The sequence below is a fragment of the Acinonyx jubatus genome, chromosome D4 (assembly GCF_027475565.1).
Source record: "Acinonyx jubatus isolate Ajub_Pintada_27869175 chromosome D4, VMU_Ajub_asm_v1.0, whole genome shotgun sequence".
Classification (NCBI taxonomy): domain Eukaryota; kingdom Metazoa; phylum Chordata; class Mammalia; order Carnivora; family Felidae; genus Acinonyx; species Acinonyx jubatus.
In genome coordinates, this window is record NC_069391.1 from 45,065,590 (window position 1) to 45,353,947 (window position 288,358).

The 288,358-nt window shown below is 35.8% G+C and overlaps 1 protein-coding gene across 1 annotated transcript; it reads left to right on the plus strand.

The window, feature by feature from the left end:
* The first annotated feature begins 2,147 nt into the window (after positions 1-2,147).
* LOC128312010 (uncharacterized) lies at positions 2,148-154,326 on the plus strand. Its single transcript, XM_053204259.1, has 4 exons — positions 2,148-2,238; positions 150,543-150,787; positions 152,239-153,078; positions 154,228-154,326. The coding sequence occupies exons 1-4, from the start codon at positions 2,148-2,150 to the stop codon at positions 154,324-154,326; spliced, it is 1,275 nt and encodes a 424-aa protein (XP_053060234.1).
* Positions 154,327-288,358: the final 134,032 nt, after the last annotated feature.

The following is a 288,358-nucleotide window of genomic DNA, read 5'->3' on the forward strand; positions in this document are numbered from 1 at the left end:
CATAGTCTGCTTCTGTCAGACTTAGAGCTCACTATTTCCTGGACTTATAAAAAAGTGTTTTCATTCCCATATCTTAGTTCTTTTGGAATATTTCCAGGTCTTTATTTGCCAATTACTGTATTTTCCAAATTTTACCAGTTTTTCAAGAGTATGTTCACCTGCCACTCCTATCACAAAACACTTCATTCTTTCCTTTAGAGATAATTGCCTGTCCCCCTGAACACTGAAATATTTTCACCTATATACTTTTCTTCTTGCATTTAGCACAATATATTTGTGCTTTTTAATGGTTTCATTTGCATATATATTATCCCTCTAGAATGAAAAAATTCTGCACACTTTTAATCTTCAAATATGATTCAGCATCCAGAAGAATGGTGTTTACATAATGAAAAATAAATATTATATGTTAAATTAACTAAACAAGGGAGCCATTATAGTACAGTTGCTTTAATGCTTTGGTGACCTAAATAAGCAAACCAAAACCTAAGCCTGCAAATGCCTCAAGGTTAAGAAATCCAAACATAAGGACAACTAATCACAGTCAACCAGGCTTTAAGCTATAGCCAATCAAATAAATTCCTTTCTTTGCTTCCAAACCTTCTGTATAGGAGTCTTGAATTGGTTTTACATTAACAACACTTTAGAAAATTGCAGTGTAGTAATATTTTGTAAAACCTGTAATAAAAATCTATACAATATTACACTTCATAAAAACTGATGCTATGTAGATATCATTTAGTTTTTCTAATTCAGGTAGAGTAGTTTTTATTAAGAATTTATTGTTGCATGACCTCTACACATCCTGATTGATCCAATTGGTCTATGTCATTGTGAAGGATAGAGAAGCAAAACAAAGATTATGATCTTGAAGAGCTTTTGCTATAGTTTTAATGGCACATAATTCATTCTGTGAAAACAAAAATGTCCAAGAATTATAGAGAATAAATTTTTCCTAGCTAATGGAGATATTAAAATTTACTTTTGGCTGAAATTATTCAGATAACTATTTTGGTTCCTTAATTCACTTTATCTACATGGGCATAGCCTGAATGATTTGCCCTAAACATACTTAACTAGGCATTAAATTGAATTTAATAGGATCATTATTGAGGTTAAATAGATACTTTAATGATTTCTTAAAAGACACTTATGAGTATATAAGGCAATATATTCAGTATGTAGTTATAAATCCTCAACAAATACTTTATATTAATAATATATTATTTAATACATATAATTAAATTTCATGAGGATCTAGTTATAATAGACATGGGTTCTCATTAGGTGATTGTTAATAAAACAGATTTTGGGGGTCTGGGCTGTGCAAGAACTAAATATTGACATGCTTACTGGTCAACTGTCTCTCACAAGCATTATGTAGACTTACATTAATAAGTGTTATATGAGTTTAAATTAATTCCTTTTAAATTAATATTGTGGAATTTGATCAAACTATTATTTCATTCTCCATATCCAGTTATGTCATCTATTATATATACATTACTTGGACTTATGATTTTCAAATGTTCTGCTGTATCATTACATAGTGGTTAGGATATACTGTCAAGGGTGGAATATTTTCAAAATTGTATAACAAATAAATGAAGAGCACTAACAAATGTGTGAATAAATATACAAGATATAAGATATCAATACAGAAAGATCTTTGGAAAATTCCAAAATACTGAGAAACTGAATAACATACTTGTTAAATAATTGGTTTATCAAAGGAGAAATCAAAAGTAAAATTGGAAAGTATACTGAACTAAATGAAAATAAAAATGCAACATATAATCTGTGGGATGTAGGTTCAGCTATAAAATGATGATGAAACATTATTAACAACTGATAAGCATTTTTAAAATATCATTAAATGGATATATATTAGAAAAAAAGAAAGGCCTCAAATCAAAGATCTTGTCTTTCATCTTACAACATAAGGAAACAAATTAAACTACATTTAAATAGAATATGTAATAAAAATCAGACCAGGAATCAATGAAATAGAAAAAAAAAAAAGAGGAAACAGTTGAAACTGAAACCTCGTTGAGAAGATCAATAAAATTGATCAACCTCTAGTCAGACTGATCAGTAAAAGCTGAGAGAATCCACAAATTACCAAATTCAGGAATGAGAGAGGCAGTATGACGGATTCTAGAGTTATTAAGAAGATAATGGGTAAATCTTATGGCGACAGAAAGCTGATCTGCGGTTGCTTGCAGATGAGCCGCAAAGGTGGGAGGGACAGGAACGCGTCAGGACAATGAAGCATGCACAGACTTTGGGGCTGATGATTATGTTCATTATCTTGATTGCCATGATTTTCCAGTTGTATTCATAGGTCAAAACTTATTAAATTCTACACTTTAAATATGTACAGTTTATTTTATGTCAATTATTCCTCAATAATTCTGTTTTAAAAAATAAGAGATGATGAAGTCATGAAAAAATCTAGGGGCACCTCAGGGGTTCAGTCGTTTAAGCGTCTGAGTTTTGATTTCCATTCAGGTCAAGATCCCAGGGTTGTGGGATCCAGCCCCTGCATCAGGCTCTTCCTTGAGTGTGGAACTTGCTTAAAATTCTCTCTCTCTCCCTTCACCCACCCTGCCTTCTCTCCAGCTCACGCTCTCGCTCTTACTCTCTCTTAAAAAAACACGGCAGAGCAAAAAACCAAAAAACCAAGAAGGTAAAGGGGATGAGGTTGTACACAGAAAGGAAAAGCTGTATTAAGTTAGGAGACTACAAAGGATAAACAAAATGAAAGAACAGAGTGAGGATATAGGTAGCAAATGCAGTGATCACAGTAATTGTGTTGGTGAAAAGTGATGGATGAAATTAAAAAAATTCCTCATATTAACAATGTCTAGAAATTTAACTGTACTTATCAATCATGATTGTGGAAATTTATCTTTATAGCACAGAGTTGGATAATTCATTTTCTATTTGACCTATGTAAATAGCAGGATATAAGATTTTAAAGGGTATGCCAATTATCTTGCCTCTCTACTCCAAATTTGCCTTGCTGTATACGCTTCCCCATAAGAGACAGAACTCTAAGCATCCTCCCTGCATGGTAAGCGGCCTATTATACTTCTCAGTAGAGGTTAGTGGAGAGACACGGGTGTGGGGGGGGGGGGGGGATGGGGAAACATGGGGAAACAGCTTTCTAGCTGTTGTCCAGGGCTGCTTGGTGGGTTACTTGTATGCAGATAAGAACATCTGGTTGATCGCTGCGCCAACATTGTGGCCTAGACTCGGCCTGGCAATAACCTTCAGTAGCCCCTGTATAGGAAAATCAGCTCTGGAGAGACCTCCCGCCTGCATCTGCACCATGATTTCTCAGGCGGGACATTGTGCTGCTTTCCAGGGCATTCCCAGAAAGGTGCTTCACCCTCAGCACAGTGACGTTGCTTCCTGCTTATACCATGACTGCAGACCAACTCTGGCCTGGGCAAGTCATTAAGCTTCCCTGTCATCCACTAGACCAAATGAAACCTTCTCCAACAAAATCAGAAACCCTTCCAAGTTTTCCTTCCCTGGGTACTCTCATCCTTCAGGTACCATGTGGAGTTTCCTTATAGTTTTCATAGTTCTTTATATCATGCTTTCCCTGGTTAACCTACTGTGTGATTTCTAATTCCTGATTTGATTCAGACTTAGATAGTAAAACACTAGCATAGAGGATTGTGAAAGATACTTTAAACTGAATCCCAGTAAGGAAATGGCTCTTCCTGACTGAGAGAGTAAACAATCCTCCTCTTTTCATCTCTTTTTAGGCATGCCAGAAAAATATCAGCCAAAGGGAAAAACAGTAATTATGGCGGAGAGAATTAAAAGACATTGTGGGGGTGCCTGGGTGGCTCAATCAGTTAAGGGTCTGACTCTTAATTTAGGCTCAGGTCATGATCTCACAGTGAGATTGAGTCCCGTGTGGCATTCCTCACTGTCAACATGGAGCCTGCTTGGGATTCTCTCTCTCCCCGTCTCTGCCCCCCGCCCCTTGTGCTCACGTTCTCTCCCTCTCTCTCACTCTCTCTCAAAATAAGTGAAGTTAAAATAAAAGATAGTGTGATTTGTTTAATGATTAAAGAAACTATTGAATGATTTTTTATATTAAAAAAAATGTTAGTTCCCAATTGTCCATTGCTAGTAAATACATACACAATTGATTTTTCGTGTGTTGACTTTTTACTCTGTGACTTTACCAAACTTACCTGCTAGTTTTGTGATATGTTTTGTGGACTGCCTGGGACTTTCTACATAATCACGTTATCTGAAATTAGGGACTATTATTTCTTTCTTTCCAACCTCTGTGACTTTCATTTCCTTTCTTGCCCTTATTTCACTGACTAGGACTTCTGGTACAATGATAGGTAGGAGTGGTAAGATGAGATATTTTTGTTACCAATCTTAGAAAAAATTTAGTTTCTCACCATTGAGAATGATATCATTTGTAATTTTTTTTGTAGATGCCTTTTATCAGAATTCTGAAAATTCTTAGTGTGAGATATTTTCGTCTGGGTAAATGTTGGATTTTGTCAATTTTATTTTGTCTATTTATATAATCCCATGTTTTTTTTTTTCTTTGAAAAACAGTTATACATATTTTGAATTACACTTTGATTGATATTTGCATATTAAACCAATTTTTTATTCCTATGAGAAACCCTGTATTTTCATGGATAATTCATACAGTTTGTATATTAATACTTATTTTTGTAAATTTTGTTTAGAATTTTCATGCCTATGTTCAAGAAGAGTACTTTAGTTGTATTTCCTTTTATTTTTCTGGTAATACTGGCTTCATAGAATTAATTAGAAATTTCCTTCCCTTCTCTTTTCTAGAAGAGTTTTTCATAGTTGCTATTATGCTGTTTTCCTGAAATATTTAGTGGAGTTCCCCAGTGAAGCCATTTTGATCTGGAGTTGTGGTTTTTTGTTTGTTTGTTTGTTTTGGAAAGGTTTTTAGATGTAAATTCAATTTTGTCCATAGGTATAGACAGATTTAGGTTATCATTTCTTTTTGGATGTGCCATAGCAGTTTGTGGCTTTCAACAAACATTCCATTTTATCCAAGTTTTAAAAATTATTGTTACTATGCTGTTCATAATATTTATTGTGTATACTTTCATGATTTGCAGAATGTATAATGATATCACCTCTCTTATTATTTTGGAAATGTTAATATTCTCTCATTTTATTTTTTGATTAATCTAGTTGGAAGGTTTTTTTAATTGATATTCTAAAATAAAAATATTTTAGTTGCATTGGTTTTCTTTTCTTTCCCATTTAATTGATTTCCTATTTTCATTCTGATAGTTTTCTTTCCTTGCTAATCTACATTTAATTGTATTTGATCATTACAGTGTCTTAGCATGGAGATTGAGGTTTTTAGTTTTAGACATATTTTTTGTAGTGTAAGCCCACATTGATATTAATTTCCTGCTTAACAGCACCCTGTATATTTCGTTACATGTTGTTTTAATTATCATTCATTTCAGAATATTTTTAAAATTTTCATTTTGATGCTTATGTTTGGATTGTCCAGAGATCTTTCTGTCAATGATTTCCCCTTTATTTCCATTATGGTCAGAAAATGCACTCTGTGTGCCTTGAATCCTTTTAAACAACTGAGACTCGTTTGTGTCCCAGAATATAGTCTATCTCGGCAAATGTGTCATGTGTCCTAGGAAAGAATGTGTATTCTGTTGATGATTAAGAATCTCTGTCAATTAGGTTAATTTTGCTGACAGTATTGATCAAATCTTCCATATCCTTACTGATTTTCTCTCTCCTGGGTCTATCTCTTATTGAGAGAAGAGTATTAAAATGTGCTTTGAATTGTGGATCTGACTTTTCCTTCTTTCAATCCTATCACTTTTGCTTCATGTATTGAAATGTTATGTGTGTAAATGCTTAGGACTATTATAAACTCTTGAATGACTCACCTCTTACTCTCATAAAATAGCCATTTTATTTCTAGTGATATTCTTGCTCAATCATGTATGTTGTCTGATAGTAATATGGCTATACCAAACCTTTTATGATTACTTTTACCATAGTATATCTTTTTCCCACACAAATGTTTAAATTATACATGTGTTTATATTTAAAGTGCATTTCTTGTAGGTAGCCTATACATACATCCTGGTGTTTTGTTCAATATGACAATCTCTCACTTTTAATTGGCATATATTTACATTTAACGTGATCATCAGCATCTTTACCCTTAAATCAGTCTTATTATATGTTTCCTATTGAGCTCATCTGTTTTGTCCCTTTTTCTCTTTTTCTAACTTTTTTGGGTTATTTTATATGTTTTTATGATTCCACTTGATTTGTTGGCTTATTATCTATAACTCTTTGCTTTTCCTTGTTAGTATTTTCATTTCTTCCCTCTCAACCTTTGTCTTATACTTGTCATATATTTTTTCTTTCTTATTTATTTATTTATTTATTTATAGAGTTTATTTATTTATAGAGTTTATTTATTTAGTTTAAGAGAAAGAGTACACATGGGGGAAGGCCAGAGAGAGAGAGGGAGACAGACAGATTTCTAAACAAGCTCTGCACTGACAGCATGGAGCCTGATAAACCATAAGATCATGACCTGAGCTAAAATTAAGAGTTGGACGGTTAACCCACTGAGCCACCCAGGTGCTCCATCATATATTTATCTTTGCACGTAACACCTCTGATGCATTTTTATTGTGTTATTTTCCTCTGCTGCTGTAACAAATTACCACAAATTGAGTGGCTTAAGAAAACAAAGTTATTACCTATGCTACTGTAAGTCAGAAGTCTGACATAGGTCTCATTGGGCTAAGCAATTCTCCATCATATGTGAATTACACCTATGGAGTGAATAGACTCCTCTGGAAAAGAAAATAGATGTTTTTAGTTGTGCTTAAATCTATTTTTCTGTATGTTGTTATTGTTTGATTATGTGTTGGTTTTAAAATTAGGAAAAAAATACATGCTACAAACATGTATATATTAATATATAGAAGAAATAATGATTTAAGATATCTATTTCATTATCCGTCACCCTAAATATTTTTTGGATTAAGGTAGGATGTCAAAATATTATAGATTAATTTGAGAATATTTTCAATTCAAACAGTTATACGAAAAGAAAAAGCACTGTTTTGTGGGAAGATATAGATTAACACATAATAATCTAATAATTAAAAAATGAAAACTAATCTTCAATCTTATTCAGGATGTGCCCTTATTTTACTATATACCTGTAGGTAGCCAAAGTTGTCAATGTTTGTCCCTTGAATTTAATTAAAGGAATTTTAATGGTTATTCTATCTTAACTTAAAAGAACTACCATGTAAATTCACCTTTGGAAGCACTCCATATATAACTCACTTGAGAGTTTCCAATATTTATCTCAATTTTCATAGCCTACTTCAAAACTAAAGCATTTTTCATTCATCTGAGTTCCAGAACTGGTACAATTTAGCAACTAAACTTTGTGAAGAAGGCATACTCTTAGTAATATATGATATAGCCATGCCCTCTCCATTAGATAGTCTTTAAAAGTGGTGTTGAAATATACTGACTAAATAGAAGTCATGAACTATATATTATGGATTAGGAGTGTGTATGCCCCATGGTGACTACCCCTATACCATCCTCTGTTTATTAGAACTAGTTGGGAATATTAAAAACTTTCAGGAAAATAAGGTGGAGGAGAAAATGGTGGGGGTGGGGGTGGGGCAAGGACAAGGAGGAGGAGGCTTGAGAACCCTGTCATTTCCCATCTTTGAACACATCACTCCCCATTGCTATTGAGGACTAGCTGATCACTTTAGGCATCGATGCATTTGTTTCCTCTCCATAAGTATAGTCTATGTGGTGTCATTTGTATTCACCTCGGGCAGACACAGAGCCTCTGCTCATTTCATCAAAGAACTATTTATGAGGCTGTAAAAAAGATGAGTTTCTCCGAATAGTCTCCAAATTAAACTTTTTAAAGTTTAATGTTGGCACACAAGAATAATTACAGTTATAAACCATTAAACATTTAGAAGAAATTTATAGGATTGGAGGGAGAAAATTTACAGCTGTGGCCTAATATAATAAATTTCCTCTGTAAAAGCAGAACCACAGAAACATTTCTATTCTGGACTTCAGAAAAAGAAAATGCTTTATTAACATTACCCAAACATGGAGGCACTATATTCGGACATTATTTATATAGAAAGATGAATACCTTTTTAAGATATAGTTAATTAACCTTACAAGCAAAAGTCAACATATATATTTTTAACATCAGTAAATAGAGTACACTAAACTCACTTGAAGATTAGGCTATATATATTCTCTTATCCTAGAAGACAATCCAGTGCCCTATTTTTATTTCTTCTAGGAGTTATTACGCATCAATTAGGGTGGGTTGGTGCTGGTGGTAAGGAATCTATGAAATGCAGTAATGATGTTTAAAAAAAATTACCCACTCCCACAACTACAGTTCAGTTAGAGTTGTCTTTCTACAAAATTCTAGTATGTCTTCATAGTACAGAATATGCTTGTTCTTTACTGTGTCTGGTCTAACAAGGGCCGCATTCTAATGGTGCATTAGTGTGATAAAGATGTCAGGCAACCACTCAGTCCTTGTGAGAGAGTATCTGGTCACTAAACAGACTGGCTATTCCATTAACTATAATCATCCACTGCTTAGAATTCAGTTCTATCAGCCATGCAACTTTAAACAGACGTAAAATACACAAGTATTATTTTGTGACTTTTAGTAGCAATTAAAATTGTTCTTCCAATAAATCTTGTACATGTCTTACTGGTTCTTCAGTATTTTCTTTATTTTGGTCTTGTTTGTATAAATAACGTGTTTCATTAATTTTATTACCTCCCTGGTTGTGGTTGCCCACCTCCTTATCGAATTACCATATCACTTGTAGTTTTAATTAATTCTCTTGGGCATTCAAAATAAGAAGTAATATCATCTACATGTAGGGATAATTTCACTTTCTCCTGCTTAATGTTTATCCCTTGTTTCTTTTACAACATTTAGAAGACTTTTAAATGATTGTGATGATAAAGGAGGTCTCTCTGCGGTTCCCTGGTTGAAATAATAGGTAAATACATAGGTAAGTAAAATTATGCTTGCAAAATATTTTTAGAAGAAAGATCTTTAATGAGTGTTTTTTGAAGTGTGTGTCTCATCACTGAGTTTTCAGAATCTAAGGAGATTATCACATACTTTTTAAAAAAGTTTTGGTCTACTGCTATAGTGAATTATGCTAATAGACACATTAATAAAAAGAAATGCTTACATTCCTCTAATAAGCCCCACTTGTCCATGTTGCATTATTGATGATGATGAAGGTGATGATGATGATAACAACTGAACTCTCTGAAAATTGTCCTAAGGATATGTAGTAAAGAGAAGCATTCATTCAAGGAAATCTTCTAAACCTTAGTAAGAATACCAAGAGTTTGTGGCATTTGAAGGACAACCTAATCCCTTGGTGCTCCCCAGGTCTGCCTTAGGCAACCTGACCCTGGGTGGGTGTGGAAACAAGGAGGCACCCTCTCCCTGTAGTTCCCTGTCTAGGACTATGATTTCATAACAAAGGGAGAAGGTCACCAGGGTACCTTGTCCTCCCTAGCCCCAGGTTGCAGAAACACTCCTTTAGGTGAGTGCTGGCAACCAGAACAGAGGCTCCCTTCAATGTCAAAAACAATGCAGATCTTGGGAGAAAGCAATTAAGAGAGTCTGGTTGCTCCACAGTACTGACTACCACCAGCTAAACAGTGGAATCATCAGAGATTTAACAGAGAGCAAACTGGGAGAAGGATAAGAAGAGCCCCCTGAGATCACATTCAACTCTGGGAACCAGAAAGATTGTGCACATTCACAGGGCTGTACCCAATGTCAGATTGGGAAATACTTGAAAACCATCCGTAAATCTCACACACATCCATTAACAGAGGGAAGAAAACCACTGGCACAGGGGGGTTAACTAAAATCTCTGGTTAAATGTTGGCTAGACATTACGTTACTCTAACTAAGGAACAACCTCTCGGAAGTTTATTTATGTCAAAATGAAACAACATGCACCTCTGGCCATCTGGAAGACTCTATGCATACCCAAGGCCATGCTCTCTCAGAAAAAATCAGAGAACTTCCAAGCTACCAGTTCTTGGCTTAATGTTTGCTAAAAACCGACTGCGATGACAGCTGACAAGCCACATACACCTCCAACAATAAAGAGTGGAAATCAAACTGGTGAGGGGATGTAAACACACTCTTTGATCAGTAAGTGACCTATGGAGAAACCCTTCATAGACAGGCTAAAAGATAAAACAAGAAAAAGAGACATCTAAGCAGGGACATCAGAGGATTCAAATTGCATGGAACATAAACTTCAGAGTCATTTCAACCAAGTCATTCAACAAAAGAGAAAATGACCAACCACAAAAACAAAAACTCTCTATATGAGTTTGTGGGTGAAACTCAGTCTGCATAGTTTTGACAATATATTACCTTAAGGTAACAGTTTTGAACCAAAAAAACTATGAGACATGCAAAGCTCTACAATGTGTACTTGAAACAGATGAATGTAACATACAACACAAACCGTTTCTGTGGGACCCAGATTTTGGATTTAGCAGATTTCCAAGCAGCTAATATTAATTTATTTCAAGAACTAAGCGAATCACAGGTAAAGAATGAAAGGAAATCATAATAGTGATATCTCTTCAAAAAGAGAATATTATCAATAATGAGACAGAAACTAGAAGAAAGAACTAAGTGGAAATTCTACAGTTAATAAGAACAAAAAATCACCAGATGCTCAACAGTAGATTTAATGAGGCAAATCAAAGATTGAGCAAACTTGAAAAGAGACTATAGAGATGATCAGTCTGAAGAACAGAGATAAAAATAAATGAGGAAATATAAACAGAGCCTTAGAAAAATGTGGGCATCATTAAGAACACCAACATACTCATAATACCAAAGGAGAGAAGAGAGACAAAATAATAGGAAAAGTTTTTGAAAAATACGGCTTAAACTATTCCAAATCTGATGAAAAATATTAATATATACATCCAAAAAAATATAATGAATTCCAGGTAGGATAAATATAAAGAGCTCCACACTCAGTAATATCACAGTTAAATGTTGAAAGACCAAGATAAAGAAAATATTTTGAAAGCAGATATAGAAAAACAACTTATCACAGTTGAGGAAAACCTAATAAAATTAATCACTGACTTCTTATCAGAAACAACAGAGACCAGACAGTAGCAGACAACTTATTCAATGTTGTGAAAGTAAAAAATAAAAAAAAAGAATCTTTCAAAAATGAAAATAAAATATGAATAATATGTTACCACATCTGTGTTATCAGAAGTAATGAAAGAAGATCCTACAGGTTGAAGGAAAGTAACAGCAGATAATTCAAAGCCACATGACAAAAGCCAGAGTACTGGTAATAAAACAAATAATAAAAATAAATTAAAATAATAGAGTGCTGGTAAAAAAATATCTATATCTTTATCTATGTCTATCTATCTATTGGTAGTATTACATATTTCTTCTCCCTCTTCTTAACTGACTAAAAATTGAATACAATATATATATACAATTGCATTATTTAGAGTTTACACACACACACACACACACACACACACACATATATATATGTGTGTGTGTGTGTGTGTGTATACATATATATATATAAACATGTAATTTGTATTATATTATACAAGTGTATTATACAACAGCAGCACAAAGGAGGCAGGTGGGAATAAAGATGGAATAGAGTGAAAAACAAACAAACAAAAACCAGTAACACAAATCTACAGGAAGAATTAAGAGAATCAAAACTTGGGTGATGGAAATGTTCTATATTAGATTTTGGTCATAGTTACCTAGTTCTGTAATTTTATTAAAAAATTGAATTGTATGCTTTAATAGGTTTCTAGAGAAAGTGTCTTTGAGATATGTTATTAGTGAACAGAATTCTCACAGAGAAAATATGCAGAAGGCATGAAATAGTACATTTAAAATCTGCAGATATTCAGGTATAATATGTGGTGTGGTAAATGATGGAGTTTATAACAGGGATAATAGACAAGCAAAGGTTAGCCAATGAAAGATTTTTTACTACATGCTACAAGATTAGGACATTTTTATTTGTCTAAATGAATCTTAATTTGAGAAGACAAAATAAACTTTTGTAATAGGTCATCAGAATATTTATATATTCATTAGTTCATTCTACAACATGTATTTAACGTATGTTAAGTAAAAGCACTTGCTCGGTGTTAGACTTTATAAAGTTGCTTAGCTTGTCTGAGAGATTAAACAAAGACCAGTACAACTAAGTAAGGTTATAACAGAGACTTTAAAAAATGTTATAGATTGAATTGTCTATAGTGATTTCATAGACATCAATTATCAGAATAGCCTGTAACAGAAAACTGTTGAGCCATAGTATACGGATTAAGAGACAAAAGAGCAGCATTTTCAAAGAAATCCCATCTACCCTGGACATGGAGTATATTTAGTTGTCCAGGAAGAAGAGAAACAAAGAGGGGGAATAAGAAGAGAAAAATAGCCAGATAAATAGGTTTACACTATAAATAAAATCATATTCAGAATAACATTTAGTAACCTCACAGTCTATGAGACAGTTTTTTTAGAAGCGTGTTTATTCAGTTCTGAAGAAGTAGCACACTTAATGGACATTTTGAAAAATCCTGCTTCTTTTTCTTATTCTATTTGTGTATTGGATACTGTTTGAAATGGAAGAAGGGAGATGGCAGAAATTTGGAATGGTGAGAATCAGAGGGAAAAAAAATAAAGATTTCTTTAATAGATGAGGCTGGTGCAGCTCCTTATTTCACTGTCTTCCTGCCCAGGATTTGTTGACTGGTGCAATCAAGTGAAGGAGCAGTGGTGATGGATGTCAGATGATTATAATTTCTGTGTTGTTGTTCCAGCCATCACAAGTCTGAAATATTTTCAGAATGCTGCAGCTGCAACTGATGCCATTTCTGAGCAATGATCATAACAATTTGCAAATATACATGGATTAGCGTCGTACTAATGTGAGCGTTGGAAACCAGTACAGCGCACAGCTGTGTATTTACAGTGCGTAAATGTCCAGTCCTACGGGAACGGTGCCTTTGTAGCAGGACACGACTGCCCGACGGCCTTCAGAATGGCACAAGCAGAAATTAAAAATTAAATGCATACCTGGAAACTATATTATCTCTCTCTACACACCCAAAGTCAAGATATTAAAAATTAAAGTTTATATCTATGAACCAACTTCCTCTGTAAAGAATGTTCATGAAACTCTGGTTTGATTAGCTGCTGGTTGAATTAAACCAAAGGTAATGATTAGAGCTTTTGAAAAAAAAATCATTTTTAAGCTGAAAAGCTTCAGAGAAATTGGTTTCCCATAAAATTTAATTCTTACTCCAGAATGGAGCTTCACCTAAGCAGTCTTTTAAGACACATTTTATTTTCCCTAATACAATTCACAAAATGAATTATGGCTCTTACCCACAGAAAAGCAAAACAAAACAAACTAGCAGGATAATTCAATTTTTTTTCTCAATTATATTTTGTTCTTATATTTAAGTTCTTCCTCGCTTATATATTTATATTTAATTGTATTTAAGTTCTTCCTCTCTTAAAAAGGATATATATCTTTAGGGAGAACAAAGTGATATACACTGAATTTTCTTTAATAATCTCCTTTTGTTGGAACTGGTCTATTTTTAATGTTTTAAAATTTGTTATTTAGCACATTGTTTCGCTATACAAACTAGATTTCAAAGCACATCAACTGTTCAGATCATCAAAATATTTTTCATTGGTGTTTCATAGTTTCTTGTTGTGATATTCTAAATGTTATCTGTAAAGAAGGCATATGTGGAAACAGAAGTGTATCTACTTATCCTAATAGTATCTAGTTCATCTAAAGATTCAAAAAATGTTTGACAAATTGCAGTATCCTTTTTCCTTCGATGTTCATCAACACTAAACAAAGGTGAAAAGTAGGTAAGGTTTATACATTAGTAATCTAGATACAAACTCAGTTGCCCCAGTCTATAGTGTACATAAGAATTAGTGAGGCTCCTTTTAAAAAGTATTGGGCCTTATTCCATAATTCTCAGATCTAGGACAGGCCTGAGGACTATTTCTACAAGCTTCTAGGTAATTCGTTGTCTTTCACCAAAGAATCACAGAATTTAAAAATGCTGCCCTGGTACAAGATTTAAATAAGAATTAAACAATGCCTATTGCATGCTGTATGCATAATACATTGCCTGGGGCTGTTGGACATAAAACAGAAACTGAAGTCCTAGTCATTCATTTGAAAAAGCTAATGATACAGTTTGGGAAAAATTAAAAATGCACGTGAAGAAGTAACAGTGTAAAAGCGGTGATCAATCAAATGAACAGTATTTACTGAGGAACATTACTGTTAAAGGAGACGAGTGAAGGCTAGTTTGATAATATGTCATAAAGATGATAAAATATAAGACTTCATCGGTTCTTTCAAAATGAGAACAATGTGAATACTCAGAAGTGAGTGGATAGAGTCTTTTTGGTCACAGCTGTAGACTAGCCAGCTATGGAGGTAGTAGGAGATAAGAATAATACTTATATGTTGTGAGAACTGAGAAAATGCATCAAGTAAGCAGTGTGACATCAAATTATGAAGAAAATTGGATCCCAGGCTGAGTAGCAGATTTCATACTGATTCCTGTAAAACTTTGTCTCTTGCATGTTCTGAATATGTAGGCTATTTAATACAATACAAGAATAATTATAATAAAATTTGCGTAATGATGAAAAAAATACTGTTTTATAAAATCAAGAATGAGAATACAGAAGAAGTGATTGTTGCTTACTTAACAATCTATCCTAATCTCAATAAACTATGTCCAGCGGAGTTTTTTGATTTTAAATCTAGAATTAGAAATGACCACAAAAGCTTTTTCATCTATTTCCCTCATTTTCAAGTGCACAATTTTAACAGTAGATGCCATAATATCCAATTCCACTCTTTTCCTAATACATCAAGGTGCAATATGTTGAAAAAAGACTAATATTATATATTTCAGTTATGGTTATTTTATTTTAGGACATGCAATTAAAATTTTAAAAAATCAAGTTTGTCTATAAAATACTTCTGTAAATAAAATATAAATGAATTTTCTCCTCTATTCAGTGATTTTGACATTTAAATTATTCTGTGCTTAAATAATGGTATATGCTTTTCATTTGTACTTTTTATGAAATCAGTGATGGCCTATAAACACTAGATAAAAATAGAGATGATCAGGAACATAAATGGAGGAGTTGCCCTAAAAAAAGTCACTGTTTCTGCAATAAGGAAAAATAAGCAGAGAATGGGTTGAAATATGAGAATGAGCAGATACAAGGAAGTGGTTGAAGAGGGTCTCTCTCTACCTGAAAATATTGTCACACTGGTACGAAAGTAGCAAGCTTAAAATCTGAGGATTGATATTGATGCTCCATATGGCCATCGAGAGAAGTAGGAAATGGACCTACCTTGATTGAAAGTGTTTACATTTTTTAAAGCTTATTTATTTATTTTGAAAGAGACAGAGAAAGCAAGTGGGGGAGGGGAAGAGATAATCCACTAACAGTGCAGAGCCCCATGTGGGGCCTGAACTCACAAATCGTGAGATCATGTCTTGAACCAAAACCAAGAGTTGGACACTTAACCAACTGAGCCACCTAGATGACCCTAAAAGTTTTGAATTCACTTATATATCTGTGTCAAATACTGAATGTTCTATCATAGACCCTCAGCTAGGAATGCAAAGGTGAATAAAGCATGGGCTTCTTCATCACCAGGCTTCTTCATCACCAGGCTTTACCACAGTAGTAAAAATTTGAGTTAGAAACATGGTTTTGTTGAAGAGCCAATCACTAAACTTATGCTTTTCTTCTTTGTATGTTTAGTCATCTACCAAAATTAGAGATAGAAAGCATAGTGACAATTTACCTACATTGGAAGTTGACAGTTGGGTGTGTGTGTGTGGGGGGGGGGGGGTCTAAATAGAAGGGAATGGAGAGCAACAAAGGTCAATGTGTGGGTTAAGAAATAATAATATGGGATTATATTAGGAAAGTCACTTAATCTTTAAATCAGTTTCCTTATTGGCCAAATGGAGATCATTGGATTTTATAAAGTTCTTCTATGTATAAAATGGGATGATACACATAAAAGCACCTAGAAAGAAAATACTCTTCATTTACATCATCTTAGAAAAGTTGGTGAAATAGTGTTGGAAGTTCTAGCATCAGCAATCAGACAACAAAAGGAAATCAAAGGCATCAAAATTGGCAAAGATGAAGTCAAGCTTTCACTTTTTGCAGATGACATGATATGATACATGGAAAATCCGATAGACTCCACCAGAAGTCTGCTAGAACTGATACATGAATTCAGCAAAGTTGCAGCATACAAAATCAATGTACAGGAATCAGTTGCATTCTTATACACTAATAATGAAGCAACAGAAAGATAAATAAAGAAACTGATCCCATTCACAATTGCACCAAGAAGCATAAAATACCTAGGAATAAATCTAACCAAAGATGTACCAGATCTGTATGCTGAAAACTATAGAAAGCTTATGAAGGAATTGAAGAAGACATAAAGAAATGGAAAAACATTCCGTGCTCATGGATTGGAAGAATAAATATTGTCAAAATGTCAATACTACCCAAAGCTATCTACACATTCAATGCAATCCCAATCAAAATTGCACCAGCATTCTTCTCGAAACTAGAACAAGCCATCCTAAAATTCATATGGAACCACAAAAGGCCCCGAATAGCCAAAGTAATTTTGAAGAAGCAGACCAAAGCAGGAGGCATCACAATCCCAGACTTTAGCCTCTACTACAAAGCTGTAATCATCACGACAGCACGGTATTGGCACAAAAACAGACACATAGACCAATGGAATAGAATAGAAACCCCAGAACTAGACCCACAAACGTACGGCCAACTCATCTTTGACAAAGCAGGAAAGAACATCCAATGGAAAAAAGACAGTCTCTTTAACAAATGGTGCTGGGAGAACTGGACAGCAACATGCAGAAGGTTGAAACTAGACCACTTTCTCACACCATTCACAAAAATAAACTCAAAATGGATAAAGGACCTGAATGTGAGACAGGAAACCATCAAAACCCTAGAGGAGAAAGCAGGAAAAGACCTCTCTGACCTCAGTCGTAGCAATTTCTTACTTGACACATCCCCAAAGGCAAGGGAATTAAAAGCAAAAATGAACTACTGGGACCTTATGAAGATAAAAAGCTTCTGCACAGCAAAGGAAACAACCAACAAAACTAAAAGGCAACCAACGGAATGGGAAAAGATATTTGCAAATGACATATCAGACAAAGGGCTAGTATCCAAAATCTATAAAGAGCTCACCAAACTCCACACCCGAAAAACAAATAACCCAGTGAAGAAATGGGCAGAAAACATGAATAGACACTTCTCTAAAGAAGACATCCAGATGGCCAACAGGCACATGAAAAGATGCTCAACATCGCTCCTCATCAGGGAAATACAAATCAAAACCACACTTAGATATCACCTCACGCCAGTCAGAGTGGCCAAAATGAACAAATCAGGAGACTATAGATGCTGGAGAGGATGTGGAGAAACGGGAACCCTCTTGCACTGTTGGTGGGAATGCAAATTGGTGCAGGAACTCTGGAAAACAGTGTGGAGGTTCTTCAAAAAATTAAAAATAGACCTACCCTATGACCCAGCAATAGCACTGCTAGGAATTTACCCAAGGGATACAGGAGTACTGATGCATAGGGGCACTTGTACCCCAATGTTTATAGCAGCACTCTCAACAATAGCCAAATTACGGAAAGAGCCTAAGTGTCCATCAACTGATGAATGGATAAAGAAATTGTGGTTTATAGACACAATGGAGTACTATGTGGCAATGAGAAAGGATGAAATATGGCCCTTTGTAGCAACATGGATGGAACTGGAGAGTGTGATGCTAAGTGAAATAAGCCATACAGAGAAAGACAGATACCATATGGTTTCACTCTTATGTGGATCCTGAGAAACTAACAGAAACCCATGGGGGAGGGGAAGGAAAAAAAAAAAAAAGAGGTTAGAGTGGGAGAGATCCAAAGCATAAGAGACTCTTAAAAACTGAGAACAAACTGAGGGTTGATGGGGGATGGGAGGGAGGGGAGGGTGGGTGATGGGTATTGAGGAGGGCACCTTTTGGGATGATCACTGGGTGTTGTATGGAAACCAATTTGACAATAAACTTCATATATTGAAAAAAAAAAAAAAGAAAAGTCTGTGAAAGAAACAATTCCTCCGTTTTGTCCTAAATTGACAAAGACCTTCTAAGGTAAAATATAATAATAGATTAATAAAAGGAATAATGGCAGATTTCCATTATCTCATTTTTCCTAGTTTGATCAGTGATGTTCACTGTGTTGGATGGAAATGTATATTTATTCTTAAACAGCTTTTGATGTTCTATGACTGAAAGCAGTTAACAGGCAATCAAGTTTATTGACCTGTGGAGAAAAATGGATAGTCCTGAGCTCTCTATAAAGGGTATAGTAAATCTAGTAGCTGTGTAATTAACTCATAATTATATAAGCAATAAAGACATAATTATAAGATTATTAATATGTGAAAATTATAAGAAATTTTCTGGCATTTAATTAACATTTACCAAGGCAGGCTAGAGCAAATTAAATATCAATTAATAAAAATAGTGACATTTATATAGATACTCTATTAGTTGTCATAATTATTAACTTGTTATCACTGGCTTTTAAAATTCCGATTAAGTGCCTAAATATTCCTTACAATTTTTATGTGTTAAAAATCTAATTATATTAGTGTCCTGTAATTTAAAATTGATTACACAGCATCTCTCAAAATAAATCTCAATACTCTCTTAACTGTCAATTGATGCATAATTGACATGTACTAGTTTATAAAGCCAAATAAACCCTTCCACAGAAACTAAGCACTCTTAAAAATTCTGTGTTCATTTAAAGTATCCAATCCTATAAACCTCTAAGTTAAAAAAAATTTTTTTTAAATGAAGGAAACTTGTCCAGTGCAAAACATTGAATGTGGCTCTATGCCTTTGGCTCAGACCCACAACACAGAAGAAGTGCTCTTACACATATAGCTGACTGCCTAAACTATATTTATGTAAAGTTAGTTTATGTGTTTTAATCTTAATCTTACTGGTGGTCTTGGGAAGTTTACAGGTATAATATCATTTCCCAATCAACCAGTGACTCTTGTGATCAAAAGATATAAAAATATGCCTACATAGTACTGCTAAGGTGAAAGACATCTTAACTTTACTGTGAAATATTCACCAGAGCACTAATAATCCCAAACTCTCACAAGTCAATTATTTTACCCATAACCTCCCATTACCAAGATGAAATAGTAGGTAAGATACCCTTTGTTTCTTTACATCCATCACATAGTGGTAGAAATGAATGCTGTGGCTTTTACCTAGAATTAAGCTCAATTTTACCAAAGTATAGTCTGCAAATCGTGGCTAATAAGAACCAACCTGAAAAGATTTTATAGTCTTATACAGTTAATTTCTTTTTCTTCAAGAGTCAAGGTATGCACTAGGAAATAGAGAAGGATGTGAATTCCTGCTGTAAAGAAATCTATTTAAGTTTGTCAAATAGCATTTAAGCACACAACTTTTATTTTATATAATGTATATTAACCTATCAACAAACTAGAACACAGAAAGACTATAGATATAGAAGAAAGTTTTATTAAAAAAATAAAAATAATCCATGTAATGTTTCCTAGACTATCTTAATCCTGAGAGCTTTAGTTATGGAATATGGTGTATGTGAAATAAAGTGCTAAAGATTTCAGCAGTTTTCTGCTTAATTTATAAAGTTAAGGAGGAATGTATTCCTTTTAGCTAAATCAGTGCCATCTTAAGGGTGTGTGTCAAAAGTGTTATTTAAAAAAAAAGAATGTTTCATTTTTCATTCTGAATTCCACTTCATTCCTTGTTTTATAATAGCATAACCTGGCTTAACAAAAAAGGTAAGCTTAAATGTTTGACTCTCATCAGGTAATCAAATATTACAGACATATGAACAGTTTGATACCACATTAAGAGAAAAAATAAACTTTTCAACTAGAAAAGAAAGTAAAATATTAAACTGGTTTTTAAACATTTTTAATTAAAATTAAATTAAATTAAAATTTAAAATTTAAAATTTTTTAAAATATTTTTTAACATTTATTTTTGAGAGAGAGAGAGAGAGTGCAAGCAGGGGAGGGGCAGAGAGAGAGAGGGAGAGACAGAATCTGAAGTGGGCTCCAGGCTCCAAGCTGTCAGCACAGAGCCCGATGTAGGGCTCAAACCAATGAACCACGAGATCATGACCTGAGCCGAAGTTGGGTGCTCAACCAACCGAGCCACGCCGGCACCCCAAGATTAAACGGTTTTAAGTAAATAAATCAGGTAAGTTGTGATACAGTCAATGTATGAGAAATATATGGAAAACCTTTATGGAGTGCAAATAATAACAAGCCGATGATAATAAAGCAGAGCATATTATTTCTGTATCTGAGATGTCCTCTTCAGGAAATATGTCTTTGACTCCAATTTTAAATATTATCTTAACTATCATAACTGCCACTTAGATTTTGTGGTTCTAATTCAAACTAAACTGTTATTTTTGCTAATATCCCCTTAAATGATCTTGGAAATCAGCTTTTTTCAAAATTAAAATTGGCATCCTTTACATATTATAGCACCTGTCAATCTTAAAGAATCAGACTGTCCACTTAACCTGAAACCTCCCCTAGGTTTCAAGAAGTACAACGTTGCCAGCATTTCAGGTGGCCCTGGCACAGCTCATTGCAATTAAAATTCCTTTCTTGGGGTGCCCAAGTGGGTCAGGTTGAGCATCTGACTTCCATTCTGGTCATGCTCTCATGGTTTGTGAATTCTAGCCCCGCATGAGGCTCTGTGCTGACAGCTAAGAGCTGCAGCCTGCTTCACATTCTGTGTCTCCCTCCCTCTCTGCCCCTCCCCTGCTCGCAGTGTCTCTCTCTCTCTCAAAATAAATAAACATTAAAAAATATTAAAAAAAATAGAAATAAATGAAATTCCTTTCTTTCCCCACTGGATACAACCACTATTTTGATGGCAATGATAAATAAACATTTCCTTCCCTTTTGGTATAGTTTTGCCAACTGAGTATGTATTTTCACACATTATATTTTGCATTGCCTACTTTTAAAACTTCATATATAAAATCATGCATACTCTTTTCTCTCTAGCTGTATTTATTCAAATTATACCTGGAATTTCATCCATTTTGTTGTAGGTCATGAAGTTTGTTCAATGCTCTTTGCCTATTCCACAATTTATTTATGCATTCTACTATTGTGGATTTTTTTTATTTTTTCAGTGTTTGGTTATTATAAATAATGCTTCTAGGAACATCCCTATACATGTGTACATGCATGCATTTCTGGAGTAAAGAGGAATTACTTCATGGACTTTGGTTCAGTAAATATATGTTCCGTTGGTAGATATCACAGCACAGTGATTTTTATCAATTTGTACTTCAGACCAAAGTTCATGGAAATTTCCATCTATCTACACCCTCATTAAACTTCACTATTGTGTGTCATTTTTATTTTGACCATTCTTTTGGCTGTGTAGTTGTATCTAATTTTCATTTCTGATGAATAAGCAAAGTAACACCTTTTAATATGCATACTGACCCCTGGAAAATCCTCATTTGAAATGCCTGTACAGGCCTTGTACACATTTCTTATTAGTCTGCTTTTTTCTTACTATTTGTGGGACGCTGTGTATTATCTGGGTACAGGTCTTGACTTATGCATCGCATACATCTTCTCACACTGGTTAATTTTCACCTTCTTCATGGTGTATTTTAATTCATCTTAATGGAACTTAATTCACTGAATATCCTTTTACATTACATTCTGCTAAAAACTTGCCTGCTCCAAGGAAATAAATAAGAATGTTTTCAACTAAAAGCTTTATTGTTTAATTTTTCTTCTTTAAATCTATGATGTATCTGTAATTGACTTTTGCATATGATAAGTATAAATCAAGGGTTATCATTCCCTTTTTGAAAAACATGTATGTCTAATTGAACTTAAACCATTTAAGAGGTTATTTTGACCTTTTCTTGCTGTAGTCATTTATCAAAAAAAATGATACATATCCTATTGTTTATTATCTGTCCTTGTAATAAATACCACAGCTTTTAAGATACTCCATATTTATAATGGATTTTGGTATCTGAATCTTTCATTTCTCCAGCTTTGTGTTTCTTCTTCCAGTTTTCCTTGGCTGCTCAAGACTTAAATTACCATGTACACTTTAGAAAGAAGTTGTGGATTTACACAAATGTACATATGATTTCATTGAATTCATAGGATAGTTTTAAAATACAGGGTTTTCAAATATTTGAACATTTTCCAATCCAAGAAAATTTATTCATATTTTTAAAAAAAACTTCCTGTGTTTTGTATTTATAAGGGTAGATATTTGTGCATACATTTTGTTATATGTATTCACAGGCATTTGATGTTTTCTAATGCTGTAATGAATGCCACCATTTAAAAGCTTCTCTTCTGTTTGTTTTCTAGAAAACCAAAACAGCCTAGTTTCACTGTTTTTACCCCATAATGGTTTTACATGTGTATATATTCGGTGTCTATGTAACAGCCTTGGACTAATTTTTATTATAATTGTATTGTTGATGTTAACACCACAGGTCTTCTAAATTTGGTATACATAGCCATGTCAGTTAAGACTTAGAAAAAGATACTTCAGGAAAAATACTCCCCATCCAGATCCCAGATCCACGTACAGACAGATGTTAATATGTTGTCCCTCATTAGTGGTATATCTTTTTTTCTTTCTGGCCTAAAGTACTGCTCAAAAGCTATCACTTTAGATATTCTAGTTTTACTAAGCTACCTCTTTTTGTCTCCTTAAGTCCAAGCCTTGTCTCCAATCCTCACCTGAAGATGAATATGACAAATCTTCACTTACTAGGAATGAAACTACTCTTGAAACAAGAGGCTACCTGTTATTCCTCGTGTGTTCAATACAGAAAATGCAGGAGGATTTGTACTAAATGAGATTGGATTTTTTCAAATTTAAATCTATGACTCAGAAACTGCTATATTAAGATAGGTATGGTTTGGCATAAGATATTTTGAAGCTTTCATTATGTCTTTGTATTTACCCGTGAATGGGCGTGGCAAACAATGAACTGCTTTTTACTTAGATGGTCCAAAATAAATAATGAAGAATTGTTACTTAGTGTCAGTAAATGGACCTACTTCTCTAACTGCTAACTTAGTTGACACTTCTGTAGAGAGTTTTCACTTTAGCATTGAAAACATAAGGGTTAAGTGCTCAGGTTTCAAGGGACTTCTGTGCATACAAAGTAAACTGATACAGGTGCAGTTAAAAATAAGTTAAGTGTTGGATTAGCTATCAGTAAGGTTGCTGAAGGAGACATCAGATATGCACAGCAGTGACACTGTCGATAATTTGGGAAGTGATTTTTCTAGAGTAATCAGGGGTTGATGCAATCAATAATAAACTAGACCTATGTTACTTTCTGGATTATTCTAATATTTAAAAATTAATATTTACACAACAATCAGACAGCTAAGATATTCATAATTCTGAGCTATTTATTAAAATCTGAATCCTAGTAATGTACTGATATTGTATAGGCCAAAGTATGAACTTAAGATAACTGAATGCATATGATTTCTAAAAAAAAAAAAAAAAAAAAAAAAAAAAAAAAAAATTCTGACTGAATTTGAAAAAACCGAAGAGACTGGGGCGCCTGGGTGGCGCAGTCGGTTAAGCGTCCGACTTCAGCCAGGTCACGATCTCGCGGTCCGTGAGTTTGAGCCCCGCGTCAGGCTCTGGGCTGATGGCTCAGAGCCTGGAGCCTGTTTCCGATTCTGTGTCTCCCTCTCTCTCTGCCCCTCCCCCATTCATGCTCTGTCTCTCTCTGTCCCAAAAATAAATAAAAAACGTTGAAAAAAAAATTAAAAAAAAAAAAAAGAAAAAACCGAAGAGTAAAAAATCTCCATGTTTCCAGCAATAGAGGAGTTGATGTGTGAGGAATAGGAGTGGTAGTTATTCATTGGCTGCACCCATTTAAAATTCTACATTGTAGGGGATGGCTCAGTCAGTTAGGCATCCACCTTCAGCTTAGGTCGTGATCTCATGGTTTATGGGTTCTAGCACCGTGTTGGGTTCTGTGCTGACAGCTTGGAGCTTGGAACCTCTTTGGATTCTGCGTCTCCCTCTCTCTATGCCCCTCCCCCACTTGCACTCCATCTCTCAAAAATGAATAAACGTTAAAAAAAAAGTTTTTAATTTTACATTGTATTGACTGCCATGGTAACAATGGAGGTGGCTTACTGATGTACAATAATTTATTATAGATATGTAACCAATGAATATTTATGTTTTATTTTATGACTAAAGCTATTTTACATTATCTATATCAATCATTCATTAAGATTTGGATATGATAGGTAATCAGTAAGAAGTCATTGCTTTTTAGAATAATCCTATAAATCACAAACATCTACCTGTTATTCTATTCATGCTTCATTAAAGTTTTAAACAGTTCTTCTTACAGTATATCAAAATCCTCAGACCTGTACTAGGTAAACACATCTTCTTTGTTTCATAATCCAAATTCAAACCAAACAGAAACACTGATATTTTTAGAATGGTTTTATAACCAACTGACTTGGAGATGGTATAAAAATCAATTTGTGTTTATTTAGCATACGATATGCAAGCCATGATGCCATTCCTTAAATATTTAAGCATTCTTTTAAAGAGTTGGACCAGGAAAAAAAAACTTTTCTCATATTTTTGGAGATTAGCATTTCATCACAGAAGTTGATTCCCAAAGAAATTATCAACAAGGAAATATTATTTTGGAAACCTTGCCTAGACTTGTTTTTACTTTATGTACCATGTTTTTACCCTAATACATGGATAAATAATTCAGTTTCTAATATTCTTATTCAGTAATGATTTTTATTTTTGGAAGAGGAGAGGGCTCCTAAGTCCTTTTATTTTCTTGGAGAGCTTTCTTGATAACTTGCATGTTTTCTTTCCAGAATCAGTCCCTTTGCCACAAAGGGACTATTGTTCTATGATGTTTTTAATGGATGGAACTAAGGATATACATTAAGAATACATACTAGCTAGGAACTGTGTGTGTGTGTGTGTGTGTGTGTGTGTGTGTGTGTGTGTGTAGATATTGCATATAAGTATCTTAAGGTAAAATATCTAACGTTTTCATACTGATATTTCTACTCTATATGTGCCATTACAATGTTTTTTACTTAACCTCTCCCACGTCACATCTGGATCTCCCTACTCCCACGGGGATAGTTCTAGTTTTCTAGAAGACTTGAGATGAAAGAATTAAATTTTCCTAATTACTTATTTTCAGTGTCTTCTTTACATTTACTAGTTTTAGATTAATATTAATATGAGCTATTGGGGTGCCTGGGTGGCTCTGTCGGTTAAGCGACCAACTTTAGCTCAGGTCATGATCTCACGGTTCGTGAGTTTGAGTCCTGCATTCAGCTCTGTGCTGACAGCTCAGATCCTGGAGCCTGCTTCGGATCTGTCCCCCTCTCTTTCTCTGCCCTCCCCAACTTGTCTTTCTCTCTCTCAAAAATAAATAAACATTGAAAAAATATTAGCTATTACTCCTGTCATCACCAATTACTTTTTACTGAAAACAGTTAACAGTCTTGATACATGCTACCCCATTTTCCTCTCCATTTTTCAATCATCGTACTGCATCTAAATTACCAACTAGGCATTGCATGCTATTTTGCCCCTTTTTAACTTGCATTTAATTATGATACTATAAGAATGATATATTTAATACTCACCACCTCTTCCCTCACTCTCTGTCTCTCTGGTCATTTTGTTTTCCGGAAGCTTGTTCTTGAGTAAAATCTTTAGGACCATGTTGCAGAAACTATATTCTCTGAGTTTTCACTAGCTGTAACATTTTTACTCTGTCTGGGATACATGAATGTCAATTATCCTGGATTTAAAATTCATGGTCCGCATGTTCTCTCCTTGAATAACTGAAGTATCTGACTCTGTATGTTTACATTAAAATGACTATTGAAAAGTCTGATGATATTCTAACTTAATTATCACATGCCCTACCTTTTCTTAATTTTAAGTGCATCAATTTTGCTAGAAGAGGTCTTGATCGTGATTGTCAATATTCTCAGGTCTGCAGTACATCTATTAATGTCAAGTTTAAATGTTTCCTGAAGTTTCCTTGAAATGTGCATTCGTGTTATTTTCTCTGTTGTTTCCTCAAGTTCTTTAGGACCTCTAGTATGTCAATACTCTTTATCAATCTGCCATACATATCCCTTTCTCTTGAATCCTTTATTTCTTTTGTTATTTTGCATTTAATTTTTTTCTTATTTTTTACATCTACTTAAGATATTTTTTATTGTGTCATCTTGTCATGTGTTTCTTCTAGTTTAGTCTTCAGTTTTAAAGCTATCTGATATTATTTCTAGGTATGTTTGAAATTCTGCCGCCTTAGTCTTGAGTATTTGTAGTTGTTATTTAATATTTTCGTATATTTTCTTAATGTCTAACTTGTTCTCATATAGTACATTGCAATCTGTGTCCTTTAATTGTTTTCCCCTTGGTACTTCAATACTTTCAATAGCTGTAAGGATGTTACAATGATCTCTATTTCTTGCAAGTAATTTTCTATAAAATTTAACCTTGATATTTTTTCTGATACAGTTCTTTTTGGATTTAGTTTTCTCAAGCATAGAGAAAAAAAGACTTCACTCAAATAGGTTTTTCTAACTTCCCAGAGCTCCCCCTTCTGTTATTTTAGGGTAGTGTTAAAAATTACCGTGAACTGCTTTCTGAGATTTTTCTCCTTCCTGTTCCCCTCCTCCACTTTTCTTGGGACCTTCTCTTGCCTGTCTCTGTCCTTGGTCTCTGGCCTGCTTAATTATGACAGCATCCCCTGCATTTTTTCCTCAGTAAGGAGGGAGCCTCCAGTCCAATGGGACCAGGCTTCTTCAGACTTTCTAGACGTTACTACCAGTCATGAGAGTTAAATTATTTTGGAACAGAAAATAATCCAACTGTTTTGAGTGGGACTGAAGCAGAATACTGTTCACTGGTCTAGAGGTTTATTACCATTCTCTGACTAATTTATCAGAGTAAAAATAAAATGTTGCAATATCAAAATGTATTCACAGGAAAGAGGTAGGTTTTGGGTTTTGGCTTTCCTCACCCCCCTCTTTATCAAAAGCAGAAAGTGAAAACCCAGATTTATTTTCTTTCACTGCCCTTTTTCCCTGACTTCTGCTTTCTCATTTTAGGAAAATTCACTAAAGTAAGTTAGAAATGAAGGCAATCTTGGAGAAGATTCTGAACAAAGATCATGTTTATGTACATATCCAAACCCATTCAAGGTTGTCAAAATTAGATGAGTTGCTATTGTTGCCTGATGATGGCATAGAAAGTGAAAATAATGCCGAAAGTTTCCATAATTATAGGCCACTAATTCTAAATTCCCAAAAGTAGGAGATGAATTTAATACACACATGGTTGGAACATTATAAAAAAATATGTTCTTGTGCTTGTGGTTTCGGAAAAGCCATTTCTTTTTTTATTTCTATTTTTTAATGTTTATTTATTTTTGAGACAGAGAGAGAGACAAAGCAGGAGAAGAGGAGGGGCAGAGAGAGGGAGACACAGAATCCAAAGCAGGCTCCAGGCTGTGAGATGTCAGCACAGAGCCTGATGCAGGGCTTGAACTTATGAACCACGAGATCATAACCTGAGCTAAAGTCGGACGCTTAACCAACTGAGCCACCCAGGTACCCCTGGAAAAACAATTTCTAATTTAGCATCAGTGAATGAAAGAAATGGATATGTTTAATACTCATGTTAAAAAAAATTCCTGTAAATACTAATATTGTAAACAAAGGTATTTTCTTACATACATGAACTATTATCATTTCATTATGAACACACTGTCATAATTTTACTTTTCAAGTCGCTGTTTGAATAAGCTATATTTTATCTGAATATTTCATGCCATTTGATTATGCAGTATGTACATACTGCAAAATGCCAAAATATGTATCGAAATGCAGATGCTTGGAGCAAAGTCTGAGTAATATTATGGAAGTAAGATGATCACCACAGTGCTTTAGGACACATATTCAGTTAAGCAACCATTTGTTTAAAAACCAGGGGACCAAAATGTTCATGTTTTATTCAAAATTAATATCTCCTTAAGGAAATTCTAAAATATCATGGAATTTTGGTCTTACTTCTTACTGTTCTTCCCCAGGTGTTTGTTAATCTTACTGATAAAAACTCAGTAGTTGGGATTTTCATTGCTAACCGTCAGAAGTCTCTTAGAAGGACGTGCATGTTCACTTAACAGGCACTGATTTTACACTAAGTTAAAGTGAATAAATCTTATTCAGTAAAATGAATGCTCATCTATACAAAGGAAAGTAATCTTTTCAGAATTCCAAATACAATTTCAAGAGGTACATAGTGTGCCTTTTACTTTCCTTCACACATAAATATATGCATTTATTCGCAATTGCTTATATACATAAATATATAAATTTGTAACTAAGTGTACATAAAATTTAATAATTCACAAAAATTAGTAAAATAGACATTTTATAATAGCTTCATTACTATATAATTTACATACATATAGTTTACCAATTTAAAGTGTACAATTCAAGGGACACCTGGGTGGCTCAGTCAGGTAAGCATCTGACTCTGGTTTTGGCTCAGGTCATGATCTCACAGTTTTGTGAGTTCCACCCTCACTTCTGGCTCTGTGCTGGCAGCACGGAGCCTGCTTGGAATTCTCTCTCTCCCTCTCTCTCTGTCCCTCCCCTACCTATGCTGTCTCTGTCTCTCCCAAAATAAACTTAAAAATAATTTAAAAAAATAAAGTGTATAATTCATTGATTTTTAATACATTCAAAGAGTTGTGTAATCACTACCATCAATTTTAGCATATGTTTATCACTTCAGAAAGAAACCTTGTATACATTAGCAGTCACTCTCCATTTCTCCTTAAGCCCTTACTTTCTCCCCTTCCCAAAGCACTAGCCAATTATTAATTTGCTTTCTATCAATATAGATTTGCCTATTCTGGACATTTTATACAAACGTAATAATTCAATAGGTGGTATTTGTGACTGGCTTCTTACATGTAGCATGTTTTCAACGATTATCCATTTTACAGCCTCTATCAATACATCATTCTTTTGGTTTATTCCTAAATACTACTCCACTTAATGGATACACCATGCTTTGCTTATTCATTTGTCATATGTTCATGGACAGTTTGGTTGTTTCCACTTTTTGGCTATCAGAATAAGGCTGCAACACACATTTTTGTATACGTTTTTGTGTGAACATATGTTTTCATTTCTCTTGGGTATATTTAATAGAATTGCTGGGTTATAAAATAATTCTGTTTTACATTTTGGGGAACTGCTAGAATATTTTTCAAACTGGTGCATCATTTACAAGCCTACCAGGAATATCTGAGGGTTCTAATTTTCCACACTCTTACCAACACTTGTTAGTATGTCATCTTGATCATACTCATCTATCTAGGTATGGATTAACATCTTGTTGCATTTTGAATTTGAATTTCTCTGCCATGGCAGTTTCTCTGCCTTTTTATTATTGAGTTATAAAAGTTCTGTATATATTCTAGATACAAATTCTTTATCAAATATGGTATTTGCACATGTTTTATCTGATTCTTTGGGTTTTTACTTTCTTGATGGTATCATTAGAGCACAGAAGTTTTTAATTTTAATCAAGTCCAATGTATTTACATTTTTTCTTTTGTTGCTTGCACTTCTGTTATCATTTAGAAAAACCGAAGTTTTAGTCTTATTAGTTTCTAAGCTTTCACTCTTATTATTTAGATATTTGATCCATTTTGAGTTTTTATTTTTTATTTCATTTTATAAATTTATTTTATTTTAATTTACATCCAAATTAATTAGCATACGGTGCAATCATGATTTCTGGAGTAGGATACAGTGATTCATCCCCTATATATAACACCCAGTGCTCATCCTAACAAGTGCCCTCCTTAATGCCCATCACCCATTTAGCCCATCCCCCCACCCACAACCGCTCCAGCAACCCTGTTTGTTCTCCATATTTAAGTCTCTCATGTTTTGTCCCCCTCCCTGTTTATATGTTGTTTTTCTTTCTTCCCTTCCCTTATGTTCATCTGTTTTATATCTTAAATTCCACATATGAGTGAAGTCATATGATATTTGTCTTTCTCTGACTAATTTTACTTAGCAAAATACCCTCTAGTTCCAACCACATTGTTGCAAATGGCAAGATTTCATTCTTTTTGATTGCTGAGTAATATTCCATTGTACATATATGCCACGCCTTCTTTATCCATTCATCAGTCGATGGACATTTGGGCTCTTTCCATACTTTAGCTATTGTTGATATCACTGCTATAAACATCGGGGTACATGTGCCCCTTCAAAACAGCACATCTGCATCCTTTGGAAAAATACCTAGTAGTACAATTGCTGCATCATAGGGTCGTAGAATTCTATTTTTCATTTTTTGAGGAACTTCCATACTGTTTTCCAGAGTGGCTGCAAGAGTTTGCATTCCCACCAGCAATACAAAAGGGTTCCTCTTTCCCTGCATCCTCACCAACACATGTCATTGTCTCAGTTGTTAATTTTAGCCATTCCGACAGGTGTGAGGTGGTATCTCATTGTTATTTTGATATGTATTTCCCCGATGATGAGTGATGTTGAGCATCTTTTCATGTGTCTGTTAGCCATCTGGATGTCTTCTTTGGAAAAGTGTCTATTCATGTCCTTTACCCATTTCTTCATTGGATTATTGAGTTATTTTTTTTATATGGTAGGGGATAGGAGTTCAATTTATTTTTTTTATTTGACTATCTAGTTGCCCCAGCTCCATTTACTGAGAAGACTATTCTTTTATCATTGAATTCTTGTGGCAACCTTGTCAAAAATCAATTGACCATAAGTGACAGGGTTTATTTCTGAACACTAAATTTGATTACATTGATTTATATGTCTCTCCTTATGATAGTCCTACACTGTATTGTTTGCAGGGTCTTTGTAACAAATTTTGAAAACAGGGAGTGTGCATCTTAAACTTTAGTTTTTTCTTCTTCCAAATTGTTTTGCTTATATGGGCTTTTTTTTTTCTTTTATCTCTTTTTCTCTCTTTCTCGTCTTTTTTTTTCTTCTTCTTTTTTTCTTTGAATTTCTATCTGAAATTTCAGCCTGTCAATTTCTGCAAAAAAATCAGTCAGAATTGGATAAGAATTGGGCATGACATTGAATCTGTAACTCAATTTGGCAATAATACCATTTTATCAATATTAAGTCTTCGAATTTGTGAATATAAATTCTTTTCATTTATTCAGATCTTCTCTTCTTACAACGTTTTGTAGTTTCAGAGTAAAAGTCTTGCATCTCTTTTATTCAATTTATATCTAAGATTTTATTTTTTAAAATATTTTTAAAATCTCTACATCCAGCATGGGGCTTGAACTCACAACCCAAGATCAAGAGTCGCATGCTCCTCTGACTGAGTCAACCAGGTACCCCAGAGATTTTATTCTTTTTGGTACTATTACAAATGGAATTGTCTCATTAATATTTTCTGGATTGTTTACTGCAAGTGTATAGGTATATAATTGACTTTTTAAATATTAATCTTATATCTTGTAACCAATGTGAACTCGTTTCTTAGTTCTAGTTTATTTGAGTGCATTCCTTAAGATTCCCTACGTACAAGATTATGTATCTACAAATAGAAATACGTTTATTTATTCTTATATAATCTGTAAAACCTCTTATTTCATTTTTTTTGCCAAACCGCCATTACTAGAACTTCCAATATAGTGTTGTAGAAATTGAAAGCAGGTATCTGTGTCTTATGCCTGATCTTAAGGAGAAACCATTTACTCTTTCCTCATTTAGTATGCGGAGTATGTTTTGTAGATGCCTTTTATAAGGGTGAGAAAGTTCTCTATCATAGTCTTTTTTTTTAATGTTTTTATGATGAAAGTGTGTTGAATTTTTCCAAATGTTGTTTCTTCATCTATTGGCATGATCATATGGCTTTCATCCTTCATTTTACTGATACAGTGGATTTAATAAACTGATTTTCAGATGTTAAACCAAACTTGCATCCCTTAAATAAATTCCAACTATTCATGGCATGTAATCCTTTTTATGTATTGCTTAATCAGTGTTTTCACATTTTGTTCAGGACTTTTGCATCTATACATTGGTCTGTAGTTTTCTTAACTTGTTTTACGTATTGTCTGTTTTTGGAATCAAGGCAAAACAGACCCCATATGGTAAGCTGGGAAGTATTTCTTCCTCTTGTATTGTTTGGAAGAACTTGTGAAAAAGTGTTATTAATCATTTTTTAAATATTTGGCAGAGTTCACCAGTGAAGCCCTTAGGGCCTGTGCTTTCTTTTGGGTAGACTTTGTTTTTAACTAAATCAATCTCTTGTTATGTATTCTGGTTTTCTATTTTTTTCTTGAGTTAGTTTCAGTACCTCTAGCTTTTTAAGAGTTTGTCTATTTCACCATTGTTTTGCAAGTTTAACTTTATCTCATAAGTGTTAATAAGCTGCCTTAATTTTTAATCACCGTGAAGTATTTCTAACTTTCTTTGTTATTTCTGCTTAACCCATTGGCTATTTATGAGTGTAGCATATAATTTCCACATATTTATTAATTTCCTAAATTTCTTTCTTGTTTTGACTTCTAATTTAATTCCATTGTCATTAGAAAACATAGTTTGTATAATTTCAATTCTCTTATATTTACTGAGTCTTGTTTTGTAGCCTAGCATATTGAGAACATTCCATGGGCAGTTGAGAATATTTATCCTGCTGTCGTCGGATGGACTGTTATATGGATGATTGTTAGGTCTAGCTGCTTCAAAGTGTTCAAATCATCTATTTCCTTGTTGATCTGTTGCCTTGTAATTCTATCCATTATTGAAAGTAGAATATTGAATTCTCCAACTATAGTTGAATTATCCATTTCTGTCTTGAATTTTATAATTTTATGTTTCATGTTAATATAGGGCTTTTTTGTTAGATGCATATGTTTTAAATTATGATATCCTCCTGGTGGATTAATTTTTTATTATTATAAAATACCCCACTTTGTTTCTAACACCATTTTTTGTTGTTGTTGTAAAGTCTATTTGTCTTAAGGTAAGCCTGGCATCTGGCTCTCTCCCAAGTAAGTGCTGTCTCCTTTTTAGTTTGTGTTTTGTGTTTGTTTTCTGTGTATTGGTCCCATTGTCTAATGTTTTTATATTTCTCTTTTTTTGTTGAAAAGTGGACATTTTAGATAATGTACAGCAACAGCTTTAGTGCTGACTCCCATCCCACCACAGAGCTCATTTTTGTCATTTTCCTGCTCATTTAGTGATTTGGCTGAACTATTTTTGCAAAATCTATTTCTCCCTCAATGAGAAGCCTGCTATCTTGCTCTTTAGAGGCTCAGCTTTAGACATGTGTGTTACTCTTGGATGAAAGTAAATTTTTTCAGGATTCTCCTGCTCTCTTCCCCCGATTTCTTAGTTAAGCTACCTGCCTCTGTTGGTATCATATATAGCTAATAGGTTTCACTAATAACAGATGATTGCTGTATACAGTTGATCCTTGAACAACATGGGTTTGAACTCTACAGGTACACTTATATGCAAATTCTTTTTTGGCAAATATAGCATAGTGCTATAAATATTTTTTCTCTTATGATTTTCTTAAAAACATTTCATTTCTCTAGTTTACTTTATTGTAAGGATACAGTATACAATACATATACAAAACACGTGTGAATCTATGGTTTAGGTTATTGGTAAGGGTTTCAAGTCAAAAGTAGGCTATTAGTTGTTAAGTTCTTGGGGTGTCACAAATTACACACAGAGTTTTAACTGTGTGTGGGGAGTCAGTCCCCCAACCCCCATATTGTTTAAGCGTCAACTATAGTTGTTGGCAATGCTTTGGAGCATACGTTACCCCATAGTGTGATTGAATTAAATTTAGCCCCCTTTGCGGGGGGTAGTTTTTGAGGCAAGTCTTTGAGGTTTGTTCTGATATCAAGATAGGCTTTCTTAGCTATAGATTTTCTCAGATAAATGTTTCTTCATTTTCTGTATACCCTTAGGGTAATTGCCATAGACATTCAATGTTTTTCAAATAATTTTCACCAGTTTTGCTTGTTTTGTTAGAGAGAGGGAGTCCATGGTGTTTCTCACACTACCATTTGAAAGTAGAAGTTGTATATTAACTTTTATAATAGAACTTCCTAAAGGGTATAACCAAATTCAGAGTCAACAAGTTTATCTGTTTGGGGGCCTTTTATAATCATCATTATGAACACAAGCAAAAATACACATATTAGTGTTCAAAAGTCCAGGATAACTTAATATCTAACACTTGAAGTTCCCTATTCCATGGTGTTAACTTTCTCCAGAACAACCCATTGTCTACTTTATCCATTTTCCACATCTTGTCTTCTCCTATGATCTGTCCTACAACCCAAACCACAGATTTAGTTAGGATGACACTAAGGAATAAAGACGCAGTGAGGCCAAGTTTCCTCTGATCCATATTTCCCAGGTACCAACTTGCTGTTCAAAAAGTATGATTATATAAGAGAATTACTAGATGTAAACCCCAAGAAATAGACTTTCAGGCTAGGGGAATAGAGCAATGCAGAGTAGAGAAAGATAAGTGACGAAAACTTTCAGTGCATTTGGTAACACAAAAAGCAACTTGAGGAGTGGTATGTACAGGTACAAGGAGGGGAAAGCCACAGCCCTGATTCAACATAGCTATAAAGGATCCAACATACCTTGAGGATACTAGAAAGGCTGCACATTATATGTATGAAAGAGCAGAAGGGGGAGACAGTGGTCCAAAAATATGGTTAATTGAAATTCAGGACATGGAAGGTCACATCCCAACCAAGTTCTTATTCTTCTGGATCGCCAAATGTTGTAAGTAGGCTTTGTAACAAGGTCTACTTCTTTAGAGAAAAACTCTTGGGTTTTTTTTCAGGGATAGAAACATGCGATTGTGCCCTCAAAACCTATAAGATCTTGTCCCCTTTTTTTTGCTCAATATTGCTTGAAATTATTTTCACTAGAGATTTTCCTTTAAGCATAGTGTTAAACTCATACATTCAAGTCAAATTCTATCCACAAGCTGTCAGTGACCTCCCAAATCACTTAACTTTTGTGTGCTTTGGTAGCAGTACATGTTAAATGGAGATAGCAATAGGACAACAGAAGATGATTAAATGTCAAATCACACAATCTATAGAAAGCTCACTGTTATTAATTTGATAATTTCCATCATAATCAATTAAAAAATAAATTTTCATTTATTTTCCATCTTAATCTATTTTGATACTAGAACTGTGAGAAATCAGTAAGTCTTTGTGTTTTGAGTTTAAAGAGAAGTAAAGAGGGGCACCTGGGTGACTCGGTCGGTTGTGTGTCTGACTTCAGCTCAGGTCATGATCTCACAGTCTGTGAGTTTGAGCCCCGCGTTGGGTTCTGTGCTGACAGCTCAGAGCCTGGAGCCCGCTTCTGATTCTGTGTCTCCCCCTCTCTCTGCCCCTCCCCTGTTCATGCTCTGTCTCTCTCTGTCTCAAAAGTAAATTTAAAAAAACATTTAATAAAAAAATAAAAAATAAAAAAAAATAAAGGGGAGTAAAGACAGGACACAGCAAGGGAAAAGTTGGTGTCAATAGGATGATTTAGACATAAAGGTGAAAACTAAGAACATATCAATGTGAGAACAATATATATCATTTATTAGTAAATTTTGTTTGTTCTCATACAAGTAGAAAGCCCTTAAATTGAAAAAACTTACCTGTCCCTGTGCTAAATAACAACAGTAAAGACATTGTTTCCTATGCTAAACAATCCTGAGGTCAAGCTAAAATAACAAAGCTGCTTTCTCCAAGAAATATTTGCCACTAGAAGACTGGACTATGAACCACATAACAGTGTACTTCTTAAAACTAAAATCCTGCTCATCACATGCTTCAAGATCCCTGATTTGCTGTGTCAACCAATCCTAAGCTGTTAGATCAAAAATTTTGACCAACCTTCACCAGTGCCCTTCCTTGCCAAGATGCACCTAAACTACTTCAGTCCAAGTCCTAAAACCATATTCTTCTCTGATTCCTCCCTCGAAGGCACCATAAAGACTCTTTCAAGTCAGATTCTCCCTAAAGGACTAAATCTGATAAATTTAACTTTTTTAAAAATATTTTTTACCATTTATTTATTTATTTTATTTATTTTAGTTTCTTTTTTTTATTTTTATTTTATTTTTCAATGTATGAAATTTATTGTCAAATTGGTTTCCATACAACACCCAGTGCACCATTTATTTATTTTTGAGAGACAGAGAGAGAGAGAGAGAGCATGAGTGGGGGAAGGGCAGAGAAAGAGACAGAATCTGAAGGAGGCTCCAGGCTCTAAGTTGTCAGCACAGAGCCCCACGCAGGGCTGGAATTCACAGACCACGAGATCATGACCTGAGCTGAAGTCAGACGCTTAACCCACTGAGCCACCCAGGTGCCCCATTTTAACTTTTTGATCAAGAGGTTTTTCTGGCAGTCTCTTGGAAAGGCAAAACATGACAATACCTTTCATGGATACAAACATACATATTGTGTGACTCAAGCAGTTAAATGATGTAGAAGAAATCTGATTTATTGGATAACTTGATTTATGAATTAATCTTAACTTTTAAATATTTTTAACATTTTTGAAATAATTCTTTTGAAGAATTATTATTCACTTATGTAGTTTATATATTCTAACATTTATTAATGAAAATGCAAGATATACTCTAGCATTACTCTAGTAAATAGAGTTTTATTAACTGTACGACTATATAAATTTACCACTAAAATGTGTGATTTGTAATAAAATTTAAGTAACATTTTAAACACTTTCCAAATGACCACATAGGGAATCTGGCTGAGTTTAATAACCACCTTCAACATATTTATGCCTACATAATACCCAATGATTAGGACTGCAAAACCATATTTATTATACTTTTACAGGTGACAGTTAATAAATGTTGTTGAATACCTCACAGGTATCTAAATTATCATTTCTTGGTTTTATATTATACTCAATTTCTTACTGTGACTTTCCTCATAAATATGATGCTGTAATAATTACAATCTCCTCCTGTGCCCTGTACATCTTTTCCAAAAGAGCATGACAGCATCATATGACTTGAAATTCTGGTGCAGATCAATAATATAGGACTGGAGAATGTTTCACTTTTTAAATATAAGATTCAAGAAAGAACTGTTAATGACGGATTAGAAGAACAAGCCACACTGATACAAATTTGGATTGACAGGCTTTTTCAAGTATGGTTTAAATAATACTAAGTTTATAGAACAATTCAAAATAAAATATTTATGGGAAGATATTCTTCATCAATTTTCTATTACTGATGGATCATAATTTGTTCATTAAGTCTCCTACTGCACACGTTATGATATCAATCTGTATAATAAAAAATTTTCCTGGCAAAACTTACACCCATAGGATCAAAGCAATTTTAATACTACTTGCTTTATCATATATTCTAAATTAAATTGAGGTTTGCATTAAAGGGGTTTCTCTATATTAATCATACAAATGAGGCAACTGAATTATAACTAGAACATACAAAATACGCAGAATACTTTTCAAAGGTACAATTCCAAATTAAGCCCAAAGCCTTGAACTTTGGTTCTTTTTTCCTGCTATTAAATAACACCATTAAACAAATAAATGTGTAAAAGCAATTGCTTATTCTCTTTGGGGATAGCAATAAACTCCAATCCATGTAAACAGATAATTTGGTTTCATTTTCTTCAAAAGTGAGATACGTTTCTTTAGATATCAACATTGTCCCTGGTCTCATAAGCTTTTACCAAATAGAGCAGATCGTAAGTTCTGAGGTTTGATATTCAGTGATTATTGTAGCTGCATATATGTGGAAATGCTCTTTCAAGGTTGTTTTATTTCCTATTTGCCACACTTCATACCACAGAGTAGTACCTAAAAGTTAAATGCATTTTCTTGAAATGAGCCACATGATAAAACAGTGCATAAGAAGAAGGCAATAGGGTGCAGTGCAAGTGCGCTGTGAAAATGAGTAAACCAGATGTCAGCAATGCTTGAGCTCAGTTGTGGATGTGTTAATTTTCCCCTAGATCTGCTCAGGAAGCTGGCAGCCAGAATCCCTTGTCTCACAGATCAGGGAAATAGCTCAGAGAAGGCTCAGAGGCAGAAAGTGCAATTGACAGGGGAAATTCATTGAAGCCCTTCTTTTTTTTTTTTTTTTTTTTTTTTTTTTTAAGTGAGATTATTTTTAAGTAGTTTTTTGTTATTGTTGCTTGGTTGCTTAAAAGTAGACTTTATCAATACAAACTTTAACATATAAAAAGTAATGAAACAGAACAGAAGAGGATTTATTAAACTCCATGTTGCCTGATTGAGCTAATCAACCTCTATTTGTTATTGGATTGGATCAAAAAGAAGAATGACAGGGGGCACCAGGGTGGCTCAATCGGTTAAGCACTCAACTTCCACTAAGGTCATAATCTCACAGTTAGTGAGTTCGAGCCCCAAGTTGGGCTCTGTGCAGACAGGTCAGAGCCTGGAGCCTGCTTCGGATTCTGTCTCCCTGTCTCTCTCAAAAAAACAAAAACAAAAATTAAAATTAAACAAGAAGAAGAGAAATGAGGTTAAGTGAGTTAGTGAACATTATTCTCCGGGTCTACAGCAAAATAACCTGTGTGCTTAGATTTTATATACAGTGTTTACTCCTAATCAAAGTGAAATGTTTCAGTGAATATTTCGCATTCGTCCTTGCAATAGTTTATTAAGAATGGAAAACAGCTATGTCTGGGTCACCGCCATCATGTCTGCATGTAACTGATAACATTTTGGTTTTGAACGAACTAGTTTTGCAACTCACAGAATCAACACTGAATGTAAAAATTAGTCTTTTTTAACAGTTTTCCCCTAATATTTATTCAGAAATGTTCCAGAGTCTGCTAGCTGTCCATCAATATCTATTCTCCCCACCACCTGTAACGGAACTATGAAAGTTTATTTGGACATCTGGCTGCTCAAAATACTCTATTTTACAACCTCTCTTGTAGTTAAGTTTGTTTCTACGACTAATTAATGGCCCAATGATACATACTGGGAGTGGTGTGTACAAATTTTACGAAATGCTCTTAAAAGGAGGGGGTGTAAAACTTCTGTTTCCTACTTTCTGTGGTTTGAATGCAAGCATGGTGGCTAGAGAGCTGGCCTTGAAGCTAAAGGATCCGTCTGGAAGCTTAAGGCTTTGAAATTAAGAAATCTCTAACCCTGACAGCAGGAACCAGCCACGGAACCCCTAAAAAATGAGGCACTTTTACGTGAGAGCCAAACAAATTTCTTTTTTGTTTAAGCTGTTGTTACTATGGCTTTTGTAATTGTCAGCCAAACCTTATTCTGTTATAGCCCTACTCTGTACCAGGAACTGCTGAAGATAGCACAGGGAAAAAGCTTTTCTGCTCTCATGGACTTATTCTAGTGTAGGCTAATAAAAATGGGTTAAAGGGATGGAAAATCCAAGACGGAGGGTTTTCCCTTTCATGGAAGAGGGCCAGCAAAGCTCTATGAAAAAGTGACATTTAAGCAGAAAGCTTAAGGAAGTATAGAAGTGAATCATGCAGAAACCTGAAGAATGAAATATTTAAAATCCCGAGTAAGTAAGCTTACTTCCCTTGAAAGATTGGATGATCAGTCAACATGTGGCTGTGCCAAGAGCACAGCGAGTAGTGGAGAGAGTAGTAGAGAATAGAAGATGTCACAGGTCATTAAAAGACTGTGACTTTTATGTAGGTTAAGATAAAAAGCTATAGGAAAGAGTCTTGTACAGAGAACTAACATATTCTGGCATATTGATAAAGGTTACCTTGATAACTGTGTTACATGACCAGAGGAAGTTATAGTCTTACCAAACATTGAAAGGAAATTTAAAACTACGTGATCCCCTAATGCAATGTTTTTGCTCAAGAACAGAGAATGTGAGGACTTTTTCTGAATACAATCCTTGACATGAACATGTGAATTGCTATGATCTGTATGCAGAGATTTTATATGCAGCAATATGTATGCTATTTCCATTTAATCTTCACAACAAATCCTAAGGTATTTCGTATCCCCATTTTACATATAAGGACAAGTTTCCCAAGGTTACATAAAGAATAATTAGGAGAGACAGATTTCAGACTTGGAAAATCTGAATCAAGGCCCTCTCGCCGCCTCCTCAGCTGGTCTCTTAACCGTTATGCAATGTTACCTTCCAATTAGATTACACCTGTGAAGTGACTTTTCAATCAATGAGTAATCGTATCATAGAAGTGACAGAACATATGAAACAATTCACATGTTAAGCACCATTGTACTTTGATGCATTCTGTGTCACCAGAACAGAGATTTTTAAAATACAATTTTATTTCCTTTAAACCTATGGGAAATGAATGGAGTACTACAAAAAGGGTTAAAGCATCCCAAATCCACAGTAGTTAATAAAAGCTCTTTGGGGTTTTGTTTATTTCTAACGGGTGGAGAATTAATTTGTCATGTTCCCGGGGGTGCCAAGCTCCAATTAACACCCCACGTGTGGTTAGTACATTTGTAATGGGTTGCCTGTGTAGCAGTATGATAGAAAGAGGCCCAGGCCTCGACACTTACAGTTGCTGGGTCCACAGTTTCTGGATCTCGCGTTAATCCAGGAGTAGACTCAAGGACCTAGAGAGTTCATTAGGTGCTTAGTGAAGACAGGAACATCACCCGTGGCCATTCTCTATTTGGAAGAGATCCAAAAAAGTCTTTTGATTAGATTACATCTAAGGATGGATGCAGTCCTGGGTTATTAGCCAATAGGTAGGACTGTTTAAAAAAAGCACTTTTGAAAATTCAAAACAGCCCAAATTCTGAAGCTATAAAATGTATGAGATTCACACCTACATAAAATGGTATCTGCTAGTTTCATCCAACTTTTGTTCAATTTACTCAACAATCATTACAATAGGCTCTGTCATGAGGCAGTCAATCTGTAAAACCACATTCTGACTTTTTTTTTATCCTATTTTCATACCAGAATATAGTCAGGTACTATTCAAAGAAATGTTTTGATTGAGCTCTAGTTTTGGATTATTTTAATGATTTTGACTAAGGTTGCTGAAAGGATAGAATTTCCATTTTCACTTAGCGCTATATTAATGTAATAAAAGCCAAGCTTCTTTGCCAATTGAAAGATTATTTCAGTCATTGTTAATGTCCCCTATCCTTTGTATTTAACATGGCAATGCTAGTAACTTGGAGTGAATTTAAAATGATGGGGAAATAACTGTAAATGTAGAAAAGTGAGATATTAATAAAATAAAGTAAAATGCTGAGAAAGAACTGAGAGGGTACAATGATATAAGCGACGTGTTAATAAAGAGAATTATGCCAAGTGCAATAATTACCAGTCATCCCGTGGTACAATTCACCTTTAGTATTAATTGCATTTCAGTCCTTTTTTTTTTTTTCAGAAGTGTGGGAACAGGAGTGGCAAATTATGCTGCTTAATCACTCATTTATAAATGTTTCATTTCATTTCATATAGTAAAATACATATAACCTTACTTTAGACAAAAGTCTGGAATTATAGTGGGTGTGCCAAAAGGCAATTTTCACAAAAACGAATTACTCTTTGAACAATTGCATTTCAATTAATTTATTATGTCAATCCATCAGTGCCTTAGATGATAATACCTATCGAACAGCATTTTTTTTCCTTTTCTGTATCCCATGCTCCTTTCTACCACCATTGCCCATTCTGGTTCTGTCGTAAATGATCGGCTTAGGGATATTTTATTTCAACTTGAAACCGTATTTTGAGTGAATTCTCTGACAGGAAGCAATAAGAATAGAAACTCTCTTTCTGGTCATCTGCTGGAGTGCATAGTTCTATTTTTAGGAGACTGGAAAAGACATTCATTGCTATAGCTATCATGGGTCACTGTGAAGAATGCGGGCAAGTAACAGGGCAGCAAGAGAAAAGACTAAGAAAGCTAACAGGGAGACTGAAAGTAGACAAGCTTTTTCCTCCAATAAGATCATGAAATGATTTTGCCTCACTTATAAACGTTAATGAAACAAGTGGTCACTTTTGTTATTATTTGTGTGTGTGTGTCTTTAAAAAGAAGGGCATACATGAAACTTTTCTGTTTAAAAGCACTTATTACAAAAAGGAATAGAATACTAACAACAAGGCATCCAATAAGATCTTTTATTGAATAATGAAAGAAGGATGGTATCAATATTTTTTTTATCTGGTCAAGAAATTTCTCTCTGAGAGTCTTTTGGTGCCTAGAGTTCTAAGGGGTTTATGACTACTAATGGCTTTTTAATCTCATCGTCTGTAATGTTAGAGTTTTAAATCTATTTACTTCAATTTCCTGACATGCATCAGAGACAAAGAGGGTATTTACTGGCTTTGTGGGCTTTGTGTTACATTTTTTATTACATTAGAATGTGCCCAGACTTTTGCATCAGCAACTCAACTGGAAGGTTTTGGCGGAAGAAAAACACAAGTCATCAAATATACAGTTTCAGAACTATCATTGTAATTGATATAAAGCTTTATGTTAGACTCGCACTATGTGGGTGCTTTTGTGTACCTGGAAACTTTTGGCAATGTTGCTAGCTTGTGAATGGGCCAGATGAAACAAACATGGTTCTCCTATACTTAATTCACATCAGATTATATTTATATTCACTTCTGCTCTTTATTTCATAATCCTTTATGGTTCAAGCTCTTGCTTTGTTTTGACCTGGATTATATCCTGTATCTATAGCTAATATATATTTTTTATTTCCTCCTAGTAGAGTGGATACAGAGGAGGATCACTTGGGCCATCTTGGACAATTCACTGAGGTTTTCTTGTTTTGATGTTCCTCAGAAATAAACCGAAAGATTACAGTATTTTCTTACCTGGAAGCTTTTTAAAAGTAGACCACTACCCAAAATTACTTTGTAAATGTCCACATATCAGGGAGAACCAAAGCACATCTACCCTGGAAAAAAAAAAATAGAGAGGTAAATCGAATAAAAGTATCACAAATATCAAATAATAGTATATGGCATTGAAAATTCCATTCTTTCAGGGGAGCCTGGAGGGCTTGGTCAGTTAAGCGTCTGATTTCAGCTCAGGTCATGATTTCATGGTTTATGAGTTCGAGTCCTGTGTCGGGCTCTGTGCTAACAGCTCAGAGCCTGGAGCCTGCTTTATCTTCTCTCTCTCTCTCTGCCCCTACCTGACTCATGCTCTGTTTTTCTCTGTCTCAAAAATAAATAAAAACATTAAAAAATTTAAAAAATCCCATTCTTTCAATTCTGTTCTCCATCATCCTCTGACAAAAATGGCACTTTGAAAGAATTCTTTGAATATGCCTCATTTATTTTAAAAACATCTGGAAAAAAAGTCTGCTTTTCACAGACAAAAATAGATACAAGATAAGCTAAAATTAAATATAAAAAATTAAATATATATTCAAATATTAACCTACTTATTCGGCCAGTTCTCACTGACTGCTTTTGTCCTTCTTTACTCTTTGACCACACTTTGTTTGTGCTCCTGTTATGATGCCTAAAAGATAATTAAAAATTATTGTATATTATATCATCAAATCCTATGATTTACATTTTTTTTTTTACAAACTTGGAGCTAACAATAGTGCCTGGCATAGAGTAGAGTCTTAATTATTATAGTTCAACCAAGTGACTAACTCATGAACTCAAGTCTATTTAAGATTATAAAATATTTTTTAATGTTTATTCTTTATTTTTTGAGAGACAAAGAGAGACAGAGTGTGAGGAATGGAGGGGCAGAGAGAGAGAGGGAGACACAGAATCTGAGGCAGGCTCCAGGTCCTGAGCTGTCAGCACAGAGCCCGACTCGGGGCTTGAACCCAGGAACCGTGAGATCATGACCCGAACCAAAGTCAGACGCTTAATCAACTGGGCCACCCAGGCGCCCCTATTTCAGATATAAATGATCAAGAGTAAAGTCATGATATATTTAGTATTTAGATAAGCCAATAAATGTATTTGTGAAAACTTTTTAACACCAGTTACTGAAAACATGCAACGTTGCTCATTGCTATCCTCTCAATCAGAAATTTAATCAGAGTAGCTACCTCTCTCAGTGTCCTCAGTAACGGAGATTCTTACTTCATTGTATATAGATAGAAAAAATATATTTTACTTTATTAACGTGAATTGAATTAATTTTTTTCTGAAGACTTAAATTATTGACGTGATTTAGATATATTTTGTACATATGGCTCTTAGCACAATTTTAGCATGTTCATGGGAAGCATTTCCTAAGATGCAATCACCTCAGGTATATTCGTCAGGATGGGCTAGAATATGATGCAATTGCCCTGAAATCTCAATGGCTCACAACAAAATTTTATTTTTCACTCAACGTCTGACACAGTTCACTTAATTCTCCAGGATAGTATTCCAGTGTGCAGTGACTTAGTGGCCTACTTGCTGCTCCTGCTGAGTCATTCCATGCCAACAGGTGGCCACTAGAATAAGTATAGAAAGGGAAGAGAGAGCTGGAGAGTTGCAAGGGATGTTTACATTGTCAAAATCTAGAAGTGGTACACATCATTGTCTTTCAAAATTTGCTTACCAGAACTAGTCCAATGGCCCTGCTCAATTATGAGGGGGTTAAGGAATGTGGGCAGACACGTGGGTGTTCGTGGACATTAAATGTTTTTGCCACAGGGTAGAATAATGAGACTAACCCATCCAAGAAGATTGGATAATGAGACCACTAATGAGACTAGTCTATCCTGTGACGTTACTTGGAAAGGACGTTGGAAAGGAAGATTCTAATAAGCTGTGAAATTTTAATAGAAAGTGAAGAGATACTAGCATTTTACAGGCCAGCCTAGCTTTTACCCTAAAAAAAATAAAGATGACTTTTAAAATATTCTTCAAGGTAAAGGGACATAGCCAACAATAGTCTTGCTAAGCACACTAGTAATGACAAGTATATTATTCATAGTACACTGTTCTGTTGATGCATAGGTTCGAGTCTTAATTCCACTACTTCTCAGTTGTGATTTGGAATAAGATACTTAACTTCTCTGTAAATCAGCATCTTCATCTATAATTGTAAAAATTACACAGACCTGTCTAATAGCTCTGTGGAGCAATGGTGAGGATTAAAGGAAGTGATATTTGTAGAAACCTTACATTAGTGCCAGGCACATAAAAATAATAAATTAGTGTTTGTCAAATAACTAGAAACATTTTAAAACCACTTTATTGATTTTCTTGGCATATTCTAAGTAGTTTTGAGAAAACATTCTAAAAATTCAGAGAATAAAAAACAGCCTAGAAGAAAATAAAGTATTATAAAAATACATATTAATGGCTGGCTGTCCTATCTCTCCTCTTTTCCTATTCTGCTACCACCAATCCTTTCTTCACTCTGTGTGTGTGTGTGTGTGTGTGTGTGTGTGTGTGCGCGCAAAGAACAGACCTAGCTTAGGCTGAGTTTATTCAGTTTAGTCATAAATTGAGAGACTCTAGAAAAGGGAACCAGGCATAGATACTGAGATATAAAATGAAATAAAAATAAACAAAATAACAAAATAAGGAAACAGATTAATAATTGCAACACATTAAGAATTATTAAGGGAGGGACGCCTGGGTGGCTCAGTCGGTTGAGAATCTGACTTCGGCAGGTAATGATCTCACAGCTGGTGAGTTTGAGCCCCGTGTCAGGCTCTGGGCTGACAGCTCAGAGCCTGAAACCTCCTTCCGATTCTGTGTCTCCCTCTCTCTCTTTGCTCTCCCCCTCTCGCATTCTGTCTCTCTCCCTCAAAAATAAATGTTTAAAAAAAAAAAGAATTATTAAGGGAAACATAGTAGACTCTAAGAAAAATATCTTTCCATTCTCTCGAAAAAATTAAGGTCAAAACACCTGTGGGAAAAAAATCGAAAGAGAGATATAGGTATTTTTAAAAGAAAAGATAAAGCAGAAGAGTAAACTGAAAACTTAGACAAGTTGAGGAAACAAAATGAACTTGCATATTAAAGCTATTGTAGAAGTAGCAATGGGAAAATGCTGAACAGAGTAACAGCAAAATCTGTAGAAAACCACACTAAACATGAGTAAAACTGAAAGTGATAAAAGAGAACATGATAGCTAGATAATTCAAAGAATATTTAATGCACAATTAGCATTCCCTGAAAAGAAAAAAACTCAAAGGTATCAATTGGAGACAAATACTTAAAATAATGCAAGGCCTGAATCTGTAGTTTGTTCTTTTTAAACATGTACTGTTATGACATCTTGTCTTAATGTTATCATTGTATTCCGAGTAAGGTTTATTTATGTTAATACTCTCTTTATGTCCTTTCTTTTGACATGAATTAAATGGTCTCCTTGTTTAGACTGTATACATGTGTATTTACCTCAATTTTGAAGGCCTTGTTTCTAATTGTTCAAGTATTTACTTGAATAAATGTAAATTGTAAACTGATATCTATTTCTAGATTTTCCAATTTTTAGGTGCTAATCTATCCCACTGGGAATGAGAAGAGAATTCAAATAAACTACATAGTGAGAGATGCCTCTACAATACAGAGATTCCTAAGGACTGAAAAGAAAATTATGAACAACAGAACAAAAGCTTATGACAAAAGTAGACAAAAAAAAAAAAAAGAAAAAGGAGGATGTTAATAAATTAACAGTCCTACAAATGACAGTTACAAACTCTAAACTAAATAAAACAAAAACATAACCCCCTCCCTCCCTCCAAAGAAATCAGGCTGTTTTTACGAAAAAAATTCTTTGAGGTAGTCTATACTAGTGGTTTGTCCATTATTGAGTCCTTACCCTGATGGCTACCATAGTGTCAGTGGTAGTAGCTCAGGGTGGGTCTGATTCTCCCAATAAATAAACGCTGACCTTTCTAGAATCACAACAAAGAACTCCAGGGCAACCAGAGACACCAAATATGAACAAGGAACCCCAGTAAAGAAAGCTCCAGAAAGGGAACACTAATTCTTTGTATAAATTCAATTTCTGGCTAACTCCGGAGCCATGCCAAGACATGCTAAAACTAAAAGTAGCTCCTATGAAGACAAAGCACTCAACTGAGACATTGCCCCCTGCAGGCTTGGTCAAGGCTATAGTCCAAGTGGGATCAAGTTAACTGGTTGCTGAGATTTAAAAAATAAATACATAAAGAGAAAAAAATCAACAGATGTCAGAAGAATGTCATTAAATCACTATATACAATATTAATATTCACACTATTAATATGAAATGAAAATTACTAAGTTTAAGAAGAAAATGTGACCCATTCTCACGAGAAAAGACCGTTAACGAGCACAGCAACCCCATGGTAACTACATACAGGACTGTCAGACAATGACTGAAGAGTAGCTATTAGAATTGGCCTTAGCGAAGTAAAAGAAGATACTGAAGATAAATGAAAAGATATAAATCAGCATAAAGAAATACAAACATAAAAAGGATGAAAATGAATTTTTAGAAGTAAAAAAAATACGGTATCTGAAGTCAAACACTCACTCATTGGTTTAAGAGCAAAATATAGATAACAGGAGACTCGGTAAACATGAAGAAAGATCAGTAGAAATTATCCAACCAGAAGGAGATGCAAAACCTTTCACAAAATGAATAATAACCCATGAACCTGTGGAATAATATCAGCATCTGACATACAGGTCATCAGAATTCCATAAGGAAAGGAGAATGAGAATGGGGCAGAGAAAAACTTCTTGAAAACCTAATGGCCCCAAACATGCCAAATCTGGTGAAATACATAAATATAAATGTATACATTTACAATTTCAAGAAGCACAGAGAACTCCAAACAGGATAAATTCAAAGAGAATAATGCATAGACATATACCAGTAAAAATTTTTTTTAAAGAAGGCAAAGGGGGCTCCTGGAGGGCTCAGTCCATTAAGCATCTGACTCTTGAATTTGGCTCAGGTCATGATCCCACAGGGTGGAGCCTGCCTAAGGATCTCTCAAGCGTGCGCATGCACGCACGCGCGCTCTCTCTCTCTCTCTCCCCTCCATGCCCCTCCTCCCCAGCTCACTCTCTCTCTCTCTCTCTCTCTCTCTCTCTCTCTCTCTCTCTCAAATAAAAAAAAATAATAATAAAATAAATGTTTTTAAAAAGAAGGGCAAAGAATAAATCTTAAGTAGCCAATGAAATGTCTCATATTACATATAGGGCAATGTTTCTTTGAATTATAATGAGCTTCTCTTCTGAAATTACAAAGGCCAGAAGACACGAACAAGATTTTGAAAATGAAGACAGAAAAGATAGTACAGAATTTATAAACAACTTCCCCCTTTATTAAAAGAAGAAAGTCAAATGACAAGATTACGCAGCTTGGATAGACAGCCAAGAAATATATACTTAGGGCAAATAAACATATTAAAATATATTCAACATTACTATTTATCAGGGAAATGAACATGAAAATCATAATGAGATACTCCTAACCCATTAAAGTGGCTAAAATTAAAAAAAGTGGCTAATGAGTGTGGCTAAAATGGGGAGAAACTGAAATGATCATATGCTACTTTGTAACCTCTTTACTGAAAGATTATAAGGTTTAAAGAAGATAAAATATCAGAAATCTGCTTGTGTCAAATAACCAAAAATGACATATAAATATACACACCAAACTAGCAGAACATGTAAGGGAGAAACTTACAGAGATACAATGTTAGAACATTTTAGCTCATTTCTTTAGACCACAAAAGTACAGAAAAATGTCGAGATATATATTTACACACACAAACACACACACACACAATATCATATGTAATATAATATATATACAGATATAGGATATATCTGATATATGCAGATAGCATACCTTGGATGAAGATAATGTAAACGACTTACATAGTTCAAATCTAAGACTGCCTAAACAGAAGTGTGAGCATATGCTACTAGAATTCATTCTACTCTCAATCCAGCTTTCCCATTTCCAGAAATTCCCTACAAGTCATTCTTTACTGTTATTAACATAAATATGCATGCCTTCTCCAGCCCACAACACTCCACTCCTGCCTAAACTCTGGAGATTCTGTAAATATCTCCCTCTAGACTTTCTAAAACAGCAGTTTATTAGAAGGGGCATAGTTAATAATTAACACAGAAATATGATTAGTGAGAAATGACAAATACTAAACTTGCCAATTCTCTATTAATAATTAATCATTTAAAATATCCATTGCTATTACTTCAGAACTTTCTCATACATCTCATTTACATGAGTGAGAAATGGAATTTGGGAAATAAGTGATTTGGTAATTTTTCTTCCATCATTTTTTATTTGCTTTTTTATTGGGACTGATTATCCAGTGGGGATAGAAATCATTTTCTTCCTCAGCACTCCCACATTAGTCCTCCATACCTATTTTAGCACAGTGGCTAAAATACCAAGCTGTGGAACAAAAGAGACCTCGGTTTCAGTGTGAGATCCATTCTCTTTTAAACTTTCGGACTTGAGCAAAGAGCAATTACCTTCGATCTCCCTCATCTGTGAAAGTGAAATCTTACCATGGCCCTTGGAATATATAGGAGAAGCTGAGTAAGTGGTAGTCAATGTTATCATTGACCACCCTAATAGTTGTTAGCAAAAAAAGATTCGCCTCAGGTCCCAGTCTGTTTGACACAATTAACATCAACAATCCTAAATACAACAAGGGAAACATTCTATATTCTACCATACACATGCCTATTCCCTCCCAATCTACTACCAGTGCTAACTCTCATGACTCAAAGTGTTTGTTTCCTAATGCTATTTAAATGCAATTATTCTGGGGCGCCTGGGTGGCGCAGTCGGTTAAGCGTCCGACTTCAGCCAGGTCCCGATCTCGCAGTCCGTGAGTTCCAGCCCCGCGTCAGGCTCTGGGCTGATGGCTCAGAGCCTGGAGCCTGTTTCCGATTCTGTGTCTCCCTCTCTCTCTGCCCCTCCCCCGTTCATGCTCTGTCTCTCTCTGTCCCCAAAAAAATAAATAAACGTTGAAAAAAAATTTTAAATGCAATTAATCTGTCTTGTTGAGTTTCTGCCATAATGTAAGATTTTAGGTCCAATGCTTTACTGCAATAATACACTGGGATAACCTCCCTAAACAAAGAAGATAAAGCAATAATGAAGGGTCACAATAGAACTGATCTAGGAACTTAAGATCAACCCTGATACCACTGGGTAGGTCTGAGACAAACTTTAATGAACATGTCTCTGAAGAAACCTGATACATGTTTAAAATAAATTTATTAGTTTTTTCGCAAAAGTCAGCTTCAAAACATAACAGCAAAAGAAGTATGGTTTTTACCCAAGAAAGAAGTAGAAAGTTCCTGATGAAATGATAACCTGTTTATTTGCACATGTAAATGTTTTCACCAATTCTTATTAAACATGGCCTACTTTTGTCTCTCCCTATTAAAACGTCCAAAAACAAAATAATCGGAATTACTGTAAACAGTGTGTTGGGGAATCTGTAAAAACTCTGTGGAGATTATAACAAAAGTTCATCACTGCCCCTAGCATCCCTTTGTGGTTCTTTTGAGGTAATATGATTTTGTTGTTGTTGTTTATTTTTTTTTATTATTTATTTATTTCTGAGAGAGAGAGAAAGAGACAGAGAGAAAGAGTGCAAGCAGGGGAGGACCAGAGAGAGGGAGACACTGAATCTGAAGCAGGCTCAAGGCTCTGAAGTATCAGCACAGAGCCCCAACATGGGGCTCAAACTCACGAACCACAAGATCATGACCTGAGTGAAAGTTGAATGCTAACCAACTGAGGCATCCATGTGCCCCGAGGTATTATGTTTTTAAGTATTGCCTTCTTTTAACCAACCCAACAGTGAGATATTTAGTGCAATTCTCTGGATGGATTTTATAGCTTTTCAGAGATTCCTACCTCCTGTTTCTGTTAGAAATACTCTGTTATCTTTGCACAACAATTTTCTGAAGGCCTATCTGGCATATTGTTAGATAAGAAATTCCAAGGTGTAACTGATCTGGCCTTGTAGTCCTCTGGCTGAGCTACAAGATAACTCTCACGCAGTTTTGTGAGTTGGTCAATAAATTCTCTGTTGAAAGTTAAGGGCAAGTATGTTGAAGTGTTCTTGAAAATGATTTACCATATTCTGGTTCCTCTTACAATAATTTGGAGAATATGAATCAAAGACACTTCTATGGTTTGTAAAATAACACAGAGTTTTAAATTGAAATTCGAAAGGGTAAGATAAAGCATTCCCTTAGAAAAGAGTGCACGGATAGTGGTAACATCTAATTAACCACTGGGCAGGGCAGCAAAGTATCTTTATTTTTTGAAACTTATTTGGGTATTTCTGAACATCGACCACGTGTCACTCTTCCAGGCTCTTGCAGAGATGGTGGAAAATACGAGAGATAAAGCCTCTCCTATCAAGAAGTTTACATTCAATTGATAAATCCCATGGAGTTGGAAATAACTTTCCATTTTAATACACCAATGTCCAGAATTCTGCAGAGGACCTTTTTTTCTTTTGGTGTCGTGTCTGAATAGATGGGAGTGGAAACATTTACAATAATGAAGCTATCATATGAAATACTTGTTTCTAAGACTTTTTCAGCACTCAGTCTTGAAACATCCATTTAATCTTTTATCTCCTAAGACAAGAAGGAAAAAAAAGTGTGTTGTTGGTTTTACTTTTGCAGACTATATTAAAGTATTGTGAAGCATTCAGAGTGGGATTCTTTTAAGCTTATTGAGGCTAAATAACAAGTCAGCCATTTAGTATTCAGAGCCAAAAAAAAGATGATTGAGGTCATATCACATTAAACGCCAACAATGAGCAGTTTTCATCTGGTGGGGCATACTTATAAAAGGCAGCGTAGTTTTATCAATATCATTTTTCTACTTCATTGGCTTTTTTAGCCTGGAGGCTGCGGAGGGGGATCACAGACCTCTTCACCTTAGTCCACTTCTATCAAGCTGTGAGGAAAATGGCAAGAAACTTTATTAAGCCCTAAAGGGCAACCATGAATAGATCCACTCCCTTTCCTGCCTTACCCTCTGGAACTTCCTAGCAATGCTTGATGTGCATTCAAGAAAAGCATGCACTTTAACTAACAGAAACGTTCCCTCAATTTCCTTCCGTTTTATCTCTTGGAATTGTGTAAATGCTTCTTTGAATTTAGTGGGAAAGAAGTGGGGTTTGCCTCTAATCAGAGTCAACTAAATAAGGCAATATTTAATAGAGAGGATCATCTAGCTTATATTACCTGGATCCACCATGGGGCCAGATCTGCAGAGAAAGTTGATGCTTGGGACACAAAAACATTACAGCAAACTACTCAACTTTCTCAGAGTAGCAGAGTGGAGTGGAAAATCCTCATGTGTGTCCAGCAAAATTCCCCAACCCTTTCTGACTACATACGATTCAGATAGCCTAAGCATCCCTATGGTAATTCAATTTAAAAATATTAGACACTTTTTTTTATGCCAGCTTTATTGAGAAACAATTGACATACATCACTTGTAAGTTTAAGGTGTATGGTATGATGCTTTGATTTACATATAGTGTGGAATGGTTACCACCATAGGTTCAGCTATCGTTTACCTTCACATATACATATAATGAAAATTTTTAAAAAGAAAAAGGGAAAAAAATCCCCTTGTGATGATAACTCATAGGATTTACTCTCTTAACAACTTTAAGTATCACACAACAGTATTAGCTTTACCCATCATGTCAAATATTTTATCCCTAGTACTTATTTGTCTTATAACTGCAAGTTTGCTCCTTTAACCACCTTCCTCGAATCTTCAACTACAAGTCTGATCTTGTTTACCATGAGGTCATGAGGTTTTGTTTGTGCTTTAAACTTTTTTTTTTTTAATGTTTATTTACTTTTGAAAGAAAGGCAGACAGAGCATGAGCAGGGGAGGGCATAGAGACAGGGGGAGACACAGAATATGAGGCAGGTAGGTTCCAGGCTCTGAGCTGTCAGCACAGAGCCTGATGCGGGGCCCGGACTCATGAACCATGAGACCATGACCTGAGCCAAAGTCAGGCACTCAACAAACCGAGCCACACAGGTGCCCCTGTTTGTTTGTTCTTAAAAATTCCACATATAAGAGAGATCATTATTGTCATTCTCTAACTTATTTCACTTAGCGTGATGCCTACAAGGTCTAATATATTGCCACAAATGCTAAGATTCTCCCATTTTTATGGCTGAATAATATTCCACTGTCTGTTTTATACTATATATTACACATATATATGTTACATATGTGTATATATGTATGGATGTGTGTATATATGTGTGTATATGTATATATATAATAAGTTATTTATCCACTTATCCATCAGCAGACACTTTAGTTATTTCCGTCTTCTTGGCTATTATAAATAATGCTCCTGTAAACACGAGGGTACAGATATCTTTTTGAGTTAGTGTTTTCATTCGCTTTAGATCTATTCTTTTTTTGTTTTGTTTTTGTTTTTTGTTTTTGTTTTTCTTTTGTTTTTTTTTTTTTTGCTTTGGATCTATTCTTAAAAGTGGAATTGCTGGATGGATCGTATGGTAGTTTTACTTTTAATTTTTTTTTGAAGATCTTCCATATTGTTTTCTATAGTGGCTATACCAACTTACGGTCCCCCCAGTAGGTGTACAATGGTTTATTTTTCCTCGCATCCTCACCAACATTTGTTATCTCTTGTCTTCTTGATAATGACCATTCAACAGGTATGAGTTACCTCATTGTGGCTTTAACTTGCATTTTGATTAGAGATGTTCATCATTTTTCATGTACTTGTTGACCTTGCATATATCTTCTTTGGAGAAATGTCTGTTCTGGTCCTTTGCCTATTTTTTGTAATGAGTTTTTTTTTTTTGTTTGTTTGTTTGTTTGTTTTGCTGTTGAGTTATATGAGTTCTTGACATATTTTGGATATTAACTCCTATGAGATATATGACTTGAAAATATTTTTCCCCATTCCATAGAACAGAACCCAGCTTTATTGTTTGGGGACCCAAATCAGTCCAGAGTGTGCACCGAGCTCCCTGGTCAAGTCAGGCCACTGATTTACTCCTGCATATTAGAGAAGCCACAGGCTGTGCTCACTGTTCAAGTGCCACTGTACGTAGTAGGGTTGTTGTAGGCACTATACAGCTTTCCATGTGCTCTGGTTAGGTTCTGTAGTCAAGCTGAATTTACTGATGAGTAGGATTACAAATGATATTCCCTGCCCAAATGCAGCGGGAGAAGCACCTTTAAAGCTGGTAAAGCTCTTTGTTGTTTTCACTCAAGCCAACCTGTACCCCAAGTTCCCTGACTGAACAGGGCCACTGGCTTTGCTCTGCAAACTACTGGCTCTGTCTGCCCACCTCTTAGCTGTAGGGCCTCTGGACCACATAGCTTCAAGGAGTTGTCACTGGACATTCTAGTCATATGGGTTTGGAAGACCCTCTCCACAGTGAGTGAGGCTGTGTCTCAGCTCTCTTGCCTGGGTTAGTAGACCTCTCTGTGTGGTACTGTGCTGGCCTGGGGGAGGGGCGATGTGGTCAAGGAGTAGCCACTTTTCTAATCGTCCTAGCGCAGACTGTCTTCCAGACTCTCCCTGTGGTACAGGGAGTGCTTCATTTCACTATCAAAGACTCTCACAGCGGTGTCTTGTTTGCACAGTTAGCTCTTCTTGTGTGGGGGAGCAAAATCAGGAACAACCTAGGTCGCCATCTTGTTGATGTCACTCTAGTCTAACGCTCTTAATGCTCAGTTTCATCATCTCCTCTTTCATACTGCTCAGTTGAACCTGTCTTAGACAATGAAACACATTTCTCAGATTCTGGTATACTTGTGTTTTTTTTGTTTTCTTTTATGTTTTATTTTTTAAATTTCTTCAAGGCTGCATTGCATAAAAAAATATTCATCATTGTCATTTACTTTCATTCATCTCCTTTTATAACCATCCTTTGCCTTTAAAGAATATGTATCAGTGGCTTAGCGTAAAAAGAGAAAATCCTTGATGGGGTTGTCTAGGTTTATATCATTATGTGGAATCTGAAATGAGTTTCTTGAGGTAGTAAAACATTGATCCACCTGCTATAAAAATTCTTCTGTGAGGACAAGTAAGAATCAGAAATCTCAACCGGCCAACTGCAGTGCTGAGCACTAATATTAATAATACATTGATGTTTGCCTAGGAACTCATCAGCTATTACACTTTTTAAAATAGTAATTATATCATTCCCCTACGTAGCCACAATTCCCTGCTCAGTTTTTTTTTTCCCCCTAGAATGGCATTAGAAAGAAGGTTCCCCTGGTTTAAAGCTTCTATTTGATATAGTAGTTGACAGCACTTTGGGAGAAACAAGGCATCTTTAAAGTTTCAGTATCTTCTCAATCTTTCCTGGCTTCCCCTGCCCCTTGGCTACTAAAAATATGAAAGGCACTCAGCAAAATCAACTTGCAATTTCAAAGAATTTGGCTGTTTTCAAGCCTACTTTGTTCAAAATGAATTTAAATATCGTTCATCATTTGAAGAACTGAAATTCATACGTTACAAATAACCTGAGGGCAGCCCCAGAGTTTCTGGAGTTCTGGGAGAATGGGGCAGCCAGGTGTGCAGTGAAGCTAGATGTAGCGCTTTGCCGAGGGCTGGGCCACTCTTAATTCAAAGCATTCTGCAAGTGAGCAAAACTCAAAGCCACCAAATCAGCTTTCCGCTTCACACCACATTAAATATATTTTGTTTTCAATCTCTTGGTAATTATAAGGCAACACACACTTCTGAAATACGTGGTGCATTTGTCAATTCTTCAACCACAGAAAGAAAATTCTATGTTGTGTACAGTATATCCAAGGCAGGAGAGATTAGAATGAACATCAACAAAATTCATTGGCTACTGCAATAATGTAAGGGAGAACCAACACCAAGGGAATGGAGAGGAGTCCAAGTCCTACGTCATGGCATTCTGTCCTTAGACTTGCCTAATATAAAATGTGCCTATCATGGGAACTAGAGATTTTTTATGTTATGAGTCTGAGATGAAGCTCGGGAACCTGTTTAATGAATACTCCAGATAATTTTTATCCCCAGGAGAATTTGAGGGAATGCTAAGGTAGAGGGTATAAATTAGGGTTGCCTATGAGGAAACTCAGATAGGGCCTTTGCTAAGGAGCTACAGGGGTATGCCGAGGGGCATCCAGGTAAGAAGAAACCTCCTCTGATAACATGTTGCATGATCGAAGCATCATTAAGAGATCAAGTGGGTTGGATATGGATGGATTTATTCAGTTGCTTGAAAAATTGGATGATTAGAATAGCAAAGGTAGCAAAGAAACAAGCAGACACATACGTCTTGAGATATAACAATGAATTAAAACGTAGCACAGAATGGCCCATCTTTTGGCATCATTTCTTTCTCATGTTAAGACCATATATAATATTTTCTTAACTATGTAGGCAACTACGACAAGAGGGATACAATTTCTGTGTTACTAAAACAAATGATCATTTAATAGTAATTTAAAATATATCACTTTTTTATGTTAATTAATCTTCATTTTGATGATAGGGTTATAAATACAGAACACAAACATTTATATTTCCTATAAAAACCGTTAGTAAGGCCCCCAATGTAAGATTTATATTTCTAGAGGGTTCTCTCCCATCCTGGAAAAGTTTCACATTTAAAAGTAAATAAATCTCAGTGTGATACAGATATTTGCTTTTTTCTCAGTGTGATACAGATATTTGCTTTTTTCTCCCCCCTTGTCTCTTTTTTTTAATGTTTGGGTTTCTTTTTGGTTTATTTCTTTATTTATTTAATATTTATTTATTTATTTATTTATTTATTTATTTATTGAAAGAGAGAGAGAGAGAGAGAGAGAGACAGAGTGAAGCTGGGGAGGCACAGAGAGAGAGAGACACAGAATCCAAAGCAGGCTCCAGGCTCTGAGCTGTCAGAACAGAGCCCGACGTGGGGCTCGAACCCACAAACCATGGGATCATGACCAGAGTGGAAGTCGACGCTTAACTGACTGAGCCACCCAGGTGCCCCTTGTCTTAGAGGCCTATTTCATCTGATTTGGCAGGGTATGTATAAACTTGGATCTTATCACATTTTTGAGCTGTCTGCTTAGGAAAGGCTTCTTTGGGCCCATGCTGTCCCATTGTATTTGGAATGCTAGCCTATCTTACTACTTGCTTTTGTTGATGATGCTGAAAATTCCTTTATCTCTGGGAGGAAGTGCGCTTGATAGGTTGATGCTGAAGCCTCAAAACTACCAGCGCTGACAGGAACAGGTTTTGGAAAAGGCTCTGTATCTTTTCATTTTCTCGGGGGCTATTACTCCAGTCTCTATTAATACCAAATAAATTTATTTAATTTAGTGTAGCACATTAAAGAAAAAACAAATCAAATGAAGAAAAAGACACCATTTTCTGCTTTAGATAAAGACAATTTTCAGGATTCAATGTTTAAATTCAGAGTTTCATTCTTCACAAGGGAATATTCTTTGGGACATCATGGGTGGACCTTTCCGGGTCTAACCTCAGGCCCCTGTACTCAGCTGCTTCCGTTGCAGGAGAACCCTTCTTCACAGGACCCCTCATTCTTAAAACGTCACTTCTTTGATTGAGGTCTCTTATTCTCTGAATCACTCCTGTTTCTTATATATGTTTCCCCAAGTTTGTTGGTTTCATTTTTGTTTTTTATTAAATCAAAGGGATTCCTATACATTACGTTTAAGGGAAGATATTAGTTGTCAAGAACTATGTAGTGTCTACCCAATTGAAGACATATATATATATATATATATATATATATATATATATATATATATATAGGTAGATAGATATAGATATATAGATACAGATATAGACATAGATATAGATAGATATAGATATAGATATAGATATCTTCATTTGGACATCTTTTGCATTTGGAAACAATCCATTATGCTTAAGACTATTGTTTAATTGCTTAAGTGATTTCCATTCCAGTCTGCCAGACTAAAAATGGAGCCATTCTATTTCCTTGCTCAACTCTATTCCATCATGCAATTCTACTTTATAATTTTTATAAGGAGTCTTTAAAATCTCCATTTCAGGAAATGCTTGATTAAAGACAAAAATTACTTTAAAATGCACCATTATTACATAAACCACTATCCTTATGGGGTGCCTGGGTGGCTCAGTCGGTTGAGTGTCCGACTCTTGGTTTTGGCTCAGGTCATGACCTCATGGTTCGTATGAGCCCCGTGTCAGACTCTGCACAAGCAGTGTGGACCCTGCTTGGGATTCTCTTTCTCTCCCTCGCTTTCTGCTCCTCCAATGCTGGTGCTGTCTCTGTTTCTCTCAAAATATATAAATACATTTTTTTTAATGGAGGAGGAGGGGCGCCTAGGTGGCTCAGTCGGTTGAGCATCCAACTTCAGTTCAGGTCATGGTCTCATGGTTCGTGGGTTTGAGCCCCGCATCAGGTTCTGTGCTGACAGCTCAGAGCCTGGAGCCTGTTTCAGGTTCTGTGTCTCCCTCTCTCTGCCCCTCCCTTACTCACACTCTGTCTTTCTCTGTCTCAAAAATAAATAAACATTTAAAAAAATTTTTAAAAATGGAGGAAGAGATGGTAGATATGCAGATAAACATGAAGTTTTATTTTTCACCATTTCCACCTCCAATTTTGGATCCCCCTTCATTCCTGGGGTTTAAACAATGATATTGACTTTCTGATTATCTTTCCATACTTTTAAATATATGTTTATGTTGTTCACTGGCCATAGTTTAAAGTGGGTTTATTAATTTATTACTGAGTTGGTCATAGCTTTGTAACAAATATAACTGTTCAAATTTTGTCACTTTCAGAGGATTCATTCATACAGAGCTACGTCTGAAAACAATGTATCATTGGAGGAAAGACAAATAATTTATCCATTGGATACCCCCACTGCTTCTCATCCTGCAATGATCCAATGCCTCTGCACATCTAGACTATGTGACACTGGTCCTCTAGGACCACTGAGGTATGTAGAGTCTCTCTTTGCAAATCAAGTTCAGTTAGCACTCAGGAATCCAAGTAGGGGCTTGGAGGCATTGGTTTTACACATCACGTATAACCCTTGTTCTTTAATGATGGTGTGTAACCTTGATGACATGAAATAAAATGTATTAAATATGACAGGACAGGTTTGGCCTTAGTCTCACAGTCAACTGGTCGAATGCTAGCAGTAGCCTTATTGAACCAATGCACACAACTACATTACCATGAAAATAGGGTACTTCAATAAAAGTATTTCGTTCTGAATTGTAAGAGTTGAAAATTGTTAAAAATGTTTCATTTCAGTTTTTAAAAATAGAACTTTTTAAATTAAGTAATTTAAGAGGAAAAGGAAAGGGCTTATTCATATGCCCATCAGAAAAGAGATCATTAAAAATATTACCAACAATTTGAAGATGACAACCATGATAAAGTTTTCTTCTTCAGTATATTTCATCTTGAGTAAGTAATTCCTGTTCCTCTGGATCTTAGATAAAGCAATTTGCTTTCATAAAGTATATCTGCTTCTAATCTAAAACAAGTTTTGGAAGTTCTGATCTAGATACCTGATGGTATCTCAAAGCTGTTGAACCAATGTCTGCTCAGATCCCTACACCAATGCCTCTCTCTCTCTCTCTCTCTCTGTTTAATGAACCATGATTTATTTTTCACTTTTTTCTTTTGTTTTTTTAGTGTGATAAATAAAACAAATAACGTGAAATCTATGATAAAAAATATTTTAAGTGATCCGTACATTACTGTTAACTATAATTACAGTGCTGTACTGATCTCTAGAACTTATCCATCTTGTAACTGAAACTTTCTATCCATTAAATAGTGATTCTTCATTTCTTCCTCGCCCCATTCCCTGGGAACCACCATTCTACTTTCTGCTTCTATGGGTTTGGCTTCCTTAGATATCTCAGATAAGTAGAACCATGTAGCATTTTTCCTTCCGTGATTGACTTATTTCACACAGCATAATGTCTTATCTATGCTGCTACATATGATAGGAGGTCTTTTTTTTTTTATTAGGATAGTATTCCATTGTATATGTATACCACATTTTCTTTACCCATTCATTTGTCAATGGACATTTAAAATAAAACCACCATATGATGCAGAAATTCACATCTAAGTATTATCCAAAAGTACTGAAATCAGGATATCAAAAAGGTGATTCTCTGCAACATGAATGTCTAGGATTACCTAGTACAGTAATTTACATAAGGATCTGGGACTGATCTTTATTGAAGGTCAGTTTCTGCTTCATAACTTACAAAGAACTTTTAGGCAAACACAGTAAATATGAGAAAAAAAAAGTATGAACTATTTTGTTGGTAAAACGGAATGTGGTTGTGGTTACCTTATAATAACTAATAACGGGGACAATTAGAATGGAGAACAATTACTTACTGGGGTACAATACATAGTATTTTTTAAAGACTTGATTAATTTTTCCTCCTTTGAAGATAAACAAATCTTTTGGAAAGTGAGGGCACAGACATTTTCCAGAGTTGTTCTATAATATGCACACCTTTAAAATATATCTACTATTAGGGGCATCTGGGTGGCTCAGTCGGTTAAGCATCAGACTTCAGCTCAGGTCATGATCTCACAGTTCATGAGTTCAAGTCCCATGTTGGGCTTTGTGCAGACAGCTCAGAGCTTGGAGCCTGCTCTGATTCCATGTCTCCCTCTCTCTCTCTCTGCCCCTCCCCCACTTACATTCTGTCTCTCTCAAAAAATAAACATTACAAAAAATTAAAATGTATTTATATTAATAACACTTTGCCTAACCAGAAAGAGATGTCACCTACTATAAATTATCCTATTCCTAGATTGCTTCTGAATTTAAATGTGAGAAATACTGTGAGGTGATCATTGCTAGTGTGTGAAAATAGACATTTCTCTGCTGATCCTCACAATATTGCACTGGCTATGAGAGATTCCATTACAAAGAATAACATACACCAGCATTTATGTTAGAATGCAATTCTTGTATCTCTTCAGCAGTGGATAAAAAAATATATATATCTAAAGAGGTTTAAGTGAATTCATTTCATTTTATTTATTAATTTGAAATCCTATCTTTTCCTCATATTATTTCATAATAAGGAGCATGACAGATGAAAGTGTTACATATGATTCCATTATTCTCTATAGTAAACATCTCATCAGATGGTCTACCTGGCATCTCAATCCCCTAAAACCTCCTTCCTTTCCCACCATTCATGTCGCCATGATGAAAAAGGACATATTCTTGATATAGCTACACCCAGCTATATTTGATTGGTTCCAGTTTTTGATTTTGGTGTTTGCTGAGGCCATGAAGGTTTTCTATCGATGGTCACACGGCCATTAAGTAGAAGAACCAACTCTAAAGCACCAGTGTTCTCATTCCTTTTTTAACTATCCTGTCAGATAAACTCCGAGAAGGTGGAGATGTTTGGCTTGCCTGTTCGAACATTCTATACCCAGTTAATGGAACACCAATGATGTCCAATAAATAGTATTTTAATAAACGGAAACCTGTAACATATTCTATTCATATTACTAACCAAAATTAAGCTTCTCCATCTAGTCAAGGAGTTGGGAGTAGCAATACAAGCTATGCAATAGATACGTGGGGATTTTCTTTGCGTAAAGATGCAAAACCATCTAGTTTAACCCATTGTACTCATAATTAGTAGGCATATTTTGGACAAAAGAAATAACTGTATGCATGATTATTCCACATGTAAAGTAGTTTTGGTGTACTTTCTAAACCCTATTTTAATGTAATTATCTCTAAGAATGAGGACATGTAAATAAATACTTGTTCTGACATTTAATGGATGATGAACAAATGTCATCTTATTGCTACTTGCACATATATACTTTATAAGAACATGGACTTCTTAATCCAGTTTGGCATTTCTTACTACTATTTCCTAATCTAATATGCTTTTATTTCATGAGTGTTGATGAGTCAATTACTGGTCTTTGTAATTATAAACTATGGCAAAATAGAAAGAATAGCATAAAAGCATGCATAATTTCTATATTTTACTTCTATATGAACATGACTACTATATTTTTATCACAATTTATGCAAACTGTACCATGCACTAATTTCAAATGAGTACTAATAATGTCTCTAAAAATGAAAAGACAAGAATGGCAGAGGCAAAAGTGATTGCCAACCAACACATGTGAAAACCTGAAAAAAAGAAAGCCTCTCCCTATTTCGTTGTCTTTATTGAAAGAAAAATGTTGAGATTTCTCCCAAAAAGAACAGTAACATGGAGAAAGTAAAAGAGATCCAAGAAAGACACTAGACCTGTCTACTAGAAGAGGCTATGAATAGCCTGAAAGAGTTACAGAAGCCGAGAGGTCCTGCCCAACAGCAGGTGACACTATCTAGGATGTGCGAGAGCAAGTGAAGTCTCAACAACAAAAATGGATGGCTCAAGAGTAAGTGAAGCAGCTGAAAGGCATCCAGAAAATCCATCATCAAGAAATTCTGATTCCATTCTAATGACCATAGTTCAGAAGCAGGACTCAAGTCGCTCAGTGTCACTGAACAATAATGAGGCCGTGTTTAAGCACCAGCGATAGGATACCAAGATTAGAATCCATTAAGGAAAACTGGAGAGTGAGGTGTTGATAAAAATGAAGCAAAATCCCACTGAGAAGAGATAGGGTACAAAGTTGAAAAAAAAGGGGTGGGGTGCAGGGACGGTGATGCTGCAAAGAGGCAGTCTGAAACTCTTTAAACTTTTCTATTTCTGGTCAGGATGGCTCCTAGATAGGTATCAAATGGTCACAATATGAGAGGTACAGGAAGAACATCAGCTATGGATCCAGGATCAGTATCTTACCAATTTTCCTCAAATAGACAAGTTAGCGGTGGGTGGTAAGGCAGTCAAGACAAAAATGAAGTAATTTAGCACACATATTTATTGTTAAGCATGTGAATTTTAATTTTGACTCTGTCCCTCCTTAACTGTTTACTCTTAAATCACTTAACTTGAATATGAAATAGACATACTTCATTTATAAAATAAGGACAATAAGACTATCATAACTTCGAAGATGAAGCTATTATATAAACAACCCTTTACCACAGTATAAACAAGCAGTTGCCTATAACTAGCCACATTAGCATATGTGTACTTACTGAAAGGTAATAACCACTTAGGCCTACACAAAAATTCATAAAAATTATAAACTAAATAGTAGACTTCAGCAGACTCTAAAGTTAGCTAAGAACCTGCTACAGAATTGTGAATTGGAAAAATTAAATGTGAATCTTTTTAGGAGATGTAAACTAAGTTGAAGTTTTGTGGGTTTTCTTTTTGTTTTGTTTTTTTTTTATGTATTTTGTTCCTGCCATAACCTATATACATGTTAACTGTTATAGCAAATATGTTCTTCATCCCTGGTAATAGAAGGCTTTAAATTTCAGGCATACAATTTTTAAAAGTAAATCTCTGTCTCAAGACAATACATTATAAAGGTTATTGTTTTCATGATTACTCATTACAATTGGCTTTTTGAACATTTGGTAAACTTTTCTCTATGGTTTGTGGTTTTTCTGTATCTTACAGGTGTTTCTAAGTCAAGATAATAAGAAAGAGTGGTTCCGCAATGCTCATATAAATTTAGGTTAATAGGATCATGGAGACGATGTGGATATAAGATCCATCTCCAAACTGAATATGACCTTGCAATTCTCATATCTGTACTATGGCAGGGTAGCCAGGTTCTGCCACACCTTGCTGCAAACTACCTACACTTTCACAAGTAATACTTCCTAAAATTGAATCTTTAGGTAAGGAAAAAAAGCAGAGGATATGACTCTTTTTCTTTGAAATAAATGTTTTAAAATTTCAGCTGGCTTCCATAATTCATCTTATTATGAGTGCTTTGTATTAAAAATACCATTCTTAGAAAACTTATCTAATCATTTAAACTGGTAACAATAATGCACTTTTATGAGGGGTACATTTCTAATTATGCTTTTGTCTCTCAATAGGAACTAGTTTGTTTAGACTATTCAGGGAAATTTCTAGGGCTCAGTATTCTATTTTGACAAAACCAATAATAAAATGTTCAGTGGATTCATGACTAAAGATTACTCTACATAATTTAGTAAAATGCTTGAAATAAAAAGAATTTAACACTGAAATTCAGAGAGAGCTAAGATAAGCAACTGCCATCAAAAAGAGAAGGGAAAAGTAAGATTTCTAATTTAGAGGGAAAATGCAAGCATCAAATATAAACATCATCTCAAACTTGCACCTTATACCTACATGCTTCCATATCAAGTAGATATTTTTATGAGCATGTATAAGTATGTTGGTGATTCTCATTTACAAAAGCTAATCAGAAACTGACGTGTTATATTAAGTTTTTATGTTTCTCTTTATAGCAGATCAGCTTTCGAGACAAAAATTTCACTAGCTAGACATTCAAATATAACCATTAGGAAAATATAATATTTCTAGGAAAATATTTTAATTTTAACTACAGAGATTAATTTCATACATATATACATATCCAATGTTATAACTTTATAATAAAATAGTTACTTGGGGTGATTAGTGTTTATTATTTAAGATAAACAAAATTAAATCGGTAATTACAGAGGTAAATGGTAAACATTTTCCCACAATTCCTCTAATATGTCAAAATATAATTTTCTAAAACTCTTCCTGAAAAAATATGTTAATACAGGATAATAAAATAACAAATATTAAGTGTGTTAATATCTCTGAACATATCTCTGAGCTTTACCTACCTTAAATCACTTCATCCTTAAAACATACTTATTATATATATATCCGTATATACATATATATATATCCACATATATGTAGAGAGATATATATATATGGATCCATATATATATGGGTATATATAAAATTATATATCAAATCATTATGTTGTAATGAAACCTGAAACTATCGCAAGGATAGAGGTCAGTTATACCTCAAAAAAACTTATTGTGAGGTTGACTTATACTCATTTTACAAATGAAAGAAACCTAAGTTTGAATTGGAAATGTTACGTGCTCAGAGTCATAGTCAGTAGAAATGTTGGTATTACTATACCAATTATGTATACCATAAATTACATACAAACTGAAAACAGGAACATATCATATCTATAACTTGCAAATGCACGCAGGTATACATGGATGAAGCATGTGGGTCAGGACAAGGGTGGTGAGGCTAATAAAGTGCCTAGGGGACAAAATTTAAATTTAATTTCTCTGAGAATTCTGGAAATGTGAGACAGTAGTTGAATGATCTGTGTGTGTGTGTGTGTGTGTGTGCGCGTGCGCTCACGCACGTGTGTTTTGGTATAATTAATATACAATATTAAATTAGTTTCAGGTGTACAACATATTGATTCAACAATTCTATATATTAATCAGTGCTCACTATGTTAAATGTAGGTACCATCTGTCACCAAACAACATTATTACAATATTATTGACTATATTCCCTATGCTGTAGTTTTCATCTCCGTGACTTAGTTTGTAACTGGAAGTTTGCTCCTCTTAATCTCTTTTATCCCCTTTAGTATTTGCATGATCTTAATAGCATATGCTTCTTTACATTGTGTACCCCAGATACTTCACTTGCCACAATCCCAAAATTAGAGTGAGTGAGTTGGTCCTGGGAGAAGATAATGTAAAACCCTAGTGTGCGTCTGTTAATCTTCCTTCAGCGTTTCTGATTCTCTGCTTTCCTTTCAGAAACCATGTCCACTGGTTGAACCTTTGAGCAGAAACATCCTCTCAACAATCAGTTATGAATATTTGTAATGGAACCTTTCTTAGGATTTCAAAATGGAAGAACATAGCACCAGTTCTTTGCAGACTAAAACAAACACCTTAAGCCTATTCTCAGTACTAGGAAGTACTTAAAGAAGCCAGAAGCTCATGGAGGAAAGCAAAAAGGCAACTATCTCATGTTGAGGGTCTGTTCAGAGTCAAGCACTTTCCTTGGCGCTCAGCAGATATTTACTGAGCACCTACAAATGTGATTAGCATTATTCGAGCCACTAAATCAGTGACAAAACAGATAAAAATTTCTGACCAGAAAGAGTGCACATTGTACTAGAGGAGAGACAATTAACGGAATAAATAAAATATCTAGGATGTTATAGTACAACACTATCCTAAATGGTTGGGCCTCATTAAGAAGCCTCCATTCTTGCCCCGTTCCTCATGACTGATCCCTGAGGGATGGAGAGTCCTCTCTGGGCGTGCATCTGTAGACCAAAGAACCAAGATTTCTGTTTGCTGCAGATACGTGAAAAGCTATGGCTTGATGTCTGGGAAGAACACATGGATTGTCAGTGCAATGAATGGGCCCTGAAGTAGAAAGATGAGAGTTTCGAAATTTGAACCCCCAGGTGAAACTCTGAGGAGCCTGGCAATTTGAAATGCAAAACTAACCTTCCTCATTGCCGTGAAAGTACATGTACTGGGGGAGAAGGATAAAACATGTTTCATTTAATATTTTGTTACCTGGATAGAAAACACTTAAAATTTATATTTATTGTATATGGACTTCTATTTATACTCTTGCCTCAGGCCTGGCAAATGTTAGAAGCAAACCAGTTAAAACAAACAAATGCTACAGAAAAATAATGCAGAGGAGTGAAGGGGATTAGGTTTAAAACAAATGGGATGCAATTTTAAACAAAATGCTCAGAAAAGGGGATTGTGGAACAGACTTGAAAGAGGTAAGAGAGTTAACCACGCAGTTATACGGAGATATCCCAGGCAGAGAGAAAGCTTTCCCTAAGAGAGGAGTGTCACTGGAGGGTTTGAGGGGTGAGGAATAGCAATCAAGTCAGTGTCTATGGAGCAGACTAACAGACAAGGTCAGAGATACAGAAGATGGGTGCAGTGTTGTGTCATTTTAGACAATGACTGGTCTTTTCCTAAAATATGGAGATTTTGGAGGGTTAGCAACAGAGGAATAATAGGGATCAGACTTACATTTGGGGGTTTTTGTTTGTTTTGTTTATATAGTTTATTTATTTTTGAGAGAGAGAGTGTGTGTGCAAGCAGGGGAAAGGCAGAGAGAGAGGGGGGGAGAGAGAATCTCAAGCAGGCTTCGACAGCGCAGAGTCCATCGCAGGGCTCAATCATATGCACTGCGAGATCATGATCTGAGCTGAAATTGAGAGTGGGACACACTCAGTCAACTAAGCTACCCAGGTGTCCTTGACTTACATTTGTTTAAAAGATTGTCCAGGCTATTTTGCAGACTTTTAAAAATCACTCAATGACATGCCTTGAAAATCAGAAGTAGGAGCTGACAATGGGAGGTGTGAGTGACCAGTTAGGTTATTGCTGACAAAAGTTTATGGTCACTGGAACTGGAACACTAGCCGTAGTGGATTCTGGCTATACTCTGAGCTTTTGAACCTTCTTTCCAGGACAAAGCCTTGAAAATAATTTATGATTACCTATCACAACTCTTACTGATTTATTGAAAAAAAAAACTGGTATAGCTATAGAATACACAAGATTAAGTTGGTTATTATCAGATGATTTATAGCAAATGTGACATTCGGAGTATTTTAGTAGGGAAGTTTCACTTCATGTATTATAAAATTTTGCAAAATAGGTACACAGATTTGTCTAATATATAGTATCCTGCCAGTACACAGCAATAGTTAGGTATCAAAGTGATAAACACTAGAAAAATAAATTTATTTGGGGCCATATTATTTATTCATTTGTATACTATAATGTATTGCAATGAAAAGAAAGTCATTAGGATACAGCAGATTCAAATTATGATCAGAATTTATCATATTAAAAATACTAATTCCTCAGAGAATGAATATAAACTGGCCGCATAATTTTGTAATGAAATTGTTTAAAAACATTTTTTTGATGTTTTTATTCAATTTTGAGACAGAGAAAGCACAAACTGGGGAGGGACAGAGAGGGAGAAAGGAACCAAAGCAGGCTCTGTGATGACAGCACAGAGCCCAATGCCGGGCTCAAACTCACCAGTGGTGAGATGGTGACCTGAGCCGAAATCAGATGCTTAGCTGACTGAGCCACCCAGGTGCCCCATAAAGAAGTTGTTTTTAGATAATTTCAGTATAAATGCTATGGTAGGCAGAATCATGCCCCTCCCCACTCCCAAAGATGTTAATATCCTAATCCCTTGAACCTGTGAATACGTTAGGTCACATGGTAAAGGAGAACCAAGGTTACAGATGAGATTAAGGTGACATTAACGGAATCACTGAATTTAGGTAATATTGTTTTCTGGATTATCAAACTGGTCCAAGGATACTTCTATGAGGGAGGGAGGTGAGTCAGTGACAAAGAAGTGAGGACAAAGCAAGATTGTAGAGACGTGGTGTGGAATGATGTGGTATGATGGGATGAGATGAGATATGAGGACTCAACCTGCCAATCCTGGCTTTGAAGACGGAACACAGCCATGATCCAAGGAATGTCAGGGCCCTTAGAAGGAGGAACATGGAAAAAACCAGAAACCGAAAAACCAAATTATCCCCTTAGAGCTAGCAGAAATTAATGAAGCCCTGCCAACACCTTGATTTAAGCTCAGTGTGAGCCATTTTGGATTTCTGACCTCCAGAAGTGTAAAATGATGAGTATCTGATGTTTTAAGTCACTAGGTTTGTGGTAATTTGTCATAGCATCCACACAAAACTAGTAAAAATAGGAGCCTAGGTTAATCAGACTGATCTATGGTTATAAACTGTAACTACTTTAGCTGAAATCTTTGAAAAGATTTTATACTTGATAAATGGGTTGGGTAAAAGAAACCCAACATACCTTCTAGCAAAGGGAGGTTACAAATATCCTGTTGACTTGGCCTCAGTTCTGATTAGTAAAAATGTCTCCATCCTACCCTCCCCCGATCATAATTAGAGAATATAAGCATTCAATAGACAAATGAAATAGTATGTGGAATAAAGTCAAACAGAGAATGAAAACAACAAAGTAAAGAGAAAAAGTCGAAAGGGTCAAAGAGAAAAGGCAGATTACCAATCAAGGAACCACAGTTATGTTGACAAAAGATTGTTTAAGAACATTAAGAGAGACCGGAAAATGATGAATACTTTTTGAAAGTTCTGAGAAATAAGAACTATCAACTTTGAACTATGTATTAAACTAAATAGTCATTTGTGAATCAAGTAAAATTAAACATATTTTCACCAATAGATCCACAATTTAAAAAAAAAAAGAAAACAAAACAATTAATAGTAAATGAATTCAGTATAGTGGATAACTCAGGATTTGGAGAAAAATGAAGAGTTTGACAAAGAGCCTAAACCTGCATTTGTTCCATTTCATCAAACCAGTTGTTGGATCATCAATGATTATCATGATTCTCTGCCATTTTTTATGTTTGAGAGATCTCATCATAATTTTAAATGATTCTAATATGAGAAAATGGATAATAAAAACAGGGTTGTAAATGACAATTTAAGAATACTCTGAGAATTCAAAGGAAGAAAATCAAGATAAGAAAATGTAACAAGTTGAATTGAGTGGCGCAGCTTCAATTGATAATTAGCATCTGGAGGACTGAAAGTAAATAAGTTGAAAACAAGCACAGGCACAATAGAATAATTAACCGAGTTGAAAACCACAGCCTCCTTAACAAATCCGTGCACAAAGTTAATCTTCCATTGCTCCAGATCAAATGAATACAAAGAGGGTGGCAGCTGGATTTCATATGGCAATTTAAAAGTATCAGAGATAAAGTTCTTATTAGTATCCAGGAAGAAAATCTAGTGCGTCAATAACAAAAAGAATCAGAAAACCTCAATTTCCTCTTATTTATTTATTTATTTATTTATTTATTTATTTGTTTGTTTGTTTGTTTAAATAATGAACAGTTGGCACTATATCTAAATAGCTAAGCTGAAAATTTACAAATGCGGTTGTTTTGCGAGAGGTTGAAATAGTCTTCTCTCCGTAACTGAAAAAACTGGTAGGTAAAATAGAAGGAAGATATTGGGTACCATAAATGAGGTTGAAGTTTTCAATGTATTAGTACCAATACATGTATTTATACTAAAATTAGCACCTAATAAACATATACTATACCTTATATTCAAGGTTTTGTAAAAAATTCACAGAACTTACAATCTGCCCATCTCTTCCCGATCATAATTTTGTATACACGTATAAACACATATGTATTTGTGTATTATAAACATATATACACATAAATCCATATATATTTATTTAGTATCACTGTACTATGCACAAAATAAGGGAATTAGAGGACAAAAATGAAGTCACTGCGATAAATGAAAGTGGCAATTTAGAATTGAAGTTTCAGGCTAACCTGAGAATATCTTTTATTCCCGGTGGCCTTTAGCTGTTTTAGTTTTTATTTTTTTTCCTAGATGATGCAAGTCTCAGTGGACCAGATACAAAATCAGGGCCCACCTTAATAGTATTACCTTACCTAAAACTAAGCCTTGAACTCTACCAAGTATGAGCTAGGAGAAAACAATACTATGGAAGAGGACATTATGGAAGCTTGCAGACTTTTACACTGGGTAACAGTGGGAAAAATAATCTAATATGAAAATTTTAACTATAAGTAGGCCTTGTGAAGGACTGTGCCCCACAGTCAAACTCAGGTTGAAAATTGCCCCTCAGTGCCTGAGAAAAGTAAAGACAAATCCTCTCTGGAACAAACACTCCTTAATCTAAGGTCGCAAAAATTCCACAGAAAAATTCTGAAAATCAACTCATAGTTACAGATCACAAAACCTCTGAGGACACAAAATACCATGAGAATCAGCCAGTAGAAAAAATAGACAGTCTTCCAAAGCCTTCAATAGAAGAGGTCAGAATAATAAACAAGAAGGGCTATCTAATCTCTGGTGGAGTTTAAATGCTTTCACTAGGGGACTGGTAAAAGAGTAATGAAGGCAACTTCATAAAACTAAGTATCATCTAGATTTGAGTTTTTGACTCTTTAGTTAATTTTAATTATTTAATTTAATTTAATTATCCATTATCTCAAGTATCATCTAGATTTGAGTTTTTGACTCTTTAGTTACATTAAATTTTGGTATGATGGTATATGGTACGATTGCTGTAATCCTTAGATGTATTTAATGCAATGGATTAAAAGGTTTGGAGAAGATATAGAACAATGTGGGAATTATCTCTTGTGTGTAATTGCCATTTCTTTGGAAACTCAGTAGGTCTATCCCCTTGAAGATCTGTCACAGCTCTAAGGACCTTGTATCTTCAATTCAGCATCAAAGCTTTAAGCTGATACTATCTTGTTAGGAAGTGAACCATCAACACATCACCAGAGCGTATTACTTTTTATCACAAAACAAAGCATCAAATTAGTGTATCCTAGGTCTCATTTACCAGCTACATATTTGCTAGATAACTTTACAACGTGACAAACAAAAAAAGGATATAATACTGATGATTAGTATGACATCTTTGCAGTTAACGTTCACATTTTCCCTCCTGAGGGCTGCCCCCATACACACACGAAAACCAGGAATGGGTGGGTATTAATGACCCTGCTGGAGCCCTGTAGGCACCCCCTCCACTGGGACCGTGCACTAACCGCTAGCTTCCAGGAGTGTTGTCTGCTAATGGCTCAGTTTAGCCCGTCTTAGATGGCCCAGGACCTAGAGGAGCCTCTTCACCAGGGAATGCCCAGTGGACTTCAGCCAAAACCATATCTTTGCCTGGATTTGTTCCTTATGCTTCTTCCTTCACCCCCTTAACAGGTCTCATCTGAGAGCCCTCTCTCAATAAATCATGTACTCAAGAGTCATCTCAGGCTATTGAACTAGAAAACCCAAGCTAAGAAAACATGTTGTGTAAAACTGTTGCAGGTTAGTTGTCGTGGTAAATCGCACACTGCCAAACATTTGACAGCTACTCACAGAACATCCACAGTATAGACTATTACTTGTTCCTCCTCCCTTACAGAGTCTCCTTTATACTAAGTAATCATAATGTGTCGTGAGTGTATGTATGTTTTAAAAATCTGTAAATAAGTGTGTTTACATGTATGTATTAATAAACCAAATGTGTTCATCTTTGTGTGAAATTCTAATGGAATTATCCAGAATATTTATACACTTCCAGGCAATCTTAGTTTCTGCAAAAATAAAACAGGTCCCATTTGGACTTGGTTGAATCTGCTTGTTTAGAGAAAAGAGTATCCTGGGCTGTTTTAGTATGTTGCAATTTTTATAGCGCCATCATGTAAAGAACTCATCTATTGGAACAGACATCACTGTGATAAAAACATGAAGCACAAATTAATTTCATAAATTTGAAGTTATAGAAGAATAAATATTTTATAAGGACAGAGTTTTAAGTAGAAATCCCTTACATTACCATAAGCCATAGTATAAAAGAATCAAAAAAGATGATTTCTTTTTAAATAACCTTCCCCCCCCCCCCATTTCCTCCTTGGGAAGTAACTTGGACATTGTTTACACTACTTTGATTTCATTAATGCAGATGGTTTCACTAGTTCTTTCTAACCATTGCCCAAGAAAGAATTTTCTTGATTAAAATCCTGTGCTTTTGTCGAATACTCTAGTTGGTTTCAGACCTCACCTTTGGCATTATCTTGAGCTCTGTGAAGGCAGCCTGTACGACAGAGAAAGATGTCTTGGTCCAAACAGTTGTACTTACTAGGATAAGAGGACTTATATTCTAGCTAGTTAGCCTTTTATGCATAAATTCATGCACCCATCCATTCAATAAGCATTATTTTTTTGAGAGAGAGAGAGAGAGCGAGCGAGCATGTGTGAGCAGGGGATGGGCAGAGGAAGAGGGAAAGATAGAATCTTAAGCAGACTCCGTGCCCAGCAAGGATCCCTATGTTGGGTTAGATCTTATCTGCCTTGAGATCATGACCTGAGCCAAAATCAAGAGTCCCATGCTTAACTGATTTAGCAACCCAGGGGCCTCAATAAACATCGTGAATGTTTAATATGTACACAGAACTATGCAAGAGTCTGATATTAAAGATGGGCAAGGCAAACTTCTGTTGTAAAGGGACTAGAAGTGTAGGATTGGAAGTCAAACATCTAATAATATTTCACAGGGGCACCTGGGAGACTCAGTCAGTTAAGCATCTGACTTTGGCTCAGGTCATGATATGGTTCATGAGTTGGAGCCTGGAGCCTGCTTCAGATTCTGTCTCTCTCTCTGCCCTGACCCCACTCACGCTCTGTCTCTCTCTGAAAAATAAATAAATGTTAAAAAAATATCTTTAATACTATTTCACAAAGCATCATTTGCTAAGAGTCATAGAGGTAGTGTAAACAAGGCCCAAGCACTTTGGAAGGAAGAACAAGGACACCAAATAAAGTTTTGTTCAAAACAAAAGGGTTCGCGATTTTTCTCTGCTCTGGTTAATCAAAAATGAAGAAATCCTTTACTTAAAAAAATTAGAAATTGAACATATACTATCAAGAACTCATCACACAGACACACCCATGCAAAATTGTGATTATATATGAAAATAGTGAAAGGTAAATTTTCAGGGCAAGGAACCCACTCTGATTCAGTTAGAAAAACAGGGGAAGGAGTATCTGAGATATTTTTATGGACCATCAAATTTCTGTATCTTGTAATACTCTGAAGCAGCCGTGTCAGATACAGAACAAATGCTGTCGAGATTCTGTTCAATTTCATTTCAAAGCTTTCAAAATGAATTTTTGACTAGACCTGAAAACCTTTAATAACATTCATTTAATCAGCTACTGTTCTGTCCCAGGACTAAGAGTCTAGAATTTCACTTAGCAAAAGTCTAATTATTCCAATCTATCAAATGCCCAACAACGTCCCTGGTTATCTGGTTAAGTACTTTTGCCTAGATGGTCTTAGAATTTTTTTTCAGTTATAGGAACAAATTGCAGACTATATTAGGGTGGGTGGAAATGAGATGTTAACCTCAAATATGTTTTTTAATTTGCACAAATAAAATACAGCATATACTTCCTCAAGGGACTATTTTCACATTTTCTGTATTTTGTAACTGATTTTTGCTGATTTGATCTATCAACTATTAAAACATGTGTATGGTATTTCCAAATAGGTGGTAGATTAGTCACTTCCTCTGCAGTTCTGTCAAGTTCTAACTTTGTTGCTATGTTGTTAGGTACATACACGTTTAAAATTTGTATCTTCCTGGTGGACTGAAACGTTCATAATTATATAACGACCCTATTTACCTCAATAAAGTTTTATGTCTTTAAACATACTTTATATTAAAATTAGCATGGCAATAATAATTATTCTCTTTTGCCTAATATACCTTCAGCATATTATTATTAATTATTATTATTATTATTATTATTATTATTATGTATTTGACTTTCAACCTTTCTACAGCTTTATGTTTAACTGTGTATTTGTACACAGCTTCTTTTTGTCATTTAATTCAACTCTTTGCCTTTTCCTCCTGTGAAGATTGTTTACCTTTCTTTTTTTTAAGTTTTAATTATTTTGAGAGAGAGAGAGAATAGAAGCAGGGGAGGGGCAGAGAGAGACAGGGAGACAGAATTCCATGCAGGCTCCACAATGTCAGTGCAGAGCTGGACAAGGGGTTCAATCCCACATACTGGGAGATCATGACCTGAGCCAAAACAAAGAGTCAAATATCCAACCAAGTGAGCCACCCAAGTGCTCCAGGATTGTTCACTTCTGGCATGCTCCTGGGGTTATCATTGAGGCCACTTTAAATTCTCATCTTCTTGAGGTGTTTGGGGTCATGCAGGCAATATAAATTTTTTGCCAATCATCCAACGGCTACATTAAAGTAACTACTTCTCAGGGATAATTTAAACTGTTCATTTGGCACTAAGATTCGGGACTGGAAAATTTTTCTTGCATTCCCCTGAAAAGTTGGGTAAGTTTTAAGTTTATTCTTATTCTAAGATCTCGGAGGTCTCATATTTATATGGAGAGCTGGGTAGTCTTAAATATTAGGAGAGAGATAGTATGTAATTATCAATAACCAGAGTCCATACAATGCTAGTGGAATTAAAATTTCTCTTTTTAAACACTTATTGAGGACTGAATCATTTTTCCTATAATCCAAAATAATGAGACCAAACTTTCAACAGGCTTTCAGTCTAATTTTTGCTTGCCTGAGGCATTAAACTATACCTGTATTCTGCCCATTTCACCTGTTGCTTTGAGCTCTTCTTAATGAGATCCTCACCAATAGTTTTCTCTAATTGTCTCAGGTTTCAAATCAGTCTTCAAGTGTATTCAAATCAGTCTTCATTGAATATACAAACTCACTTTAAAGTCAAAATCTCTCAAACTCAAGTTCACGATTTTCCCCTCTAAGCCCTCTGGCCTATGGTCACATGAAGCTCTGTAAATACAAAGAGTCACTACTGGAGTATGTGCACATTTTTAAAAGGTAAAATACACAATAAATATTCACAAAGGGGAGGAAGCAGGAAACTACCAATACTGAGCCTTAAAAATGCTCTCAATTCTATTTTTTTATAATTTTCCACTACCTTTAAATCTTGTAGTTTAAAAGAAAAAGTCCATGTAATAAAATCCCTCATCAAACGTCAAAAATATTCTGAAATATGTCAATTACATGGCTATTCATGTAGCCTGTTCCTGATACTTTCTCTAATATGCAATTCATTTAATCAGAAGATAATCACATTGCTCTCATTCTAAACATTTTTTTATAAAGCAAAATATAGACTATGTCTTTTTCCCCTTCCTCATCTTGATTCTAAAGTGATACCTTAAAATCTCACTAAGATTGGTCACATTTGACTCAAATTCTTCACAGTTACCAACTAAGGTTAGACTACAATTCTCATCAGACCATGCACCTCCTCAACAATGCAGATGGGATCCTGAATATTTACTGGATCAAATAACAGCTCTCATCCATTCAGAACCTAATGTCAGTTAGTTCTAACTTATGGATTGCATTGTTCAGCTCTCCCTGGTTCTCAATCTTGGCTGCATATTTTCATTACTCAGGAGTTATTTAAAAATACCCATCAGTGGACCCTACCACATGCAAATTAGATTAGGATCTCTGGGGCGCCTGGGTGGCTCAGTCGGTTGAGTGCTCAACTTCAGCTCAGGTCATGATCTCACGTTTCGTGAGTTTGAGCCCCGCATCGGGCTCTGTGCTGACAGCTCAGAGCCTGGAGCCTGCTTTGGATTCTGTGACTCCCTCTCTCTCTGCCTCTCCCCCACTCATGCTCTGTCTCTGTCTCTCAAAAATAAATAAACGTTAAAAAAAAAAAGGTTAGGATCTCTGTGCAAAGAGACTGGGACACTCAGGTGATTCTAACCTGTGGCTGTGTCAGAGACTCCAGTTTTCACAGAGCCTTCAAATTCTATAATTTCTCAAGCATTTACTGTTTTCTAAGGCTTCTTCTCATAATTCTGGTCAACATTAATTTTTCTCCTAGAGATAAAACTTAATATGGAACAATTTAATCAGAAAGGACTTCCCTTATTTGAAAATAGTGAAGAACTTCAACAGGATACTATGCTTTTACCACAACATTCTTTCTTCTTCCCTTTTCCTCTCTGTTTTTATCCAGCAGATGAGAGATTTTCTGATCTCTAGTCCCACTATAATAAGAAATTACCTAGCGGCACCTCAGTGCCTCAGCCTCTGACTTCCGCTAAGGTCATGATCTCACAGTGTGTGAGTTCAAGCCCTCCATCAAGGTCTCTGCTGTCAGCATGGACCCCACTTCAGACCCTCTGTCCCCCCACTCTGTATGCCCTCCCCCTGCTTGTACTCCTTGTCTCAAAAATAAATAAAAACATTTAAAATATATCTACTATCAATTATTTTCCTTTCAATTAGCAGTATGTCAAATCTGTGCATTTACACTCTGATATCTCCAAAATTGTGCATGATCTATTATGGAGTAACATATTTTCTCTCTCTCTCTCCCTCTCTTTCAATGCATTTACCTCTCTCGTTCTAGAAGTTAGTCATTGCAGATAAGTTGGATAATACTAGAAAGTAGAAAGAATTTTTTAAAATCTCTGAGATTCTTTTCCCATGGAAATACGTTTGGGGTTGTCTTATTAATGCTTTTTCAGAAATTGTTTTTAAAGTTTATTTATTTGAGAGAGAGGGAGAGAGAGAGAAAGAAGGTGTGAGTAAGGGGCAGAGAGAGGGAGAGAGAGAGTATCCCAAGCAGTTCTGCACTGTCAGCTCAGAGCCGGACATGGGGCTTGAACTCACAAACCATGAGATCATGACCTGAGCCAAAGACAGACGTTTAACTGAATGAGCCACCCAGGCTCCCCAGTGCTTTTTACTGTATCAAATTTCTATAGGCTTACTATCATATTTTGACTATTTTTCAACTTGCTTTGTCACTTAGCAATGTTACATGAATATGCTGTGCAAATATGTTGAATATACATTTTAGTTCTTCACGGTGCTATGAACTGACTGTGTTCCTGCAAAATTTCGATGCTGAAGTCCTAACCTCCAGTGTGGCATTAATTGGAGACGGGGCCTTGAGGAGGTAATTAGGTCGAGATGAGGTCATAGGGGACAGGTTCTTCATGATGAGATTAGTGTCCTTTACAAAAGATACCAGAGCTTGTGAGTATGCACAATCCTCCCTCCCTCCTTCCTTCTCTCCCTTTTCCCCCTGCTGCTACCCACATACTTCATACAGTAGGTGAATGTTTAACTTTTTGGGAAACAACGAAACTTTTCTGACATGGGGGTGTCAGTTTCCATTCTCACCACTGGAGCCAATTCGAGTTCTCTTACCAACATCCTTACCAACACTTGGTCTGCTCAGGCTTTCCAGTTTTAGTGATAGACTAGGTCTGTAGTGTTATCCTAGAATTTTAATTTGCATTTCCCTAATGACATGATGTTGGTGGTTTTCATGTGTTAATTGCCATCCATTTATCTTTTTTTTATTATCTGTTAATCTGTCATCTTATTACTGATTTTTGACATTTCTTCATGTATTTCCAATACAAGTCGTCTAAGGGAAAATATCTGTTAATATATTCTCCCAATCTTGGTCTTGTCTTTTCAATAGCTTTTCTAGAAAAGATGTTATTAATTTTTTAATGTATTTATTTAAATTCAAGTTAGTTAAAATACACCATAGTATTGGCCTCAGGAGTAGAACCCAGTGATTCATCACTTACATATAACACCCAGTGCTCATCCCAGCAAGTACTCTCCTTAATGCCCATCACGTATCTAGCCCATCTCCCATCTACCTCCCCTCTAGCAACTCCCAGTTTGTTCTCTGTGTTTAAGTCTCTTTTAGTTTATGTCTCTGATTTTGTCTTATTTTTCTTTCCCTCCCCTATGTTCATCTCTTGTGTTTCTTAAATTCCACATCTAAATGGAAGCATAGGATATTTGTCTTTCTCTGACTGACTTATTTCACTTAGCATAACAAACTCTAGTTTCATCCATGTTGTTACAAAGGGCAAGATTTCATTCTTTTTCATTGCCGAGTAGTATTCAATTGTGTGTGTGTGTGTGTGTGTGTGTGTGCGCGCGTATATGTATATATATACACATGCATACACACACACACACACACACACACACACACACACACACACACACACATCTTCTTTGTCCATTCATCAATCAATGGACATTTGGGCTCTTTCCATACTTTGGCTATTGTTGATAGTGCTGCTATAAACATTAGGGTGCACACGCCCCTTCAAAACAGCAATCCGGTATCCTTTGGATAAATGCCTAGTTGTGCAATTGCTGGCTTGTAGGGTGGAAACAGTATGGAGGTTCTTAAAAAAAGGACATTATTAATTTTAATGAAAACTAATTTGTCCATTTATTCTTTTACTGGTTATTCTTTTGATGTAAATTAGAAATGCTTGTTGAATTTAAAGAAAAAAAATTTTCCTGTTTCCTTTTGTAATTTTTAGCTTTAGGTTTTTTTTTTTTTTCATTAATGTATATGGTCCATTTTGAGTTAATTTTTGGAAGTTTGTTTTTGTTTTTGTGTTTGTTTTTTTATGGATACCCAATTGCTGCAGCAAGACTGACTTAAAAGGTTATTCCTTCAGGACGCCGGGGTGGCTGGCTCAGTTGGTTGAGTGTCCAGCTTCGGCTCAGGTCATGATCTCACAGTTTGTAGGTTCAAGCCCCGTATTGGGCCCTGTGCTGACAGCTCAAGCTTGGATCCTGCTTCAGATTCTTTGTCTCCCTCTCTCTGCCTCTCCCTGCTTGCACTCTCTCTTTCTCTCAAAAATAAACATTACAAAAAAAGAAAAACTATGAAAAAAATAAAAGATTATTCCTTCTCCACTGCATTGCTTTTGTATCTTTACTGAAGGTCATTCATTTGTCTCTGTTTATTTCTGGACTTTCTCTTCTGCTGCATTCATCTGTTTTATTGATGTCAATATTTTCATGTGTTGATTAATATTTTTTTGTAGTATGTCTTCAAATCAAGGCCATATACTCCTTCAACTTTCTTCTTTTGAAAGTTGTTTTGGCTATTCTTTGTCCTTTGACTTTCCACATGCATTTTAGAATCCAGTTGTCAATTTTTACGTTATAAAAATAATACTAGGATTTTCATTGGGATTGTATTTAATCTTCAATTTAGAAAGACATATTGAGGGCCGATATCTCCCCTTTGCCCTCTTTCCCCATGTAATGATACAAGCCAGGAAGAGAGTCCTCACCAAGAACCAAATTAGCTGACAACCAGATCATGGGACTTCTCAGCCTCCAAAATGATGACAAATATAAAGTCTACTGTTTAAGTCATGGTATTTGGCACAGCAACCGAAGCAAACAAAGATATATGGCATTGCATTTTATGTTTTATCCATTCGTCTAGAGTTATTTTCAAATTGTTTGGTATGATTAGTAACCTCACGAGAAACAGTTTTTATGTATAAAGATTTAGCTACATTGCCATTTCATGATGTGATTCCCCTTCTCCCCCACCACCGCCCGAAGGAATTTTAGGCATCCAGTGATTAATTCCAAACCAGAGCATACTATCAACCATCAACCTTGCATTATCAATGCTTAGTGCTACCCAACTGGAAATAATTCTGATATTTCTTCCTTATATACTACTCAAATCAACTCTCTACGGTACTGTCTATTGTATGTGTCCTTTCCCGTGGCCACTTATGTTTATTTTTTTTACGTTTTCACATTCACAAATTTGTTTCTGAAAGGACAAATAAGCAGGTTCTTTAATGCAATGCAATATTATTTATTTCCTTCTCTACAGATCTAAAGCTATAAAGCAGATGTTTAATAAAGACTTGGTAAATTCAAATAAAAAGAGGAAGAATGTTTTATTAACTTATCACTTTTGGTTTCTTTATATAGTGACCGTGTTTAACAGACCAAAACTTAGTATGCATGGAATGCCACCTGTGAATGTGTTTATAGACATTATAGGAGAGAATAATTGAAACTGGAGATTTAGACTATCACACAAAATTGGGAATGTTTATTTCAGTAAAATTCTTCATCGTTATTTCTTCACATACAAATGAACAGAGCAAAATAGCTAAGTAAATCTATTCCTATTGCTATGTTTTAACATAAAAAGAAGACTTACTTCCTTACTGATCAAAATATCATTTTTTCCCACAGTCACCATAATTCAAGCCTGCACCTGAGTCAAAATGTACTACAGAATATTTAAAACTATGTATTTCCTAAGTCTTTATAAAATGGTATCACCTGGCCATCTGAAATCTTCAGAGAAACCAGTATAAGCTGAAACTCAGAGTATCTCAAATTGTAAACGGAAAATGTGCAAAGTGATCATTTATTTTCATTTCTGAATTGTAAACAACTCCTATGTTAATAATGCTTGTTATTGTTCCCCTCCTACATTCTTTCCGGGAAGAGTTAGTCTGGTTTGAGTTCCATAGCCTAATGAGCAATGATGGTCTAGCTACTTTTTTTATTCACATGGAAAGCATAAGAGAATGTAACTATTTTGAAACTTACGATGACAATTATAATATCTAAGTAGCAGATTCCAGTAAATAGTTTTGCTGATGTTTTTCTTCATAACTTTAGGCTTTCACATTGTGAAGTATCAAGCTCACTTTTTATCTTAATATATATCTCATTTTAATATTTATCTTAACTACTGGCCCTAAGCATCAACGGAACTGCCCCAAATTTCTCACCACTTGAGATAATCAAATGAGCTAATTAATCTGAGTGTGCTTTGACTGGTTACTTTGGGCCAGTAATACACTCAGTATAACTTAAAAAAAAAAAAAACTTCATTGTTATACTAAACAATTCAAAACAAGCATTTAAAAATATTTACAATAAACCCTATTTACGAGACTATTTATTAGATACTCCAGTCTTAAAATTCTAGCCAGTCCATAAATATGATAATTTTAACATTTGCCATCTATTTCCTTCCCAGAAGTAATACTCTCAGCAGGCTCACCACTTCTGACATTTTCTTTCGTTTTACAGAGATAAGTGGCATCCTGGAAGTGCCTTCCCTTCTCCCCATCACATTAGCATTCATAATATTAATTGCCAAAAATTACCAGCTGCAAGAAGTTTTATCTAACAAAGCTGTTCTATGGCTTTCTCAAGACAATTTAGTACCATTTATGTCCCAAGCAAACACTTAGGTATGTAAATAAGAAGAAGCCCACAGTATAATTAATATTTAAAAGGTAAAATGTCAGACTCAGCTAAGCAATTTTTAACATCCTCACCCCTCCACCCCCTTTGCTTTAACCGTATGTTCTTCCAAGAGATGAGCTCTGGGATTTTACTGAGAAAGCTACAATTGATCAAGCTAAGTGTTTTGCTATAAAGTGCCAACAATTACCCAGACATGCGGTGCCGAATTCAGGTTTAGGCATGAATATGTTTAACTCTGAAACTTCTATTGCTCATTTGAATGTTTCTATTGAAATAATTTATTTAACCCAAGACAGCAAATTATTTGACTTACGTTAGTACAACAAAGGTATAAATCAGGGTCAAACAAGTAAGGAGCGGTTGGCAAGAATAAAACTCTTCACACTATGATACATATTGATTGGTCACCTGCCTATAAAAAGCTGAATATTGCATTCATCTCAAAAGTACAATGAATTCAAATTACCTCTATTAACCAAGAGGTCATCTTTATTCAGATGTGTGATGATTCTTGAGAGTTACATCAATTTCTGTCACACTTAGAAAACTCACTGAAGGTAAAGGGTATCTTCTGCTAAAAAGATGATTTACAAGAAATGAAATACATGCAGTTATCTGAAACATTTACTTATTATGAAAGGGGGTGGGTATTGTGACTTATTTGGAATTCTGATGTCTAAATCAAACTCTCAAGTTCTCCTTTCATGGGAGTGTCTAGTTCTTTGAAGGAACTAGGAAATTAAATAAAATAAGATGGCATGATGGAAATCACAACTTGAAATAAGAAGAAAAGACAACAAGAATAATTGGGTAAAACCAATTCATCCTAAAATTAAAAAGAAAGGAGTGTGCATTTTAACAAATGGCAATACTCAGTATGAGTAGGAATGAGCTATGACCAACAATAAAGCATTCACTGGATGTCCTGGGAGTGGCATGTGAAAGAACAATAAAGCCTCAGAACAGAAGCACCGGGTATGTCCAAGACATTCAAATAAATCACTAGGAATAATATGTAAAAGTGAAGGTATGCAGAAAGGACATCTTGGTCATTTCCAAAATATATTTCTTTAAATCTCTACTTATAAACAGGCATGTTATTTTCTACTATACTAAGAAGTGTTTCTTCATTGTTGTTTTAATGTATTGAATATATTTCTGCTACTTCAAAGTTAGTATCCCAATTGTCTTTAGCATCAATCTTACTGCAGCCAAAGCTCTTTCTCTTAAGTGTTAAGATACAGTGATAGGTTTATGTGACATTGTCAGCAAATTACTTGTAACATACAAGAAACTGTAACTTCAGTTGTGAACTCTAAGTTAGTTCATTCCCATCACCACATATTAACAATCTCTACATTTTATGGAAATACAAATTATCTTTTCTTTAAGATAATTTATACAGATTCCTCTATTAAGCAGAGAATGTTAAACATGCTACTTACAATTTTTAACATTTATCCTGTACAAAATGTATTATCTCACCATGGTATAGAAATACTGAATATGTTACATATCCATTTCTAAATGGACTCACCCCAACCTGCATGCTTTAAAAAAATTATTATATTCTTATGTATATCTTATTCACCTCTATGAAAGATTATCAGTAATCTTCACTTGTAATAAAGTATTGAATCTGTCTTAACAGTCTCTACTTCAATTCAAAGTCATGCAGAAAAAGACAGATACCATATGTTTTCACACTTATGTGGATCCTGAGAAACTTAACAGAAGACCATGCGGGAAGAGAAGGAAAAAAAAAGTTAGAGAGGGAGACAGCCAAACTATAAGAGACTCTTAAAAACTGAGAATAAACTGAAGGTTCATGGGGGGTGGGAGGGAGGGGAAGGTGGGTGGTGAGTATTGGGGAGGGCACCTGTTGGGATGAGCACTGGGTGCTGTATGGAAACCAAATTGACAATAAATTTCATATTAAAATAAAAAAATTCTTGTCCATGATTTAAGAATTTCAAATGCAAATTGATAGAATTATTTGTAAAATAAGGAGTAAATTATCTCTAAGTGAGGGCCTGAGTGGTTTATATATTTAAATGTGCACATGTGTATATATGTGCATACATTTTCCAATACTTATGTTGGTTTCTCAAGCATCTTTAAAATTTAAGCAATTGCTCGAAGTTCTAAGTTAGCTAAATTTGCATCCTTAAGTAAGGTGTGATTCCACATGTTTTTGAACTTACTTTTTACCACCACCCCCCACATAGTCTTTTAAGAATTCTATGTCGGCCAATAATAAATGAATGGTGACTGTTTCACTACAATCATCTAACTCTTCAGTAATGATTATCTATTTGCTCAACAATAGACTAAAATGAGGCATAAAGAGCCACATAGCAGGGCCTTAAGTGAAGCTAATCCAGAAAAATCAAGATTATAATAAAGTGAAGTGATCAAGAATAAGAAAATAAATACCTCGATTAAGAATTGGGTAAAAGATTAGCACAAAAACAGACACCCAGATTAATGGAACAGAATAGAGAACCCAGAAATGGACCCACACACGTATGGCCAACTAATCTTTGACAAAGCAGGAAAGAATATCCAATGGAATAAAGACAGTCTCTTCAGCAAGTGATGCTGGGAAAATTGGACAGCGACATGCAGAAGAATTAACCTGGACCACTTTCTTACACCATACACAAAAATAAACTCAAAATGGATGAAAGACCTAAATGTAAGACAGGAAGCCATCAAAATCCTAGAGGAGAAAGCAGACAAAAACCTCTGATTTTGGACGCAGCAACTTCTTACTCAACACGTCTCTGGAAGCAAGGGAAACAAAAGCAAAAACGAACTACTGGGACCTCATCAAAATGAAAAGCTTCTGTTCAGCACAGGAAACAATCAGCAAAACTAAAAGGCAACCGACAGAATGGGAGAAGATATTTGCAAACCACATATCAGATAAAGGGTTAGTATCCAAAATCCATAAAGAACTTGTCAAACTCAACACCCAGAAAACAAATAATCCAGTGAAGAAATGGGCAAAAGACATGAATAGACACTTCTCCAAAGAAGACATCCAGATGGTTAACAGACACATGAAAAAATGCTCAACATCACTCACCATCAGGGAAATACAAATCAAAACCACAATGAGCTACCACCTCCCACCTGTCAGAATGGCTAACATTAACAACTCAGGCAACAACAGATGTTGGCAAGGATGCGGTGAAAGAGGATCTCTTTTGCATTGTTGGTAGAAATGCAAGCTGGTGCAGCCACTACAGAAAACAGTATGGAGGTTCCTCAAAAAACTGAAACAGAACTACCCAATGACCCAGCAATTGCACTACTAGGTATATATCCAAGGGATACAGGTATGCTGTTTCAAAAGGACACATGCACCCCCATGTTTATAGCAGCACTATCGACAATAGCCAAAGTATGGAAAGAGCCCAAATGTCCATCAATGGATGAATGGATAAAGAAAGAAGATTTGGTATATATATACAATGGAGTATTACTCGGCACTCAAAAAGAATGAAATCTTGCCATTTGCAACCACATAGATGGAAATGGACGGTATTATGCTAAGTGAAATTAGCCAGAGAAAGACAAAAATCATGTGACTTGACTCATATGAGGACTTTAAGACACAGAAAAGATGAACATAAGGGAAGGGAAGTAAAAATAATATAAAAACAGGGAGGGGGACAAAACTTAAATATGAGACTTAAATATGAGAACAAACAGAGGGTTACTGGAGGCACTGTGGGAGAGGTGGTGGGTTAACTGGGTAAGGGGAATTAAGGAATCTACTCTTGACATCATTGTTGCACTATATGCTAACTAATTCGGATGTAAACTTAAAAATTTTCTAAAAAATAAAAAAATAAAATGAAAAAAGAAAGCATTAAAAATTGATAATGATATTTAAAAATCACAATAAATTTATAATTAGGTGAATATATTATGAAAATTGTGCCAAAATACTTAAAATTTTAGAAAATATCAGAAAATTTATAATTTACCAAATCCAGTAAGATAAAATGCAGACTGAATATGTAATTAAAAACATAGTAATAACACTTTCCACAAGATATCTTCAAACCCAGGTGCACTGACAGTTAATACAATCAAATATGTTTTAAATAATTATTTTAAGTGTGCAAAATCAACTCCAAAGAATAAAACAGTAGTTAAGTAGTCAAATTGTTTTGGCAAATTAATGGAACATTGATAACAAAACATTAAAAAAAAAAAACTATACCCAGATATTCTAATGAATATAGGTGCAAAATGCTGAATAAAATATTATGAAATTAAATGTAACAATATTATATGAAGGATGAATTTTTTGTAGATGGCATGGATTAGTATCTTTTATTTTTAATCTACTCTGACAATCTATTGTAGCAGGAGTGTTTAAATCAGTCATAGTTAAAGTGATTACTGACACCATTGATTGAAATTTATTTTGCTGTTTTCACATTCTGTTAGTCATTTCCTTTTTGTTTATCTATTACTCTACCTACTCTAAATTTGAGCATTTTTATTCTTATTTACATTATTTATCCCTCTTTTAAAAATGTTTAATAGTTATTTAGGTTTATAATATATATTTTAAATAATCTGAGGCTACTTTCATTAGTATTATTCTGTTTCATGTGTAGAGAACCTACCTTATAACAGAATATTCTCAGTTCCTCCCTCTAATTCCTTCTACTATTAATGTAATACATTTTTTAAATGTATGTTATGACACAAAATGCATTAGTAAAAGTTATCCTTTAAATAGTAAAAAAAAAAAAATTGGGTAAAAGATTAAATGGACACTTAACTAAGCATGACAAACACTAAGGTGACACACATCTGATAAAGTCAACAACATGATCAGTTTTCAGGAAAAGGCTATTTAAAACCACAAAGCATATTATCTGACCAAAGTGCTGTCATCAGGTTGATATGTCACAATACAAATCAAGTTCATGGAAGTTAGATGCAGTTGGCAGGAAGAAAATCTTCACAATTTGATAATTATTGATTCATTACCTGCAACCTCTCATTGCTATGTATTTCATTCATCTCAAATTTGAAATTCATATTATTTCTATTAACCGAGATTTTTATTTATAAAGTTATAAAAATTATTTAAAATGTTTCCATGTATAAATATTTTAAAAAGTGAAATAGAAAGGTCTGGTGAACGTGAGGAACAATTAAAACTTTCATATATTGCAGTGGGAATGCGAAATGGTACAGCCACGCTGGGAAATTGTATGGAACTTTCTTATAAAGTGAAACTTTCACTTTATCCACTTGATCTCTCTACTACTTTATCCAAAAAGAAATAAAAACTTAAGTTTACACACAAAAAACTCTCTATTCTAATGTTTATGGAATTGTTCAGACTTACCATTTGTGTGAAACAATCCAAATGCCCTTCAACAGGTGAATGGATCGAATGTTAAACCTCCACATGATGGAACACTACCTAGAAATCAAAAGGAATGGATTACTGATCCATGTAATAATATAGATGAATTTCCAGTGCAGTTTTCTAAGTGAAAGAGGTCAGATCCAAGGAGCTATATAGCATATAATTTACTTCTTTGACATTTTAGAAAAGGTAAAAGGGTAGGAATGGAGAAGAGACATACAGTTTCTCAGAGTTATGAGAGTTGAGAGGAACTGACCACAAATGGCAACAGAAGGGAATGTGGGTAGGAAAGGATGATGGACTACCCAAATCTTGACCGTTGTAAATATATGACTGGGCATTTTTCAAGTCATAGGACTGTAGGCCACTAGTAAATTTTACAGTGTATAAATGTTTAAAAAGTAAAAAATGGAGAACATGAGAACATTGGGAACATGTCTGTGTACTCAAATAGTTTTATCAAGTGATATCAGAATATTTCAGTTGCTATTAGGCCTATTAAAATAAACATGTTCTGGGGTTTTTTTTTGTTTTGTTTTGTTTTTAAGTATGTTCTGGTTCTTCTTTCAATATAAGGAGGTAAGACCGTGACATCAGTGAAGGGAATAATATGTTCAAACATGTGATAGTGAAATACACACACACATATACCCATCATATATAATCTAAACACAAAAGCAGGGAACAAGAGTATAGACATGGCTAGTGTACAAATTTTATTCCATTTGCCAACTTCAGTAGCATGTTAGTGACTATCCAGGGTAGGGCAACATGTTGAGAAGAATTCCGAGGCCAAATCCAGAGTTAAAGAATACTATGAGTGATTACTGGTTCAACAGGCCAGTAGCAGCATGCATATTTTCCATTTCTAAAAAGATTAGTGGAATATATGGAACAAATCAATCCATCAGAGCAGAAAAAGCTAACAGAGTTAGGAGATTTGATGTAATAGCAGAATCTTCCTCCTTCTAATATAAATTTAGATACATAACTTCTCCCTAATGAACCTTAATTCCATCCCAATGAAAATAAGGATACCTTTGTAAAATGTACTAAAATTTTTCAGAAATAATTTTTCACAGACCAGTTTAGAAATTCTTCTCTAAAGTCAGAAGTGTTCAAATACAAGACAATGATATTTGCTTTCACCAACATTACCAGAACTGAAACCAACCAAGTGAGAATGAAAATCAAGAAAACGGCCATAAATAGGTAAAAGGGATCAATATTTGTTGAAATATTAACTCTTTTAGAATGCCAAGTTTTTCCAAAGATATAACTGAAAAACATCACTACTGAAAATGACACATTTTACTTTAGAATCTAAGTAAATGATCGCAAATTTCACTCATAAGAAAACAGAACGAGAATAGATGAGAACTTTTCAAAAACAAAAATGTTAAACGGGCACACTGGGAAAAAAACAACTCAAGAAAGCATAATAAGAAGTGCAGAAAAAAATCTGTATGTGTAAATAAGTACATGAAAGAGTGTCGTAAGGGAAGCATTTAATAAAAACATGAGTGAAATCATGGGTTAAGGGAATTCATAGTTTCTTCTGCACGCACATTTTTATATTTTGAACATATAGTATGAAAAGATCCTACAAGAAAAGTGCATTTCATTTTTACAAATTAAATAGTTTTTTTAAGTTTATTTTTTTTAAGAGAGACAGAGACAGAATGGGGTAGGGGCAGAGACAGAGAGAGAGAATCCAAAGCAGACTCCATACTGCATTGCAGAACCATTGTGGGGTTCGAACTCACTAAACTATATGATCATGACCTGAGCCAAGACCAAGAGTCGGACGCTTAACCTACAGAGCCACCCACGCACCCCTTATTTTTACTAATGAATATTAAGGAAATACTCATGCAAATATGAGAAAATATAATAAGGATGTTTAGTACAGTGCTATTTATAGTAGGAAAAGTCTGAGTAACTTACACACACAATAACCAAGCGTTTGTTAAAGGCATGATGGATAATCCATTCAGAGCAATGTTATGCAAAAATTTAAATCATTTTGTTATGTATGTATTTATAAATACATTTGTGAATATACATATTTTATTACATGACAACTCAACATATAAACAATTGTTTAATTATGATATTTGTGTGTTTCTGAAGGAAAAAATTTCCATTATTATATACATAAAAATATCTACAAGATCATATTACTAAGAAGTGGATAGGGAGTTCAGCAATGAATCTATGCATATTGCGGTCTTCTAGGACTACGTTCAATTTAGGAGAGGCTGCAAAATTATCTTGTTTAGGCCTCTGTGGGATCCATTCTTGCCACATTAGTTGTATTAACATGGAATTTGTTGTCATCAAACAATAGATATTAAAGTCTAGTGTCCAGAGGGAAAGGTATCATGAAATAATGTATAAGAATTATGGTTGGGATCCATGTTTATAGATGCATATCCAAGTGGGCCTTAATTACTGCTTTTCAGCTATTACTTCACATGAAGAATTTGTACTGTATAATCTAGAACACAATTAATTTGACTTCACAAAAGACAAAATGGGGACTCGAAATTTATAAACAAAGACAAAAGGTACTGGCTGTTCTCCTTGTGTGGTTCCCTACTAGAAATCATCAAAGTAAATTAGGAGCAACTTTCCCCCTCACATGTTATAATTTTAGCCCACAGAAATAAGCTCTAGATAGCCAAGGCTTCCAACTGCTTTGATTTCCAGACTTACTAACACCAGGCTTTCCCAACTGCTACCGCCTACATGGCCATATCCACTGTGTAAGGCTGTGGTTCACTGATTTAGATGGTAATGTACAGTATATCTTCCATATATAATATCAGTATTCATTATAATTGAAGACATGAAATAGAAAAAAGAAAAACGAAAATAGTTTTGAATATTTAACGTTCATTGAACACTTAGTATGTTCCTGAAATTATACTAGTCAGATTGTATTCATTTAGCCATTTAATCCACACTTCATTTTATTAATAAAGTTAATGAATGAAAAGGTATTGAGTAATATTCAAGATAACAACATATAAGAAACATACTCAGAACTCAGATTTTAATGTCTTTTTCTAGAATGTTTTTTTAATAATTTTCTCAGCTGACTATATTGATGAAAGTTTATTAAATAATATGTATTACATATTATATAATAGACTACAGTTATACACTATATACTATATACCATTTATTAAGCAATATATAATATATATAACATATAATACTAGGCTATACACTATGTATTTATATACTATATATATATATACTATATATTTATATTCCATATATATGTAAAGCATTTATGTTGTATTGGTATCAAGTTTAGACTACAATATTCTCTAGATGTGATTTTTTTTTCCTGACTAGAAGATTATAAATCAAATCTCTTGCAGGGTTGGATTTTGAGTGAGCATTCCTGGTAGCAAACCCTGAGCATTGGAAATTAATGTTTGACATGGTACTGTTTTATCTATCAGGACTTATTTGCTTATCTCTATAATCTGTTTTTAAAAAGCCAAACCACAGATCATTATCAGTAGTAACTCATCCAAGAGATCAAGAAGCAGAGAGACAAAATGTCTTTACTGATGATGGTTTTGAGGATGTCTCTTTCCTCTCACAGTGTACCCATTGCTATTAGCTCGTAACAAAGGGAAACTAAGCTTCAGTAGGTAACACAAATGAGTGGGATAAGGAAATCTTAATTGTTCAATTTGGGATGCTTGTGAAATTCTAAGAAGTGATGGTCAGGAGTAGTGTCTGTCTGTCTACTTACCTACCTACCTATGTATCATCTATTAATAAATAATTGATGAACTCAAAACATGCCATTTCCTCCCATTCCCTATCAATGCCTTTTGCACATACCATTTTCTGTGCCCCACATGCTCTTCCCATACCTCTACTAGTTACTTTTCAAAATTGCAGCATAAACATGCCTTTCTAAAAATATGATCACCCTCCTTGTAGATTAGGTAAGATGCCCTTCATTCACTTTCATAACATCATGTGTATCACGTAAAATGTACATCGTAGCACTTGTCAGGGTTTTAAGGATGTTCACTCAACACTGCATCCACAAAGCCAACTGCAGTGACTGTTCTATAATAGGTTCTTAATTTAAAAACTAAAAAAGAAAAAAGTCAGTGAATAAATGATTTCTAATAAAATGGTTCAGTCCTATTTCTGCCAAACAGGATTACAAGAGACAAGCGTTCATGGCTCTATGAATGCTCTGAGGATCATGATAATTTTGCAGCAGATCAGAAGAGTTAGGAAGCTGGCTTGGCAGTAAGCCAAACACACTGAAACTGGTACATCTCTTTTAGGTTAACATTGTCTTAAGCATAACATTTTTGTCTCCACAGAAAACACACATAATCCTCTTTTACACAAGCACTGCAATTTGCTTGCTTTCTACTCCTGAAACATGACTATGTATTATGCATTGCATTTGGATAGGTCCTTACTTAGATAGCAGGATTTAGACGGTCCATTTGAAGAAGTGCTCTATCCAAAAGGAAAACACCTGTCAAGGGGTTCATGTCATCATCTTTCTGTTCAATCTCAGGAACCAGATTTCATACCAAATCTACCTGCACTCCGGTGTTAGCCTGCTCAGTGACATCTCACCACAGACCAGCTTTTTCCTTTATCTCTTTATACCATCTGCAACATAAATACGTTCCATCCATAGATTTGATGTTGGCATCAAACCTTTTACTTTCTTAGAATTTGAGTTACCACCTATGCAATTTGGATCCCAGATTGAATTCAAATGAACTAGTAATCAGGACCCGCCGCCCCCTCCGCCAATCAAGTCTCTTGTGAGGTAGCTGCTCTCATCTCTGGTAAAACTAACAGGCATGATAAAGCCTTCCCGAAGGAGATCCTCCAATTCTTTCCCAGAGGAACTGCTCAGGTGTTCTTCCCATAATTCTTAGAGCTTTTAGGAAAAAAACAATCAAGTAAATTGTTTCTTCCACTTATTTTGTTCTTTTCCCTTATTTTTCAATTTGTTTTATTTAGGATACCACCCCCATACTTTGATATCAAAATTAAATAAAAATGGAAAAAAAACCCTACCATTTTATTACCCTAGACATCAGCTATTTCATTCAGCCTTATAACACGTGACCATATCTGATCATAATTTTTACATATATATTTACAAATTAAGGTTTTGTGTTTCATTTTTTTAAATATTTTTAACGTTTATTTATTTTTGAGAGAGACAGAGACACATGCATGAGCCAGGGAGCTGCAGAGAGAGAGAGAGAGAGAGAGAGAGAGAGATGGAGACACAGAATCTGAAGCAGGGTCCAGGCTCTGAGTGGTCAGCACAGAGCACAACAGGGGCTTGAACTCACAAGCAGTGAGATCATGACCTGAGTTGAAGTTGGATGCTTAATCGACTGAGCCACCCAGGTACCCCTAATGTTTTGTGTTTTAGATTTAGTAAATCTGTGTAAGAATTTCTCATGACTTTATACTTATATCCCATATTTGTCAATTTTTCTTAGAATCTTTTTTCAACCTGGGCAATTTTGATGCAATGTATTTTTTAAAAATATTTTTGAACTGCTGTCCGGAAGTAATGATCTTAGAAATCTGACGTAATTTCTTGTGCTAATTATTCTGAATCAATGTTTTTTAACATTTTATTTATGCACTTACGTTGTATAGTTCATTAATTATAACATGGGTATTTGATCACATTTTAGTATTTCTGAAATCGGAGTGCATCTTCCAATTGATGATATATTATAATTGCTTTACCCGGCTGTCCACTATGATGTAGTCGCCATTGTCCTTACATGCACAAACACAAAAGCAAAAATGTGACTCACATATTTCTCTGGCTCAGAAAAAAATCCTAGAGACAGTAGTGAAGCACATTTTAACCTTTAGGAACTAAATTATTAAGGGAATGGAGGTGGAGCTTTTGAATCACATGCTGTTACCTTCTCTCCTGTAGAAAAATCATATGATCTAAGTAGATGCAGGATTAAAAAAAAATAATAATCCATCACCCATTCATGAGGAAAACTTGGAATAGATTATCTGATTATCACCTCAACTTAGTAAAGAATATACAAGAAAAAATCCTATAGCTAAAATCACATAGTGAAAAACTACATGTTTTCTTGCTAACAAAATGAAAAGAAAATATGTCTCTTCTCACCAGTTCTATTCAAGATCATACTGGAAATCCTTGCTAAGATAATAAATCAAAAAATAAAAGACATACAGATTGGGGAGGAAGACCTAAAACTATCTTATTCATCTATGACATGTTTGTCTATATATTAAATCTCAAAGAATCTCACACACACACACACACACACACACACACACACACACACACACACACCTCCTAAAGCTAAAAAGCAATTGTATCAAGTTTGTTGCTTAGAAGTTAATATACAAAAGCCCACTGCTTTCTTAGACAAAATCAATGAAATACTGGAATTTAAAGTTGAAAAACACCAAAGCATTTACATTAGCACCAAATAAAGTAATTATGTATAGATCTAAAAAAAAAAAAAAGATATAGGTGTCAGATCTCTATGAGGAAAACCATAAAACTCTGATGACAGAAATCAAAGATATGAAAAAAAAAGAAGAAGAAGAAGAAGAGCTATTACATGTCCAAGGACAGGAATAGTCAATATTGTCAATTTGTAAGCTTTTCTCAAACTTACCTATAGATTCAAAATAATCACAATTAAAATCCCAAAAATTTATTTTGTAGATATTGACAAAATGATTCTATAGTTTATATAGAGAAGCAAAAGATACAGAACAGCCAGCAGAATGTTGAAGGAAAAGCACAAAGTTGGAATATTGACACTATTCAACTTCAAGACTTACTATAAAGGTATAGTAATTAAGGCACTGTGGGATTAACAAAAGAATGGACAAATAAATGGAAAAGAATAAAGATCCCACAATAGACCCTTACAGTTATAATCAGTGGGTCACCAACAAAGAAACAAAGTTGATTCAATGGAAAAAGGATGGTCTTTCCAACAAATGGTGCTGAAACAAGAAGACGGTCACATGCAAAAACATGCAATTAAAGAAAGACCTTACACACTTCAGAAAAATTAACTAAAAATGGTTTACACACTTAACTGTAAAATACAAAACTATAAAATCATAGAAAATAAGCTGGGGGAAAAAAAAAAAAAAACAAAGTGACCTTGTCTCTCACAATGACTTTTAAGATACAACACCAAAAGCATAATCCAAGAGAAAAAACAACAGATAAGCTGGACTTTGTTAAAATTAAAAACTTCTGTTCTACAAACGACAGTGTCAAAAGAATGAGGAGACAAGTCATGGACTAGGAGAAATATGTGCAAAACACACATCTCATAAAGGAATGTTATCCAAAATATACAAGTAACTCTTAAAACTCAACAATAAGAAAACCAACACTACAATTAAAAAAAAATGGGGGTCACCTGGGTGGCTCAGTCGGTTGAGCATCCAACTTCAGCTCAGGTCATGATCTCACAGTCTATGAATTTGAGCCCCATGTCAGGCTCTGTGCTGACAGCTCGGAGCCTGGAGCCTGCTTCCGATTCTGTGTCTCCCTCTCTCTCTGCCCCTCCCCTGCTCATGCTCTGTCTCTGTCTCAAAAGTAAATAAAAATATTTTAAAAAATTTTAAAAAATGGGTCAAGGACCTTAACAGATACCTCACCATTGAAGATATACAGATGATAAGCAAATGAAAAGATGTTCCACATCATATGTCACTAGGATGCAAAGCAGATGAAAAGACTAATTTAAAAAGACATATGCACCCCTAAGTTTATTGCAGCACTATTTACAATAGCTAAGATATGGAAATAACCCGTGTCCACCCATAGATAAACAGATAAGAAATGGGACATATTTATACAATGGAATATTACTCAGGCATTAAAAGGATGGGATCTTGCCATTTGTGACAACAAAGATGGACCTAGAGGGTATTATGCTAAGTGAAATAAGTCAGAGAGAGATAAATACCTTATGACTTCACTTCTATGTGGGATCTAAAAAACAAAATAAATAAACAGAAAACAGAATCATACCTATAAATACAGAGAACAAAATGATGGTTGCCAGAGGGAAGGGGGATGCAGGGATGGGCAAAATCAGTGAAGGGGAGTGGGAGATACAGACTTCCAGTTATGGAATGAATATGTCACTCTACTAAAAGGTGCAATATAGAAAATACATGTAATGGTATAATCATGGTGACATATAGTAGCTACACTTACAGTGAGCATTCCAGAATATATGGAGTTGTTGAATCATTATATGGTATACCTGAACCTAACCTAATGTTGTGTGTCAATGATACTAAATTAAAAAAAAAAAAAATCAAGGGAATTTACTTGAAAAATTTCAATTCATTCTGAACTTCATGTATGAATACACATAAAATATTTTCTATGAAATATGGTATTTCTAAGTTCAGATTCATAAACCAATTTGAAAAGTAAAAACTCCTTTTCTTCAGTTTACTGAAAAGTACATTTTCAGTAAAAATTAAAAATTAAAACAGCAATGAACATAACCTATTAGGATGGCCAAAATCCAGAATACTAAGAATGCCAAATGCCGGTGAGCGTCTGGAGCAACAGAACACTCATACGTTGCTGGTGAGAATTCAAAATGGTACAGCCACTTTGGAAAACAGTTTGGTAGTTTCTTATAAAAGTAAACATACTCTTACCAGACACTTCAGCAACTAAGTTCCTTGCCAAAACTTGGAAGCACCCAAGAAGCCTTTCAGTAGGTGAAGAGAAAAATAAACTATGGTACATACAGACAAGAGGGTATTACTCAACACTAAAAAGAAATGTTATTAATACACAAAAAGACCTGGAGAAATCTTAAATGTATACTGCTGGGTCAAAGAAAGCCAATCTGAAAAGGCTACATACTGTACGATCCCAAACACAGGACATTCTTGAAAAAAGGAAAACTATGGAAACAGTTAAAAAAAATCAGTGGTTGCCAAGGGTCCAGAGGTGAGGAAAGGAGAAATGAACTGATGGAACTCAAGAGATAATTTTAGGGTAGTTGAAGTATTCTGTATGATACTATGACATTGTAATGGTAGATACAGGTCATTAGGCATGTGTCAGAATCCACAGAAGGTACAACATAGAATCCTGATGTAAACTACAGATTTTAATCAATAATATCGTATCAATATTGGTTTCTCAATTAGAACAAATGCGTATGCATATGTTAATAATAGAACACACCGTATGTGAATGGGTGATGGGAACTCTACTTTCTGCTTGTTTTTTTCCGTAAACCTGAAACTTTTTTTTAAGACAATGGGGAAACAGAGTACACAAGTTTAGAGTAACAGAGAGACAGAGAGCCTAGTACAGTTAGCATATAGCAAGCCCAAGGGAGAGTGGTGCAAAATGCTGCTTAGCCATGGGGACCAAATCTAAAGAGTTTGTACTCCATCAAACTACAAGCTATTGTAAATAGTGCTGCAATAAACTTAGGGGTGCGTATGTCTTTTTAAATTAGTCTTTTCATCTGCTTTGCGTCCTAATGACATATGATGTGGAACATCTTTTCATTTCACCATTGAAAAGTGGTGATACGATTGACTCGTGATACAATAAGAAATGTGTATTTGGTCTTTGTCCCCAGTTTTTGACACAGAGCTCTAAATCCTGTGGATTTTTAGGCGCGACAGGAGTAACTTTTGTTTCAATAAAGTTGCTCTTGATGGGTCTCTGGACACCTTCTGGATGGGGGCTGGTTGCAAGAAGAACCAACCATGTGATTAGGGAGTTGGAACGTTTAGCCTTACACCTGGACCTCTGGAGAAAGGAAAGGGACAAAATATTAACCCAATCACCGATGGACAATGACATCAATCATGCCCATGTAACGAAACGTCCCTAAAAACCCTAAACAGAGTTCAGAGAGCTTCTGGTTCTGGTGAATACATCCACATGCCAGGAGGTTGGCATACCTCAACTCCATGGAGAGAGAAGCTACTGTGTTTGGGACCCTTCTGGACAATGCCCTGTATATCTTTACCATTTAGTTGTTCCTGACTTCTATCTCTGATAATAAACCAGTAATAGTAAGTAATGTGTTCTCCTGATTTCTGTGAGCCATCGTAGCCAAGTTGTTAAAACTGAGGAGGGGTTCATGGAGTGCCTGAGTTAAAAACCGACTGATCAGAAGTACAGGCGACAATCTGAGGCCCGTGAGTGGCAAGTGACGTGGTGGCAGCCTCGTGGGACAGAGCCCTTAACCTATGGTTTCTGTGCAACTACAGTAGTGTCAAAACTGAATCGAATTGTAGGACACAAAGTTAGGGTCCAGACAGTTGGAAAATTGGTCAGTATGGGAATAAATCCCCACACATTTGATGTCAGAAGTGTGTGTAAAAACAGTACAGACAATCTAAGACCCTCAAAATTTTGGCAACAGAGTTTGGGAAAACATTAATGGTGAGGAAGAAAGGGAGCAAATAGGTGGTTACTGCATCAGAAAAGGTTTCAAATTAAGTGTAGATAGAATTTTCATAGAAATCCTATTAAATTTAAGCCCTCTGAGGAATCTCATCTTTGCAAATAAAATGGGAGTGTTATGTATTTCTTAAAGACAAGGTAGGGACACTATGAACTGCATTACAAAAAGGGCTATAAACTCTAAAACAGCAACAATAGCAAATTTGATCCAAGCTTATAAGCCTGAATTCTTAACAGAGATATGGACTCTGTGTCCTTTCAGGAGAGTAGAGAAAAATCATAATCTAGATGTCAGATAAAAAAAAAAAATCTGGTAACAACTGCTTGGAAAATGTACACAGTAGACATTAATGAAGTTGAAACAAATTTGGAAGTAAGTGCTATTAATAGGAGTACTTTTTCATATCATCATCTGAAGATTGATATAACCTGGAAAAGTTACTGAAAACCAATTATGCTGAACCAAGTTAACTTGAGTCCTTGAGCTCAGGACTCGGTGTTTTATGTGCCCCAAGTTGAGACTTTATGTTTCACTGTGTTAACAGGAAGGACATCATTGTCAATTTTAAATTAAGATAAATAGTCAAATTTATGTTATTTTTATCCACAGTGATGATTCTTTTATTTGTTAGCTGTCTTGAACTCAATGCCTTGATCAGGTAAACTCTCCTTGACAATTTAGGTGGCATTGTGGAGTTTCCAAGTTTATTTGATATGCAATTTAATTGGCAATGTAAGTAGTATTATGGAGAGTTTTCTAATTTCATATTGAGCTTTCCAATTTTACACTGATCTATTTACATGTTTTTTGGAAAACTATAGCAACTCCAAGAGTACCCAGAGAATTGGATTCTAGAACATTAAGAGCCCAAAGACCCCTAGTAAGGGACAGAGCGGGACATCTCAATGAACCTCTTTCCCAAATAAGAATCTTTCAAGTCGCAAGAAGAACAATAATCTCAAACAATAGAGAGAAATGTAGAAACACTGATGTATTTAAGGGGAGGTGGAGGACATGACATATATTAAGTGTTGGAAAGTTAAAGGGCACTTAGAGACTTCTTTTAAGAATTTCATGAAGGCATGATCTATTCTTATTCTGTTGAAAAGAAAACTAAGGTTCCTGTCCAAGATCACACAGACGGTAAAAGATAAAGCTGAGATATAAACAATTTGCAGAACTGGTTAATTCATCAACTCATCAGGTAACAGCCAAAGGATAAATGTTAGATATATAAACATCGCTTTTTACTTGCAAAGTGGCAAAGGGTATGCCCACTGTTGGAGCATCTGTGACAGGACCTGCTGCAAGCTCTTTCTCTTTCAGTGTCAATGAACAGTCACTTGCAATCTGAAATGGAATTACCTCTTCTATAGGTCATCCTGATTGGAGAATGTTAGAGATCAGTGCTCTAGCCAAGCTACTGAAGTAAGGCTTCCAGCCAGAGACGAATCTGCTCCGGTAGTTTGGTTTCACTCTTTGAAATAATTTGGTCACACGCTGGCCTGACAGGATACCCACATGTTCATAAAGTATGAAGGCATGATTTCTTTTCATTTCAACTGCTTTCAGAGGCAATGGAGATATTGCAATTGAACTAAAATATGCTGCGAAAGTCAGGATAATGATTCAATTTGTACAGCCTTTGATAATAGATTTTCAGGTCAAAGGAAGACATAGTGAGGAAGCAGTACCTGGTCAAATTGTCTCGATCTTAGTTTAATATAACAGTGAAGAGATGGAAATCCGAATTATCATTAAAAACGTAGAACAATATGGGGAACAAAATAGATGGATGCAATACATTTGTATATGTGCATATATATATATATTTATATTTATATTAATATTATATATATATAATACAGGAAGAAAGAACTTATGCTTTTTGTTAAATGCATGGCTTCTGAGTTACAATTTCACTGATGTAGGAAAAATTAGAATTAACTATAGAGTATCCACAGGACTCAGAAGAAATTACGTAACAAAAGCTGTAACTTTAACAGCAAAATCTATTTGAAACAAATAACGGACTGGCATTCATCGAAACACTTTCCATGCTTTATCATATTGAAGCCTCAGCAAAGTCTTATTAGGTCAATATCAAGTTGCTCTTGATGTTAGAGAAAAGACATGACACGGTAACTAAGTGTAGACTCCAGAAGTTCAAATCCCAGTTCCTCTACTAATGAGGTTCTTGTGTAACCTCAGGCAAGTCACTGTTTCCTCATTTACAAATTGAGATCCACTGTGGTCATAATTATTTCTTTAGCTTGTTAGGATGTTTAAATGAGATAATGCATGTAAAGTTCTTCAGAGCCCAAATCCTGGCCCAATTAAGTGCTTATTGAAAAATTTTTATTCTCATATCATCATTTACAGATGAAAATTTGAGAGACAAGGAACTTGTATAATGTCACAGCATTGGAAGGAGACAAATCTAAAACACTTAACAGAAATCACTTTGTAATCTCTGGAACATCACATGGAAACATGAAATCTAACATCATTATTACTCCCTTTTTTGATGCTCAAAAACCTACCTAACCTCATCCTCCTTTTTGATAAATGAAGCATCTTTTAGGCTAATATTAAAATAGCACTTTTTAAACTCATAAGGATCAAATCAATCCAATTTTTCTCTTTCCCCAAATATTTAGATTTCTCATTTACATAAACTATAGAACACAAAATCAAACAGCTCTGATGTCTGAAAAGTATAACAAAATATGGGATTTTTACAAAATTAATATCCAAGCTACCATTTAACTCTTTTTCTTTAAAAATTAACTTTTAAAACGATAGCCTTATGCCAAATTCCACTAATTCCTTGATTAATTTGAATTATCCACATCCCTCACTTTAATCAAATCCAATGCCATAGTTACAATCATATCCCACTTGACCTCCTCACACAGACTGACCTGAATGATAGCTCCCTACTTCTTTATAGAACCTTCTCTAAACTACTTTTTTATATCACACTGTTCCTTCTTGGTCTCCTTTATGTATACCTCAAATTTTTCCTTAATTGCTAAGGATGCTAGGGTTTGTTTTGGCCTGTTGTTGTCCTTGTTTTCTCTATCTGTACGTTCTTACCAAAAAAAAAAAAAAAAAAAAATCAGAGACTGTGGTTTCAACTGTTTCTTTTATGCCGATGAGTTCAAATATCTCTTTCAAACCCCCCAAATTCCCAGCTCTTCCCCATATGTCTAACTACACACTAGATATTCCTACCTTGAAGTTTTGCACATAGTCTAGCTTAACCTATTTATAATTGACCATTGATTATCTATAAAATTCTGCCTTTTTCTCTTTTCTATTTCACCATAGACCTGGTCATTCACATCAGAAAACTTAGAGTCAAATTCACCTCCTACTTATGCCTAGTTCCTCACTGTAATTAATTTCTAAGTATCAGTGATTCTGCCATAAAACTATCACATAAATGTACCTTCACTCTTTCATCTTAATGAAGGCTGTCTGTGTTTAGAATCACACAAATAGCTTGAATTATTTGGATATATTCTAAATTCCTCAGTCTGGTCAGGCTTCATGTTTATGGTACAGTCATCTATAAGGAAACTAACCTGCCACACCTTTACTAAGAAACATATATTGTATCTGCCCTATTAAGTGCTGTATTAAACACAGACACATTGTCTTGTCATATTAATATATATATATATATACACATACTTATATATACCTTTATATATACTTATATATACTTTATATGCCATATATATACTTACATATGCCTTTGTAGTTAGCAGTAGTCAAATAGTTCAACCCAAGTTCTGAAGCCAAAACTTCTAGATTCTATTATTGGTTCTGCCATCTACTTATTGTGCGATCATTGACAACTTGCTTCACTTCTTAGAACATGTGAAAATAGCTCAACAATTATTAACAATTGTATATAAAGTTGAGGTTAAGTGAAGCCGAATGGCAGAAATGAAGTAAAGATACAGGTAAAAGGAACACACAAGAAGACGTTCATTATTTTCCATAATTTAATTAATTTCCATAAATTTGTGATGGGTAGCCAGAATCATTTTTGGTGTTCCAGTGCCCAAAACAAAAGGAGAACAATAATCAGACTGTGCTGTGTGTGATTAAAGCAAAAGAGAATAAAAAGATAGGAATCTATGACTTTACTCCTTGGTTAACTCCACACACTTTGAAGTCATCTTCCATTCTCCTTTACTCTAGTCTCTTTATTGTTTGTGTAATAGAATTAAAGAGAATTCCTAAGTATTACTGGATATAAAATCAATATCTGAAAGCCAAGTACATTTTTAATACCAACATCAAAGAGTTAGGAAGTATAATTTAAAATAATGACATTTACAATAGTAACTGAGATATAAAGTATATAGGCATAAATCTAACAAACTATGTGAAAGGCCTTAATAAAAATAATAAAACTTTATTGAAGGATGTTAAATAAGTCTCCATAATCAAAGAAATATACCATACCTAAGGTTATGAAGTCTCTTTGTCATAAATATACTGATTTCTTAATCCAAATTAACCTCTAAATTTATTCAATTTTAATCTTTTATTTCATAGAAATCAAGAAGCTCATTATGAAATTTGTAGGAAAATAAAATTGATTGGAATAATAAAGGTTATTTTCCAGAAAAATAAGATCAAGGGTTTATGCTTTTAGATACCAAAGCTTAATAAAAATCTATGGGAATAAAAACAAGATGGTACTGAATCAGATGTCAATAAATCGAGCAAGGATCCCTCTAATAAATAAAACAAAAATTTATGTTTACAAGTTTTTGCTACATGTCAAGAGAAAAGATGGACTATTAAGGATATGGTGTAAGAAATTATTAGAAAATTTTGTGGAAAATTATAGAAGCCAAATATTCATGGATTATAAAAATCAACATTATAAAGATGTCAATTCTCTCCAAATCGATGTAAAGATTTAATAAAATTCCTGTCAAAATACCACAATGTTTTTGCCAATATAGATGTACTTATTCTGAAATGTGCATGGAAGGGCCGGGGTCTTCAAATAGCCAAAAAAAAAAAAAAAAAAAAAAAAAAAAAAAAAATCTTTTGAAAAAAAAAGAGAGAGAGAGAGAGAAGGAAAAAATAAAGTTGAAAGTCACAACTATTAACATTTTCTAGATAGATATGGTAATCAAGAACATGTGCAATTGACAGAGGAATCAAAATACAAATCAATGAAATTGAACAGAGCATTCAGAAACATCCCTATATAAGTATAATCAAGTTATTTTTGATAATGCATAAAAACAATTCATTGGAGGAAGGACAGCCTTTTCAAGAAGTGGTACTAAAGTAACTGGATATCCCTATGCATAGAAAAATAAAACCCTAAATGTAAACATTGTACTTCCTCTCTTTTTTAAGTGTTTTAAATTTTTATTTATTTTTGAGAAAGAGACAGAGACAGAGCGCGAGAGCGAGCACAAGTGGGGGAGGGGCAGAGAGAGAGGGAGACACAGAATCCAAAGCAGGCTCCAGGCTCTGAGCTGTCAGCATAGAGCCCCACACGGGGCTCAAACCCACGAACCATGAGGTCATGACGGGAGCTGAAGTCGGATGATTAACGGACTGAGCCACCCAGGTGTCCCAAACCTTGTACCTTCTTTATAAATTAACCCAAAATGGATCATTAAGTTAAATATAAAACATAAAACACTAAAACGCAGGGGAATAATCCGGAACCTATGACACAATAAAAAAGTCTTAGACATTATACCAAATCATGTACCATAAAAGAAAAAAAAAACATAACTAAAATATTTCCTTTGTTAAAGACCCTGGGAGAAGAGTGAAAAGATAAGCTACAGGCTAAGCGGGGATATTTGGAAACGATACACTTGACAAAAGCGTTACATCTAGAGGATATGAAGCACTCTCAAAGCTCCATTATAGATCTATATATACATGCAGATACTATATAATATATATAAATGGGCAAAAGATAGAGCCACACTTTGCTTTACCAAAGTGAATATAAAGATGACAACTAAGCACGTGACAAGATGTTCAAATCACTAGTTATCAGGAAAATGTAAGTTTAGTACCATACCACCACAGGCCTATCAGAACACATAAAAAAGAAAAAAATTCTAAAAAAACAAATTCTGACAAGGAAGTGGTGAAATTCAATCTCTGATACATTGTTGCTGGGAATTTAAAATGGCTCATCTGGATTTTTTTTTTTTTTAATACTAAACATACATATATCACAGGACCCAGAAATCACAATCCTTGGTGTGTATCCTACACAAACGAAAACTTGTGTCTCTACAGAAACCTCTACATAATTGTTAAACACTTTATTTGTAAGGGTCAGAAACTGGCAACGATCAAAATACTCAACGATTGGTGATGGTTAAATGGCTACATCCACAGCATGAAATATTCAGGGAAAAATATTCATAAATGCCGCAACGAGATTTATGCTAATGGAAAAAAATAATAATTTAAAGAGGTCATTATATGATCCCACTTATGTAGCATTCTCAATATGACAAAATATACAGATGGAAAACAAACTAGTGAACAGAAGACGATGGGTGGAGGGGTAGGGGAGGGAAAAAAAAAGTTACAGAGAGGGAGGTAGCCAAACCACAAGAGACTCTTAAAGACTGAGAACAAACTGAGGGTTGATGGCGGGTGGGAGGAAGGGGAGGGTAGGTGATGGGTATTGAAGAGGGCACCTTTTGGGATGAGCACTGGGTGTGTATGGAAACCAATTTGACAATAAATTTCATATATTAAAAAAATAATAAATAAATTAATTAATTAATTAAAGAAAAAAGAACAAACAGGGTTGATGGGGATGGGGGAGAGGGGAAAGTGGGTGATGGGCATTGAGGAGGACACCTGTTGGGATGAGCACTGGTGTTGTATGGAAACCAATTTGACAATAAATTATATTTAAAAAAAAAGAATGGTGAGAGAGAGAAGGTGTGACTATGAATAGGTTAAGTACAAGGGGAATCTTTGTGGTGAAGGAATGTTTTTATGTCTGGAGTGTGGTGGTCACATGCAGCTACACGTGATAAAATGATAGCATTTTCACACACAGTGTGCCAATGTTAATTTCCTGCTGTTGCTACTGTTCTATAGTTATATAGGATGTGACCAGTGGGGGTACCTGGGCAAAAGGTGCAGTAAAACTCCATTTCCCTATACGGAGAAGCTATCTTTGGAACTCCCTAGGTATTAAGAATTATTTCAAAATTGTATGAATTAGATGAAAATACAGAAGACTACGATTTCAGGGTAGGAAAGGCTTCTTAAAAGACATACCAACTACCAAGGACAAGAGCAGTCAAGCTGAATGAAAACAATTGGTAGCGATGAGAAATAACAAGAGCGAAAAGCCAATCCAAAGGTTAAGAAGAAATATTAATACAACATAGTCATATAAACCTATGTGACAACTAAAGAAAAGCAAGTCAGACAAACCAAGGGAAAAGAGATCAAGAAATACATTAAGAAATTCACAGAAAAAAAAGAATAGTCAATAAACATATAAGAAGTTCTTCCACTTTCTTGCTTTCTTCATTAGTAACCAGAGAAATGTCAATTAAAAGATCAGAGAACATTTTATTTTTTGAGTATTTAAATGACATTTTATTTCTAGCCCTGAGGCAAGTTTAGGTTTCTTTTCTCCCTCCCTGGATATATTAGTGATATTTCCTTTATGCTCAAGGATTTCTCTTAGAAATCTGGTATCCTTTCCAGTCTTTGCCTCATTATTACTGTTCCTCTACTGATTTTTGTTAATGTTCCTCTTCAATGATATAAATTGAAGTAATATTTTTTTTCTGTACGATTTTCTTCATTTAGATAGAATTCTTTTTGCACTTTTCTTTTATACTTTTAGTTAGTTCTCACTTGGGGGGTTATAAATTACAAGTATTGTGGATCACCTTTGTGTATGTTACAGAGCCGTGATTTTTGTCTCTAATGCTGCGTAACTTTTTTTCTCCTTGACTTTTTCATCAGTTTGTGGCTTTTGTTTTAATCCAGAAAAATTGTGAAAATATGCTTTTGTGTGGGTTTGTGTGTATGAGTGTACTTGTACTATGTTGTGTGCCTTGTCTGTATGTGTGTGTGTTGGGAGGGGGGGTTATTTTAGCTTTCATCTTTCCACAGCCACTAGAGGTTAGCAACTTCAGTGACGCTATCTAGAGTCAATCCCTACCCGCTGCTAGATATTTCATTTAGCTGAAACTCTATCACTACTCTACAGTGTCGTAGTGTACCCTCAGAATCTTCTTTCTCTGCATTTCCAAACGAGGAATTCCTAATTTCCCCCGAAGGGTACCCTATCTCTTTTGCAGAATCCAACACTGGTGGTTTTGCGTGGAATCTGCAAGTTCAGGAATCTTCCAACCTCCTCACTTGAACTTTAGTACATTAAGTTCACCACTTTCAAGGATTGTTGCTTCAAAAGTTTATTTCAATGTAGCGTGAGCTTTTGATGATTTCTGAGAGAAAGAAGGGGATCACTCTCCGTTCTACTATATTATATATTATATTATATATTATTATATATTATATTATATATTTATCTACTATATTACATATTATACATTATATATTATATATTATATATTATATATTATATCATATATTTATAATAATATGAAGAATTTTCCCTATACAGTTACGTGATTTTTCAGTGGAGAAAGCATGTAGAAGTTTAAGAACAGGGATTGTTCATTCGATTTACTGTAAAGTTTCCAGGAAACATTGCATTTTGCAAGATCACATTTCATATGGATGTTAAACAACAAAATGGTGTTTCCTCTCATTTACAAAATGGTGCTCTGCAGAGTAGAGGAAGTGGTCAAATGGCTTTATGAAGGGATCTGTTAATATGTGATTTACAAGACCACCTTATAACAGAGTGGAAAAAAATCTTATAACTTAATGCTCTTGTGCATTGTGTGAGAGGACTAATACATTATGTGAAAGTAAAAATCTCAGCAGTTTTGAAATTTTGCATGGTCAGGACAAATGTATCAATAGAATTTTGTCACCAGAAAGAACCATGCTGCATGGGAAGATGGATGTAATCAGCATTCCGCATTATAATCGAGCCATGAGTCGATACAGATTAAATATTGACAGAAGTTTCTTGACCAGTGCTAAACTGAACAGTCCCTAAGAGGTTCAGGAGACAATGTCATAATGACAGTGAATTTGTGTGACAATTCTGCCTCCACCGGTGTTACTCATTATAGAGTATCAGGCTCTGAAGACAGGTTTCCAAATGAAATGTAAAAGAAAAAAAAAAAAAAAAGGCTCCAGGCAGAGAAGTGAAAACCAATATTGGATTTACTAAGAGCATTAAACAGTAACTCCTTAATAATATGATTCATAGACAATTAACCTGTCATACAGTCAGGAAGACTGTGGATACATATGACAGCAGATTGCCTGTCCCTAAAAACTGAAACTTTTTTAGTTTTTCAGACTTAGGATTCTTGTGAGTAGTTTTGGCCATCTATACTCTATTTTTTTTTAAAGAAAGGGGCATGCATCATGATGGGTATATGCTAAGCAAAATAAATCAGTTAGAGAAAGACAAATAATCTATGATCTGACTCATATGTGGAATTTAAGAAGCAAAACAAATGAGAGAGTGAGAGAGAGAGAGAGTGAAACCAAGAAACATACTCTTATCTACAGAGAACAAGCTGATGGTTACCAGAGTGGTGGTGGACAGGGGGATGGGGAAATAGTGATTGGGAATTAAGGAGCAAATTTACCATGATGAAAAAAAAAAAAAGAAAAGAAAAATGAAGAGAAAGTAAACAAATGACTAAGGAAGATACAAATATAGTACTTCACACACACACACACAAAAAATAGAAAAAGAGAGGTGAGCTCTGGTAAGAACATTTAACATAGGATCTACCTTAAATGTTTAAGTGTGCAATATAGTATTGTTGATTATAGGTGCAATGTTGTAGAACAGATCTCTAGAACTTATTCATCCTAGCTCTTGAGCTCTTGGGACAGTGTTTAGACTTTGTAGCCATAACTGGGTAGTTTTCATGTTTCTAAGAATGTTAACTTGAGGATGAGGTTCATCAAAGTGAATTTTAATTACTTATTAGTTTAAAATGGGATACATATATTTTATGTAAGCCTCATGCTAACCACAAAGGGAAAAAAATGTAGTAGGTACACAAGAGATTATGATAAAAAGTCAAAGCATACTGCTCCAAAAAGACATCGAATCATAGGGGGAGGCAGCAAGATAAGAAACATGGAATAAAAGATCAGCAAAAGAGAAAAAGTAATTTAAATGGCAATAGGAAATCCTTATCTATCAATAATTACTTAACATAAATGAACTAAATTCTTCAATCAAAAACATAAAGTGACCGAATGGATAAAAAACAAGATCCACCAATAGGCTACCTTTATAAGAGACTCACTTTAGCCTTAAAGACCCACACAGACACAGAGTGAAGGGATGATAAATGATATTTCAAGCAAATGGTAACCAAAAGAAAGTAGGGGTAGCTACACTTACATCAGACCAAATAGACTTTAAGCCAAATCTAGACAAATGAGACAAAGAAGGTCATTATGTAATCAAAGTGTCAATCCATCAAGAAGACGTAACGGTTATAAATATCTGTACATCCAAAAATCAGAGCACTTAAATATAAAAAGCAAATACTAATAGAACTAAATGGGAAAAATAAATAGCAATATAATAATAGTTGAGGACTTTAATCCCATTCTCAACAATGGATAAAGAATCCATACAGAGAACCAATAAGAAAATAGTGGATCTGAGCAGCACTAAAGACCAAATGTACCAGCCATACATATACAGAATACTCCATCCAACAGCAGTAGAATGCACATTCTTCTCAAGCACACATGGACTGTTTTCTAGGAGACATCACATGTTAGACCACAAAACAGGTCTCAACAAATTTAAGAAAACATGGAAATTGGATCATTATCTTTTCTGATGACAACAATATGAAACTAGAAATCCATAACAGGAGGAAATCTAGAAAATTCATAAATATGTGGAAATTAAACCATACATTCCTGGGCAACAAATAGTTCAAAGGAGAAATCAAAAAGAAACTTAAAAAAGTCTTGAGACAAATAAAGATGGAAGTACAATACGCCAAAACTTACGGGATGCAACAAAAGCAGTTCTAAACGAAAAGTTCATAATGCTAATCTTATGTATTAAGGGGAAAAAATCTTAAACAAACAATCTAATTTTATATCTCAAGGAACTAGAAAAAAAAATGAGCAAAGTCCAAAGTAAGCAGAAGTTAGGAAACAATAAAGATGAGAGCAGAAATGAATGAAATAGAGAATAGGAAGACAATAGAAAAGATGAAAAAAACCCAAGAATTAGTGTTTTGAAAAGAAAAACACAAGTGGCAAAGCTTTAGCTAGCTAATCAAGAGGGAAAAAGAGAGAGAGAGAGAGAGGGAGAGGGGAGAGAGAACTTAAATATGCTCTAAGAGCCTTAACATTCGTAAGAAACTTGAGATTTCCAGGATGATGCTCTCATCTAGCAATTACATTCTCTGGAAAAGTTTCTGACACCTGAGGAAGAAAGAGGATAATTGTCGCATGGCTTTAGAGCCACACAGAAATCGTGAAGGCATTCCCTCTAGGTTCTTCCTTTCTTCTCTACATGGTGTAACATTCCATTCACTGTTGATCTTTGGGGGGGGAAGTCCAAACTCATGGCATTGTAGCTGCTATATCAACAGCTCAAAGGTAGCTATGGAACTCTCTTCATCTTGCATAAATTTAGTTTAATTTCCTGGGTTTATAACCAAGAAAAGCTGTGCTTCCCTACATAGTATGGGCAGAGGACTTCAATTGCAAATACATTTTGTTAAAGTCTATGGAAAGAAACCAGTGTAAATTGAGACTATCATTCTATTTCAAAACATCTAAGAACACTTTTTATGCATAACATATACTGGTGTCTCTATTATTGAACTCATTAATTGCTTGCTAAAACTAAGAAAAGAATAGTCACACATTGGTATTTGTTTTATTTTCCTTTCTGAGGAGGGAGGGAGGGGGGGAGGGAGAGAGGGAGGGAGGGAGGGAGGGAGGGAGGGAGAGAGAGAGAGAGAGAGAGAGAGAGAGAGAGAGGGAGGGAGGGAGGGAGGGAGGGAGATCCTCTCTGAGGCAAGCCCCTCTCACCCACCCAATTTGGTCATGGTGTTTCCTAATAGTCTCTAAAGGAATTTTCAAAGGGTGTTTGAAATTCCCATCCCCCTTTATCAAGTTCAATCTATTAGTTTGCTATTGGAGGCACTCTGCATTTTCTTTCCTACTCAAAACAGGCACTTTCAGATTTTTTTTTTTTCCTCCAAAAGGAGAAAATCAGTAATCTGTTCCCTGGAGAGTAAGGTTCTTTGCCCTCATGGTATGCAGTGAATGGATTGTACCTAACAATAATATCAGCTGCGTTTTATTTCTCACAGAAATGACAGGTCTCCCTGGAATTAAGTTGACCTGATAATTCAAATATGGCAGAGTTTCAGGGTCCTTCGTTTCCCTGAATTGAGTCGTAGATGTCAACCTTTCTACCAGGCATAATATATTTGAATTTTTATTTGTGACTTTTCTCCAAACAGACAATAAATTCAATGTTTCATCGGTTATCATACACATCTGCAGCATATGTTCTATTTCTCCCCGTGGTGACTTATAAGCATGATTTCAGCGCGGAGCTATTTCTGTAAACAGAGTTATTTCTATTTTGTGTCTCCACTCATTTTCACCAATCTCCCCTACTTCAGTCTTCCTTATTCTTTTCTTCATTGTTAATACTAGATGTTATAAAATAATTTAAGTTAGCACCTCCTAAATGCTACTTATTAGAAAATCTTCTCATACATAAAGCCTATGTGAATTTAAAATTTGAATGTTTAAATGGGATATTTTATCAAATTCAACATCAAACAGACAATACCCTCTATAACAACAATTTGCCAAATAGAGAAGTGTCGTACTCTGAATGAGCATTATCCTTCATGCTGATAGGTGAAATTAATGAAATAATTAAAAAGCCATAAAAGGAAAATGAAGAGTGTCAGAAAGACACCAACAGGATTGAAAACAAAATATTTCTGGCATGGAAATGTGATCGCAAAAAAGAAAAAGGAAAACCTACAACATTCTCCAATTTCAAGAAAGAAAATGACATTTCATTCACAAGCTGAACAATACTGCATGTGGTTAGCATATTTTCTTTAATATGCTACAGCTTAATAGATTTGTCCTATATCGCAACGGAACACTGTTCCCATAATTGGTCAGGATTAAGAAAACTCATCAGGCACCATATAGGCAATTTTATTTATTTTTAAAAATATTTTAATATTTACTTATTTTTGAGATAATGCGAGAGACAGAGTGCAAGCAGCGGAGGGGCAGACAGAGGGACACACAGAATGTGAAGCGGGCTCCAGGCTCCGAGCTGTCAGCCCAGAGCCGGAGGCGGGGCTCGAACTCACCAACTGTGAGATCGTGACCTGAGCCGAAGTTGGACGCTTAACCGACTGAGCCACTCAGGCACCCCTATATATAAGCAATTTTAAAGAAAAAATTCATAACTTTGCTTAATTTTCTAGGACAGATCCAACATAAAAGCTGAGAGACAGGGGCAGGCAAAGAAACACAAACTATCTCATATACCAAATCATACTACAGGGACCATTGCATTGTTTTGAACTAGAGAAGCCCAATTAAAAAAAAAAAGTCCATGGGGGGCCTGGGGGCCTCAGTCTGTTGAGCATCAGACTTCCGGCTCAGGTCATGATATCACGGTTGGTTGAGATCACAGTTGGTTGAGTTCGAGCCCCGCGTCCGGCTCTGGGCTGACAGCTCGGAGCCTGGACCCTGTTTCAGATTCTGTGTCTCCCTCTTTCTCTGCCCCTTCCCTGCTCATGTTCTGTCTCTCTCTTCTCAAAAACAAATAAACGTTTAAAGAAAAAAATTCCCATCCTTTTTCATACAATATTCTCCCATTTGGTAAGCTTGGTAAAGCTCCCATTTTCCCACCTTTTTCACAATATGGTACCTATGGAAAAAAAATACAGGATGAGGATGAAAAAGAGTCCAATTTCAGTGTTGTGATCTTTCAAGGGAAATAAAAAAGAGCACTACAGAGAAACCTTTGAGTTGAACAATTCTCAACCAAATTTAATTATGAAGATTTGACTTGTGCAGAAAGTCAAGTGAACTTATTCTATACTGAGGACTTATTCTATGACCAGAGAAAATTTGCTCTGTAATGGAAAAACTGTGTTTGTTTGCATTGTTCTCCTGTCAGTCAGAAGATTAGTAGTTAGCTGCTATTTGAAACCTGAAGGCAAAGAAGAAAGAGTCAGCCAGCCTGGAGCCCTGAGATCCCAACCACACCCTTGCATTCATTCCCTGTTTGCCCATCTTCTCTAGTCTTCCCTCTATCCTATCGAGGTCACTGAAGCTTTCCACAGTTCGGCTTGGACAGACCATACCTGCCTGAGAAAATGCTCTCCTCCATTTCCCCTCTTTGTGATTATTTTTAAGTCAGTTCTTATGGCTTAAAGATCACAGAGAGAAGGAAGCAATCAGGGGCTGCTAATAGCCAACATTCCAGGAGGAGAGGTTGAAACATTGCTGATCGGTACTTAACAATTGTAACTATTAGGCAAAGAGGCAGCAACTGCTACCAACGTTGGAAAATTCCATCTCCTACTGTGTTGTGAAAGAGGAAAATGCTCTCCCCAGCAAAGATCAGCAGCAGAAACGGATGAAGGTTACTCTGTGTGTACTGTGAGGGGTTGAGAACATTTACATCATCATGCAATAAAAGTGCAGAGAGGCAACATAGCGTGCCACACTGATCCCCCCCTTCAGGAATAAAGGATCTATTTCCCCAGCTGCTAACAGTGCTACCAGGAGACCTTTCTAGTTCCCCACCCACTTTGGGTTATTGCCGCAACTGAGGAGAGCTGGCCTTGCTCAGCATTAGTTTTCCTCTCAAGAATTTTACAAGCAATGACTGATAATTTTAGGGATAGAAAGAACCAATCACCTCATCTCAAGACAGGACACTTAGACCTTCCAGTGGGGACATCTGATGTTTCCCTTGAAAGAAGTCTCTGCTCAACTTCTCCCTCTGGTCTGCTTCTTTCTCTCCCCTGCCTTCCCTTCTCTACCCTTCTAGTCCTCCCCCTCTCCTCCTTCCCCCCTCCCCATTCCTTCCTTTCCCTTTTCTTCTTTAGATATGGAATACAAGAGACTCCCAATAAACTTCCTGCATGCTAATCTGCTTCGTGGGGAAACCAGCTACTACTGCCAGGTAATTTGGTCTTCCCTGAACAATAGTCAAAAAGATGAATGCTTCCAAGGCTAGGGCTGTTCTTTTTTTTTTTTTTTTTCCTACAATCATGGCGACTCTAATTTTTTTTAGTGTATATCAAAGGCCAAGGGGAGTGAGAAAAATATAGACATAGATGTTCTTAATTCATCAGGATAGAGATGCTTGAACACTTGAAAGCTTTTTACACAGTTTCAGCTGAGAATTATAATGGTCCTTTATTTTTATAGCTAAAGGATGAGAATTATTCCCAAAATAGGTGATGGTTACTCCTGCTTCCTTAACTAACTGAAAAAAATGTACTTTCTGATAACTCATTAACACTTATGTAATGTGAACAGATTAGTAAAAATAGAAAACAGGCAAGAAATTCCAGATAAAGGAAGTGACATTTATTGGGTACCTACCATATATGGGACACTGTGCTAGGCATATTACACATGCCCTCACTCTTCTGACAACAATGCTGTAGAGTTAATATTCTCTCTTCTTTCTAAAAATGAAGTAATTGAAGCTCAGTAGGAATAAATTATTTGCCCAAGGTCAGGAAATTGGAAGCAGCATTTAAATAACCATCTAAAACACAAGTCCATGTGCTTTCTTTATGTTATACTCCAAAGATTAGAAGAAAATGAGAATATTTTCAAATCAGATTACATTTTGAGAAGGTAGGCTTTATTAATGAAAGAGTTTAGATGGCACAAATCACAGTATCTTCCCCATGCTAGATTATGGAATACATAAATCCCTCCTAATCACGTAATAACTTCAAGATTTGCTAAGTCAAACCATTTTCTGACTTATTCACTTGTGCTCTCCATACTGGTATTAAGGCTTATTCAGTAAAAGATTTATTGCAGTCAAACAAAGCCTGAAAATAGCATAAAATTTTATGTGCAAAGTTATTTCTTGCAAAGAAAAAAATACTTATGCATAATAAAGGTCATGTCTTGAACTGCAATCTGGACATTTGTATTACTGTGAGCCAGCAAAGCCTTTGCCCTGATATTCCAAAGTGTGAACTACCTGCTTTTAAAACTACACCTTTACTCATTTCACAAATTTTAATCCATGGTCATTACTAAAAATCTGTTACTGGATACAATCTCTCATTGAAAAGAAGGTATTCTCTGAAATCAACTTATGACCTTGAAAATTTGAAAACTCCATTTGGTCAAATTTAAAATGTAAGATTACATAAACTAAACTGATAGTGAAAAGAAATTAGGACAAGTTCCTCAGTTCACTTAAAATTAATCTAAGATTTCTAAGTAGTAAGTACAATAATTAAGCCAAATTAATAGAATGGAATGATATTAATTGTGTGTTTTTAAATAATTACATCAACTGATTTAAGTCAGTTTGTAAGTCCTTGGAAAGTTAATTAAGATGCAAAAACTGAGGGCTTCCAGGTGGCAGAGAGATCATTTTCAGTAGGTAATTGGTCACTCAGACTAAGGCAAAGGTAAAACATCATGCTTGTTATCAGTAACGTGTACTCGATTATGGAATGGGAAGAAGGACATGATCTTAAAGCCACAATGAATTTTTGCTTCCCTTAGGTGCTGGAGCCCAGCCAAAGAAGGGACAAACAGAATGACTCATGAACATCAGATGCTGTCCTTCACTCTCTCTAGCCTTCCAGAGTCAGAAGTTGTGACTAATGAAAACGGAACTTACTTCATTCTGGCTAATGGAAAATGGACTATAATTGTCTTGGAAAGATGCATTAGTCTTATCAGTATGAATTTCTACGTGTATCATTATTGTAAGACAATCACATTTACACTGGACTGTATAATAGACCTAGATGTCCAATGATGAATGATTGTAATTGATTATAGCTCAATATATTCTCAAATAATTTGAAGCAGGGTTTTTAATTTTTTTTTTTTTAATTTTTATTCTGTAGTGAAATTTAGGAGCTCCTTGACTCTGTTTAGCCTGCCCATTAACTGAACTCAACCATGGATCAATACTCTAAAATGTATGATTGATTACAGAGACATTAGATTTGAATCAGCCTATGCATATCTATTAAGCAACTACCAAGTGCAAGACAGTGCCTAGCTAGTACAGAGATTTAAAATATACCTAACCCATGACCCTGCTTTTATGGATTTTATAATACAGTTGAGACAAAATATCAATGCAAAAGTTGATGCTACGGAAGTTGTGTAATGCAAAAAACACAAACCACTCTTGGTATATGATCGCAAAAAAAGTGTTTGAAAATGGAATCCTTAAACCAGTTTATATTTTATTCATCATATTATTGAGTTTTCTGATTAGGATCCCAGTTATGATATATGTTGAACTAGAGACAAATAACATTGTGTCAAATTGCATATTTGTCTTGCTTTAAATATAGAATATGCTTCCCTGTCTAATTGAAGTAAATATTTTGGAATGTGGAATGAAATTTAGAACCCTTCATTTTATAGTAAAAATCCAGAAATAGTACAAATCTTGTCCAAAGTACTTTAGCTGATTGGTGACAGAATCTGTGCTACTGGTCAAGCTCTCTTTACTCGAGTCCATCCCTCTTTCTCATTTCGCCATCTGTTGAATAGGACTTTACATAAAAAGAAATTTTACATTTCACATCCATTATTACACTTGACCACTATAATACTCCCATGAAGTACTATACAATGATGCTTTAGGAGGAAAATGTCCAACAATTGATACGTACTGAGAGACAGCTGCAAGCCAAGTATTTTCCTAGGCACTTAACTCTTCAGAAAACTGGGGCTCAGAAAATGTGAGGGCTCTTATCCAATGTGCATAACTGATAAGAAAACAGTATTCAAGTTTTCTGACAGTGCTCTCTCCAATTTGCCACTCTGTCCACCAATAACATCGAGCTTTCTTTACTCTGAAAGCCAACATCATTAAACAGGTAACTATGTGCTAGTAAAAGATATTCTAGCTAAACATGGAAATAAATAAGGCTCATATCCTGTCATTGATAAGTTCATAAATCAGATGGGAGCTAATATGTATTTAAATAAATAATTATGTTGCAATGTGGTGAGGTACTATACTGGATTACATTCTCATCAGGTACAATGGGGACATAAAGCAACTCAGAGCTCGATGTGATTCCTTTCTTCTCCCTAACTGACTTAAAAGGCAAATGTGAGTCATACATCTGATTATAGAATGTGCCAGGTAATACTCTTTAAAGTTGTATACTTACCAGTATTTGTATTTATTATGGTGTGTCTGGTTATATTTATATGAAAAGTATCTGAAGAATTGAATTAACTGTGCAAATTTTGACTATTTCATCCCCATACACAGTTACATTCAATTACTGTTTAGTCAGACTGTTTCTATTACTTGCAGATTACAAAACCATCAAAAGTGAGTGCTAAAACTTAAAAGTAAAATGGAAAAATGATGTTGAATTGTACATTCATTTTAGCCTTGGGGGGTGGGGTGGGGGGAAATAGCCACTGCATTGAGAATAAGAATTGAACTTTTAAACAGCTTCCTCACAAAGAGTATAGCACTTTGCAAAAACCAATACCTGTCTCCAGGTTTAAAATGTGCTACACATTAAATTGTATCTCTGTAGAACATTGCTAACGTGAACTTCTGATTTTGATTGTCTTCTCAGTATTAGAAATATGCACCATGACAAATTTTAAACTTGAGGAAAGAAAGATAATAAGTTGGTGCTTTTATTACCACTGCTAATAATCCCAGAGTGCTTTAATATTAAAAAGTTTTGAAAAAAAATTCCACATACATCGCTTTCTTTGATCCTTTAGCACCCTGTAAGTTTGACTTACTACTGCCATCCTGTTTTGTAGACAATGAAATTGTGAGTCAATGACATCAAATGACTGAAGCTATGTCACCCTGTTAGGAAGAGGCCAAGAAGATATTCCAGATTAGGTCATTATCCCTACCCTTTCCCATCACATTTTGTTTGTTATGATGTTCCATGTATCACTGGAATCATTTATAGCCATTCTTCAACAAAATGTTAATGCATACTTGGATTTTAAGTCAAACTTATATAATTTAAGACTTATATAATTTAAAAAGAGAAATTTTTCCCTTTTCCATGCCTAGTTGTATGAATTTTGATGCATAGAATTGGGTGGCCACCATTTCTAGCAAGGCATAGAATAGTCCTATTAACCCAACATACTCCTTTATGCCCTATTTAGTGAACTTCTCCCTTTCACTCTAGCCCCGGGCAATACTGATGCTTTTTCTATTCCTGTAGATTTGCCTTTTGAGAATGTCACAGTAACAAAATGATACAGTTAGTGCCAGCTTCATGGGATTGTAACCCATACAGTCACACACACTTGCACTTACAAAGGCCCTGCGTTTAGTTTAACATTCTGTTTTCACTGTATTAAAAGTTTTAATTTTTTAAGAGAGTGAGAGCATGAGTGGGAAGGAGAGGGAGAGAGACAGACAGAAGGAGGGAGGGAGAGAGCAAGAGAGAAAGACAAGGGAGGGAGGGAGGGAGGGAGAGAGAGAGAGACAGAGAGAGAGAGAGAGAGAGAAAATGAATGAATCAGGCTCCACACTCAGCCCCAAGCAGGGCTCCATCGCACAATCCTGGAATCATGACCTGAGCCAGAATCAAGAGTTGGATGCTAAACTGATTAAGCCACCCAGCACCCCCAAAAGTCTTAATTTTGAACAATAGGGCCCATATTTCATACTGGGCCCTACAAATTACACAGCCAGACCAATATGCATCATGTAGATTTCTGAGTCTGGCTTTTTTGCCTTAGCATAAGACATTTCAGTTCGTCTGTGTTATTGTGGCATAATTGGTTCCTTTTTATTTCCAAGTGGTTTTTCCATTGTAAGGATCCATCACAGTTTGTTTATTCATTCAACAGCTGAAGAACAGTTTCATTTTTTCCAGTTTAGCACAATTATAAATAAAATTGCTGTAAACATCTGCATATTGTTTTTGTGTGAGCATACATTTTTTATTTCTCCTGGGTAAAGATCCAGTAGTACAAATGCTTGTGTGTGTGTGTGTGTGTGTGTGTGTGCATTTTTTAGGTGTTTTGAGAATTAGTTTCTATGGGGAGGAGGCATTAAATGACAGTAAGGAAGACATCAAACTTGGAGCTGGTGTACCGCATGGTCTTGAATAAGTCATCTGATCTTCTCTTCCCTAACGCAGCAATACCTAGTATATTAGAAAGAAATGAAAATAATATTTAAGGAAATGGAGAGCAAGTTTATAAAATTTTAGGGCAAAATGTGTTCCAGAATTTCATAATAGGCAAGCTTTATTTCGATCATTTTTAAAATAAATATATTTGTTGCCCTAAATAGATTTAGTTTAAATTAAATCTCAGTGTAGCACAGCTTTCTGTACAGCTAGTGTTCACTAAGTTATGTTATGTATCTAGACCCAGTGCGTACAACTAGAATGTTATTCCAGTCCACAATTCTTTTTTGAAAAACGAAAGAATGCTGAGGGCACAATTAATGAGTTTTGTATGGGTTTATAACATCTGCTGCATTGTTCACGTTCAGGAATGGCTTTGTGGAACAAGGCTCTCTCAAGACCTACCTATTGTTCTGTTTCTATACTCCCCCGTCTCTCCTTCATCTCCTACACTTTCATGTTTCTACTTAATCGCTCTTGTCACTTTTGCTTTTTGTTGCCGCCCCCCTTCCTTAAAGCATATTTATGAGTTTTTCTCTCTGATCTACCAGACTGTTGACTCTTCCAGGACAGAAAGTATGCCAGTCATTTCAGTCATTTCTGATGTGGCAAATTAAAAGTACTTCCTATAAGTAAGCAAGAAATCTCAGAACCACAGTGTGGTGTTAGCATTCGTTTACCCAATTTTGACATTGTTCATGTGTGTATCCCATTATTCATTTTAAAGTTATTTTCTTACAATATAGTCAAGAGTATTTTGCAGATTATTGATACCATTAATGGCCCAAAGCATCTTGTAGAAATCAAGAATCTATCAAAACACCTGGATTTTCTCATATTTGTAGCTAACATTAAAGATGTCTATAAAATTCTAAACTGTTCTGAAATTAATTTTCAGAAGACTAACTCTTAATCTAAGTGCTTTTGTAATGCTATTATTCTCTGCAAAATAGAGAAATAAATTCCATTAAAGACAAAAAAAAAAACCAAAAAACAGCAGAGACTTCCACTCCAGATAAGATTACATAGACTCTTCTCTGCCTGCTCTTTCCCTCTAACTACAACCATAAATCCTAGAAATAATTCAAGTGGCTACCAAAGGAGAATTCTAAAAGATGAAAAGATAAAGGTTGGAGGCTAGGGTTTGGGAACCAGACTGGAGGCAGAGAATCTTATTACCCTCTCCACCAGCTGATGGTGGCAATCCAGACATACACTCTCCTGATTCCCAACCTTAACAATGGATGACGGAGAAGTAGGCTCACTTTTTCTCAGTCTCATGAGAGTTCTGCCTATAAAAGGCCAGCATGGCAGACTAGGCAAGAAGGAAACATCACAAGTCCCTGACAATAAGAGGTCAGGTGAAATTCACCTCTTACTAGTGGGTCCTGAAACTGCTTTCCTACCTTAAGACAACATGTGGCTGGGGGACATAGGACAAGAGGGACACCCCACAAGTAACCACCAGGGAAGACGCTCTCCATTCTCCATAGACAAGAGGATCTCACCATAATAAGTGGCCAGAACAAGAAGTATTCTTCATTCCTCAAGGCCACCTCCTTCCCCTAAAAGGCAGCCTCAACCAACAACTGATGGAAGTGGTGAAGTTCCCTTATTTCTTGAAAGGATAGTAACACAGAGGTACATGTTTTCCAAAGGGTCATAGGATTCCCCAGAGGGAATAAGTTTCACTTTCCTACAGTGTTAACTTGTTTACTAACATACTCTATATTGGCTGCCTACCTTTCCTTTTCTCGCCTCCCCACACCCTACAATATTGTTCCTACAATAATTTTCTAAATAAAATCCTTGCACTTAAATCTTTGTCAAAGACAACCTAAACATTCTGTATTTTGAATTAAGTAAGAATTAAAAAAATGAAACAAACCAGACAACATGCAAAAAACTCTTTCCATTCTAACCATTTGGGCTTTGTAAACATTATTTTAGACATTTGAGAATTTACAGATGTATACTTCACCAAATGTAGGATTCATCAATACGGAATCTTCCTAAAAGATATGAAGACTTTAGGATGTTTCTTACTCTTCTTGCACTCTCATCCTCTATAATATTATTCTCTTGGTTTTTAGTTATTTCCTACTCCTTAGATAGTACAGTAATTACTTCAGACATCTATTAATTATATTTGCCTAAATGTTGCTGATTTATTTGCTCAAAGTCACTTCTTTCAGCTCAGATGTTTTTTAAAATATTCCCCATTTTCCCATTGTGTATCCATTAGAAGTTTCATTAGTGAAATTCTGTTGATGATAAACAATTCTCTTAATTATTTTTTGCTTTTTTTATGTTCTTAAATTTGCCCCCCCCTCTAAATTCCCTGCATGTATAATGCTAGTTTGATAATTATTTTCTGTATTCTATTAATATTGAAAAGTCTGTTTCTAATTTCAATTTCTTAACAACATTTATTCTTTTCTCTCCAGTTGATTCCAAAATTTCATTGTCTTTGGAGTTCTGCATTTCCCAATGATATAACCAGGTTTGACTTGCTTTTGTTTGTTTGGGACTTGTGTTTAATTGCTCTGAGGGTATCTATCTTTCATAAATTCTGGAAATTTTTCAAGTGTTATCTCTTTGGATATTACCATATTCTTTTCTTCTGGAACTGCTGTTAGAAAAATTACAGGTCTTCCTATTTTATTCTCAACATTTCCTAACTTCCTCTTCCTTTTTATATATTTTTTTCCTTTCTTTGCTTCATTCTGGGTAATTTCTTCAGAACCTTTTTGGAATTCACCAATTTCCCCTTCAGTTCTTCCTAAAGTTTACTCATCCTTTCACTTCTAGGATTTTCACTGAGTTTTCACTTCTAGCATTCTATTTAGCTAATTTAACATATACCTTTTCTTTTCTTTTACTTAATTTTACTTAATATTTTACTCACTTAAATACCTTAATATACTAATTTCATATTTTGTATATAATATTTAAATTTTCTAGATTTCTAGGAGTGTAGTTTTTCTACTTTGAGGATGTTTTTGTTTCTTTGCTTGTTTGTTTGTTTGTTTTCCTTCTGAAAGTTATGGTGGCTTTCCCCACAACCACCACCCATTCTAGATTGTGTGTTCATGGCACTGAGTCATTGGGTTTTCATCCTTGGTAATGCTTTATAATCTGAGCTAAGGATATATTACATTTAAAAATATTTGCATTTTCTTTGGCTAGGTACCACGTGCCAGCATAAATTTTGGATCATCTTAATTTATGGACAGACTTAATATTTTCTATGTGAATACTTAAATTTAAACTCCATTTTTAAAGTAAAAAAGACATGTCCTTGAATGTTGTCAGGAGAAACTGCTTTTCATTTGGGTACCATGATAAGATAGAAGAATTTTCAACAGGCAGGTATGATTTTAGAGTTGACTCTTCTCTTGAGACTATATGTAGTTCTACAGTGGTAGCAGGGTTTTATGGGCCTCAATTCCCTATTTCCAAATGTTTCCTTACTCTAGGCTTGATGTATGCTACTTGTGGTCCAAAATCCCAGTCCAAATAGTTCCTGATAGGCAAACTCCCTGGGTAAATTTTATTTCTGAGACAGTTTATCACTCTTATATCCCACTGTAGCATCTTTGTTTTTCAAGCCTGCTACATATTTAAAGGAGGGGGCCATTATATATTATGTAGAAATTACACGGTCTTGTGGTTGTTTTAAATAAATTTCAAGTATTGCCATATTGCTAGAAACAGAAATAATACATCCACATTGAAGAATTAAAGTAAGTAGCAAAAAAATTAAAGAAATAGAAAAAGGAAATCAACTAAAATTACGTGGTGGATGGAAGTAAGAGAGGAGAGTGTTTCTGGGAAGATTTTGAAGCATGTCACTTTCAGATAATGTCAATAGCTACAGTAGAAGAAATAGACAATTTATGTTACATACAGATACCTTATGAATGTAACATTAAAAGAATTAAATGCAAATGTTAACCTTCAAAATTATTAGATGAAATATACTCACACAAAATAAAAACATTTAGAGCATAGACTACATCAGAAGAGACAATTAAAACACATAGATCAAGGTGGTTACTTGAAAATACACACCTGCATTAATAAGGTCAAATAACAGCAACAATGGGGAAAATAATTGTAACTTTTCATAAAGCTACTTTTCATAATATGTAAAGGCCTTTTGAAAATAAAAATTAAATATAACAACATCATAATAGAAAGAAATAGGTAAAGGACATGAGAAAACAATTCATAGTAAAGGAAATATATGTGTTTCTTCAACATGTGAAGTTATTCGAACCTCCGAAGAATAGATATGCAAATTAAAACAGCTATGATACAATAGTCTATTAAAATACTGAAGGTTTGATAACTCATTATTCACATGAGTATGGAAAACTGTTTCGCTGGCATATTTTCTATTGTGTAAAAATTGTGCAATTTCTACGCAAGACAATTTAAAAATATCTAGCCAAACTAAAAAATGAACAAACCATTCACCAAATACCTTTAAATTTTTAACCTACAAATAATGTCACATGCAAGCAAATGTGACATATAAAGATATTCACTGTAAAATAGTTTATAATAGCAAAAGATTGATAATATGCTAAATGTTCATCAGTGAGGGACTGTTAAATAGTCCATATAGGGAAATACTAAAATAATAAGGCAGCACTCTATGCACCAATATAGGACAATTTTTGCAATATTTTAGGTTAACAAACGAACAACAGAGTACATAGTATACTAGTAAAGTATATATTTGAATATATGTTATACATATTCCTATTTTTATAGAATATCTTAAAATTTTATCATAAGATACTGATAATCATATTTATTTCCAGAGAAGAATTCTGAGTGGTCACTGGATGTAGTGAGAATGAATATAATTTTTTGATGAACACCTTTTCTGTTTTTAAATTTTGTACCATGCAGTACATAATCTGTATCTCCATCTCTCCACAGGTATTAGCTTTTAAACAGTTAAGAGACTTTTTTAAATTCTTCTATGGGTTTCCTGAACTGCACATGTGTTTTTTATATGCAATTTACATAAAGCAACTACTCTTGCCAGAGTAATGCTTTAAAAGCAAACATACCTCTGTAAAATTGGGGAATAATCTTCAACAACAACTCCAACTGCAAAAGTCCTTTCCACCAAAAGGACCTTGAAATGCTCTTCCCACTGCCACAGGTTACAAATAATGCAGACCATGCATGAGGAATGAGGATTCCAGATCGGTAACTCACAAACAAGTACGTCAGAATCACTATCACTTTTAAATCACTGATTTCTGGTCCTCGCTCCCAAAGTTTCTGGTTTGGTAGGTATTAGTGGGGATCTGAAAAGTTGTATTTCTAATAAGTTCCCAAGTGTTGCTGATCCAGCCTGTCCAGCGACAACAGATTGCGGACCACTGTTCTAGAGCAGATAGTAATTATAGAAAAGAGAGTGCAAATACAGAATGTTAGGAAAAGAAATTCCGCGCATTCCCAAACAGCTAAAAATCTGTGGGGAATACGAAAGCATAGTAAGAACTCCCCTGAAATTTAAAGTACACACACAACCAAAAAAATGCATGTGACTTATAAATAAGGGTTCTGCAGGAAGAGGCAGGAATTTCAGACAGATCCTTTGGGGCCAAGAACACCATAAAAAAAAAAAAAAAAAAAAGTACTAAAGAAGAGCCGTCAGACCACAGAGACACCACTAACCTGGACATACTTACTAATGGTTTAGCAGAGTCTTAACATTCAAACCCTATACATATCCTTTAGGAAAACGCATAAATAGTATGTTTGACATCTTTCTTTGTGACACATTCTCAATAACGATTTTCTTTTTCTATCGTTGTAAATCATGAATTAATTCCAATGAGGTATATGATATAAATAACTGGAATGAACACACTTTGCTCAAAAGTCAAAATTCCAGTGTCCAAAATAGGAAACCCTAGGCAGGTATCATTCCTTATAAAACACCACCTTACAAGATTGATGGGTTACTAAGTATGTTGCATATTACACATTCATTTTCTCATTTAAATTTGAGATCAACTCTAGGAGCTAATGAGATTTTATTAATAAGGAAATTGAACCTCAAATTAAGTATTTTCTTAAGGCCATATACTTAATAAATAGTGTAAAAACTAAAACTTTGATTTTTCTAGTGCCAAAGAATATTTTCAAAACATAGGTTACCACTGAATATGCAGAGGCTGTGGATGAACACTTACTAATCATTAGGCTATTTAACTGTACAAAACAATACTTTTTTTGTTGCCTCATAACTATGTTTATAATTTCACAGATTTTTTTTTCTCAAATGTTTTTGCAATATATCATGATGTTTCACATTTTCTAGAGGTCCATATATTTTCTAGAAGCAAAACAGCACAAAAATAAATCCAATTTTTTTGATAATGTTAATAGTAATCAGGAATATATGCTCTAACAAATCCTTGCCTAATTATAATGACCAAATGTAGACAATTGCATTTTCCAGAGGTGTTCTCCACCATGTATCCCATCCAGCATGTATTTTATTTAAGGGAAAATTGACCCTCTGAGTACTGGGTTCAATATTGACTCTGGGCAGAACGTTATGCCCACCTTGACTAACAGAAAATAAGGGGAGGAATGTTGCATAATTTCTAAGACTGAATCATAAATGGAAATATAGCTACAGTAGATGGCTTTTAAAGACACTGTGATAATCCCTACCTTGTAGTATTTGTGACCTTGTGAAATCTTCCCTTGAGTCTGACCTAGACCTGGTGCTTGTGTCTAAGAAATACGACGTGCCAAAGGAGAAAGGATGCAACTTTAATGATTGGTTAACAAAAACTAGCTACTTTCTTGCTGGGTTTTCTTTCTGTTGTGTTGTCAGCATGCATGCATTGATGAAGCAAGCTACCATGTTGCAGAGGCCCATGCATGAAGGAACTGAGGATGACTTCTGGCCAGCAGCCAGTGAGAAACTAAGACCCTCCGTTCCATAGCCTATCATTGACTGAATCCCGCCAACAGCCAAGTGAGCAAGCTTAGAAGCAGAAGTGTCTCCAGTCAAACCTTAGGAGGACTACACCTCAAGTTGACACCTTGATTACAGCCTGTGAGAGACCCTGACATAGAGACATGCCCAGATTCCCAGCTATGAACAAAACAAAAAACAAAAACAAGATAACACAATAACCCGTGAGGTAATAAATGATGTTGCTCAATTCCACTAAATTAGGGGGTAATTTGTTACACAGGAAGAGATAGCAAATAAACAGCTTCCACCTGGTTCTATAGAATGTTTGCTCTTGGAAACCAGCTAGTATTCTATGAGGATACCAAGCAGTGATATGTAGATTTTCTGTAAGACAGCTCCAGCTGAGATACCAGCTGACTAACAATATCAGCAACAAAATGTAAGCAATCCAGTCTTCCTGGGATTCTAGACTGCAGTAGTTGAGCTGCCCTAGGTGACACTTCATGAAACAAGCATGATTTGTTTCCAATGAACCTTGCCCAAGAAGCAAAACTGTGAGTAAAACAAACGATTATTATTGTTTATACCCGGAAATTTGGGGTCATTTTTTTATGGAGCAATAAATTACTGAAACATTAAGGGACATAAAATATTTCTGTGCATTTAGTGTCTATGATTTATTATTAAAAGGATCACCTCAAATTGAAGCCAAAGCATATGTTTCATTTAAAGATTAAAACCAAAAATTTTATCCTACCAAGACAGAAAAAATTATCCTATCAAATGGTTGTAAAAGTTGAAGAATTAATACATTTACAATGTGATTATACTACAAATGTCTTATTTTTCCTTTTAAAAAAAATAATTTACAAAGTATATATTCTCACCTGCCGGATTAAGAAAACACCGGTCCATTTCACCTTTCTTAATGCCCAATAGGACCATTAACCTGCTATTTTGCTCAACAGTTAACTAGGTCTTGGTAACTTAGGGCATATCAAACAAGACAAAAAGTAGTCAAATGTAATCTTAAATAGGATTTTGTGTTTTATAATTTCATTGAGCTATAACTGAAATACATTCAACTTTGCTTGTTTGAAGTACACAATGGGGATAATTCGTGAAATTATCAACACAGTCAAGATGACAAACATTTCTATCACCTTCCAAAAGTTTCCTCACACCACATTGTAATTCATCTCTATCTTTCCTCCTGTCCCCAAGAAACAGATGATCTACTCTTTCCCTATGAATTATTTGCAGTTTTGAAAATTTTATGAAATATTTAAAATTAACACTTTTGTTATTTGCCTGATTCTTTGGCTCAGCATTTTGAGATTCACTCGTGTTGTTGCAGATAACAGCCATTACTTTCTTTCTTATTGGTAACTAGTATTACAATGTATCAACATACCACAATTTATCCACTCATTCATTGATGAACATTTAGATTCTTTCCAGTTTATATTTATTACTAGCCATTCTGAATGTTCAGGATTCATTGCATTATTCTTAGAAGACATTGTTCTTGAAGCATACTTGCTGACTATTATTCAAATCTAGGGTAATTTCTTTTCTTTATACTCAGAATAGAGTTCCAGTATTTCTTATATAATTACATTCTATTTCTGATTATTGTTTCACTTTTGTTGGAAAACATCCTTAAGAAACTTCCTGAAAAAAAAATGTATTATTACAGGTATGCTTTCTGAGTTGCATTTCTAATAGTATTATAATTAAAGATATTATAAAGTAACATTGTCAAAATTCAAAAAGTCTCCTTGCAGCGCTGGTCTCCATTTACCTTCTTGTATCATCAAGTTTCTAATAAAAATTCTAAAGGCAGTCAGGTTTCAACGTATTTGACTTACTTTCTGGGGTAAATTTTTAACTCTCACTAAAGAAAGAGTTTTCTTTAGTGCCCTGAAATATCATGGTGTTGTACCTTGGTGTAGGTTTCTTTATTTAAAAGGACTTCTGGGGAAGTCCTTCTGGGGCTTCTGGGGAAGGACTTCTAGGGAAGATGGCTATGTAGGAAGCTTCTGGATTCACTTCATCCCCTGTATTTATCTAGATAACACCCACATCAGTGTAAATAAATCAAAAAGTGACCCAAACTGGTAGAATAAACTCTCTATAGCTAATGTAGAGAAGAGGTCACATGGAAGAGGGTAGGAAGGGCAAAGACACGGCAGGAGCAAAACAGACCAGTAGGACTGACCTTAGGAGACAGGGAGCCCTGGGTCTGAGGAGGGGAGAGGAGAGGACCCCCCTCGGAGCACCCCAGGCACGGAGGTCCTGCATTAGAGAGATGAATCCCCATAACATTTGGCTATGAAGGACAGAGGGGCTGGCTGTTTGTTTGTAGAATCATTGGGGCTTTCCACCTGGACCTTGACAAATCAGCTGGGTCAGCTCTGGAAGAGCCAGGAGGGAGAAAGAGTTCTCACTCTTAAAGATACAGCACAACAAACAGCCCTTTGGAGATACATTATGGAAGCAGCAGTATGAGAAACACCTGGGGTATACAGGAAGGAGATTTATTTAGTAATTTTAGAGAATGTGCTAGACGTGCAAGGAACTTTGGGAGACTTCTCTAAAAACAAAGGAGTCAGCCAGAGCCAGCTCCTCCACCCCCAGCCTAGATACAAGGACACGTGCAGGAATCAGCACAGTGCCAATGCCCTCCCCCTAGCTTGCTAAAAGCGGCCCCACACACTTCTGTACAACCGCCCCCTCCAAACCAGATGGGTTTGGCAGGGTTTTCTCCAAGTGGAGGCAGCACTGCTCCCACAACAGACTTTGCTCACACTGTATGTCTCACTCTGCATTTTCCTATGGACCTAACTCTAATAAACACATGGGCAGAGCCCATCCAAAGTGGTGCCACAAGCCTGTCAGTGTCCAAGCAGCCTAGACAGGGCCCAGCACCTCTCCAAAGAGACTCTTGCCCCAGGAAGAAGGAAGATAACCACACACACCAGTCCAACTACAGCCCAAGCAGTGGGCAGGGGGCAGACAGTGGGTCTGACTGCAAGCCCTACCCACCAAAAAAAAAAAGCTTCTCAGCAGACAACACAGGGAAAGCACCCTATACTTGGGTGCTACACAGGTTCTGGCAAATGCCTGGTTTAACATCCACTAACAATACAGGGACCAAACTCTGTCCATAACAGGGAGACAGCCATTGCAGACGACTACATGAAGGACAACACAGCTCAGCAACAATAGCAGGGTACACACAACACACAGAGACCCCACTGAAACTCCAGGTTCTGGTCAACAGGGATACTGCATTGCAGGACACCACAAGTCTTCTTCGTAAGGCTGCTATATTCAAGAGGAGGAGATGTGGCTTTCTTTCCTAACACATAGAAACAGACACAGAGAATTAGACAAAATGAGGAGACAGAGGAATAAGTCCCAAATGAAAGAACAGGACAAAATCACAGCAGGAGACCTAAATGAAACAGAGGTAAGTAGTATGCCTGATATAGAATTTAAGGAAATGGCCATAAAGATATTCACTGGACTTGAGAAAAGATTAGAGACCTCAGTGAGATCCTCAAAACAGACAGAAAAAAGAAAAAAGAATGAATCAGAGAGGAAGAATGCAATAATTAAAACAACAACAACAACAACAAAAAACCCTAGATGGAATAAAGAGTAGACTACAGGAAGCAGAAGAAGGGATCAGTGACCTGGAGGACAGAGTAATGGAGAACAATCAAGCTGAATGGGAGAGAGAAAAATAATAAAATGAAAATAAACAAGTTTTAAAAATGAAAATGGATTGGGGTGCCTGGGTGGCTGTCAGTTAAACAACCAACTTCAGCTCAGGTTATGATCTCGCAGTTCATGAGTTTGAGCCCCTTGTTGGACCCGGTGCTGACAGCCCAGAGCCTGGAGCTTGCTTCAGAGTCTGTGTCTCCCTCTCTCTCTCTGCCCCTCCCCTGCTAACACTTTTTCTCTCTCTCTCAAAAATACGTAAACATAATTGTTTTAAATGAAAATAGATTAAGGGAACTCTGCAACACTATCAAGCATAACATTTGCATTACAGGGATCTTAGAAGGGTAAGAGAGAGAAAAAAAGGGCAGAACATTTATTTTAAAAAAATAATAGCTGAAAACTTCCTGAATCCAGGGAAGAAAACTGAAATCCAGACCCAGGAGGCACAGAGATCCACCAAAAAATCAAACCATGGAGGTCCAAATAAGATACATAATAATTAAAATGGCCAAAAAAAATAGTGATAAGGAGAGAATTTGTAAAGCAGCAAGAGAAAACAGTTATATAATGCTGTCCACTCTTTTTTGGCAGAAAACTGGAAGACCAGAAGGGAGTGGTATGATACACACAAAAGGAAGAAAAAGCAAAAAACTTGCAACCAAGAATACTCTATCCAGCAAGGCTATCATTCAGAATAGACGGAAAGATAAATAGTTTCCCAGACAAACAAAAGTTAAAGAAATTCATCACCACTAAACGAGCCTTAAAAGAATTGTTAAATGGGGCTCTGTGAGTGAAAAGGAAAGACCATAAGCAGGAATAAGAAAAGTAGAAAGCACAAAAGTAGTAAAATTAAACATATCTATAAAAATCAGTCAAGAGATTCACAAAATAAAATGATGTGAAGTATGACACCACATATCTAAAACGTGGAGGGGTGGATGAGTAAAAATCTTTTGCTTTTAGAATGGGTTCAAACTCAAGCAACCATAAACTTAATACAGACTGCCATATAGATAAGATGATATATATAAACTCAGTGGTAACCACAAATCGAAAACCGGTAATGGATATGCAAGAAATAAAGAGAAAGGAATCCAAGTATAACACTAAAGAAAGCCAGAAAACCTTGATAGCAGAGAATGGGAGAAGAAAGGAGAAGAACTACAGGAATCCTAAAACAGGTAACAGCAATAAGTATATGCCTATCAATAATTACTTTGACTGTAAATGAACTAAAATCTCCAATCTAAAGACATAGATTGACAGAATGAATAAAAAACAACAATCATATTTATGCTGCCTGCAAGAGACTCATTTCAGACCTAATGACACATGCAGATTAAAAGTAAAGGGATGGAAAAACTTTTATCATGCAAATGGAAGTGAAAAGAAAGCCAGAGTAGCAACACTCATATCTGTCAAAACAGACTTTAAAACAAAGACTGCAACAAAGGCAAAGAAAGATACTATATAATTATAAAGGGAACAATCCAATGAGAAGATATAACAAGTGTAAATATTTATGCACCCAAGATGAAAGCACCTGAACACATAAAGTAGCTAATAAGAAGCATAAACAAAGTAATTGACAGTAATACAATAATAGTTGGAGACTTTAACATTCCACTTACATCAATGGATAGATCATCCAAACAGAAAAATCAACAAGGAAACGTTATGTTTGAATGACACATTGGACCAGATAGGGTCCTAAAACGGCAGAATACATATTTTTTTCAAGTGCATAGAGAGCATTCTCCACAAAAGATCACATGTTATGCCTCAAAAAAGTCTTAACAAATTCAAAAAGATTGAAGTCATACCATGCATTTTTTCTGACCACAATGTTATGAAATTAGAAGTAAACAACAAGAAAAACTCTGGAAAGAACACAAATACATGGAAGTTAAGTAACATGTTACTAAGAAATGAAGGCATTAACCAACCAAGAAGTCAAAGAAGAAATCCAAACAATACACAAAGACAAATGAAAATACAAAGGTCCCAAATCTTTGCGATGTAACAAAATCTGTTCTAAGAGGAAAGTTTATAGCAATATAGGTCTACCTCAAAAATCAAGAAAAACTGATTCAGGAAGAAATGGAAATTTGAACAGACCAATTACCAGCAATGAAATTGAATCAGTAATTTAAAAAAGTCCCAACAAACCTAAGTCCAGGACCAGACAGCTTCACAGGTGAATTCTACAAAACATTGAAAGAGGGATTAGTAGGTATTCTTCTATAATTATTAAAGAAAAGAGAGAGAGAGAGAGAGGAAAGACAGCTTCCAAATTCATTCCATGAGGGCAGTGTTACCCTGATACAATATCTCTGATAAACATAGATGAAAACATCCTCAAAAAAACCCAAAAAACAAACAAACAAAAAAAACCTACTAGTAAACTGGCTCCAACCATACATTAAAATAATTGTTTATCACGATCAATGGGATTTATTCCAGGGATGCAAAGGTGGTTCAACATTTGCAAATCAATCAACATGATGAATCATGTCAATGAAAGGGTAAAAACCATATAATCATTTCAATAGATTCATAAAAAGCATTTGACATCTGTTCATGACGAAAACCCTCAACAAAGGAGGTTGAGAGGAAATATAACTCAACATAATAAAGGCCTTATATGAAAAAGCCACAACTAACATCATACTCAATGGTGAAAACCTGAGAGCTTTTCCACTACGATCAGGAACAAGGACAAGATGTCCACTCTCACCACTTTTATTCAACATAGTATTGGAAGTCCTAGCCACAGCAATCAGACCAAGGGGGAAAATAAGCATCCAAAGGGATAAGGAGGAAGGAAAAGTTTTACTCTTTGTAGATAACATGATACCCTATATAGAAAATCTGAAAGACTCAAAAAAAAAAAAAACCCTACTAGAATTGATAAATCAATAAAATCACAGCATATAAAATTAATGTACACAAATCTGTTGCATTCCTATATACTAATAAGGAGTAGTAGAAAGAGAAACTAAGAAAACAACCCCACTTAAAATTGCACCAAAAATAATAAGCTACCTAGGAATAAAGTTAACGAAAAAGACGAAAACACCTGACTCTGAAAAGTACAAAACATTGACGAAAGGAAATTGAAGATGACACAAAGAAATGGAAAGATATCCCATGCTCATGGGTCGGAAGAACAAATATTGCCAAAATGTCTATATTACCCAAAACAATTTACACATTTAATGCAACCTCTATCAAAATAACAATGCCATTTTTCACAGAACTACAAAAAACAATCCTGAAATTTGTATGGAACCACAAAAGACTCAAATAGCCAAAGAAATCTTGAAAAAGAAAAACAAAACTGGAGTTATCACAACACCAGACTTCAAGTTCTATTACAAAGCTGTAGCAATCAAAATAGTATGGTACTAGGACCAAAACAGACACACAGATCAATGGAACAGAATAGAGAATTCAGAAATAAACCCATGATTATATGGTCAATTAGTCTTCCAGAAGGGAGGAAAAAATATGCAATAAGAAGAATACAATCTCTAACAAATGGTGATGGGAAAACGACACAGTGAGATCGAAAATAATGAAACTGGACCACTTTATTAAACCATACACAAAAATATGCTCAAATGCATTGAAGACCTGAATATGAGACCTGAAACCATAAAAATCTGAGAAAAGAGCACCGAGAATAATTTCTCTGACATCAGGACAGCAACATTTTTCTAGATATGCCTCCTGAAATAAGGAAAGATTTCCTTAAAATCTTAAAAATTTTAAAAAGCAAAATTAAACTATTAGGACTACATCAAAATAAAATACTTCTGAACAGCAAAGGACAACCAACAAAAGTAAAATACAACATATGGAATGGAAGAAGATATTTGCAAATGACATATCTGATAAGAGGTTAGTGTTCAAAATATATAAAGAACTCATACAACTCCACACCAAAAAAAACCCTAAGTAATCGAATTTAAAAAATGGGCAGAAGGCATGAACAGACATTTCTCCAAAGAAGACATCCAGATGGCCAACAGACACATGACAAGATGTTCAACATCATTCATCATCAGGAAAATGCAAATCGAAACCACAATGCGTATGACATTACACCTGTCGGAATGGCTAAAATAAAAAACACAGGAAAAAAAAGGAACCCTTATATAATGTTGGTGGGAATGCAAACTAGTACAGCCACTATGGAAGATAGTATGGAGGTTCCTCAAAAATCAAAATAGAATTACCATATGATCCAATAATTCCACTGCTGGGTATTACCCAAAGAATACAAAAACACTAATTTTGGAAAGATATTTGCACCCCTATATTTACTGCAGCATTATTTAAAATAGTCAAATTATGGAAGCAGCTCAAAAGTCTGTTGATAAATGAATGGATAAAGAAGATGTGGTGGACACACACACACACACACACACACACACACACACACTGGAATATTACTTAGCCATAAAAAAGATGAAATCTTGCCATTTGCAACAACATGGATGGGTCAAGAGAGTATAAGGCTAAAAGAAATAAGTCAGAAAAGCAAATACCATATTATTTCACTCCTATTTTTAAATTCTCAAACAAAATAAATGAACAAAGAGAAAAAGAGACAAATCAAAAATCAGACTCTTAACTGTAGAGAACAAACTGATGTTTACCAGTGGATAGGTGGGTGGATAGATGGGTAAAATAGGTGAAGAGAATTAAGAGTCGTCTTCTCGTGATGAGCAATGAGTAATATATAGAATTGTTGAATCATTATACTGTACATCTGAAACTAATATAACATTGTATGTTAATTATACTGAAATTAAAATGAAAAAAACAAAAGTTAAATATACATATATAAGTATGTAAATATATGTATGTATATATCTATGGATATGTATGCATGTATATAGATACCCTTTACTAACTAAAGTAAGGAAGTTTCCTTCTATATGGGTATGCAGGATATTGTGAATAATACATTGTTGTCTGCCTAGATTTTGTTGTCTTGAAAAGTGATAAGACGACAGTTAATTGTAGAGCTTCTTTATCTCTTTGAGATTTATATTTAGACTTTGTTAGTATATAGGCTAGTCCTTTCCAGAGTCTCTACTGAATGCCCCAGGTTTAAAAAAAGTCTCTCTACTCTAATTAGAACCTAAACATTTCCTTACATTGTACATTCTTAAGTAATTTCATCTTACACAGCTCTGATAGTTGCTTGTTTTCTCTTGCAGAGTTGCACATGTGTCCACACATGTGTCACTCAGCAGCAGATTCCAGGGGTCCCCTATGTAGACTTATGAAGCTCTTATTTTACTCAGCTGCCTCCTCTCCAGCAAATTTCCAGTGTGGAGCCTTGCTGAACTTTGATCTCAGTCTCCTCAACTCCACACAACTATTGCATTGGCTTGGTTTTTCCCCTCTCTGTGGCAGGCTTCCGGAAGTGCCTCTGGGCAAAAGGCCAGGGTAATAACCGTGGTTGCCTTTTTCTTTGGTTTTCATTCTTTGTCAGTTGTCCAATATCTAAACATACCTATTTCATATACATTTTTCATAATTTTTAGTTATTTTCAGTGGAAAACTATTCCTTTACCAATTACATCATGATGGATGGAAGCTAAAATCACTTCCATCTTTTCAAATAAATGATTTGATAAGTCATTGCCATCCTGGTCTTGGTACGAATGTCATTTTTTTTCTTCTACTACAATTTTAACAAGCTCATCATGAAGGTTAGCCAAGATCTTTGCACAAACTGTCATCTTGAATGAAAAAAAATATATTTTTGTGCCAGAATGTTTATATAAGAAATATCTTTGAGAAAAGTAGCACTACTTGTGTTTATTACAACCAAAGTTGGTGAATCAAGAGGTATCAAGGAAATTTCCAGATGTTACATGGAATTCTGAGGTGCGCCATCTTCCATTGTATCTGGTACAGTGATTTTGTGTGTGTGTGTGTGTGTGTGTGTGTGTGTGTGTGTGTGTGTGACTTTCAAACAGTAGATAACAATAGGTATCTCCAGATGCTATTGCCCACACATATGATAAATACAACCCCAACTAACTCTTGGAAAAAAAATTCATATTTCAAAAGATACTATCACCGCCTAATATTTTTAAAATTCATTCAGAATCCTAGGATGCAAGGGAAATCTAAGCAAGAAATGGTTGGTCCCCCCTTAAGCCCAATTTGTGGCTTTATAACTCATGCAAAAAATAAAACACACACACACACACACACACACACACACACACAACAGACCTAGCTTTTCTTACTCTATTTCTATCATTAAGCCACAGATTTTTATCAATCCATTTGTCAGTACCTGAATATCACTGCTTATAAGTCACAAGAGAGTTCTATAAATGGAAGTATTCTAACATATTTAAGAGATTAATCCTACAGAATAGAATGTTTTGACAGGACTCTGATCTCCCACAGGCAAAGCTCTAGAGACATTTCCTTTCAAAGTGGCAAACCATTATCCTGTCTCAGTATTCTAGCACTAATGACAATTTTTTGTCATGTCTAATGATTAAAAAATAAATATGGCAAAGAATGGAGAAGTCTGGCTGGCCAAGTGGGTAACTATACTCACTAAGAGGCAAGTTCAAGGAAAAGGAAGAATCCCTGTGCCTTTATTTCAAAGATTCTTTATTCTCCTAGTAATTATATGATTTCCCCAAAACACACTGCTTCTTCATGAAAGGAAAATTACTTTTTCCAGGAAGAAAGATTTTGGGTTCTGGCTTCTGTCACAACACATCTAATGTTACAGAAATATATTAGTGACATTTATGAAACATGGGGGCCTATGAGCCCAAACCATGTAGCCTCCTTTCACCCACGCTTGAGGCCAGATTTGCACTTCAAGTGCACATCTCAAGAAAAAAATATATTCACTCATCTCATTCAGAGCCATGTGAGAGACCAGGTTTGTTTCAGGGGTGTGCTGTATCAGAAAGCTTCCAAATTTATATACGGCATCAAATATCATTAAGAAGAACCCAGAATGTAAATATCTGGCAAACTTTTTCTAATGTCCCCTTCCTACCATCTCTGCACCAAGCCCCTACTGGTTTACTTATAACGTACTGACAACAACCTGTTTTGTACAAATACATTCTCATATTTGGTGATAAGTTGTTTGAATACTGGGACTAAACCTTCACCATATTTTTGTTCTAAGTGCTTAGCAGGGTGCTCTGCACGTAGTTGAAACATTGTAAACATTATTAAAATTATTATTTCCATAAAAAAGACTATAACCTCAAAGCAGTCAACAACTTTTCTATGAACACGCCTAGCATCTTCTGCACCAGTCTCCACATAAAGATCTTAAAGGCAACTTAATCAAGTGTTTCAAAGAGCTTCTTTTTATTTTTATTTTGTAATGTTTATTTTTTGAGACAGAGAGATAGCATGAATGGGGGAGGAACAGAGAGAAAGGGCTACAGAGGATCTGAGGAGGGCTCTGTGTGGACAGCAGAAGCCCAAGGTGGGACTCAAAACTCACAAACATGAGATCATGACCTGAGCTCAAGTCAGATGGTTAACTAACTAAGCCACCCAGGCACCCCCTCAAGGAGCTGTCAGAAAGTCTTGGTAGCTGGAAAGAAGTTATTATTGCCATGAGTCAATCTAGACAAGCAAATCCCTAAATACACAATTAGGATGTGATCAAGTAATCACTTTATTATAAAATAGGACATCATATCCTTTTTAATGTCTGTTCACATGGGTTTTCTTAAGCTTTGATGCTTCTATCTGCAAAAGCCAAACATCAACCTTCAATATTATTGAAAGATAATGAATATAGTACAAAGGTGACAAAGCTGAGATTTTTTAAGTAATGTCTAATTTGCAGACTTCAGTGAATAAATCCTAGTAACTTTTAAATATTGCTCAAAGTTACTTATTATTTAGCTGACTTTATGCAGCATGACTAAAGTCCTGGAAGACTTGAAATTTCTTGTGAAATACACAACAGAAAGTGAAATCTAAACTTTCCATGTGAAATGTCAAAGTGGAATAGTACTCAGGGGGGAAAAGGATCAAATGGTAAAAAAGAGTCAGATATTTCCAGTGAAATATTTTTTTATACCTGATTATTTGTATTAATTTGATAATAATAATAACGATACTCCTTAACTGCTCACCATGTTCCAGTCACTGTGCTAAATACTAAACATGCTTCACTGCATTGGCAGTTATAGATATATGAGGTAGACTTATTATTCTCCCCATTACAGAGATGAACAAACTCATAGAAAAATTTAGCTATTTTTGTCTAAGTTTACCTAGGCAATAAATGGAAAAACTTAGATATGAACTCAATCTCTTTGAGTTCAGTATCCATGGCCTTACCCTGATATAATCCAGGGCCTCTGAATATCTCAGGAAGAAATATCATATTGAACTCTAAATAAAAAAAAAAAAATACTGAAGTCACACATTGTATAATGCGTGCATTCAACTTCTGTGGTCCACTTAAGCACAGATATAATTAGCCTTAGAATTAGAAAACTCTAGGCCTGCAAAAGACAATTGCTTTCAACTAATCCAAATGTCTCATTTTATATATTATGAAAGTAAAAATTAATATTACAAGTAATTCAGGCAAGTCAGTCAGAGCCTGATGCTTCATAGCAAATTCAGGCTCTATACAAATTCACAATGCAGCAACTAGCCAGATAAATGGCTGCCTAAAACTGGAGTTACACTTGGGTCTCCTATAAAAATTATTAATAATTTAAGAAAAAATAAAATATTTATGGAACATGGCCAATAGCAGTAAATATGAATGTGTCAAATAAAATATTTTTCATTCATTCGTGTATTTATTCAGTACAACACATCTACTGTTTAAGATTTGCTGAACCTTCTGGTATGTGTTAGGGAAAAGGATGATGCCTGGAATCATAGAAAATCCTCAGAGAATGTGGAATAATCTTAAATTACATCAGAGATAAAATATAAAGGAAAGTAGGTAAACTTACAAGGCACACAATAATTTCTCTGCCAATAAATGCAAACAGCAATTCTATGATGTTAGAAAAGAAAAATAAATGAGTGGGAGTGGGTTAGGATAGTCAAAAAAGTGGAGGCATATAAAAATAATATTAACAGAAGGGTAGGAGTGGTTAATCCAAGGATAAGAAGGAAAAATAAGAATACTAGTGAATGCATTTCTTTTTTTCTTTCTTTTCTTTATTTCTTTTTGTTCTTTTTTTTTTTTTACAAAAGTTTCAAGATATATAAAACTCTAGAAAATAAGTCACAGTCTCTTTGGGTTATGGATGACAATATAGACACAAAGAGAAACAACAATATAGTATTCTGTATAATAAATACTAGAGATATTCAAAGGAATGATAGATGCATGGATTCACATGGCTTACAAAGGTTTCACTCAAGAGAGAATTAAGTCAGAGTTACAAAGGAGGGGCCATGTGGTTGAGGTCAAGGGCTGACTATTCCATAGGAGAAGAAATGCATGGCAAAGGCAATGAAGGAAAAAATATTAAGGCTTTTTGAGTGAAAAGTTACCTTACACCCATACAAATGTCTGGCTTGTTAACTGGTCTCTAAACTTATCAACAAGCTTGTCACAAAATTGTGTATTTCCATGTAAATACATGTTATTTTACTAAAAGCAAATGTAAACTGGCACAAATAGACTTACCTCAAAGATGATTCATCTATGTACTAAAATTCATTAATTCAGATTTTTTTTTTTACTTTTCCTGTCCAAACTGATATTTGTCTCATATAAATTATTTTTAAAATGTACTAATAATTCATTTGTTGGGGTTTTTACTGCTTCCCATTTCCACAGCAGAAGCCCATGCCAGGCTCAGTCAACACTTTAATATACCCTTTCTCTTCATTAGAGTGCTCATTCTTTCCTTAATAACATTACAAAATACAATTTTGATTCTAGAATTTGCCAATTTTTCTTTCCTGCTATAGACATCAAGCTCTGTTTGGTACTAGCTATGAGCACATAATAAAAATAGTAAAGAAAACTCACACATAAAACCACACATTCATAAGAATATACATTTATAAACTATATACTTTTATATTTATATAAGCATATACTTACAGACTATATGTAATATACATAATGTATATATGTACACATTTATATACTACATATAATGCATATATATGTAACTATATATAACATAATATATAATATATAACATATTATATACAAAGTGTATATAATGTATACACTTATATATCATATACTTTTTTATTTATAAAAGTATATGCTTATATACTATATATAATATATATAATAATGTGTATATATAGTATATAAATGTATATTCTAAGCAATTACTAAATATATATTTAAGCATTAAAATGTCAACCATGGAAACATTTCATTGCCATCGTCTTAATGTTAATAACGTGCAGGTCTAACAATAGGTACTTAAGTAATCTTGACTTAAAGTTAGTTAGAAAGTGAATAATATGTAGGTTAATTGGCGAATTTCTAAAATTGGAGACCTAGACCCCTGAAGACAAAATTTACACTATAATGTGGGAGTGCTGTTTCTAATAAAGTGTAAATGAGGCAGGTTGCTAGAGAAGCCACCCAGGAAGGCAACTCTTATCCCTAAGCCATGATGAAGTGTGAATATTGAACAAAAGATTAAAATAGTACCACCAGGAGAGACAAAACAGTAGTTGTTAGCAAAGAACAAGTTTAGAGCCAAGGATTCAACACTGGTTGGTAACCACAGCATGAATAGAAATATATTTTCATTTGGATTGTTATCTAGAACACTGGGTGGCTTAGTGAATGAGAACAAGTTTGGAGTGAATGCTACATATGCTGCGGTAGACGGGTTTAAATAAATTAAATGTGTTCATCTGTACTCTGTTGAAGTTGGATAAAAATTTCCATAGGTAGAATATATTCAGATGTGTCTTGTTACATTGATATTTATCATCTGTATCCTAGGCTCTAATACACTGAATTTCATATTATTCATGGAATTTTAGGCTCCATAGCTTCCAGAATAGTCCTTCTGGTTTGACTTAGTACTTTTATCTTCTATATCCTTAAGGCTACATGTACTTTTTACTTGCTTATGCTAATATGTAAGCATTATTGCTTGCTTGCAATTAATTTAACTGCACATATTCATGCATCTTACCCAGTGATCTACAACTCAAATGAAAAAGAACATTTATTTATTTACTTATTTATTTAGTCAACACAAACTGAATAGACTAGCAGGACACAATCCTCTTTTTGCTTTCTTTTTTATTTATCACAGATAGATAAGAGAAGTATTATAGCAGAGTGATTAATCTCATGGTCATTGGAATCACTCAACAGTTATTCAAATTACACCCCTGTCACTGTGCCATTATTAGATACTTAAAGTTTCTCAGGTTATGTTTACTTATCTTCAGCGAAATGTAGAATTCTTTAAATCTAGTTAACTTAATGTAGTTAATTTAAACTTGTTACTGACTTTGGTCATTAGAGGCAAGATTCTACCATGTTTTCTTAAAATAGTATAAACCAAGATAAGGATTTCTAAAGAATAAGACCAAAAGAGACTGAACATATCTCCCTCAATTACACATAGTACTGAGGATATTAGAACAATTTTCCTTAAAAAAAAAAAAAAGTCATAGAGATGCAATACACAGTTTGGTAACTATAGTTAAAAATACTATATTGTGTTTTGAAAATTGCTGAAAGAGTAGATCTTCAAAGTTCTCATCACAAGAAAAAAAATGTATGACTATTTTGTGGTGATACATGTTAGATTTATTGTGATTTCACAATATATACAAATACTGAATCATTATGTTGAACACCTGAAACTAACATGCTGTTATATGTTGATTTTATCTCAGTATTTTTTCTTTTTAGTTTTTAATTTTTAAGTAATCATACAACCAAAGTGGGGCTTGAACTCACAACCCTGAGATTAAGAGTCATATACTCTACCAAGTAAGCCAGGCGGGCACCTCTCACAGTAATTGTTTTTAATTATGCTTTTGAAGACAAATTAGTAGTACTTGAATATGTGCACAGTTACATTCTGTGTTTGCTAGTGGTCTGCTAGAATCCACAAAATGTGGGGAGAATTACTAATAATCAGTCCCACTGTACAGCAAAAAAAAAAAAAAAAAAGCCAAGCAAACAGGGAGATAAAATAAAAATGTCCAAATTCTAAAGTGTTTCATCTCCTAACTTTTCTATGCCTATGCCAAGCAGCTTAATCCTAGTCCTCCTTACATTCTAAGTGGATCCCAATACCACCAAGGGTCAATACTTTCAAAGACTCATCCTCATTAACAAGTGCATCAGTAGATGGTCAGACTCTTCATTTAACTGAAGAGCTAGCAGAGGCCACAAACACCAATGCCTATGTGGGTCAGTAGAAAAGGTAAATGAGGAAAAAAAACAAATCTACCTGGTATAATAGGGACAAGAAAGGCAACAGAAAAAGAAAGAATAGAGTAAATTTAGAAGGAGCACCAACAACTTAGTTCCCAGACTTTAACATGCATACAATTCACCTGGGCATCTTGGTACAGTGAAGGTTCTGATCAAGGAGGTCTGAGATGGGTTCTGAGTCTTGCCTCTCACTAAATCATACAGAAAAATAAGTGTGGCCTCCAAACAGACTCCTCAGGCATTGTCTTCTACTACCTCCCAATATAGACACTGCTTGGCACTCTTCATAGTGTTAGAGCAAACAGCTAGCTAGGTTTTGACAGGATGCCTGGAGGCCAGCAAAGGGGGAGTCAAGTCCTGTTTTTCGGAAAGTTAGCAACCTGTCCTGGCAACTTTTCACAAAGACACAAGAAATCTGCTCCAAACGAGACAGGCCCAAGACAAAGAAGGCCAGAGATTCTGACCAAGAAAGAGAGAAAAGTAGAGAAAACTTGCTCCCCCCAAGATCCCCTCCACAAATAATAAGCATCTCACCCGTTAGTTAACAACTGCCAATGAAAGAGTCCCAAACTCTGCGGTGCTGAGTTCTCCCTTAAGTTCACCCACTCTCACTCTCACATCCCCAGAGTGGACTCTCATTTAATGAACTCTTCACTCACACCTCTTGCAACAAGACTAGGAGCCTCTAATAATGTTCCTGGGAGGGCTGGGCAGAGTCTTTAGGGCCTGGAGTTCTCCCCAGTTCACTGGCAACAACATAACTCAATTAAAAAGAGAAAACATCAGCAAACATCCAAATCAGCAAGGAAGAAGTCAAACTTTCACTCTTCGCAGATGACACAATCCTCTACATGGAAAACCCAAAAGATTCCACCAAAACCTGCTAGAACTGATACAGGAATTCCACAAAATTACAGGATATAAAATCAACATACAGAAATTGGTTACATTTCTATACAATCATAATGCGGCAGCAGAAAGAGAAAGCAAGGAATTGATCCCATTTACGATTTTACTGAACACCATAAAATACGTAGGAATAAACCTAACCAAAGAGGTGAAAGATCTGTAGGTTGAAAACTATAGAAAGTTTATGAAACAAATTGAAGAATACACAAAGAAATGGAAAAAAAATTCCATGCTCATGGACTGGAAGGACAAATATTGCTAAAATGTTGATACTACCCAAAGCAATCTATACATTCAATACAATTCTGATCAAAGTGACACCAACATTCTTCACAGAGCCAGAACAAACAATTCTAAAATTTGTATGGAACCAGAAAAGACCCTGAAGAGCCAAAGTAATGTTGAAAAAGAAAACCAAAGCCAGAGGCATCATAATTCCAGACTTCAAACTGTATTAAAAATTTGTAATCATGAAGACAGTATGGTACTGGCACAAAAACAGACATACAGATCAATGTGAGATAAATAATCCCACCAAACCAATCAAAGGAGGGATGTGGAAATTCAGAGCACAGTGAAGCGAGGCTTTAGTAAACCTTCTTGCAAGACCAGTGTCTGATGAGCAGAAACACTCAGGGAAGTTACAGCAGACAATTTATTTCCTAGCATGGAAGTCCCTCCCCTAGTTCCTCATTGGCTGAGTACTGTGGAGGTTACAGCCTTACCTGGATGTCATCGATGCCTATGTAAGGCAAGGGTAGTCTCACTGGAACAAAGGTACATTCCCTGAGGTGATGCAAAGACCTCCCTTTGTTCTTTGGTGCATGCTCATTGCAAAGCTCTTGGAAATAAGCCCAGGAAATGGAGAGGGGAAGAAGAACCCAGAAGTGAAGTGTCTAAGGATTTGGGAGTCCACTGTAAGTTGGGGAGCAGTTCACACCATCGGGACCTCATTAAGATAAAAAGCTTCTGCACAGCAGAGTAAACAATAAGCGAAACTAAAAGGTGACCAACAGTATAGGAGAAGATATTTGCAAATGACATATCTGACACGAGTTACTATCCAAAATCTATAAAAAATTTAGCAAACTCAATACCTCAGAAACAAATAATCCAGTGAAGATATGAGAAAAAGACACGAACAGATACTTTTCCAAAGATGATATCCAGATGGCTAACAGACACATGAAAAAATGCTCAACACCATCCATCATCAGGGAAATACAAATCAAAACCACAATGAGATACCACCTCACTCCTGTCACAATGGCTAAATGAACAATTCAGGAAACAACAGATGTTGGTAAGGAGGCAGAGAAGAGGGAACTCTTTTGCACTATTGGTGGGAATGCAAATTGGTGCAGGTACTCTGGAGAACAGTATGGAGGCTCTTCAAAAAATTAAAAATAGAACTACCATACAACTCAGCGATTGCACTAGGAATTCATCCAAAGGATATAAAACTGTTGATTCAAAGGGGCATATGCACCCCAGTGTTTATAGTACTATCTTTAATAGCTAAATTATGGGAAGAGCCAAATGTCTGTTGACCGATAAATGGATTAAAAAGATTTGGGGTGTGTATGTGTGTGTGTGTGCGTGCATGTGCGCATGTGTGTGGTGGAATACTACTCAGCTATCAAAAAGAATGAAAACTTGCCATTTGCAACAATGTGGATGGAACTAGAATGTATTATGCTAAGTGAAATACATCAGCCAGAGAAAGACAAATATCATATGATTTCACTCATAAGTGGAATTTCCAAACAAAAACAAACACAAAAACAAAACAGATGAACATAGAGGAAGGGAAAGAAAAACAAAAAGAGAGAGGGAGGCAAACCATAATGGACTCTTAAATACAGAGAACCAACTAAGGATTACTGGAGAGGTGCGTGGTGGGGGGATAGATTAAATGGGTGATGGACATTAAGGAGGGTACTCATTGGGATGAGTACCGAGTGTTATATGTAAATGATGAATTGCTAATGTTTACTCCTGAAACCATTATTGCACTTTATGTTAACTATCTTGTATTTAAATTTAAAAAAAAGAGAAAGAAAACCCTAAAAAAATTCTTCTTTCTTATTATATGACTCAAACCTGAATAATGCATGTACATGGATATAATTCATTTTTTCTAATATTAAATAACACCAAATTACTAAATGACTAGCATATTTCTGTCCAACATTTGTTTTTTATGTGTGTTTTCTTAAAAGAACCTAAAAATTTAGGGGCACCTGGGTGGCTTAGTCGGTTGAGTGTCCGACTTTGGCTCAGGTCATGATCTCGTGATTTGTGGGCTCAAGCCCCACATCGGGCTCTGTGCTGACAGCTCGGAGCCTGGAGCCTACTTTGGAATCTGTGTTTCCCTCTCTCTCTGCCTTACCCCCGCTTGTGCTCTGTCTCTCAAAAATGAATAAATGTTTTTAAAATTTTTTTAAAAAAAGAACTTTAAAATTTAGAACAGTTTTATATTTACAGAAAATTTTCCAAAATGGTACCCAAAGTTCCACATGATGATAGCACACAAACAAGCAGTTTTGAAATGGGCACACGAATGCATTCCTCAGCCACACACCTGCATTCAGTGCAGAGGGAACAAGCAAAAATGCCCATCTCCAAGTTTCTCCCTGGAAGGCATTTAGCTGAGTACACAACTAGCTGCTACCAGAGGGTCCACTAACTTCTAATCAGCCTACTGAAACCCAAAATCTTCACTGTGTGTGAGTGTGGTTCCCAGCACCAGCTTTATAACACTTTATTATTTTTTTTTTTTTATAAAAAACTTGCTTCTGGCTACCATTCCTCCAGTGGAGCTTGTTATTTTAATGTGCTTCTTAACTTATTTAGTGACTTGATCATTTTAGTGACACTCATTTCCTCTCCACTTTGTGAAGCCTCTTCTGTTGCTCCTCAGGTAGCAGACCCGGCGGGTGCCAAAGGTTGTAACACTAGTTTTGGTAGAGTTTCTTTGGCTGCTTCTTTCCCTGACCACAGCCGCTGTTAAACTCCTGTAATTAACAGCTGATGGCTACATTGTTTTCAACAATACCTTACAGTAAAAACTGCTTCCCAGATTAATCCAATCAAATTCGTTTCCTGAAAGGAATAAATCCTGAAGTGGGTTTTAGATTTCTTCTAAATCCAGAAGAGCTCTTTCAAAGATCTCTTTCCCCATTTCTGCCCGACTAAAAAAAGCCTCACTCACTGTAAATGTAGCCTCAGCGGCAGGTGGCTGGTGGGGGGTAGGGGAGAGTGCCGCAAGATAAAATGCTGACATCCTGGGGTGCCTGGGTGGCTCAGTGGGTTAAATGTCTGACTTTGACCCAGGTCCTGATCTTGCATTTCCTGAGTTTGAGGCCCCCCCCGCCCCCAGGCTCTGTGCTGACAGCTCAGAGCCTGGAGCCTGCTTCGGATTCTGTGTCTCCCTCTCTCTCTGCCCCTCCCCTGCTCATACTGTCTCTCTCTCTCAAAAATAAACATTAAAAAAAGAAAGACATGCTGACATCCTATCCATATGATGAATCCAGGAAGATAGCCCTGTGAATGGCAGCTGCAGGGAAAGCGAGCCCTATGTGTTGGTTATACCACTCTGGAATGGAGTTTGTGTCTTGCTGAGCTGGGATGGTGAAGGTTCAGGCAAAGTTCTTGGTTCAAATACCAGAATCTCTCAACTCTTACCAAATTTAGAAGAATTTTTGAATAAATGTTTCATCATTTGTTGAGTGTCTACAGGATCATTTTCCGAAAATTTACTTTTTTTAATAGTTTTATTTATTTTTGAGAGAGAGAGAGAGAGGGTGAGAGAGAGAGAGAGAGAGAGGGTGAGAGAGAGAGAGAGAGGGAGAGAGGCAAAGAGAAAGGGAGACACAGAATCCTCAGTAGGCTCCAGGGGGCTCGAACACCTGAACTGCGGGGTCATGGTCTGAGCCAAAGTCGGATGCTTAGCCACCCAGGTGCCCCTCAGAAACTTTAAATGGGTGTTTGTCTTTTAATAGTTTCTGCCAGTTTTACTGGGGAGCCGTTCCATGGGGTCCTTACACAATCCTACGGGAAGTGGGATTCCCTAACATCAACTTTTCTACTTCAAACATTCACCTTCTCAATTAAAAGAAATGAAAACAAGTGCATACTCCATAGCACAGAGTATCAGTTCAGCTTCCAAACGTGATAAGCTGGAATTCACAGTCTTGAACCAAGGAGGTCATTGTTCAGACTTGTACTGTGTATGCTCCGTTTAGAGGAGTTTTAGAAGTATGATTCACTTAATTGTAAATGATACAGTCAATGGCAGTCTGTACTGCTAGCAAGAAGTGGCATATGATTACGAAATTTAAGATAATAAAGAAAATTGGAAATGAGAAAACAGCCCATGTTGCATATTGGCACGTATAATATATCCAGTATTGGCAAGATCTTCAGAGGACAAAACATTAATCATGCAATGTGCTATATGCTCGTGTAACTAATTCATCACAGAAAAAGGCATTACACACTCCGTAAAATGTAATGATGGCAGCAAATTCCAGTTTTGTCAGTTGAAAGGCTTAATATTATGACTAGAAAATCAACCTCAATGTTGTGAAAAGGCGGGCCTATGCCAGCCGACTCCATCTTGTTCTGTGTCCTTCACCTTGACCACACCTCCTCCCCTTGAGTAACCCCCCCCTCACCTGCCTAACAGGACTCGGACCCTTCCCCAGGACCCTTCCCCAGCCAATCGGCTGAGGCCATAGCCATTACCTCACCAACTGCCCCCAGGCCCCAATAATACCTTTGTCCTTTTGAAACTGGCTCTCTCTCCCTGGTATCTCACCGCTGCGTTGGTGCAGGTAGGGGATTGGGCTTGAGCTAGCTCAAATAAAGGCTCTATGCTTTTGCATCGGACTCGGCTCCCTAGTGGTCTTTGGGGATCACGAATTCTGGGCATAACATTTGGGGGCTCGTCCGGGATCCCCAAGACCCCCGAGGGACCCCTGACCCGGAGAGCCTGACTGGCCACGGTTAGTGTCTGTTTGTTCTGTCTTTTCTGTGTGAGCTCATTTCTGGAATTCTGGTAGTGCCCGACGTGGTCTAAGTGGACGCACTGGAGGACCACAGGCCGGGAGTTTCGGAAGACGTTCTGATTCTCCCTTCTGGAGGGACGTGGAATCCCCTCAAAGGTCTGAGACGAGGCAGGTCGCTCCCGCTGGTTGGTGTGAGGCCGTCGTCTTTGGAGGGACGTGGAATCCCCTCATCGGTTTTGGAGGGACATGGAATCCCCTCAAAGGTCTAAGCTAGCTTGCAGTTTTGCTTCCATGGAGTTGGAAGACTTTCTAGGGGCCCTCTGTTTGTCTGTTTTTGTGTTTCCCTGTTTTGTTCTGTGGACTTACTGGACGGAAGTTATGGGACAGACTCAGACTACTCTAAGTATTATGATTGATCACTTTAAAGATGTGAGGGGAAGAGCTAACAACCTCAGTGTGGAAGTCCGAAAGGGTCGGTTGCAGTTTTTTTGTTCTAGCGAGTGGCCAACTTTCAATGTCAGATGGCCACCAGAGGGGACCTTCGACCTCCCTACCATCCACCGAGTCAGGAGTATCATCTCTCAGCCTAAGACGGGCCATCTTGATCAGCTCCCTTACATTATCACTTGGCAGGACCTTGTAGAAGACCCACCCTCTTGGCTTAAGCCCTTCCTAACCCTGCTCCCTCCGGAGCCAAAACCCATTCTTGCTTTGCAGGAGACAGAGAAGAGGAAAAGTCTTACCCAGCCTTCAGCACCCCTCTACCCTGTCCTATAGGGGGGTACTGAAGAAGAATTAATTTTTCCTCCCCCGTATAACCCCTCTAGGATGCCGGAAGAACACCATCCTCCCCCTCCGGGGGAGGCAGACGCTGTTCCCAGAGCGGGAGGTGGAAGCGCTCCAGGGGGAAGCCCGCCCTTTACCAGACAAAGGGCTCAGAGGGGGCAATCCGCCTCCGCCGCCGACTCCACTATTCTGCCCCTGCGAGCCACCGGACCCCCAGACGCGGAGGGGAATTAGCCCCATCACTATTGGCCTTTTGCCACTAGTGACCTCTACAATTGGAAAGCTCAGAATCCTAAGTTTTCTGAGAAACTGGCAGAGCTTATAGATTTATTAGACTCTGTTCTTTTTACCCATCAGCCCACGTGGGATGATTGCCAGCAGCTTTTGCAGGTCCTGTTCATGACTGAAGAAAGAGAAATAATCCTCAGTGGGGCCCAAAAACTAGTTCCAGGCACAGACGGGAATCCCACCACCAACCAGGCTCAGATAGATGCCTCCTTCCCCTTAACTCGGCCCCAGTGGGATTTCAACATGGCAGAAGGTAAGGAGAGGCTCCGGGTCTACCGCCAGACTCTAATGGGGGGTCTCCGAATGGCTGCTAGAAAGCCAACCAATTTGGCCAAGGTAGGAAATGTACAACAGGGAAAAGATGAATCTCCAGCTGCCTTTTTAGAACGGATCATGGAGGCATTCCGTACCTATACCCCCATGGATCCAGAGGCTCCGGAAAGCAAGGCAGCTGTTATCATGGCCTTTGTAAACCAATCGGCCATAGACATTAGGAGAAAATTACAGAAAATAGATAGACTAGGAGAAAAAAGTCTGCAGGACTTACTGGTGGTAGCCGAAAAGGTATATAATAACTGGGAGCCTCCTGAGGACAAGCAGGCTCGCGCCATGGCGGCTGCCAGCAGTAAGCAGACTCGAGACCTGGCCAGAATACTACTAGCTACCACTGCCGACTTCCCCAAGGAACGAGACCACCGTCTCCGGCAGCTGGCAGACGACTCAAGAAAAGGTAAAGGAACCACCAAGGGGGGGAAGCAGAGGCTGCAGAAGGATCAGTGCGCATACTGCAAGGGGATAGGGCATTGGGCTCGAGATTGTCCAAAAAGGGCCGGCGGGAAGGGAAGCAAGACTGATCGAGTAAAAGTCCTAGAGCTAGATGAACTAAGTGATTAGGGGAGTCGGGGTTCGGACCCTCTCCCCGAACCCAGGGTAACTCTTAAAGTGGAGGGGACCCCTATTGACTTCCTTGTCGACACCGGAGCACAACATTCGGTCCTCCGCACCCCACAAGGAAAACTAGCTAGCAAGAAGTCCTGGGTACAAGGGGCACCTGGTATGAGCCAGTATTCATGGACTAACCGAAGAACAGTAGATTTGGGGATGGGCCGGGTATCCCACTCCTTTATGGTAATACCAGAATGCCCCTACCCGCTGTTAGGATGGGACTTACTGACCAAGATTGGAGCTCAGATAACTTTCAGACAAGGGGGGCCTCAGGTCACCAATGGCAAGGGCCACCCCATCCAGGTCCTGACCATGAAACTGGAGGATGAATACCTCCTCCACCAGGAGGCGCTCCCGAGAGAGAATAATATAGACAGATGGCTACAAGAATTCCCCTCGGTTTGGGCAGAGACGGGGGGGATGGGACTAGCCGCTCACAGGACCCCAGTCCTGGTAGAGCTCAAGCCAGGAGAGAGTCCGGTAAGGATCAAACAATACCCCATGTCTCAGGAGGCCTGGAAGGGGATCCAGCCACACATCCGGAGACTACGAAGCCTAGGGGTACTAGTTCCTTGCCAGTCTGCCTGGAACACCCCCTTACTGCCGGTCAAAAAGCCTCACACAAATGACTACCGACCGGTACAAGACCTCCGGGAAGTAAATAAGAGGGTCGCGGACATACACCCAACTGTTCCCAACCCATATACTCTCTTGAGCTCCTTAGCGCCCTCCAGGGTCTGGTATACTGTACTAGATTTAAAGGATGCCTTCTTCAGTCTGCCGCTGGCACCCCAGAGCCAGCCCTTGTTCGCCTTCGAGTGGCATGATCTGGAGGAGGGCTACAGTGGGTAACTCACCTGGACACGGCTACCTCAGGGATTCAAAAATTCACCCACCATCTTCGACGAGGCACTACACGAGGACCTGGGTGAGTACAGAAGGGAGCACCCTGGCCTCACCCTTCTACAGTATGTAGATGACATCCTGATTGCTGCCGACACGGCCAAAGACTGTGAGCGAGGGACCCAGGACCTGCTGGCTACCCTGGGGGCCTTAGGATACCGGGCATCCGCGAAGAAGGCTCAGATATGCAGGGAGAGGGTAAGTTACCTGGGATATATCCTGGAGGGCAGACAGCGGCGGTTATCAGAAGCCAGAAAAGAAACTGTCCTAAAGATCCCTACTCCCACCTCCCGAAGAGAAGTGAGGGAATTCCTAGGATCAGCCGGCTACTGCCGCCTCTGGGTTCCAGGTTTTGCTGAGATCGCCAGGCCCCTATATGAAGCTACCAAAAAGGGGAAAACATTTAAATGGGCTAAAAAAGAAGAAACTGCCTTTAATCAGTTAAAAAAGGCCCTCCTAAGTGCCCCAGCCCTGGTCCTACCAGACATTACAAAGCCCTTCCACCTCTTTGTAGACGAACATAAGGGAATAGCAAAAGGGGTTCTAACTCAAGCCTTAGGCCCCTGGAACCGTCCAGTGGCTTACCTGTCTAAGAAACTAGACCCAGTGGCTGCCAGCTGGCCGCCATGCCTAAGAATTATTGCAGCGACAGCACTTCTAGTCAAGGATGCAGACAAACTGACCCTAGGACAGGAGAGCTGGATCACGACCCCACACGCCATTGAAGGGGTCCTGAAACAGCCTCCGGATAGATGGATGAGCAATACACGTATGACTCATCACCAGAGCCTCCTACTCAACCCTCCATGAGTGCGGTTCCACCCCAGTGTAGCCCTCAATCCTGCAACCCTGCTGCCCGACCCTGACCTAGGTGCTCCATTACATGACTGTGCGGGAATCCTGGAACAAGTACATGGATTCCAGACGGACCTGACCGACCAGCTCCTTCCCGATGCTGAGGCTACTTGGTTCACTGACGGCAGCAGCTTTGTGCGAGACGGACACAGGCATGCAGGTGCAGCGGTGGTCACCGAAACGGACACCGTATGGGCGGAGGCTCTACCCTCTAGAACGCCAGCCCAGCGAGCAGAGCTCATAACCTCACCAAGGCGCTGATGCTGGGAGCTGGAAAACGGCTTAACATCTACACAGACAGCCGTTATGCATTTGCCACAGCTCATATTCATGGGGCAATTTATCAGGAGAGGGAGTTACTGACGGCAGAAGAACGGACTATAAAAAATAAGCAGGAGATACTTAACCTGCTTACGGCCTTATGGCTTCCTGCCAAGCTAGCCATTATCCACTGCCAAGGGCACCAAAAAGCTGATAACCCAGTAGCTAGAGGTAATCGAAAGGCTGACCAGGCAGCCAAGGCAGTAGCCCTTACTCCAGTCCCCACCATGACCATACAACTACCAGACCCGGGAGACCCAGTTTTACCAGACCAGCCCAAATACTCCCAGGAGGAGTTACAGTGGATCAAGAAACTCCCTATGGCCCAGGAGATAAAGGGATGGTGGTATACACCTAACAAGGAGCTCGTGTTGCCAGACCAGCTCGGAGTCTCAATATTAGAGCACATGCATCGGTCTACTCACATGGGGGCCCGAAAATTAAAAGACTTAATCCGACATGCCGGAATTAAGATTCACCAACAGGACACCAAAATAGAACAAGTTGTATCTGCCTGCAAGACCTGCCAACTCACCAACGCGAGGGCCACATCAAATAAAAAAGGAACCAGGCTCAGAGGCACCAGACCGGGAGCCCAATGGGAAGTCGACTTCACTGAAGTCAAACCAGGAAAGTATGGTTTTAAATATCTTTTAGTATTTACAGACACCTTCTCTGGCTGGGTGGAGGCATACCCAACCAAGCATGAAACGGCTCAGACGGTGGCTAAGAAGCTACTAGAAGACATCTTACCCAGGTATGGTTTTCCTGCTATGGTAGGATCAGACAAAGGACCAGCTTTTATCTCGCAGGTAACACAGGCAGTAGCCAAGGCGGTGAGGGCAAACTGGAAATTACATTGTGCTTATAGGCCCCAGAGCTCAGGACAGGTAGAAAGAATGAATAGAACCCTAAAAGAGACCCTTACCAAATTAACCATGGAGACTGGCGGGGACTGGGTGACTCTCCTACCATACGCCCTTTACCGGGTTAGAAACACTCCTTACACTCTGGGTTTTACTCCCTACGAGATCATGTTTGGCAGGCCACCCCCTGTTATTCCCAGCCTTCGAGCTGAACTTATTGCTGAGTTTAAAGATCAAGAACTTTTTCTTTCCTTGAGCGGGCTCCAGAGGGCGCACGAGGACATTTGGCCGCTCCTCCGTGCCATCTACAAGGCTGGCCCGATCCCGACACCTCATCAGTACAGGCCGGGAGACTGGGTCTACGTCAAGAGGCACCACCGAGAGACTCTCGAGCCGCGTTGGAAGGGACCCTACATCGTGGTGTTGACAACCCCCACCACTCTCAAGGTAGACAGCATCGCGACCTGGGTCCATCACACCCATGTTAGGCCAGCGGACCCCTCCTCGATCCAGAAGGACGTTGTCACGCAATGGGCCATCAGTCAGGACCAACACAACCCGCTCAAGCTCAAGCTACAGCGCATTCGACCTACCTAATATTGGTAACTCTGTTAACTCTGCTTGTCATTGCTCATGCTGCTGGGAGTCCCCACGCCCCCCCAAAACATCACCTGGCAGATCATAGACACCAGCTCGGGGACAATACTTAATCAGACGTCCCAGAGCCACCCCAGGGACACTTGGTTCCCAGAACTTTGCGTAAACCTCCAAACTCTGTTCCCCTTGTCACCATAAATGCAGCCGGTCCCATGATTGGGTCCCTAAGCTACATGACAAGGGGGGAATGAAAAGGCGGGCCTACGCCGGCTGACTCCATCTTGTTCTGTGTCCTTCACCTTGACCACACCTCCTCCCCTTGAGTAACCCCCCCCTCACCTGCCTAACAGGACTCGGACCCTTCCCCAGGACCCTTCCCCAGCCAATCGGCTGAGGCCATAGACATTACCTCACCAACTGCCCCCAGGCCCCAATAAAACCTTTGTCCTTTTGAAACTGGCTCTCTCTCCCTGGTATCTCACCGCTGCGTCGGTGCAGGTAGGGGATTGAGCTCGAGCTAGCTCGAATAAAGGCTCTATGCTTTTGCATCGGACTCGGCTCCCTAGTGGTCTTTGGGGATCACGAATTCTGGGCATAATAGTTGGATGCCTATTTACCTGAAGTTAATTCAAGAGAAGGCCAGAAGTTCAAGAATATAAAACCTGAGTATGGAAAGAGCACTCTTGAAGAAACGTTAGTGGCCAACCATAGATAGCAAGGAATTAGTCTACAATTGAAAGGTCTGCTTGACTGTGCACAGCAAAATGTGTACAGGGAAGGCAAATACAGATAGAAAAATATGATGGAAATCAGGGAAGAGTATAACCTGACTTACCAAGAGTTATTAAATTTAAACAATGTTCTATTTGGAAGAGAAAAAAACAAAACAAAACAAAACTGCCATACAAATTGTGATTATTAAAAAGGAGGAGAGTATACCTAATTTCGAAGGTCCGAGGAATAACATATAATCCCTATTTGTGGGACATGAATCCACAGCCTCAAAGTTTAAACCATGCTCCATCAATTGGATACAGGAACAACTTTTTGGAAGTTAACATATTAGAAGAGCCTGCACCTCAGATTGAAGAGGATTGAAGGAAAGGAGGCATGTAAATCACCTGTCACAGTTCTTAGATAAAGTTAGGTCCCTTTTGGGGCACCTGGGGGGCTCAGTTGATTGAGCCTCTGAACCTTAATGTCAGCTCAGGTCATAATCTCAGTTTGTGAGTTGGAGCCCCGTGGTGTAGGGCTCTGCAGTGACAGTGCAGAGGCTGCTTGGGATTCTCGTTCTCCTCACTCTGCTCCTCCCTTCTCACCCTTTCTGTCTCAAAATTAATGAATAAACATTTAAAAAAAAGTTTAGTTTTTTCTTCCCTTATGTGGGCAACCTGATCACTAGGTTATGGGTTTAAGAAAGAGGCTGTCTAGAAAATGGATTGTTAGACACTCAAATTGCATGCAGGAACTTTATTGGGCAGTGCGCTAATAATTAGCCCCCTTGAAAGGATTTACGGGAGGACTGGTGAGAAGGAAAATTATAAGTTATGATGTAATTGAATTAGAGGATTCAGCTGATCCTATGGAAAGTTCTGGGGCTGGGATATCTTCTTAGACAGTTGTTTTTTTTGTTTTTTTTGTTTTTTTTTTTTTTAGTAAGGCAGTGTTTAAGGCTTTGTCACCTTACATTGACAAGTCATTGAAAGCAGGCTGCACCTGCATGAATGTGTAACCTTACATGAGATAGCTGAAGGCAATCGACAGAAATGGACTCAGCTATGAGTCTAGCAGATACCAGTGCAGGCACCTGGGGAATGATGGTCTCCATCCTGAAGGGAAGGACAAAAAGGCTGAAAAGTGTTTGCAGAGGATACTATAAGATCACAAAGAAGTGATGATTAATTTTAGCAGTCCCATTGGGTAAGGAAAGGCTTGTGAAGAGGTATTTCTTGAGTTAAATCTTGAAGATGGGAAGTATTGGCTTGACAAAAAGAGAAGCACATTTAAGAAAGGGGAAGTATTTTATCAAAGCTTCTGAAGACTTGCCATCACCAATTCCCCTGCAAAGGCTTCAAATTCCTTCATGAATGAGAAGCCTGTCTCATTCATGGACAATGGATTAGAGCATTTTGTACATATAAGTAAAGTTAGGTTATTTCTACTTTAATTGGAAATACCAGATGATATTTCTTATTCAATATCCAGTCGGTAATTGTTTCAATACTCTAATTGATTTTGTATGAATATATACATAGGATAAAGTACCTAAAACCTTAGAGTGTCACCAGATCATAAAAATACTGTAATCTTGGGAGAGCATGAATATGTTTGAATTTAATTTGGAACTTTAAGAGTGCCATACATTAATTCAGGTTAAAATAGATTTGCTAATATCACCTTTTAATTTCTACAATTAGCATAATAGACATACATTATTTTTGAAAGAAAACATTTTGAAAATAAATGTACCAACTTATTTGAATCCTATGACATACCATTTAAATTTACATAGCCACTGTGTAAATGTCACGTTGCTCAGGATGCCTTCAGCCATTTCAATTTTTTCCTGCCAGTCTTCAATTTATGCATTTTTGATGCCTTTCATTTTATGGCAATGACCTTAAATTTCCCAACGAGCCTATTCCAGAAATGTTTTCCTTTAAGAACCTTAGTTCTCTTTAACACACAAAAGGGAAAAGAGTTAGATTCTGGGTCCAGTGAAATAAGACAGAAACAAACAAGAAATCTCAAAAAGTGAAGAACTTGTTCATTTGCCCATCTTTAGTGATTTACTTATGTTTTCACTTAAACCATTTGAGCACTTAATGTATGCAAATCACCATGAATAGATTAAGGACCTGCGAAGGTAAGGCCATAAGATTAAAGATGATTTTCTCCTGGTGGCATCATCTTTTCCCTGAAGAGTCTTGAGGTCCTTCAACCCTTTACCAGCCATCATTTTCCTTCTTCCCTATTGATATACACAACTCTTATACATAAATACCTGCACTCACTACAACTAGTGTTTAGTATTCTCTTTTTCCCCCAATTCATCAACCCCACCCTTTTATTCTTCTTTCCTCACAGTAGCTTCTCCATTATACAACAAGCTCCCCAGTGCAAACAGATCCATTGAATATCTTGTCCTCCAAGTACTTTGATCTTTTCAGGTCACATGATCTTCCATTTCATTATAGCCAGACCTTGAATCTCAACACTAATCTAAAATTGACAGACTGGGAATGAGCAAATGAGAGGACAAAACTGGTTAAGAGGCTATTCCGCTTCATTAAGTAAGAGGTGATATGACCCCGAACTATGGCAGTCACAGTGATTGCTTTTAAAGAAGAGATGTATTTAAAAGATTTGGGAAGGTAAAAATAGACTTAGTTTCTAGCTGGAGGCAAGCTAAAACAAAAGTCCAAGAATGTAAGGTTTCTATCTAAGATGTCTAGGTGGTGGAGCCAGTAGCTAAATTCAGGAATATAAAAAAGAAATAGCTTATAATCTATAATATAATGTCACTAATTTTATAGGTAATAAAGGGGATAAAATAATACTACAATACTAACTCAAACATAGTATTAAAAGTACATGAAAACCCAGGAAAGTGGAAATAGAAGAGAAGCAACAGGTGCAGAAAACAGAAAATAGAATACAGGCAAAGTAGACTTAAAACCAATCACATCAATAATTACATTAAGCGTAAATGGACTATACACTGTAATTGAAAGGCAAATTTCACTCGGATTAAATAACAAGACTAACTGTGCTGCCAATGAGTGATGGGCATGAAGTATAAAGAAAAAGGTAGGTGAGTGTAGCTGAATGTAAAAGGATTTTAAAGGCATAAAATTAAACATATAAATTTGATGTGGCTATATTAATATCAGACAAAAAGAACATGGAGTTCAGAACATAAAATGTTAATTGGTGGAAGGGGGGGAAATTTGATAATAATGAAGTAATCAATTAATCAGGAAGATATAAAAATCCTAATATTTTTATACCTAATATCAGAGCTTCAAGTAAAAACTGGCTAACCTAAAAGAGAAGGAGACAAACCTACAATCACTGTTGGAGTTCCTAACACTACCTCTTAGTAAATGTCACACGGAGAAAAAGCAAGTATGAATAAATGATCACAACAAAACCCTGTGTGAATATTATTGTCTACCATCTCTATGATCCTCTACTATAGAACGCTTGCACCAACAGTTACAGAATATAATCACTATTCAAATGCACGTGAAACATTCACCAAGATGGGACATATACTATAAAATAAATCTCAATTAATTTTAAATATTTTACAAAATCTTTAGGAAAGAACCTGTCAAATGGTTTTAGTGAAATGGTGTCCAGCACTCACATTAGATGAGAAATAGTATCTCTTTCCAGCAGCCAGACTAGAAAACTATAACATTGCAAAGGAGGGCCTTGCCTCTGGACTGGGGAAAAATTAGGCCTGGATTGACATTGCTCAAATCCTACCTCTCAAAATTTTAAAAATCAGGACTCAAAAAGATCAACCCCTTCTCAAATATCTAACCTGTATCCTTAAGCAAAGCCTACACCTATTTACAGGAATGAAATTATATCTAGCTGCCAAAAAGTTAAAACTCACACCATCTGGCAGTCAATTCAGATTAATTGGGGATGCGAAAGAGCAGGAAAAAACAAATAATAATTAGGAAACCGATCTAACCCAGAACTGAAAAAGATGTTGGAATTGACCAGGCCATATTAAACAGTTATTATAATTGTATTTCATGTATTCAAAAAAGTAAGTAGAGACATGGAAGTTACAGAAAAGACCAAATTTGAATATCTTCAGGTCAAAACTACAATCTATGAGATGACAAATGCACTGGATGAAATCAATGGCAAGAGAAAAATATTTGTTAATTTGAAACATTTCAATAGAATCATGCAAAATAAACACAACTGTGAGAAAATTTTAAGTAGCCTAATCTGTGAGTAATTCAAGCCCTGAAAGAATGGGGAAGAGGAGTAAAGATACCTGGAAAAAGTAATGGTCAAAGATTTTCCAAGTCTGATGAAAGCTGCAAATCCATATATTTCACAAGCTCAGCACAACACCATCAGAAGCAAGAAGAAACCTATACCAAGGGACATTGTGATAAAATTCCTAAAATGAGAGATAAAAGAAATTCCTTAAAAGAAGAAAAAAATCATTATGTGCAGATGATCCAAGATCATATTTCCATTGGAAAAAACAAAAGTGAAAATACAGTGGTGTGACATCTTTAAAATAGTGGACTTAAAAACAACAGCAACAAAACTTTGAGAATTCTTTTCCAAAACAGACCTATTTTTCAATAATGAAGGCAAAAAAAAACATGTTATTAGGACACATAAAAGCAAATAATTTATCATTAGTAAACTGCACTATCAAAAATATTAAAGGACATCCTTTAGACAGTAGAGATATGATATTAGGTGAAAATATTAATCAAAAAGCAGAAGGAAAAGAAAGCACTGAAAATGGAAACTTACATGGATAAACGCAGGAAGTTCCTTTTCCTATTATTTAAATCCAAAAGACACTAGACTGTCTTTTAGACATAAATAAGGATTTATGATATGTGTGAAAGTGAAATGTATGACAATAATGGCAGAAAAGATAGAATAGGAGAAATGGAATTCTACTGTAAAGCATCAAGAGGTCACCTGAGCCGGGAAAAAAAAGCTGAGTTGCTAAGTGTCAGAATATGCAATTAGAGCAGCGAGCCAACATAAAAGTAACAGTGAAGATTTCATTTACCACAATGGTGTAAGCCAGAGGCTAAAACCAGAGAAAGTACTGACCTCCACTTGTTTCGTTTCCCCTCGTGCAATAGGTCACCAGTAGAGGATCAGGGAGATGAGGACAGGCATGGAGGTTGTCTCACTGTTTAGAGAGTCCTAAATAAAGTTTTATAGACCCTTGGGGTGGAGCCAGGGCAATAGCGGAGTACCAAGGGTGGGAAAGTACTGGGTACTGAGTCAAAGTGGCACAAAGTATCTTATGTTTTCCCCTTCAAAAGAGGTTTTAGAAGGGGCATCTGAGAAAGACCTACATCCAAGGTCCCAGATAAATAAACCTGGGATGAAGGCGCCAGAGCTAGGAATGCTGCCCAGGACGAGCATGACCAGCCAGAGGGCCCGAGTCTTTGTCTACACCTCCCTTCAGAGGAGGTGTCTCTAAAGAGACTGTAACGCACTGGCTGTAGAGTACAACAGGTGTGGGGAGGAAGCTATTCCTCATCAGTCCTGTTGGGCAAAACATGCCTGCCTATGGTTTACAGTCAGGTCAGAAAAATCACACATAGGTTTTTAATCAGGAAGCGGACATGAGGTATCTATCTATCTATCTATCTATCTATCTATCTATCTATCTATCTATCTATATTACATGTGAAGTACAGTGATTTCACTTCAAAGTAGGTTGTGATGATTTAAAGATAAAAACCAAATTCTTATAGCAACCACTAAAATACCAATAACAAAGAGTTACAGCTAATAAGCTAACAAAGAAGGTAAAATGAAATTATCAAAAGATTCATTCAATTTAAAAGAAGGTAGTAAGAGTAGAAAAGTGAACAGATAGCAAGTGATACAAACAATAAGCACATGGAACAATAATATATTTAAACCCAACCATAACAATAATCACATGAAAAGTAATTAACTCCTATGCCCCAATTAAAACATTTCCACCTTAAATTAAAAAAAAAACACAAGACCCAAGCATATGTCACTTATAAGAAATGCATTCAAAATATAAAGATACATACAGATTCAACGGAAAAGGATGAAAAAGGTCTACTTAGCTACAACTTATGCAAAGAAAGCTGCAGTGACTATACTAATATGAAAATTTATTTCAGAGCAAAGAATACTAGGAAGCATAATATTATTTGGATATTTTTTACCAGTGTTAAAATATTACCAGGACTGCTCGAGGTCTATTGTTATGCTCTGTCTGCTTTGGATGATCTCTAAGTGTCTTGGAGTTTATTACCATATCCCTCCCTACTATGGCCTTAAAATGAATGACGTATGCAACTCTAGGAGTATTACAGTGCTATACCCCCTTGGCTCCAGTTAGGATAAACTTTGAAATCCTGTGAATCAGGCTGATTCTGGAACTTAGCCTGAAATTGCTTCCTAGATTCTTCTTCCTGTCCTGCTTTTCTCATTCCATTACAGGTTTCATTTGGAAGCACCTTCTCAATAAATCACTTGCATGCACACAAATCTTTTTTTCAGGGTTTTACTCTTTGGAAACTGACCTAACACAGAAGTATTGGCAAAGATGACAGCCCAGAGCTTTCCCTGAAAAGAGGACGATGTTAAGTAGGAAAGAAAATCATAGAGTCTGTTTTTAAGATGTTGAAAGCATAAACCCAACAGTTTTGAGAATTATCTATACAGTATTTTCCCCATTTCCATTTAAGTTAGTGTTCTTAACTCCTTCTATGTAACCAAGAAGTTATTGGCTAAGGAATGAGGTTTTCCTTGGGCTTAAGGTTGTAAACTAGAACCACTGGTCATTCTGCTCATCCACATTTCCACCTTTATAGTAATTCTTCAAATTAATAATAAATAAGGAGAATAAACAAAGGCAATTTTGCAAGTGAGCAGAATCAGAAAACAGAGAGCTCTGTGTTCCATTATAAACTTAACCTAGGCTTGATTCTTGGACTTAGTTGAAGTTGGCCATTGAAGGTACATACTCTTTTCCTTCAAAGTTGTCTTAATTTAGAGTCCCTGGATGCACTTTACATGGACATTAAAACATAAAATAGATGGATTTCCACTGGAAATCATGTCCATGCACAGACATGAAATGTAAAAGGTTTTGTATAGATCATTTTTTTCCCTAGGCAGAGTCAAAACTTTCACAATAATCTCAGTGAGACTGAATTCCTCTCCCCAAATTAGTGTTTTTCTTTATGAATGCAAAGAGAGGACACAATCTGCTCATTCTGCTGATTTTCCAGAACCAGTGGTCTAACTTCTTCAGTTTCATTTTTGAGAAAATATTCTTTCTCTGAACTCCTAACTCTGTCTTTATTTTTCCTATTTTATGTTTCATTTTATTTTTCTAAACACCTAATTACATTTTCCATGAATTATTCCTTGATTGCCTTTGTTCAAGTTTCCTCAGCGAATTCAAGAAATCCCATGACTTCATGTTGCCTCCTCCATCAAAATCATTCATAAGTGTTTGCCTTCAGCCCACATGTTTCTCAAAAGTTTCATTCTTCCAGTTCTCACATTCATATTAGTGTATCTGCCCAGATATCACATTCAAAATATCCAAAACTTACAGTATCTCTCCTAACAACTCTTTATTTCTGTGGTATGACTTTCCATCAGTAAGACCAGAAACTCTTAAAGTCAAATTTGACTTCTTCTTTCATTTATTTCTAACTTCTGACAGTAAGTTCTAATAATTCTTCAGAGTGTATCTTGAAAATATTCCTTCTATTCCTACTGTCATCATCCTATTTCAACCTCTGCACATATCCAAAGATTTCTCTATTCCAAATTATTCAATCCATTCCCAGGTATGGTTTTGAAAGCTCACCTTTGTCCATGTTCTTTGGCTACCAAGATTCAGCTATGTTAAGCCACTATTTATAAGGATAATATCCTTATCCCAAAATTAAAACAAAACAAACAACAACAAAAAAACACCCACATTCCATACACCACCCACACCAGCATCTGATATGCCTCTCCTTATTCTTTAATGTCACATAAATCTCATCTCAGCCACCTAAATATGCCTTCAACTTTCTTAGCCCTATGACTTTTCTTATAAATTTAATTTTAAATCCATTTCCTCCATAAAAATTTCTTAATTTCCTTAATTCTAGCACTCATAAAACTTTATTTTTCCTACTCTTGCTATCCTGCCATCTCCCCTATCTATTTTGCTTGAAGATAGAGTCTTAACCTTATATATTCTTGATTTTGATTTACCTTTTAGTGTCTTATATGTAGTAGACTGTCAATGATTTTTAGTGGAAAATTGTTCAGTTTTATTTAGATTGATTAGTTAAAAGAAGACTTGAATAGTAACTTTTAAAATTTGTTCTTTTGGGGGCACTTGGGTGGCTCAGTCAAATAAGTATCTGACTCTTGATTTCTGCTCAGGTCATGATCTCACAGTTTGTGAGGTGAAGCCCCACATTGGGCTCCATGCTGACAGTGTGAAGCCTGTGTGGGATTCTCTCTCACTCTCTCTCTCTCTTTCTCTGCTCCTCCCCTACTCTTTTTCTTTCTCAAATAAACTTTAAATATTAAAATATTTTTTCTTCTCATTGATATTGTTAAATTTTCCATACTACCCCAAACAATCTACAGATTCACTGTAATCCCTATCAAAATTCCAATGGATTTTTCACAGAAATAGAACAAACCTCAAATTTCTATGGAACCACAAAAGACCCTGAATAGCCAAAGCCAACTTGAGAAAGAACAGACCTGGAAGCATCATGCTCCCCAATTCCAAACTATATTACAAAGCCATACTAATCAAAATAATATGGTATTCACACAAAGACAGACATGTCAGTAGAAAAGAACAGTAGAAAATATCAGTAGAAAAGAAAAGACTCAGAAAAAAAATCCATGCATATATGGTCAATTAGTTTACAAACAAGGAACCAAGAATATACAATAAGGAAATGGCAGTCTCTTCAATAAATGGTGCTGGGAAAACTGTACAACCACATGCAAAAGAATTTGAATGAACTAATTTTACACCATATATAAAAATTAAGTCAAAGTAGATTAAAGACCTGAATGTAATACCTGAACCCATAAAACTCCAGGATGAAAACATAGGTGGTAAGCTCCTTGACACTGGTTTTGGCACCATTTTTGTTTGTTTGTTTGTTTTTGTTGGTGGTAGTGGTGTTTTTTTCTTTTGTTTTGTCTTGTTTTTATTTGACACCAAAAGCAAAGGCAACAAAGGCAAAAATCAACAAGTGGGACTACATCAAAGCTTCTGCTCAGCAAAGAAATCCATCAACAAAACAAAAAGACAATCTACCAAACTGGAGAAAATATTTGCAAATCCTTTAATTGATAAAGAGTTAATATCCAAAATGTATCAAAAACTCATACAATTCAATGGCCAGAAGCAATCCAATTAAAAAGTGGGCAGAGGATGTGAACAAATACACGTTTTTTTCTAAAAATGATATACAGAAAGCCAACCAGTAAATAATTCTCAGCACCACTATTCATCAGGGAAGTGGAAATAAAAACCACAATGAGATATCACCTCATTCCTGTTAGATGGCTTTTATCAAAAAGACAAGAGGGGCACCTGGGTGGCTCAGTTGGTTAACCATCCAACTTTTGATTTTGACTTTGGTCATAAGCTCACGGTTCAGTTCCTAAGATCAAGCCCTGCATTAGGCTCTGTGCTCACAGGGAGGAGCCTACTTGGGATTCTCTCTCTCCCTCTCTCTCTCTACCCCTCCCCTGCTTGTGCTCTCTTTCAACATAAATAAATAAACATTAAAAAATCTTTTAAAAAGACAAGAAAAACAAGTGTTTGTGAGGATGTGGAAAAAAGGGAATCCTTATGCTCCATTAGTTGAAATGTAAATCAGTACAGCCTCTATGGAAAATAGTGTGGAGTTTCCTCAAAAAATTAAAAATAGAACTACCAGATAATCCAAAAAGTCTATTTCTGGGAATTTATATAAAGAAAATGAAAATGCTAACTCAAAATGACATATCCATCTCTATGTTTTCTGCAGCATTATTTACAATAGCCAAGATATGGAAACAACCAAAGTGTCCATCAACTGATGACTGGATAAAGAAAATGTGGTATGTACACACAATGGAACATTATTCAGTAATAAAAAAGAACAAAATCTTGCCATTTGTGATAACATGGATGGACTGGAGGGCATTATGCAAGATGAAAGAGAAGGACAAATACCACATAACCTACTTATATGTGTAATCGAAAAAAAGAAAAAAAAAAAGGTCAATCAAGTAAGCAAAAAAACCAAACCAAAATACCCACCAAGCTCATAGATACAGAGAACAGATTGGTTGGTGCCAAAGGTGGGGCATGGGAGGTGGGAAAAATGGGTAGAATGAGTCAAAATGTACAAACTTCTGGTTATAGAACAAGTCATGGAAATGTGATGTACACCATGGTGACTCTACTTAATAATATTGTATTGCATATTTGAAAGTTACAAAGAGTAAATCTTTAAGGTTTTCATTACAGGAAGAAATAATTGTAACTCTGATGGTAGATGTTAACTAGACTCATTGTGGTGTTTTTTTGGCAATATATTCTAATATCAATCATTATATTGTACATCTGAAACTGAAAATGTTGCGTATCAATTACATCTCAATTAAAAAAAATAAAAATTTGTTCTTCTCCTTGAGGAAAGAGATTACAAATTAGGTTTCAATTCATGTTAACAACTTCTGGAGCCATAGATAAAGAAGACCAGGGCCAAGAAGTGTTAAATAAACTGCATGTCCTGTGCACAAGACGATCACTGGTCAAGTCATAAATACTAAAGACTGGTGACAGGCACATACCCACTACCTCTGAAAACTATTTAGAAAGAGGAATTGCTATTAGCACAGTAATTTGGTTAAATGAATATTGTGCTAAATAACTTCAAATTTACAAGAAGTTTTATGAAAGACTGCCCTCAAAATTACACCCCTAGAAATAGCAGGCATTAATCACATCCTAGAAGGATGCATATATTTTGCAAAAGCCAAATCCTTTTGTAATTGGATACAATGTATAATGTGACATTTTAATAACATCAAAATATATTTATAAAATATATTAAAAGTCTAATAAAAAATCTAATACAGATTTTAAAAGCAACCTGTTTGCAGGATCTACCAACCTACAAACAAGAGTAAAATAAAAATTTTTTGACTATTTTTGATCAACTGCGGGAAATAAAAAGATAACTGGATAAATTTCAGGTGATAGTTTTGTTTAAGTGTTTGCTTAGAAGTGAAAAGTTTCAGACATTTTACTTAAAAAAAGTAACTGAAATCAATGCTTTGATATAGGAGACAGACTATTCTCAACTCAGCAAGCTAATCATAAATATTTTATATTTATTCCTCCACACCCACGTAATACTTTATGGTATTATTTTTCCCAAACGAGATAATTTGTCCAGTTTTATACCTAGGTAATCTAATGCAATTCTTTCGACAACTTTCTGACAAATGTGATATTCCTGCTCTAATAGATGAAGAAAGGTATGTCAAAGATTATAAGCAATTTACTATTAAAAATATACTTCACAACAGAAATCGACGATTTAAGAATTGGAATTTTTATCTTTTTTGTCTTATATATAATGATCTTATATCTTCATTAAACACCTAAACTATACACAGAAACTCATATACTTACGTAAATAATACTTATGTGTGTATATATACATATAATTATTTAAATATCCACATATGTATAGCAATATAACTATATCATAATTATATATTATATACAAGATTTTAAATTTATTACATAACATATTTCAACACAAATTTACATTTGTATATATGCTTCAATTTCATCGGTGTCTGAACGCTAATACATAGTATTTATGGGTATGTATAACACACTTATTTGTACCCACACATGGATATTTATAGTTGTATATACTAGACATATCATATACTATTATGTGTAACTTATAGATTTTGGTTGCAGATGTAGTGAAAAGCATAATCCAATTTAATTCTCAGTAGTGAAGGAAAAGAGAAGAATTGCCCATTGGACATGAAGAGAACCTCCAAGAACATGCTACGGTGGTCTTAATGTTTCAGGTAAGATGTAAGTATAAAGTATGAAGAACTTTAAGCATCATCAATGTCAGGCTGCTGTCTTCAGAGAAACAACTGAATCACAGAAATAGATGGTAAACACAGTTCAGCACACAAAATGTACAGGCAAAAGCATTCCAGGACCACAACTTGTCTTTGAAACTATAGATTAAAATTGAGTTTTAAGAGTTATTTATTTTTGCCAGGGGACATTGATCTTTTGAAGGTGCATTAAAAGAAACTGGAACCTTTATCAGGTGGAATTTCTGTTCCAAATATTTGAGTATATGTGCTAAGAAGCAATATAGCTAAAGTTACCACTATACACATTCACAACTCTGGATCATAGGTGCCTCACCACAACTTTGTTTAATGAATTTAGTCTAGAGGCACCTGGGTGACTCCGTTGGTTAGGCACCGGGCTTGGTTTTGACTCAAGCCATAATCCCAGAGTTATGGGATCGAGTCCTACATTTCACCAAGCATGGAAGCTGCTTGAGATTCTCTCTCTCTCTCTCTCTCTCTCTCTTTCTTCTCCTCCCCCCTGCTCTCTCTGTCTAAAAAAAATAAAAACAATTTAACTTAATATCTACTCTCTGAAGAGTTACAAACACAAGGTAACCTTCCCATAGATCACAGCGTATGGCACATCCATTACCAACCAGGCTTTCTGACTCTGAGGCTCCCAGTTTGCCATCAGGTTGTAAGACAAAGACTGTTCTGTAATTAAGTGGTGCAAATGTGAAATTTGTGTAAGGAATTATACTATGAATGTACAAGTTATTTATTTACACACACTCTTATTTTGTGGAAATTCTATTTATGAAGTTTCTAAACATGATGTTTAGTTTCCGTGAATGTTTTTGTTTGTATTTTTCATTGTTTGAGGTCTCCAGTAGTTCTACAAAAGGAAGACATTAATCAAGTGAAGGCACCATAACATTTGTGAATGAGAACATCATTTAAAAAGCTGCAAAGCAACACAGAATTCTGTGCCCTACTCTTGTATTTGAAAGTGAGCTCATTTCTTAACTGCAAATCTTGAAAAGTAATGTGTATGTCACCTTTCCCTTGTGCAGAAACTTCTTTGTTCTCCCCAACAAGAGTTCATCCAAAGAAAGCTTAAACATTTTACTCTGAAATTAATAAGTATTAAATAAGATATAAATAATGAAAGCATTTTATAAGATATTCCATGAATATGTGGAGAAACATAGGGAAATTATTATAATAAAAAGAAATATAACTATAACTATATAACTGTAATCTGGTTATTTTTTAATTGTAGCCCATTAACACCTATAAAGTTAATAAATATGTGCCTGATCAAATCAGAGTATCTTCTACTCTAATAACTGAAATCAGTGTTCTTCATAATGTGATTTCCATATAAGTCTAATCAAGGTATATGAGAAAATATGACTTCAATTCATTTACATTTAATTTCTTTGATCAGGGGTAGGTTAGGGTAGTGCTTCTTAGATTTTTTGCTATACATGTGGTACAGTTACAAGTCATTCTAGACCAAAAAAAAAAAAAGTAGAATTAGACCTTAAAACTCTTCCCAGGGTCTTACCTTCTGATAAACAACTGTAAATCCTATTTCCCAATGTTTTTCTTCTCTTGTGGAACTGATTTTCTTCATTGACTCTGCGTCTCACAGTGACTCCCTTTCACCCTCTCACTGGGATTGTGTTCTAAATCATTATTCATCACCCTGTTTCCTCCCTGCCCAGCTGTATACTGTACAGGCTACTTGAGAGCATTATTCATTCCTCTAAAGAAGTGGTGGAAGGAAAGTGAAAATGTTAAGTGCATTAATATTCTGCTAGTACCACCCCACAAAGAAAGAAAGATAGATAGATAAGATAATGATTTGCATAAGTCACAAAATCAACTACCACAGCTAGTGAAAACTACAGCCTTCTTGGTCTATCTTTAATATTCCCATAGTGATAGAGTCACGGGTACAAGATAGGTTCTACCATAGGGAAAAACAATGCGAATGTAATAATAAATGGGAAGTGCCTCAGTGCTGAGAAGACTTATAAGGAGTATACGGAAATTTGGATATGGTACCATGTAGCAATAACAGCTGAATCTTACCACACTATCCAATTTTTCAAGAAAAGCCAGACATCATGACTTAAATAAAAGCCACTGACTTTTAGATGTTGGTGGCTGACTCAACTCTTTTTTTTTTTTTTTTTTATCACTTATTGTCCAATCACTCTGCCACATCTAAAAGTGTCGAGGTTCTGTCTTGGAAGACAGGGAGTCGCTTTGTTAAGAACAAAAGCAAATTTTGACAGCCAGACAAAATTTGCTATCTCTTTGGTGTATTGTACTGGGTGACATATGGAGTCCCATTTCTCCCAACACAAGTGAAAGACTGCCAAACCTCGTTAGGTTTATTTGAAGGAGATTATCTTCCTATATGGAGAATGACGATGCATGAGTGAAATGGTCTCGATCTGTTTTGTAAATTTCCAAAACCATATCCAAAGGAATCTTTGAGCCTGGTCAGCCCTAACTGAAAAAAAAAATTCTCTTGAAGAACCAGAATGCTTACGATATCTATTCTCACCCACGCTCAAGACATTTTCCTTAATTGCTCTTTGAAGATATATTCTGCTGCCCTTTCCACATCTACATTGTCTGTCCTTCCTATGAACAAGACAACCTAAAATAATAACCTTTGATACAATACACTTGTTGTTGTCACCTAACTACAGCAGGCATGAGACAAGCTAAGAATAAAAAAAAAAGATTAAAAAAAAAAAGCCCTTTTGCTATACTCTCCAACTGAAAATATATAAAACCAACGCTGGGAAACAACCTTTGAATGAACTGCGAACACTTCCTAGAAATATTCAGACTAGAAAATGTCCTTCATTCCTCTAGGGCCATGATAGAAAGCAAGGGGAATTTCCAGAAGATGTTCACATGCAGAGTACACATGGCTTTTGGCACTGGCTGAAGCTACTGCACATTCAACAAGAGTTATCCCTCCAATACAGCTAACTACGCACCAAGTTCTGAAATATTAAGAGTAGCAGTGGCAGAATAGTGAAGAGAGGTTTATATTTAACCCTTGAATTATGATATATTGTTTGCCACATGTTTATGTGTATTTAACTCCTTAATAAACCACTTAGCCTGGCATCTTAAAGTATACAATTTTGTAAATATAATTTATTGTCAGGTTGGCTAACATATAGTATATACAGTGTGCTCTTGCTTTTGGGGGTTGATTCCCATGGCTCGTCACTTACATACAACAGCTCTATTTTTAATTTTTTGAGGAACCTCCATACTCTTTTCCAGAGTAGCTGCACCAATTTGCATTCTCACCAGCAGTGCAAAAGCGTTCCTCTTTCTCCATATCCTCACCAACATCTGTCATTGCCTGAGTTGTAAATTTTAGCCATTCTGACAGGTAGGAGGTGGTATCTCATTGTGGTTTTGACTTATATTTCCCTGACGATGAGTGATGTTGAACATCTTTTCATGGGTCTGTTAGCCATCTGGATGTCTTCTTTGGGAAAGTGTGTATCCATGTCTATTGTCCATTTCTTCCCTGGATTATTTGTTTTTGGGGTGTTGAGTTTGTTAAATTTTTTATAAACATTTTGGACACTAACCCTTTATCTGGTATGTCATTTACAAATATCTTCTCCCATTCCATTGATTGCCTTTTAGTTTTGCTAACTGTTTCCTTTGCTGTGCAGAAGTTTTTTATCTTCATGAGGTCCAAATAGTTCATTTTTGCTTTTGTTTTCCTTGCCTCCAGAGACGTGTTGAGTAAGAAGTTGCTGCAGCCAAGATCAAAGGAGTTTTTGCCTGCTTTCTCCTCTAGGATTTTGATGGCTTCCTAGTTTACATTTAGGTCTTTCATCAATTTTGAGTTTCTTTTTGAGTATGGTGTAAGAAAGTGGCCCATGTTCATTCTTCTGCATGTCGCTATCCAGTTTTCCCAGCACCACTTGCTGAAGAGACTGTCTTTATTCTATTGGATATTCTTTCCTGCTTTGTCAAAGATTAGTTGGCCATATTTTTGTGGGTTCATTTTTGGGTTCTCTATTTAGATTCAAAATTAAATTTTGATCAAAGCCACAAATACTCTTCCCTCCGAAAAAAAAAATCTAATGAAGTTGGCTACCTGTTTCCTATCTTTCCAAGTTAGCACTTCTTGTGGTAGCTGTTCAATAAGCCATTAATCCTAGAAACTTGAGAATTGTTTTTATGTCTCTGTATAGTGTGAGAGCAGCTAATTGGGGGAACTAGTTTTAAAACCACCTCTTTAGCAAGCCATTATATGAGTTTTCGTTGCCTATACTGTTAAGTCATATCTTAGCCAACTTACTATCCTTTTCTTACATTGTCTAAATATATCAATAACTTATAGTAAAGTGAATCTAGGAAATAAAAAAGTTTTTAGCCTCATGTACCCTGAGGACCACCCTGAAATGTCCTCTCAGAGGTCAGAGAAGCATCTCATGGGTTATTATTTTATTACAGAGTTTAATATTTCTAAGTGTTTCACATGCTCATATTGAGAGACTGATACTCCTTTGTGAATCTGTTTAAGTCACTCAATCCTAATATTTAGTATCCCCTTAAGAAAATCACTGTAAGAGTCCATCTGTATTGTGACATTTTTCTCAGTTACCATTTCACTGATTCCTGACAGTTCTTCAATACCAGTAGGTCACAGAGTTCATTTCACCAAAAAGTCATGACTTTTTACATATCTGTATGTTATCACTGGCTTACAAAAGTTATTGTACATTTAAAAATTTATATTTATGTTCTGTACCTTGTGTCTCTGCCCTTTAGTTTTTCAATATTTTTATTTGTGCCTAAATTTCTGCCATGAAAATAAAACCCTTGATTTTATCCTTGATAAAATACTATATGCTTCCCTGTAAAAGAATCAATAAATTGACTAAGGGACTAGATTAGAATCTTCCTGGGTGGTGAAAACTCATTTCCTCTATCTTCTAAATAGAGTCAATTCATAGAGAGGAAATATGAAAATATCTTTAGCCCATTTTTCCCTTCTTCCACTTTTAATAAAATATTACTGTAAACAAATTTTTAGAGATATAATTAGTATTTGCTATGGTCTGAATATTTATGTCCCCTTACCCCCCCCCCCCCCCCCCCGCCGAAATTCATGTGTTGAAATCCAAATGCCCAGTGTGATGGTACTAATTAGGTGGGGACTCTGGGAAGTGCTTAAGGCATGAAGGTGGAACTGTCATGAAGCGGATTAGTTAGAGCCTTATAAAAAAGACTCCAGAGAGATCACTCGCCTCTTCTACCATGTGAGGACACAATGAGGAGCTGTCAGCCATGAACCAGGAAGGCAGCCCTCATTAGAAGGCGATAATGCTGATGCCTGATCTTGGACTTTCTGGTCTCCAGAACTGTGATCAATAAATTTGTTGTTTCTAAACCACCCAGTCTGCGGTATTGTGTTGTAACAGCTCAAAATGACTAAGATAATACTAATGAAAGTTTAAGCAATCAATCCACCTATTTTATGCGAAGAGAAACTTTCAAAAGAATATCCACTTAGGCTTTCATTCTACTTCACTGAGAATATGCCAGAGAAATTATTTAAAATGTGATTAGGTATTATTTGTGCACACTGGAACTGAGAGTAGTTGATTTTGGCTTCAAAAAATTCAGTTCCTCCTTTCTAATTTGAATGGCTTTTTTGCATATTTAATTGCTCTATGACTTGTGTACCATATTGAGTTGGAATAGTGAGAGTGGACACCCTAGTTTTGTTCCATATCTTAGAGGAAAAACTTTTGACCTTTCACCATTGAGCATGATATTGGCTGTGGGTCTGTCATGGACAGTCTTTATTATGTTGAAGTCAAACTGTCTATTTTCTGATGGCATAATTACACTTAGAGAAAATAACACAGCCTCCAGCATCAAACTTTACACCTAATAAGTAAACTCAGCAAAGTTTTAGGATACAAATCAGCATCACACTTCTTGACTTCAAACTATATTTCAGAGCTAGTAATCAAAACACTATGGTATTGGCATTAACACACACACAGATCAATGAAACAGAATACAGAGCCCAGAAATAAACCTGTGCAGAAACAGTCAATTAGTTTATGACAAATGAGTCAAGACTATACCGGGAGAAAGGAAAGTCTCTTCGATAAATGGTCTTGAGAAAATTGGGCAGCCACATGTAGAAGAATGAAACTGTACCTTTATCTTATACCATACACACACAAAAAATCAACCTGAAACCATAAAATTCCCACAAGAAAACATAGAGGGTAAACTCTTTGACATTGGTCTTGGCAATGATTATTTGGATTTGACCCCAAAAGTAAAAGCAACAACAACAAAAATAAAATAAAGTGGATCTACACCAAACTGAAAGCTTCTTCATAGCAAAAGAAACCATGAACAAAATGAAAAGGCAGACTACTAAATAGGAGAAATTATTTACAAATCACATACCTAATAATGTCTTAATATCCAAAACACATAAACTTATACGCTTCAGTAGGAAAAAACATCCAATTAAAAATAGGCAGACAAACTGACTATTTTTCCCAAGAAGACATACAGATGGCCGACAGGTACATGAAAATGTGCTCAACTCAATAATAGCACTTATCATCAGAGACTATAAAATCATAACCACAAGGAAATATCACCTCACACCTGTTTGAGTGACTATTATCAAAAGGATAAGAGATATGTTTTCACTCATCTGTGGATCTTGAGAAACTTAACAGAAGACCATGGGGGAAGGGAAGGGGAAAAAATAGTTTCAGACAGAGAGTGGGGGAGGCAAAGAGTAAGAGACTCTTAAATACAGAGAACAGACTGAGGGTGGATGGGAGGGTGAGGGAGAGGGGAAAATGGGTGATGGGCATTGAGGGGCGGGCATTGAGGAGGGCACTTGGGATGAGCACTGGGTGTTGTACGTAAGTGATGAACCATGGGAATATACCCCAAAACCAAGAGCACACTTTACACACTGTATGTTTATTGCCAATTTGGCAATATATATAATACATATAATATATATATAATATATATATAAAGACATACTGTATGTTAGCCAATTTGGCAATAAATCACATATATATAATTTATATATATTATATATATATTATAATATATATTATATATATTTGTATATATTATATATATTTATTATATATGTTATATATATATATATAACATATAATATATATAAAGACACATTGTATGTTAGCCAATTTGGCAATAAATCATATATATTTTTATATATTATATATTATATAATATATATATTAAATCATATATATTTATATTTATACTTATATATTAATATATAATATATAAACACAAGAGATAATGCCGGTGAAGATGTGGAGAAAAGGGAACATTTGTACACTGTTGGTTGGAATATAAATTGGTGCAGCCACTATGAGAAACAGTATGGAGGTCCCTCAAAAAATTAAAAATAGATATATGTACCCTATGATCCAATAATTCCACTGCTGGGTACTTGTCCAAAAGAAATAAAAACACTAGCTTGAAAAGATATACACACCCTCATATTCATTGCAGCATTATTCCTAAAAGCCAAGACAAGTAGACGGACAAATAGACAAAGAAAATATTGTGTACACATGGACACACCCCGGAATATTACTCAGCCATAAAAAATGAAGAAATCCTGCCATTTGAGACAACACGGATGGACTTTGAGGGCCTAATGTTAAGTGAAATAAGTCAGAAAGAGTGATAAATAAGGTGTGGTATCACCTACATGTGGAATCTAGAAACAACAAACTCATAGAAACATAGAGTAGAATGGTGGTTTCCAGGAACTGAGAAGTGGGGGAAATGGGAAGAGGTGCATCAAAAGCTATAAACATTCAATTTCAAGATGAATAAGTTCTGGAGATCTAGTATACAGCCTGAATACTATAACTAATTTTGTACTGTATACTGGGAAGTTGCTATGACAGTAGAGCTTTAATGTTCCCAGTGTAACAAAAACAAAATAGAAATTATGTGAGGGGAAGGATGTGTTATACTCACTTTATTATGATAAGTATTTTACAATATATTCATGTACCAGATCATCCTATTGTGCTTGCACAATGTGTATGTTAATTATTTATCAGTAATACTGGAAAAAGAAAAGAGATTGTAGTTCGTTTAGTTTTCTTTCCACTGATGAAGTAAAACCAATCAAAATTATGAGAATTATATGAGTGGGAAAAAGCAAAAAATATTACTTTAGTATATTAGTATAGACGATCTTCCTAATGCAAACACATCCTTCTGAGCTTACCTGTGAAAGAAGGATTTTGGAGGGTAAAAATGACAGGAAAGTATGATATTTCTCATGAGTGCACTGACGAAGAGTTCAGGTCTAAAGATAGACAGCCCTTAATTTAAATCTTGGCTCTTTCACTTGACATCTATATGGCTTACGTCTATTTTTTTTAATGTTCAGTTATCAGTTTCATTACCTATAAAACAAACATAGTACTTCTTTCCTCGTAGGATCGAGTGGGTATAACATGAGATTAATTCATGTAATTCATTTTGTGTAGTACTTCACAAATAGACATCCAATACATATTAACTGTGGTAGTTAGTCACTCTGGCATCTGTTCTAATTCCCAGGGCTCCCATTGTAAAGACTGGTGGGAGTAAACTTTTAATAGATCTAATATGCTTATAAATTCCTTTCCTTGGGTCCTCTTAAGACAAATCTTGTTAAATAGAACTTTTAAAAAGATCTACGAAAAGCTAATGTTAGCAGAATACATATGAACTCAGAGAATGGGTGTAAAAAGAGTTTATTTACAAAGTCTCACGTCATAAATAGCTGGCACGAGTTTGCAGAACTTGTCAGGGCCACTGCTTTCCCATAACTGGCCTATTTGATCTGTGGAAGACATCAGGTTAATAACAACTTTTCAAAACTCTCTTATTTTACACCTTCATTGGTTTTCACTTTCAAGCAACAGAAACTACTCTTCTATTTTAAGCATAAAAGGCACTGACTGAAAAAATTTTAGAAAGCCCACAGAATTGCCAGGCAGACTGCTGAGTAAAACTTGAGACATGGGCAGGAATTCAAGGAAATCTAAAGAGCAGCCAGGGCCACATCTGCAGTAACCTCAGCCTCTGCTGCAGAACATTAAATGTCACTGTTTGCCCAGTCACAGAGGTTGCCCAACTAGATGGTACTGCCACTGCTACTTCTACCTGCTTTCAGAACGGAACTTGCATGGTACCTGTGCCCTTGCTCTCACGATCCTTTTTATGTTTACATATATACATATATGTATATATACACACACATATATACATATATATATATACACATATACGCATATATGTATGTGCTTTATTTTTTATAAGTTTACTTATTTATTTTGAGAGAAGAGAGAGAGGGAACCAGCGGGGGAGGGGCAGAGAGAGAGGAGGACAGAGAAGCCCAAGTGGGCCCTACGCGGAGAGTAGAAAACCAGATGTGGGCTCGAACTCACAAACCAGGAGCTCATGACCTGAGCCGAAGTTAGACACCTAACCGACTGAGCCACCCAGGCACCCCCCCCCCCCCCCCCGCCCCTTGCTCTCACCATTATTAACTGTGGGATTGTGCATCTTATGGGCGAAGCCTATATCACATGTCCCTGTCTCGGCTGAAAAGGAAACTCAGCAAACAAACCCTTGTCATTTTCATTGTTTATAATAGGAAGTAGGCTCTGCCATCTGGAAAAAATCACACATTGGTGAACCCTCCAAATACAGAAAAAGGGTTTAGATTCATTCCAGCCACATTAAAAAAAAAAAAAATGCCTCTCACATTCAAGACCAAGAAATGCCAAACATTTTTCTCCACTTTCCGTCTACTTTTGACTTTTCCTACTTGTCCTCATTTTAAAAGGTAATCTCTCCCTTTTCAATTCTCCACTTCAGATTTGGGGGAACTATCTCTACTGCAAGTGACTGACAATACTGCATAGGATGCTTAATTTTGTAGGTCTAGCAGGACCACGTATCATAGTTCAATTAGATAGCTTATAATAGGAGTTACACGTAAGTCACGTTGGAAAGCAGAAAACCTACATGTTGGTATGAGTTATAGCAGGCAACAAGAAATGAATAGTTGGATTTGGAAATACCGAAACGCCAAATAACAGTGGCAGATCAGCCCCAAATTAAGTAGTTTCCTTTCCTCCAGACTAAACCCCTTTTACTCTTTAAGATACACTTTCTCCCATTGTTGATGAGAACCTTGAGAAAGGGGAACTGTCTTGCACCCTTGGTAGGAATGAAAACTAGCGCAGCCACTCTGGAACAGTGTGAAGTTTCCTCAACAAGTTAAAAATAGAACTACCCTATGATCCAGCAATTGCAATACTAGATATGTGCTTAAGGAATACAAAAGTACTAATTCAAAGGGACATATGTACCCCAATGTTTGTAGCAGCATTATCTACAATAGCCAAATTATGGAAAAAGCCCCAGCATCCACCGACTGACGAATGGATAAGGAAGATGAGTATACACACACATATACAATGGAATATTACTCAGCCATAAAAGAATGAAATCTTGCCATTTGCAATGACATGGATGGAGCTAGATAGTATTATGCTAAGCGGAAGAAGTCAGTCAAAAACAAATACCATATGATTTTATTCATATGTGGAATTTAAGAGACAAGACAAACAAGAAAAACAAAGAAAAAGAGAGGGGCGCCTGGGTGGCTCAGTCAGTGGAGTGTCTGACTTTGGCTCAGGTCATGATCTCACAGTTCATGGATTCGAGCCCCGTGTAGGGCTCTGGGCTGACAGCTTGCTCAGAGCCTGAAGACTGCTTCAGATTCCGTGTCTCCTTCTCTCTCTCTGCCCATCCCCTGCTCACACTTTGTCTCTGTCTCCCAAAAATAAATAAATGTTAAAAAAATTAATTAAAAGCAAGAAAGCAAGAAGGCAAGAAAGCAAGCAAGAAAGGAAAAGATAGCCAAATGAAGAAAGACTCTTAACTGTAGAGCACAAACTGATGGTTACCGGAGGGGAGGAGGGTCAGGGTATGGGTGAAATAGGTGATGGGGATTGAGGAGGGCACTTGCTGTGATGACCACTGGGTTGTTGTAGGGAAGTATTGAATCACTATATTGTACACCTGAAGCTAGTATCACACTGCATATCAACTAACTGGAATTTAAATAACAATGTTAAAAAAAAAAAAGCAGTTTCTCGAAGAAACTTTCTCCACAAGCTGCCCCCTTCTTATTCTACACAGACAAGTAAGCTAAGATAGGTGCTACTCTTCTTTGCTTTCAAACATAGTGAGCAGGTGTCTTATAGTTACTATAATACGTAAAAATTCCTTTTTAGCTCACTCCTATATCCCTTTTCCCACTGCCTTCCCAGTGACTACTACAGTGTCTCAGTCACAAGGGGTCATTGAAAAATATCTGTTCAATAGTGTATTTTTCACATGTATTCACAACTCCAAGGCACAAATAGGGACAAAGAGAAAAAAAAAAAAAAACATTAACAATGCAGCGACATCTTGTAGAGATTCTAATTTCAATAATTTTGATAAACAACTTTTAGCTGCTTGAGGTGGAGCGTTGAAATAAATATGGGAACTCTTGACAAGCACAAGAAGATCTAATAATAGGAACAGGATACCAGGTTCCTAGAGTCTAGCTAAGGGAGAAATTATTGCAGAAAGTCCTTCTTTAATAATAGCTTGTGTTTATTGTGTATTTACTTTGTGAGTACACTATGCTATTTATTCTTTCATTTATGTTTCACAAAAACCTTGGGGGGGGGGAAAGGTGTTATTTTTATTCTAGAGATAATAATACTGACGCAAATCCATAGTAACGGCAATGTAAAATTATTCCAGAGAAGAAAAACTAGTACAGCCCTCCTTCCTACAAATCCTTGATTACTTCTCATTATCTCTAAGCAAAATATCAGAGCACTTAAGAAAAATAGGTCTTAGTAGATAGTTATGTTGGTGCCTAACTCACTGTTCCTACTTGAATAGCTGTCAGTTTCATTGGAAATTTTTCAGTGAGCGGTCATTAAGTATTCTTTTGCAGTTCATCTACAGTTCATCTGGATCACCTAAGCAATAGGCAGATAGTAGACAACTATATTCTGAATTGTCTCATCAATTTGCCCAGGAGTTTCTCAGTGTTCCTCTTTCCCTCAGCTATTTATGACTTCAGTACTTTCATGTTCTTGGGTGTCAGCACCTGTTTTCAAGAGGTTGCATTTCTGTACCCACAAGAAAGCCTACTCCCTTTGGAAAAGTGATTTTGGAGAGTAAGTTTATTGTCTGTTTAAAAGCTCCCCTGATTCATTGAGGGGAGGGGGCTACAAATCGAGAGAGAGAGTGTTCAATCTCATCTCTTCTTCTAACTCATATCTCAATCCTTCCTTGGTGAACATGGAAATTCTACATAATGGAAGAGCTGAGAATTGTGTTGAAAAATATTAAAAGGGTTCATGGGCACTTGTACCCTTCTCTGTCTTGGCTGGAGACTTACTTTTGGCAAAAAATTGTTTGATTAGAAGGCCAACAGCTAACTCTAGTATTCTTAAAATTTTTCACTAAATGTCCCTTATAAAAGAGGAAAATAAACATATGCAATGCTGAGTCTAAGAATATAACTGAAAACAGGAATTAAATGTCTCCACAGTCCTCTGATTTATGTTTAAACCTCATGTGAATTTTATAATCTAATTGGTAACAGTATACATGTTTATTTTAACATAAAATTATATAAAATTGATGTCTGGTAATATTGACAATCCAAGAAGTTATGCTAGAGTTTCCCTCTATTCTTATACTGTCCAATGCCAGCAACAGAGAGCTAAGTATTTCTGAGAGTATTCTTATGTGTGATCATCAGAGCTATACAAAAAGTGAAAATTCTCCCATCACATCAATATAGCGTCTATAATTTTAGCAGTCCATTGATGTCCCTCAAAGCATGTAATTCTTGCTATACACATTTGTCACATGTCACCTACATTGACTCATTGAATAGGGCAAGTTATAATGTGGAGTGAGCTAGGCAGAGGTAAGTAATGATCAAAAAAACTGTCCGAACGTACTAATTTTAATGTTTCCAGCTTCCTTGTTCTCTATAATGTCCTAACTAGATTTTAAATTCCCAGAGAAAAAGAAATAGCACTTTATTTTATTCTTTTTAAGTTTATTTATTTATTTTGATGGGGAGAAAGGGGCAGAGAGCAAGGGAGAGAGAGAATCCCAAGCAGACTCCACACTCATTGCAGAGCTGGATGAGGTGCTCAAACTCATGAACAGTGAGATCATGACCTGAGCTGAAATCAATAGTCGGATGCTTAACCCATTGAGCCACCCAGGTGCCCCAGAAGTAGCACTTTAAACCTCTGTGCATCTCCAATAGTCTCCCACCTCCACAGTGCAAATAAAACAACTTTTACAACATATTCAAGATTATGTAATTATTCCAGAAATGTTGATTTCCATCTTAACATCCTAGAGAACTTTTCAGTGGGAGTACTACTAACATTTTAGGGAAGTTGGGAGTCTTCATTGTGCAAGAGAGTTACATGTAGTTCAGTATGTGGATGATGCCTGGGTCTAAGGGATCTGAATGCCAGCAACATTTCCAGATACTGTGGCAATCAGAAATCCTTCTGCACATTCTTAAATATCATTTTAGGTATCAGAACCACACCTTGTGGAGAAACAATAAAAATACAACCGAAACATCTGTTGACAGATGAATGTTATATATATATATATATATATATATATATATATATATATATATATATACACACACACACACACACACACACACACACACACACACCATGGAATATTATTCACCTTTTGAGAGTAGGAAATTCTACTGCTTGTGACATCATGGATGAACCTGAGGTCACTATGCTAAATGAAATAGGCCAAACACAAATACTGCCATGCTATCACCTAAATGTGGAATTAAAACTAAATAAATTAAAAGTAGAACTCACATAAACAGAAAATATAAAAGAGGTCGCCAGGGGCTGGGAGTGGGGAGAAGAGAGAGAGGTAGGCTAAAGGGTACACATTTTCAGTTATAAAATGAATAAAATCTGAGGATCTAATATATAACGTAGTGACTATAATTGATAACACTGTATTGTATAACTGAAGTTCGCTAAGAAAGTAGAACTTAAATCTCATAAATAAACAAATGAACAAACAAAGAAGCAAGTAAGCAAAGAAGATGATGTATTGTTAAATGAATTCAGTGGAAGGAATCCTTTCCAAATGTATATGTATATCAAAGCATCACACGGTACCCTTCAAATATGTTACAATTTTGTTAAGTATACCTCAATAAAGAAATAACACAAAAATACATTTGTACATAAATCCAAAAACAGACACCAAGTAAAAAGGAACAAAGAAGAAAAGAGAAGAAAAGAAAAGGAAAGAAAAGAAGAGAGAAGACAAGAAAAGAAAAGAAAAGAAAAGAAAAGAAAAGAAAAGAAAAAGAAAGGAAAGAAGAAAAAAGGGAAGAGATGAAAATTCCAAGAAACCAAGGAATCAAAAGTATCAGCATGCCAAATTCCTAAAAATGTTGTGAGCCTCTTGGGTCACTGGGTAAACGTTAGAGAAAATTCAGTTAAAATTAAATTTCTGGCATCTCCCTACCTGTGATACAAAGACTCTAACATGACTAATCAAACATTTTTTTTTAAGCCACAAGGAAACAAATATAAATAAGAAAAATAAAAGTTAAGTAACTGTCTTTTTAAAAGTTACAATGATATTCTTGCCCTCCTACTTCATTCTTTTAAGCAAACATCACTGAACAGCCACTATTTGTCAGACATTTGAGTTCGGTGAGGAGGACATACTCTGATCAAATTTGAGGGACTTATAATGAATTAAGCAAAGATACATAGGTATTCAAATAAATATGGTGACAGTCCTTTCTCCGGGTAAAGTTGAGACACAAGTGAAGGTGAGGTGTTCTCCATGGCATGTAAAGCGAGCGGGGGGGGGGGGGGGTGGTAAAATGGAGACAAACTGTCTCCTTAAAGTTGATCATTACAAATTTCACACACATGGTTCAATAAACCTTTCCATTTTTTCCCTCAAAAATACTGTAGCATTTTCTCTGAACAAGGATACAACTCTAATATAAGAACTATCAGGCTCCATAGTATTTGCTCCACTTATTGTTCAATTGTGAACCATGTTTGGGCAACTCCAGTTTTACAAACTAGATGAGAAGAGCCTTAAAGGAAGGGTAGATTCAGCATTTAGTATAGGTAGGACCAAAATATAATTGCAATAATATTTACAGAAGCCAAAGCAAGGTTTCCTTGATAACCAGGGAAGAGACATTTACAGAGGGCCTCTTATATCAGGGCAGAAGTGGAAAGTGTCCAACAAGAGTCTCAGAAGAATACAAATTCTAGTTATTTTTATTATAGTCTTATAGAATAGCTGTTCCTGCTAAAATAATAACACAATTTCTGCAACGCTTTCCAGAAGAAGGTATTTGAGCCCAAGGAAATTTTAAAAAGAAACTGAACTGAAAGGTTCTGAGACCATGCCACATAAAAACAGAGCAGGGAGTGGCAAGTCTATCAGAGAAAGCTACCCCTCCTGAACTCACCTTAACTTGGTTTCATCTTATTCAGTTTCTACCTACAGATGCTGCTGGACACTCTGTAAAGTTTTCCCTGCCTTTTTAAATCTCTACAGACTTTAAGATGCATTTTTCCCTCTAGTAAACAGACATTCTGTGGTTGGAAAAGATATTCTCTCCACAAACCTGAATTGAAACAACTGTTAATGGGTCTAACTGGATGCAGTTCAACCACAAGAACGTGTTTGCACTCCCTATAATCGGACCAATAAAGAGAGGAACAGGAAGGTTGTTTGAGTAGCATATTAAATAGCATCCATGATAATTTCAGGAGTAAAAATGCATCTTCTGTCAGTTCACTAGCCTGTTGAATTAACCACAGCACAGTGGTTATTATCAATCAGTGTTTGCTTACAAGTATTGAAATATCTCAAACTCTCTACCATATGAAAGTAAGCGTTTGTATATGTATTTTTGGCTTTGGTTTTGGTATTCAGATAAACTTGAAGGAAAAAAAAAAAAGAAAACAGTATGTTAAAGTAACAAGATAATGAAGAGGCTTAGTATCATCTACATTATTATTTCAAGCCTACTTTGAAATGTTTTTCAACATGTTCTAACTTGGCCAGTGTATTTTACAAACTAGGCACAGTTATTATTAGGGGTTGCAGGGAGGGATTTTGGATGGCAGGAAAAAAAAAACAACAACAATAGTGATCGTAATTTCAGATTCATTTCTCACTTAGTGACTTATCTGGCAACTCAATTCTTAAAACAAAAGGAAGCAACAACAAACAGCAATAACAATGAAAATCTGACATAGATAGTTCTGAGGATTAGACAAAAGATTAGCATCTCCCCAATCTCTTGTTTTTGAAAGTGTACATGTTTTTGCAGGAGATAATCTTGTCTTATATTGCTGGAGCTGTTTCTCCCCAAAAAATCATACTTCAACCCTGCTATTTAAGAATCAGGCTGTACGTCTGACACGCGTTCTAACAACTCCACTTCTTCCTGTACGATGACTGGGGGCTTGTACTTTCTCTTCTCACCCTGTGAGACCATGATTCCTTCCTAAGAAATTTGTCTATGAGAGAAAACAGTGGTAGTATACAAAACTGCTTGGTTTAGATACTCCTTATGAAAAGTCACTGAAATCTAAACACAAAACTGTATTTATTTAAGAGGAATCATATTAATTGATCAGAGAATAATATGATGATCTAACATTTTAACCTCAAAAGATGATAGAGATAACAAAAAATGAACAAGCATAAAGTCAGAGTTAAAGTTATCCTATATAAACACCTCTGGGGAGGGCCTCTTATTTAGGGGACACATAAAGTGAAGAGGGAGATCTCCTCATATCTGGTGCAAACAACTCTTGTTCTCAAGAGAGAGTGTTTGCATTTCCTTTCTGTTTAAGGGCGTTTTTGTATTTGTGGGTTCTCACGGAAAGAAATCCATTGTAACGATCCTATAAAATAGCATTTATATGATCACAAAAGATGTTTTATGGCTTATAATACTGTGGCTATTTATCATTGATTACCTACAAAGAGTATTACATTTAGGCAATCCAAAAAGATATTAAGATAGTAATTAAAGACCAAAAGAATTATGAGGATAACTTCAGCAACAATAATGATAGGCCGAGCTAATTAAAAAGAATATAGTACACTGACCTTTATTCTACATTTTCAGCATGTATCTGTTAGCAGTTCTGTAGGACACTACCAGTAGATTAATGTACTTTAAATCAACAAACTCTTTTAAAGTATCTAATATGCGTCAGGAACTGTGCTAGGCATGCAGAAAACAAATATAAAGCAGAAAACAATGTACTCCTCCTCCAAATATTTATTCTTTGCTTTTGGAATTCTAAGCCTGAATGCCATGATTTATTGGTTATAGAGACCCTGCTTGTGCTGTGCTCCATACCCCTAAGCCTGCTTGTGATTTGAGCACAGGGGCAGTGGGCAATTATGCATATATTTTGGTAGGCTCTTCCTGAGGCTGTTCCATGCATTTCCACCCCATAACTTGTTTCAAGTCCACAGGAAGCTGCTTCTCCCAGAAGTTCAAGGGAGTAAAATCCCACAGGGAGGAGAATAAGTGTAAGTACTTCCTTGTGTCCATCTCTATTTTGGGGGAAACTCAAACTAAGACATTCAGTGAATCAAATATATTTGAAGAAGCCTGGACCATCTTCTAGGGGCCAGGCACTGTAGATGTCCAAAATATGTTCCAGATATTAAACACCTGTTATGAACTAAACACAACGCAACTCATTTTGTTTATATTCTAACACAATTCTACAAGGTAAACTGAGGAATAAGATGTTGAGAGGTCAACTAACTTGCCTATATTCGCACTAATAAATGGAATTCCAGGAATCTGAAACCGATTTTTCTCCTCCTAACTCGAACATTTTATCATATAAATAAACCCCAATAACTCATTTGTAAGTGAATCACATTAATCAGATGATTGATGGGCATTATCTTCAACGAGCATAGAGTCTAAGACTAGAGACTAACAAGTAACATATAGTTGAAATGTACTAAAAAAGGAGACTTGTCTAAATACAAGAAAAGGCTAGCTCTAGTCAACTGTCACTATTTTCTGCAGTATGTAGACATACATACATACTACTTACTGGGTAGTTTCCTTGATCTCAGAATACCCAAATATCCATCTTCTCTTTTTCCCTGGTCCCATAACTCCATTTGGCCTCTGCCCCTGAAATATCAGACTATTCCGGCCCTGGGGTTTTCACAACTTACAAAAACTATAACATCTACAATGTAACCTGATAATTACTTTCATATTTAATGGTCCTAAACTCATCCTCTAGACCTCAGCTTCAGGATTTCACCTCTGGTTTAATACCTTCTTTGGCTCTTTAAATGTGTTTACTTCCTGGCTCTCCCTTCTGATGTCTAGGCTTCAGCATGCCCCTCGAGTTTTGACACGGCTATGTCGGTAATTTTTTCTCATGTACAGAAAGACATAAACACACATGCTTTTGGCTTATGCTTCATATAATATCTCTGAGGTTTCCTACCCAACACCATTTTTGCCACATAACTAAGATCTCTAAATATAAATATGTATAATACATATATAGAACATATTTATAGATATATATAGAAATACATATATTCTAAATTTTACACCAATATATCACCAATAAGTAATCTATGTCATCAATTACCAATATTTCATTTATACCACTATTTTCCACATAGATGTATCTTTTAGAAAAGATAAGCATCTATTGTGGAAGTAAAGTGACGGGTGATAATATTTTCACTACATATTCTCATTCATATATTCTCAATAAAATAGACCATATTCAACAATAGGGTAGAGAGAATCCTCTCTTGAATCTTGTCTATGAGTTGAATTCCAAACTCAAATGAATCTTGGAAATAGTTATTCACATAGTAAATACTGCATGATTATCAGTGGGTTTTTTTACTGGTTTGTTTTGTTTTTGTTAAGTAAAGCTCTATGCCCAAAGTGGGGCTCAAACTCACAACCGTGAAATTAAGAGTCACATGCTCCACCATCTGAGCCAGCCATTTGCCCCACATTGTAGTTTTAAGGTTGTCAATTCATTCTTAATTTATTCATTAACCTTCTAATTACGCTTGCATATTGCGAAGCAGTAGAAATGCCAAGTGGACTCCCTCAAATTTGCATTTGTTCTATTACTTTTCCCTTTACTTTTTCTTTCCTCCTCCCTCTCCTTTCTACTCTCTCACTCAGATAATGCAGTACTTTGCAGTCTGTCATGAGGAATAAAGAACACAGGAATTGTGTCATGAAATATTTGATATCATAACTATTATATTGATTTCTGAGAATACTTATGAATTATCTTTCATATTGTGCAGGACAAAAATTTGCAAATAAGGTGACAAAAGGAATTATAACAAACCTGAGGGTAAAATGTGAATAGCCAAAATAACTTGGAAGGAAATGAAATTAGAGTCTACCTTTGCTGCTCCTTGAAAATGCCTGCCTGAACTTAGTTGAGAACTTCCCCAAATAGTAATTGACCACAGGTAGAAAAAAAAAATAAACAAAAAACAAAAAACAGAAAAAAACAGTGTTCTTCTGTCATGAAAATTTAGCACTACTTACAACATACTGAAGATAGACATTTCAGACATAGATCCCAATGTTTACTTTCCTCTCTGGATAACAGCATTCAAATGGATAGTCAAGATAATATTAATCCCCAGCTTCAATGACCAGATGAAAAGGACACGATCATTATTTGATATTTTGGGACTGTTATTGTTATGGTGTGGACAACACAGAAAGCATTAAATATGGTTAACAGTCCTCTAAACCGGTCTTAATTAAACTCTTAAGGCATATTTGGTCAATGAATCAAAAAACCTTTGAAGACTCTTAAATTACCTGTCAAATTTCTGCAATATTGTAACATCCCATCTAATAAGATTCCCTTGCCATTATCTGAGAGTGATTTTAATATGTCCTTAATTGTTATATTTATTTAATAGCTCTTGATTACTATATTTAGAAGAAAATTATCACATAGATTGGAAGGGTCAAATCTTACAAACACCTCATTCCAGTAAGGCACAGTTCCTTTCTTTTTACTGAGCTGTGTAACAGCTCACTGACTCAGATCATTTACTTATCATTAAATGAGGGAATTGCTATGATATATATCCAAAAAATAAATCAGGGCAAAACCTTTTTAGAGTCACACTTCTCTCCGGAGGAATTCGAAGGGTTGTCACAATATGACAACTGTGAGATTTTTGGGGGGAGAAAAAAAGCAGCAGCCACGGTGAAGTAAAAAAAAAAAAAAAAGAAAGAAAGAAAAAAGAAAAAAGAAAGAAAGAAAAAAAAAAGGACAGATTTCATTTTGAAAAGATTTAAGTCTATAAAAACACTTCATTTGCAGAAACTTTGATTCCAGAGTCTATACACACTAAATAAATTAGGGGCTGGGGAATAAATACATAAGGTTGGTTATGTTTAAAAGAAAAAACTGAATCAACAGTGAATAAAGTTTAACCAACCTTCCAGCAAAATGGAGAAGGATGAGGGAAATTTGGTTATAAATTTAAAACAATTTCACATCCAACTCAAATGTGTGAGAATCCCATCTAGAAAACATTAGAAAGGATAGCTATCTTGGGACTAACAAAAGGCATTTTAACCGTAGCCAATTTAGCATCAATAGATAAAATTTTTTTGTTACACCTACATAAAATAGCAGCAAACCTAACTTAAATGGAACTTCTGAAAACCCAAAACTTCTGCTCTCTCCATCAGCTGAAGCAAACAGTGTTCATTTGATTTGAGTGGTCTAGTTTAAACATGTTCAACCACAGCCATGACATTCACTATGGATTTCAATCGAATATTTTAAATCATCTTGTTCATGTTGTTTTTGTCCCAGGTGAGGCATTTTTTGCACCATTGAAGGTGAGACATCCTGTTGAAATCTGTGCAGAGAGATTTTTGTCATTTTTTGAAAATCATGCCATGGGCAAAAGTTGTTCCTAAGGGAAGGTCATGCAAAACTTCTTGAAGGATTGGAGTTTTTCCTCTTGAATATGAAATAAGAAGTGCCTTTTCCCCCCATTTTATTTAGCTATGCAAAGGCTATCTCTCCCTGATGACCTGACACAGACCCAGCCAACACCATCCATAATGAAAATCAATGGCACCAAGTCACTAAACAATTACTCTGTCTTCTTTAAAAATGCACAAGTCTTCAAAAAACAAGGATTTAGAGACTGATTAATTTGCCATTTGTCTAGGAGATTGCACTAGCTGCATTATTTAAGAAGTGCCTTGTCTTTGTGCCCTCAAAAGCTGAAACAAGATCAAAGATTTGAGAATCACCAGTTCTCCTGAAGGGCATTTGGTGACAGTATGAAAGGCAACCAGAATATGTGCCCTGGGCCTGTAGCACTCCGAATCTTTCTCACACATAAGACCATGGTGGACTGTGGCTTTCCCATCATACATACCATATAGAAACTAAACTGTGGTTCAGAAAACAATGGTTGTGCATTTGTTTACTCAATGAAATATTCATAGGAATATGTATTTTCTCATCATGTTTTCGGAAAGAAGGAAAATCAATCAAACATATCATACTCTTACCGTGATTCCTTCCTCTCCTTCATCTGCCTTGTATTTCAATTTATCTAAATGTGTTGACGATTCTATCAGGTGACCATTATCTTTTCCTCTTTTATTTTTACCTTCTCTAAACCATCTTGACAGAAAACTCCTCTCAGAATTTCTACTCCAGTAGACACAGTAGAAAAGTTTACCACGAGGTTATATTGTGTTTTCTCTTCCCTACTTCTGTGGCCCCAGAGAGGGTCGCCAAGTACTTTTCGTTTTTTCAATGTGTTTATTTGATCGATGCAGTTATTTATATGGCACAAAGAAGAAATTGCTAAACCTTTTTCCTTTATAAAATGTTACAGTTGCTAAAATTATCTTATTAGAAACACCTTTCTGGGTGACAGGACACTAGAGGAAGCAGTTTCTCCGAGACTTAAGAATTAGAAAGAAGAGGAAGAGAAAGGAGAGCCTACATGCTTCTCTGGGCAGTTCCGCCCGGAAGTTGAATAAAGGGGCCTCGGCAAGAAGACGGCATCACTTTAGGATGCCAGCATGGATGCCAGTATGGCAGCATGGTTGCAGCCCTGAAAGGCAGTCCCCAGGTAGACGACTTGGAACATCACATCAGAGATGACTTAAGTGGAAAGTACTGGAGTTCATTCTCATATGCAGTCATAGGTTTACTGAGTATTAATCTGCATTATAGAGTCTGTTTATATTTGCTCATATGCCATTTCACTGTTTCCCCAGCCTGTTTCTCACTTGGTAAAACTCATCTCTTGTTATATGTTTACTCAGTGAATAATAAAGTTAGGAACGAATGATTGTCCATGCTTAGCCTGAGATCAAGCAGGTGTTTTCGTCAATTTTGTTGATGATAGGCTAAAAGGGAGAATAAAAAGAGTATTCTGACACTCTTGTTCCTTTTACATCCATGATATAAACAAGTGGTTTTAAAAATAATCAGAAGCCAGTCTTCTGAGGCTGGGGAGAGAAACCTTTTGAAGGCTGGGAACTGTTTTGGACAATTTGATTGATTGTTGATTTCCTGAGGATTTCCTCTATGTGTACATTGCTGTACCTTGCAACACTAGAAAAGGAATCAATCATTCATTTCTCTGACACCTGGGTGACACAGTATAAACACATATATTGCTTTGTTATTCCTAAAGCAAACCACGGTAACAAGTGCTAGTGAACAGATCTGACTATATTTAATTAACAGATGAACATACCAAATCTTAGAGAGGCTAAGTGACTAACTTAAGGTCACATGGGGGACCCTAAGTGACCAAGCCGGTTAGAACCTCTATCTCATAACTTCATTGCCCTTTACACGATCATAGGTCACCAAATGATTTTTAAAAATCAAGGAAAAATGTAATCTCACATCTGCTTTATCTATCCTCCATCATTTATTCACCCAAGAAGTTTTCAGAAGGAATGCATATTCAATAAGATAAACCAAAGTAGAAAGAAAAACAACAGACTCCTCTACCAAAGGCCTACGTGTATGTATTTTCAACTCACCATCACTACCATTCCTTCCCAGAAGAAAGAACAAGAATTGTATTTTCAGAATGCCTCTCTGCATATGGCTCCACGTTAGAATATGCCAAAAAGATATCCTCATGTGAGACTGGTAGATTTAAAAAAAGGGGGGAAGCCATTATTCTCTAGAGGCAAGAAGGCAGAGACCTGGGCATATGGCAGACCTAAACTTCACAGAGGCTTTCTGAGATGTTATCATCAATCAATGACATTGACTGTCAAGGCAATGGCTCCTGGAGCATTGCGTGCTGAGTGGTGGTTTATAGTATTCAAAGTAGCTTCCACATGACCTCCTTGAAAGGTTCCCTATGAGGTTCTTGTGTTTCCACCTGCTTAGGGTTATGTTCTTGAGAGCCACACATTGCTTCTCAAAGTTGAAATCCGTGGCACAGTCTTCCCTGTCCTTTGCTCTCACACTACTTCTAATGGTCGTATAACTCTTTAATTTCTCGTGTTAAAATCCTTCTTTAATGGAAAACATATAGAATAGCTTTGGTTTTCCTGACCTAACCCTGCCTGTTACAGAAAACAACATCAGAAATGCTATCTTAATACAGTTTTGCCCAAATGCTCTTATGATGATGATTTTATGTGGTTTAGTAAGGGCATTCATGAAATTAAAATAATTAGGTGGCCAAAGCCAATGCTTTCAGAAGTCAGAATTCCTACTAGGAAGTAGATAGGTTACTGATTTTTTTCAACAAATCATATCAATATGCTTCTAAATATAAATGAGGATACTTATGACTTAAATCTTTGTCCATGAATTATATTAATTAAAGGCATCATGCCCTAAGTTATCACTAAAATAATTTTTGCATTCTATTATTTTTATGATATGTAGGATTCTATACACACACTTTAAAAAGATGGCTGTTGATTTAATAAGTCTTATGTTCTATAAATTAATATTTGGTTCTGCCATAAATATTTTATATATTTTCAGGGCCATAAATACTTATTTTCATTTAAATGAGTATAAAGTTATCTTTTAAGTCCGTGACACAATTCAATGTAATTGCAGAATAGAGTCCAACACAGCAAAAATTTACTTTTACTTTCAAAACCGCTTATGTATTTAAAACCAGAAGAAGAAAACGAGGATTAATGTCTTTACACATTAATGCCATTAAGTATAATGATGCCTTTGTGACTATGTAAGACAATACTCATACTTTTAAAGATGAAAACTGAAGTACTTACAGCCATGGCATAGGAGATTTGCTTTTTGATACTTTATCAAGGAAAAATCAACAAATAAGTAAACCATTTCTCTTAATTAAATGTGGCAAAATACTGGTAATTTAAAAATCTGATTTCTAGTCATATGAAGATTTATTGTCCAGCTCTATGCTTTTTATGGTGTGCTTTAAATTTTCATGATAAAATGCACGTAAGTATAGAAAAATCAAGTCTTAAACACATTTTCTTAATTTTTACATCATCATAAGAGTAATTTCTTATGAAATATGAAACAAGAATATCTCAGCAAAAATACTTAGTAAAATAACTGGGTCTAACTTGAATAAAAACAAATATTAAAGCAAAAAATTAAATATAAAATATATTTCATATTTTGAATATGAAATGCCAGTGAGAGAAATACCAGCAGACTTTGCTCCCATGAACTGACCAGTGCTCATATAACCTTTACCACCTGCCTTTTCATTTCAGCATTTTACACTATGCAGTCCCTTTTAGGCACCAATGAATGAAACTGATGATTTAGGGCATTAAGTACATTGCAAAATCTCAATTAATTCTTATATGGCCTCTGATGAAACATGTTATTTGTTCCATTTAGAACTCCAGGACTGGAGAATAAAGCTGAGAGAAATGTAACTTGGGGTCATCATACACCAAAAAGTGAAAGAGATGCAACTTAAGAACATGTCTATGTGACTTTCAAGATTTCACATTTCATGACTACATTGTAAATCATATTCAAAGTCATCAAGAAAGAAATACCTAAGTTTATGTTATCTGAGATCTTTCTAGTTTCAGGATCCCTCTATGTATTTCCTATAAATGAAGTAGAAGATTTACACTAGGAAAAATGTTTTAATTCATGCAAGTTTTTATTAAGACAGTGTGGTTACATCAATTGATGTTGCATTATTTGTTTAAATGAAACATAGAGAGTAATTGTATGCTATATCTCTTAAAATCTTCTCTACACTTAATTTGTTTCTTTTGTCTGAAGGAATAAAAAGTTCTGCTCTTATATGCTTATCTGAGTTAGCATATATTGGTACCATGTGAAATATTGCTGGCAAATAGGAAGACAAGAGTCTATGGTAGAGAAACACTATAAAATAGAAGGTATCCTAGACTAAGAGCTAGGAATATTTGTAACTAACCTCATTTTTAATATTAATTGTAGTATTGAGGGTTAATCTTATTACATTTCTGAATCAATTTCATTACCTATAAAATAAGCCTTTAAGACTAGTGCTTTCCCAAAACATATTTTTTAAATATCTTGGGTTCTAATGGTTGGCTTCAGGTGTCTCATGCGTTTAATGAGGTGAAAGATAACCAGACAGGATTCTGGCCCCTTGTTTGTTTCCCAAAAGACTACTCTGACATATACTTTATATACTATAAATCCTGTTGCCTAAAATATTAACACCGCCAAACTATATAGTCTCCAAGGCTTTTCTCAGATATAAGTCACATGAAATATTTAATATACCTAAGGTTAAGAAGAGAAAGCTAGTAATAGCTTGAATAAAAATATGACAATAATAATATTTATAATGACAGATACAGTATCAGCAACTCCTATTTGCCTTCAGCAAGGGCCCGCTGTGTGCCACGTATTTTTAGCATGTTTAATCCTGTACACTATCTCAGAGATAATGGTCATTACCTCCATTTTTAGGTTAGGGTCAAGTGAAGGCTGAGATTCAAATCCACACGCTCTAACTTTATCTCATGTTTCCCTTTATCTCATGTTTATGCCATGTTGCCACCATGACCATGAAGTGAGGGGCTTGCAAGACCATAATGAGAAGAGAAGCTTGGGGTACCTTTAGGTTTCAGAGGCCATTGAAAAACCTGGCTCGTATCTACATTTGGCTAATAGTTAAACTTCATTCTGCCATTTTAATAGAACATATGCTTTGAACAAACAATATCCACAGGAAAATCTAGTTCCCAAAGACTCATCAGTTACTAATTACCCAATAGTTTTTAAAGGATTTTGCTAAGTGTCATTCCTATCCACTAATGGTCAATGACAGTCAGTTTTGAAAAGCATTTTCAAAAGATTTTAACAATAGGTTCACTATCAGTTAACAAATCAAGAAGTAAATATTAATGGTTGTAAAGCCTCTAAATATCCAGTTTGCTCCCCTGTAACTTCATTATACATTGTCACTTTAGCCCCGAAGGAAACCATAGTTTTACATGTCACTGTCCACCACTTACAAGTTAGCAGTGCTATGCTTCTCATATTTAAGCCAGTTACCCTTTAACTCTGTCAAAATACATCCCAGTTGGTGGCCAAATACTTGTTAAAACTACAATTTTTTTTTAATTAAAAAAAAATTGGGGCAGGTGAGGGCACCTGGGTGGCTCAGTTGCTTAGCTGTCCAACTTCAGCTCAGGTCATGATCTCACAGTTCGTGGTTTTGAGCCCTGGTTGGGCTCTGTGCTGACAGCTAAGAACCTGGAGCTTGCTTCACATTCTGTGTCTCCCTCTCTCTCTGCCCCTTCCCTGCTCTTGCTCTGTCTCTCTGTGTCTCTCAAAAATCAATATATGTTAAAAAAAATTTAATAAATACACAATTATTTAATGTATATTTATTTTTGAGAGAGAGACAGAGATAGAGTGCAAGTGGGGCAGGGGCAGACAGAGAGGGAGACATAGAACCCAAAACAGCTCCAGTCTGTAAGCTGTCAGCACAGAACCCAACACGGTACTTGAACCCACAGACCGTGAGATCATGACCTAAGCAGGGAGATCATGACCTGAGCCCAAGTCGGACGCTTAACCGACTGAGCCACCCAGGCACTCCAAAACTGGAATTCTATGTAACAATCTTGCCATTAGTTTTAATCTGTCTTCCCATTTTTAAAAACAGTATGTCTCCTTCAATTGCCTTCTCCATGTTTTTATCCTCCTCTACATCTCTGAAAGCAAGCACACTTCTTTGATTTTAATAAAGTTAGGTCTAACTAATAAATAGAGATAAGCTCAATAATTAAGTAACAGAAATGGCAAATTTCTGTTAATTTATCTATACTTTTTTGAATCCTCTTTTTATACAAAGCTGGAGTGTGAAAGAAATTAGTCATTAAGTATTAAATAAATTAAAAAAAAAAAAAAAAGACCTAACTAAGTGGCATGTAGAAACCTTAATGGAGAAATCTGACCTCAGCGATCATGAGCTAGTCCCTGTTTTCTAGGGAAATGGCTATTCAGAGCAGGAGGGATTCTGAAGCTTACCATAAATTCATAAATGATAGCATTTCAAAAACAGAAAAGTGATTTCTTATCATTTGTCACTTCTTTATTAATATCCGAGGTGCTAAAAATGAAGTTGTAACTATATTTAGATGCTAATTTGATTGCCATAAATTTATTTTAGTTCCACGGATACATTGGTGGAGCCAAAAATATTCTGTTTATCCAACAGGATCAGAGTCAGACTGCTGCTTTTCAGCACTTGGTGTCTGTGTCCTCTGCTTGATCATATGTATTGGCAGATGCTTCAGTGTTACCCAGATGGAAGTCACCTAGTACCTTGTAAATCTCATATCATTACCACCGACATCTGATAAATGTAGAACTGTCACTCTACGCCAGTCATGCGATTGCAACTAAAATTAATAAATAAATTGCGAATAAAAAGTATAGTAATAAATACTTTTTACTTTGTTTGGGGGCAAGTGATATCCATGTACCATGACGATATTATAAACTAGACAAAGTGCTCACATGGTACACAGGCTATACATACAGTTCATATAAACATTAATATTTTTTAAATGAAAGGATTGGAACCTCTAGAATCCATATGCTAATATGCAGCACAATAGGCCCAACTATGATAAAAATTGCTATTCTCATATAAATAATATTTAGGTTTCCCTAAAAACAAAATTATAGTTATACAACTGGCAAGAATTATATATTTATGTATAAATATATCTTTGTACTTTTGTGTTTATTTAAAACAGAATCCCTAACATAGACAAATCATCTAACATGAAACAGGGTTTAACATTTCTTAACTGATACATGATTTATAATAAGTTTGTATCAATTATGGTTATATGTTATCACACTATATAAGCCCATGATATTAAATGACTTCACGGGGAAATCTAACTCATTCATGCACAGTTTTTTAACTTTTGGACAATATCTATCACGAATTGCATTCATCATGTTTTTCATTTTCTATATTTTATGAAGTCTTGACGTCTTGGGGCTTCACAGACTCAAGTGGGGGCTGCCCTTCTCTGAGATAGCTAATTCCTAAAGACAGCCAACAACCTACCTATAAGCATGCCTTTTGAATGCAAACCAACCAACCCCATTTGCCTCCTTTTATCAGGCTCCTGCAGTCATAGGACACTATCTGCCTGTCCTAAATCACCCCAGGGCCAGATATCGGACAACTGGCAACTACCCATATAGTTCAGAGCCCACTGGAATTATTCAAACTATCCAATTCTAACCTGCTCAGCTTGCTTACCCTGCTTTGCCCATTTCTTCCTTTGAAAACCACAAAAAAAACTTCCCGTCAAGCCTTGCTGCTGACTCCTGACCAACTCTTGTCTAAGGGGTGTGGCATGCTCCTTCCTCTGGGGGAACTGTAACAAATTAACTTTTTCACTGGCAATAGTCTCCTGTTGTGTTGGCCTCACCACACCTGACTAAAAACAAAATTTTGTTTAATTTAAATCACTAAATTTGTTTTAATTTAAAATCACTTATCAAATCCACTTCCTTTCAATAGATTCCAAGTCCACCTCAGTTCTATGCATCGGAAAGTTCGATGTACATAACGTGAAACGTACGACTCCAGGCAAGAGAGTTAATAAGGAACAATACAAAAGGCAAAGCTTTCTTGAAAGGAGAAATATTTAGCTTCTCATTTTTGCTCTGAAACTTATTAGGTGATTAAATATATGTTTAATCATACAGATTTTTTCATACACTTTCTCTTCTGCAAAATGGTGATCTCTACTTGCAAGGATAGTTGTTAATTTACAAATTGTCCAACACATGCTAAGTGCTCAAAAAATGTAACGCTTTTATTCCCAAACTAAGTAATTAAGTAACATTCAAAATTTGAGGAAAGAATTTTCAATTTCCCTTAATTTTTAATTACAACATTTATGTGTGCTCAATTTATTTTAAATAATAAACATTTTATAGAGAAAAAGTAAATCTGACAGACACACACACACACACACACACACACACACACACACCTGGTTCATCTCAGCCTCATGTTCATAGCAGGTAACAAATCCTATAATACCTCTTTCAAAGTAACAATTGAATAATTTATATTTAAAAATCACAGTGTTGATCAGCAATGGCTGATCCAGCAAATAAATGTAAAAAAATGACAGAAGTATTAAATTTCCAATATGCACCCCACCCCATTATATCAGACATGGTTTATCAGCGCACTGAAAACCATTAGATTAAAAAGTTCTTAGGGGAAAACATTTCCACAGTGCCAAAGTATCACCCCAGAGATTATTCGTAAACCACATAGGGAAAAACCAGACTTCTAAAGTGAGGAAATTTCTAGGTTATCACTTTAAACAAGGGATCCAACTTAGCATCACTAATACCATGACAGGCTGACATATGTGTTTCCTGATGTAATGCAATTATAAAGTGTCTCTTGTGAAGAAAGTAGTATTGGGGGGTGGGGAATTTAACTTGAATATAATCAAGCCTTGAAGCTATTTTTCTGTTTGTAGAAACTAAAGTGGATAGAGTTATATATCACATAATGCCACTGGAAAATCAGACAAATCTATACCAGGGCATTCTATAACTGCTTGGTTTCTTCAAAAGATAATGTTAAAAAAAAGGTGGAGATGTAGGTTTTAGGTTAAAAGAGATTAAAAGAAAATTTATAAAGATATAAATATATGTGTAAAATATGTATTCTCTACACTTTCTGTTCACTTTCGCTGTGAACCTAAAACTTCTCTAAAAAATGTATTCATGAAAAAATATAATAGGGGGGCCATGATTGAATTCTGATTTGGAAAATACATTAAAGACAATCGAGAAAAGTTGAATCTTGTGAATCTAGATAATAGGTTATCTTATGTAATTGTCAATTTTTCTTAGTTGTGGTCATTATATGTCCAATATATATATAGTTACATGGGAGGAAGTCCTTTCTTAGGATATGTACATGGAAGTATTTAGGTATAAAACACAGCTGCAATTTATTTTCTGTGTGTACGTGTGTGTGGACACATAGAGATAAAAGCAAATATGTAAATATTCCAACCATTGTCAAGTTTAGATGGGACACAAAGGAATGTCTGTAGGACTGTTCTTTAAACTTTTCTGAACTTTTGAGTTTTTTTACAATAAAAAGATGGGGAAAACCACCCTGTAAGTTTCCCTAGCATAGTTGTTCAGACTGCGAGTACTGTAGCTCTACAGATTGACATCTTCAGCTGCAAAAGTGAAGAAAAAAATCTGATTTCTATATATTTGGGAGTCTGGACATTCCAAATTGCTTTTTTTTTATATTTTATTGACTTACTAATTCTCTTTTATTGCACCTATTGTTCTAAAGAAAATCAAGTCAGAGAAGTGTAGGGATGATTGAATCATCTTAGAAGTGTCAGGATATAGAACAGAAGCTGTTCTCTGACTTGTATTCTACTAATTTATCTGGTTAAACTATGATAAAACAAATGTCACCAAGATGAAATTGTAAGCTCTAAAATCTGGGGACCATAGGTGTCTCCATCGTAATACAAGCAAGTACTGCTCCACTAGGTTTTTCATCTGCTTTAATAGCATGTTCAGTCACTTAAAGAGCCTGACACATTATTTTCTTTGAGCGGTGTTTTATAAAAGTGCCTATGTTTACATCCCTTAATTGTGCAGAAATCCCTTCAAATTTGTGATCTCTTCTATGGAGTAGGACACTAATTGGTAGCTTTGTCAAACAACTGCTAGAGTGTTTTTTTCCACTCTTCCTGAGACACAGCTCAGTTCTAGGCCAACTTTGCATTCTCTGCTTCTTTTTTCTTTTGTTTCCTTTGGATCTGGATACTGCAAGCTTTAGGTCATTTGTCATTGTTACCAATTGAGACAACGTTAACTTGCCAAATCAAAAGGGCTGCTACCTCTTTAAGTACATATTGAATAATTCACGCACCAAATAGGACTTTCCTTTCCCTGGCTGGAATGAACAAAATTTCCTCAGAGATTGCTTTAGTGTTATATCTAGATAATGCTTCAAGGATTACCATCTAAATCATATTGGAGTAACTGCATTAGAATTACTATGATACATCATTCTAATGTACAGGTCTATGGTATAATATTACTGTTGGAGTAATCCAATAATACCAGTAGGTCCCAGAACTAGGACTGTATGGCAAAGTCCTCGAAGATTGCCGGAATATATATTGTTAGAGTGAAGAGGAGAATTTGTGGATTTGTAACCATATAAATACATGGACATTCTAAAGGGTAAATGGAAATAATTTAGTTATAAGTCCATATCTATAAAATTGCAAATAATTCAAAAATCCTTGGATACTAAAAACAAGTCTTAGCTTCATAAAACTGACATGCATTAACTTGAATTTGAAATTTGGACCAGTTACCCTTGAGTTAAATGATTCAGCTTCTCACATCTGGCCAGAAGCCTGACAGTAGGTAAGAGAAGGGTTGAGATTGTAGAGTTAAAGATTTGAATTTTATATGTGTAATCAGGGCTACACATTTACCTCTCTGTAGCTCAGTATTTTTACCTGTAAGTTGAAAATAACAAAAGTCAAATTTCATCCTGGAAAAACAGCGTTAAATAAAATATCTAATTCTCCTGACAGTAGCTTTTCAATATATGTGTTTAAACTGTTAATTTGTGTGGGCAAAACACTCCACCCATTGAAGACAGCTACCTTAACACCCTGTTGCTGCTCAAAATGCCCATTATGTTTTCAGAAAACTCTTTATTTACATGCAAGCACACTCCTATCGAAAATTCTTCAATGGCTGCTGATCGTCCTTAAAATTAAGTCATCGTTAGCTAGCATCTTTAACGTGACTTTTCAACACTGGGATTGTTTATTTCTCTAGCTATATATTTTTTTTATCTCCAGAATCCTTCTAAGCTTCTTCCTATTTTCTAAGGATTCATACTTCCCCTCAATTTTTTTTTAATGTTTAAGAGGACAGTGTGAGTGCACACGTGAGTCGGGGGTGGACAGAGAGAGAGAGAATCCCAAGAAGGTTCCACACTGCCAGTACAGAGCCCAACAAGGGGCTCAATCTCATGAACCATGTGATCATGACCTGAGCTTAAATCAAGAGTTGGATGCTTAATCGACTGAGCTGCCTAGGCACCACCCTCTCAACTCAACTTCTTAATCCATGTATGACCCATGTTCTTTCCTCTTCAGAACTAGTCCCTCTGTCTAGAATTTTCTTCCCCAGCCATCCCATTAGGCTAATGTCTAAATCTTTATCTAGATACAACTTAATTTGGAATCCAGTTTTCATTCCCCTAGTCCAAATTGGGGTTCACTTGCTAAGACCCTTATTCATTTTAAAAGAACTTAACATATTGAAATTGTATTATACAATTTACAGGTGAAGGACTTACATCACCATATAGCTTATTACCTATGTTTAATAAAGCATTTTCCTGGGCAAATTTTGCAAATTATTCATTGCCCCTTGTCCTGCATAATGGGCAATATAAGTATTCCTTACATTGTGTGTGTGTGTGTGTGTGTGTGTGTGTGTGTGTGTGTGTTTAACAATGTTACAATTAGCGTAGATTGACCTAATTTCCAAACACCAGTGGCATTGGTAAGTTTTTAAAACCTAGCTTCCTTATGTACTGTCTTATTCATTTGCAATTAAAAAGGCATATCCTTATAAATACATGATGAAAATAAATGTTTTCTCCTTTAAATTTCTGATAATTAAACATTTGTTGCAATCTCTAATGTCTGTATTTGTATTAGCAGTGACCATTTTTTCCAGAGGTACCAACAATCCGGTAATGAAAGTGCATGGAAAGTAAGTGTCTATATGCATTATTACTTTCACCAGCATTTTTCACAAACATTCTTTATAGTAGAAGCTTAATTGTTGGGCAGTCAGTACAGCTCCCTGTGGAAACAACAGTCTCCCATTCTCTGGGAAGACTCTCCCTTTGTCTACACGGTTACAGGCAACTCAGAATACTTGGCTTTTTCGTTTGGGACCGCAACTGGTTGTACATTTGATATAAGTTGTGGTTTGGAGATTTGGCATGTGGTATTAATAATTCCTTCTATGTGACTGCACATTTAAAGAGGGAAGATTTTTTTAAAAAAGTAAGATATCAAAAGTACCCATATGATCTTAATGAAGAAAGAAATACATGGTCTATATGAAGAGAACAGAAGCGACTATATGAGGAATAATGCAAAGTAGAGACAGAGAGACAGAGAGAGCGAGAGATTGATTGACTGATTGATTTTCCTGGGTTGCAAGCTAAAATCTGTCCCTATGGTTTAACTGTATCCTGTTCCTGAGATAGAGATACTGCTTCTGTCTTGAGAAATTTAAATTTTTGGTTCAACTCACAGCACTGTTCACTTTGAAACCAAGAGAACAAACAAAAACATTCCTAAGGTGATACCCATTTTTCAAAGACAGGTTCTAAGTTCATCTAATAATGGTGGCATTAGCCAGTTTCTCTCCTAAGTTCCAATTTTTAATTGATTGTTTTATATTAAGAACATATTACCAAAAAGTGGCTCATAAATTGAGTTTACAATTTCCCTGAAAACTATAGATCTTACATAAGTCTCTCTTTATATAGAATTTTGAGTTGACAAAATTAGGTAAAATGCATATTGCCTAATAATTCCCGGGCACAACCTCTGTGAAACGTACCCCAAGAGAAATATTTTATAATTCAAACTATTCCCACAAACCCTCATTGTCAACGAAAAAAAAAAATGAAACAAGAAAAAATAAAAACAAAACAAAACACTTGCAAAAAAAGTAATAAATAATAATTAATGCATTTTCCTAGTCTTCAAACATCTAAAATTCCAGTTTTATTAATACCTTCCATCTCTATACTCGGCATATTCTTACCATCCTCAGGGGATACTAAGTTTTACATTCACAGCTTATTCAATACCTTTTTTCTCATCATTTTTATTCGTGGTTTTATTGTTGAAGGTATCTGTTGAGTATTCAGTCCTCATTACTCAAACATGCACACTACTCCATGTATAGGTATAAGCTGACTGCTAACATGCTTAATTTACAAACATCTTTAGTAGGCATCCAGGTCACTGCAGAAAGCAACCCCCCCGCCCCCGACCCTGCTTCTGCTCTTTCCTTCCACATTACTTAATGGAGAAAACAGATTGATCCGTTGTCTGACAATTTGTCATCCTCCACAGCCTGCTGATGTCAATCAGGACTAGGGGACAGACATTCATCAGAACAACCTGGACCCTGTCATTAAAAGTGGACGTGTATTTCCTGTAAAGTTAATCTAAAATCTGAGCACCCACAAAAAGGGCAATAACAGGACATCCCTGAAGGTCACTTGAAGGTGACTACTAGCTATTGAATAGCTATTAACTATTAGCAATTCTGTTCAAATCCATGGTTGTGTGTCTTTTAGATGAAATGCAGAACAGAAGAGGAGAGAAAGAAGGAAGACAGGAAGGAAAACACATAATGGCTGAGAATTGTGAACTGAATAACCACCAAATTCTTCAGAGTTTAAATATGACCATTATATGGTGACATGCAGGGATGAACTGGTTACATTTCTTAAACAAACAAACAAAATCATTCAGACTACTCTAATAAAGTTGTATTGTATAAATTACTAATCCCAGATTATACTCCCTAACAGAACAATATAATAACAGGCCCAGAAAAAAATTCAAAAAAAAAAAACAAACTTCTAGGGAAAAGTGTATTTAAATAGTTTGAAATTACATTTTCTCTAGAACAGAGTTGACAGTAGTTAACATTTGTGAAATATATGTAGTTGTGCATTACTTAGATCTCAAAACAGAGTTTATTAGCAATCAATTTTTTACTACAATTATAGTTACTTGGAAATTCCATTATCGCTATGAAAATAATCACTTCTTTTAAACTATGTTTAAAAATGCTTATTTAATTGATTAAATATTTGCATTGTATAATTGATTATCCAATAATAATATATTATTCTCCTGATTTTCTTATCTAGTTCAATGTCAGTGAACAAGTCAACGACAAGATGAATTGAAAGAATACTACCTTATCATTGAGCTGGTGATTACTTGTTAATATTGTGTTTCATGTGGATGTTTCTTAATTATATAATTTACTGCCCAACCTAAAAAAACAAAAAAAGAAAACCTTGTAACTACAATGAATTTTGAAGGATTATATAATTAGTTATATATAAAGTTTAATTTAGTAATTCATTGAAAAGAGAAATGAAATATTCTCCTACCACCCATCATTCATTCATTCACACATTCATTTGCTCAATCAGCCAATATTTACTCAGCCTTATGAACTTCTAGACACTATACCAAGATCTGAATGCACAGTGATGAACGAAAATGACAAGATGTCTTGGCCCTAAATAAGCTGTAAACCTAGGGATCGAAACAGAAAATAAATAAGTCATAATAAATATATAATTACATTTCATAAATTGTGATGAATCAAGGGAGAAAGGAGCTATAAAAAAGAAAATCATTTGGAGGAGGGGCTACTCTACATAGCACATCAGTTTCATACCCTCTGAGATTTAATTTAAGCAGTGAACTGAAGAAAAAGAAACATCCAGGACAGAAGGAGCTAAGGAGAACATGCCAGGCGAAAAAACAGCATGAAGGTCCTGAAGCTTGGCCAGCATTTAGTGAATGAGAGAAATAATTTCCCAAGATGATGTTAGGGAAGTAAGCAGAGTGAAGGACTTGGATTATCATTTATCTGTTACGTAAAGCAATGATGGTTGTTAAGCAAATGTTTGTATCTCTCCACACACACACACACACACACACACACACACACACATATATATACACATATATATGCATATGTACATTTCAAGTGGATATATTAATTAGGACCAGGCTTTACCTGTTTTAAAAGCCAATAAAACTATACATTCACACTAAGACAAAAATCTCCTATCTGGTGAATAAAACTAACAAAACATATACATAAAAATTATACCAAAAAGGTTTGTTGCATCATTATTTGTGAAGCCAATAATTGAGAAATACAAATAATTTTCAAAGATTATTCAAGGATACATTTGAGTAAAATATAATTAAAAGTATAATTCTTTATACCTTATATATTTGTGTTTATTTTTTATATTATAAAGTCAATAAGAATACTTCATATTAACATTTATGAGACATGGCAAAAGTACATGCTTAGGCAAATATATAGGCTTAAATTACCTAGTTTTTTGTAATTACAAAAAATGTGGAATGCATAAATATCATTCCCTATGAGAGTGACATAATTGTCAAATCTACCTTAAGAAAAAAAGTGTAGTATGATATATATGTATGTGTATGTTTATATATAAAATTTAGAAATAAAATGACAATTTAGAAGATGAGTGGCTCTTTATTAATCACGGGGAGTGGAAAGTTAAAATTATGAATTCCCAGTAACTGCTGTGGTTTTAATCTCGGTTGACTCTAAATCCAATATGGGCCTCAACAAATAAAGAAGAATGACATGAGAATCAAGAACCTGTATTCAGTAGCCTGCATACAAGATAAAAATATAACCTCAGACTGGCTGTCCTCGTCCCTTTTTTTTTTTTTTTTCAGATCCAGCATACTTGGGTTCTACAGGAAATATAAAACTATAATTTCTCCTAAATGACAATCTGTCTTGCATTTGTGTGTGCAGCTTTGAATTCATGCAGGGTGTTTCATTAAAAGCTTCTAAATTATAGTTGGGAGGGACAGATGGGGTGGAGTAAGAGGATCCTAGACTTGTCCACAAATACAAGTAGATTCCTATCAAATCACCCTAAATATCCTAGAAATCTATCTGAAACCTGGAAGAACAAACTCTACAACTAAAGGTAGCAAAGAGGCTACATCAAAGAAGGTAGGAAGTACAGAGATGTGGCTTGAGAGAGAAGTAGATCATGGCTGCTTCAGTGGCGGAGGGAGCCATGGTTGCAAAGAAGAATGAGAGATAGATTAGCACACAGGGGAGAGCATGGAAAAGACAAATCCCCATGAGACATGGCTGGGAAAAGGAGAGGGCCCAAATTTCCTGAGTTCTTGCAACCAGCGGGGCTTAAGGCTTGGAGTTTTAAAGGTCAGTGGGCTTGGCTCTGGGAGAACTAGGAGGGCATCGTGCTGCTCTTGGAGAGAAGACAGACAATCAGCCTGTGGACTAGCACCATGGAAACAGAGATCTGAAGAGGGCCTGGGGCCCACGGTGGGGAGGTTATTTGCTCATCTTGGAGCATGTTCCAAAAGGCAGTCTTTACAGAGAGACCCCTCCTGGAATAAAGGAACTAGCAGGCACCATTTTTTTCTCTCACCACTCAGCATAAACACAGAGCCTGTGAGAACCAATACAGTGCTGATGCTTGGTGCTGAACTTGCTTACACCATTCCTCATTCCCAAGCACTCTGCGTTAGTACCAGCACTGTGGACCCTTCTCCCAGACAACCAGCCCAAACTTCTGCTAACACTGCATCTCCCAATCTGGGAGTTTTCTAAGGCCTCAGGTTCTAGTGGTGGTGGTGGGAGGTCTCATTTCACAAACAGACCAGGGCAGTGGTGAAAACATGCCACACTCAGGGCAGGGATCAAATACTTCCCACAACAGGCAAAGAGAGCCTCTGCAGACAACTGGCCTGAAGGATAAAGTGGCCAGGACACTACAGCAGAGTATATGTAGAACACACTGGAGACACTCCCGGAAGCACCAGGCCATGGGGAACAGAGGATATTATACTGCTATACTGCAGGGCACTACAGGACCTCTTCTTCACAACACCATTATGCTCAAGAACTAGAGATGTAGTTTACCTTCCTAATATGCAGAAAGAGGCACAGAGGGGGCACCTGGGTGGCTCAGTCGGTTAAGCGGCCGACTTTGGCTCAGATCATGGTCTCGCGGTCTGTGAGTTCGAGCCCTGCATTGGGCTCTGTGCTGACAGCTCAGAGCCTGGAGCCTGTTTCAGATTCTGTGTCTCCCTCTCTCTGACCCTCTCCTGTTCATTCTCTGTCTCTCTCTGTCTCAAAAATAAATAAACGTTAAAAAAAATTTAAAAAAAGAAAGAGGCACAGAGACTTAGACAAAATGAGAAGACAGAGAAATGTGTCCCAATAAAAGAACAGAACAAAGCCACAGCTGGAGACCTAAGTGAAACAGATAGATATAGATATAGATATAGATATAGATATAGATATAGATATAGATTAGATATAGATTAGATATAGATTAGATATAGATTATAGATATAGATATAGATACAGATGCCTAATAAAGAATTTAACCTGCCTAATAAAGAATTTAAAGCAATGATCATAAGGATACTCACTGGACTTGAGAAAAAAGTGGAGGACATCAATAAGACCACTAATACAAAGATAGGGAATAACATAGCAGAGATAAAGGGCTTGATAAACAAAAAGAGAAACATGCTTGATGGAATGAACAGCAGGCTGGAAAAAGTAGTGGAACTAATTAATGACCTAGAATGCAGAGTAATGGAAAATAATCAAGTTGAACAAAATAGAAAAAGAATTATGCAAAACAAGAAGAGACTTAGGAAACTCAGTGACTCCATCAAATCTAACAACATTTGGATTATAGGAACCCCAGAAGAAGAAGAGAGAGGAAAGAGGGCTGTTAACTTATCTGAAGAAATAATAGCTGAAAACTTCCTTAATGTATGGAAGGAAACACATATTTAGATCCAAGAGGCACAGAGAACCCCCAACTAAATCAACAAAAGCAGATCCACACCAAGACATATTGTAATTAAAATGTCAAAATATATTGGTAGAGAAAAAAAATATTAAAGGAGCAAGACAAAAGAAGACAGTTACATACAAAGGAAACCCCCATAAAGCTATCAGCAGATTTTTCAGCAGACACTTTTCAAGCCAGAAAGGAGTGGCATAATATTTTCAAAATGCTGAATAGAAAAACCCTGCAACCAAAAATACTCTATCCAGCAAGGCTACCATTCAGAATAGGAGAGAGAAAGAGTTTCCCAGACAAACAAAAACCAAAGGAGTTCATGACTACTAAACCACTTCTGCAACAAATATGAAAGGGTACTCTTTGAGTGGAAAGGAAAGATCAAAAGAGACGGTATAAAGGAAGAAAACACAAAAGCATTACAAATGATTATTTTGTAAAACATAAGTCAAGGAACTTAAAAAATTAAAAGGATGTAAAATATGACACCATATACCTAAAATGTGGGGAGGACAGGACTAAAGAATGGGTTCAGACTTAAATGACCATCCATTTGATATAGACTGGTATATGCAAACCTAATGGTAACCACAAAACGAAAGCCAATAATAATTATGCAAAGAATAAAGAGAAAGAAATCCAGACATATCACTCAAGAAAACCAGCAAACCATGAGAGAAAAACAAGAAAGCATCAGAGAAAATCTTCACAAACAACCACAAAACAAGTAATAAAATGGCAATAAATACATGTCTATCAATAATTACTTTGAATGCAAATGGACTAAATGCTCCATCAAAAGACATAGGAGGGCACCTGGGTGGCTCAGTCGGTTAAGCAGCCGACTTTGGCTCAGGTCATGATCTCGCGGTCCGTGAGTTTGAGCCCCCGCATCGGGCTCTGTGCTGACAGCTTGGAGGCTAGAGCCTGCTTTGGATTCTGTGTCTCCCTCCCTCTCATCCCTCCCCCATTCACGCTCTCTCTCTGCCTTTCAAAAGTGAATAAATGTTTAAAAAAAATTAAAAAATAAAAGACATAGGATAATAGAATGGATAAAAAAACAAGACCCATCTGTATGCTGCCTATAATAACAAACAAACAAACCTCATTTTAGACCTAAAGACACATGCAGATTCAAAGTAAGGGATGGAGAGACATCCATCATGCAAATGGATGTCAAAAGAAAGCTAAAGTAGCAATATTTATGTTGGAGAAAACAGACTTTAAATCAAAGACTATAACAAGAGACAAAGAAGGATACTGATATAATAATAAAAGGGACAATCCAATAAGAAGATCTAGCAATTATAAATATTTATGCACCCAAAATGGTAGGACCCAAATACATAAAACAATTAATAACAAATATAAAGGCATTACTCAACAGCAATACAACTTTAATACAGCAACTTTAACTGTTCCTAAAACAGAATGCACATTCTTTTTAAGTGCACATGGAACATTCTCCAGAATAGATCATATATTAGGCCACAAGACAAGCCTCAACAAATCCAAAAAAAAGATCAAAGTCATACCATGCATCTTTTCTGACCAGAACACAATGCAACTAGAAATAACCACAAGAAAAAGATTTGGAAAGACCACAAATACATCAAGATTAAATAACATGCTAAAAAACAATGAATGGGTCAACCAGGAAATCAAAGAAGAAATTAAAAATTACATGGAAGCAAATAAAAATGAAAAGACAATGGTTCAAAAACCTTTGGGATACAACAAAAGCAATTCTATGAGGGAAGTTTATAGCAATATAGGTCTACCTCAAGAGCCAAGAAAAATCTCAAATAAATTATAGCCGGCAATCAGTTCACTGCATGCAAAGGAAACTTGCCCTAATGGCCATTGTGCAAATGGGGGAGGGACGAGAGGGAGGGAGACACATGTTCAGCAAGGTGTTAAGAAAGTTCAGGAATGTGTAATAATCCAAAAAAGAAGAAAGGGAAAGAAAAAGAGGAGGAGGAAAAGGGGAAGAAGAGAAAATGTATGTCAAGATATTTAGTGTAATTCAATTAAGTTTAAGTAAACTCAACCAATCATATTTGTAAGGAAATGCAGTATTTTCCACCTGACCAACCTACTTGTCCTTCAGTTTCAGTTAAGTTCCATCCCTCTCCTAACACTCCAGTGTTTTAATATGTCTTCAATTCACCCCAAATGCTTCATATCATTTATCATAATCACATATTTATAAATTTTATTTTTTGAGTGACTTTTATACTAGACTCTCACATCAAACTATGAGCTTCTTGAGGGTTGATACCATGGACATCAAGATCTTTCTTCCGAGAAGTCCTAGATAACTCTTCCATAACATCTTGTTTCTCTTATCTCACTTTACGTAATTCCTTTGCGGTATTTTCAACTCTATACTGGAATACAACATTGAGTCAATATAATCTGATGAATATGGTCATACCATAGCATAGTTCCTGGACTGATGATCTGTTCTACACACACTCCCTCCCCCATAAAGCTTGCCATGTGCATAGGCATGATCTGTCAGTCAAGTTGATTAACTAAAATGTTACAGCTGAGTCAGTATAGAAACACATTTAAGTTCAACAGTAATATGTGTTAAGATGCCTAACAAAATTTTCCTAATTTATTTTGAGCAGCATTCCAAGAGAAATGCATTCATGGTGAGATGTCTCAGTATACTAATGTCTCAGATGGAAACCAAAAATTAAGCAATGAAATAACAGCAGATAAGTCAACTACATTGTGTATCATTGTGATATCATATCATTAGTGTCAGGTAGGTTCTTAAAACACTTTTCAAAGTAGTTACCACTTGGCATTCTTTTGTCAGCCATGCATTGTTTAGATTTAAGGCATTCATATTCCATTGCACTGTTCCTTTTACCATTCAATAAACACCTATCAATAGCCTCTGTAGAATAGTGCACTCTATGTTGAATTTACACAAATTTATATCCTATATTTTGTAAGCCTCATAGTCATTAGATACGTTGTTTCCCTTACTAATTTCCTGCACTGGCAAATATGACATATTATGAGACAATCTCCAACTCTCAACTTTAGTATAACCTAGATTGATTACTACTATAGCAATGGGAACTTCATTTTACACACAGAGTTGGGAACTGCACACTTCCATTGGAATATTTATCATGTTTTACTGTAATTTTCATAAAGATGTTTGTCCTAAGACTATGAACTCTTTTAGAAACACGTTTTCACCTTTTTCTTATACTGAGTCCAACAGTATATTAAGTATTTTAAGTCCAACAGTATATATAAGTATTTTAAGTCCAATACTTAAAAATGCTTGCTGAGGAAATCATTTAAATAAACCCATAGTTTCAAAAAAATAAATGCTTAATTACTATACAAACATACTGTTCCCACCATCTCATCACAGAATAGGCTACAAGGAATGGATGAATATGCATAATCTATCACTATCCTGAAAGTGCTGATAAACCAAAAAAAAAAAAAGAAGAAAGAAATAAAAGAAAAATCAAGTGCTCAGACTTTAAAAAATCTTAAAAAAAAAAAAAACACCTAAGTGTACTTTGTGCAACATAGTGTGCTAACTGGATTTAAAAAAAATAAATGCTGACTAATAACAAATGTGAATCATAGCAACCTGAAGGTATATGCTAACTACAAATATATTTAACAAAATCACAGGAAAAATAATTCAGAAAATTTGAACTTATTAAAAATACATTACGGCCAGGGTGCTTGGGGTGGCTCAGTTGGTTAAGCATTCGACTTCAGTTCAGGTCATGATCTCATGGTTTGTGGGCTCGAACCCCATGCCGGACTCTGTGTTGACAGCTTGGAGCCTGGAGCCTGCTTTGGATTCTGTGTCTCACCCTCTCTCTGCCCCACCCCCACTCACACTATGTCTCTCTCTCATAAATAAATAAATATTAAACATTTTTTAAAATACATTACTGCCATTGTATTAAGCATACATAATAAATACATATTATCTTAAATAAACTTAAAGAAGATATCCCTAAAAAAAGATCTAAAAGTGCACATGAAAGCTAGGATTATTACAAATGAAGTGATTTATAACAGCAATAGTGTACTCACAATTCTCACAATTTATTCTCTCAACAATCTCTGTGTCACTAAATTATTATGAGGAAATAACAAATTTAGATAGTATTGAAGAAAAGTGCATTTCTATTTGCTTAACATAGATCATAGATCTCTTTAAAATGTTTTCCTTTTGGGGTACCTGGGTGTCTCAACCAGTGTAGCATCCTACTCTCGATTTTGACCTAGGCCATGATCTCATGGTTCAGGTGATCAAGCTCTGAGTCGGGCCCTGCGCTAAGCACTGAGCCTGCTTGATTGCCTCTCTCCCTCTCCTTCTGCTCCTCTCCTACTTGTGCATGCTCTCTCAAAAAAAAAAAAAAAAAAGTGGTTTTTTTTAAGAGATTTGACTCAAGTATATATTAATTAAGGAATATATATATATATATATATATATCTTACTTTGGCTTCTAAATGGTAAACATTTGCTTTTTACCAAACTAAGTCCTTTTTACCATATGAAAGGGCAACTTTAAGACCTATTTATACTTCATAGTGCAAACTGTAAGCCTGACTTATTGGAAAATGGTTAATTTAACATCCTTGATTGAGCGATACAGTTGCCTAAATTTGACAATAAATCAGTATGCTTTGTGTGTTTCCTTAAAAAAAAAAAGAAAACAGTATAACATGGCAAATTAGAATGTTAAAATGATTTCAAGGAAGATTAATAACATCCACATGATAGTTATTCTCTTGCTTTGCAAGAAAACACATTATCTATTTCATAACAATTGATTGCTTTTCTAAGGAATGTCCTTGATTTCAATGGTATTTTTCAAGCTTTTGATACTAATCTGCAAGATGTTGTTAGGAAAGACTCTTACCTCATCAGACATTCTGCAAGAAACAAAAAATCCTGCACCTGATAAATCGTCCATATTCTCAAAGTGACAATTTTCACTTAAAGAAGTGGTCTCCTCTGAATACTTCCAAAATCAAAAATCAGAGGTATGTTCTAGAATTAAAACAACAATAACAACAGCAAAACCTCCACAAAATGTATCCTCTTAAATAAGAGAAGTGCTATAAAAACCGAAAATCAAGCTTGCCCTTTTCAAACTTACTTTGTCACTTTGTGGCTTTTTCAGACGCACTTTGTTTTTCACTGGCTTTAGGAATGCGTGGATTTAAAAAATGGGCACAGAAAAAGTCCTTGTCTGTCATGGAAATCATTCAACCCACTTAGCAAGCAAGAAAGTTTGGAAACTTGGGGGTAGGTTTCTTCACTTAAAAACACCCAATAGTTAACCAAAATTTTACCAACTGCAATTCTTTCACATTTGCATACCCTCTTCCTGCTAGCCCTTAAAGGACCATATGGTACAATGGAAGAAGCGAAGGTCTATACTCAGAGATACCTGGGGGGCAATGCTCTCTGCCACTCCCTTCATGGAGTGACCTAGTACTAATAGTTAATTTGTATTCCGCAGCTCATTTTACTCATTGGTAAAAACTGAGTCAATAATTCCTATCACAAAGGCCGTTGTGATATTTAACTGAGACACATACAAACAGTGGGCCATATTATTTATCAATAAATATTGGTTTCCATATTTATGGCAGTTATTGTGACTATTTGAAAATTCTTTTGACTATGCACACCTGTTAGCAAACGTTCCTATAGAGTTGTCAACAAATGGAAAAATTACTTTATTAAACCACGAGTATTGCTTAAATACCTCTTATTGTCATACATTACAAATGAGTATTCACTAAAACTTGAAAAGCACTATTCTGAAAGATTAACCATACTGTGTAATAGGCTGAAGTGGCGGAATAAATTAGAGAAGAAATATAACTTGAAGGCATTCTAGATTCTGTCGACAATTACAGAGTCCTTAAATGTTGATTTTTCGGGAAGGTCTACCTACTAATACAGGTCAGAAAATCTCAGTGAGGCAATTACCATTGTTACCAGGCACATATTTATTTGCTAGGGTTAACATACAGGCTAAGTTCTGGGTTCTTCCAAGTAGCATAAAAATACTATTGTGTCCTAAGTTATTGAGCATATTCAACATTATGTAAATTTTAAAGTGCATATGACCATATACGCAATGAAATGAGTTACATATCACTATCATTTAAATAGACCTATATGATACATACATATATGTATATTATATTCGTCTCATCCACATATCTATGGAAAACTGGGATTCAGGTGAAACATACTATAGCATTTATAAAATACTGGTCAGAAAACTGGTTGCATTTCCATTCTCTCAACTATCAGTCCCTTCCTTCAACTTGAATACTTTGTGAGTGTGGACAAAGATTAAGATGGCAGCAACTTCCTGCAAGAATACACAATTAGGGAGATCACAGAAACTGGTCACACTTGCAATATTATCAGAAGTACATGTATACAAATTTACTAAATTTAGGAGGATTAGGATTAATAACAAGAAAACAGAGAATAAGGAATCGACAACAGAAGAAGTGAAGAAAATGGAATAAGATTCAAGAACTTGAACTCTATAAAGTTAGGATCCAAGACTGGCCCCCTGGGACTTTTACCAGTGTTGGATGTGTATTGAACATTACATTCTTTTGTAAGTCAGGATGAGTACCCTAAAAGCTACCGTATTATTGTCATTATGTCTTTTTCTTCACGTCCCTCAACAACTTCTTCTTCTTTTGCTCCTACTTTTTTTTCCTTCCTCTTTGCCCAGTTATGCTTTTTTTCATCCTATTTTTATCTTAAGCAAGATTGATTCTGCCTATCATTTTCCTGAGAACCACTTTTTGAATTAAACCATTAAGTGAAGGAGTACAAACAAAACTGCTGCTATTCACTCCTGCAAAGGCGAGTTTTCTGACCTTAATTTTATAGCATGAATCACAGATGTCCCATTGATATTGGCAGTGATTGATAATAAGGGGGATGGGAGTAATTAAAGAGCATATGATGTGTTTGTTTGCATTTTGAGTGACTGCTATAGAGTATACGCAGTCAAAGGCATGGTACATTAAATAAATCAAATAGTTCAATAAATCAGCACAACCTGCCAAAAGTGAGCACAGGGAGCTAGCAATGCAGCAGGCCTCCATGTCAGGCCTTAGGCAAGCTGTTTCCTCCAGGGTGAAGTCATCAAAAACAGTCTACAACCCAGAGATGACGAGCCCTTTGAAGGATTCAGAATCTCGGGAAGATAAGGCTAACTGTAATGACAATATTTTAACATTTGAGCAGGAAGGTACAGCTTGGGAACTTAGTTCGGATATATTTTCATATTTTACCCTCTTGACAATTTTGTGAAATATTATTTATAGATGTGAAAATGGAAGCTTACAGAGGGAGATGCGTAGGGCCGCCCTGCTAAGAAAAGTCCTCCTGAAAAAAATCCTCCTCCATATTCCACATTCTTTCCACTATTTAGAACATGTCATAAAGGATAATGCTTCTCTCCTGTTAATATCACAAGTGTCACATGTTCAGCTTAAAAACCCCTTGAGAATCAGTGAGTCTTGGGGTAGTAGATTATTGACAAATCAGAAATGAAACAGGTAAGTGGATTTGGAATACACGCATAATAGTTTTAGTAGAGGAAAACAACAACAACAACAACAACAATAACAACAACAACAACAACAATAACAACACCTGGCTATCATGCAAACTAAATAAAAGAGAGTTTGTGTTACTTTGCAGTGTAAACATGAAATGAGGTAACATGATTAGAGTAAGGCTTTAAGATACCCAGTCAAGGCAAAGGCTACCATAACTGGGAAAATAAAGTCTCGGGTCACAATGAAGATCTGGCTCCAAGAGAAATGTCAAAGTAAATTAATAGTTACAGAATGTACCTTAAAAATGGACTTTATTATGTTATTCTACTATGTGCCCTATGAACATCTTCACTGGTTTGCATCAGTATAGTTATGCACTAATTTTAGAGTGGCCACAAAGTATACTCCAGGCTTTACCTCATACTTGCTAAAGGACCATTCTGACTATGGACAGGGAATATTAGTGAGAGAATATTTTGCAGATGGTTTTACTGACCAGGGAATTCACCACGGTTCTGGAATTGATAAAATAATTTTTAAAGCATGCAACTTTTGTTGCTGGGGTTCATACTAGTTTAGGGTTATGACTATTTGAAATTATGAAGAGAGTTTTATGACCTGTATCAAGGAAACACACGCAAAGAACTCATGAAAACTACCTAATACAACTCCATACGATTCAGAACCCTCATCGTGGACTTCCTAGGATTCCCAGGACTCCTGCTGAAAAACTTTGAAACAACTGCATTTTCCTTATGAGTATGTGAATATGCTTTTGTCTTTTTGTCAATATTTGGTTCCGAATTTATTGGCCATGCCTTATATATATGTTGCAGAACAATTAGGTTTAAAATAGTAAGCATGTTGTCAAACTACCTCATATTTCTTACACTTTCAGGTTTTAATGGGGCATATATTTGGAACAAATAAATCCATGAGTGCTCTTAGTGTCAAGGAACACTGCCTATGTACAACACACACACACACACACACACACACACACACGAGTTGAGAAAATATATTACAATAAATTCCCATATGTATCTCAGAAGCGGACTCAAGTATTTATTTAAAATGCATTGAAAACAAAGTAATCACTTATCATTTAGAGTAAACAGTTGTAGCAGTTGGTTTTCAGTTTGACTAATCACCTGTCAGCATACTTTTCAAAAACATTTGAAGAGCAAGTAAGGACTATAGCATTAGAAATTGTGTTTTGTTCTAATACATTCCTCAGAAGCTGGGAAAATATTATTGCTTCAAGTCAAAATTGGTTTTAAAAAGTCACAAAGCTTTTTTTAGCGGCCACTGAAATTACAGTATAAAAAATCACTTTGTGGAGCTATAGAGAATGCAAAGTGAACAATAAACAAGGAGATTTCTAGTCCTGGTTATAATTTTGAGCTCTAGTAGAAATGTGAATTTAGAACCTTGGATATTGGACACCTTTAATACAGATACATGCACAAACACACACACGAGAAAATATGAAGAAAATATGACTATCCTTTATTGGCATAACTGCTATGATGAAGCTTGTAGCACTCTCTAATAGCAAGTCTATGACTACTAGAACTATTAGAGTCACTAGTAGCAGACATTCAAATTAAGAGGAAATAGGCAACAGTAGAGAAGTAGATAGTGGAAGCTAGGCTTGGGATAAACAACCTCCTGCAAACTGGAATCAAAGAATATCCTTCCTCTTTGTATGTAGAAAGAAGGGAAGAGGGTCAACATTTACTTGCATATAAATATAGAACAGCACATTTTCAACTCCATGTTTGTGAACTTCCATAGGAAGAGAAACTTTCTACATTCATTAAAACGTTACAGACTTTGAGTCCAATCATTTATTAACTAATTCAACAAATACTCATTGGGTGAGTTAATGTGATGATCCTAGAATTAAAATGAAGACGAAGACGAAGACTAAGTAACTTGTCTACAGACTTTCAAGGTGTATTTGGAGAGCAAAACATGACTCTGTGTGGGTGATGGGGGATGGGTGATACATCAGCAACACAGGAATAAATAATCACCTAAATTTAGGGGACCATCTCAAGGAGATCTTCCTGACCAAGATGACCAATTAAGCAGGTCATTATAAATAAACACAAGATTGGCAGATATGTGAACAGGAAATCCATATACCAGCAACAAAGGAGAGCAAGACCTGATTTTGAAAACATCATGAAGTTCATTTGCCCTGAGTATCTAATATTACATGTATAATACACACACACACACATATACTGCAAATGTATGCTATATATATAATATATATATATGTATGTATGTATATATAATATATATATATGTATGTATGTGTGTGTGTATATATATATATATATATATATATATATATATATATATATATATATAGTAAATGTCCCTGGTGACAGAAGCTCATACTTTAATATTGCATTTCAGAAACCATTGGAAATTCTGAAGGGGAAATGAGTTTATATAATTCAATACCTGAGCACAATGCCATTAAAAGTAAAAAAGAAATCTTTATTTTTAGTTTATTTAGTATTTATTTTGAGAGAAAGAGAGCATGGGCAATGTAGGGGCATAGAGAGAGGGAGAGAGAGAATCCCAAGTAGGTTCCACAGTCAGCGCGGAGCCCAGCAAGGGACTCAATTCCATGACCGTGAGATCATGACCTGAGCCAAAATCAAAAGTCAGATACTTCACCACATGAGCCACCCAGGCACCCCAAAAGTAAAAAGCAAACTTAATGTCTGTATATTTGGGGGAAGAAGGAAACAGGATACTTAGCAAATGCCCGATATCTCTATGCCTTTAATTCATAATAGAGGGAATTATTAATACCACCTGTGATTATTGTTGAGGATTAACTGAGATAATAGCTATAAAAAAGAGTGGTAGAAAGCATAAAGTAATAACAAATGTAGCTATTATTGTAACCAATGCAAATAAGATGCTTTTAAATAATGCACATGCACTCTAAATGTAGTGACATTATACACCATTCTGTTATCAAGGCCTTTCCAAAAATAGGAACATGGGTTTCTTTAAGACCTATCTCATTAGAAGTGTTATAACTGGCTCCCACTCACAATTTATTGAAAATTATCTGTACCATGCCAGTGCATTTTAAACATTAAATTTCTTTTGTCACTTACGTAATGAGTGAACCTTGACTTTGTATTTGCTTCTATTCTTTTTGTTCATTGCCTTGTCCAATTCTGTCCAATGGGTGGATAAAAATGAGGGATCTTCAATCACTGAATGTTTGTCAAAACAGGTGAAAAAATAACTTTACAGTATTATCATGATATCATGCAACACTTTATCAAAGCTCTACATAATTTATAACTCTGAGAAAAGGCTTAGAAATAAGCAATAGTGCAATGACTTTTTCAGTACTATGGGATTTGCAATTCTGTATAGTCATATTTAGGAAATGGATCCAGTAATTTCATTTAATATATCGCTTTTCATTCTAGTGAGATACATTGGTGGCAAGGAAGGAGAAAGCACATAAACAAATTCCATTAAGTCTGCATCTTTCAAGTTGAGTATTTACAAGAGTCTCCTAATTGAATATTTTCCTCTCCCCAAAGAGTTTGAAATGTCATTATATCTAGAGGTTGAAAGTGCTACAAACATTAAGAAAAAATATTTTCCATTATATCAATTAGATTATATTCTCAAGTAGCAAGTAAATGAGTGTGTGCATATGTGTGCATGTATGTGTGAGTATATGTTTAGAAAGACAAAGAAGGAAGTACTTGTATTATTTTACAAACATAAAATATTTGGCTAAATGGAGTTGAAATCATTAGCACATACCAAAATCAAATGATCTCTCTTTCCTACTTTTTTACCATTTATTTTTGATTAACTGGCATGTGCCAATAAACAACTTGACAAGCACCAGGAAAAGAAGTCAGTTTTATCAGCATGGTAAAACCACATAGGAAATCATGAATTAGGTGTCTAAAACTGGTATGCTATTTTCTATATTGTCTCCATGTATTTCCACTCTTTACAGATCATGCAACAAATTTATATTGCCAAAACGTCTCTTGAAATAAATACCACTCAATTCTAGTGGATAACTATAGTCATTATTTGATATGTTAGCTTTGACCCAGAGAGCAAAATCTTGTTATTTTCCCTGAAAGCAGCTTACCCAGGATAGCATCTGGCAGGTAGGTCTAATTTTTGGTTGCTTACAACTATGACATGGTACAGTTGAACATCGGCAAAAATAAAATGCACTGATCCACCTGTGTTGCCTCTTACTCACCAGGATTATATCATATGCAGGGCTTGATATTGCCTATCACTAGAAGATTATCATTATTCAAAAATTAAATTCAAACAAAGCCCAGAAATATTGGGGTAGGAGTGAGTAGAAGAAGAGCATATTTAACAGTTCTCTCCATGGAGAGAAAGATAATGGCAAATGATAACTCATCTACTGATATTTGGAAAACCCTGTTCTAGACTGAGCATAACAAATTCTAAATTCAATTAGACGCAATCTTGGGGTTGCACTACCATTTTAGTCATTTGATCCCATTAGTGAAGTGAGCTGACTCTTCCTTTCCGGATCTATGATTCATGCAGCACATCAGGAGATGAGTTAAGTGATATTTCGGGAATACTCTGTTGATTAATCATCAAGAGGAGAAATCCAGTTTGAAAGAGTGGATTGACTTCCCATATGAACCACACATTTTTCATTGCTGTAGAAAAAAGCCATGGCAAACCTAGAATCTTCTAATGTTAATAGAAATTCTGAATCATTTTATTTTTTTTAATTTTAAAATTATTCTTCTTTCAAAGTTTGGTTTTCAAAAAAGCACAATAACGTTTTATCATTTTGATGCATTGCCATTGGTGAAGAGTCAAAAAGAAAAAAAAATAAGTAACATTTATAAATGAGTCTATAATAGCATTATCCCTAATGACTACTTAAACAATTTTACATTTCAAAAGAAAGGAAAATCAATTATATAAGCTTACAGGAAAGTATCAAACTTATATAACATAAATCTTCAGAAAACTGTTAGAATGTCTACAAAATTCATTTCTCATATAACTAGAGATTTCAGTGAATTATAGTAGAAACTTGATGAATTTTGCAATAAAAAGGAAAAAATCTCATAAATCCTTTTTGAGCAGAAAATTTTTGTACAGAGAAAAACCCAGTGATTATCAGCAGTTTAATTAGTTTTGGTCAGTTGGTTGAGAGGCTCAGACTCAGTTTATACCAATTCAGTTTAATTCTGCTCTATGACAATATCCTAAAATACCACCCTCACCTATCTATCCCAAATGTGATTTGAAAATAATGCTTAACAGTTCAATCACCAGAATATTTTGGTACAACTTATCCTTTCTCCTACTACCAAAGCAGTTTTAGATTTGTAAATAACAGTAATTTGATTAGAAGGGCCCAAAGATTCCTTTTTGTCCTGGACATAAAACGAGACTACTTCACAATTTAAGAGTGTCCTAGCTTACTCCTTGAGAAAAAAACATCCAAAACTTGAATATAAGATAGAAAAGTTATTTCCTGCCTTTTGAGTGATATAACAAAGCATTTTCTATCAAACCCACCTCATGGGTTTTCTGGTGTTACAGGCTCTGGAATTTTGTTTCTTGCAAATTCCAGTTTTATTACTTAAGGTCTAGACTCTGCAAAAATAATGGCAACTTTTAGAAAATCACTAACTTGCCACTAATTTTTTTCCACAGAGAAAATTATTCATTTTGTAAGCAAATATTATGTTTTTATTGCTTTATAGAGTATTCACCAGTTCTATATATAACTTTGCAATCTTATCCTCATATTGGATAGATTATAGGTGGATGATAGATAGATGCTAGATATAGACAAATAGGTAGATACATAGATAACAGATGAATAATTTTATTTTTAATTGCTTAAAAATTATGATTTGACATCTTCTCTGTTCTAAAATTTTCTTCTATTTTTTACGCAGAGATATTCACATTTTCCCATGTATGAACTTCTCTCAAGTATCTCCAAAGAGGGTGGGTACCTGCTATACACATTGCTTAGACTATTTTCCCCTATTAGTTCTGGCCAACTCATTTCATCCTTAAATATGTAACTCACATCTTCTATGAATCAGAGGTAGATGTACCATAAAGCTAATGGAGATGAATATTCAGAGCTCTTCACCTTCCAAAAGTCCATTCCAAAGTCTTAGGAAAAAACCTAGAAGCATATTCTCATTGTCATATAGATAGACAGATAGATTAGATAGATGATAAATGGGTGAAAAAAATAAAATACTTTAACCACCATTGGTTAAAGCTACTAGTCATTTTCACTTCAGCCTGCATATATCCTTTTTTTGTTTAGTGGGTTTGAAAATAATCCTGGGCATTTTTAAGACCTGGATAAGGGAAAGTCGAGTTACAGAAATATTTAGTGGAATATTTTTATGTGATGGGCAGTCACCTTCATGTATAATGATGTTACTGCTAGCAGCCCTGATGAAAGAATGGTTTCCAAGAATATTAGTACTTACTCACTATTATGACTCACAAGGAAATATTAAAAATATGTCCAGGCCAGGACTAACATGAGTATATGCCAACGTCTCCATAAAGTGTGGAGGTTGTTGAGGAAAAACAGGGTTTGGATTTATGGAGTGAGGCATTAACCCTGGAAACACTTTCAGGCATCCTATATGAAAAATTGTTAGAAATATTTGGATTTTGTTTACACCTAGTTCAAATATATAAGTCTTCTATCCATTGATAATACAGATTATACAATAATGAATATACCAAATTGTTACTCCTTTGTGGGTATGAGTTATGCACATATTCAGAAAGGGACTGTAGTGTTGTAGCTGTCTATTTTTGAGTAGTGCCTGCTCATGTAGACCCATCCTAAGTCTTTTCTTCCTCTGTCAACAAATCATAGGGAACTTCCCATGAAGTCACAGGTACAGGATAGGAGAAAAAAGGCAGTGTGGCAGGATGAGGGACCATGAACATTTGAGCTATTTCTTCGGGTAATTTACTTGTGCCTTAAGTGTCTACTTCACCAGATGATGCACATACCGATTCCATCTGATGGTGGACTGCTGCTCTACACACCCAACTTTATGGCTTCGTGGGTCAGATGACATCTAGTTCATGACGGGCAGCTTCGGTCAATGACAACTTGGTGGACCACAGTTAAGTGTTCAGTCTCTACTAAGGCCCAATGGCAGACCAAAAGCTGTTTCTCAAGAGGAAAACAGTTATCTGTAGAGGATGGGAGAACTTTACTCCAAAATCCTACGGATCCATGCTGCAATTCATCCATGGAGACCTGCCAATGGCTCAAAATAGCCTTCTTAACTTCTACTGGTATTTCAAACAACTTTGGATATGCTGGATCATGGAGCCCAAGTGGCACCACAGCTTGCACAGCAGCCTAGACCTAGACCTATCATGGAGCCTTCTCTTGTTCTAAATCCCACTCAAACTAGAAGCTTTTTGAGTCATTCAGTAAATGGACCAGAGCAAACATGTCCAGATGAGCAGTGTGTTAATTTCAAACACTGATGAGGCTCACTAGGTGTTGTGTCTCTTTCTTAATTGCAGGAGGGGCCAGATGGAACAACGTATCTTTAAGATATCTCCCAGGAAATTCCAAGGGTTTTAAGATCTCTGTCAGATACTCCTATCACTCAGGAATTAGGAGTCCTAGGAACTCTATGTCAGGAACTCAGGGCAGATTATTTTACATATATATATTATATTTTAATGATATATTTTATATATATTTCTTATTATTTCACACAGACTAATGTGTGTCTTCTAAATCAATTCCAAGATGAATCAATTTACAGACCTACAAATCCCTGAATAAAGGACAGGTTGGTACTCTTGAGAAGGATCACATTACTCAACCAAAATTTTATTCTTTTAATTTTTCTCTCAGTCTTTCCCATAGGGACCGACAGCTTTTCCCAGGGTGATTGTGCATTTGACAAAAGGAAATAGTAAAATTTTTCAAGAATTATTGGATACTGAATCTGAATTGATATTAATTCCCATACACCCAAAATGGAACTATAGTTTATCAGAAAGAGTAGGAACTTCTGGAAGTCAGGTGGTCAATGGAATTTTAGCCTCAGTCCATCTCACAGTGGGTCCAGTGGATTTGCAAACCCATTTTGTGGTTATTTCTCCAGTTTCAGAATGCATAATTGGAATGGACATACTTAGCAAGTAGCACAACTCCACACTAAGTGAAGTCCATTAAGCTGAAAACTCAAGTCCATTAAAAAAAAAAATCAGCCTATTAAGTGCTGGACTCTTGGTTTGGGCTCAGGTCATGGCCTCACGGTTCATGAGTTTGAGCCACATGTTGGGCTCCATGATGGCAATGCAGAGCCTGCTTGAGATTCTCTCCTTCTCTCTCTGCCCCTCGACCACTTACATGCATGCTCGCTCTCTTCCTCAAAAATAAATAAACTTAAAAAAAATAATCTCCAAAATCGGAAGCAACCAAGATGTCAATCAACAGCTGAATTTATAAACTGACTGTGGCACAACCATACAGTGAAATACTATTCAGCTAAAAATGAATCTTATTTATTTTGCTGAGTAAAAGATAGCAGTCTAAAAAGGCTACATTCTGTACGATTCCATTTGACAATTTGAAAAAGACAAAACAGTAGAGACTGTAAACAGTTTGATGGTTGCTAGGGACTGGGAAAGAATAAAGAAGTGAATAGGTGAGGGGTCCTGGGTAGCTGAGTGGGTTGACTGATAAGTTCAGCTCAGGTCATGATCTCATAGTTAATGAGTTTGAGGCCCGCATCAGGCTCTCTGCTGTCAGCACATAGATCCTTTTTGGACCCTCTGTCACTCTTTCTCTCTCTGCCCTTCCCCCACTTGTATTCTCTCACTAAATAAAACATTTTTTAAAAAGTAAATAGGTGAAACACAGGAGATATTTTAGGGTAGTAAAACTACTCTACATTGCATTGTAATGGTAAATACATGACACTATGGCTTGTCAATATCCATAGATTTTACAGCAAAATAAGTTAGTCTTATTGTATATATTTTTAAAACAAGCAGCTAGGGGGCTGAGGGATTCAAGGTTAAAATGATATAGCCTTATGGAAACTTTGTAAATGAATGGATTTTTATAAGACGAAAAGCATGTTTAACTGTACATCAACACTGTACTACAGTTGCCAAAGTTATTTCTTTTTGTAAATTTTTTTTAATGTTTGTTTATTTTTGAGAGACAGAGCACGAGTGGGGAAGGAGCAGAGAGAGAGGGAGACACAGAATCCAAAGCAGGCTCCAGGCTCTGAGCTGTCAGCATAGAACCCAATGGGGCTCGAACTCATGAACGAACCCACCAACCGCGACATCATGACCTGAGCCAAAGTTGGCGCTTAACCAACTGAGCCACCCACGTACACCCAAAGTTATTTCTTACAGGAATATCAGTCAACAGTTCTAAAACTACTATAAATGTAAATTGGAATTAAAACAGATGAGAATATAGATGGTGGAGAGCAGGAGCCAGATTTCTCCTTGTTGCAGTATAAGTTTACAGACAATAGAGAAAACAATAGAATGATCCACACTACAGTTGGAGGCATCAGTATAAAATTATATTTGTGTTAATATAGAAGCATCTGGATACATATGGAAATATGTATAGGTATGTGTATAATTCTGGGCTGAATTGTGTCCTCCCAAATTCATGTGTCCAAGTCCCAACCTCCATCAACTCACAATGTATTTGGAGACAGGGCCTTTAAGGGGGTATTTAAGTTAAATAGCATCATTAAAGTAGTCCCTAATCCAATATGAACAAAGTTTTTATAAGAAGAGAAGATTAGAACACAGAGATTTGGGAAGACAAAAGACCACGTGAAGACAAAGGAAGATGATGGCAGTGGACAAGCCAAAAATAGAGGCCTCAGGAGAGATCAGCCTTGACAACATCTTAATCTTGGACTTGTAGCCTTCAGGACTATAAAAAAAATAAAAATAAAAACATAAAAAATTTGTTTCAACCACCCAGTGAGTTGTACTTTGTAATGGCAGTCTTAGCAAACTAATATATGCATACACATGAGTTAGTATACACAATATATTCAGCTGAGAGGACCCAAAAGCAATGACACATTGGTAGCAATAAGCACACCTAGAATGCTGGTCTTGGTTTCTAACATATTCCCTAATTAAAAAAAAAATCAGGGCTTCTTGGAGAAGTGGTTGATTCTACAAAATACCTAAGATGAGCCTGAAATATGCATACTGCCAGAAAGTAAGAAAGTACTCAAGGAAGTATACCACAGTGATAAAGCTATGCAGAAGAAACATAGGAGACAACTGAAAGTATACTCAATGGCCAAATATAGACAATTAAGAAAAGAAGCACTGAGGTATGATCTAAAATAGAAAATAAATATCTGTGAGTTCATACTGATATAAATAAATTTAAATTTAACAATAAAAAATAAGAGAGACAAATATCTCTTTCAGTCACCACTCTGTAAGTCTGCGCTGGGCATGGTGACTTCCTTCCAATAAGCACAGTATGGAAACAGATTATGGGCAAAAAGTCCATTAAAAAGTATGGACAAAAAGAGCAAGTTTACAGTGGAGAAGTCTGATAATCACTACTTTAGCGCCATGGTCAATGTCAACATCAACAGAGATAAATGGTCTTAACAACGTGGACCCTTCATATGATGTGATGAAAAGAACACTGTATCTCTATGGTTTTCCTAAAAAATAATCATCACAGTCTAATCATGATCAAAACATAAGCAAAAGCGCTACTAAGGAACGTTTTACAGACTATGTGACCAGAGATCCTCAAAGCTATGAGGGCCATTAATAAAGAAAAGTATGAGCAACGGCCAATTTGGAGGAGTCTAAGACTTGATGACTATATTGTAATGTGGAATCCTGCATGAGATGTTGGGACAGGAAAAATGCATTAGGTAATAACTAAGGAAATATGGATAAAGGATGAATGGACTTTTGTTAATAATAACGAATCTTTGTTGTTCATTAATTCTGACAAAGTGCCATAGTAATACAGAATATTAATACTAAAGGAAGTTAGATGTTGACTATATGGGAATTCTCTGTACTATCTTTGAAAATTTTCTATAAACCTAAAACTATTCTAAAATAAAACATTTGTATTAAAAATTGATTCTCACAGAATTTATAGGCAAAATACACAGAAAAATATACAGGCATGTCAGGCATTGAATTAGTAAATGTAAATGATAATTTACACTAATCAAAAAGATATTACCTAGAAAATCATACCTCTATTCTTGGCTTCTGCTGAGATAGTTGTGTGGATCTGTAAGTCACATGTCTATTCTCTTCAAACAATCCTCTGAGGTTGTGTCTGAACTTTTGCTTCTTTAGAGGCACTAGCCAACAGTTGTCTAACCACATTCTTGACTATCTTTTCCAAGCAGTCTATCCTAACCATGCATCTTCTTAATTTTAGTGTCTTCTGTGATTTGGACAGACTGAGACTACCAAGCCCTAGTTTATTTTTGTTTACTAACATTCATTTAATGTACCTCTTTACTCTTGCACTTACTATAATCAACAAGAAACCAGTATGAACCTTCATCATTTTGCTTGTACATCACAGCTCAATACCTAAGTTCATCACTTATAAGGTCTGACTTCTACAAATGGTAGGACACAATTCAGGTAAGTTTTCTGCCACTATATAACAATAGTCACCTTTCCTCTAGTTTCTTGTTTCCTTCTGATCGCTCACCAAAAGTGTCTTTAACATTGATATTTCTCTAACATTATGATAATAAACGTGTGTACTGTCTTAGGTAACATAGGCTTTCTTTACCATACTCCTCCCTTCCTCCTGAGCCCTCACTGACAGAGTGATCAGCATTCATATTTCTATGCACAATCTGTTAAAGTCAATGTAGACTTCTTAGCTCCTGCTTCTCAAAAATCTTTCAGCCTCCACCCATTAGCAATTCGAAGGCCACTTCCACATTTGTAGGTATTTGTTACACCAGGACTTCGCTTCTTAGCCCCAGAATGTATCTTAGTTTCTTAAGGCCACGGTAACAAATCAGAATACTGACTGCAATATAATTTCATGAAGGTCAGTACCATTATCATTTATTTTGCCCCTTTTCGAGCCTGATACTAAAATCAAAATCAAACCCTATTTCTGGGCAACTTCAGCCAATATCACTCTTCTTAATTCTAATGAGAAACTTAGAGAGAAGGCTAATTCCAGAATAAATAACAGATTTGCACTTATTCAGATTGGATATTGAATAGGGTTTAAAATAAAAGTCATAGGAAGGCATTCTACTACAAAATTAACCATTTGATTGCCTCATTTAAGAGCCTTAACTTGCACTCTTTCTCCCTCTCGTGAGTAATTGTGAAGTTCCTTATTAATCACATAGGCTATTCTCTCAGCTGTGATCACTTTTTCTGTGTCCCTGAGGTACAAATGGCACACAGTGGCAGCTTAGAGTGATGAGAAGAGTACTGAATTGGGAATCCACAGACTTAGGCTAAATCCATTCTCTGTCATTTACTCTGTGTATGTTCTCAAGAAAGTGACAATAGCTCCAAGATAAAATTTACCTCTGTGGAATGAAAGTAATAATAAGTGCCTTATCTAACTCACAGAGTTACTGTGAGGGAAAAAAATAAATAAATAAGACATCTACGAAAGAAATTCATTAATGTGAAAGTGATAGGCAAATGAAACCTTACAAAATATTAGTCATATAAAATAGGTATCTATCCATTAAGACCTCTGAGAATATAGCATGGTGTAAGATAGAAGAGTTAAAAATTAATTGAAAAATAAGTGGGGTACCTGGGTGGCTCAGTTGTTTAAGCATTCAACTTTGACTTAGGTCACAGTCTCATGATTCCTGAGTTTGAGCCCTGCATCAGTCTCTGTGCCGATGGCTTGGAACCTGGAGCCTGCTTTGGATTCTGTGTCTCCCTCTATTTCTCTGCTCCTCCACTGCTTATACTCTGTCTCTCTCTCTCTCTCAAAAATAAACAAACATTAAAAAGTTTTTTTAAAAAAGAAAGAAAAGAAGAAATAGGGGCCACACAGCCTAAAAAAAGCTCTACAGTGGGGTGATCTGGTAAAAAGCCTTCAAAAGACAAGAATCTGTATCTGCAAAAGAAAATGCCCTTGATGCTACACCTTTAAGAAGCCAGAGAACTGGGTTCATAATATCCAGGGTCATTGAGGATCTATGAGAACCATTTACCCAATCTGTAAGAGTGGGAAAGGTGGCAGTTCATATAAAGTATTGTCTCTCTGACCTGAATTTCTTCATTGTCTGAAGTCTAGGAACCTTACACAGGAAGACATCCATCTTAGTGGTCAGACTAGGCCCTATATCAAATGCAATCTAGGTACAAATCCTTTCTCAAGTTGTTAGCATTCTTTTTCTTTATGATCCAGAAATTTTCAAGTAAGCCCAAGTATTAAGTTCCACCTGAAGCCATGTGACGTGTGTTTTGAAGAATTTATCTGTACCAAGACAGTCTGCAATGCCCCCAAATCTACAATTTTTTTCACTTTGAGTATGACTTTCAATTCTTTACTGTTGCAGTTAAGTATGGAAAGTTGAAATGCATGTTCATAAAATCCTTGTTTGTGCACATACATATTCAAAGATTTCCCTGTATACTTTTATCCATTCTGAATGGTATGTATATTAGAAATTCTATGTCTTCACCGAGATATTAGGATTCTGATTAAGACTCATATTTAGAGGGGGTTTTAAAAAGGATTGAATTCACAATTATTGGCTTTTCAGCATATTAATAAATGTAGGAAATGACAAGTATTTTGTACTGAATTTAGACCTCCTTATGCCCATATTTTGTCATCTTATGTTTTATAAATTATTTATAATTATATATTTATATATCTTTTGCTGGTAGTACTTTGTTCAATGGGTAACATTCATGGAATCCAGGAAAATGAGCCTTGTTGAATATGCAGATGTCTTGAAAGAAACCAATGAAACATAATGAAAACCATTTGACATTGATTTATGTGCTAAAGAAATTGCTAATTTTGAGAACCAAATAGATTTTTTTTCAAAAGAAAAAATTTTCTAAAGATGCTGCAAATCTGTACTTTATGCAATGAAAATAACAATATTCTGCATACATGATTTACTTGGTCAGTTGATTGATCTCCAGTTTCATATAGGGTCCATCTCTGTTAGGAAGGCTATTTAAAAGGAAAGCTATAACCATCTGGTTCAAACATTCCTGCCTCTCACGTGATGGGGAGGGGAGAATACAAGCTTATTAGAGACTTTGTTTCACTTGGGTTCTTTGAAGCCATAGATACATAGGAGACTAAATGTGATAGACTGGTCAGTGGTGGCCATTAGGAAAGAAACTAAAGTTAATACTAAATTTTTTGAGATTTAATTTATTCATTAATTGAAACTAATCAGATTTTATCTCTGTCTTCCTAAATGAGGACAGCAAAATAGCAGACTCAGAAGGCAGAACCTGAGGACAGAGTCCCTGAGGCAGAAATATACTTGAGGAAGACTTGTAGATTCACAGAAAAAGTAGAGAGGATATACAAAAAGAAAGGGATTCCCTTTTTTGTTGTTGTTGTTCTCCATTAGTCTTTTGAATATGCCATAGCATGAAATCCAAAACATCTGGAAGCAAGTTTTAAAATTCTGTCAATCCTATAGGAATTAACTAGTTTCTAAAATCTTAGTTCTGAAAAGTATGCCATTGGGTGAATTTCTTGAGCTTTCCTTCAAATATTTGACCTTGCTTATGTTAAGAAAATATTTAAATAATTCAGCTTAGTCAGAAAGAAAGGGGGGTAGTATTAATAATCTGACATCAGGTATTGTTTCAATGGGGCCATTTATTCCAATTCACCCCGAAAGAATCACAAATGCTCAGTCCTGTAGTACTTTCATTAGCTGATCATTATTTCAGGCAGCCTTGCTGACAGAGAAAAATCTTTACCTGTTTTATTTTACAGCCTCCAAATTTTCTCTCTGCCAGATGGGTGCTTACCTAATTGCAAAGCAGATTGTGTCTGCGTCTACAAAAGCAAATTGAATTGGAGACTTGAACATTAATCTAGAGGCCATATGTGTGTGTGCTGTCCTAAGTAAATGTGACAATAGCATCTAACCATCATTAAACTCTATTCATCTGATGGTAGAGCTCTATTTGCACATACTCGTCTACACATCGGTATTTTTCTAAGTGTAAAGTTAGATTGCCTATATCAGAGTTACCTGGTAGCCTTCTTAATCGCACATTTGTGGGGCCCCCTCAAGACCTGTACTATCAGAATCTCTCAAGATGAACCTTGGAGAACTTGAATTTTTAACAAACACCCCCAGAGGTTCCCTTGAAAAGTGTTAAAAAAAAATATTCAAGTCACTCATTAAAGAACAGTAAGGCAGACTTTATTCAGAGGACTACTGCAAAGGGATTTTGCAGTAGTGGAGAGAGCTTAATTCTGAATACAATAAGGACAAATGTAGATCTAAAGTCCAGGAACAGGGTGGGAATCAGTGGATGGAAAGTTACTGAGAGGAAACATGAGGGATAAGAGAGATTCTGGCTAACCCAACTCGCCAGGATTTTTGCTGAAGGTAGACCAGGATGATAAGATATTAAGGTGGAGAATAAGAAATAAAGTAAGCAAAGGTATAATATCTAAATATAGTACATCAAACAAGATGAGATAAATCAAGCTAAAAGAATATGTTAAAATAATAATTACACAGATATCAAGAGTACATTAGATACCAAGGGTGAAAGGTGAAGAATTCCATCACATATCAAGGATGGAGAATTTTCACTCAACTGAGCCAGCAGAATTCTTGCTGAAACTGGACTAAAGGGGCCAAGGACAGAGCTCAGGGTGAGATCTAGCCAGAAGGAGGACTCAGGGAAGTCTGACTAAAGTTTGTTTAAAACGAGACTCTTTGTCAACAGTAAAGTCCAAAAATGAGGTAGTATCTGAAACAGTGGTTCAGTGATTTGCTCCCCAGGGAATACCTGGCAATGTTGTTTTTGATCAACACAACTTTGGTTGGGGGGGGGGGGGGGGCAGGGGGACAGGTACTTCTGCATAGAGAACAGGGATGCTGCTAAACATCCTGTAATGCCCAGGACAATCTCCACAACAAAGAATCATCTAGTCCAAATGTCAACACTGACATGGTTGAGAAACCCTGTTCTACAGTGCCCAAAAATGTGTAATGGCAAACCTGTAGAACACACTTTAATTTCTGGCTTATTATCTATCGAACACAGACTATTTGCCTGAACGGAACAGGGAACCAAATGCTGGCTTCAATTTCCTCTGAAAATTTGCCTATCACCTCCTTCACATTTGAAGGCTCTAACTTTATTTTCTGTTTTAATAGTTCTTTTATAGACAATGGAAACGCCAGCTTCCTGGTATGCAAACTCTGCAGTCCCGTAGCACCTCTCACTTAGAAAGGCACAGCTTGGCTTAACAGTGGGCTTCTACTGCTGTCTGCTGTCTTAGTAATTGTTTAGCAAGAGGTCCAACATTGTCATTTTGCACCAGGCCCAGCAGATTACGTAGACGTTCTGGGGTGATGGTATAGTTCTGTGTATTTTTTGAAATCTGATTTTAAATTATTGCTCTAAATGAGATATATTTATCTTACGAGGAAATTCTAAGGATTTATTTGGCTAAGATAAATTCAAATTTCTCTTAGAAAGAAGTCTGAAAATCAGATGGTGCTGAGGAAAAAATGATTATTGGGTGAGGAATGTGAATTCATTTAACAGAAAACTCAACAAAGATAGTCTGAAATGAAAATTAAACCAAAGCTAAATGGTCTCAAGAATGAATAGTCTTTTTCGTTCTTCTTTTTCTTCAAAAAAACTAAAGCAAAAACAAAACAAAACAAAAAAACAACATAAGCTGGAAAAGAAACTGGACTGAGAAATATTTAAATGATTCATCCATATTTATCTGACTCTCTGTGCATGGAGAGAAAGTGAAAAGGTAAGAGAACTTTGGCAGAAATTATGTCAAAAACACAAGATATTGCCTTATGTTTCCATTATGTCATAGGCCCCCATCTACCAAATGAGGGAGAGAGGCTATGAGTTACAATTTATGGCTGTTTTGTGCAGGAAAATGTGAACACTTTGACCAAGAAGATGGCTTTGCAAAATTCAAAGAGTCTGATACAGAATACGGTGTATGATGAGATCAGCATCAAAGGAGAAGCAGGAAGAAGTAATGGATATGAGACACAAAGTTACCAAAATATAACTTTACATGGCATACATTTAATTGAAATCTACTCTAGTATTTTCTTATTTTATATATAATGTTTTGTTTTGCAATACCTACATGATGTCATAAGTATTTTGTGTAAAAGTGTTTCAAATAAGTGACAGGAACTTTACAACCCAGAAATTTACAGCTTCTAGTTATATGTCCTTCAACTATGTGTGATTCTGCATTCAACTTGTTCAAAGCTCCAAGAGACTGTTCCTGGTTACTGAATGCCAACCAAATTTTCTCAATTGGCTCTTTTTCTTTCTTGGCTTATGGCTGCTCTCTATTTCTACTTTAATTTTAAACTTTTGAATCACCACAATGAATGTTGAATATTCGCATGATATTGATCTTTTCAACACTGTCAATCAATGGACCAGAGCTACAGGAGTAATCATGATGGTTTTCTTCTTTAGAATGCCCAGACTGTTGCTCAAGGTCTTACACTACTAAAGAATTCAAAGACTGAACATTTCACTTCAAATCTAGAGATGGTACTTACACTGGGCTTATATCTTAATATAATCTATGAAAGATGGCATGCCATTAATGCCTCACTGGCTACCAGCTGCATCTGGCACTCTATGCTGTATTCTCCATTTAAAATCCCAAAGAACAGGCTGCTTTTCTTGAAATTCTTGCCAATTGCCTTGATAATTAGAGAGTCACTCAGCAGTCTGCTACTGATCAGAGACATTCAATGGGATTTTTCAGTTCTCCATCCAAAAAAAAGATATTTTTGGTTGCCTTTTGGAACTCCTGGGTGCAAACTAAATGTTATATCCGTTTTAAAAACAATTCTTATTTCTAGAAAGACCCTGCCAAGTTTCCTATTATCATTTTGTCAACAGACATCCACTGAACATCTACTTTGTACAAAGCACAAGGGGTAGCTGGCTATGTTTCCTAAAATACCTATCAGACAGAATAACGTGATATGACAAGAATGAGCATACTTTTAATATTAATGATGCAGAATAATGAAAGCCAGTGAAATATTGCTTAATCTGTACAATCTTCCCAAACAAACAAACAAAAAAACCCAACAATATATATATCAAATGCCTTAACGAGTGGTTCTACTCTTTGCTTCAGTATATTTATTTCCAGATACTTGTTAAGGAAATAATCAGATCCATGGAAAAATTTGTAGTTGCTTTTGTAAATATCAGCATTTTTTATACTGCTGATAATAGAATAATCTTACATGCCAAATATCAGAGAGTAATTAAAAGATCCCAAAATGTTTAAATATTATAGGGCATTAAATTATTTAATGGTAGATTACATTTAATATAACATTAAAAATGAGGGGCGCCTGGGTGGCTCAGTCGGTTGGGCATCTGATTTCGGCTCAGGTCATGATCTCATAGCTAGTGGGTTCGAGTCCCACATTGGGCTCTGCGCTGACAGCTCGGAGCCTGGAACCTGCTTCAGATTCTGTGTCTCCCTCTTTCTCTGCTCCTCCCCTGCTCACACTATGTGTCTCTATCTCTCAAAAATAAATAAACATTAAAAATATTTTTTAATAATAAAAAAATGAAATACAATTTAAATGTATTTGTGAAAATTTTAGAACTAAAAACCATACAGGTCAGAGTTCAGCCAGGGAAACAGAAGGCACTCTATGCATTCCAGGTGTGAAGAGTTTCACTTCAGCAATGCTCAATAAGCTCAGAAAATCTCTGACCCATTATTTCAGTCAACAGCAGCCAAGTGTGTAGGTCTTCAGTGCCCTTTGGGAGAGCCATTTTCAATCTCATGTGTGCTGCTGAGTCTATCTGCCACTTCCTCCAAACAAGAACAGTCTCCCTTTCTTCAGCTGTTCAAATCTCCTGCCTCTCACTTAAGAAACTCTAACCTGGATTCACAGAGAGAAGGGAATTGGGGGAAACTTAGTTCTCACCTAAGGTGAGAAGACCTCAGGAGTGATGGTGAATCTGCTGAATTCACAACCAGCAACCCTGTGTGGTGACAGAATGTGAGGTTTACAGAGTTTATTTCTAGATGACAGAATTGTAGTGTAGGAAACTGTTACAGGCTTCTTATTATTTCCCCTAGTTTCCATATCTTTTATAGACTGAGTATGTCAGTTTTATAATCAAGAAAAAAGTGTTTATGTTTAAAATGAGTATGGGCGATGAAAGAGATTTCAAACTTCGAAAACTGAGCTTTTGAAGGAAATCCACATTTTTTTTCCATGATAAAGCATGTCAGCACCCCAGAGGTTTACTGGATACTTCTTGAGAAATCTCATCTGTTGCTGTCTTAAACCCAAAGCACAACCATTTCTTCAGTTACAAATATACTATCTGCTTAAATATTAGGAGAAAATATTTGGTATGCTCCTGTAGAAGTAAAGCCTCTCCCATTCCTACTCTACAAAGTACCTCAGGAACCACTTCGGCACCCATCTTTTATCCCATCTCGACAAGTCAGTCACATGGGCAGTGGTTAAAACAGAAGTGGGGTGTCGGGCGCTTCTCAGAACAGGACACTACACTTTACTCCATGTATGTCAATGTGTGGGACTCGGATCAGGAACCCAGGAGAACAGTTGCTAAATGCTTTAACACACAGCCTTCTGGACATGGCTGCCTCGGAGCTTAACTCTCTGAATTCTTCTCTAAACTCTACTTCTGCTGGCCATTGACCTTGGGCAGCAATGACTGGAGCAGGGGCAACCCTAACTCTATGGACTGCTGTGGGAACACACAAAAGAATAATTTAAGGGATTTCGATGTCGTTGAATGAAGCAGAATCCACCAAGTATGCATGAGAAATTACATGTGAACAATGATGCAGTTTTACACATGGTGAAATGCTAAGGCGGTAGGTAAGTGCTGGCCCTCTGGCTTTCAACAGCTAATGATGAGAATGTAGCAAAGGGCACTTAGAGGAGTCATCTAGCTATTCGCAACCTCCAGTTGCTCATCTGGAAGGTAAAGGTGTTTGATTACATGTTTCAAATTTCTCTTCCAGCTCAGGCATTCTATGTCTCTGTGGATCCATCACAGCCAAGACCTGGATGAAATGCCAACCTTGGAATCACTGTCTTCACTTCCCCCCACCATGCATCTTACTCTCCCCTTTCTGCTCTATCGCCCTTAGGCCCCATCCCAAAGCACCCTCTGCTTGGGGTTTTTCCAACCGTCTTCTCTTAGAGTTCATCAGCTCAGTGTCTCTTCCATATCTAATATAATACATAATATGTGCTGCTGTGATCGTGTGAGCTAATGAGGTAAAGGCCTGCCAGATGGCATATTTGCATTTTAACAGGGGCCTTCTGCAAACAATGCCTTAGTACAAAGGAGTTCTATAATTGGTGAGAATGCTATCAAACAAGGTAGGCCTTTTAAGGAGAAAGACCATGTATAATAAGAGATAAGTTGATCAGGGTTTACCAAACTGAAACTGTGTTCCTATTTTGAGCTCACAATCCTATGACAGGGATGCAACTGTTTTTAATCTTTAAGGCTTTTGAATTTACTGAAATGAAAATATTGTCTTTCTTTTTGGTGGCAAATTTTCATGTTTTTAATGAAGCTAGTGGACACAGAGGACTAAGCAAATGTTACACTCTGATTACAGGGTAAACATAATGCTAAGCCACCGCTAAAATAAAAGACAACCAGTGGATAGTTCAGCTTGTATAAAAAGACATTTTCTACCCACTGTGTTCATTTCGACTCACCGACTGAGGCTGGTGTTGCTTAAAACTCCGTGTAAGATTAACACACGCACAAACGACAGTGGTTTGGGATTCTGGTAGCAGACGGTTAAATAGACATTAAAATTAATTTTGCTTGTATGTTATATGTCACTTAATATCCTCAAGTATTGTATCATGAGTTAGTTTTGTTCTGAATTCTTCTGGGCAAAAATCCTTAGTATACAATTCTTAGGTGTGCTGTATTACTGCTGAGTCTGAGTTGGAGTGAAGATAAGCAGGTTAAAGATGAGGCAGAATGTGAAGGTTGTGAATACCATCGAACCCCTTCTGTCCATGTTTTATTTGGCTCTCTCTGCACATGTCTTTTTCTCTCACAGGAAGAAATTTTCTTACCTAAGTCAGGGTCCTCTATATTATATATGTGATCCATTTCTCCTTGATGCAAAAGAACGTCATCTTCCTCAACTGTTATGGTATGGTAGAGGTAATTTTGCCTTACAGAGAAAATCTCAGTTGCATACAAGGACTGAGAAGGTCTTGAAACAGAATGTGTGAGTCAGTGTCACTACTGCTGGAGCAGATGGAGCATTACCTTAAGGATAATAATACGTGAGTTCTAAGCCCTAATAAAGAATGTAAGGGAGCACAGGTCATGGCAGCCTCCACTGTCTAAAATAATCCAGCAAAAACCTTGCAAACCACTCAGTTGTCACATTCCCCGCCCCCCCCCCCACCTCAGCTATTGACTGTACTTCTAAAAAACACTGAATACCTTTTAGCATTATTTTTTTTTTAATATGGGTATAATGTCCTCCTTCTACAGAATTCATAGATGGAGAACCTTTTCAAATAATGTTGATAAGATTTTCTTAATCTGTAAATTCTGTTCACTCATGCGTTAATAAAAATCACATTTGTTTTCTAATTCATTTCATAAGTATGGCCCAAATGGCCTAATCTGTGCCCAACCAGTCTTAACGTTTCTTAGAGCAATTTGTTTCAAAATTCCTCCTCATGCCTCTTTTTAAAACTCATTGATGCTGCTTTCAAAAGATATTATAAATTTCAAATGAAAAATTAGAATATATTTTAATTTTGAGGTAATGATAAAATGATCCATAAAAGGTATGTGCCTTCAGCATTTTTAGAGTTAGATGGTTCAGCTGCTTTCCTACTATTGCATTATTCAATATTAGTCAAGAGATGAGGGACCACTTTGGGAATTGCCATAATATATTTTATCACTCTTGTTGAAGCAGTTGCTACTCTTGGTACTAATGTATAATAAATAGTAACAATTCTCCCAGGTCTAATACAAATAATATCTTCTCCAATAAGGCCGGATTTTTTTTTCCCTCTTTTAACAAAAGTATTGACTGGTATTTCTAAAATTTTTCTGAAGACAAGGGGTCCAAGGAACTTGTCTAAGGAGCCCAGAGATCTTTGCAAGGGAAGGAATGAGAAACCCAATCACTCCTCCTAAATTATCAACATTCATCCAGTTGAAGCAGGGGACCCCAACATAGGGACAAGAAACAGTCAGTCACCATGGAGGTAAAAAGTGAAATAATCCTTAGTTCACGCTGCTTCAACTCCCTTTATGTAAGGAGGACCTCACTGTGTCCATGAAATTGCAGACCCCCAGTCACAGTTCAGCCGCAGCCTACCAAAGGATATACTCTCTCCCTGAAAGAGTGTTCATGTGGCTGAATCAAATACGTCGGGATGGAGGAAATCTGGGATAATTTGGCAGTGAAAGGCAGCTGACAAAAGAATTAGTAGTTTAGGGCGACTGTTCCTTCCTAGAGCCTAAAGGATCCAAGGTAGCCTGAGAAGGAAATGTTCAATGCCCAGAGCTGAGAAAATGGAAACAAGCCTCTCAGACCTACCTGGGGATGTGGTCCTGTGGTAGTGTGATGAGCTCTTGGACAGAATGAAGGGAGCTGTGCCTTATCAGGACTGAGATGAAGCCGGTGGTGGCAATGGCAACGACTTGGGTGAGCCAAGCTTATCGTGAACAGTCTGGGTTTCAGCAGCAAATAGCACTCGCTCTTTGAATGTGAGGAAGCAATTATGCTTGACATTGTGGGAGAAAGAAATACTACACTTTTGACAGTTTTGACAGTCTTTTGGACAGTTGGGGTGGAGCATACTATATTTTGGGATACCTTTGTGGACAGTATTTTGCACATCCACACGCTAAAATAGAACACTCCAGATTCCGTTGTATTAAGCTATTTTGCCAGTTATAGAGTTAATTGAACAAACCAAATACTCAAGTTTCATTAACTTAAACTTAGACTTTGCCAGTGAATTTATATTATAGATTTTCTATGGTGCCATTACGATAAATAACATCACAGGTATACTCTGAACATTTGTCTCCGTGGAAGTTTTATCAGAAAAACAGAGAGCAGGCAAAAGATCCTTTGCCAAATAAATGTGAGGTAGCTCTCCTGGGGTGAGAAAGTTGCTAACATATTTAGGCATTTTGGGGGTTAGTAACATACTTAGGTTCAAAGACCCATATATCAAATCACCATCAATGACAAAGTTAAAATGAAATGGATCCAATGCTGTCACATCAGTCACTGGTCAGTCCTTCTTTCATTTTCTAATACAAATGTTCCTTCAAGAAAACATAATTTAGTTAAAATATAGTTTTCAGAATGCTTTATCAAAGTTTCTATTGTATTCTAATGTGTTCTTCCCACTTATGTGTGTATATTAATTGACCTCCCTTATGGAAAAGAAAAAGGCATTTACCATATTTGTTAGCAGAAGGATCAGCTTTCTTTTTTATTTTTTCTGGGGTTGGGGGAGTGAGGGTCTTAAACTGAGATATAATCTTTACCCCTTTCAAAAAATATTAGTAACTGTCTCACGCCAGGAGAGCCACCTCATATTTATTTGTCAAAGGATCTTTTGCTTGGTATCTGTTTCTCTGATAAAACCTCCAAGGAGACAAAAGTTCAGAGTATACCTTTGATGTTATTTATCATGCACAGCACCATAGAAAATCTATAAATTCAATGGCAAAATCTAAGCAGCAAGTACATGAAGGTACAACGTACGTTTTATGAACAGGATTCTTTCTTCCCACAGACACACACAAAAATCCTAATTGCTTTTTCTAGCCAAACAAACGCAGTCTCGCTTATCTAGGCTTTCTGAAGAAGTCTCAGATATGATTGAACATATTGATTCCTTTTATAGTAATCACATATTTTCAAAGCACAATAAATGTTCTGTGATCACTTTTTTCTTTACTTAATCTACGCATATTAGCAATTTAACAGATCATCAACATCAGTTGACTCATCAAGCTGTATATACATTTTATGAAGACAGGCTTTGATAACCTAGCACAATAAATCCTGTTTAACCTCATGAAGGGAACAAAGGAACAAAAGAACAAGGAATCCCTTGTTCTTATCAGTGGTGTTCTTTGATAAGAATCCAATGATAAGAACAAGGAATTCCACTGAAGTTTAGGTTGTGCACTGATGTCAATAAAATTTCTCATTGCATGAAGGTTTACTGATTTTCTTGCGTGAACAAAATATGTAAATTTTGACTAACTCAACATTAAGAATTATTTAAGTAACAAAAACCCAAATGACCTTAAGATTCTACTCTTCGTGAAACTCTTAATCCTTAGTATCATACCCCATCCATTGCACTACGGGACAGTTTCTGGCAATTTTGTGGAATGTTTGATAGCTGGAGATGTATAATAACACTGTGGTCACTGGGTTGTATCAATTTTTGATATACAAGACCAAAAGTAATCAACATAGCTATATTTTAATTTTAATTTTTTTTACATGGTTTATGGAAGTATTCTGATTGCCAGATTTTGGTGTGGAAGCACCATATAACTGAAGCTTAAGTAGCAGTTAACTGATTAACTATATATAATTTGTGAAATATCCTAAAACATGGTGGTACCAACTTAGACTGTGACAGAACAATTCAACACAAGCAATTCTCTGCTGTATAACATTTGATAATGCACTTAACTCATTGGCTTACATTTTCAATCAGCAGGTTACACATGAGGAAATAGAAGCATGGAAAGATTAAGTTGTTTAAAGGATAGTCATTGAGATTCTGACACAGAAAGTTTAGGCTACATCACTACATTTTACTGTCTCTCAATGCACTGAAAAGTTATACACTGTCAAGTTGTAAACTGCAAAAAAAAAAATTTCCCCTTTGACTCATGGTTTAATTTGTATATTTGAAGCCTTTCAAACAAGCCTAGAATAACATATCCCAGAAGAAAAATTTCGTAACTACTTTCAGAACACTAAGACCTATTCAAGGATGAACAGATACAGTCACTGCCTTCAGTGAATTAACATTTTAGCAGAGAAACAATCAAATAATAAAAAATAAAATAGGAATCAGGAGGCAAGGTGGTCCTAAAGGCTTTTTCCATAACTAACAAGCGATAAATCTAGATTGAAATATGTCCCTACCATCTTTTAAACACTTCCTCCCAATATCTACTATTTTCTCATCCTGTTGTCCTATATTTATGAGCAGGGAGCCCTCCATATCTAGTCTAGCTGTCCAATACTCATCTAGGAAAAGTTTCTCATTTCTCCAATCTACACTGCATCATCGGAGATGTCCTATGATTTAGTAAAACAAACCAATTCCTTCATCTTCAATGCGTTGTAGTACCTAGGAGGACTGCTGAGTACAGAGTGGCTAGTAACAGTTTTAGTCATTTTAAAACCTTCTAGTCAAATCAGGAATACATTGGGATACAATTATAATTTGTCATTTTCTCAATTCATTGCAAAAATGTTTTCAAAATCCTTCACACTATATTGTACAATGATTGACTTTATATTAACAGTTGAACCTTCACTTATCTCTTTTGCTTCTTATGATTCAATTGTTTGCTACATATTTACTTCATATTCTTATGGCCCTAAGATGATGGATGGATGGAGGGAGGGAGGGAGGGAGGGAGGGAGGGAGGGAAGGAAGGAAGGAAGGAAGGAAGGAAGGAAGGAAGGAAGGAAGCAAGGGGGTATGGAAGGATAGATAAATACATGGATTAAAATTGCTAAAAATTTCATCCATAAAATAAAATCACAAACACGGCAGGATTTTTGTAAGGATGAGTCTTAAAATCACATTTGATTATTATCATATCTAATAGGAAAATGAAATCTTTATTCAATGATTTCTGAATTTGTAAGGGAGGTTTGTAAACTTCTCATTGCCAACAAGTAAATGATTGGGATAAAAAAACAAAAACAAAAAAACAAAACAAAAAGCTAAAAAGTGAAGATTTAATGTATTTTATTATTTAATGTATTTTTTGAGTTTAGTATGAACTTTATGGACCATATCTCTACCTTCCAAATTAAATAATCAAAAACACATTTTCTCCTTCTCATCAACTTTGCATTTGTTGAATTTATTGGGCCATATATTGTATCATAAACACTACAGAATAATCAAATGTGTTTGGTTTTATAGTTCTTGGCTCCTATCAATAAAATACGCTTAAAAAGGAAACATACAAGAAATTATAAAAGTAAAGCTTTCTTTTCTAGCAGCTATCAGAAACATATCATAAATATAACCATAGATACTCCAATGATAGTATACTTCTCATTATTTAGCTTCCTTACAGAGTTCAACTGAGAACAGAACACACTCTGAACTCTCATGAAACTTCTATAATCAAATGTGGTCCTAAGAAGGAATAGTGAAAATAATAATATTTTAGTTCCCAATAATAAGAGCATGCCCAACCCATTAATTTTTAATTAACAATCCCCATGCTTTTTCCAAAAAGGCACAGCAATTGTCAACTCCAGTAGAATAGCTGTGAACTCTGTGCAAGAGCATTTGAAGTATTGGGGTAAAAAAGGTTTTATTTATTTCAAAACTAAAAGAGAGGGTGTTTTTTTTTTTTTTTAATTTTTCTTCCTTGTTTCTTTCCTTCCACCCTCACTTTCTTCCTTTTTTCCCTTATTTTCTTGCTTCATTTCTTCAACCTTCTTTGACCAGGTTAAATTATAACTAGAAATCAACATGAGTTCAAAGATACCAGAAACTGGCATCAAGAAACCTATATTGAACAGTGAAATCTTAATACTTGAATGCGTTATTCTTCAGAATACCCTAGGTCCTAGAAACAAAGTGGAAACAAATGATTTGTATAATAGTAAATGTACTGTATAATCTTAGTGTAATTTATAACCTCTAACATAAATTGCAAAAATCCTCAGAGTTTTCTTTTATATGTATATATTTTTGCGTGCTATTTCTATCTCACCACCAAGTGTCTTGAGGACTATAATTTGTCTCTTACATTTTTGAGGAAAACAATACTGCTTTAATTGCTTATAGATAGATCATTGGTTAGAAATGGATTGATTATGTTCTTTAACATATGTCGCTTCAATCTAATTTATTTACCTGTAACTCCTAGATCAAGTTGCTTCTTTCCTTATGATAACAGAACTATTTATTATCTTGACTGTGATGGTGAGTATACAAACCTATACTTACAATACAATTGCACAGATCTATACGCACTGCATGCAAAAACACACATACGCTTTCACATGCACACTAATGAGCATAGCTAGAGAAATCTGAATAAGATAGCTGCATTGTATCAATGTCCATATCCCAGTTTCTATATTTTACTATAGTTTTGCAAGCTATTACTATTAGTGGAAACTGGGTGGATCTCTGTATTATCTCTTACAACTACCTGAGCATTGACAATTATCTCTAAAAAAAGATGGCTAACTTTTTGAGAGAGAGAGAGCATGTTCATGCATGTGTGTATGCATGTGAGGGGAGGGCAGGGTAGAGGCTGGGGCAGAGAGAGAGAGAGAGAAAGAAAGAGAGAGAGAGGGAATCTTAAGCAGCTTCACACCCAGCATGGAGCCCAATGTGGAGCTCCATCTCATGACCATGAGATTATGACCTGAGGCAAACTCGAGAGTCCAATGCTTAGCCAACTGAGCCACTCAGGAGCCTGTAAAATGTTTGATTTTAAAAGAACTTACTTGTGAGCTGGTAATTCTGGTTCTAGACTTTATCCACATAGGTACAAAAAAAGAAAACATAAGTAAAATTAAATTTATTTAGTATTGTTCAAAATAGCCGAAGATTGAAAAACAACCTAAAAACTCATCAAAAGGGGAAAGGTACATTTTTGCATGTCACACAATGAGGTTATTCGCAACAAGTAAACAGAATAAAGTATCTCTCGTGAAGGGATATGGAAAGATCTGCAAAACATGTTAAGAAACACTGACTTTTTGGGGCGCCTGGGTGGTGCAGTCGGTTAAGCGTCCGACTTCAGCCAGGTCACGATCTCGCGGGGTCCATGAGTTCGAGCCCCGCGTCGGGCTCTGGGCTGATGGCTCAGAGCCCGGAGCCTGTTTCCGATTCTGTGTCTCCCTCTCTCTCTGCCCCTCCCCCGTTCATGCTCCGTCTCTCTCTGTCCCAAAAATAAATAAACGTTGAAAAAAAAAATTAAAAAAAAAAAAAGAAACACTGACTTTTTTTCAAAAAAATTTTTTTAATGTTTATTTATTTTTGAGACAGAGAGAGCTTGAGAAAGGGAGAGGCACAGAGAGAGGGAGACACAGAATCTGAAATAGGCTCCGGGCTCTGGACTGTTAGCACAGAGCCCGACGCGGGGCTTGAACCCAGGAACCATGAGATCATGACCTGAACCAAAGTCGAATGCTCAACTGACTGAGCCACCCAGGAACCCCAGGAACAACAACATTTTATATAGTGAGTCACTATTTATTTGTGGGGAAAGATGGCAAAGAGGAAAATTGAGTGACTAAGAAATTGGGGAGAAGAGGATTCTTCGTTGTTTACCGTGTGCTTGTGGCAACCACAGAAACGCATTGCTCAGGTCCGCTGGGACAGGAAGCACAGTCAAATGACAGGCCCAGATGCCATCTCCTGGATACACAACTAGATTCATAGAGAGGTCATGCTTTCCCCAACTGCTCAGAGCCAATGACTGAACACCACACCGGTTCTAGGGCCATCTTCACTACAAAGTTATTATTTAGTACTTTAACAACTTTGGGTACAGGATTTCCCATAAGCCTGGCTCAAATTTTGTTAAAATTACTCTGTTACCAGAATCTTCCTAGCCCATCATCCTTCTCCTTTCTTAGCTATCAATCCTACAAAATGGACTGAAAATCCTCCCTGCTACACCTCTCTTCTCCATCGTTCAGAACTGTTTTGTCTCATTACTCTTTTTCAAATCAAATCCCATTTAAGTATTTGCTTTCTGCAGTACCCTAACTAATACAAAATTGTTTCGTACCATAGCCATATGTGAGTTGTAAGAATATTAAAGTCACATATTTCAATTTATTATTTTCTAATATTTTTTCATGTTTATTTATTATTAAGAGAGAGAGGGAGATAGAGTGTGAGTGGGGAGTGGCAGAGAGAGAGGGAGACACAGAATCCAAAGCAGGCTTCAGGCTCCGAGCTGTCAGCACAGAGCACAATGTGGGGCTCGAACTCACAGACTGTGAGATCATGACCTGAGCTGAAGTCGGACTCAACTGACTGAGCCACCCAGGCGCCCCTCACATATTTCAATTTAAAGTAAACATGTATTTATTACAGTAGCCTGGCTCATGAAAGTTTTTTTTTAATATATTTGCAAAAATACCTGATGTTTATTAACTTTTCTTTGAGTAAACTGTTCATTCCCCACCTCGCAGAAACTAGGGGAGATGGTTGGTCAAGGTGCCCCCATCAAGCATCTCTGGAACTGATTGATTTGAGGATGAAATCTCAAAGAGTTTGACTTTTAGTTGTGGGTACTTGAACCTCTCAAGCTAAGCTTTCAAATTTTTCTGTAAGTCTATGCGTCACACATCTTTCCAAGAACGTTATTTTTGTATGGAAAAAAATACAAATTTAGAGACTAAAGTTTCATGAATACTAAAATAATGCTTTTCTAGAAGAGTAAGATGTTACTGATATTTTTACAACTTCTTATCTCAGCTATTATGCCCATGCACATATTCGTGACCATTGAATGTTCTCATCACAAAGACTACGGAGTATACAGCAATCTGTGAAGAACCTTCACTTCAATCTGAATAAAATACCCTTCCTCCTGGTTATCATCTGAAGGAAAATTTCTTCCGTCTTAGAAAGCCAAAACCACATAAAATCAAATTTATTAAAACATATGTTCTACATTTCAAGATCCTAATATGATCTACCTCTGTCCATACCATGTCCACAGTCAGTGGAGCATAGACCAGGGTTTTTCATTCCCATATTGAAAAACACTTGACTTATTTAATTCTTCTCACAAGTTTCACACTAAAATTCTCCTATTAGAGATTTATTCCTTTAACTATTTGTTATTTAATGAATACCTACTATATGCAGTGTTCAAGGTACTTTGCCTATGTTAGTTATAATACTAATATCATGTTACTTTTAACATTGGAAATGAGATACTCTTAGTCCCACTTTAAGTAGGCAGAAACTATGGCTTACTGAAGTTAAATAACTTAGCAAGGGCCACTAGAAAGTAAGTAGAAAAATTAAGATTCAAATCAATCTTTAATTCCAAATTTCATCCTATATCTACTCTAGTAGACTACATTTCATAAAATGCCAATAGTTAGGGGAAGATTATGAATTCATTTAATCTACATTTACTGAGTACTAAGACTGTGGACAATTCTATACTATGGATTCTCAGCACACTGTAGGGGGTCCGTAAATCATTCCCTTTTGATAGTATAATCTCTGAAACTTACTGCCACTCAATAAATGTGAACTATATTCAGTTATAGTTTAGCTTTATTAAGTAAATGTCAGTCATAAATAACTTAAGTATAAATCAATTTTATTAGATACTTTCTTCCCAACAACTGGCTTTGAGAATCAGAGTGTTAACTGGGGAGAGGTTGTGGAACACTGTTGTTAACGAGGCAGGTCTATGGCAGCCTGTATCAGCAAAGACTCTAGGAATTAAATTGGGTCTAGACCAGGGTAAGAGATGCCTGCCGAGTGCTTGATGGTTGAGAAGAGAAGGGGTAACAAGAAAATGAATGATATGGAAATTTATGAAAATCCTAGAAACCAAAATCCATTAAGCTAAACACATATAAGATATCTAAACCACTGTTCCCTAGTTATAAAAATAAGGCTTGGTGGTTGCTACAATCTCTGGAATGCTGTCTCGTTCCTAAACCTCAACTTTTCATTACCAGATAACAAGCTCCATGGGGGCAAGGATCATGCTCCTTCACTGCTGCATGCCTAGCATTTACCACAGTGTTTAGTAGTCATCCAACAAATATTTATCACTCTGAAGTAATCAACAGAAAGATAAAGATATGTCTCACCTTCACAATTTGATAATATGATAAAAAAAAAACATTCTAAAACGTCACTCTGGATATCACAATTGCATTAAGATAATTTCATTGATGTGGGCAATTTCAACCTGATCTCCATAAGTTTTTGATTGTGAACCTCCATCAATAAAGTCATATTGAGCATAAACCTTTAATACATACTTCTTCATTTTAATTTACGTATATTAACTATGTATATTAAATATTAATAGGTAGATTTCTTATTTTTAGTTAACAAGAGTTTAATTTTTTTTTTCTTCCTGCACCCCTGTGTACCCTCTCAGTAGCACAGAGTTCTACACTGGAGCCATAATATGAATTCTGGACACCAAGGCATCCAGAAGAATCAATGTGCTTTTTAGGATTCAATGAGTGCACAGCACGATTATAACAGCTCACTTTCCTATTCCTAGGGCACGGCTGCCAACATCAAAAAGAATCACCACTTTGTTCCAACGCTGCAATGTTATTCCAGTTTGTGATTGCTTCATTCGTAACAAACTGCATAGTGCAATGGAAACTGTCCTAGCCTGGGAATCGGGGGACTTGAACTTTACTTATGACTGATTAGTTAAGAAACCTTCAGCAAGGTCCTTATATCTCTGGGCTCTGGCTTATGATTTTATAAGTGACAAGAAACAATTATCAATCCTTATATACCTTAAGGAAATAAAAAAATTATATCAGCCTCTGACATGCTTGTTGACAAAAGAGTAAAAAACTATTTCAAGACAGGACATGGCACTGGAACGTATGATTTGGTCATTGCTGATACAGCCAAATAAATATAATTAGTTTCCTGGTGCAACTTCTTGGCACCCCTCTTTCTCAACTACAATGCTGGGTAAATGACTGGTAATTTGGTAATGACTGATCTCTGCAGAGTAGCTTTTAGAAAGAAAATTGATGGTTTGTACATGCATTAATTAACCATAAACATTAAATACCTATTGATCAATTTTAAACATTAAAGACTTTTCGCCCACAATTCAGGGCTTGTAAGACTTTAAAAATCCAGGTTAATACCTTCAGTGTTTTCAAGTACATGGATTCATCCAAAGTCAAGTCTCTGTACATTCAAGACTATTGTGCAAATATATGCAAAATATTTATTTCCAATATATCCTACCAACTTCATTTAACTGTCTTTTAAAAGGCCCACTATTCTTTAAGAATCTAGTTATGACTTAAACTAATTTAACTAATTAAAATGCATTTGTCTGTCAAGAATAAACTATCAGGACCTCATCAAGATAAAAAGATTCGGCACAGTAAAGGAAACAATCAGCAAAACTAAAAGGCAAGTGACAGATTAGAAGAAGATATTTGCAAATGACATATCAGATAAAGACTTAGTATCAAAAATCTATAAAAAACTCACCAAATTCAACACTCAAAAAACAAATAATCCAGCAAAGAAATGGGCAGAAGACATGAATAGACATTTTTCTAAAGACATCCAGAGGTGACTAACAGACATGTGATAAGATGCTCAACATCACTCATCATCAGGGAAATACAAATCAAAACCACAATGAAATACCACCTCATACCTGTCAGAATGGCTAAAATGAACAACTCAAGCCACAACAGATATTGGCGAGGATGCAGAGAAAAGGGAAACCTTTCGCACTATTGATGGGAATGCAAACTGGTGCAGCCACTCTGGAAAACAGTGTGGAGGTTCCTCAAAAAAATTAAAAATGGAACTACCCTATGACCTAGCAACTACACAACTAGGTATTTTTCCAAAGGATACAAAACTGCTGATTGGAAAGGGCACATGAACCAGAATGCTGATAGCTGCTCTATCAACAATAGCCAGATTATGCAAAGAGCCCAAATGTCCATTGACTGATGAACGGACAAAGAAGATGTGCTATACATATAAAATAGACTACTACTCACTGATCAAAAATAATGACATCTTGCCATTTGCAACAATGTGGAAGGAATTAGAGTGTATTATGCTAAGTGAAATAAGTCAGTCAAAGACAAGTATCATATGATTTCACTCATATGTGGAATTTAAGAAACACAACAGATGAACATAGGAGAAGGGAAGGAAAAAGAAAAGAGAAACACAGGGAGAGGCAAACCATAAGAGACTCTTTAATACAGAGAACAAACTGATGTTTCTGGAGAGGAGGTGGATAGGGGGATGGGTTAAATGGATGAGAGGCATTAAGGAGGGCACTTTCAGAGCATTGAGTGTCATGTAAGAGATGAATCACTGAATTGCTAGATTTTACTCATGAAACCAAGACTACACTATGTTTTAACTAACTTGAATTTAAATTTAAAAATTTAATATATTTGCTTGTATGATTGTATAACAATATTATAATAACAACTACTTATGTTGCACTCTACATTTTTCAATGTGGTTTCCCAAATCATCTCAATTCTAGTGACTCACATAACAATTAAATAGCTAGTGAATGAACCAGAAACCAAGTTTTTACACTGTTTGTCAAAACTCACTTGTGTCCTACACTGAGCCAATTTCAATCTTAAAACTGTAGACTTTGTTTTATAATAACTTTTAGAGGCAGAGAGACATTCACTTCATTATTTAATTGCTTGAAATAAGCTGTGCCCCAAAAGTTAATGAAAACAAAATTGGAGAAATGTTTTTTTATAGAGATTCATAATTCCTATTTTAATGAGTTATTTTTCATGCTAAAATCTTGTGAGAACAGACATCTTTTGCTTTATAGATATCTATTTTTTCATCTAGAAGCTTCTTATCTCTACCCTTTTCAGTTTCCTTATCCATTTTATCTTTTTGGATCTCAGGCGAAAATATATGTTGTCATTCCACCTTTTTTTGTCCCCTGGCCAACCATTTTTATTTCTTCAGCCACACTTCAGTACTGCTGACAATAACTTCTACTACAGTGGAAACTGCATTATTTCAACATGAGAAAATTCTGGGTATGGGTCTGATAAAGCAGGAAACAATTATATTACATTTTCTGCAAAAGGGTGGAAATTTCATCTCTGCAGAAAGAATTTTAAATGTAAATGACTTAAGACTCTCAGATTTAGAATTTATACACTATATATTCAAACATACGCTTAGTGATTTCATGTTTATGTCTCTCTGAGCTTTCTTTCTCATTAAAGTGTTAAAATTTTCATCAAAAATTTCAACAAGTGGACACTTTTGTCTGGTACTGTTGCTTTACCTACTAGATTAATGAACAGGCAATGTACATACTTTTTACACTTACCAGAGCTGGGATCAGCATCAGTAGGAGAGTGGCTAGGACAAGGATATGACTGTATTATAACTCCTGACCAACCAAATATGAGAAAACTTCAGATAATCTGTATCATTTTTCTTCAGAGTAATTATCATAGAATTTAACCAAATTCATTAAACCATGGAATGCTCACCTAAGTTTTTTATATCCCTGGTGTACATTTTCCTAATTGTAAAATACTTTATGTTCATTGTTCAAATATGCAGGAAACACAGTAAATCTCTAAGAAAAAATGTCACCTGTACGATCATTATACAAAGAAAACATAGACCCCTAGAATTCTACTAACCAAACCCATTGAACCATTCTGTTAAGAGGCGCATTCTCCACTTTCCTAAGGACTTCTTCATATTCAGCCTCACCCCTCTACTTTAGAGTTCCTCTAAAATTCAAGAATTTCTGCACTTGCTTCATCTGAGCACCTATTGCTTCTTTAAAGTTCTCGACATGTATTTAAACATCCTTAACTAGCTCTCAAGGCTGATGGCTGCTTGTCCTAATGTTTACTTCCCCTTAGTCATTTCAGCCAGTTTATGAAGAAAGAGGCAAAAATATGTTCAGGTCACAATCTTCTCCAGAAATCTCTAAAGACACTATGCTTTGAAAAATGAGAATTAAATCAATAACTTCAGCATTTTAAGGAAATTATTTATGAACTAAAGATGAACATCAATAAAAAAAAATAAAACTCTGCTAGGGACAGCTGCATGCGAAAGAATGAAACTGGACCATTTTCTTACATCATACACAAAAGTAAACTCAAAATGGATTAAATACCTAAATGTGAGATCAGAAACCATAAAAATCCTAGAAGAGAGCACAGGCAATAATTTATTTGATATCAACTATAGCAACATTTTTCTAGATATGTGTCCTGAAGGCAAGGGAAACAAAAGCAAAAATAAACTATAACTATTGGGACTACATCAAAATAAAAAGCTTCTGCACAGCAAAGGAAGTAATCAACAAAACTAAAAGAAAACCTACTGAATGGGAGAAGATATCTACAAATAACATATCTGATGTTTAATATTCAAAATAAAGAAGTTACACAACTCAACACCAAAAAATAATAATCCAATTAAAAAATGGGCAGAAGATATGAAGAGATAATTTTCCAAAGACATACAGAGGGCCAACAGACACATGAAAAGATGCTCAACATCACTCATCGTCAGGGAAATGCACATCAAAACCACAATGAGATATCACCTCATAGTTGTCAGAATGGCTAAAATCAAACACATAAGAAATAACAAGTGCGGGTGAGGATGTGGGGAATAAAGAACCCTGTGCACGGTTGGTAGGAATGCAACCCGGTGCAGCCACTGTGGAAAACAGTATGCAGGTTCCTCAAAAAGTTAAAAATAGAACTACCCTGCAGTCCAGTAATCCCACTACAGTCCAGTAATCCCGAAGAATGCAAAAACACTACTTCAAAGAGATACATGTACCCTTATGTTTACTGCAACATTATTTACAATAGCCAAGCTACAGAAGCAGTCCAAGTGTCCATCAATAGATGAATGGATAAAGAAGTGATACATATACACCAATTATTACTCACCCATAAAGAATGAAATCTTGCCTTTTGCAGCAACATGGATGAGTCCAGACAGTATAACACTAAGTGAAATAAGTCATTCAAAGAAAGACATATACCATATAATTTTATTCATATGTAAATTTAAGTGATACATGAACCAAGCAGAAATAAAACAAACTAAAAAACAGACTTTTAGGGGCGCCTGGGTGGCTCAGTCGGTTAAGCGGCCGACTTCGGCTCAGGTCACATCTCACGATCCGTGATTTCGAGCCCCGCGTCGGGCTCTGTGCTGACAGCTCAGAGCCTGGAGCCCGTTTCAGATTCTGTGTCTCCCTCTCTCTCTGCCCCTCCCCTGTTCATGCTCTGTCTCTGTCTCAAAAATAAATAAACGTTAAAAAAAAAATTAAAAAAAAAAAAAAGAAACAGACTTTTACCTATAGGGAACAAACAGATGGTTACCAGAGGGGGCATAGGTGAAATAGGCAGAGGGAATTAAAGACTACACTTATCACAATGATTACTGAATAATGTATAGAATTGTTCAATTGCTACATTGTACACCTGAAACTAAAATAACACTGTATGTTAACTACAATGGAGTAAAAAACTCTGCTAATGAAAATAAAGATTGATAACATTTTAATCACAGAAATAAATTTATTTAAAAATAAAGAGTTCATGCCAAATAACTAAAATAACTATATTGAACACAGGAGAGAAGAACACCTAAGAGTCAAATAAAGAATGAGAAAAACGGAGAAAAGGGGTAAGGGTAGATCATTATATGTATAATTTGCTAATATATTCTCAGGAGTGCTAAATGTGTATTAAAAATTCCAGTCTTTATAAAGGAAATATAAAAAGCCAGAATATATGTGAACTTTTGTTTTATTTTGCACAGAAACATTTACAAGAGCAAAGAAAGGCATCACAGTCACCTATTAAAAACTTGATGAACATGTTCTCTAAAAACCAATCAAATATTTTGAATTATTCCTCAGTAAAAAAAAAAATCACAACACTCTTTTTAGTAATGTTTCATGCAATGTTATCCTTCACACGTCTATTTTATAAGAAACTTAAAATCAAAATGGATGCGTATAGTCAATATGCACCTGTGTCTACAGGAAAAATGAGCCATAGTGGCTTTAAGAATACCTTAGCGAGGAGCAGATAATGTGTCAACTGCAGAACTTTAGCAAATTGAGATTGAACACATATTCTTGGAGGGTAGTCTTTGTGGTAACACAAACAGTGAAACCTAAAATAATAAGACCAATAATAAAGATAGTAGGAAGAGGGATTCTATATGCACCTGAAACTGGGGATTTCTATCAGGTCATAATCTTCAAATTAAGGTTACAATAGCATATTTATTCCTGGAAGGCAGTGTATTTTTAATTTTAGTTTTTTGGTTTCTTTGGTTTTCTTTTTTTTTTTTTTGGGAGGGGGGGCCTGGGGGGAATGCAGAGAGGGAGAGAAGGATAGAATACCAAGCAGGCTCTGCACTGTCAGTGCCCAACACGGGGCTCAAAGCCACAAAATGAAGAGATCATGACCTGAGCCGAAATCAAGTCAAATACTCTTAACCGACTGAGCTACCCAGGTGGCCCCATAATTTAAAAAAAAAATATTTCAAATATTTGCCCAAATATTTGCCCAAATATTTCAGAGGGCAATTCAATTTCTACCTATGTAACAAATGTCTTAAGTTTTTTGGTTTCTGTTTTTGTTTTTGTGTTTTTTTTTTTATAACAGACATATTTAATCTAAACTTCACCCTTTTTGGGGGCACCTGGGTGGCTTAGTTGGTTGAGCGTCTGACTTTGGCTCAGGTCCTGATCTCGCAGTCCATGGGTTCGAGCCCCACATCGGGCTCTGTGCTGACAGCTCAGAGCCTTGAGCCTACTTCAGATTCTGTGTCTTCCTCTCTCTCTGCCCCTACCCCACTCATGCTCTGTCTCTCTCTCTCTCCCTTTCTATGTCAAAAATAATAAAATAAAATAAATAAAATTCACCCTTTTTTAAACAACATCATCAGTACAGTAATGAAAGTTATATTCCCCATAAAAATGAAATTAAAGCTGTTCTTCTGATGAAAAATACATGTTTCCATTTCTTAATATACTATTGTCCTACTAAGTAGACATTGGATAAAAAGCACCTTCCTACCTCTCCAATCAAACCACACACACATACACACAGTCTGTCCCTCTCTCTTTCTTCTTTACCTCTTTCTCCCTTTATCATTCATACATGAACATTATTTTGGTACTGAGAAGGTGGTTACTGATTTTTGTACAAATGTCATGCTTTGAGATAATTTCTAAAGACTGCTATATACTAACTATTATTTTTCACCAGCAGGATCACCAAATCATTGGCACTTGAGGCACTGTCCTGGAATTTCTATTATAATAAGGAAGCAGAAAACCCACACCAAAAGGCTTCCCTCTATGTATTCTAGAACCCATACCTGGAGAGAGAAGCCAAAAGACCTTGTCAGAATTCCAAATAATTGTGGAATCTCACTCTTTAGGTCATTAACCACATAAATTTTTAAACCCTTTTAGCTATTTTTAATTCTTATCATCTTGGAACTTATTTTTAAGATATATTCGACAATATCGTGCACCATTCCAATGGCTATATTTTCATGGCAATGTCAAAACATCCTATGTTCTAGAATTCAATAGGAAGTATACAGAAACCTACAGATTGCAAGACATCAAAGGTGTAATTTATAAGAAACTTGACATTACTCATGGCACAAACACTCTCTCCACATCACTCTATGATTCTTTATGGAAGTGGTTTTGTATTTCACATTTTCCTGCTATTTGAAATGAGAAATAATGAACTTTTCTTACATCATTTCATGCCAGGTATTTAGAATGTTAAACTATAACAGCATAGTTAAGCACAAAAACCACGGAAACATCTTGTTGCATAGTGTATATCTATGTGAGGAGCTTAAAACAACGTGTAGTAGAATGTTATCTGGAATAGGAGGGTATATAATGAATTATCTAATGCTGGCAGAGATTCTTTGAAAGACATTAAGCCTGAAAATAATTTCATTCACTGAAAATTTTCACAAAGAGGGTCAAATATTCTAGTATGGTAAAAGAGGGAAGGCAGAATGAAAAAATTGCAAAGCTATTAGAGCTAAAATATAATCTGTTGTCATTAAGAAACACTAATTACGAAAGTATTAACTAGGCATGTATGGGGCTTAGCAGTGATGGACATGTAAGATCTGGCTTCCAGAACAGTAGCAGAGTGCTATTTAGTCTTCTTCACTGTCCCAAACATTTGTGAATTTGCAACAAAGCCAGTGTCAGAGAAAATTTCAGCATACATGTATATTCTTCATATATGATATTTGGCATAAATAATATGCATTTTTCTTTGGTCATCTTTAATAGTATTTGATTAGGATTTTATTCTTGGTTGAATAGTGTCCCCTCAAAATTCATGTCTACTTGGAACTTCAGAATGTGATCTTATTTGGCAGTAAAATGTGTGCAGATGTAATTAGTTAAGAAGATGAAGTCATACTAGATTTAAATACAATGGCCACTTTCCATTTGAGAAGGTGTTGTGAAAATGGGGTACCTGGATGGTTAAGCGTCCAACTCTTAATTTTGGCTCAGGTCATGATCTCACTGTTCATGGGATAGAGCCCATGTTGGATCCTACACCGTGCAGAGCCTGCTTAGGATTCTCTCTCTCTCCCTCTTTCTCTGCTCCTCCCCAGCTTGCTTGCTCGCTCTCTCTCTCTCTCTCTCTCTCTCTCAAATTAAATAAACATTTTTTAAAAGGTATTGTGAAAACATAAAGATACCTAGAACACAGAACATGGTATGAAGATGAGAAAGGGACTGAAGTGATTCCCTACAAACCAAGAAACGCCAAGGATGGCTGGAAGTCACCAAAACGTAGTAGAAATATAAGGAATAGATTCTCCCTCAGAACCTCCAGAAGGAACCAACTCTGCCAAAACTTTGATTTCAGACTTCTATGCTCCTACAAGAACAAATTTCTGATGTTTTAAACGATTCTTTTTATGGTATTTTATTACATCAGTCCTAGGAAATTAATACAGAGCTCTAGCAATGTGCCAAAGCACAATACTCTCTATGCTGTATCACATAAATGCTCAGTAATGCTGGGCCACCACCATAAGACCAGTGATTTTTTTTTTCTAAATTAATTGCTAAGGAGCTAGTTTATAAGAATGTTACAGTGACGCACCATAAGTATCTAATAAAATGAATATGTTAAAATATATTATTTTCAGAATGATGTTTCATGGTGGCATAAAAAAAATTGTGACATCTTTTTCTAAGCCCAGCTAAGTATATATCACAATCTCTTTCCATCTTTTGTGATAGGAATTTCTTCTATAAGCACTAATATGACATATTTGAGAACACATAATTCCCAACACTCCTAGATACAGCTAAAACAATAGAAAATTATCAACATTTTTTTGAATACACAGAGAGAACTCTGCATATGACAATTCAGAAATTGTTTGAGTAGACTGGATATGTGAATCCCTGTGTGAACGAGCTACCCACATTATTCAGCTTCTCTAGGCCTCAAATATATGTGCTGACCCCCATCACCTCACTGCCTGAGATGGATACATATTTTCTAGAGTAAGTGACTCAGTCCTTTCCAGGGCCCTTCCCTTATATGTTTCTTGAGTCAAGGACTAAAGCCAAAGAGATAAAATCAGTAGCATAGTGGCTATCTTTTACAACCCTTGGGAAACAAATGGCAACTCAATCTGTGTTGAATTCTTATCTGGTCTCCTCTCCTGGCCCCATGGATTCAAATCTCACAATCTGGCCAATTCTTCAATGAAAAGAACAGCTAACTTTATTTCTTTTCACTTGTGATCAAAAAACTAGTTTCCTTTTTTTTTTTTTTTTTTTGACCTTTCAAATGTCCGATTTCCCCTCTCCTTTTGTCATATTTATGGCATGTATAGTAACACTTGGGCCTTGCTACTCAGGTACCATTATATTCAGAAATTATGGTCATAGTATATTTCTACAGTAAATGCCTATAGTATATCAGTATATGGTATATATAATATTGTATTTAGATAATGCTTTTAAGGGGCGCTTGGGTGGTTCAGTTGGTTGAGCATCTGACTCTTGATTTTGACTCAGGTAATGATCCTAGGGTTATGGGATCGAGTCCCACATCATGCTCTACACTGACTGGGAAGCCTGTTTAATATTCTCTCTCTCCCTCTACTCCTCTCCCCTACTCTTTCTCTCTCTCAAAAATAAATAAATAAATAAATAAATAAATAAATAAATAAATAAATAAATAAAAGAGAGGTACTGCTTTTAAGAGAGTATCTTTTAAGAGAGGTACTGCTAATATATTTTAAATACAAAACAAAAATAAAATTAACAATATCTCTGGAAGAATTTACAATAATTTTAAAACCGTGTTCCTCTTCCCTACCCTCCTCTCTCCTTAAACTGTTATAAAAGTAGATAGTGTACTATGCTTTACTAAGTACACATTGGTTGTTTTATTCATATAAAGTCATATGTCTACATTATTTATGAATATACAGAATACTAAATAGTCCTTCAGTGAAGATATCAATTATGATTAATATGGAATACATCTTAACTGCTACTAGGGTAGGACAAAGCGCTGTCATTTATGAGAATAATTGTGGAAAGGGAATAAAAAAAGGCTTGGAGAAGAAGGAGAGGAACAGAAAATGGAAGAGGGGGAAAGAGTAGAGGAGAGGTAAAGGAAGGGAAAGCGAGGGGAGGGTAAAGAAAAGAAGGCGGGAAGAAAATGGGAAGGAAAGAGGGAAGAAAGGAGAAGTAAAGGGAAAAGAAAAGAGAAAGTGGCACAACCACTCAGTCAGAAAACATTTCTGTCTGGGGCACCTGGGTGTCTCAGTCGGTTAGGTGTCCATCTTAGGCTCAGGTCATGATCTCACGGTTCGTGGGTTGGAGCCTTACATTGGGCTCTGTGCTGACAGCTCGGAGGCTGGAGCCTGCTTCGAATTCTGTGTCTCCCTCTGTCTCTTTGCCCCTCCCCGACTCACACTCTGTCTCTCTGTCTCTGTCTTAAAAATAGACATAAAAAAATAAATTAAAAAAAAAAAAAAAAAGAAAGGAAAAGGAAGGGTTAGGCCCAAGGTTAGCTCGTTAGGATCTCCTTTATATATACCTTGGGACAGACTCCATAAGACAAGGGAATTGTAGTTCACAGATAAAGATATACAATAAATGAAATGTCAGATTCTTTATTCACTACGAGGTTCACTTTTCAGGGTCATGGAATGAAGCTAAAGAATTTTAAAAACCCATGATTTTCAAAGTGTGGTCCCCAAGATCTGAAACAGCATCACCATGGAACTTGGCACAAGTGTAAATTCTTAGGGCTCACAGGACACCCACAAAATCAGAAATTTTGGGAGTTGGGTCCAGAAATTTGTGTTTTAAATGTTTCTAAGACATGCTGAAGTTTAAAAACCTCTGATATAATCCATATCTTTTCAGGTAGAGCTATCTGCCTGTTTTGCTCAGGTGGTGGCATAATATTGTTTTCGGAAAGGGCACAGGACACAAATCAACTGATGTTAGTTTAACTGATTGCTATTGAACCAACCGTTCTAAAATAAAAACTTACAGCTGCAGACATATTCTTCCTTTCTTCCTTGCAGTTTTCAATAATGTATGAACTCATTTGCAGCTGTACTTTCTAATTCTTCTCTGCCCAACATCCTAAATTCTTTCAGGGTCTTACATACAGCCAGGCCTCTGAGGCTGAACCTTCTGGGGACTAGAGTTCCAGTCATGACACATTTTGAGACATTATCTCAGTCCCCACATGGTTCATACTCTGGGCATTCAGGACTATACTCCTCCTAGACTATGGAACAGAGGTTTTCTACCATCAGACAAAATCAAGCCCTTTACTCTCATGACTCCTGGACAGCTAAAAATGTAGATTATAGTTGAATTTCCCCATCATGAGATTTAAAAGAAGCTTGTAAGCCTTTATTGAAAAATTATTGTTGATGCCCATTTTGACCACAGCTATAAACCAGTCGTGTGCTAGAACTGAACCACATTTTTCCTTAGAACAGATTAATTTTTAAGGAACCTCACAAGCCAGTTGTTAAACACAGCTACTTATTAAAAATTATATTAATAAATATAGTATTAAAACCTAAAGTATATGTATACTGAAATACACACACATACACACACCCATTGAAATATATACTGAATATAGGCTGAAATATATATTGAAATATGTATCATTTACTACCATCTGGGATTTAAGGTCATCTACATCAATTGTATCCAGACATCATAACACTATGTAATGATGTATTACTGCACATTTCCTCCCAATTCTACATCCAATGACATCATGTTTGCAGTTCACATCGGTCATGGGGGAGTATTTATACCATGAAAATTGAAAAACATAACAAATCATAATGCTTTTCTCTCTCAAGAGAGAGTCAGTTGTTAAATATTTACCTGCACACCACTGCCTGTGACTGAAAATTTCTAGAAGTCCTATTAAAAATTGGTTTTGAGGAATACACAGTAGACAATGCGGAAAACTACCATTAAGCAGAGGAAATGTCTCATAGTTCATAAAAGCCAAAGTTACCCAGTCAAAAAATTTCTTATTCAACTTATTACAAAATAAAAACAAAACATTGGCATTTTCTCATTAAATCAAAAACTTACTGTACAAAAGAAAGGGTAAACGGCTAAAATGCAAACTTCGCAAAAGTCTAAGATTTGTTTCTTGTGTTTAATAAAACACCAAACAGAATGGTCTTACTTTCTCTCTTCACAGATTTTTACCCATTTGTTTTCCCCTTACTATGATGACACTTTCACTTACTTTAAATTATACTTCTGCCCCTTCTTTTCTCAAAATGTGAAATGTCCTTCTGAAAATCAGCCTTTACTAGTGAGTGTGAAGGAAATGGTTTCTTTTTGTCAATGTTTTAAAAAGGAAAAATAAAAGGAGAGGGCACAATGAAATTATTGAAGCAATTGAACTGGCATGTTTCATACTTCAAATTAGTATTGTTAGGTGACTCTATGAAGATAAAATCTCCAGCCTTGAGAAATTTGTATTGTGAAATGGTTTCCTTATCAGTGAGGTTAATGAAGATGTCAGCAAATAGGATGAGGCTTTGCCAAATGGAATTACTTTCACCTCCAGTCCAACTTGGAAAAGGTGTTAATCAGTATATTAATCTTATCAGCAGCTGAGAAGGAGGATTTGGATGTGGCCATTTCTGCTATTCATTAGAAACCCTGGAAAGATAATTATTCTCAAAATCCATATTATCTATACTATGAAAAAAAAAAAAAAAACTTTTGCTAAAGCAAAGTCCTTTGTAAAGCAAAGACAGAGATGGATAGATGGGCCAGAAAGAGTTTTAAAAGAAGAATTTAGATAGTAACATATCTAAAAAATGTTTAAAGTTTTCTAGAGTATTCAAGAGATAACCAAGGAAATTTTGTATGTCAACTAAACATAATCATCAGAACCATCACACTACAGAAAAATAATTAGTTAGTTGAACATGATCAATACCACAATTGAAAATGATATGCATGTTTAAAAATGGCAAGGTGTCAAACAGAAACAAAGCATACTGCTATAAAGTTTACTAACTTGGACATATAATCTAGATATGAAAAGTGGATAGCAACCCCTACCTCACACTATATATAAAACTAAATTCTAGTAGGACTCAAGATCTGTCAAAGATAAACTGATAAAGCTTCTAGATAATATAATAGCAGAACATTTTCCTATGGCAGTCAAAGATTTTTTAATACGACACAGCATCATCCAACCATAAAGGAAACAAGTGATATTTTGGATTATACCAAAATTAAGAACTTCTCATAAAAAATAAATAAATGTTAAGAGAGTGAAAAGGCAAAACAATGAGTGAAGATTTAGGAAATACATAAAATTTATAAAGACCTAATACCAAAATATGTAAAGATTTCTTATAAATCAATAATAAAAGACAGGAGAATCTAACTTTTGAAAAATGGGCAAAATGGGGCACCTGGGTGGCTCAGTCACTTAAGCGTCCAACTTCGGGTCAGGTCATGATTTCACGGTCCATGAGTTGGAGCCCCGCAACAGGCTCTGTGCTGACAGCTCCCTGGAGCCTGTTTTAGATTCTGTGTCTCCCTCTCTCTCTGACCCTTCCCCGTTCATCCTCTGTCTCTGTCTCAAAAATAAATAAACGTTTGAAAAAAAAAATGGGCAAAAGATTTGAACAAATATTTCACACAGAAGGTATTCTAACATCCTTTGTGAAAAGGCACTCAATATGATTAGTTATTGGGGAAATGTAAATTAAAACCAAACGAGATACTATGACATAACAACCAGAATAAAAATTAAATGACTACCAATAGAAAGTATAGATAAGGATGTAGATTAACTAGAATTCTCATGCATTGCTTTGGTATAGGTTTTTTTTTTTTTTCCCAGATACTGGTGATGGAAGTGTAAATTGGTACAACTTTTTGAAAAACTGGCAATATTTAACAAGTATCCACTGTAATTTTTCTTTTACCTTATATGCCAGAATACCTATGGCAACTAGTACTCAAATTACTAGCTTGGATCAATTATTAACTGTGATTCAAAATTAATGTAGCTTAGTTTTACAGTGGGGTTCCATTTACATTTGATTTCTTTGAAACTAGATTCTTAGGGAGATAAAACAAAGTGAAGTAGATCTGAATGACACCTACATATCCCCTTGATGTTATGTATAAGCTTTGTACCACAAACATTGCACATTCTGAATCATCTTTCATCAACAGAAAATCATGTGGGTCACTTGCTTCCCAGGTAAGGCATCTTCATTTTCTAGAAGGACAACTCAACTTTAATGTGACAGCCTGGGAAATTCTGGTGAATATTTTGGGGTGATTAGGCTTTCTTTTGTGCACCACATCATAGGACATGAAATCTCCACTGTTGACTGGCAGGTCTAACCCTTGAAAGAGAATCAGAAGTAAGCTATATTCTATAGGGGGGGGGGGCTTTGTTTGCCTAAGATCACAAAAGCACAATCCCAACCCAGGATAATGGAACTCCAAATCTTTCATTTATCAAAATACTTTATTTTCAGAAAAGTTAGACATCATTGATATTTTCTATGATCACTTTATTCTTATGGTAGCCTTAGAGTTTTTTTTTTGTTTTGTTTTCTTTTCCCTGAAGTTTAATTAGAGATTAAAACAAAACAACCAGACAAAACCCAAACAGAACATAACGAAAAGGATGGGAAAGTTAAGGTAGAAGAGAATGAGTCCGTTGAATGTGGCTGTGCATGACAGAAAAACTCAGTTAAGTAGCAACTGAAAGCCACTATCCAAGCCTGATTCCTGACTCTGGGTCATGTCAATGTGGAAGAAAAGATGGCTTTTCTCTTCATACAAAAGCATCTTTCATTCTCCTAGCCATGTTCCCTAGGGACGCAATTCTCTAGAAGGGCAGACTTTTTCTAATTTGTCCTTTTTCTAGAGAAGTCTCACCCAATCAGTATCTCTCTCCTTTTTTTTAAATAAAATTAAATAGTCAATATAACTCTGGACTTGGATAAGAAGGTGGCATCTCTAGACTCAAGTATACTTTGGGTTTATGCCATCAAGTGATCATATACTGCAAATTTAAAAGCAAAAAAAAAAAAAAAAAAAAGTGAAGAGTTCAGAAACCCGAGTCCTAGTTCTGATGCTCTCAACAAATCCCCAAACAACCTACTACTTGACTCTTAAACTCCTTTAGCGACAAAAGATGATAACAATGAAGCCAGAGGTCCATCGCAATTCAGATAAAATGACAGACAAAAAAGTGCTTTGAAAATGTTGCCAACATTAGCCACACACAAAGATGAGTGCTAGGCAAAGGAGATTTTGTTGTTTTGTTATTTTTTTAATGTTTATTCATTTAGTTTGATAAATATCAAAGGAACATGTGCACTTGTGAGCGGGGGAAGGGCAGAGAGAGAGAGAGAGAGGGAGAAAGAGGATCCCAAGCAGGCTCCATGCTGTGAGCACATAACTCAGTGCAGGGCATGATCTCACAACTGTGAGGTCATGACCTGAGCCAAGATCAAGAGTCAAACCCCCAACCAACTGAGCCACAAACTGTGCCCTGGTTTTTGCTCTTTATGACATACTTTCTGATTCTGGCTTTTTGTCTGCTTCACATCATCTCCTCCCTCCCCACCCCCAATACTGCAGTAAGGGGTTAAAACCACAGTCACTTTTCCCAGCAGTAGTCACAGGATGTTTAAGTTTGTTGTTGATTTTCTTTTTCATTTAATTAAAATTTTAATGAAATAATTCTAACTCTACATACTTCGCCTGGTGATTTAGAGGATTACGTTTACTTTGAGGATTTTTTTGAAGTCTTTAGAGGAGAACAGAGAACAAACAAACAAAAAATGAATAAAATCATCCAGCAATGCATTGAGAATAGTGAAAAGGAAAATGCTTGGGAAATGCCACTTGAACATCAATGTGTGGGGTGTTCTCAAATATCCTCAACAAAGCCATTCAGTCATTTGTTACAACATTCTAAGAAAATGGGAGATTCCCCTGAGTGTTGCCATTGTGCTTGTCAAATCATCTATTCCATATTCCTCAAAAACCACTGAAAAACTTGATCACCATCTCTGAGGTACTGTTTCCTTTCACACTCTTGTTCTGTAATTCCCTGCTTTCATTAGAGATTAATTAATTTTGTTGTTCATACCTTTATTTGAATATTTTTTTGCAGTAGGAAGCATAAATGGATTGCAAAGGAATACACACACACATATGCGCAGTATAGCTTTGTTAACTATAAAATATTATGTAAGTTAATATATGCATAAGGATGATGAAAGTCAACAGAGAAATATATCTTTTATTTTTAATTTTTTTAATGTTTATTTGTTTTTGAGACAGAGAGAGAGAGAGAGAGAGAGAGAATGTGAGCAAGGGAGGGGCTGAGAGAGAGGGAGACACAGAATCCGAAGCAGGCTCCAGGCTCTGAGCTGGCAGCACAAAGACCAATGAGGGCCTGGAACCCATGAACCGTGAAATCATGACCTGAGCCGAAGTTGGACATTTAACCAAGTGAGCCACCCAGGTGCCCCGAAATGTATCAATTTTTAAACAGATGCACGCACTGATCTCTTACTATCTATCATACCCCAGGATGAATATTTTACCTACATTATATAATTTAACTCTCCCAACAATCCTCGAAGAAAGGAATAGTTATCTTCATCTTTAATATTTTATGCAGAAATAAGATAAGTGCTTGTAAGGAGATCTTGGACAAAAAATCTGGGCTCTTGAGTATCACTCAGCAAAGCAATTTGCACTCCAGACTACACTAGTGGACAACATCTATGAAGTCAACATGCCCTGCAGCCCTGAGTGCTATCCCAAATCCCTCACTTCAACCCCACCTGTCAAGCTTACTTCATCATGCTATGCTCCAAGCCTTCCTTTCTCTTCTTTGAAAAAAATGGGGTTTCATAATCTTTAATGCTCCTTCCAGCTAGAACAGTTCAGGAGTCCACGGGGAATACACCTATAACTTTATGAAAAATCAGTTTAAAATGTTTTATTTTTCTGAGCTTCTTACAAATATGCACAAAAGTTTTATAAGTCAAAATTATGTATATGTTTTAGGAAATCTCCATAGACTTTATTTTCACAGATTGATTCTTAGTTTTCATGGAAATTAAAGTGGAAAGCAGCTCACATTTGCAAGTTAGACTTTCAATTACAGACTTTGTAATGCAAATTTAAAGTTAAAGTCTGGAAAAGAAAAGGATAAAAAGGAAAACCAAGGCCTTAAAAAGGAGGACTCCTTTTTGCCTTCCTGAATGTAAAGATTTCTAGAAAGCAAAGTAACAGCACCCCGATTTATCTTCACCTCCATATATCCAGATCCCACTCAGTTTCTTTCCCTAACATGTTGTGGTTGGATATAGCATATTCATTTTTTGCAGGTTCTATCTCTAATCATAAACCAAAAAGGGAATAACTATATTTTCTTCCTTGCTTTAAAAAGTTTACACACAACAGAAAGACAAATAAAGAAACTGATCCCATTCACAATTGCAGCAAGAAGCATAAAATACCTAGGAATAAATCTAACCAAAGATGTAAAAGATCTGTAGGCTGAAAACTATAGAAAGCTTATGAAGGTAATTGAAGAAGATATAAAGACATGGAAAAACATTCTGTGCTCATGGATTGGAAGAATAAATATTGTCAAAATGTCAATACTATCCAAAGCTATCTACACATTCAATGCAATCCCAATCAAAATTGCATCAGCATTCTTCTCGAAGCTAGAACAAGCAATCCTAAAATTCATATGGAACCACAAAAGGCCCTGAATAACCCAAGTAATTTTCAAGAAGAAGACCAAAGCAGGAGGCATCACAATCCCAGACTTTAGCCTCTACTACAAAACTGTAATCATCAAGACAGCATGGTATTGGCACAAAAACAGACACATAGACCAATGGAATAGAATAGAAACCCCAGAACTAGACCCACAAACATATGGCCAACTAATCTTTGACAAAGCAGGAAAGACTATCCAATGGAAAAAAGTCTCTTTAACAAATGGTGCTGGGAAAACTGGACGGCAACATGCAGAAGATTGAAACTAGACCACTTTCTCACACCATTCACAAAAATAAACTCAAAATGGATAAAGGACCTGAATGTGAGACAGGAAACCATCAAAACCCTAGAGGAGAAAGCAGGAAAAGACCTCTCTGACCTCAGTCGTAGCAATTTCTTACTTGACACATCCCCAAAGGCAAGGGAATTAAAAGCAAAATGAACTACTGGGACCTTATGAAGATAAAAAGCTTCTGCACAGCAAAGGAAACAACCAACAAAACTAAAAGGTAACCAACGGAATGGGAAAAGACATTTGCAAATGACATATCAGACAAAGGGCTAGTATCCAAAATCTGTAAAGAATTCACCAAACTCCACACCCGAAAAACAAATAATCCAGTGAAGAAATGGGATGGCCAACAAGCACATGCAAAGATGCTGAACGTCGCTCCTCATCAGGGAAATACAAATCAAAACCACACTCCGATATCACCTCACACCAGTCAGAGTGGCCAAAATGAACAAATCAGGAGACTATAGATGCTGGAGAGGATGTGGAGAAACGGGAACCCTCTTGCACTGTTGGTGGGAATGCAAATTGGTGCAGCCACTCTGGAAAAGTGTGGGGGTTCCTCAAAAATTAAAAATAGACCTACCCTATGACCCAGCAATAGCACTGCTAGGAATTTGCCCAAGGGATACAGGAGTACTGATGCATAGGGGCACTTGTACCCCAATGTTTATAGCAGCACTCTCAACAATAGCCAAATTATGGAAAGAGCCTAAATGTCCATCAACTGATGAATGGATAAAGAAATTGTGGTTTATAGACACAATGGAGTACTACATGGCAATGAGAAAGAATGAAATATGGCCCTTTGTAGCAACATGGATGGAACTGGAGAGTGTGATGCTAAGTGAAATAAGCCATACAGAGAAAGACAGATACCCTATGGTTTCACTCTTATGTGGATCCTGAGAAACTTAACAGAAACCCATGGGGGAGGGGAAGGAAAAAAAAAAAAAGAGGTTAGAGTGGAAGAAAGCCAAAGCATAAGAGACTGAAAAAGTGAGAACAAACTGAGGGTTGATGGGGGCTGGGAGGGAGAGGCGGGTGGGTGATGGGTATTGAGGAGGGCACCTTTTGGGATGAGCACTGTGTGTTGTATGGAAACCAATTTGACAATAAACTTCATATATTAAAAAAAAATAAATTAGGCAATCATTATATGAAAAAAAAATTAAAAAAAAATAGACGTCACAAAACCTAATAAAAACTAATATGGAGGTCCTCCAGCAAGAGTAAAGAAGTTAAAAAAAAAAGTTTATACATGTTGTTTTTAAAGAAGTGCCAACCAAAACGGAATAACAGAGGCCTAGTAAAAATTATCATATATTAAGCACTTTGCCCCGAGCAAAATATAACTTGTTATTTAGAATGAGTAAAATCAGTGGCCCTGGCAGTAACATAACAGGATCAAGCTCTATCCTCTGCCTGCTTATTACTCTTTAGTGCAAGACCTTACGCCTGGCAGTTAGCAGTCTGGGCAGGCAGAAATACCTAACCCTATCAACCTTAATGCCCTCCAATTCCAAGTCTGCTTTCCAAAGGATCAGTCATTGGCTAAACTCTGAGAAAGGTCTCCTTTCACGCCCTCCTCCCTCTCATTAACTTCTCTGTCATCTGGTTTCAAAGACTTCTAATCTCTAACATCAGGAATAAACTTAGTCAATTCTTCTTGCTCACGCATTTTCATGTGGGCAACTCTAATTAATTATTCAAAGTCCAACTTAAGGCTCATCTGTTCTGGGAAAGAGTTCCTGGAATCTTCTCTTTGCTTCTATGGCGTTATTTAATGGTCATGACCTTGTATTGTCATTTATCTGGTAAATATTTATCAAAGGTATTGGTCACTGGGAATATAGGTGTAAAGAAGATAGGGTTCTTAGCCTCATGCAGTTTGATTTACTTTACACAAGCACAAAAAGTTTATATGTAAATAAGATACAAAGTTGGTGAATGATAGAATACCAGAAAGGATGGGGAGGGTACGAGGGCAAAGAATCTTCTTTTGAAAGACAGGGTTTCTTTGAAAAGGTGACAGTAATTCAGAATATATGTATGTAAATCTCCCACTAGTCTTAGAAGATGTAGGATACATATATATGGTTTATATATGGTTCTATTACTACTTTTTAAATGCTTAATATTTACTATGACCTAAATAAATACTGAATAATGAAATGAATAAATGATGTGTTCACAGTTAATTGTGAAAGCTATGATGAGTTATATTTCCACTTAGTAACTTATTATTGGTATATGTGAAAGCTCGCCTCAGGTACTTAGATGGGGCTCTGTTTCATTTTTGTTCAAATAGGAACAATAATATCTATCTTGAAGAAGAAAGTATTTGGGGAATTATAAAGTACTACATGTTGAAGCTATTTGACTACTACTATGTATTTCAAAATCTGGTCTCTCTACCATGTAGTTTATGGCATCCAGTACATAGTAACGTAGATACAAATTACTATTGCATGGTAACACTCCTGTGGTGTCCTGCTTTTCCCCTTGACTACATTACTTCTGGCTTCATTCATTGCTCCTGGTTATACAGCATTCAAGATTGGTCCTTTAGTGTTCCTGCAAATTCCATGAGCAATTAAGAATCCTGAGTGATCAACATTCATTTTCTCTTTCATCATTACATCATGCTAACTAAGTAGTTTCATGGGTCCTCATTTTACAAATGAGGCAACTGAAGCTTAGAGATGTGAAGCCCCTATATCCAAGGTCCACAATTAGGACGTGGCAGAACCTGTATGTTATCTCAATCTCCTGACCTGCGAGCTCAGAAGGAAACTCTCCATTATAAATACATCCCATTCTATGACTCTACACTCATACTTTCTACAACTATTGAATTATCATAGACAGTGGCCGCATAATAAATTGACCCAAGTTCCTAACAGAATCTTGGATAAATGTGAAGCTCACAGTCTCTCCATGAGCATCTCCAATGACATACTGCTTTTTAGCTCCTGGAGTGTCTTATCTGTGTGTATGTCCATGCATATGTATGTTTGTATGGAAATGTATATATAGTATATGTATATTTATATAAATAAATGTAGAATATATTATAGTATATAATTTAATTCTACTATATATTGCATATATACATCTACCTATAGATTATCATACACATTTATGTTTATTATATGATATCATGTAGTATATAACTGTTCATATAACATGATATGAACTTAATATTCATTATATAATAGTTCATTATTATATAATAAAATAATTTATATTGAATATGAGGTTGACATTTAAAAAGCACTTGCTCTCCCCCCACCAAAAAAGTAGATAGATAGATAGATAGATAGATAGATAGATAGATAGATAAATAAATAACTTGTCCTCCGGAAAGGTGGAGGTGAAATAATTGAAAAAGCTAAAGCTTGGAGAGCTCATATACCTTAAGAAATACCACTCAGCTGACAGATACAACAAAAACAACATTTCTACTATTCTTTCCATTTTGGCCATCAGGCATTATGTTTTATACCAAATCATGATGTCTTTCTTTATAATTCCTAACCTTTGATCCTAGTCCTCAACTTAAGAGCAATCCTCAATGTTTACATTCCACACTATATTGACATTAAAAATGTAGATTTTGAATGTTGAATGAACGCTGGTTTGAAAACAGCTTTTCCAAGTGAAGCAAGGGCTACTTCTCCATTTTCTCTATTCAAGGGGACATGATGCTTAGAAAGTCATCATCCAAAGCTCTCTGAACTGCTTGATAAGGGTACAAGTTGCAAGAAGTGTAGGAGACAGACTTGACCTCTCTCTCTATGAATAGAACTTACTTTTTAAAGATAACTAATTTCAATCTATTTCCTTGCATGTTCGTTATCTTATGAAGTTGGTAAAAGCAAGTGTTTAAAAATCCTGGTCACACACACACACACACACACACACACACACACACCCAAAGGAAAAAAAAAACAACACAAAAAACCGCTTAAATGTCTAAGAAAAAAATACTGGTTATAAATGGTGATCATATATGGAATACTGGTTAATTTTCTTTTTATGTATCTCAGACTACAGTAAAGTTATAAAAGGTAGGTATTCACAAAGGCAGGGGGCAGAGAGCTTTGTCCTGTTTCCAAAAATCCTATGTGAAAGGCTGTGTGTCTAAGGAAAAAAAAAATCCCCCAATCCTGTACAGCACATCAACAGCAACCACTCTGGCCATTTGCTTCTTCAATGGGAACTCTGGATGTTAAAGACAAGGAAATTTCTGTGAATCTGGACATTTCTCCTTGAATTCCCTGAGCTCAGGGAGTACTGTGGGAAGGTGCATAAGCGTACTTCGTTCTTAGAGATTGATAAAAGACTTCCTTTCCAATTGCAGTTGCCTGTACAGCACTTTCTCGTACAATATGGTAAATCAACCAGTCAATGAAAGATGTGGTAGTATGCCAAACAGCACAGCCCTCATGTTCAAAGAAGTCTATTTCTCTTTTTTGTATCCTGGAGTTCCAATACAGATTGTGACAACAGGATGATTTTGCTGACCTCACAGAAAACAAAATAACAAAAGGACAATAATCAGATTCATTGTGTGGGATGCCAGCAGAAGCTGTGAATAAAAACAGAACAGCAGCAGTCAGCCATGTTCTGCTACTGGCGAAGTTTAACCAATCAATACGGGGTTGTGTCTGCAAGTGCCTGAATCCAGGAATGGATTTAGCCAGACACATTAGGAAAATGTCTCCTTCATTCTATTTGCCCTATTCTTGAAGTGAAGCAACAAAATATGGTCAGTAAATAATATAATTTGTGGACTGTCGATTTCACTCATTTCCAACTTTACTTTTGTTGCTTTATTCATTGATGTACAACATAAAGCAAAATAAAAATATATAACCCTGATTTTGCTCCCCAGTTTTTCTTACAAACTGAACAGTAAAATTTTACATTCAACCTTTGATTGTAACATATTTAAAGGATCTGTTTCTGCAAAGGGTCTACATACTTCCCTCCTTTTGGAAGAAAGAGATTAATTTCATTTTCTTTAAAGTTGGATGCTTTTTTTTAGTGTATTTATTTCTTTTGAGAGACAGAGAGAGAGAAAGGGAGAGAGAGAGTGGTGCAGGGACAGAGAAAGAGGGAGACAGAGACAGAGAATCCCAAGCAGACTCAATGCTGCCAGCACAGAGCCCAATGTGGGGCTTGAACTCACTAACCATGAGATCATGACCTGAGCCAAAATCAAGAGTCGGATGCTTAACTGGCTGAGCCACCTAGGTGCCCCTTGAATGCTTCTTAGCATACTTCAAAAACATTAAATAAAGGAAACTTAAAACTATACATATAGTTGTTTTGTTTTGTTTTCCCAGTGAGAGTAAGAAGTAGGCATTCCAATTTAAGGTGAAGAATTGTGATTTTAGATTTAATCAGCATAGACTGGCGATTAGTGTACCTCGGAAGCTTTTAAAAGTGTGTATATGATCCATTCCATAGAGATTTCAGTTTTGTGGGGGTCCAATGTGGATGCCCTCACCCAAAACAATGTTAAGTACTCCAACAATTCTATTAGTGAGTATCTGAACAATGAGAACTCTGATACATTCCTGGAATGAATGCAGATCGATAAATCACGTTGGAAAACAATTTGGAATTAGCTAATTTATAGACGCACATATCTTTTGTCCCAGGAATTTGACTTCTTAATGTACACCCTCAATGGAGCGTCTGGGTGGCTCAGTCGGTTAAGTGTCCGACTTCGGCTCAAGTCATGATCTCGCTGTTTGTGAGTTCGAGCCCCGTGTCAGGCTCTATGCTGACAGCTCAGAGCCTGGAGCCTGCTTCGGATTCTGTGTCTCCTCCTCTCTCTGCCCCTCCCATGCTCATGCTCTGTCCCTTTCTGTCTCTTAATAATAAATAAATGTTTTTTAAAAAATGTATACCCTCAAAAAATTAGTGATTGTTGTATACGTGCAAAAATGCTCATATCAGCATTGTTCATAATAGCCCCAACCTGGAAATGACTCAAATAATCATCACTAAAATGAGTAAATTGTAATATAATCATGTAATTGAAATGTATATGAAATGAAGAGGAACAAACTGCTACTAACATATAGCAAATCAATCTCAAAAACGTTAAGGTTAAGCAAAAGAAACAGGAACGAAATAATATACACACTGTAATTCTATTTATATAAGACTCAACCTCAGGCAAAATGCGTTATGTGGTTAAAAATGCAGGTATTTATAAAGAAAACAAGAAATTAGGACCATGAAACAGGATATGGCTACACCAAAGGAAGGCAACGTATTGTTTACTATTTGGTTTCACCTACTTTTATTTATTTATTTTTCTTTATTTCCCTTCAGCTACTTGCAGTCTTCTCTTTGATTCTCATTTCCTATAATGAACCATATTCAACTAGTAAAAATACTTGGTGGGACCTACTTACTGATATCTTCTCTCACTGTATTATTTCACACAGTCCACTGCCTTACTCACCTTCCGGGGAATGACAAGTAATGCTGGATCCCACTATGTGCGATCACACCAAATAGCACTTTTATATGAAACAAACAAAATGCCCACCACTCCAGCTGGAATTTGTGCCAGCCTCCAAATAGCCTCTCTGAATTTCAGTACCTTCGCTCTATCTGAGAAATGTTCAATCGATGTAAAACATGTTCTGTCACCTTTCTCTCTTTAAGACTGCTGGAAAGGGAGAAGCTAGAGTCGTTTCCTTTTTAAAGTGAGCATACATGGGGCACTTGATGTGATCTTCTGCCTGGGCCTGATTACCACGCTGGGGAAGAAATGTGCAAAATGAGCAGTCGGGACTGTTTCCATGGTTGCCAAGCTCTTTGCATAGAACAAAAGGAAGGAAGCCTCCAAAAGTCCCTCAGTCCTGGAGTTCAGCATGATTGAGTCCTGGAACTGCAGATGAAGGGGACACGCATGGTGAAAGGCAGTCGGTACACACTAATAATCTTGCAAGCTCATTAAGACAAATAGGCCACAAGTAACCATTTTGGGGATGATACATGAAACTACTCTACTAGAGTCTAGTAGAATTTTACACAGAACTTCATGGGGAAGGAAATTGACCTTTACTCAATGCGTTCTACACGCGTGGAACTAGCTAGGCAATCTTTGTACCAGGAGACATGATTATCCTTTCTCTTAATTTAACAGACGAGCAACAAAGATTCAGAGAGATCAGAGTAACTTTCCCAAGACAAACACTTGAGACTTTCCCTCTCCAATCCAAAGACAGTGCTGCTTCTACAGTATTACAGACTGGCAGCACGCGATTGGTCTAAGTAAGTAAGATATTTTCCAGAATACTCTGACAAAATGTGTTCCTGTGCTGTGTTTACACTAAAGAAGCTTTTCGTAACATTATCTGTATCCCTTTAATGGAGCCTCAACTTTAAAGGAAAGTTTTACATCAATATTAAAAATGGGTATGTTTCTTGCAAGTTATTAGTTTGATTTTGTGTAATGAATTTGATGAATTGTATAAGTGGCCATGTGCACCTCTTTGCAATGATCTCAAGGATGCTTAGAGTCAAATTTGGGACCCTACCGCAAGCTCTACAGCCTATGGATTCTACCTTGCTCCCATCTGATCACACCTATGTTCACGTCATTTTTATTTAGTTTTTCTCATCCTATAATTACGTTTTCTTTTGCTGAATCATATATATTTATGTCAGCAGAGACAAGACATGGTATGAATAATAATTCTCTTAAAAAGCAAGCTTCATGTTTCATCTCTTTAAAAATTTCCTAATTGGGTGGTTAGTCTTAGAGAATCACTTCTCTACTCATACCTCTAATTTCTTCTTCCACACCTCTTTTTAAAAAGTGTCTAATATGTTGTGTTATAGAGATATCTGCTCGGGACAACTAAAAATCCATTTATGTCTTGTTATATCTCTGTCAGAAGAATGAATTCTGCTCTGTCTCAATCTGACCTCTCGAATGTTATGCTTTGACAGACTCTCTCTCCTTCACCTGTCAGACAGTCTTGGGAATAAGAGGAGAAAAACACCTAGTAAATCACTCAGGATGTATCTATATTACAGAAGAAAAATCAAATGCAGCATTGGAATATAGTGATTCTGTTTCCTCCCCCAGAAAATCTAGGGCAGGGGTGGTAATGGAATTGACACGTTTATTCTTTATATTTAGAGACACATGGGCACATCCCATTAGTTACGTTTAAATTCTAATATTCAGCAAAAGACGCTCAACTCTCTTCTGGTTGTTCACTTTTTTCACCTCCCCTTCATACACAATGAGTCTCACAGGCAAGAGGTCATCTCTATTACAATGCCAAGATATACTCTATCAACAACCATGGCCTATGGGACTCCAGAGACATTTAAAACCCCGTTTCGGGGGTGCCTGGGTGGCTCAGTGAGTTGAGCATCTGACTTCGGCTCAGGTCATAATCTCATGGTTCGTGGGTTCAAACCTTGTGTCAGGCTCTGTGCTGACAGCTCAGAGCCTGGAGCCTCCTTCAGATTGTGTGTCTCCCTCTCTCTCTCTACCCCTCCCCAACTGGTTCTCTCTCTTTTTCTTATAAATAAATAAATGTTAAAAAATTTTAAAACCAGTTTCACTACAGTATGTTGGGAAATTTTACTCATATTTTTCCTATCAGTTTGCCTCGACCATCATATGGGCCAGACATAAGCCTCTCCTACTTAAAGCAATTGTAAACAGAACTTGTAAGTCAGCAAAATTCCTCTTTTTTTGTTTGCCTATTTTTCAGTTCTCTCCCAGTTCTAGTACTCACTGCTCCCACTGTCTTTTTCGTCACAATACACAACCTATGACGAAGGCAAAGCACTATAGCCAGAGAGACTGCAAGGGTCATATTTAGGCCCAGCTTCGGCCTCTGACGTCTCATATAACTTTCCTCTCCCAAGTTCTCAGCACTCACTTAGAGCACTAAAAAGTTTTGCTGCACACAATGGAGCTTGACTTCACACTTTAACACCACTGAAAGCCCTTGGAGTAATCCCTGTTTCAGCATCAACACACCAGATGATTTCCAAAGTTATATAATTATTCCATGTCAGCTAACAGAGGGCCAAAATGAAGCATTTGGAGTCAAAGAGAGAATGCAGAATGACAGAGGCCTGTAAATGATCTCACTGCTGAGGAAAAAGAGTAAGTGAGAATCCTAAGGTGACCCCTACCATCCACTGCTTATTGTGAATGTAAACTCCTTAGATCTGTTTACAGGATACTTCCTAGCATGGACCAGTAGGTCTTGTCAGGCCAAATCTGGAAATCTAGAAATGCCAGATCTGGAACCTCGGGAATTTTGCAGTTAGAAGGAATGTATTAGTATCTAATAAGAGGGAAAATTCATAACCAACTTGACACCGACTATGACTCTCATCTCCATCGCTTCCTCCCTCTTCCTTTTTCCCTCTCTCACCTTCCCTCTCACTCACTCTCTAGCTCACACGAATACACACATTCATATACTCACAGTTTTAATTTATAGATGAGGGAAGATGGCAAGAGTTACGGTTTTAATTATGTTGCTCAAGGTAGCTTGACCTGTAAGTTGTAAAACTGGGGCTCCAATCCCTGTCAATTAACTTGTGCCATTCTCTGTTCAGCTCTGACTGGGTGGTGGTCTAATTCAATGCCAATATTCAGATCATCTTGATCCAGCCATTGAGTTAGATGCTTGGATCACCAGTGAAAACATCTTCCTAGAGTTCAGTAAACCCCACTTTTTCTTATTTTCTCTATGCCTTTCCATTCTTTTCAGAACATGTCTTCCTGTCGTTTTCTGAGGAAACAGTTTTTCCTTGCATTTCTTTTCTCCCTACACCCTCTATGGTAGTTTTGCTTCTAAAACTTCTGGATATTCTCACCACCCATCCTCTGCACAACGTAACTCTGGGACATGAATCAAGTTTAAATTTCCATAATGTATCCTGACCACCCCCACGCCAAGCTCTAGACTCATATTCCTCACTTTAGCTTCATGTGGATGTTTCAGAGGCATTTGCTATGTTTTAGTATTTTTATTAGAGTAAAACTATGGTGTTACATATTGTGGTACCTGTCGTTCCCTCTAAATGGGTAATTTTGTAAACTGAGGAACTGAATCTTTCAGATCCAGTACCCATGCTTATTTGGTGACCAATATGTATCTGCTGACTATATGAATTAGGTAATGCATTAATACCCAACCTGACAAGGCCTGACATTGAAATATCTGCCCCCCTCTCTAATACTCATCCTGAAATTCCTAGTATCTGCTCCATAGGAGTTGAGAAGTATCTAATACTTATTTTTATTACTATATTATCTGTTCTATATAATACTTACATATAGAAAATATAATGATAGCTAGTATATTTATTTTATGTAATATACAATGTATATATACTACATATAATATATACACATGCCATATGGTTAATATGAGATATATCACTTACTACACATAATTTATAACTAGACATATCTAGATATAAATATATATAAATAAATATTTATATCTAGATATAAATATATAAATGTATAAATATAAATATTACATAAAATATTTAATTATAGAATTATATGACATAGATGTCATATAAACTAAAGATAGATACATCATATATATAGATATATACATCTGTATATACATATATACATATATACATCTATATATACATCTAGATACATTATATATAGTATATATGTATGCATATATATTTTTAAACTATCAATAAAGGCTCAGAGAGGTACAATATCTAAAGCCCTTTAACTAGTTACACACAAAGCTAGGCATAAAGCCCCAAACCTATTTCTGAGCTCAATGCTCCTATCTGCCATAATATGCTTATCAGTTATTTGAATAGGATCTATATTTTGAACATCATTTGTCATTTTCTTAACCATTACTGGAGTGCTTTACACAGAACAGGTGCTCAATACATTCCTCATACTTTAACACATGTAAAGGGATGGGATGTCTCATATTTGGAAGGTTTTGCGTAAAAGACTTTGTAAGTAAAACTTTGAGTCAGGCAACAGCAAGAGCAGCAGGAGGCATTTCCTAAAATAGGAGTAAAAGATTTACCCAATGTTTGAATCTCTCATCTTTTAAAAACTACATTGCGTTTGTGTAACCATCTATCCTCCTGGAGTTTTAAAATAGTCACCTGATCTGCAGAACAGGTACACAGGAGGTTCTTTGGAGAATTAGGTGAGAATGTATAAATACGATCAACATCAAGCTTATTACAAATTCAAAGTTGCCATATAAATGTACAAATAAACTTTGTAATTTATTCATGTAGGTACTATTATGATAATTTGTATACTCTATAATCATGTATTTATGATATTTTGCAAATTAGCTTATCAAATAATAGAATCTTAATAAATGTTAGTTGAGGCCCCTATCATTTATTTGTTTTCCCCTGAAGTATACAAAATATTCACTTCTCCCTAATTATCTCCATCATTCCAATATTATATGCATATTTAAACTGCTCCGTTAATACTTAAGCGATCTGAATATTTTAATTAAAAGAATTTTTTCATGCCCTTTGTCATTTTTTTTGTTCTAATACCGCTAAGCCATTTCAACTTTTTTACTATATCCAGTCCAGATAAAATTTATTAAATGTGCTGTTACATATTGGTTCATAAATCTAATTGGAGTTCAGAACACTTTTTTTTTTTTCTTTAGTTGCAGCAGCCTGGGAATGAACAAGCCTAAATTTTAATCCTGGTTCGGTCCCTAGCCACTTTTATGACAAATAGTAAACTATTTAACCTCTTTGTACTTCTAGTTCTTTACTTGTTAAAATTAGCACAGTGGGCCGGCCTATTACTATATAATTATTTTTCTAATTTTATGAAAAATATATAAGGCATATTAATTTTGAATGAGTATTATGATTTGGAATTACGTGTTCTACATTAATCAATTTGTGGTTTTTGACACAAGTAAAAGGTCAACGTGGCTACATGGCGGTGGTATAATCATTCAACGCACAGCTAATATGGTTCTAACTTGCCACAACCTTTAAGGAAAGTAGTTTGTAAATCTATAAATGAAGATCCCTAAAAATATTCATAGGCCTTGATCCACTAATACTCGTCTCAGAGACAGTTCTAAAGTTATAATTTGTACAACCGACATTTAACACGTAGTATATCCTCCTAGTGAGATTATGATAGCAAAAGTAGACAATTTACTATACAGCAATAGAAACAACAAATTCGTAAAATCGAAGATTATGTGGACATTAAAACTGCGTAATACAATTCAATGGAAAGTTCATAGAAAACGTGGAATAACACATGCCAAAATATTTAACAACAGCTTTCTTTAGAAGATGGGACTATAAATAAACTTTCCTAAAGTTTATTTTTCTTATTATTAAAAAAAAATGAAGGAAATGCAGAATGTCAACTGCTAATGAAAAGGCTTGTTAGAAATCAGTTTCAAGACAAAGAAGCATGTTTTAGTAGTACTGAAATCTCTCCAGAGTTTCATGTGTCAGGATGAACTTGTAGGTAGCAGGAAGTCTTCATGCATAGGATAGTTTAGTCACTTTGTCAGGATATTTTGTTTGGTACTCTACTTGTAAATGGCAGTTGGGCTAGGACAATTTTTGGTGCCCTTTAACTCTTAGAAACTATGGGCCTAGAAAATTCTAAAAGCTGTTTTCACTCTACAATTCTGTTTTTCTGTTTGAAGTTAATTTGCCTTGCTAGTCCGTTGGCATCTCTGTATCTCCTCTATAATTCTAATACTCTATAACCAAAACATTTCTAATTTTTGTCTAATAATAAAAATGGTTCATATGCATTGATCTCTGTGAGACATTTAATTCACTTTGTCAAGCAATTCCCATGTGCCATCTAGGCAACATAGGCAACAGCCTTATCAGATAGGTTATAATTATCCCATTTTAATATTTATTTCTTTGAAAGAGAGAGAGAGAGAGAGAGAGAGGGCAAGAAGGATAGGGGCAGAGAGGGAGACAGAGCATCCAAAGCAGGCTCTGTCCTAACAGCAGAGAGCCAGATGTGGGGCTCAAACTCACAAACTGTGAGATGATGACCTGAGCCAAAGGCAGGCGCCCCACTCCATTTTACAGATGAGAAACTGATACTTAGGTAGGTTATGTGATTTTTGCCCCAGCTCACAGATGGAGTGCATAGTATTGCTGAAAGATTTTATCTCACTTTGAAAACATAATGAAATGCAGTCTTTTGAATTCAGTCTCATACTGGAACCTATCTGCTAATGTGTAAAATGGGGCAAGCGACTATTCTCATTTTTCTTTCTCAAGTAAAGACAATGGGTGCAGGAACTTGTCATGTAGCTTTGGCAAATTTCTGACAGTGAGAGGGAGCACAGTATTACCAGTGGGTAACTGTAGTAGGAAGGGTGACAGCTCCTGTCGCTGTTCTCTCCAATGGAGCCAGAATTGCATATGTCTGTGAGCACAATGACAGAAGTATTTATATATGTGTCATCATAATGTTTGTGCTACTCACTTATACACTTAGAATTGTAGAATCTTCAAAAAAACTGAATGCACAATCTAAATTCCCTTCTCTACAATTTAAAAGAAACCCAACTGTCAGGTCTGAATGCAGCATTTAGGCATGGTTATTTACACACAGAGTCCTTATACACCACTCCATCACACGACACTTTCTAAAGTAATAAACAAGGAGAGAAGAAACGGAATTCTTGTGTCTACCACTAACGGGTTATGTGGCCTCAAAGAAATAGTAAGAATCCTTTCTAAGAATTTCATAATTTGAGAAATTTATGATAATTTATTCATAATTTGAGTGATTTATCTATTTTTTTTAGTTTTACTAGGAATTAAAGTCACAGAACATCTGAATCATTGTCTTCACACTTCAGAATAAATCTAATTGTTTTACACTGTCCTGACACTGTCTCTGAATACTATACTTACTATCATTTTAATATGTGCAATTCTGAGTACAGGTCTGAAATGCCTTCGTTACAGTTCAAGGTGTCACATTTATAAATACCATGCATTTGGCAACTGGAAAAATGCATTCAGGAAGAATTACTTTACAAGTATTCAAAAATAAAATCTTTTCTAAAGCAAGCAAAGAGAAATGAGTTTTACACCTCATTACCTTCCCCCAGTGACGACCACCTATTAACTAAACTCTCTGAAGGTCTACATATTTGTAGTTGGATTTCAAGTAATTTGACTGTCAAAATAAACATTAAGATAGTGTTCACTTTGCTTACTGTGCTAATCTTCAGATCTTTTTCTGAAATACAATTTTTGCACCTCCATAATGTAGTATATTGTATAACTGGTTGCTTTTAGAGAACAAGGTCATTATTATTTGTTACATGAAAGTATGGACCATGGAACACAAATATATTTTATTTGCACTAAAATACTACACTATGTTCTATTTTAACTTTCTGAAATATATGACAGATAACGCGTGCAAACCTACTCACACAAGAGTTTCAGAAGAATTTTAGATATAGGAAGAATCCTATTTCCTAATTGAGGAGTATTTTAAGTTGTACTAAGCCAGATGATCTCTCATTTGACTTTTTTCCTTGTACAATGGAGAAGGATGTTTGAGTCATCCATAAAAATGTAATAATGATCAGGTTGCTACCCTTTAAAGCCATGCCCTTGGGTTTTATTGAGGGTTGATGCAAGGAACAGCCATATGCAGATGGCTTCTGCATCAGCTATAAAATCATTTTTGAAGGCATTATCCATTTACATTATTCAATGTTCCCTGTAGAAAGACCTTGAGTGATATCCTTTTAGAACATCTTATCGGGGGAAAATGTTTTCTGTAGAAGTGATTTGCATTCTCTTGTTATTAATAAAGTCAAAACTTGTTTTCTATTTTTGTCCTGGATGCCAGGAAGCTCAAAGGGCTATTTCAATACTAACTCATGTAACTAATAAATTCTCAGGGCGAGTATATTTACCTCATAAATGTTATTTGAATATATATTTGTTTACCAGATTGTAGGTAGATTTTTGTCATCAGATACCTTAAAATCTTCTTGAACATGGAAAAAGTATGGGAGGGAAGGGAGACACAGATATTTTTCAATCACCTACTCTGTGAAGCACTGTGTTAACTGAGTTGCATATAGGTTTTAAGCATTATAATAATATCAGTAGAGCTCATAATTCATATTTTACAGCTTAAAAAATACAAACCTGAGGGGCAAAAATATGAAGCTAATTATACACAGTCACTGTAGCTCCAATCCATTCATTTTTAAAAAATCTATGTCTTTTCTTCTAAAGCATATACACCAATAATTATAAAAATGAAGAAAAGATGCAAATTAGTTCACAGGCAGGACCATGATGGTGAGCATATAGGCAAACCACTCCGGACATATTCAATGCACAGGCAATCGTTTTGGTTTGGGACTGCTACCGTTTGTTTTCCTGTTGTTTTTTTAATGTTTCAGTTATTTTTGAGAGAACTGGGGAGGGGCAGGGAGAGAAAAAGGAGACGGAGAATCCAAAGTGGGCTCTGCGCTGAAAGCAATGAGCCCCATGTGGGGCTTGAACTCATGAACTGTGAGTTCATGACTTGAGCTGAACTTGGAGGCTCAACAGACTGAGCCACCCAGGCAGCCCTGCTACAGCTTTTTCAAATTAATTCACTGTACATGAAAACACTGGCTTTATTACTCAGCAGAACAACATAGTTGTTTTCTTCTATAATCAATATGGCCTACCAAGTAGTCTACCAAGTGGAGATTTTTGTGATGCACCAGATGAAAAATAATCAGTTTCTAGATATATTTAGAAAGAGAAAGAAAGGAAAGAAGACAGGGAGGGGCGTGTAGTTTTCTTTATGCATGATCCATTTAGACACTGATATCAAACCTTCCCTTCCTTTGGCTTATATCAATATAAATTATAACACAAAGGCATGACTCTTACTCCAAACCTCTCTAACTGCATATTGCGATCATCAAGGAGGATTTCTCCATTTTGGCTTCAAAATAAAAATGTTTTGTTTTTAAGAAATAATCTTATCTATGCTCATGTCCAAAGACCCTGATAAAACTGGTCTTGCATGGGACTCTAGGATTAGAATTTTTTAAAAAAATCTCCCCAAGTGATACTCCTGTGCAGTCAAGTTTGAGAAACGCTGTAATAAAACTGATTTGTAGGTGATTAATAAGGGATTAACTTACCATGCCCATTCAACACCCAGTCTCTTCACACTCACACAAACCCAGTTACACTCACTTCTCCCTAATGTCACTTGATAATATCCTCCTAGCTCTTTATTCCTGTCTGTGTAACCTCTATGACTCTTGCTTTGAACTCTTGGAACTTGGCATTCACTTTAAATCTCTCTCCAGAATCACAGGGTGCCTGGGTGGCTCAGTCAGTTGTGTCCGACTTTGGCTCAGGTCATGATCTCGCAGTTTGTGGGTTTAAGCCCCATCAGATTCTGTGCTGACAGCTCAGAGCCTGGAGCCTGTTTCGGATTCTGTGTCTCCCTCTCTCTCTGCCCCTCCCAAGCTCATGCTCTCTCTCCCTCTGAAAAACAAATAAACATTAAAAAAAAATTTTTTTTTAAATCTCTCCCCAGAATCAGATATCAGTTCTCATTAGTAGACTCTACGACAGCTTATTACTCTAGCCTTTATTCTCTCCTCTTGTCTTAGGAATTCCCTGTTCAAGACTAAACTGGAATTTAATCAACCTCATTGGTCAGTTGGTCAGCTTTATAACCCAAAATGGAGAGGGTGTAAGAAGATTGTTCAGGACACTCAATATATATGACCATGACTATCTTTACCAAAATACAACTATCATAGAGATGAAGAGAACAAAAGACAACTAACTCCTTAGAATTTGTCTTACTATGTTATGCAAACTTTGTCATAAAAAATGATTAGCTGATTAACTCAACCATAAAGAAATACTACCAAGAAATACTAAGAATTTTACCTCATGCACTTATGCCACTGTCTTATCATCAAAATTGAGCATGTGGGGCACCTGGGTGGCTCACTCAGTTAAGCACCGGACTTCAGATCATGATCTCAGTTCATGGGTTTGAGCCCCAGGTCGGGATCTGTGCTGACAGCTCAGAGCTTAGAGCCTACTTCAGTTTCTGTGTCTCCCTCTCTCTCTGCCCCTCTCCCGCTCACACTCTGTCTCAAAAATAAATAAACATTAAAAAAATTAAAAATAAAATAAAATTGAGCATGTAAAACAGTGTTTGGTTACTTTATTACAAACAGTGCTTGATACATAAAGGTTTTTAAAAGTCTAGTTTCATGTGTTTGGCAAATTCTGGTAAAGTGAGTAATTCCAAAAGCACAATATTTTATTTTGGAACAGTTCACTGATCAAATATTACACAATGGCACCACATAACATCTCTGAGTGTTTATGACAATTGCACTCAAAATAAAGAGCTTCATATCAAAACTCGAATAACAGCTAGGAGCCAAATTAGACTGAAGGACAGATTGCAAGAATCTTTAAGTTGTATATTCTTCCCAGTTCCCTGATAAAACTGCCTTTATCATTTTAATCCACATAATAGTTTCCGCCATTATAAATTTATCAACCAGATTATTCATATGCATGGCATGCATAATTATAATTAATTTGCTGAAGGCTCGTTTTGCTGCTTCTATTAATTATGAGCCCATGGCTTTAAATAAATCAATGAGAAGGGAGAAAATCTAAACAAGTGGAATATACTAGACCAGACCAATAAAGTACATCCCTCAGATGACATTCCCTGATGGTGTCAGGAAGATAACTTACTGGTATTTTGAACATCAGCCGGAATTAAAAATTTAACTAGTGAATCTAATGCTGCATTATCCTGGCCTGTTCTCTCTTCCAGATCAATTTCTACTAATAAATCATCAGATCACAAAAAGGGATACAAAGGCTAAAATATGGCAATAACAAAAATAAGCAGTGTGAATTATGATTCCCAAGGATTTAATTAGGTTTTTCAATTAACACAAGATGAATTTTCCTTTGTAATTAAATAAACTACCCCAGCTCCCCCTTCACCCATCAAACACGTAACAACAACAAGGGACCACATCCCAAGTTGTTAGAGGAGTCCATTCTACCTAAGTAAAATGCAACCATGTACTGGGAGAGACCTGAATAAGTCACACATTTTCACTATCTCTTTCCTCTAGCTCTCTTTGAAACATAAAACTCTCCACTACAGTAATTGTGGTGGGACAAACACAATATATCCTAAAGAAACTGCAGGGAAGATCTTTGATAATTTATTGAAGACATTTTTGAGAATGGGTAGTCTTTGATCATAAAAACCAATTTTGAAAAAATTTCTAACACTTTTCAGTGGGAAAAAAAAAAAAAAAAGGAGAGCTGTTTGGGGATATTAAGCAACACAGTATTTCTGAACAATTGTCTCCTGTTTCTGAACAAGAACCTCGGGGGAGTACATTGCAATTATAGCCCCGAGCCATGCCTAAACCGCATTTTTAGTGGTTGTTTGAATTGAAGCTTCCCCTATAAAAAATGTTTCCTTACACTGGAAATCAAATATAAATGGTACAAGTTCCAAGTTCCTCAGAAAGCTATAGGAATCCTCAGATGACCTTATTGGTTTTTTGTTTTTGTTTTTGTTTTTGTTTTTTTTGTTACCTGTAATTTTATAACTGAGTCAGAATCTTCGGACATTCCTACTTCCAATACAAATGAATCAAAATTTTTTTATAGGAGAGTTACTATCCATCCCTGGTTTTGCCCATTGTCCCAACATAATTATTAATAAAGCCCTTGCACTATCAAATATTTCTTGGTTCAGAAAATAAGTGATGCAGTTACCCCTTTATAGGGGGTCTTAAATTGTTTTTAAAAAGGAAACAAAAATGAACAACAGCCACTTTTATCCCCTCTCTCTCCATAAAGTCAAGGATTTTTATCAGCTTTGCTCATTGACATACCCAGAACCTGAACAATCTCAGAAACACAGGAGATTCAGAATAAATAGCTCTTGAATTAATAAATCTCTAAAAGCAAAAGGCTAAAATGTATTCCAAAGAGTAGCACCCTTCACAAGCAGGCTGCCTGTGAAAATCCTTACATTTTAAATCAAAAAGTAACCTTTTATATAATTTTAAAACCTAGTTGCAGATCAGAACGTATAGTAATATATCAACAACAACCTGAACTTAAACTGGTCTTATTTCCTTTTAAAAGAAATTAATAAGTTTTCCAGAGCACAAATCATTTGTCCACATTTTTCCATCAGGACTTTATTTTTTAGAGCAATTTAGGATTCACAGAAAATTTGAGGGAAAGGTACAGAGATTTTCCATATATCTCCTGTCCCCACACATACACAGCCTCTCATTTATCAACAATCTCACCAAGTAGTGCATTTGTTACAACTAAGGAACGCACACTGACACATCATCATGCCCCAAGGTCCATTACACTTCACTCTTACCAATGTACATTCCATGGGTTTGAATAAATGTATACATATATACCTATCATTATGGTATCATAAAGAATATTTTCACTGTCCTAAAAATCCTCTATGCTTCACGTATTCATCCTTCTCCCACCCTAATCCCTGGCAACCATCTTTTACTGTATCCAGTTTTGCCTTTTCTAGAACGTCATACAGTTGGAATCATACAGTGTATGTGGCCTTTCTACATGGCTTCTTTCACTTAGTAAGGTGTATTTAAATCTCTACCATGTCTTTTTATGGCTTGATAGCTCATTTCTTTTCAGTGCTGAATAATATTCCTAATTCCAATATAATACAGTTCATTTATCTAGTCACTTACCAAAGGATATCTTGGTTGCTTCCAAGTTTGGGAAATTATGAATAAAGCTGTTATAAACATTTGGGGGTAGCTCTTTGAATGGACACAAGTTTTTAGCTACCTAGGGTGAATATCAAGGAGTACAATTGCTGGATCGTATGGTAAGAATATGTTTAATTTTGCGTTTTTTTTCAAGGCAAGAATCACTGAGTATAAATGAAGATGCCAATATTAAAAAGATTAATGAAGCTTGTCAAGTAGAAAGTCAGTTGATTTGATTACATTAAAGTAAGTTAGGGGCGCCTGGGGGCTCAGTGGTTAAGCATCCAGCTTTGGCTCAGGTCACACAGGATCTCACAGTTCATGAGTTCAAGCCCCACATTGGGCTCTGTGCTGACAGCTCAGAGTCTGGAGCCAGCTTCCGATTCTGTGTCTCCTTCTCTCTCTCTGACCCCCCCTGCTTGTGCTCTGTCTCTCTCTCTCTAAATTAAATAAATACTAAAAAATTAAAAAAATAAGTTAAATAAAAAGGTTATCGGGAAGAGGTAGAAGCTTATGACTGGGAAAATGAGGAATTTAATTTCTATGAATTTCTCATTTTCATGTTCCCCAAAACTACATTTTCATATCAACTTAGATATTAGAGATGGCAGGTTTTTTTTTTTTAATTTTTTAATGCTTATTTATTTTGAGAGAGTGCATGTGTGTAGTGGGGGAGGGGCAGAGGGAGAGGGAGAGACAGAAACCCAAGCAGATTCCATGCTCAGTGTGGAGCCTTATGCGAGGTGGATAGCGAGACTTGATCACACAGGATTGATCATGAGATCATGATCTGAACTGATAACAAGAGTCAGACACTTAACTAACTGAGCCACCCAGGTGTCCCAGAAAAGGCAGTTTTTTAATAGTATATTAATCGAATTAAGGGTTTTCTCCCCCCACTTTTTTTTCTAGCAGTATCTTTATCAGGCAAGACAGAAAATAGACAACAAACTATGTGTTTTGTTTGTTTGTTTGTTTTGTTTTCTTAAGATTTTAATTTTAAGTAATCTCTACATCCAATGTGGGGTTTGAACTCACGACCTGGAGATCAAAAGTCACATGCTCTTCCAACTGAGCCAGTCAAGGACCCTGACAATAAACCACTTGTTTATTAAATCCTATTTTATTTAATTGACAAAAGAGAGAAATCGGATGTCTCTACTATCTTTGCATAGTTATATACTTAGGAAAAAGAAGAGGAACTGGGAAATAAATGAGTCTGTCTTTACCGTATTACCTAGACTTTACTTTTTCCATCTTCTTGCCTCTGTCTCCCAGGTACTGAGTTTCCATTCACCCTGGCTTCCTGCCTGGCTCATTTTCTCACTCTCCCCATGGTGGCATTCCAAAGTACGGCTTCGTATCTGCCATCAGCTTTTCTTCACAAAGAGGCTTGTATATAAGTAATATTTTCTAGATATGATGTCATAGCTTAGAGACCACGATATTAGGGATAGAGTTAAAATGTAACCATATAGCAACAGTGGATTTAACTGTCAATGTGGAATGGCAGGATGGTAAGATGACATTCAGCTCACTAACCTGTTGAGTCTATGCTTTCTTGAATTTCTAACGGGTGCTCATTTTCCAGAGGTTTTCCCTTTAATCTGTTCCCCACAAAGTAACCAAAGTAAATTTTAGAAGCAAAAAAATTTTATCATGTAATTCACAGTTTAAAACCCTAAAATGGCTTGCTATCCATCTTACTTTGGATAAATCTCAAATATTTAGCATGACCTAAAGATCTCCTTTGATATGGTCTCTGCCCACCACATGAGTTTCATTCTGTGTTACTCTTCCCCAAATCACTTTGCCCTATTTCAACCCTTGCTCTTCCATTTTATAGAACCATTCTTACCCCCAGTTTTTACTGATACATCTTGTCCTTTATGTCTTAACATCACTGAAATAGAGAACACCCTGACCCTGAATCCAAGCCAGGTATTCCTGATCCTGTTTCTTGGGATTACCTTTATTTTCCTTCACTGACATTACCGAAATGTGTAATTGCTTACTGTGAGTTCCACTTATGAAGCTAAAGGGTTCATTTACTGAACTGTAAACTCCCTGATAGTAGATACTAACTCTGCTGAATTTGTCACTATTATACCTCTTCAGACTTGAATATAATAGGTGATCAATACATACTTGGCGAATAAATAAATTAATTAATGAATCCCCCATTGTGTCAGTGTAGGACACTAAACAACTCAATATTTCATTATTGAGAAGGGCGAGTTTTCACTTTTGGGCCAGGATCAGTTATGATGAATTTTCAAGTAATCATAAGCCACACTAGTGATATCCTATATACATTAGAAAAAAATTGGCATCTAAAGCAACAGATAAAATCAAAAGCAAAAATCTGACCAGCATTTTGATGAGGCATACATTTGCATGCATTTTACATTTCATAAAATGAATCCTTAGGTATAAAACATGTCCAACAAAATGAATATCGTCCAAATAAATTGCACATTAGCATATATTTAAATATCATGAAAATTGGCCAATTTTGCACATTTCTAGTTTTCTAAAAACTGTTGCATGGTGAATTTCAACCCACTACCCCAATAAATTCCAAATGAAACTTTTCTGCATGATAAAGTAACAAAAGGAACCAAGGACTAACATAATCTCTACAGGATATCTACCATAAAGACCATATATATGTAAATTCTTGAGAAAACATTCCTATTAGTTCTAGAGAGAGTTGGATGTTGTCTACAATTTAATGTTTAAAAATCCCAAAGTGTATTTTAGGTGAATTTAAATAAAAATTGAAGCTGATATATACAAAAATAATTTTAAAGAAGACTATCATTCAATTTAATATAAAAAAGCTATGATTAGCCATGTCCATAATTATACCTTATTAGGCACACTAGTGACCCCTATACAGAATACTTTTTTCAGTTTATTTATCTGTTTTGAGAGACAGCATGAACAGGAGAGGGCAGAGAGAGAGAGGGAGAGAGAGAGAATCCCAGGCAGGCTCCACACTGTCAGTGCAGAGCCTGACACAGGGCTTGAACACACGAACCGTGAGATCATGACCTGACCCGAAACCAACAGTCGGATGCTCAACTGACTGAGCCACCCAGGTGCCCCCAGAATGATTTTTTTCTGTATATATGCAACATATATTTACACACATCCATAAATATACACAAATATTGCAATCACACATATATATCTTTTTCAATGAATTTCTAAGCTGGAAAGAACAGAAAATTATTCAAAAAAATAAAACAAAACAAACAAACAAAAAAACTAACAAAAAATACAAAGCCAAGAAGGGAATCCAGAAAGGAGAATTCTGTCCTAAAGGTAGCCCTTGCCTGGAGGGTATACCTAAACTTCATAAATCTGACCTTCACTTTTCAGGACCTCATAGGACTTAGGAGGTAAACAACAAGGTCCAGGTTCATTCAAGTTGAGCACTTAATCCAATATACTTCTATTAAATAAAGGCTATCTATAGTCTATCTCCTACTGAAGAAGTTCGATAAGATTCTTTCCACCCTCCTAAGGGGGAAAAAGTCTCATGGTAGGTTCTTACTTCTGATATTTAATTTTACATGTCAACTGGACTGGGCCATAGGGTGTCCAAATATATGGTTAAGCATTATTCTGTGCTTAGCTATTTCTGTGATGGATTTTCTTGACAAGATTTACATTTGATTTAGTAGTCTGAGTAAAGCAGATTGCTCTCTCCAATGTGGGTAGGTCTCATCCAATCTCTTAGAGGCCTGGATAGATTAAATGGTTAAAAGGATTAAAAGGGTAAAGGAGAATCCCTCTATTTGTGTGACTTTTTTGAGCTAGGACATTGGTCTTTTGTACTTAGAACTAAAACTTGCTCTCCTAGTTCTGAGGCATTTGGACTTGAACTTGAATTTACCCTATCCATTCTTTTGGTTTTTAACAGTTCAGACTCAGACTAGGGCTACACAACTGGCTCTCTGTGTTTCCAGCTTGCAGCTGGAAGACTGTGGGATTCTCATTCTCTTTAATCAAATGAACCAATCCCTTATGATAAATCTCTACAAATAAAGTAGATATAGAATATAAATATGAAAAAAATAAATATGAATATGAATAGAGACTTATGTACACTCTCTCATCCTCTTGCCGTGTGTGTGTGTCTGTCTCCTCTTGGTTCTATATCTCTGGAGAATGCTAAATAATACATTGCCAAATGCAAAAATGGAGACTTAAAAAAAAAAAAAAAACTAGGTACAACTAGTATAATTTGGAAGTGATCCCAGAAGGACAAATGTTGAGTGTGGAGCCTGCTTAAGATTCTCACTCTATAAAAATAAAAAAAATAAAACATACTACTTTATATAGTAATCAAATAGTAAATACATTGGAATAAGTCTAATAAATCATATGTAAGATTACCATGCAGAATATTGTAAAATTTTATTGAAATATATTTTAAAAGACCTATTCAAAAAATTACAAATTCCAATCCATTAAACTAATCCATGTAAATCAATTGGGAGATCATGTCAACTAACACAGAATAAAGCAATAGATTCAATGTAATCTCAATCAAAATTCAAACTTTGTTGTTTGCTTTGTAGAGTTTGGTAAGAGAAAAGTGTGAAGTTTTCCAGTGTACTCCTGAAGAAGAGCAAGGTTAGGACTTGGCCCAACCACTTTGGAAAGGCAAAGTTTGTGTATTATTAGCAAAGACATGGACAAACTGACAAATGAAATAAAATGGAGAGCACAGAAATACACAGTATTTGGAGATAGGATTCATGATATAACTGAATTACCCAAAATTAGGGAATAGATGGTCATTTCAACATATGATGTTGCAGCAACATATGCTGCTTCATCATACGGTGTAAAGATGAAATTCAATCCTTACCTCACATTATGTCTGAAATTTCATTACAGATGGATTAAAGAGTCAAACAGGAAAATCAAAATTAAAGGTGAAATCCAATCTTCTACTTGTGAAGAAATGCACAAACTCTGGATTCAGATACTCTCTGGATACAGATATATTGCCCACTTTTTCCCAATAGGAAACCTTTTCTCAGGCTTTGATGAGTGCATCAATCCCACAATGCTTCCTGAACTGTTTCCTAGAATGTTCTCTCCCTTCTCTCCCATTTCTAAATCGAACCCATTATATAATTACTAATTCTTCAACAATTTTGTCCACTTTCTTACCAAGAGTCACCTCTTTCTTCTCCAAAGCCCAATTACA

What these genes read in the sequence shown, in the direction of transcription:
- LOC128312010 (XM_053204259.1), top strand. Translation starts at nt 2,148, where the DNA reads ATGACGGATTCTAGAGTTATTAAGAAGATAATGGGTAAATCTTATGGC. An exon ending in CTCAGATATGCAGGGAGAGG is followed by an intron (nt 150,788 to 152,238) that starts GTAAGTTACCTG and finishes GCCGGAATTAAG; the next exon opens with ATTCACCAACAGGACACCAA. An exon ending in CAACCCCCACCACTCTCAAG is followed by an intron (nt 153,079 to 154,227) that starts GTAGACAGCATC and finishes ATGAATCCACAG; the next exon opens with CCTCAAAGTTTAAACCATGC.